Source organism: Cynocephalus volans, chromosome 9 (genome assembly GCF_027409185.1).
Source record: "Cynocephalus volans isolate mCynVol1 chromosome 9, mCynVol1.pri, whole genome shotgun sequence".
NCBI lineage: Eukaryota > Metazoa > Chordata > Mammalia > Dermoptera > Cynocephalidae > Cynocephalus > Cynocephalus volans.
In genome coordinates this window covers 109,954,164-110,242,521 of record NC_084468.1, presented here as the reverse complement: position 1 = coordinate 110,242,521, position 288,358 = coordinate 109,954,164, and the positions used below count along the sequence as shown (strand labels likewise).

Here is a 288,358-nt window from a genome sequence, read left to right as displayed (position 1 = left end):
ACATAAGTCTGTTAATACTAAAAAAAAATCACTAAAATTTCAGTTATGGAGGTATAAATAATTATTTCTGAAGGCTAGTGGGAGCTCAGCACATTAGGGAGGTGATATCAGGTTAAATTTTCAAATTACTATGAAAATATATTTTAGGATAGTCCCTTAAATTTAATACTTCAAATAGATATTTTGCTTTAAATTATTTATTCAAAACTAGCACTTTGAAGGATGTGAAAGTATTATTCATTCTTATTCATCATGTATATTTAATTTGTTCCTTCTGATTTTCAAATATTTATATAAAATATTTTAATATATGTTTAACAAAAAATACTATCAAATATATATATGCACATATATATTTAGCAGTTTCAAACTAAACTCTGTATATCACAAATTGTTCTTTTGTTTACATTTCTCTGCCATATTTTTAATGTTTCTTTAAATAACATTTTATTACTTGATAAGAGGCTCTATTGGATGAGTTACATTTGATAATTTTATTCAGATAGCATATATTTTTAAATTTTGTGCCAGAGTTAAAGCTCACAAAACCTTTCCCATTCTAAAAGTTTAAATCCATAGAGATGACATGTCTAAGCAAAGAAATTATCTTGAGACTACGTATATAGAGAGCAGTTGGATTAATGAATTTAATAAACATGCTTCTTGATATAGACACAAGCCACACTCCTCTCCTACATTTTGATAAAAAGCATAATAGCATCATGAAAGCAATCATACTCTCCTTGGTAGGTAAGTTTGACAATAATCTAAATGGTATTTTGGAGTTCACTAATAATCAATATTTTTGGCTTCTTTCCAAAATCAATAACTAGGAAATTTAATAAATTATGCACACAGTAACATAGTTGTAAATTTAAGAAAAGAAAAAAGAGATCTATCATTCCATTTTCTTCTGTTTTCTTTCATTTAAGGAACCAGATAGACTCACACGAACATACACATACCCACAAATACTTATCTTTAAAGTGAAAGAGAGTTTGAACAGGAACTCTGAAAGTGGAAAGTTGTAAGATTATTCTAAAGGATCACATATTGGAGATCATAAAGGGCAAAGGACAGATAGCAGAAGTCATTCAAAAATACAGAACAACAGCTTAAGACTAGGAATGTAAAAAAAAAGGCTGAAACAAAGCGTATTGGTTGAATCCTTTTCTTTGCTTTTGGGAAGCACCGGCCTTCAGCAGAGAACACTGAAAACCGCTGGCCGCCTTGATGCTGAGACACACCTTCTTTTTCTCTGCCACCGCCTTCCTCCTTTCTCTTTCCTCCCTCTTTCACTCTCTCCCTTTCTCTTCCATTTTCTCCCTCCCTGTTCCTCCTTCTGTTGCAAAATTCTTTCTCTTCCTCTCCCTCTAGCAGCACATGTTAAAGAGCATTAAAGAACAACATTTGCTCAATTGAAGCTCTGGGGTGTGATTCCAGAGCCCACTTTCTTAGCCCCTCATGTATAACTGCCTAATGTGATTTACATTTCTTTTCCATCTATGACTTCAAAGACAGAGGATAGGTTTTTACTTTCAACATGGTGGATAGTGCTTTTGATTTAAACAATATGTGTGCACGCGTGTGTGAGTAATTTTTAGAACTTTTTAAAGTTATATTTCATATCTGCTTTTATTTACTAATTGTTAATCTTTTTAAAAGAGACATTTAAAATTGAATTTAAGATACCTTTGTTATTGTAATTATCAGAATAATAATCCCGTGCAATTTGCTGACTATCTTTCTAGTGGATTTTGGCAACAGCAGCTACCACAACATCACAGCCAAAATCTTAATGGCTATCTTGTTGTGTATCAGCCCCTGTTCTCTAGGAGGTGAGGATAAAACATATTTCTGACTTCCAGGAGATTACATTGCAGTGGAGGAGACAGAAAATGTACAAAAAAATATAAAATCAAACTCTGTGTCATTTGTCAATAATTGCTATGAAGGAAAAATAGTGCAGAACAAAAGAAAGAAAAAGCATTACCTAAGAGGAATATTATGTTGTTCTAGCCAGTCTCAAATTTATGTTAACTTCCCGCTTAGCTACTCCCACTACACACAGATAATGTTAATTCTGACTTCATACTACATGTAGCATAGCAACCCTGGGGCTTCAAATTTCTATGGAAGGGATAGATAGGTAGGTAGGTAGATAGATACATACATACATACATATATTTATTTATTTTTCACATTCGTGGAATGGTGTCAGTCCCAGCTTTATGCAGTGATCTCACTTCTGGCTTTCTCACTTTCATGCCTGGAGACCCCATCCCCTGTTCCAGAATAAGTATTACCATCTCAGGCCTTCACCTTTAGGGCCCGTCTCTGATGTGATAGCCTTTCAACCTCCACTCTGCCAGTTCAAAATTGTATTGCAAGCTTATTTCCAGCTTATTGCTCTAATCATAAGTTCTCTCTTTATTTTTGGCTTCTGAAAACTTCTGAGACTTTTGTGTTTGTTAAAAAAAAATGTCATCTTTCTAGGTGTTTGTGCTGGGATCCAGCAGTTTATATTAGCTCAACCCATTGTGGTTGTTAACTGCTGTGGTATTAAAACTCCCCCAGATTGCTCAGTCATTGAAGTCTTCTTCCTATAGGTTCTTTCAAACGTTGGTTTCTGTTTATAATAATCAATGTTTCTCAGCATCTGATATTGAAGAAAAAAACTTCTCTGTGGGTAGGCCACTAGCACGTGGTATGATATTACATTTATTTTAAGAAAAGGTGTGTTCCCCCCCCCCCGATATTTCCTTTCCCTTTGTCTCCCTTCTCCAAATTTAAATGATAGACCATTTAGTGTTCTTCTTCTTACAGGGGAAAGTAACCCTGTTAAGAAGAAAAGGGAGTCTGTCTCCCCAGCTCTAGAGTTCCAGAAGGTTAAGTCTTTAACAGAAGACAAAGTACTCACAACCTGAAAAAAGATTTGAATGAAAGTATCATGAATTAAACTGAGGCTTCCTTGTGCTACCACTCAATACTGGACATGGGACAGGTGCCCCAAACTTGGGGGCTGGGTGGGTAGAGATCAGGGGATAGTTGGAGGAGAAATTTTGAAATTGTGTGGATAAAAGTGGGTCTCATGGAGGGAGAGGCCCAACCTCTTGGGTGCTCAGATGAAGACCTTGGGTAAGAGAAACAAACAGATAGGTTTGTGGGTCCTGAGAGCAGAGGCAGACAATGAATCATTCTCAGATAGAAGTGTGTAAATATTGTTTCTAGACAGGTGCAGACTCAGTTGGCATTCAACAAAAAGATGTGGGAGAAAAAATCCAATTCTATGTTCCCACAACTCCAGGAAAATAGTGGGTAGAACTGGGAAGACCTAGAAGCCATTCAGCTGGGAATGGGGATATTTCTTCTGTGTGGATCAATGACTGAGATAAAGTCATTCCTATAGAACTGTCTCAGCAGATGCCAAAGAGGACAGATAGCACTTACCGTGATATATCACTACCAATGCCTTACTATTGCGTAAGCCCTCTGAATATTATATATCATTCACAGATGACCTCAAATTGATTGACATTAGTTTTCAGTACCACAATAGATGGAAGATGAGAAAAGAAATTAAGTTGAGTTATAAAAACTAGAAACAGGTTATATTTCTTGCATGAACTCAGTTTAAATCTGCCCCAGAAATGATGCTTTCCTCAATCCAGAATTCTTTTCCTGGTTTGTTTTTTATTTATTTGATTTGAAACATTATACCCTGAAAGACTGTCAATGTGTTTTTTTTTTTCTCTTAATAGCAAAAACATGTAATACTTGGTATGTATGTTTGCTAAAACATTGATTTCAAAACAAAATCTGAGGCCAGATTCAAATACTTTCTTTTGTACATCTCACAAGAGGATGTTGGAGGCTGCTCAGACCAGTTCCAAAGAACCAACTGCACACATTAATTACCAACTCCACGTTACTGATGTCTCCCAGGTAGCTCAAAATTGGCAATAGTGGGAGTATTTATACCATAGGAATCAGTAAGTGATATACATCAGAGCCCTCTCACTAGTACAGGTTGTTACATTTTTACCAACACACAACTGAAACTGGATCTTTAGCACAGGAGAGCCCAGTCACATATGTCATTCTTTATGAATCCTAGGATTTCCAGGTTTCTAATTAAGTAAAATTTGAGGTTTGTGTTTTAAAAGCATGACTTATGTGATTTATAAAATGGCTTCTATAGGGTTAGGATTCAGTTGTTTGGTCTCCCCACCTGGTAATACCAACCCAGAATCTTGCATGTATTGGACACACATACTGATTAGTAGACACACAGCAGCTGCCGAAGAAGCAACAGCCACTTATCCAGCAACAGAATGACCCAGAGGGTAGATTTTATATGAGCCCTTTCATGGAAAATGGAGTAGTAAGAAATCATGTCATGTTAGACTCTCTGTGGTTAGAGATACAATTATAATGTTGTTTTCATTCTCTTTTAGAATACTGACCAATGTCAAACTTTTAAAGAAATTAGTGCTGAGGGAATTAAAGGAAAGAAAGGAAATGTACTGCAAGGGTATGTGTAGTTTATCTAGCCTTAGAGAATCCAGAGATAAAGGATGAAAGACTTGTTCCCGGAGCAAAGGGTGGGAGTTCCCTTTATCAATTGAAATGAGAAAAGACCACTCAGAAATGACTTTATTTATTATCCAGATCTCCTGTGTTTTATCTTTTACAGAAAATAACAGTTTGTGAATGCTCTGCATAATGCCCTCTATGACAAGAGGAAAGGCAGTGAGTGGTGTGGGGAGTGAGGCTAAAGACAGGAAAACATAAAGTTAAGAAAAAATAGCACAAAGGTTGTCTGGGGGAGAGAAAAAGGGAGGTGGGGTAAGGCTTACGGAAAAGTAGGCAATTTCCAGACCCCACACAGGCTTCCTTCAACAATAGGGAAAAGCCTCAGGACTTCACAGTCCCAAAGATTTAAACAACATGATATAGAATAATGACTGCTGGCGAAGACACCAAGCCAGTCGTCTCAACTCTCTATAGTTTATAACAGTTATTACATTAGCTTCTGATGCCAGGAAATAATAAAAGCTGGATATTTCCCTAAGTCGCAATCCGTTCTCATTTGGAAAAGGTCTTTCTTACAATATTTTCCTCTCAGACTGATATTTTTATACAGTGCTTAAAGCCAGTTTTTTACAAAACCATACTGAAACACATGTGGACGTTCAAAATGAAGTAAAACTTTTCCATTTTTTGTGCATTTTACATCTTATTGACTAAGTAATATAGACTATTCTAGCAGCCTCCTTGGCTGTACTGAAAATAATATACTGAAAATAGTTGTTATATATTAGCTGGAAATATGTTAGTTAAAAACACATTAACTTTCTCTCTCTTTTTTTTTTAAAGAAAAATCCAGAATGCAGTATTGTTGTGGAAATATACACGAGTAAACATTTGAGCCACTTTCCTTCAAGAATGTGTAAAATAATTCAAGTGGAACTTTATCAAGTAGATTCAGATAATAGTGATTTAAATTAAAAACAAATGCTACTGAGGGGAAAATGAGAGATTTCAGGGCAACAATACAGTGAGGGAGGGGGAGGTCTCAGCTTGTCAAGTGTCATTGTTATACCAGTTAAATGCAATAATTATTTCCAGTTAAGAATTTTATCCATTCATTCAACAATTATTCACTGTTGCCTAATATATTCCAGGTATTCATTTAGCACTAGGGAAAAACAGACAAAAAGATAAAAATAAATTAGATCGTTTCCCTCAATGTCTGACCAACTGGGGGATAGAAAAAAGAAAGAAAAGATAAAGACAAAAGAGAGTAAAGGTCCCTAATAACATTTGCCAGAGTTGTACATTAATATGTGGGGAACAAGAAGAAACTGGCTTGGCCCTTTTCTCTGTCTTTGCTGATTTCATGGTGGAAAATGTGGCTACAAGCAGTTAATAAGGGTCTGTATCAGTTTTCTTCCTCACTGTGCAGAGCAGAACCTTTTAAAAGCATTAAGTGTGGAGTGGAGGGAAGATGTCTTTCCTCTTTCCCTAGACCTATGAGATTAGCTAGTAACTTGATATTTGCCTGAAAAGAAGTTTCATCAAAACTCTAATATGAGGAGGTTGGGAAATTGTTTCCACTCTCTTTAATAAAGTTACTTTTGAAGAATTTTACTTCCACCATCTTCCTTGATAATTAGCTTCAACTTCATATGTCACCTAAGTACAAGCTAAATGCAGATTCTTGTATACTTTAACCATCTGTAATTTAGACCTGAAATTTTGGCAGCTCTTGGATTTATCCTTTGATTGCCTTAGATTTTATCTACTGTTTTATTTTAAAGTTAATTGATATGATTTGATTTGATTTAAAGTAGAAAAGATTGAGGGCATTGATTTTATGTTCTCTTCAGACTGAGAAGACTGGCTTCATTTGCACTCTTGGTGTCATGAAATGTCAGCTGAAATTTATGCCTTGACTCTTTCAATGATAAAATCTATTGCATTTGGGGCTTTATAATATAATCTAATTTTAGAACTTCAGCCATCTGGTCTCCTTAGTGTCCTTCAGTGATGCTATTCTCAATTCTGCTACAAAGCTGTTCATTGTGCCAGGGGAATTTTTCTTCCTAAAACCCAGCATGCTTTTTCACCTAGTTACCTCCAATTCATCCTTCACATTAAGCTTTCCTGAATCACCACCCCATTCAGTTTAATTTTTACTTGTCTGTCTTACATTCAGAGAAAACCATGTAGCATTTAACAACATGTAATTTTTAATTTTTTAATACAGAATATATTAGAGAGAATAATATGATGAATTCCCTTGTACCCATCACCACTCAGTGCCAGTGGTAACAACCTACAATGTTGTTGCTGTTGTTTTTAACAGTTTAATCAGTTATAAATATATAGAGAGAGAGATGTATATAATATTTAGCAATTTAAATTTAAAATTTGATCAATTGTATCTAATATACACACTTGTGGTAAAATCACCATCATAATTGTGATATAGAACATTTCTATCACCCTAAAATGCCCCTCCAGCCCCTTTGATGTCAATCTTATTCCATCTTTTTATCAAGTTGTTTCATGTCTTATTAAATTGTAAAAATCCTTTCTGTATTCTGGATACAACTCCTTAGTCAGATATATTTTGTAGATATTTTTATCGTAGTCTATGGCTTGCCTTTTCATTTCCTTAAACAGCACCTCTGGAAGATCAAAAGATTTCAATATTTATGAAGTTTAATTTATCAATTTAATTTAGTATTTAACCTTTTTGGTTCCTATCCAAGATATAGAGAACCTGAGATCACAAAAATTGTTCTTCTATGTTTTCTTCTAGAAGTTTCTTACCTTTAGGTCTATCATCAATTTTGAGTTAATTATTTAATATGGTATGAGGTAAGAATCAAATTTAATTTTGTATGCAGGTGTTCAATTTTTCCAGCATTAGTCATTGAAAAAAATCCTTTCCCCAGTGAAATACTTTGGCATCTTTGTGGAAAATAAATTGACTATATATGTGTGAATCTATTTCTGGATGCTGTATTCTTTTCCTTTGATCTATAGTATATCTTTTACTCAGTACCACACTGGTTTAATTACTACAGCTTTATAGGAAGTCTTATAATTAGGTAATGTATATTCCTTCGATGTTAACCTTCTTTTTCAAAGCAACTTTGGCTATTTCTGATCCTTCGTAATTCCATATAAATATTAAACTCAGCTTGTTGATTTCTTTTCTTAAAAAAAAAAAATCCTGCTGAAATTTGGATTAAGATTGCCTTAAATATTTAGATCATTTTTATAAAATTGACATCTTAACAATATTGAACCTTTCAATTCATGGACATATAATCTTTCACCATTTCTTAGATATTCTTCCATTTCTCTTAGAAATGTTTTACAACTTTTATGTGTGCACATATCTTATTAAATTTATCATTCAATGAACATTCATCATATGTCAGAACTTGTGGTAAAAATAAAGCTTTTATACTGCTCATCTCCTTTTGTACTCATGTCAACTCTATGGGGCAATTACTGTTATTTTACTTATTTTACACAAGAATTATCTGAAACTTAGGAAAAAGTTAAATAACTGGATCAATGATGCAAAGTTAGTAAATGGTTCAATGAAAATCAAATCAATCTGAGGAATGCTAGAAGCCAAACTCTAATCACTGTGCCATTCTGACTTCAACTGGCCATCTACTGGGATGTGAGTAAAAAGTCAAATGTAATCTTTCTCTTGTGTGTCTCTCTGCCCTCATTTCCTACCAGTGAACACCACAGTGTATCATACTCTCTTTTTAGGTCCTAAACCATAGCAGCCTCCATCCAACCTCAAGGGCTATCCATTTATTCTAGACGTGGCCTGGGAAATACCCGCTTCCCACCTTCCTCCCTGATCTTACTGAAATGAAGCCCTATTGAAATTGTCTGCTTTGTTCACAGATATATCTCTAGCATTTTGAAAAATAGTAGACACACAGTAGATGCTACATGAATATCTGTGGAATAAATAAATCTGTATTCAGCTAGAAAACGACAGAAGGGATGCAAGGATGGATTTTCTCACCTCAGGCCCCTTGTTCTCCGTGTAGCACTTTAGTTAGTCCTGTTTATTATTGGTAATGCCAAAAGTGAAATCACATTGAAGATTAATACTTTGTCATATTTTATTTTACCTTAAAAGAAAGAAAAGTGTGGAATGTACTCTGGAACTAGATAGCCCCAGGTTTGAACAGGTAGTTCAGTCACTTGAAAGCTGTACAAGCTTGGGTAAATTATTAGTGTCTCAGTTGACCACCTCATATATAAAAATCGGAATGGTGATGTATCTACATACCAAGCACAATGGTTTGTGGTCTCAATTAGGTCATGTAGGAGAAAGTACTTACATCTTACATGATCAGTGCATCCTGAATTTTCTTTCCTTTTTCAATGGTACATTCCTCATCTTTAGGGTAATTTTGCAAAGTTGTGGAAAAACTGTGAATACTATTTAGAATTCAGCATTACTTATGAAATAGTACAGAAATATTGTCCACTTTCAACTTTTGTATGCCTGAAGTTTCTACTCGGATTTTGGGTATAACTTTCATTTGAGAGGCTTGCTTTGGGCAAAACATAGTTTTGTGTCACTGAGGTTAAAGGTGGGACCTCAGAATGGTACATTTCTCCAGTAATCCAGAGGATAATGATGCAGTTTGGTAAATTTAAAGTCCTGTCTCCTGTTTTATTGTTGTGTAACAATCCATCCTAAACACTAGCTTAAAACAGTAATAATCTGTCCTTTCACTTATGAATCTGGTTTCTGACTTGTCTCAGCTAGCAGTTCACTCAGTTTCTCATTTAGTTACAACCAGTGAAGCATCTAAAACCTTCATTCACATGCCTGGTGCTTGGGAGTGGAAGATTCAAACAGCTGGGAACATTTCGCTGCTAGGTACATACCTGCAAGATATGGAAACGTGTTCACGCAAGAACTTATACAAGAATGTTCATAGGTGGTTATTCATAATAGCCAAAAAGTAGCAATAATCCAAGTGTCCACTAAGTGATATAGAAGTAAAATTGGTATATTCATACAATAGAATACTTGTCAGCAATAAAAAGAAATGATTACTATTACATGAACAAAGTGGATAAACTTTGAAAACATGATAAGTGAAAGAAGCCAGTCACAAAAGGCTTCTGTATGATTCTTTCTATTTATTTAAAATGTCCTGATTAGGTAAATCTGTAGAGACAGAAAGTAGATGCAGAAAGATATGAGGATAGAAAGTAGTTTGCCTAGGGATGGCAAGGTGTGGGTGGTGCAGACAGAGGATTTGGGAATACTGGCTAAGGGGTTGTGGGTTTCTTCTTGGGGTAATTAAAATGTTCTAAAACTGATTGTGGGGAAGGTTGTGCAAATACATGAATATACTAAAAACCATAGAATTGTGCATTTTAAATGGATGAATTGTATAGATTGTGAATTATATCTCAGTTAAATTGCTACAAAAAAAAAAAAAGAAGAACAGCTGGTCCTAGGACATCTGTAGCTCTCTGGGCATCTCTCTCTCTATCTCTCTGTGGACTCTCCATGGGTCTCTCCACTTGTTGACCTCAAGTTAGTCTGTCTTCTTTCACAGATCTGAAGTTTCCCAATATGAGTCATCCAAAGAAATTTAAAAAGCTGCATGGCCTTTTCTTAATCCAGCCTCACAAGTCACATAATGTCATCTATACCATATTCTAATTTAAGGCACAAGGGTTTGAGGAGACAGGACTTTAAATTTACCAAATGAAGGAAGGAATGAAAAACTTTCAGATCTCCTTTAAAGTGACCAAATGTGGACCAATATTTGGGAATCTCCTCAACATTAAGTTATTGGGTATTAATTCATATGCATGATAGCATTATTTTGTAATCAGGAAAAAAATAAAAATACTTTATAAGGTGAGTTTGTGAGAAAGAGATACACGAGGGGAATGGAATGACATATTTCTCACATCAGGTCTCCCAAATTCTTTTTGAGTTCTCTGTGGGGAGAAGAGTTTGAAAAATAGATGCTGATGATGTAGTTCCATTTAAGGACAACTTGGTCAAGCTCTGGGTACAAGGAGAACTATTTTGGGACCCCGGTGACAATGAGTTGTAAAAACCCAGTACAGATCAAGTGATGAGAGGTAAAATGTGGGAGCATTGAATGGCCAGAATTCCTTCACACAATTTTCCTTTATTACAATAGGTTGATTATTGGAGCTTTGTTTTCTTTCAAACTCTCAACACTCTTATCTTGTCAAAGACTTTGACCTGAAGTTTCAAGGGGATTGAGTGTATCCACTGCCATTAAAAGGGAATGCAGTCATATGGGGCTTAGCAAAGTTCTGAGGCTTCGGCTAGCATCACTTTTGTAACATTTCAAATAGCTTCTATCAAAGAAAGCCATTATTCAAACTAAAACCAAGAGAAGAGCTTTTGCAACTTTTCCTTACAAAAAACATGGTGTATTCATTTGAGAGGCCAGGGATGGTTTGCTGGCATTAGCTCAGTTTGATTCAGATTGTATTTTCCAAGATGGCAATATATATAAATTGATGGGACCTATGTTCCTTCTTCCTTTTAATCTAGGCTGGGATTTTAATTACTCTGATCATTCCCTGAACCATGGATGTGATGCTACGTGACTTCCAAAGTTAGGTCATAAAGGAAGCTCCTGCATGGATCTCTTTCTGTCCAAGGATGTTCGCCTTTGGAACCCAGTCATGTTGTAAGGAATCCCTGGCAACATAGAGAGTAAGTATTCCTGTTCACAGCACCATCTAAGGTCTTAGCTTATAGCTAGCTTTAGCCTCCACCATGTGAGTGAAAAACTCTTCAGAATATTACAGCCACCAGCCTTCAAGTCTTACAGTGGAGATGCTCTATCCAAATTGATGACCCACAGGAACAGTGAGAGAGAAAATTTCATTAGTTTTACTTTAATCCAATAAATTATGAGATGATCTGTTACAAAGCAGTGTATACATGATACCCTTATCTTTCATGAGATTCTCTGGTGCTAGCCATAAAGTGCTTAGAAATCACTTCATCCTGATATTCCTTCACTAACCATCATCCCCTAAGTCTACGCTTCCCATTTCATGGCACAGATTTATCTGGGGTTTCTCCTGTTACTCGCTTCCAGTCAAAGGATGGTAACCTGGCTTTCTATCTCTTCTGTTCATAATTTATTGCTAAAAGGCAAATACTAAATAAATAAAATTAGTTACTAAATAATACTAAAGTAAGACACTAAATACTCGTGTTTCTAAGGCTTTTCTTTTCATTCTCGAGATTTTATTTTGATATTTAAAACAACAATCCTTGATTCTTTCTTAGTCTTTTTCTGCTATACAGATCTTAATTCTCCTTAATTCAATGTAGAAGACTGATGAGCTGCAAAAAGATGACTATCTTAAGATATTATTTCACTAAATTTTTAGGTATGTGTGACATATAAGTATATGCTATGTTTATAAAATCGAGATTAGGGATCACTTATAGTAAACATGTATCTAAAACATCTGTTAACCTCACTCAGATTCATTGTCCTGCAGATCTTTATCATTATTCCTATTCCAGATTTCCGGGACCAAAAACCAGGCAGTCCTCAATTATGTATCCACATTACACATTCCCCAAATCATTCACTGTCATTTAACAATGTCCAGTATTCATGAAAACCTGAGAAAGGAAACAGTTTTCTTAGTTCCTTTCTTACTGTATTACTATTTCTTTCTACCAACACATAGTCTCACAGTTTTTTCAGTTTTCCTATTGAACCAAAGCAAACTTCATCCAAACACCAAAAACTACAACAAAGGCAAATCCTCCTGTTCTTGTTATTAGAAGTTATTTATCTATTGGCAGGGCAGAGTAAGTGGAAGGGGAAGTGAATTACTTTTCATGAAGTTTAAGATATATTCCCCAAAATTTAAATAAGAAAATTATAACATTTTATTATGTAACCTATAATACTTGCTCCTCAAAATGGTTATTGATTGTAAGTGCATCTCAATTTTCCCCTGAAAGTGAAATTTGTGATGTAAAGTTTAGAATATAAATTGGTGTAGCCAAATATCTCTTCTTTTATTCTTGTATCTTTTGCCAATAAAACTATTCAATCATTCAAGCTTCTATAAATTTTTATTTGCTAATGAGTGATTATATAGTATTTAAAAAGCTATCAAGATAGACTCTCCAATCTGAGATATTAAATGCACTTGAAAAGAATGGTTGTCTTAGGGATTTCATCTTATTCAGATCAAATTTTGACACATTACCCAAATATAAGTTTGGTATCTCAGACATTCTCTCTCTCTCTCTCTCTCTCTCTCTCTCTGGAAATCACTTGTGGCTTTCTCACTCTTTACCTACTTAGCTTTTTTGTTTTTTTGTTTTTCTTATCCATGTGGCTGGATCAAAAACTGGGCCCAAAACCTTGGACATGAGATAATTTGCTTTCTATAAACTAGGATTCTTATAAATAAAGCCCAAGAGAAAGGTTAACTAATAAAGACCTTTTAAATCTCTTCCTGCCACATGCCAGCAAGGATTTTTTTAGTCACTATGAGTCTGTTTTACAATATACAGTACAAAAGGGTCAAATAAAGTGCAATCATATGACTTTTGGAACTTGAGGTTATATGATTTCATTGTTGCCTATTTTCTAGTACCATCAGGACTGCATAATTTGCTGGGGCTGAAGCATAGTTTAGTTTAAAGTTCCTACTTCTAGGAGAATTTTTGGATGAGGCAACCTAAGCAACATAAAAGTGAGCAAAGTAGACACAACAAAACAAAATATAAACAAGTAGGCAAAAGCATGAAAAAGGTCTGACTAGTGCTCCTGGAAATGCAGAGAAATGAGAACAGCTGCGTCTGTCAAGGACAAAGGCAAACATTTGAGTTCTCCCCATAGAGAAAGTTCTCAAGTGATAATTATTGACAATAAGAAATTATTTTAGAATTGAATCTAATTAAGTAGGTATTGATGTTACTGTACTCTGTTTAAAACCTTAAATTCTATAGTCTTAGGAGTTTTTGTTTTTGTTTTGCAAGAATTCAAATCTGCTTTTTTGAGTACATTTTATGACTTCTTAAAGAATAATGGTAGTTTACAGGAATTATGTTTATTTTTTCTAGGTTTTGGAATTTTAAGCAGGCCCTGGTTGTCAGAGTATATGGGGACTCTCTTTAGTTTATATAAAGAAAATATATCTATCTCTATCCCTATGAGAGTAATACTGTCAAGAATAATTCCAATCACTGACAACTTCTAAGTCTTTTTAAGAGAAGGGAATTGAAAATAATTAAATATTAAGAAAAAAGGTTGAATCCTTCCTCTACAAAAAAGTGAATAATTTTAATCAGATTTACTGTAGAGTTATGGTTTTCAAACCCTTTTCTCTGAAACACCAGTATTCAACTGAATTGCATAAAGGGCTTTGCAAATATTTGATGTGTTTTTCACTTTACAAAAATTTTACTTTTGGTTAGCTCAGTGGCTTAGAGTGCAGCCTTTTAACGCCAACATCACTGGTTCAGATCCCTGTATCAGCCAGCCACCAAAACAAAAACAAACAAACAAAAATTCATGGAAAAATAGAATTAAAAAGATAAGACAAATGTTTAAATTTTTTCTGTATCCTTTAAAAAAATATATCAAAGTTCAAACATGTTAAAATATATCAAAATTAAAAGTTCACTTTTTTTCCTCTAAAGTCATAACCCTTCCTAACTACCATGCCTGTGACAGACTTTAAATATTCACTGCACTTTTTTCTCTTGAGCCCGGGAGAAGCTTCCAACTCCTTCTCTATACAATTCAAGCAGCCACTGTACCCCATTAATTATTGCTATCAGTTAAGTAAAAATTATTTTCTATTCTCTGCTGTGTCAGTGATTTTCAAACTTTGTCTCAAGGCATTCTTGGAGGCGACACAGGGTCGCAGTTGGAAGAAAGGAACAGGGAAGGCAGGTGTTTGTCTCTCCAACTTTATTTCAATCCCTTAGAGAAACTTCGTTTTGAGCTTTTTCTCTTAAATCTTTTTTCATAATGGACTTCCTCAAAACATTTATTTAAATATATATATCTTCCCTGGACCCTATTCCACGGTGTCTTACAGGGAAACTCAGAACTAATAATTAGCGGAAATTAAAAGCAAGCAAGGAGGGAAGCTTCCCATCTCCTCCTTCTCGGAGTATGTTAGTAGTTGCCCGGGACTGCTTTTGCAAGGAGGAGGGAACAAGAGTGGGACAAGTAGGGGTTGCTTTCTAATTACTCATCAATATACTTTAATTCTCCATCATATAAAATAACAAATAATTCCCAGCAGAATATTTAGAATACCCACAAAAAAAGAAGAAAGAAAAAGAATGCTTATAGTGTTACTATACAGATAAATACTTGATATTTAGGGGCATTTCCTCCCATGTTGTTTTAAAATGTAGTTGTGTTTATATAATATAATCAAAACTACATAAATATACTGACAAAATGTACATACTAAATGCCGATTTAAAAAATAAATGCATTTTATTTTTATATTTCAATTTCATAGATATTTTATACATATGTATATTTTTCTGATTAAAGAGGTAATAGATGATCTTCAGAATTTCTAATTTTTCATGGGAAAGCAAATTACTTTTAAGAAAGTAACTTTAAAATTACACATATGTGATATTTTTATCAGTTATGCATAACTGAGGAAATGTTCATATGTGTTTGCATTCACACTTGCATAAATGCTTGATATGAAATTTTTGACTCACATTTTTTTCTACAACACTGTCTACATGCTGGTATACTGAATTCCGTCACTTAAAGTTGAACAGGTTAAGCATAATACAAGCTTGTTCCTTTGCAGTAGAACTCTATTTTCTACATATCAATATTTTTGAAATATATTTCTCTTATTCCTTGTGATTAAAATTTTTTCCCAATGTTAATCTTGTTAAGGGTCTTTCCATCATGATTTTCCCTGAAATATGGTTTACCATTTTGCAGATACATTGTTTTCTTTTTTTGTCAGCTAAGGAAAGATTTTCTTCTATTGTTTTAAGCTTCCTTGCTTCCATGTTTTCTGTTTTTCAATAACATCAAGTATCTCCACATGTTTTCCTCCAAATCTACAAATCCTAGCTTATTGTGTAATTTACTTGACATTTGTTCTGCTTTTTAGGATTCTCAATAAATGGATAAATGTTGCTTTTACATCTACTGTATGTATTTTATTCTCTTTCCTTTGCTTTCAATTTTCTTAAATACCTCTTCTTCTTACCCATTTTCCTTTTCATCTCATCCTACTTACGTTTTTCTCAGATATTTCCCCCCTACAATATTTTTGATTTCAAAGGATTGTTAGTTTATATTAAAGATTTTTATATGAACTCCTTGTGATTCAGAAGATTCAGACTTTTTAGTCAATGGATTATATTTCATAGAGTTCTTGAAGTCCATTGAAAATGATAAACCTCTCCCTGAAATAGTAAATTTGGGTATTACAACTGATCATTTTCAGAGTGATTTTCATAGGCAGTATATTGTAGTGGTTAGACAGGCAAGCTAGGGGTCAGAGTGGCAGGGTCAAATTTTGCTTCCATCATTTAGTATGACTTTGGCCAAGTTACTTTAATTCTCTATGCCCAGTTTCCTCATTGACAAAATGCAGACAATATTAATTCATATAAAGTACATGCCAGTATACTTATTAATTGTTTATTAAATGTTAGCTATCGATATTGTCAATTACACTGATTTTCTTTTAAAAAAAGTCAGGACTCATTCAGAAAGAACATAAAAATGGTTGCCAAGTTTTCTGATTATGATTGACATTCCCTTAAAAATGGGGCAAATTACATTGATAATTTTTGCCTTCTTCCAGGCAGTCTCTTTATCATGAGCTGTAACCTAAGACAAGTTTTTTTCAGTTTTTCTCCATCTGCTTTATAGTTAAGGGAGACTTTCCCAGATTCTGACATTACTTTATTTAACAGACTCAATTCCTGATACTGATATTGTTTCTTACTTTTTCATTTTATTAATCAGTATTTTAATGGAAAGTTGATAGAAACTGCTGTTTCAAATCACAGAGCAAACCAAGCCAGTGGATTATTTATTACAGTTTATTTGAGGTACAGAATCCTGCCGTAGTTATCGTGGACTGCTTGGAGGCTGGGTCTATGATTCCTCTGGGAGGAAACTATAGCTTCTATTTTTGCCAGGTTACCAGAAGGACTGATTTTACATATAGGGCCTTCACCTCTCCCTAACAGACTGGAAAGGAACCAGCTAGGATCAGAAGAAAGCAATTTGAGTGTACTAAGGGGCCTCTGAGCTTTATACAGTTTATTTTTATTAAACCTTTTGAACATTCCCTGAAGAAAGAACGACATTTTACTCAGTACACACACACACACACACACACACACACACACACACACACACACAAACTGAAACAAAATTTTCCTAAAACCCTATTTGCTTACGCCACATGTGATGCACTCTTGTTGTTTGTTCATTTGTTTTAACAAACAGCAATCCTATTTCATAAAAGAAAATATCATTCACAACCCAGCAATTTGAGTTTATTACTTCTAAAAATTTATAGCATTCAATTAAAAAAGCAAACAAACAAAATACTGGATTAGAACTTGAGTTAGTTTTAGCACTTTTCCGCATCTTATATTGATGCTTTTTAATCCCCACTGAAAATAATCAAAGGTGAGGTGTGGATAAATGAAATAGAAGGAGATTACATTAGATTTCATAATGCATAAACAGAAAATGGATCAACTGCAAAGCATTCATTCCTCTACCATTATCTCCTCCCCCAAATAAACCTCCAAGAAAAAAAAAAAAAAAGGCAGAAATACTGTCAATTGAGAATAAAACAATTGCTTATCATGTTCCTTACCAAGGAAATAAACATTGCTAAATATAAAATGTAAAACTGCCTTAATAAAAATATTTGAAAATTTTACTAGTATTTATTGCGCAAAGATTTATTTGCTCTAACTGGACAATTGTTCTCAGAGGCTGGAAATCTGAAAAAAAAGAAAGATTGACTAAAACAAATAGGTTTGTTTTATTCATGGGATGAATATATTGCTAAGTGACGAAGACTTGCAGGGGCTTCTGAATCTGTAGACTCAGGACAATGGAGTTTTTCCAAGCATTTATTCTTTCCACTTTTAATTTAAGAGTGAATAACTATCTGGCATTAAATTATTGGTAACATATAAAAGTAAAGGAATATAATAATTTAGATATCAAACATATCTATTATTCATGCTTTTGTCCTTCCTTTACGAGCAAGCAAGTTAAGTAGCTAAAGTACAGCATTTTCTCCATGCCATGGCATCAGACTGATTTGAAATTTATGTAAAGTTGTAAATTCAATTTTTGATGCTTTAACGACAATGTAGGGCTTGCATTTTTTTTCCTAATTTTATGAATCAAAAAAATAGACATCTGTATTATTATAGCTGCTGTTATTGTACACTAGGATTTACTGTACCTACTTAATTAGACAGCCAAAAGTACCATAAAGGAATCCTAGAGTGTCTCTAAATAGTTTATTTAGTAAGCTTTCCCCAGTTATTTAGCTTTGGGAAGGGCAGTGTATCATTTTTCAGGTTTGACATTGGCCCCTGGTCAAAAAAAAAAAAAAAAAAAGAGAGAGAGAGAGAGAGATTATTTCTTTGTCAAATTAAGTCATTTTTCAAGGATCCCAGGAGGGGAATACACTTACTTGTTTCATATAACAGGATTTGGTAGGGAGGTTAGGTCAAAAATATTGTTCTGAAAGTGAAGTGAGAACTAACAGCTGAGAAATGTATATTTAAAATGGAGGTTCATATGAAGTATCAAAAGTTCAAAGTCTGTCTTTGTTTCCATTTCTATGTGTTTCATATCTATTTAACTGAAAGGCAGAAGTAGTTGAATATTTTCAGTAATGCGTACACCCAATGTCAGGACAGGGGGTGTTGATTGAGAAAGAGCCTCTCACTAGACACAGCCATAAGTTGTCAGGTACCTGCAACTCGATAGCTTCCGCTGCTCTCTCTTGGTCTATCTGCTTCTAGCCATAAGCACAGTCAATCAAGTGAGTTGTACAGTTTAGTCCCTAGGCTGTATACCATATAGAAGCATACCTTATTTTTTTTTTAAGTTTCAATACATTTATGTTCATTTCTGCCAAGGTACTTTTCTTTTATACTGTTAAATTTGACAATACCATTTGAGCAATTTTCTTTGGAGACTTTTTTTTTTTAACAATACCTCATGACACAGACTTTGACTGAATTCTAAAATAAGAAAAATATGTACTTTGTTATATTTCAATCCTATCAAAATATTTTGAGAAAGAAATTGAACATGCATGAATATTTTTAAGAGAACAGAATTAAATTATTTTGAATTTTTCCTTTTACCTTAAAAGGGGGAAAAATGAGCATTGCAGAAAAAGAATAACTATTTGTCCCCCATCTATTTTTCTCCATTTTTGTGGTCAGATGAACAATAATCTATGAAATAAAACATTCCAGGATTAAATGTAGAAAAGAACAGGAAGAAATTCTGTAAACAGCCACCACACATATCAGGTGTTCTACTTTCTTTCTTAGGTTATTTTAACAACTTTCCCCTTTACTTTTTTTGTTTTATATATATATATATATTTTTTTTTTTTTAATTTTTGTTTTTTTAAGTCCATGTAGCAAACTCCTAGTGATTCTTCAATATGTGTTCTCCCCTTCCTTGAGTAATAGAGTTTCAGCCAAACTAAAGGCTACATTTCCCAGCTTTCTTTGTGACTAGTTCTGGCCACTCACATGCTGTATGATTTCTGTTCTCGTTTGTAAAATCTTGTAAAGGCTTAAAACAATAGTTGGTACATGTTATGCACGATTTACATTTTAGGAAGAGAGAGAACATGAGTTTTAAAAAGATACACCACATCTTGCTCTAAAATAACATGGTATCACTTGTTTATTACCTCTTTTCACTGATGTGGAGGTACCAGAACTGGGGCAGCCATGCCATGCTGGATCCCATGTTAACCATGTAAAGAGAATGGCAAGAACCACTTAACCAGCTGGGACACCTGCCTACCACTGAATTGTTATGTTAGAGAGAAATAAACTGCCGTCTTGCATGACCACTGAGATTTGGAATATCTTTGCTCCTGGGACTTACCCTGTAATCAACTAACATGTGTTACTAATAGTTCTCCTTTAAGAAAAATTTTTTAGAGACAAAAATGAAACAACTTACTAGCTCTAAGGTAGAACACAGAGATTTATTTGGCATCAATTTTAAGTACAATTTTGCAACACATAAAGTATTTCTAGATATACTTATTTTTATTACACTAAAAATGTACTTCGACATATAGCAGTCAAATCAGCAGTATGATTACCTGAACACATAAGTAGAAATTCTCAACTTTATTACTCCACAGAGAAGTTTCTAAAGGTGATGTTTATCTCATCTTTAAAATTTCTGGTAGAAATTCATTATTCAGCTGTTATTATGTAGCACTATACCAAGATCAAATTTTAAAAATCCAGTAATAATACAAATATATCATATGTGTGTGTGCACACATGGGTAAATGTGTGTATATTCAGAATAGTCTTCAAACCAAGCCTCCTGTTCTCAGATCTTTCCCTTTCCTATTCATGCCCCCCAAAATTATCAAAATATTTTAACATTTATTGTTATCTTTGAGGTAATTTGCTCTCACTTCCCTGCATGATACAAATTTTTTGCCACATTATTCAAAATTTTTCAAAATCGAATGAAAACCCACTTATTTATCCTCTTAGTTCATCTTTTCTTCCAGGTATCTCATACTCCATCCAAGAGGGCAGAATTAGTCATGATTTTCATTTGGTTTCCATGGGATAATTGATTTGCATATATTAAAACACTAATCACATTATTTTGTGGTTACTTGCTTATCTGCCTTCTTCACTGTAAGTTTTTCAGAGACAAGGATCTCATATAATGCACATTTTTATACTTTCCAGTATTTGTTTCAGAGCTCTAGTATTGCATTTTAATTTCAGGGTTATTTTCTTCAAATATTGCCTGAACCTTTTAGACATAGGAATAGAGTTCTTTAGAACCCTAAATCAAATATAAGTTTCTTATGTGATTCCTTATATATATTTGTGCTTGTGTATATTGCTTTTACAGAAACTAATAACATGCTTTTAAAAAATCTAACATACATATAACTTTTCTTATAGGAAACTTAAGCATATACCAAAGTACAAAGGATAATATAATGAACTACCGAATATCCATCAATCAGCTTTAACAATTGTCAATTTACTTCCCATCTTGTTTCATCTCTACCCACACTATTTTCCCTTTATAGATTATTTTGAAACCAATCCCAGAAATTATATCTTTTCATCTGAAATATTTCATTATGATCTCTAGAAGATAAGAACTTTTAAAAAATGCAATCACAATGACATTACTACAAATAAAGACATTAATTTTTTATTTTCATTAAATATCCAGTGTTTGAATTTCCAAAAATAAAAGAAATAACTATTTTTTGACTTTTAATGTACAGATTTCTCACCCATATATTTTTATGTTGCAATGTGTTTGTCCTTTAAGGTTTCTCACTATTTGGATTTTTCTGTAACAATATAGAGTTTTTTCTTCTCCTCGTCTTACCTTTATCTTGATATTTGGGTCTATAGGTGCTGTAGATTGGGTGACCCCCCACCCCACCATCCTCGCTGTGGCTTAATCCCCACTGTTACTGTTGAGGGTGGAAAATCTTATTATGGTAATTGAAAGGTGAGGTCTTGAAGAGGTGATTCGATTGTAGGACCATGCTGTAATGAATGGATTAAAAATGGTGGTCATGGGTATGGTTCTGAGGGCTTTAAAAGGAGAATAAGTGAGGAGGTTGGTCTCTAACGCTCTCTGCTTCCACTGTCTTGCCATGTGAGACTCCTGTGAAACTGTTGCCACCACCAAGACCTTCATCAGATGTGTTCCCTGGACTTTGGACTTCCCAGCCTCAGAAACTGTAAGCAATAAATTTCCTTTTCTTTATAAATTACCCAGTTCTGTATATTTTGTTATAAGCGACAGAAACAGACTAATACAATAGGCTTGATCAGAATTAACTTTGGTCTCTTATTTATATATATTTTTTCCTTGCCAGACTACTTCTGGATGATGTTGCATTCTTCTATCTGGAGGCATATCATAACACCAAACGTGCCAGTACAACATGGGGAATATTTTACTTAAAAGCAATTCTTAGCTATTTGTATTCTGTGCTCACCAATAGGATCCCTCTGGTATAATTTGGGATTACAAAATTCAGACTTAAACAGTCAAAGAACCCAGCTCTGCTTCAGAGTTTTTTTGTAGCTAAGCAAGATGGTTTTACCAAGAAAGAGACACAGAGTCAAGTTTGCAGAAAAAATAAAAACTATAACTAAGAAACATATATTTACTTATAATACAGCATTGTTGAAGAAGAATGAACCACAAAATAAATGGTTAAAAGAATTGAGAATGTCATAAAGATAAATAAGGTGAGGTTTACAATAGGTTGCTTAGGCAAACTCCAAAAAAGATGTGTATAGTTGGAGAAAATTTGTTCATGTAGGAGCAAGATGGAAGAGCATTAGCTGACTGTAAGCTTGATATGATCAGGAGTATAATATGGCTGTGTAAAGCTCAAAGAAGGCAATATTCTAACTGTAACATTGTGTTCTATTCTGACTAACTTATTTTCAGTGCAATATTGAGAACTCTGAGAATATATAAAGGCAATACAGTAAGATGGTGAACAGTTTTGGAGACTGCTGTGCTTAGCTTGGAGAGGAACACACGCACACGTAGTCATGCGCACGTGTGGCGGGGGCTGGATTGGGGCATGGAAGGGTTAGACTGGGGATTAAGGTATCTAGTGTGATAGGAAGAAAGTTTAAAATATTCAAAAGGGTATTATTTGAACTTATTCTAACTCCAGAAGAGAGACCTAGAATCAGTAGAAAAATGTAATTACGTACATTTGGCCTCAATAAAATCAAGAAATTTTATGTGTGCTAAACTGAAATGAGTTAAAATTTGGCAGATTCTTGATAACAACCTTTAGAACCATTGTATACGTGAACCCAGCATTATATCAAAAAGCGAATGATCCTTTTAAGATACTCTAGAGTGAAAGTAAAGCAATAAATTCCAATGAAAATAGAAGCCACATCCTGGTTGAAATTCTTCAGAAACTGAGCTTATCCCCATAATATATTACATACCTAACACATTCTCTAAACTTTGTTCAGCCAAATTCTGTCACTCAGGATATAATATATCAAGTAAGGAGTTGTACAAACAATTTTAGCTTGAAGTAGTCTTCCAACACTAAGATTTTGTCTTGTTTATTCTTTCTTTATCATCATCATTATCATCATTGGTAACTTTTTGCTACTACCCTAAATCCAGGAAATCAGGACTCAACTAGTGCAGGTAGCATCAAGTTTCATCTTTTCATGTCCCTGACATTTCCCTAAATTGCCTTCAGGGCCATTTTCCCCTCTTCTTGAGGAATAACAAAAGTTTGCAGCCAAAAAGCTGCATCGTCCTGTCATGTCAAATCCAAGAAGTCTGAAGCTTTCCTTCATTTCTTCCCCATCTCTGCTCGCTTCAGTTCAAATGGGCAGTGTTTCTGCTTGTGTAACCTATAAGCTCTCTATTGAGAGACAGTCCAGGGACACCCTTTGAGTTCTCTCCACAACAAGCTTTCTCATTGTTTGCAATATGGATAGGGTGAGAATTTTCAAATTCTTTGAGTTCTGGTTCCTTTTCACCTAACAATTTCTTCTTTAATTCATCTCTATCCCTTCATATTTTACTGTAAGTAGTAAGGAGAAGCCAAGTCGCTCCTTCAACACTTTGCTTAGAAATTCCCTAAGCTAAATATCCAGTTTTATTGCTTGCAAGTTGTACCTTCCACAAAACACTGGAACAGAATTCAGTGAAGTTTTTTGCCATTTCTTAACAAGGATCTTTTTTCCTCCAGTTTACAATAACATATTCGTTATTTCTGTCTGAGTCCTCACCAGAATTGTCCTTAACATCCATAATTCTCGCATGCAACTCAAAATTCTTCCAATCTTTTACCCATTACCTAATTCCAAAACTGCTTCCACCTTTTTATGTATTTGTTATGGTAGCATCCCACTCTCAGTACCAAAATCTGTCCTGGTCTATATCTTAGCCTGTTTTTTGTTGCTTATAACAAAATACCTGAAACTGAGTAATTTATTAAAAAAAAACAAAAAAACACCCAAATTTATTTCTTACAGTCGTGGAAGATGGTATCTGAGGGGGTACATCTGAGAACCTTCTTGCTGGTGGGGAATATCTGCAGATTCCCAAGGTGGTCCTGGGCATTATTACATGGTGAGGGGACTGAGTGTGCTAGTCTGCACACTATTATTTTTATTTCTTATAAATAGAAATACAAGAGGTTTCTATTTCTCTTCTTATAAAGTTACTAGCACCACTCCCATGATAACCCATTAATCCAAAAATAGATTAGTTCATTCATGAGGGCAGAATCCTCATGACCCAATCACCTCTTAAAGATCCCACCTCTCAATACTGCCACACTGAGGATTAAGCTTCAACATGAGTTTTGGAGGGGACATTCAAACCATCGCAGTCTGCTCAGACTTTAGGTGGCTTAAACAACAGAAATTCATTTTCTTGTACTTCTGGAGACTGGAAGTCTGAGATCAGCATGCCAGAATGTTTGGGTTCTGGTCAGGGATCCTCCTGACTTGCAGATGGCAGCCTTCTCATGTGTCCTCACATGGCAAAGAGACAAAGAGACAGACAGAAAGAGATCTTTCTCTTTTTCTAAGGCCACCAATCATATTGGATTATGACCCTACTGTTATGACCTTATTTAATCTTAATTACTTCCTAAAAGCCCTATATCCCAATATATTCATATTGGAGGCTCGGATTTCAACATAGAAATTTTGAGAGGACATAATTCAGTTCATAACTCTGTTTTCATGGGTTAAAAACTGAAGGGGAATGTTGCTTCAGGATGAATCATACCTCAAGTCTCACCCATATTTGATTTGGTGATATTGATACAAGACTTTGTACTTTTGCTTTAGACTTGATATTGGAATAAGTTAAAACTTTTGAGGCTGTTGGGATGGAATAAATACATTTTTCATGCAAAAAGTATATAAATTTCAGGGATGGAATGCTATGGACTGATTGTGTCTCTCCAATATTCATATGTTAGAGCCCTAACCCCCAGAGTGACTATATTTGGAGATAGGATTTTTAGGACTGGTAACTTCATAAGAAGGAGAAGGAGGAGGAGGAGGCGGCAGAGGAGAAGGGAGATCCCTCTTCACCATGTGAGCACAAAGCAAGAGGGGACAACCTGCAAGCCAGGAAGAGAGCCCTCACCAGAAAGTAAATTAGCCAGCAACTTGGCCTGGATTTTCCAGCTCCCATAACTGTGAGAAAATAATTTTTTGTTATTTAAAGCACGAAGTCTATGATATTTTGTTGTAGCAGCTCAAGCAACTAGTATAGTATTTATTTCCCTTTTGATAGTAAGATCCTGAACTCTAGTTGAAAGAACAGAGAAAAGAGAAACCTCCCTGTCTAATCATTAGCCTTATGTTCTTTTGCCTAGATTTATATAATCTGTGCCCCGATTTTTAAAGGATTCTTAATCAACTCTTCTAATGAATATTTCTTTGACTCTAGCGCACAGGTCCTGTCTATCTGGACCTTTCCAAAACCATGTGGATTATGATTATGACACCATGAAGAGGAAAATAATAACCTTTCTCACAGATTCACTGTCCCAAATTTTACATCAAGTCAAATTCATGGAGCTCTCTGATAAGCCTAATAGAATAAATATACAACTGCCAAAAACCACAGTGGAATATGCCATAGCATATTGTGCCAAGGTTTACATGAACAGAAAGAAAATGCTGCATCTGAGCTCAAGGAATATGGGAATACTGGAGATAATAAAAAGTAAGGAATGTAATAAATATGAGAAGACTTAGATAGTGATAGAAAAAGATGCAAATTTTAAGAGAACAAGAACAAGCAATCATATTGAAAGTCTAAGTTGAATGACTTGTGAAAATTCTGCATGCTTATTGTATACTGCTTAAATATTTTTAATAAATATCCTTTACCTATAAACTTCTTTTTTTGAGAATTGCCTGAAAATCACAGCTATACTCCACTCGAGTATATATTTTAGAGAGCAGAGCACCCCACTCATGCCGAGTAGGTTTCTCTCAGCAACCACAGGAGCTCCTCCCCTTCTGCTTCAAGCAGTTGCTTTGCCAGTTCACCGTATGCGCCCTGCAGTTACCACTATTATTTTCTAGATGGGCTATGAAGAGAAAAAGATTGGAAAGCACTAGGGAGAGTCACTGATGGTAGTATTATATATTGCATTGTCTTATATATTGCAAAAGTCTTTTTTAGGTCACTTTATTATAAATATTACAATGAACTAGTTTCATCAAATATGTATTCTTTTTTAGTAATCGTATTTTTCAAATAAAATATAATTCAGATATAAGTAAAAAACAATACTTCTAATAAATCATATGAAGCATCTTTGTGCCTTTCAAAGCCCAGAAGCATATGTCATATTACCATCAATAAATCACTAATTTTATTATTATGAAATAAAGAACACAGTGATCTAGCTCATGAGGCTGGAAAGCTTATTTCCCAATTCCATCACTCAGTAATAAGATTTCTTGATTAAAGCTCACAAGTATTAATGTTTCTAAGAATAAGGGCATGTTTGAAGAATTTCACAGTTACTACCGCAATATGTTAAGCATGATTCAATTAATCTGGAATAGATTGTCTCCAAAGCAATTAAACTAGCTATGTCATACCTAATTAATCTCTCATTTTCCATAAAGATGGTAAATTAGTTTCACAAAGATATGTAGTAAGTTAAGTCAATGCAGAAGTCACATATTAAAAAAAACCCTGCTTCTCTTAGATAAAATTGAAATCTTATTAAAGACGCAAGGCCTTTGATAAGTCACTTGAAATACTTACATTATCAGTTTTTAAAAAGAATATGCACTATATTTCTCTCCTTAAGAGAGAGAGAAAAAAATAAACAAACAAATGCTGTGAACTGATCTGCCAATACTATAAATGTGTTTGGCACCCGTGCTGAGTATAATCCAATAGAATGTAATAGAACCAGAAGTTGACATAGTAATGAAGAAAGAAGAAATGCTGTATTGATTTATAGGGGGAAGTCTGTTCTCTTGTAATGAAATAAAAGCACCTGTTACCAGAAGAGAATATAAATGCCAAAAGGAATAGTTCTGTTCATAAAGTTTTCTACTTAGAACTGCAGAATTCAGCTCAGTAAATCAAAACTGTGTACAATAAAAGCCAAGAACTCATTTTTACTGTGAAAAAAGTGTTTTAAAGGCTCACTAGACCATCAATTCTGTCACAATGATGAAAAAATAAACTGTAGTTTATTGTCCAATTGGCCCTTTCTTCAGAACAAATTTTAAATGGGATTCAAACATCATTTATCTATAATATCTTATTGATATTGGCATTTGGCATAAAAACTTACTAGTTGCTGCTGAAATGTTCACTATATGCCTCTTTTCCTTATGTCTCCATTTTTTCCTTCTTTCTTGCAGCTTTTCTTTCTACTAAACCTTTATTGGGTGCCAACTATGTGTGTGACACTCTGATAGGTCTTGGGGAAAAATAAACATTGTTTCCCTCAAGAAATTCTGTCTAGTGATGAAAACTTATTTTTAATGCTTTAACTGAAGTTAAATACTATCATCAGATTATTATGATAATGGATAATAACAATATGATTGTGAATAATGATGTTAACTACTTCAGAATTTTGTAGAGGCTTTGTTCATAGTTAATTACTTTGAAATTTAATAATAATTCAGTTTAATGAACTCATTTTTTTATTTTAAATATTTTAAGAAATTTTGTGAAATAAATACATATTTCTAAGTATCTAAAAACACCGTGAGCTAGTTAAAATGTGATTTGCTCAAACAATAGTATTTCAATAAGTTAGTGATTATTTCCAGATAATGAAAAACACATCAAATCCAATAATATGTTTAAGGAAATAATGCTGCTATAATATTACAAATAGTAAAGCAGAGAGACAAGGTAATTTATGCATAAATATTTTAAATGAGAATAAAATATTTTCACCTTAAAAATAAGTTTTAATCTACATAATGATTTGATAATAAATAAAGAATTATGAAAATCAAGGAAATCTCTTTGGTTTCTTTCTTACTTTGCTCTTCTCCCCCAAATGTTAAGTTTCTGATGTTGCTCCTTAGGGAGTGGAGCTTTGGGTGTGCCCACAGTCAGCCCGAGATGACAGTGGCATTGGTAGGGCTCTATTCCTCTCTTCCTCTTACCACATCATACTGTTAAATGGAACCAATTGCTGGGTGATTGCTGTGCTGTTTTCATCAATGCCTTGGGGTATAAATTGCTCTGCAAACTAATCCAATCAAATTATGTTTCCTTTAAAGGAATAGTTTCTGAGATCACTGTTTGATATTTGTCCTGACCAGAGGATGGCTCTTCCCAGTTCTATTATTTCATAGTTTTCTCCTTCTAAGTAGGGACCTATATCTAGCTTGTATCATCACTAAATCCACAGATCCCCTCCCAATTCCTTTTACCTCAGTCTTCACTGTTCTTGAGAATGCCTTTAGTTTTGAAATTTTCCACACTCACCCTGGGGAAGAAATTAGGAGCCATCTGTTTTATGAACTGCTTCTTCTCCCAGGAAAATTCTCTCAGCCAAGGCTCTGGAGCTGAAGGCAAGGACAATGGCAAGCTTCTCTTTTCGTGACATCCCACTTTAGGAGCTGTGTGCTTGCTGGAGGGGTGAGGGTACAGGAGCCTGAGGTCCTCTTTGCATAGAACCACTGCTTCCTGGGCTAGGACAATGTGGACAGAGGCCCGGGTAGTCTCAGTGTACTATGCCTAAGGTAGAGTCTCTCATTTCGTGAGTAGGGTCTGGTTAAAAGACCACCTGTCAGCCATACTCACCTAAAACTTAGCCTCAGCAACAGGCAGCTGCGGCGAGATGAGAAATGCTGAATTCCTGCTTCTCCCCTTTGAAACCTTGAGGGAGAGGGGGCCCCATGTTCTTGGCTGCAGCAATCTGGAATGTAGTGTCTGCCTGTTGAGCTGGGAGGGGGAAGGAAAGGTCTTGGTTGGAACTGTTAGGTAGGAAGTCAGGCATGAGCGACAGAGGGCTGGGCAATGGCACTGCAGACGTCGTAATTCCACCCGAGGACCACCATGAAGCGTTCCAACCAGTGCACTTTGCGGTGATGGGCACATCCTGATAGGGAGGTACTGAAGCCAAGCCAGATGAGTTCGGTTCTAGCGCCTGCACAGTCTGTAGCATTCCCCCAGGTACTGACCTTTGCCTCATTATAACCTCATTATAATAAAACCAGCACTGCAGTTATTGCCCTCAATGAGTTTTTCTGCATGCATTGTGGGCAAGAACATGTGCAGAAACAGTTACATAGCTCACAAGTGCCAACCAAGTGACTTAGAGATACCTGTGAAAATGACACATCTCAGGACCACCCCGAATCTAATCAAATATAATCTTTAACCCTAAAATTATTAGAGGCCATTGTCTCCCTTGACCTGGCCCGTTCCTCCCTTGGAAGTTACTTCAATAAACTTCGTTTTACTTGACTTTCGTTTCGCTGATCTGTAATTCCTTATACATTGGCAAAAAAGACCGAGGAATTACGAATTTTCTGGTAATAGAACACCACAGTCTCTCATCTTTCTTACCAAAGTATCATAGATATTTTTGAATAGATGTTTCTTCCTTTACTGTTTTTCCTTATGACCATTTGCATAGGCTTTAACTAGTTGTGTTTTATTTTATTTTTTTGTTTATTTGTTTGTTTGTTTTTTAAATAATTTTTACCAGTTTATCCTGGAAGTCAATCTCCTATTTCATTTTTTAAATTATTTTTTTTTTTAGTCAGTGGATGAAATAGACAAATATCTGGACGGCTGTGAATAGCCTTTGTTCATTTCACAATTGTTCGTTTTTTTTTGTTTTTGTTATTTGTTAACCCCTTTAATGAAGGAACTTATTCTTTTCTGTACGTATTTTACTTTACATTTTTTCTTTATCCTTGACGTTTTAATTAATTAATTAATTAATTTATTTTTATTTATTTTTTTAAAGATGACCAGCAAGGGGATCTTAACCCTTGATTTGGTGTTGTCAGCACCACGCTCTCCGAGTGAGCTAACCGGCCATCCCTATATGGGATCCGAACCCGTGGCCTTGGTGTTATCAGCACCACACTCTCCCGAGTGAGCCACGGGCCTGCCCCAACTTTTTAATTTATGATTGTATGTTTGTCTCACTTAATTTTAAATGCTGCCTAATTGATAATCCTTTCCCTTTATTGATTATGAGATTCTAAAATAATTTACGTGTTTGTGAGTCAATTACTTATTAAATTCTGCGTACTTATTTATATCCTGATATTTCTGTTATGAATTTTGGCAAAACCTTTAGTATGACATTCCCTGGAAATCATTGTTCTGCACAGCTACTAAAGTCAAAGCCACAAAGCTTGGTTCCACAAATGGTAAAAACATTTTTTTTTAAACTAGGATTTTCCACTCACCTTGGATGGCCTGGTTTTTGAGTGGTTATATGTCTTTGGAACTCAAAGATTATTTTATTCTACAGATAGAGTGGCACCATTTAGTGCAACATCACTAGATATCCTTTTCTAGTCCACAGCCTGCCTCAGAGTGCAGTGCATGTCTTTCAACCCTCTTCCACCTCCAGGTAAATCTTCTCAGGACTAGGATGACAATCAGCTGCACTTCTCTTTGATTTAAACATTGTATTCATGGTAACAGAATTTAACTACTAATTCCAAAATTACCACCAAAATTTCTCCCATGTGACTTGCAGCTCTCATGCAAATAAAACCTTGGTTGCCAGTCTTGCTCTCTTATGCCTTCTAAAGAACCCTGCTTGTAAATGGAGCAACTTTATGAAAGTTTTCCTTCATTCTGCAGATACTCAATTTCCTTCACAAAAAGAAATGAATAGAGTTGGCTGATTAGCTCAGGTGGTTAGAGTGCAGTGTTAGAACACCAAGATCAAGGGTTTAGATCCCTGCACTGTATACTGGCCAGCTACCAAAAAAAAAAAAAAAAAAAAAAAAAAGAAGAAGAAGAAGAAGAAGAAGGAGAAGAAATTAATAGAAAGAGAGAAAAAAGAAGAACAGAAAGAAGGAAGGAAAGAAGGAAGGAAAAAAGGAAGAAAGAAAAGAAAAAAAGAAAGAAAGAATTTAAAACTTAACGAATAATTAGACATGTACAGGTATTTTGCTATGCACAACAAGCCACATCTCGGGTAAATTAATATATAATATGCATATTTTGCATAGACCATTTGCTCCTGTATTAAAAATAACTTGCAATTATGTATAGTAACATTTTATTTTTAAAAAATATTCTGAGATATGACCTAGGATCTTGACCTCTACAGGACATTTAAGTTAGTGTTGTCCCCAGTAGTTACCTGGCACCGAGTAAATGGTTTATACATATTTATAAATGTATTTCTTAAATGAATAAATCACTTTTTCATGGCTACAAATGTTAAGCGAATATTGATGGCTTTGTACCATTACTCTAAAAGAAAAAAAAATCTAGCAGCAAAACCACAGAAAGAACTTAATTTCAAGAAGTAAACTTTTTAGAAAAAAAAAAATTCTAATCTCAGAAGCATTTAGTTAATGCTAATTAACAACTATCAATTTAATTTAACTCTTTTTCACAATATTGCTATTATTGGTCACCATATGGCCCGATTAATAAAATGATTTTTCCACTGGCTGTGATTATCAGCCAAATTTCATTTTTCCCAATCTGGCTTGGTTAAGAAATAGTGCTACTCCATCTGTAATAGCCTTACTTTTCCAAAAAGCAAGAAACAAAATGAGTGCTGATTACAACATTAAAGCTATGTTCTAGCACATCTATTGAATATCCATCTTACCATCTTAGCATTTAGAGGTGTAAATGAGGCTGAAACTCTTCAAGATGTTTCTTCTGGAAAAAAATCTCTACATGAAACAAATATAATTTTAGAGGCTTAGAACTAAAAGTGTGCTCTTTGGAAGTTAGTGACAATTCTGAAACATGCATAGTTAATTAAACATAGAAATGAGAAATAATCAACAGCCAAGTACCATTAAAAAACAAAACAAAACAATTGTGTTTGTAAAAATTTAGTTAAAGGCATCCTAATAAGGTCTCAGAAAAAAATTAGGACCAGAACAAGGTATTGGAGACTGGAGCAAAGTTCATCCTTATTATAAAGTGGCAAAGAACTCAGCTGACTTATGTTCATGTCTGAGGGCTTTATAAAATGTAGAATTTAAGAGTAATAATCTAGGGTATCTGTCATAAGAAATAGGTAAGCAGTAAAGCATTCAGGATATTGTGTGGCTTCTTTTAACTGTAATATAGTGAAATGCAATAAGAGAGAAATTATTCATTTAAAGACAAAAATTATAATTGGGGGGAATTATAATTAAAAAATTATAATTAAAAGGGAAGCAGAACATAAAAATTTGGAATGTCCTTAGCCTGGCCATGTAAAGAATAAAAAACTGTGTTTGGGAGAGGATGCCAAGGATATAGGGCTAAGCGACTCTTTGCTAAGATTATTATGGATAGAAGGAAGCCAAATGCTATTTATTGAGACAATAGGAGAATGACCCTAAAGTCATTTTGGAGATCTTTGAGGCTCCCTTCCCATCACAGGTCTGGAGCTCTAGCAGGGGGATGGTCCCAGGGTTCCTTTCATGGGCTAACTGCCCAGTGCCACCTTGAGTATGTACTCTTCACATTCCAGTGCTGTGTTCCTTGACCACTCTAGCAGTGACTCAGGTGGTACCAGGTATGGCTTGGGATGCTGCTTCAGAGGATACAAGTGGTGAGATTTGGTGGCACCCATGTAATGCTAATCCTGCAAGTGTGCTGAATGCAAGAGCTGTGGGGGCATGGTTTCCTCCACCTAAATTTCAAAGGATAGAGTGGACAACCTTGGGATCAGGCAGAGACTTGTTGTAGGGCAAAGTTGTCATGAAGAGCCCCAACTTAGTAGGGCAACACCCACTGCAACTATGGGGCTGCAGCTGCCATAGAGAGCTTCCTCTACAGTAATACTCAGCATAACTGTGAAATTGGGGCTGCCACAGAGACCTCATACTATAGAGTTACTAGTGTGAAACACCGGTGTGGGAGAGCTGCAAGCATGACACACTAGCCCATAAGAGTTACTGTTTGGGCTGAACCCAGCAATGTCATGTGGGCAGGGCTGCCTGAGATTTTCAGGGCCCAACCCTTATCCTGGTGTGCCTGAAAGGCAGAGCACAGAGTCAAGGAAGATTATTCTGGAGCCTTAGATTTGATATTGTTCACTGTTAAGGTTAATTCTAGGTGTCAACTTGGTTAGATGAAGGAATGCAGAGACCTGGTTAAGCTATCTTTTTAGATGTGTCCATGAGGGTGTTTCCAGCAGAGATTAGTGTGAGAGTCTGAGTGGACTGGGTGGGAAAGACCCACCCTCAATGTGGGTGCGAACCATCCAATCCCCTGGGGATCCAGAGAAAAACAAAAGACAGAGGAAAAAGGTAAAGCTCTCTCTGTATTCCCTGGTGCTGGGATACACTCTTCTGTCTGTGAAAATCAGAGCTCAAGACTCTTCAGCTTTTGGGTTCCAGGACTTAGTCCAAGGACACCATCAGCTTCCCTGGTTTTGAGGCCTTTGGACTTGGACTGAGCCACGCTACCAACATCCAGTTTATAGACGGCCTATCGTGGGATTTTTCTCCATAATCGTGTGAGCTTATTCCCCTAATAAATCTGTCTCATATAATTATAACATATCCTATTGATTCTGTCTCTCTGGAGAACCCTGACTAATACATTCACCTTGTTGGGTTTTGGACTTCCTTAGGACCTCTTTTCCCTATCTTCTTGCCTATTTATCCCTTTGAAATGGGGATGTCTATTTTATGTCCATCCCACCACTGTATTTTGGAAGTAGATAACTTGTTTTATTTCACAGGCTCAGAGCTGGATGGGAATTTGCCTCAGGATAAATTATTTATTGAATCTCATGTATGTCTGATTTAGATATGATGTTGAACTTGAGGCTTTTGAGTTGGTGCTGGAACAAGTTAAGATGCTTGAAGCTATTGGGGTGAGATAATTATATTTTGTATGAAAGAAGAACATGAGCTTTGTGAAGCTGTAGAATGCTACAGTTTGAATTTCTCCTCTAAATACTCATGTTCACACTGGCAGCTTGCCAATTACCACAAATTGCGTTTGTACCCTGTGTCCCCCACCCAATTGTCCCCCACTCTCCTCCCCCTCTCCCATTTCCCCTGTGAATCTGGCCTTCACATCTTGGACACAAGGGCTGACAACCAGCTCTGTATCTCATGAATATTCATAACCAATTAAAAAATGCAACCCCCCCCAAATAAATAAATAAATCCTTCTATTACCATAAATAAATAAATAAATACTTGGTTAAAATTTAATTGCCACTGAAATATAATTAAATGGTGGAACCTTTAAGGATGACAAAGCCATGGGGGCTCTGCCTTAATCAATGCATTAATGCAGTTAATACAGGAGTGGGTTCCCTATAGAAGGAAGAATTTGGCCCCCTCTCATTTCTCTCTTTTCCTTTCTTTGCCCTTCTACCTTTACCACAATATGATGCAGCATGAAGGCCCTCACAAGATGCCATCCCTTGATGTTGGACTTCCCAGACTCCAGAACTGTGAGGAAATAAATTTCTCTTCATTAAAAATTACCCAGTTTGTGTTACTCTTTTACAGCAGCTCAAGATAGACAGACAACATGTATTCACAACAATTTATATTCTTTTTAAAACTTTCCAATAACACAATTTTTATTCAGAATGAGAAACATTCATATTATGGTAACAATGCCCAACATAAAATATATATAGCATGCAGCTTTAGATCTTTTTCTATAATCCCTTAAATCTAAATACTCTCATACTCTTACAGCTGGGTTGACTATGGTGTAGATAGTATGTCTACTCCTGACTGTTACCTATTGTCCCAGTTTCATATTATTAGTGCCTTGTTTGACTATCAAAAGAGTCTTGGTTACAACAATAAATTATATAATCACCTTACTTACAGAAATTATTGTCTTTGTATTCCTCAAACATGTCCCAGAACAACTAAATTATAAATAAAATTTTATGAGTATAACCTAGCTTTTATAAATTCTATAATTTTTACTGTTAACTAAATTAATGAAGAGAATTCAAAGCTATTTTAAATTAAAATAAATCCTCATTAATTTGACACCTATTTGTTTGGAATTCAATTGGCTTTTGTCCTATTTGTTAACACATTTTAGAAAATCTTTTTCTCAATGACCAAAGAAACTCATTTCAGAAAAATCACTAATAACATAACTTTATTTCAATAGTGATCATTGAAGGCATGCATTTTTATGCATTTTGAATGACAATGAAAGTTATGGCTGGCAAATTTCTTTAATAACTTTGCATATCTATCTATGTAACAATCATATATCTATCTCTGTCATATATTTAACTGTCTGCAAAAGAAATGTTGTCATGGGCATATATGGCTTTTCTCTTCTTATTTTTGATATCGCTTCACAAATGACACAACCTCAGAAAAGCTTTGTCTAACCACCTTACCTAAAAGAACTCTTTCTCTGTCTTAGAGTTTCCCTCTATTTCCTTATTGAATTCTGTTTTCATATCAATTATCACTGACATTATGCCATAATTTTTTACTGACTTCCTTATTATTTACTTTTTACCTCTTATCTGTTTCACTGGTAAAATAGTGTTATGAAAGCAGGAAATTTTTCCATCTTATTCATGACCACATTTGAGTATCTAGAATTGCACTGGTAAATGGCCTGTTCTCAATAAATATTTTGGGATGAATGGACAGTGAAAGCAATCTGTTCCAAGATACCTAACATCTTACTTCATTTTTCTCTTCTCCCATTCTTCCTTTTTCTCTTCTAGTTCTTCCCTTTCTTGTCAATATAATCTGTGTAAATTCATGCAATAGCAATTGAGAAAGCTTTCTTATGTCGAGTAGCAGGTTTTACTGTTATTCTATATTTTCCAGCTAGTGAAATAAAAATACTGGCTTTTCCCACATAGGTCAATTAACGTGCTAACAGAAAGCAGTTAAAATAACATAAAAACTTTAGCCACATAGGAAAAAAAAAAAAGTTTTTCCCTACTATCTATTGGGGTGGAAGTATGAAAGAAAAATGAGATCTGTTATAAAAAATACAGAAGCTAAATTTTCTATTGCAAAACAAAATGTAATGTTTTAATTCTAAAAGTTCCTACAAAGGCATTAAATTTACCCTCAGACTACTCCAATAATTTACTCAGATTCTTAAATAGTTTGTCTTTCTTGGACACATGTTCAGTCTTCTAAATTTACCTTCCTCTTTTATGCTCCTTTCCAATAGTGTCTGAATGGATCAGGGAGACATGCCAAATTTACTTTGTGTGTCCAGGAAGAATTAGGCCCTCAAATCTATGACAATATATTCTTATATATATCTTCTTGCTCTTTCAAACATTGTGGAAGTTACACCTGTTAACTTTTCTCCTTGTTGGCATAAAGGAAAGAAGACGTAGCTACTGATATCAAAAGATAAACATACACTGGGAACTCTCACTTCCCTACACCCACCCAGACCCTCTCTGAAACATATTTCTATCACAGTTTTCCCCAGTTGCTTGTGCCAAAATCCTTGGAGTTATACCGATTTCTCTTTTTCTCTCACGCATCACATCCAATCTGTCAGCAAATTTAGTTAGCTTTACAATTAAAATTTGTCAAGACTCTGACAGCTTCTCACTAACTCTATCCCTACCCATGTGGTCCAAGTCACCATCATCTTTTATCTCATGATTGCAACATGACCACTCTCCACTGTCACCACAGATTATGCTCACAGAGCAGCCAGAGTGATTGTTTTAAAATGCATGTGAAATTATACCATTCTTCTGACCAAAATCAGCTGATGGCTTCCCATCTCACTCAGGGAAGAAGCTAGCACCCATGCAGAAGCCCACAGAGCCCTGCACTGTCTGGTGCCCTGCTATCTCTTTGACTTCAATTCTCACCACTCCCCTCAAAATATCCCTCTCTCATCTCTGGGCCCATTAACGACCCTGCTACTTCTCAAACAGGCCAGAAATGCTTTTATCTAAGAGACTTTGATTTTTCCTCTCTCTGGAATGATTTTCCCCTCTCTGAAATAATTTTCCCCAAGTTATCTTTGTGTCTTTCTTACCTCCTGCAAGTCTACATTCAAATGCATTATTATTTTACTTCCTTTAACAAAATTGAAAGCTCCACTTCCCCATCATTACATTTTCCTAAAAAAATTTTGTTACACACACACACACACACACACACACACACACACACACACACACACACACACACACACACACTTATGTAAATTGTCTGTTTCCTACCACTGGAATGTAAACTCCATTTTTAGAGAAATATTTTGATTTGCTTACTGCTGTATCCTCAATTTTTAGGGCAATGAATGGTATGTAGTAGGTAGTCAATAAATATTTACCGAGTGAATTTATCTCTATACTCATTGATTAGAACTCAGCAGTTACCCACACTGACATAGTCCCATTTTGATTCTAGGTGAAATTACATTCTAGTGCTGAGATTTTGCTGTGATTCTCCTGGGCTTCTGCTTTGCTGCTTTGGACATTTTCTGCAGAATCATCTCACACCAGATGCTCTATTTCCCCTGGTAAATGCACCATCCCAGTACTGCCATTACTCCAAGTCCTGTGTGGACTTTTGACTTTTCCATGCCACTTAAGACTATGTATGGGGGAAAGGGGCACATTAGAAACTAATCATATGCTGTGCATCTGCCCAACCATGAAGGACTGACAGTTTTAATCAGTTTTGCCCATACCAGTTAATAAACAGGGAATCCTGCAAGGCGGACTCCTCCCAGTGTCCCAAATGGGAAACTCTGCTTTGCTGTTAGTTTCCCCCTCAAACTTCTCAGTCCCAACTCTAGGATTCGAGATGAGAATAAAGAGGCACATAGTAGTCCCACTTTCTGGTTCACCTTCTTATCTTCTTTCTGCCCCTGCTTCCATCTTCTGTCCTCTTTTCTTTTGCATTGTTCCCTTAAATTGTAAGTTTGGATTTTCTGTATTCCTTCACATTCATATCAAAACGTGAGTTTCTCTCTATCATTACTATATAGTAGAATTCTATCCCAGCTTTTGAAATGTTAAGTAGAATGCGAGGAATATTGAAAAACCATTATTTTTTCAATGACACTTGGAAACTCTTTTCTGTTATGAACTCTAGCAAGTCATTTGCAGAGACACCACGCTTATTACTGATCCTCCTTCCTCCCTCTCTAGGAGAGACCAAGCTCTACTTTTCTGAGCTAATAAAATGCTGGATCAGCTTAATGGGCAATTTCATTAAGAGAGAAGAATTAAGGAAAAAAAGGAAATGTATTTTTATTCCTAAACTATTTTCCCTATTACGTGTATTGAATTGAACTTTAGTACACACTTTTGAACCAATACATTTTTTCTTGCTTATTTTATAATTTGATAACTGTAAGAATTAATGGGCTGAAGAACAGTCTCAGATGACATTTACAAAAATACAGTATGGATGAAAAGTCCAAATTTCAATCCTCTATAACTGAGAACAAACTGATATTTATTGAGCGCCTCTTCCATTTCAGTAAATTTCAGACATGGCATAAAATCTCTTATAAAATATTCTCACTAGCATAACGGAATAAGATCCCTCAAACTTTGATATTGTTTTAACACTTCTTGCCACAACTTTTTGTAAATACAACCATGCTTTTTTCTACTATCTCTTAATGACTGACACACTTGCATACTCCTTTCACCTTCAGCAGGAAGAAAAGTTTTCACAATTCCCTTAATATTCTTCCCTCATCTTCTCAAACTTGCTGTCTTTACTCATCTCCTTCTTCCTTATACCTCAACGGAAGAAACTGCCTTTTTTTTTTTTTTTTTTCAAATTAACCTTTGCAATGGAGCTCTGAATCTGATTTACTCTCAACTTTGAATCCTTTTTCTCTCTCTCTCCTGTGTTTTCCCTGACTTTGTACATCCATCTTTGACTGGACTACTTTGTCATGGCATCATTGCTTTTCTCCCTGAATTGTCACTGACCTCCATGTTGAAAGAGCTATATCTACATTGCTTATTGTGCTCTTTTAACCATCCAATCACTTCTTAGAATCTCATGCTGGTGTGTCTGCTCTACCTTCTTACCAGCCTCAGGTAGTCTGAGGCATAACAAAATCACCTTCAGAGTTAACAAAGAACACAGGTCCAGGCTTCTGGAAGAGGATAGGGCTGGGGCCTCTCTATTTGTATATATCCCCAGGGTGGGTCTGAGATATGTCCAAGTTTAAGACCGCTGCTCCAGTGATTTTAAGATCACAACTTCTCAGTCCCTGGAAGTATGTGAGTTTTTTGACTATCCCAGCTTCTCAGAACTCTCTTTCCCTTCTTTGCACCTATAGTAGAGTGATCTCTATCCGACACCACTTGAGCAGTATTACCTCTAGCAGACTCTCAGGCAATGTTTGTTGAGATGAACTGTGTAAACAATGTCTTTATGAAATATCTGGTTTTAGTCTGGTTTGCTCTAACTCAAATTTTATTTTATTTTATTTTATTTTTTAGAAATTTGCCTAAGCTTATTACTTTTTCAGAATAACCACACAGATTTTGCCTTTCAGTTCTACGAGCAAATCATTTGAAAAAAAAATACTAAGACAATTCTCTTTTCTACAGGCCATGCTCATATTGGCATTTAAAAACAGAATTTTAAATGATGACAAATTTGCCTAAGGAAAAAAAATTGATTTAATATAATTTCATAATGCTTTATTGCTACTTTGCTGGTGACTAGGTGGAGAATGCAACATGTGGCTCTGATTCACAAATTACATTTCTACTTCAAGGGCATATTCACCCAATGAAACACAGCTCTTAGTTTAAATTTATGAACATAGTGAAATGTTTGATAGAAAATTGAGTTTTGGGGGCCATGGCTCTGTTCCTCTCAGAGGATTTTAATTGAAACCAAAGTCTAATGAAGCTAATAAAAAATTGGTAGATTGACAGTTGATTGCAAAAATATATTTGTGGTCAACTTATTAAATTAATCTATTCCATATGTAAAAACAGCATATGAGGCTCTTCTTCTCTTAAATTCATGTTATTTTTGCTTTAATACGTACCTTCAATCCAAGTACTCTTATCAGATCATCTTCCCTGCAATTGCTGGTGATAATACATGTATTTACATGGCTGTGCAGTGCTGCATATGTATTGTAGGTCTCCTACACATGTAAGCACACACTTATGATTCCACACACACATTCTCCCATTAAGATGACATGCATATAATTTTAAGTGTAACAAAGTGTTACGCTAAGATATTCAAACCTACATAAACCAGAAGATTCAGAAATTCAGTTCTCACAGCAACGTGAAACTAGTACGGTTGTTATGTGCCGTGACGGGGTTTTTCCATTACACTATCAGATAACCCTGTAAATGTGACATAAATATTTGGCAGATCTTCACTTTGCAAACATACATTTTCTGTGTCATGTTATATAAATGGCTTCTACAATGTGGATGATACTAAAAATTAAAGTTCTTAGTTTTATACATTATATATAAATATTTTGCTTATGAGACATAACATTAATTTGAAGGCATAACAATATGAAGGATTGCTTTTCATAAGACAGTGTTTTGTTTAACAATGTATTTCTAATATCAACAAAATGAGCAAATGTTGAAAGTTTAATTAATAATCATAAGTGATAAATAAATCATACATTTTGTAAACAAAAGCCAATAATATCTCTTCGTTCATAAAAAAAAGTTTTGTTTTTAGTTTATAATCTCATAAAAAGTTAGATCCTTGGGAATACAATAAACCTAAAGAAAAGATTTTAAATGTTGGAAATGAAAAACAAATGTAAAATCTTAGACATAGACTTATGAAACCTCTTATTCTTTACATACTATAATGTATGGTTGAAATAAATATGATATTAATGATATTTTATAACTGTTTCGTATGTACTTAATAATAAAAATACAATTACCCACCAAAAATATGAAATACTCATTAAATATAAGTATTTAAATGTCTTCTATATCGTCACTAAATTGCATAAGAAAAAATTTCGGTGAAATTCAGTTATTTGCATACTGGTTGTTTGTAATTTTAATAAAACTGAATCTACGTATAGAAAATTACTCTTAAATGTTTAACCCCCAACTTAAATTAATTAAATTAAATACAATACCATTGATACCTCAAACAACCTATAATACTGGATACGGATTCATAGGTCATGCAATCTTCTCATACTCTGACCAGTTCACTCTGTAAACCATTCATTAACTCAGTGAATGGTCATTAGGAGATGTGTTTGTGCCGGGCATTGTGCTAGTCCAGGAGATTCTGGAATGACTTAAACAGACACAGGAACTTCCCTCAGAATTTTCTGTTCAGCAGTGAAGACAGACATTCAAAATGTCACTTTACATGATTGAAGACACACAAGTGTTTTCTATTATTCACATTAGAATATATAATAATAACTAATATCTGTTGAAAGTTTACCATCACATTGATGGTTTTATATGCATTAACTTGTTTATTCCTCACAATGACACAATGGGATAGATAATATTATTCACATATTATAGAGAAAAAAACTGAGGAAAAGAGAAATGTGGCATATACAAGGGGTCTTCAAAAAGTTCATGGAAAGATTCATATTATCTTTTATATTTATTTTTCCATGACCTTTTAAAGTACCATCGTATAATATAGCAGTCTTAAGATCACAAAAAATTATCTGGTGTTTATTTATATGCAATACATAGATATAAAAATTAATCTGTGGTTAGAGAAAGAATAATGTTAAAAAATAATAATAACACTCTAATAAAACTATATACAGACTAAGGGAGGCTTTTTGACTATTAAGGTTTTACAAAAAATCCTTTTAACAAGTGATTAAGTGTTCCCACTTAGGATAGCCATTATGGTATAAAAAATATACATTTCTTTACCTTTATATTTATAAAACAGTCAAAATTAACTTTATTGCATGGTCTATATAGGTTGATCTTAAACACACACTGGAATTTTTTCCTCATACAGTTTTTTAATTGAGATATAACTCTCATGCCATAAAATCTAACCTTTAAGGTATACAATTCAGTGGCTCAGTGGTTTTTAGTATATTCACAAAGTTGTACATTCACCACCACTATCTAATTCCAGAACATTTTCATCACCCCAAATGAAACCTCATAAAAATGAAGAATAAAGAAACCCTCTGTCTATTGGCAGTCATTATTCACACCTCCTTCCTCCCAACCCTGGGCAACCACTAATTTACTTTCTGTCTCTTTGGGATTGTCTATTCTGGGCATTTCATATAAATGACATCATGCAGTATGTGGCCTTATGTATCTGACTTCTTTTTCTTAGCATGATGTTTTCAATGTTCATCCATGTTGTGTCATGTATCAGTACTCCATTCTTTTTTTAATGGTTGAATAATATTCCATTGTGTACATAAACCACATTTTGCTTATCCAATCATCATCTGTTGAACATTTGAGTTAATTAAAAACAATAAAAATTATCCTTTCTAAATTTAGATGTTTAAATTTATTATCTATAAGAATTGAAGATTAGCTTTTGCATCTTTTCATTTTTTGGTATCATAATCAATAGTATGTGATTATCAACCTTCAAACTAATCTTGGTCTGAGATTTAAGTTCAAAAGTAATAAATTTTGAAGAGAAAATTTTTATTCATAAGGCATTATGTGATATAAAATGTTACACAAATAAAGTTGTCTTTTAAGTGTGAATTAGTTTCCTCCACAATAGATGTTCTGCATGAGGTTCTGACATTTATTTAATTATTCTTTGTTATTTAAATCTATATTTTATTCCAAAAATAATGTGGTATAGATTAGTAATTTTTTTTCTGGTAGTGTATAACATGTAAATAAAAGTGAAAATTATAAGACAACATTTTTATTCTCAAAAAGCCATGGCACACAGAAAAGATAATCCGTAAAAGTTTTCTCAGACCTAATAAACAAACTACTATGAGGCTGTGAGTAAAAAGATCTTTTTTATGAATAGAAATTATATAAAGTATATGAAGTAAAGAATTGCAATAAACAAGAAACTGTCTTACTATATACTCCTCAACTCTCTTCCATACTTGGCCACTGGATCTAGTTTTATTTAAGATTTTTATAAATAATTTGGAAGAAAGAGCTGTCTATAAAATCTTTGCACCTGCAGAAGGTATATTTCCAGATAGTTAAATGCATATCAATGTAAGCAAATTATAGATTTTGATTAAATGAATGATTTCTACAGCTAGACTCTGTCCTTTGACATGTCAGTGCATGTTTTTACCTAGCAAAGTTGCTATAAAGTGGGACAGAAGTGTGAAAAAGTATATATATATTTAATATTTATTTGTTATTTAATTAAATATTATTTAATAACAATTGTTATTTAAATAATAGTCATCAACTGTTTATTGTATGCAACATACCATTCTTCATTATTTTCAAACAAGATAATGCAAAAACTGAAGACACAATCTTTAACCTGAAGGAGTATGTGGCCCAAATAGGGAATATCACTAGTAATGGGAGGGCTATAATATAACGAGTATAGGCTTAAAACTGTGATCAGGACTTTTAAGATTTCGGGGATGATTCACTGGGAGCTGTTGGGAGAAGTAGAAAGATGTGATGTAAAGGAGAGGGTACTATAAGTACTACCCATACTTCAACCCGCATAATTGGGTATTAAATACAAATTTATGGCATAGTTTAAAGTTTAGGACCTGATTCAAAAGTGGAAGGTATATTTGGAATTCAATAGTCAGGTGTTTGAACCCTAAAATATAAATAAAGGGGATTATAGTGAGTATATCTCTACTACTGCTAATAATAATTGCGGTAACAATAAAAGCATTAGCAAATGTTTAAATAATCCTTAATATATTGTAGCAGGAATATTATTAGAATCTTCGTGAATGTCAGGGTTAGTGGAATTTTGCTTAAATCAATAAAATTGGCCAGATTTTGTGACATTTTGAACAGAGGACTACAAGGTTCACTTTTAAAAAATGATTAATCCATAAAATCTGAGTAACATAAATTAAATTTGGGAGAAAGCAGGAGGGGGGCTAGTTAGGCATTTCTTGCAATATTCAATCAAATATCTTTAAGAGATAGTTGGCAGTCACAATAGAACAGCTAATGCGTGTGAGAAACACTTTAGAATTAACATCTGTAATATCTGACAGTAAACTAGATGTGGGATTAAGAAAGCAAAGACAGGGCCGGCCCCATGGCGCACTCGGGAGCCCAGCGGCGCTCCTGCCACGGGCTGAGCGTGGTGCAGGGGACACCGAGCCAAGGGTTGCGTTCCCCTTACCAGTCACAAAAAAAAAAAAAAGAAAGAAAGAAAGAAAGAAAGCAAAGACAGAAATCTTTGGTTACTCTGAGCTTTTCTTGCCTGAGAGTTGAGAAGGATGGAATCAGGACAGAGTAGATTCTGGTGGGAACAGAATTTCTCTAAATGTACTTTTGCAAACTTAGACCTCAGTAATGCTTGTGGCCACAGTAGCAGATGATGCCATGAGGCAGATCATTTAGATTGGGAAAAGAAAATGGATAAAAATTTGACCAAGCTTCAGAGTCTAAGAGAGAAACAAAAGCTAAGTGCCACAGAGAGCAGATGAGGATTTAGAATTGCACAAAGATTGTTTTTGACTTTTGATAGAACAAATTTATTTGCTAGAGGAAAAAGTCATTATAAAGTGGTAGAAATAATGGTGACATATTTTCCCCAAACATTCAGAAGTGCCTGTATGTTATGAAGCCCAAACTTCTTGTATATTTTAGGATTTCATCATATCGACTTAGTTATACATGTCTATACTAATCTTCAGTTAGTCTCAGTATTACACAAGCATGGCTTCTAGAGATTTTTAAAAAATCTCTACCAATAATCTATTTGAAATGACTTTCCTCAACATCTTGTCACGTTTTAGAAAGCTCATTAAAAAAACAAACTGCTCAAGTTCATCATTATTTTCTTTTAACTTTTTAGTTACAGAATTAATAAGTAAATAGCTCTGGCATTATATCATTTTAATCATAAATACATAAATAAATATTGGCTATATGCACCAAAAATCATATGTTGAAAACTAATCTCCAATGTGATAAAATTTGGAGGTGGGACCTCTGGTAGGTGATTAGGTCAGAAAGCAGAGCTCTCATAAAAGGGATTAGTGCCCTTATAAAAGAGGCCCTGGAGATTTACTCCACCCCCTCCACCTTGTTAGGACACAGTAAAAAGATGGCCATTCATGAACCAGGAAGTGGGCCCAAACTAGACACTGAATCTGTCAGCAGCTTAATCTTGGACTTCTAACCCTCCAAAACTGTGAGAAATAGATATATGTTGTTTATAAGCCACCCAGTCTACAGCAGTTTCTTATAGCACCCTAAACATACTAAGACCGTATCTTTAATGGATAACGATAATTTAAAGATTATCTTAATCAGCAAAATTAAAGATATTCCCTCCATATCATCTTCCAGCTATTCTGTTTTCATTTTTTCACAATTATCTCAAAAATAACTTTGCACAGTTATATTTTTGAAACAAGATCTCAGCAAGGGCCGTTTTACAATGGTAGATCTCTTTAATCCATTTTTATGACAATTATTTCTTGTAATCTGCATCATTTAACCTGGGAAATTTTCACATTTCTGCATTTGGTTGAAGGTGTCCTCCTAGAGTCAGTTAATGTGTTTTTCCATCTCCTGTATTTCTTGCTTTCTGGTAATTAGCTCTAGAGTCTTGGCCATAATTAGGTCTTTTCATTTTTATCGGTAAGACTGTTCAAAAGACAGTGCTGTGGCTTCCTGCTGTATATCCGTCAGGAAGAATGTAAGTTCTGTCTGAGCCACTTCAGCTCACTTTTCAAGACTCAGTCCTCATACTCCTCCTCTGGGACATACTCTTGAATTCTCCCGACATTCCTCTGAAAACACGTGGCTCCTTAGCAATACCTCTTTCTACTAATTAAAATTATTGTTAGTGTGCGTATTATGCTGTGCTTGCCTGTTCAGTTATTCACCTTAGTGACCATGCTTTCACCACCTTTGTATCTTCAGTATCTAATACTGGACATTACACACCACAGGGCCTGATTTGTTTGGGATGAAAAATTGTTTGAAAAATTGGGTTATGTACAAATAGTGCTTAAACAGAATTCTATAGTCCAACTGGTATTTAACAATTGCATATCAATGACATTAAATATGTTTATGTAATTTCTTTACTGCTCACCACCATCTGTGTTTCCAATGTTATTTCACACTATACCTTCATGCTCAGGAAGTTCCAGTCATAGCAGCCTCCTGTTAGTCTCTTCAGCTTTGTAGCTGTTTTTCTATTACTGCTGTAACAAATCCCCACACATTTAGAGGCTTAAAACATTATACATGTATGACTATTATTTCACATTTTCCATGAATTAGGAGTCCAGGCATGGGTTAGCTGGATCCTGTGTTCAGGTCTCACAGGTTGAAATAAAGGTGCCCATCAGGACTGTGACCCTCCCCTTTCCCAAGCTCACCAGTGATTGGAAGAATCAATTTCCTTCTGTTTGTACCATCAGGGTCTATGTTTCCTGTTCTTTTTGGAAAAGGGATTGCTCTCAGCTTCTAGAGGCCTCCCCTTTCTACCAGCATTTCAGAACTTACCTGTTTGGTTTCTACTTCAAAACCAGCAAGAACTCATACTTCTGCTACCAGCCAGAGAAACCTCTGCTATTCAAGGACTCACCAGATTGCATCAGGCCCACCCAGATGATTTCTGCACTTTAGATGAAATGACTTGGAACTTTTACTAATCAAAAAATCTTGCCTACAGCAAGCTCATCAGACAAAACACTTTCCCTGGGGCCCTTTTGCCTATTTGCTGCGTCCCCAAGCTCATCTCATGTTTGATTCTTTCCCTTTCTTCAAGTCCCAGTATAAATATCACTTCTTCAAAAGGATATTCTTTGATTGTCTTATCTAAGTAGCTACTCCCCTTTGTGCTTTATTTTCCCATCACAACATTCTTTGTTTCCTTCATAACACTAACCACACTCTCTGTATATCCAATTGACTTACTGATTTGCTTGTTTATTGTCTCTCCCTCACTAGAACATAGAGTCTGTGAGACCAGAAGACTCTTATGTCATATTTTAAAGCCCAAGCCTACCTGTGTGCATGGCACCTAGTAGGTGCTTAAGAAATATCTTTTATTGAAGGAATGGAAGAATACTAGCCTCTGAAAAAATAAATATGTATATATTATTTATGTTCCAAAAAATAATCAATTGCTTCTCACAACATAAAACCCTTCCATAAGTGGAATTGTAAAATACTTAAAATTGAATTTCTGATTCTTTTATCTTGAAAGAGTCAAATTTTTAACTATAAAGTAAACTGATCATTTAACAAAGGAAAAATAATAAGAGAAAAAAGAGAAAAGTACTAAGCAGTGTATAACTTTTTAATAAACCACCACATATATTAATCTCTTCTAGCTACACACAGTGACATACTTCTGAGTCTTTCTTTTGCTTGGAAAGTTAGTTCATTAGAATGGAGCACTGGTTTATAGAGTGAAAAATTGAAGAAAGTCATATTTTTTTTTTAAAGCTTGTGATACTAACTTATTTTCACATCCCCATAATCTTGTTCTTTAGAAATGCTTCGCATTTGCATTTAGCAAAGTAGCATGTTGGAACCAAGCATCACCCCCTCTGTGCTCTTTTCATCTTCTAACCAAAGAAGTGGACACATTAAAGGCTTAGTTTTTGGTGGTTTACTATGCACTGTTCCGTTTGTTTTCTCCCTTTTGGTGAATTAAGCCTAAGTGATCTGCTACCCTTCACAGTGAAGACAAGCTTACTTTGCTTTACGCATTTTCACATATATTTAACAAATTACATTTTCAACATAACTTAAGGCTGAAAAATAAGGGCATATATTTCTGGCACTTTTATTCCTAGCTCTTCATCATCAGATCCCTAAAGCTTACAAGTCTTTTATTGCAACTTCCTTTTATCAAGACTTTTGAAAAGGCAATGATGTTAGTTAAAGCAGTTCCTTTGTATTAGTCTCCAAACCACCCAGACTGCCATGGCTTCCTGTGGGGTTCTGGCAACCCAGTTTCCCTCCTTAGTCAACTGCTCCATCTTCCTCTGGCAGTGGGAGGCCCAGGGGCTTAAGAGACAGGACTATGTGCTTTTCCTCAACAACCTCTATTAGTAAGCTGCAAGGTTTATAATAACTAAGTCTTCATGGGGTATTTTGCCCTCTTTGTCTTTCTGTCTTTCGCTTTTAAATTAGACTGACCTTGTTAAGCACTCTGTAAGTCATACCCTGTGCTAGACATTTTATGTAAGCATTTAATTTAATCCGTACAATGACCCTGTGAACTTGGTTTTATTGCTGCCTTTTTTTTTCAGACAAGGAGACAAATATAAACTTGCTATGTATTTTATAGAAGATAAATAGAAAGACTAGAATTCAAACCTAAATCTGCCTGACATATGAGCCCAGGATCTTGATCACCAAACTCCTCAATGTGTACACTCATTGTCTGAATGGCTCACATGGCACCGAGTATCTACTACCCTATGTCATTATTGACTTTTTGTGTAGTTAAGCTAATTTCTTCAATGGGACTCAAAACAACTTGAAGAACCACCCACAGAAACTCTCCAGGGTTTCACATTTGGAAAGAAATGCTAAGCAAATGGTTCTTGATAGTTGATTTCAGTGTTACACTTTTTGACCTAGATGTATTTCTTTTCTTTTTTTTTAATTGCAGTAAAAAAAAAAGTAACATAGAATTTGCCTTCTTAACCATTATTTCGTGTGCAGTACAGTAGTGTTAACTATACACACAACATTGTGCAACAGATCTCTAGAACCTCATCTTGTGAAACTGAATCTCCCTAACAATTGAACAAATTCTCTTTTTTCCCTTTCCCCAGTCCCTAGCAGCCATCATTCTACTTTCTGTTTCTAAGAGTTTGACTGTGTAAGATATCTCACATAAATAGAATCAGTCTTACAGTATTTGACTTTTTGTAACAAGCTTAATTCATTTAGTTTAATGACCTTAAGGTTTATCTTTTCACATTCAACCTGTGTGTGTCCTTAGTATCTAAAGTTAATCTTCTGTAGACAGCATAGAGTTGGATCTTGTTTTTTGTTCATTCAGCCACTGGCTCTATGTATTTTGATTGGGGAGTATAATTCATTTACAATTAAAGAAATTACTGACTGGAAATGACTTACTATTGCCATGGTGTTAACTGTTCTGCAGCTAGTTTATTCCTCTTTTTTATCTCTTGCTGCCTTTCTTTGTGTTTCATTAATTTTTTTTTATAGCAACATGCATTGATTCCTTTCTCATTTTTAGTGTGTGCATATCACCTATAGGTGTTTTCTTTATGGTTTCCATGAAGATTACATAAAATATCTTAAAATAATCTAGTTTAAACTGATAACAACTTAACTTCTATTGCATACAAAACTTTTATGCCTTTATATCTCCTCTTCCCCCAAATTATGCTATCAATGTCACAAATTATATATTTTTTATATTATGTATCCATCAACATAGTTTTATACTTATAGTTATTTTTACACTTTTATCCTTTAAATTCTGTTCCAGAAATAAAAGTAATTATTATATCACCATTACAGAATTACAGGATTCTGTATTTATCTATATATGTAACTTTACTAGAGAGCTTTCTATTTTCAAGTGCTTTGGGGTTGGTTTCCAACATCCTCTCACTTCAGCTTAAAATACTGTCTTTAGCAGTTCTCGTAAGATAGGTCTAGTGATGATTAACTCAGTCAGCTTTTATTCATCTAGTCTTTATTTCTACTCCATGTTTGAAAGATAATTATATTATACATAGCATTCTGGGTTGACAGGATATTTTTTAGTACTTTGAATATATTATCCACTCCCTTCTGCCCTATGTTCATGCTAAAAAATTTGCTAATAAACTCATACAATTTTCCTTATATGTGAAAAGTTGTTTTTCTCTTATTGCTTTCAAGATTTTCTTTGGCTTCACAGTTTGATTATAATATATCTTGATGTGTGCCTCTTTGGGATCATCCTGGTGAAGTTCTTTGAGTTTCTTGAGTTTGGATATCCATTTCCTTTCTCATATTTGGGGAGTTTCATCAATTGTTTTTTCAAATAAGCTCTTAGACCCTTTTTTTTTCTCGTCTCCTTCTGAGAGTTGCATAATGCATATATTGGTTCACTTGATGGTGTTCTATAAGTCCCTTACTCTTTCTTCACTATACTTTATTACTTTTAATTTTGTTCCTCTGACTCAATAATTTCAAATGACTTATCTTCAAATTTGCTAATTCTTTATTCTGCTTAATAAAGTCTTCTGCAGAATTCCTCTAGTAAATGTTTTAGTTCAGATATTGTATTCTCTAGCTCCAGAATTTCACTGTGGTTCTACTTTATAGTTTCCATTTCTTTGTTGATGTTCTCATTTCATCCACCCATCATTTTCCTGATTTTATTTAGCTATCTGTCTGTGTTCTCTTGCAGCTCATTGCATTTCTTTAAGACAATTATTTTAAATGATTTGTCAGGTAATTCATAGATCTCAATTTCTTTATGGTCAGGTCTGGACATTTACTTCATTTCTTTTATTAGGCCATGCTTTCTTTATTATTCATATGCTTTATTATTTTGTTGCCGGAATTTGTGTATTTGACATAACAGCCACTCCTCCCAGTCATCACAAGCTGGCTTAGTGCAGGAAAAGACCTTCACTAGTTAGCCTGGCTATAAATTCTGAGGGTATCTCAAACCTCTTGTGAGGGTGCATATTCTCTGGGCTTATATGTGCAATTTCCCCATTACAGAAGTTTGCTAAGTTGTTTGTTTGTTTCGATCCCATACTCTCATGCATCCTTTGTGTCTGTCTGCAGTACTACCGGTTCTCTGGTGCTGCAACAAGCTGCCCAGCTCTCCTTAGTTCTCAGGGGTCTCCAAGTATATAGTGTATGCAGGTTCCATATCAACACTCCAAGTCAGGTGAGACAAAAACTAGTCCCTCAGGCAGTACCACCAGAAGCCAGACCATTTGACGTACATTTCACTCCTCTTACCCTTCTGCGGGAGAAGCTGTGAGCCAGGTGCTTTCTCCTATTGGGCCAAGCTGTGCTGGCTTCGGAGAGAAGCTACAACGGGTGAAATGAAATGGTTTTTCTTGCTCATTTCAATACAGCTGTTCTTGGCAATGTGGCTATTTTTAGGTTTGTCTGAGACACTGTGACTTCTTAACTGGTTTCTAGAGTTTTCATAAAGGCTTTGGACTCTGTGCTGTTGTTCAGTAGGGGTCTCTGTTGGGTAACAATGTCTGGGGCTGTTTATTCTGTCATTTTGTTGACAGCACTCTCGTATTCATTTGTTTTTATACATGTTACCATCAAAGCCTTCAATCCAACTTTTCTTTCTCCCCATCTTTAACAATTTTCTCCTGGTCCCTTACTTCTTCCTGAAATCAGAGGTTTAAATTTACTGTTTGATGTAGATAATTTTCTGATTTTGTTGCCAGTTTGCATTACCTTCCTCCAGTGGAATGGAGGAACTAGGTGTTCCGAAAGAATAAAAGTGATCATTAGTAGCAAAGAAATATTAAAACTTTAGGTTGAAATTTTGCAGATTGAGTTCTTTTTACAGCCTCATAACTCTCTTTCAACATCGCCGAAGTTTCATTGTTTTTATTAAGAAGAAATAGACACACATGAGGTGTAACAGTCATATTTTAAAATAGGTGCTAATAGTCATCATAAAATAATTATAATATAACCATGTGTTAATATTTATTTCAAATAAAATTTTACAATGGATTTGTATTTAAGGAGAAGAATGTAAGAAAATCCACATGCTTTTAAAATTTTTTCTGATCATTCAATCAGGACAAATTTAACTGAAGATAAAATAAGAGCCATTATCCTCAGTGATAGGAGTAATTTTGTGTTTAATACTTCAGGTTTCAGAAGAATTAACCACAAACTTCTAACTCTGGCATTAGTTCCTTACCAATTGCTCATAGAAGACATAAAGGTAACTTCAATTGTGATGAAGATCGTTCTGTAGAATACATGATGGTAATTTAATTTAATATTCCACATTAGCTATATGAATTTCATTACTCAGCTTATATAAATAGTAAGACTTCCTGTATCCTCAGGTTTGGGCTATATATATAAACTGGTGTATGAGCCAAACAAATAGAATTAATATATAGATAAAAAATCATTCAAATTAAAATAAAAAATTCTAAAATAAAAAACATCTCCATAAAATTAAGTAACATTTATGTCTTTCTTAAACTACAATAAAGCATCAATGCACAGGTTAGAGTCTTACAAACTCCAGACACTTTATAAATCTATTACAATTATAAGATGCTTAATCAACAAAATAATTCCATGAAACAGATTCTGTAATTATCACCATTTCTCAAAGAATAAAACTGAGGCAAAGAGATATTAAGTAACTTGTCTAAGGTTATAAATATAAAAGTAGTGATCCCAATAATTGAAAATAGAGAATTTGACTCCAAAGCCCCAAATTAACCATAATCTTCTGCACATTGCCTCCAGGCTATATGCGCCCCCCCCCCCCCTCATCCCCATGAACACATTTACACACACATAGAGATACATATTTAGTTATTTTTAATAGTATATGTCTGGTACTATACTTGCTGTTTTATATGCATTGTATTATTTATCTTCCCCATAACACTGTAAAATAGGTATTATTTTTATTCTCATTTTACAATTGAAAAACTAAGACTTGGAGGGGTTAATTAATTTGCCTAGAATTGCTGTGTAAATAAATGGCAGAATCGGAATTTGAACCCAGGGCTTTCTGACTCCAAAGTCTGGCTTTTTACTGGATGCCTGATATGGGCTGAATTGTGTCCCCTGCAGAATTTATATCTTAAAGCCCTAATCCCTAGTGTGAATGTATATGGAGATAGGGCCTGTGAATAAGTGATAAATGTTAAATGAGGTTATAAATGTGGGGTCTTAATTCAATAGGAATGGTGTCCTTGCAAGAAAAAGAAGAGACACCAGAGATCTCTCTCTACCATGTGAGAACATAGAGAGAAGGTGGCTATCTACAAGCCAGGAAGAAAACCTTTGATAAAAACCAAATCAGCCAGTACCTTGATCTCAGACTTTTGGTACTCCAGAACTGAGAGAAATAAATTTACGTTGTATAAGCTATCCAGTTTGCAGAATTCTGCTATAGCAGCACAAGCAGACTAATACAATGCCATTGCTTTTTTCCTAAGCAAACACTAAGACTTTTTCTGGATATTTCTTAATAAAAACTATACAGGACTCTACCCAAGGGATTTCAAAAATTGGAATGCCAAAGTGTGATTGTGTAATTCTAATCCATTCTATATCAGTTTCCTGTGGCTGCTTTAACAAAGTACTATAAACTTGGTGTATTAAAACAACACAAATTTATCCTTTCACAATTCTGGAGGACAGAGGGCTAAAATGAAGGTGTTGGCAAGACCACACTCTCCCCACAGGCTTTTGGGGACAATCCTTTCTTTGTCTCTTCCATCTTCTCGTGACTGCCGGCATTCTTTGTTTTGTAGCTTCAATCTAACCTTCAAGGATAGCATCTTTCAGTGTCTCTCTGTTGTGTTGTACTCTTCTGTGTGTAATACAACCTTTCTCTACCTCTGTACTATAAGGATAGACATGATTACTTTTAGGGCCCACCCCAATAATCCAAGGTAATCTCTCCATCTCAAGACCCTTAAATTAATTACATCAGCTAAGGCCCTTTATTGCCATGTAAAGAAATATTCACAGGTTATAGGGATTAGGAAGTGAATATACTCTGGAGGAAGAGGCATTTTTTTTCAGGCTACCTACCAGTACTCCAACTCAAAATTATTAATATTTTAGCCATTCTTACCACATTCTTTTGGACTCCAAGAAAAGAGAAAGTCTGTTTCCTTGCAGGACTAATCCCAACACATGTACTGGGGATCTCATTTCTCTTGGTTTCACTCCATAACCTTTTCCCGTCAATTATCTCCTTACTCTTTCTTATGCATCAATCTCTCCTCTTATTCTTATTAGATTCTTTCCCCTAAAATTGTGTATAAATCTTTCTTGCCATTAAAAACAAAACAAAAAACCCCTGTCATTCTTTATTCAAATTTTATTTTTTCATCAAGATTCTGCTCTACTTCTCTTTTCTTTCACAACCAGATTTCATAATTATATCAACATATATAATTCTCCAACAATAAGGCATCTCTAATGCCTCCTCATTTCTTTAAGATTAACATTCAAGATCTTTATCATGATATTAAAGACTGTGATATTTCTGATTTCTACTTGATACGCTAGTTTCTTCTACTTAACTATACTCCTGTGACCTCATTCTGCACAAAATGATTATCATGAGGGACACTAATTCCTTTACAAACCACCCTCTCCTTAATCTGGATAGGCTCTATGACTATTTTCACCAATGTGAAATGATAAAGTCACACTCTTCCAGTGTCCAGGCTTGGGCCTTAACAGAACAGACTGGCAGATTCTATGTCTGTCTTTGAGAACTTTCTGTCTAGGCTCTCTCATCTACCATGTAAGAAGATTGACTTTTCTGACAATCATGCTTAGAAATCATGCATTTTATTACTATGGCCAATAGTCCAAGCTAAGCACATCTTTTCCACCATTTTTGACAAGGTATCAGACATGTAAGTGAACTTGCTCTGGTCTCTACACTAGTCCATTCACCAGCTAGATACTACTAAGCAGCCTGAATCGATACCACAGGGAACAGAAGAGTTGGCCAGATGACCCCACAGGACTTTCTGACCCACAAAATCATGAGATAAAATTAAATTGTTATTTTAAGCCTCTAATTTTTGAGGTAATTTATTGTACAAAAACTAATAATAACTGTAACGGAATTTGATATCTAGAAATATAACTGACTTTTGGGCCAGATGGCAAGCAAAGTTGGATGAGCAGAGTGGAGAGTCTTAATACAATTTTGAAGGGTCTCAAGGAGACTATTGGTGAGGGCTGGAAGGGCAGACAGAAATTTATTGCTGGTGGCTAGAGAAAATGGTATCCTTGTAATGTAGTCTCAACAAAATTGGCAATAGTGTGAAAACTAGAAAAGGTACTTAATTAAATTGTGGGTTTGGCTTTGGAGATTTCCACGCAGACTGTAGTAAGTGCCAACTCATTTTTCTTAGATGCCTAGGAGAAAATATAATAGATATGAGCTAAAAAAAAAAAGAAATGCTCAGCTTTTGAGCATTACATACAGTGTAAGGAGCAACGACTTTCTGGGTTTGAAAATCAATCTATTTCTCATCCATATTCTCTTGCATCAAAAGATTCTCAAACTAAAAAATGGCTTCGGGATTAATATGAAATCCAACGTGGAGCTGGCAGATCCTTTGTTAAGACCTCAAAAAGATCTATGATGGTGCAACATACACCCTTTCAAGTAGTCAAAAGCTAACAGATTTTAAGAGATCATCTTGTTGATCTCTTTTAAAATAGAGTGCTTCTAAGACTACTAAAGATACTGTTTCACAGAAACCTTACACAGAGTCTTTCACAAGACACAGAAGATCCTATATAACCAAGTAATCTAATAATGTTAACAAAAAAACTATAAATTTTTTAAGATAATTATATCAGCAGAAGTAACCATATCTTAGACTTAAAAGGGATATAGAAAGTACAAAATGAAAAGAAACCTTAGGGCCCTTTAGTCTTCTAAACAGGCATAGGAGGTCCACGTGGTTGCAAATATGGGCCCAGAAGGATAATTCAGAGGATAGAAACAAGAACCAGTGGCATAAGCTAAGGTCCACAGCATATATTCTCAGTAAGTTTGACTCAGCTTTAATCACAGAACTGGTGACTTCTTCCAGGCAGAATTTCAGCGTTTCTAACAAAGAGTGACTGACTACAAATTTCCTCCTTTTTCAATGGGGATGTCTATTGTGCTTATGCTGTCTCTGTGTTATCATTGTATAGTGTTTAGTATTTTTTTAAACCCATTTGTGGGTGGGGAGAGTTCAGTAGAAAACTTGTCAATTTAGTTCACACAATTTTAGGATATGAGGAATTGAGAAATGATATCTAAGGAGCATCATAACACCTGGATCTAATTTAGATGAAAAAATCTAGGACATTGAGCTGTACTGGGATGAAACGTTAAAGCTCTTGGGATGGAGTGAATGTATTTTTTAGAATGAAGGTTCTAGAATATAAATGTGTGACCAGACAAAGAACAACAGTAGATTGAAGATGGCCAAAAATTCTTTGAAACTTCTCTCACCAAGAGGTAGGACCTGTTTCCACCTCTTATAATTCTGTTTTCCTTCCCTTAAATATAAGAAGGCTTACTAAGTGCTTTGCCTAACAGAATAAGACAGAAATCAAACTGTGCCAGTTTTTTGTCTCAGGCCTTAAGATCCTAGCAACGTATACTTACTATCCTTCGGCAAGGCTTGCTTTTGGATTCTAGTTGCCATGCTGTGAGAAGCTAAAGCCACATACAGGCACCACAGTTGACAACCCTGAGTTCTCAAATGGCAGCCAGAAACAGCTGCTAGCCATGTGAGTGAGCCATCTTTGACAGTAAGCCCAGTGGAGCCTTCAGATGACTCTATCCCAACCAATAATTGACAGTAACCACGAGATACTCCAAGAAGTACCCATATTCTCCTAGTCAAACGTCAGTACCATGAGAAATATAAAGTCTAGATTTAGGCCCCTGTGATCTGTGGAAGTATATTATACATCAAAAGATACATAGAAAATGAACTATTTTATATCTTTGCTATTCAACAATTTCCATAGTCTCTCCAAAATCTTGTATCATTTTTGCTAGAAATAGCTGCACAGCCATGGGCTACATTTCCCAGACTCTCTTGGATTCAGTGTGTCCAAGAGATGGTTCTAACCAATTGAATGTAACAAAAGCAAACTACCCTACCTAATATGCTGTGCCTCTCCTCCAAATTGACTTTCTGGTTGGAATAGTATTATCGGTTTTCCTGTCCACATAAACTTTCTTTGTTTCAGGATCAACTGAAATCTCATCTCCTTCTAAAAGACCCACTTTCCTACACATGTATGTTCTTAACACCTTCTTCACCTTCCTGGAATCATTACCTCATCCTCTGTGTTCCCATCACACTTTAACATCATCAGTTTTATTTAGATAAAAGTATGTACTGAGAAATTTACTTGAACATAAATTCACTTAAAGGCTTCCGGTCAAGACGGCAGAAGAGACAGTCCCCAGCGTCACTCTCTCCCACAAATAAAGCAATTTACAACTATTAAAAAGAACAATAGCCAAGGTAGGGCCAGTAGAGCTCAGAGGAAGAGGAGGAGACACCTACAGAGTTCATAAAGGCAGGAGAAGCCACGATGAGAGAAAGAAAACATCGCTCCTACCATTTCAAATCCCCATCGCTTCAAGTCTGCAGCGGTGAGTGAATGGAGCAGGAGCTGGCAAAAGCCATAGCTGTGCCCTTCGGATGAAGTTGCATGGAGGCGTCAGGGGAGAAGAGGGCCTTGGTGACCCCCAGGCCAGCAAGACCACTAACAGCGTTCCTGTAGACCCACATAGGAGCAAGGAGTCACAGACAAATAAAAAAAGGAGCCACTCAGATGCTGGTGAGTCATCATAAGGGACCAGTGCGTGGCCTGTCCCATGGGAAGTATTTGGAGTGTGGGTGGTGGGAGAGACAGGCCCACGGGGGAAACATTGGGGTGCAGCAAGGACAGCTAATCTGTCCCCCAGTCATCATAGGACCACTCAGTGGAGACTGGTCAGGAATACAGAACTGCAGGGGCACAGTTTGCTGAAAAGACTCAGGCCCAGTCCAGAGTTCCCACACATCCCAGATGTACCAGACCTCACAAGACCTGGAAGTACTTACAAGTTCAACCATTAAAATCTGATCTGCACAAAAAGCCTTCCCCAGGGAATGAGCAGCAAAGCAGCAATTTAGCTCAACCACAAGGCCCAAGTGCTGGTCCCCTCAGGAAGTTTTCCCATTTAGAAGTAAGCAAAAGACAACAAATTAGTTCCAGTGCAGAGTTTAAGTAGTGGGAACAGTGAATAATCCAACACAGAAAAATACCCACAGATCAGAGAGAAACTCTGATATTAACTAGTAAAGGTCTAACACCACCAAAGAACACCTATGAAACCTAGAAGGACCAGAAGCCCCCTAGGCTCCCAAGCCAGGGTAGAGGGAGGCCTGTGGGCCTTAGCCACAACCCTTGGTGACCACACCCAACCCAGTGATGACCACCAGGCCACTGCAGGAAGGAGCCAGGGTGGCAGGGGGCCAAGGGCCTCAGCCATGACCCAACATCCATATCTAGCCCAGTGATGACCTCCCAGCCACCACCAGAAGCCCCCTGGTCTCCCCTGCCAGATGAGGGGGGTTTCACAGGCCTCAACCTAGCCCCCCCTCCTTCCTACTCCTCCCCCTCTATTTTCTCCCCCTTCCCCCTCTCCCCATCCCTACAACTCTTCCACAACAAAATAATATTAATAAATAAATTTAAATTTAAAAAGAAGTAAAGAAATTCACTTAAATTATCCAAAAAATTTCTTCATCAAAGTCCCAAAACATTTAAAATTGTACCAAGCAAGTTGATAAATTATTATATTTGTAATCATATGATCATTTCAGCCATAATGCTAAAAGTTTTTGGATTAAAAGATTTAATTATTAGGATATTAACACTGTTAGCAGAGAACCAATTCCATCTTATTGTTACAACTTCTAGCTAAATACATTTTATTTCTTCAGAGCTAATTAGATATTCTATTTCATGTACTTTGTGAATGTCATTACAATTTTACATAAAAGACAAAGAAAATTCCAAGCTTGAAGTAAATTATTTATTTTATATTTAATGTAGAGTAATGTTTGTTCAGTCTCTACTAGCATGTGTGGACTAAAATTTTTTATAAAAGAAAAATACAAATTTGAAATGTCTGTTTCTTCTTTAAATCTGTTCACGAATAGCACATATATGTGGGGAAAACAGTGATATGAGGATAACTTCAAATGAAACACAAAATTTGCTTAGTTTCTTTGTTACCTTAAGATACTGTTTTAATCTACTTGGGCTGTTATAACAAAATCTCAAAGACTAGGTGGCTTAAATAATAACATTTATTTCCCATAGTTCTAGAGCTGGTAAGTCCACGACAAACGAGCCAGTAGATTCCGTTCTTGGCGGAGGCTCACTTTTTGGCTTGTAGATAATCTCCTTCTCCCCACATGACTGACATGGGACCCTCTGGTTTCTTCTCCTCTTCTTGTAAGGGCACTAATATCATCATGGGGGTTTCACCCTCATGACCATGTCATCTAAACCTAATTATTTCTCAAAGGATCTACCTCTTAATACCATCATTTTGGGGATTAGAGCTTCAACATATGAACTTTGTGGGGACACAAACACTCAATTCATAGCAGGTTTTTTTTTTTTTTCTTATTTCATTACAGCATGGAATGTGGACACATTATCTTGAATTGCAGGGGAGCAGACTGCTGGAGTCTGAGATCTTTCCATTTGATCTTTCCAAATCTTAAATCATTTCAAGCCAACCCCTGGTACCAAGGCAAGGAAGAAAGATATTGTCAGCACTACAAACTTAAATGGAATGAAGAAAAACATTCTCAAAAAACTTTTTGCATTTTTCTTTCCAAAGTTTTAAAACTTTCTTTGCATTTCAACATTTTTAGATTTGAAAAAAAAAAAAAACATTATTAGACTCTGACCTCTAAAAGGATAAAATATTAGTATTTTGACTATTACGCAGTGCTTTTTTAAAAGCAGATTATATTAAAGAAAGCATGTGGCATTCTCAAAGGTGAAATGTATGTGAACATGTACCTAATTGTTTTTTCACATATGATATGTAAGATGCCTAAGCACATGAAGAGATTAGACAGCGAAGTGATGAGGTAGAACTGGTATTTTATACTCCTAGTTTTAGCAGATATAACTAATTCTCCTTTGTAATTCTATTCTTCTTATGAAAGTCTACATTGGCACTTTATACACAGAGCTTAAGAATCCAAGCTACCTTGTACTTTATCCCCTGAAATATATTTTTCTTTTTTAAAAAAATTATTTAAAATTATTTAATTATTTATTTTTAAATTTATTTAATAATTATTTTAAAATTATTTTTAATTATGTTTAATTTTTAATTATTTTTAAATTTTTAAATTATTTTTTTAATTATGGAAAGATAATTCTTTCCATAGTTTTTCAGTACCATCTTTGTCAAAATTAAGTACCAAATATGTCTTTATTCTTATCCATTTGTCTATTAATATATCATTAACCAATGTTGCACTGTCATACTTTACATAGTTTATAAAAGGTGTGTGATATCTAATAGCGTAAGCTCTCACATTTTGCAGTTCTTAATATCCATTTTTTCTAATTTTAACCCTTTGTATTTCTATTTACAATTTAGAATTAATCTGTAAATTCATACATGATCTCACAGAGATTTCTTTTGGTGAAGGTTGCACTGAATCTATGTATAAATTTCTGAAGAACTAGCATTTTTAAAATAGTGAGTCTTCACGTTCGTGAATATGATGGATTTTTCCCTTTGTTTTGACTTTTTAAAATTTCATTCAATAATATTTAATAAATTTTTGTGTAGATATCTTGCACATCTTTTATTATATTTATCCCTTATTATTTAGTTTATGGTGCTCCTGTATAGAGCACCATTTTTAAAAATGTGATTTTCAACTATTGTCCATTAGAATGTAGAAATAAAACTGGTTTTTTGTATATTGACTTTTTTATTCCAAAACAGTGCTAACACATCTATTTATACTAATATTTTATCTATAGACTTTTTAGTCTTCTATCTGCCTAATCATATTATTTATAAATTACAGCAATATTATTTCTTCTTTAATCAGTCCTTATGACTTTTACTTTTCAGTCTTATATTTTTGTACTGGCTAGGAATTCCCGTACAATGTTAAAAAAAAAAAAAAAAAGAAATGACAGAGTGTATCCCTGAATAAAAAATAATAAAGTGCCCCTCAATCCCAATCTTCATAATGAAAAATTTTAATATTTTACCATTAAGCATGTCGATGTAGTTTTTCTTTACCAGATTAGGGAAATTCCCTTCTATTTCTAGATTACCAAAAGCTTTCTTTATTTATTTAATAATGAATATATATTTAATATGAAGAAATACTTCCCTAGCATCTTAGGAAAATCACATGACATGCTCCTTTATTTTATAACTCTTATGATTTACCCAGGATTCAATATGTTAAATCAGTTCTACATTCTTAGAAAGTACCCAAGTTGTAATGGTAAAAACTTTGGCATTTATCTTAATAAGATAGATTTGTTTGTAACTTTTCTCTCCCATTATGTTCATGCTATCTTTCCATTTACTGTTAGACTTTGGCCACTTAATTCTTCACTGCCTTCGTGACTTTCTGAAACCTTAGTCTGTTTTGTGCTGCTGTAACACAAAACTTGAGACTGGGCAATTTGTAAAAAACAAATTTATTTCCTCACAGTTCTGGAGGTTGGGAAGTCCAAGATCAAGGCTGACATCTTGTGAGGGCCTTCTTGCTACATCGCCTTGTGGTGGAAGAAAAGAGGGAGGGGGAGAGAGAGAGAGAGAGATCCTTTTGGTTTTGTAAAGAACCTACCACTTCAGCAATAATAAATCCACTTCTGTGATATTGGCCTTAATCTTTTCATGAGGGCAGTGCCCCCATGGCCTAGACACCATTAGACCCTACCTCCTAACACTTTTGCATTGGGGATCAAGTTTCTAACACATGAACTTGAGGGGACACATGCAAACCACAGTGCCCTCTAACAGATTCTCTCAGATTTTCTAGATAGTTTTGGTGGAGCTCTTGGTATAAATTATCCAGTTTACAAGTTCCAGAAAGAGAACTGCTATGTTATGTTTTGTTTGTTTTATGTGTATATTTCAAAATAATCATTCGAGAAATTTACTCTAGATGAAAAATGTTAAATGTTAATGTTAGCCTTTAAAATGAACAAATAAATGAATAAATAGTTGAAATTAATTATTAAAACAAAGATTAAATGTTCCATAATTATAAGCTAGAATTACAAGTTGTTGATGTGTTATATCTTACATATTTTTACAACTTAGTAGTCAGTCACCTAATTTTTTTTTAATAACGTTGTAAGTCATGTAAAGAACCAAAATCTTCAGCTTTAATGTTTACAGGTCATATGACAATTACCATTTTCTCTTTTTATGTTTTAAGACTTTTATTTTAGGTTATATGTATGATATTTTTAAATAAATCTAATATTTTTTACGTATTATTTTTAAAAGTTTTGTTTATGTTTTAATTTCCTCCCTGTTTAAGGTTATAAACTTCCAGGGAAGTATTTGAATTTATGCTTTGAATAATAACGTCACAAATATGCATATTTTCTTTACCAATATGTTAATAAAGTGATAATACGCATGATATGCTCTTTATGTATGTTATAGTGCGAGAAAAAAATTAAGGAAATCTGGTATCCATCAATTATTTAGTAACTGCAACAATCCGTGATGCCACAGGTATATTTTTCCCTAAAATTTTAAATAATTAATCTGAAAGTATGTTTATCCCGTTGCAGATGGATAAAAAGATACAGTCCTCAGAGAAGACAAAGTTAAGCTGCGTGTAATAATACCTAACCTCAGGTGAAAAATCCTTCAATAAGGAGTACATCTGTGTTTTCTGAGAGTGTTTTGATTACAATTGCTGTTTTTTTGGTCTCATTAACATATTTATATTAGCAATAAAGGATTATTTTAAATTATGACTTTAGAAAGACTGCTGATAAAATGAGAGTAACAAAAGACACTTTCTGGAATGATAATTTAGTTTTCTATAAATATATAAATACAATTACTATATCTCAGCTCTAAAGAAATATGTAAACTCAAGACATTTATGGATAAAAAGTATTTTCTCTGTCCATATTTACTCCTAATTCTCTTCTTTTCTTAGTCATATTCTGTTGAAACTTTTACCTAAGATTGTCTTGGCTCATATAGATCAGAAGAAGTTATTTTTCATGTTAGGGTTTCAATAAAAATTTCATTGCATTACAACTTTGTACTCAAAATGCCAGGCATATTTTGATTATTATCTAGAAATATTATTTCTGATTATTCTTGTTGGTGCCACCTCTTTGTCTTTTTCTTAGTATTTTATGAGCCTATTATAGTGTTGGAAACAGGCTTGCTATATTTCTCCTGATTGGAAGAGCGGTTTTCAAATGGAGCCAGACCCTAAAGGAAGACTTGTTGCTCATTAAGTAATACTCTTAAATCCCATTTCTGCTGATGAAGACAATGAGGCCTAAGAAAAATGACTTCAATGAAGACTTAGAAGGATTATACATGCAATAAGCTCAAGGCTGAAATTACACATCATGCACGGGATGCCCACTGATACCAAAAAAAAAAAAAAAAAGATATTTCCATGATAGTCTATACTTTTTAAAAATATGGTTTAAGTAGGAAGATGGCACCTTCATATGTAGATTGTTTTTAACATCTTCTCTGTTTCAAAGAAAAAGGATAATATGCACACAGTTGCTGCTTTGGCAATATTTCAACTATTACATCTTCTTGCTAGAAATATATAGAATTGTGGAACAGTGCCCAGAATCTCAAGCAAATACAACCAAATAAAAATACAAAAACTAATTTAATATGAATAAAGTTAACAAATAATAATATTATTTCAGGGTATAACTGTAGTTTGGTAAATTATTTAGGATGCATTTTTCTGAAAAAAAATCAGAGTGCATAAAATATAGTCATTGCATACACAAATTGTTCATTTATCTCTGAAGAAAATTGTTAGGGTTTAGTATTTTAATCATAAGTGCATACATCTTTACCTAGTTGAAAATTCCAGCTGAGAAGATTGTCAGGTTTTATCAAACTTAAAAATGCAAGTGTTCTTAATTATATACTGAGAAATAATATAGTTTGAAACAGTTATTCTCCACAGTATAATGCTGAATCAGCAGGCCTTGATTACTTACTCAGTAGGATGCCTTTGAATTGGTTAAATCAAATAACTGTCAGGTTGGACAATTCATGGAGGACTAACGAAGTGCATAGAAACTGGAAAAAAGCCAAAATAGACGTTTGAAAAGAGAAAAAGAAGGCCACGAAAATTATATATCATTCAGTTTAGGTGTAAACATCCATCTGTCTCTATTATGTTATAATAGTTTATTATTCAAGTGCATACTTTGAAGGAAGAATATCAAACTGATAAGCAGTTGGTTTAGTTTCTAATAAATACCAAAAAAAAGAAAAACATTTCAGTTTGTGCAAGCCATCTGTATTTGATTAAACTGAAAAATTAAAGTGAAGGAACTTATAAGAATAAGCTTCTGTTAAACTTCCCCATTCATAATAAAGAATCACCAGTATCCTAAGCAAATGTTTATTTTACATTTAATTATTTGCTACTAGCAATAAACATCAACTAAATTTAAAATTTCAAAATATTTTGAACATTATAAAATTTTACATACATGTAATATTAAGGGACATAATTTACAGGAAATATTTATGCTATTCAAAAGCATAATTTCTTTATGACAGGAGAAGTCATTCTGGATTAAATTAGTGAGCTCAATAATTCAATTCAGTCTCTCAAAATCAAATTAGGAGCTTTTTAATTCAGCTGACTACTCCATATAGGATTAATTATTTTATTTTTTATTTTTTAAATTTACATTGAAATTTAATGAAATTTTCTGAAATATTTGTGGAGTTTGTTGTTATTGTTGTTAGGTTTATGAATATATGCTCTTAATTAAAAAGAAACTGATCTTTCTAATCCCTTGTAGTTAAAAATGCCTCAAGGTTTCAGTAAGTCTGAGTTCAAAACATTAAGCATCCTTGCTTTTTTCACACTTACTCTATTGAGAAAAGACTTAAGGGAGAAGAAGAGAAGGAGACTCGTAAGGATGTTATTTTAATAATTTAGTCAAAAAATAATGAAGGATTAGACTAAAGAGGTCACAGAAGAGGTGGATAGGAGGATACGTTTTAAAGGTAAACATGTGATTCACTGATGGTGTGTCACAACGTGTTGGAGAAAAAAGTCAAGAGTAATTTCAAGATATTTGAGCTAAATAATTGAAAGAATGGAGCTCTTTTCTGAGATGGAGAAGATCATTAAAGGAGTTATAGGAGGGTAGTGGGAGGCAATAGAAGGATCTCAGTTTGGGGCATTTAAATTTAAAGTAGAAAAGTCTGCTAGTATCCAACAATCATTTCCAGCACCATCCTCTAGCAATACGCTTGTTCGGGCCAATATCAGCTCTTGATGAATTATTGTGATAATTCCTGACTGATGATTTTATTCCTTCGTGCCTGCTACATAAATTCTCTGTGCTCTTTGTGGCAATTAATGTGAAAATTATTTGGAGTGAGTCAGATCACGTCACTCCTACTGCTCAAAACCCTCCCTCGACCTCCTAACTCACAATAGAAGCAGATTGGTATCGTTTGTTTGGCCAACAACAATCTCTCTAATCACGTCTCTTCATCAGTCTCGCCCCTCACCCTATGCTCTAGATATTCTGAACCCTGACTGCTGTTCTTCCAACCCTTCAAGCACATGTCTGCTCAAGGCTTTTGTGTCAGCTCTTTCCATTGCCTGGAATATTCTATACCAGTTACCTGGAGGCTCACTTCCTCGTTTTTTTGTAAGGTCTCTGCTTAAATGGAACCTTATTAGAGACACCTTCCTGGCAACTGTTTTCCTAAAATACCAAGTCCCTCCCCCTTAATAACTTTAATACCCAATTTCCTCAATCTCATTTATTTTAAAGCACTTACTAACATACTTTTAAAAACTTATTTAACACATGCTTTTATAGTGCTTACTTGACATAAGGCACAGTTCCAACATCTTTACAAATATTCATTCACTTGATTTTCATAAGTACACCTCAATGAAGAAAGTACTATTATTCTTAACATTTTACAGAGAAGGTAACAAAATAAGTAATTTTTCTGAGGTAAAACATCTGGAAAGTGGTGAGGCCAGAATGCAATGCTCTTAATCACTCCACCACACTATCTCATATATTTGTTTACTTATTTGTCATCTTTCTTTTCCCAGTAGAATGGAAATTCCTTAAGAGGAGGAACTTTGCTTTCTTCACTTCTGTATCTCTAGAGCCTAAAAAGTCCTGCACGTAGGGAGAAAATTGAATATTTACTGAACGAATGGAGACAGAGCCATGACATCAGAGGAGAATAAATGAGTAATAGTTATGATATTTAGAAACATGAAAATTGTTCGAAGATATTAATTGCTTCCATTACGGTCTCAAGTGCTTCCAGGACATGAGTTTAGGAGCCAATGAACTTCACTAAGCAAACCCTTTTCATTGCTCTGAGGCACATAGTGCAATGCTTAATAACTCAGACTTTGGGATATTTAGAACAAATCTGCCTTCAATCTAACCCTAGCTTTAATATCTACTAATTGTGTGACATTTGACAAATTACTTAATTTCACCACACTAATTTTTTAAATTTATAATTGAAGATAATATTAATAACTTAGCTTAGGAATTATTGAGAGAAATAATGGATTTATACATATAAGGGACTTGGAATGGTGCCTGACAGATAATAATCACTCAGTAATTGTTGCTAATAAGATTATTATTATTGTTTGGTTGTTATTGTTTAAAGAATATCTATAATTTCATTTTCTCAGCAGAGGTTTATCTTACTGAAAACATAATGGATATTTCTCCTTATCTACATCATAATTAAACATTTTTGACTGAACTATTTCTCATTACCCACCTCATACTGGCTAATAGTCACTACATAATAGAAAAAAAGCAGCATGCACACATAAATATTTTCTTTTTTGTAAATTTAGTTATCAGCATATTCAAAAATAGCTATTGAAATTGAGTTTTTGTTGTGTTTGTTCTCTTGAAAACAGTTTCTACTATATTTGAGGAAAGACCAAATATTAAGGATTGACATAAACTACTTTCTTTGTAATTCCATGCTTATATACATAGCTGTATGTGTGTGTGTATCTGTGTGTGTGTTAAATATGCCAGAAGGAGCCATTGAATGATCTTAGTGTATTTATTGAATTTGGTATATGGCTTTAAATAAAATTTATAGCTATCCATATTTGTATAAATGTAGGCAGTTCTAATTTATCCTCATTTTCTATGTTTTAAAAAATGTTTTAACCTATTACTGGTCTTGAACAGTACAGAACCAATATAAACTCATGTATATGTATATTATCACCATAGAATTAGGGCACAAAAACATATACATGTATATACAGATGAATTTACAATGGTTTGACTTAGTGATTTTTGAATTTATGGTGGTGTGAAAGCAATACACATTCAGTAGAAGTGTACTTTGAATACCCATACAACCATTCTGTTTTTCACTTTCAGTACAGTGTTCAATAAATTACATGAGCTATCTAACACCTTATTATAAAATAGGCTTTATGTCTGTTAATTTTGCCCAACCATAAGCTTGTGTAAGTGTTACAAGCGCATTTAAAGTAGGGTAGGCTATTAGATGTTAAGTTAGGTGTATTAAATGCATTTTTTTTTTTTGACTGCTAAGGGGATCTTAACCCTTGGCTCGGTGTCATCCGCACCATGCTCAGCCAGTGAACGCACCAGCCATCCCTATATAGGATCCGAACCCACGGCCTCGGTGCTACCAGCGTCACACTCTCCCAAGTGAGCCACAGGGCCGGCCCTAAAATGCGTTTTTAACTTACAATGTTTTCAACTTAGATGGGTGTATCATGATGCAACACCATCTTAGATGGTGGAGGATCTGTATTTGACTTCAAAATACAATTGGAATTTGAAGTCACATGGGATGATAAACATAGACATATGCATTCATAGAGAAAAATCATATTGAAAAATGATTCAACAGAAAAATTAAAAAATCCTAAATTTGCACGCACCTAAAAAAATGACTCTTCAAAACCTGTAAAGCAGTCTAGCAAAACTGAATGGAAAAGTAGACAATGTCACATTAGCCGGAGGTTTTGAGATACTTAAGTAGTGACAGATTGAACAAGGTGAAAAATGTAAATATAGTCACTCCTTTGTATTCATGGGAATTCTGCTCCAGGACATACTGTGGATATTTAAATCCTTGGATGCTCAAGTCCCTAATACAAAATGGTGTACTGTTTGTATTTACCCTATGCACACCCTTCTGTATAATTTAAATCATCTCTAGATTAGTTATAATATCTAATACAATATAAATGCTCTGTAAATGGTCATACATATTGCCTAGGGAATAATGACCAGAAAAAAAAGAGTCTGTACTTGCTCAGTGCACACACAATTACAGAGAGGCAACCATATTAAGAACATTGTTTATTTGAACAACATGATTGCAAACTTAAACTAATGGATATATAAAGAACCCTGACCACCCAAAGTGCAACATGCATATTATTTTCAAGCATACATAGAAAATAAACAATGACCATGGGTCAGGACTTAAGTTTGGGTCAATAAATTTCAAAACATTGAAATTATACAGAAGACTTAATAATACCGTAATATAATAGCGCAAGAGAGCAACAGAAGAAGGTAACTACAAAATACCACATGTTCTTTTTTGTCCCTCCAATGGGCACTTAATTTTTATTTATTTATTTACATTCATAATTATTTTTTAAATTGATACATAACATTGTATGCTTTTTATCATGTGCAATATAATGTTTTGAAGTTTAAATGAGTACAATGTGGAATGGTTAAATCTAGCTAATTTACAAATGCATGACCTCACGCAGTTATCATTTTTGTGGTAAAAGCACATAAAGTTCACTCTTTTCATTTTTCAAGAATGCAGTGTACTGTTACTAACTATAGTCACCATTTAGCATTACTGAATATGTTATTTAATGAAACAGTACATTTGTAAATAATTCAAACGTCAGAAAAGAAATCATGATTAATATTAGAAATTATTCATAAACAAATAATAATTAATAGTACCTAAAATGCTACATATCAACACTTTTGGCATACTTAAATAGAATTATTACTTTAAATACTTGTATAAGGAAAGAAGAAACACTAGAAATACAATTAGAAATTTAGAACAAAATGAAAAAACAAGCAGCCATTCAAATCCAAAAACAAACAAACAAAAAAAGGTAGAAGAAAGAAGATAATGAAATAAGAATAGGACTTGATAAAATAGAAAATAATCATGGAATAAAATCAACAAAGGCAAAGTTGTTTCAATGAAAAGATTTTTTAAATGGTAAAACCTTGGAGAAACTATTAGCAATAAATTGGTAAAGGACATCAAAAATGATTAAATAGTGTATAATTGAATATACTAATTATGATCTGAGCATCACATATTGCACACAGGTATTGATATTCAATGCTGTATCCCACAGATATGTACAATCAACTATGTTTCAATTAAAAAGAAAATAAAATGAAGAATAAAAAAGAATAAAAAGGAAAAGGACAATTAACTAATATCAGTAATAAACAGAAGGCACTACGAATCATGAGCATAATAAAATAATCAAGTATTATATCAGTAATTATATCATTGATATATGTATTATATAAAACATAATAATATAATCATGTTATGGATAATCTTATGCAAGTTAATTTGCAAATTTAGATGAAACTGAATGATTTTAAAATCAAAACTAGCCAATACTGACAAATTAAAAACAAAAATACAAACATTTCCATTGGAATAAAAGTATTAGTAAACTTTAATAACTTTTCACAAAGAAAACATTATGCTTATGTTGTTACCAGCAATTACTACTAAAATATTAAAAAAGAAGTAAAGTGTTTTTTCACAGACTTTCCAGGAAAACGGAAAACAGAAAAAGAGAGAACACCCCCAAGTCCCTTTTATGACCCAAGGGCTTGATACCAAAACATAAATGATATTATAAAAAAATAATGTTTACACATCAATCTATTCATTAATTAGATGCAAACAGTTCAGAAAATATATTAAATCAAATCCAGTAAATGTTAAAAAAGAATACTATTTTTTTTGTAATTTGATGTTTATTGCAGAAATACAAGTTTACTTTAATATCTGAAAACTCAGTTGATAAAATTCACCACATTAACATAATAAAAGTGAAAATCATGCAATCAACAGGAGATACAGAAAAATTATTTATATGATAAATTCAACAAATGTCAATTTAAAAAAAATTACAAGACAAAGAACACATAGGGCCTTCCTCAGTATGATAAAGGGTGACTACAGTTTTCTACAAGCATCACCTTTGACAGCCAGGAAAAGACAAGTATGTCCACTCCTACACTTTCCTCTATTTACAGATGTAATGGATGTTCTTACCAGTGCAGCACAGCAAGAAAAAGAAATTAAGTGCATATAATTGAAATGAATAAATTAAAATAACCTTATTTAAATATTTTGAAATTTTATAACTTGAAAATTCAAAAGCCTAAAAATAAATTATTGGAACTAATATGTTATTTGCAAAATGTGCTTGGAGCTCAATATAAAGTATCTATTTTATTTCTAAACACAAACCATGAACATTTGGATAATTAAACATCTGTCTATCTATCTACCTGTCTGTGTGTCTATCTATCTGTGCATTTAGGTAGTTTTGAAATACTTTAAATAAGTAGGAATTAATCTAATCCAAGATGTGAAAGACCTTATCTAAGACCTCTATGCAAAGAAATAAAACATTATTAATAAAAAATTTTTAAAAAGTAAATAAATGAAGCAATACAAGACATTCATGTTTCAAGACTCAGTAGTGTTGTCATTCTCCCCAATGGTTAAAAAATCAATACAATTCTAATCAAAACATGATAAACTGATCTAAAATTGATATATAGCAAAGCTCTAAGAGTAATCAAGAAAATATGGAAAAAGAAAAACAAATTGGAAAGAGAAATATCACATGTTCTCACTTATTTGTGATAGCTGAAAATAAATAAATAAATACACAAATAAACTAGGGGGGCGAGGGAAGAAGACACAACAACTACAATTCCTTTAAGTTGATACGACAAGCAAACAGAAAGGACATTGTTGGGAGGGACGGGGGAGAGGGAAGGAGGGAGGGAGGTTTTTGTAATGGGCCACAATAATCAACCACATTGCATATTGACAAAATAAAATAAAATTTAAAAAAAGAAAGAAAGAAAAACAAATTGGAAGGCCTTACTCTAATTGATTTTAGGACCCATTATGAAGTTATAGTAATTAAGTCATTGTACCATAATATAAGAACATATAAATAATTTGACAATATATAAATAGAGAGCCATGCACAGATGCAGAGATAAAAAGGACAGGATATAAATGACTTGGCACTGGGCAGCACTGGGGAAAAGACGGTCTCTTCAATAAACGATGCTGTGGCAATTTGGAATTCATGTGGAAGAAATTTGACTACAAAAATAAATTTGGGGTATATTATAGGTCTAATTGTGATTTTTAAAATAGCGTAATTTCTAGAATGTGCTATACGAGAATGTCTCCATGCTACGGGAGTAGGGAAGGATATCTAAAACAGGATGCAAAATGCAGTTGCTGTAAAGAAGCAGACAGATACATTAGAGTCAAAAATTTAAATTTCTGTTTATTAAAAGAGAGCACTAAGGAGAGGGATAGGTATTTATCATGCAGATGACAAATAAGGGGATTAGATGCATAATATGTAAAGAATACCTATAAATAAGGAAAAGATGATCCCTTAGAAAGTGAAGATATCTGAATAGGCACTGGGTCTATGAAGCTGGGGGCCTGCAGGGAAATTCTGTGCTCTAGCCATGTTGGGCTTTTTGACCTGGATGGTAGTTCCACATATATTTACTTTGTGACATGATTCACCTGTACAAAATCTGTACAATTTTGTCTTGCAAATTTTTCTGTATTTATTATTTTGTTTTACATAATTATTAAAGATGCTTTAAAAGTGAGATTATTTAAGTTCCAGTGAGCAAAGAGTTGCTGAGGAAGCTCTTAAACATGGAGGATGGAATTGCAATTGAGAGTGAATTTCAGCAATTCCCATGACAAGAAATGAGAACCTAAGCAAAGAGAGTAGAAACAGACAGGAAGGAAACCATTTTAGATTTTAGAAATAGTAGGTAGTTATAAACGTGGCTTGATGACTAATGAAGGTGGGGAGATAAGACCGAGGAAAGAATTTTAGAATTACTCTCAGATCTTGAGTGTATGGCTGGAAAATAATCATTCATTTGCTGAAAATATTAATAAATAGATTTTATTTATGTCCTGGTAAGGATACAAAAAGAGAACTGGAGATACAGATATAAATTTAGTAATTCTACATTTTATGTGCAAACTCTTGAAACTGAACTTAAAGCTAAAGTCATGAAACTAGAATTCATAAACCAGAAATACCATAGAGTCCGGACCCAAGCGTACCATTATCGTAGAAAGAAATTAACAATTCAGCATGCAACATGGGTCTTATCAATAACCAAGTTTCTTTACAGTACAAATAAAAGGAAAACACAAAAAGAGTAAAAATGATTCTTCTTGGAAGCAATCGAGTTTAATTAGCTCTCTATAAGTGGTGTAATAATTGGCAGCATTCAAATTGCCGACAGCTTCACTTTCTCACTTCCTTTACTCCCTTCTTTTTATCCCTAGCTTCTTTTAAAGGAAGATCAAAGCCTTTATAGCTGAGTGAATGCTAATGGTGCATACATTTATTTGAAAAGCTTTAAAGCCTTGAAAATCTACACATAAGATTTTTTATTCCCAAATGTCTGCCTGTAAGTGTATTTGACACTATTAGCAGGAATTATCTCTGCTTTTCTTTTTTCCCTGTCCTTTTTCAAAGAAAACAAGTCTACTTTAACATTTTGGAAATGATTAAAATGAGAGTTACATAACCTTTTTTGATCCTCCACAAAATAGGTGCTTTGAACCACAGACTTGCCATGGAGTTAATGAGTCTCTTCCTCATGCATATGTACTTTCCTCCACTTTGTACGCTGCATAAGGAGGGGCCTGCGCCCACCACCCAAGCTTGGGAAAATGATTAAACCCTCTTGTTGATGTATATGTAACTCTGACAGGTGGGAGGTGTTGCTGTTGCAGTTTCTAAAGAAAGAACGGAGTATTTTCAGTTGGACAAAAACATTTCTCACATTCTTGTATGAACAAAATGGTTTTTCAACTCTTCTCAAAATAAGAATTACCCATGGCAACTTTGCGAGCCTGGCCCAGAGTATTTTCAGAAAATAGAAACTGATAGATACTAGTGCTGATAGAAGGGATTTGGAGAAATTAATTTTCTGAAGCATTAGCTGAAATTTATAATGTTTGATTCGTGGGCTTCACTCTGGATATACATTACAATGGAATAGTCAGTGTTGCCAAGTATTATGCTTAAGTGAAGTTTCAAGGGTTACGATGTACATTTCAACACTTTGTCTGAGACACGGAAAGTCTTAAATTATTAGTTGTTGTCTTAATACTTTGTTGAAGAAAGAAAAAGAGGAGGGGAAGTGGTAGAAAATAGAAGATATAAAATACCTATAGTACTGAATGACTTCGGGAAGCTGTATCAATTTTTTATAAAACAACTCACATTATTGCCTCAGATTAATGAATAGCTGCATTGTATTAAATGAAACTTTACTAACTAGAAAACATGAAAACAAAAGTCAGTATAGGTAAACTGAATATTCCAGTAGTTCAGGAACTAGAAAAAAACTGCCTTAAAATATCTGGTACTTGTCCTAAGAAGATACACCTTACAGCATACCAGTTTACACAACAGAGTATTACAAGAAAAACATTTCAACTAAGATTCCAAAACATTAAACACTAACTTCTCCCAAATTCCAAAATGAAGTTCAAGATCACCTGCGCAGGATGCGAAAAAAAAGGCAGTTAACTCTTGTGGTCTTGGTTCTTAACTCTTTCATCTCAGAGGATGAAATTGAGGAGACAAAAATTTGGGGAATTTAGAGTCAGTTTACTGTGAATCTTGAAACCCACTCACCACAAACACACACAGAAAGCTGGTAGAGACCAGGAGATTTTCCTTTAAAAGGAGTGCAGAATTCTGACTATTTTATGGAACTGAACACATTAACATAATAAAAGTACATTATGAATTGAAACTGGTTAGAGGATTAAGGTCACCAAAGGGTATTTTATTATCTGAGAACATCTAGAAAAATCTCCTGATTGTATCCATCAAGGTAGGCAAGAAAGCCATTCCTATAGAGAATGGCTATAGAGAAGAAAATATAATTTCTAATTATACCCAATGAGTCCACTTATACAATGTACCAGTTATACTGTATCTCAAGGACCACAATTTGCTTTATGAGTAACTTGCGAAAGTCTCCATATGTTCAATTCTCCTTCATGACCATTTTCTAGCAAAACTAAATCTAATTTAGACATTTAAACAGGAGTGCCTTGTCTTCAATTCTATTATTGTTGAGCAATGTTTGTTATTTAATATATGAATATCTCTGTGGGTTTCTATGGTAACAAAGAAGTGTTTTGGCAATGATTAGAGTGGCTCAGATGATTGAAAGGGTGATAAGAACTATTATTATTTTTTAAAATTTCCAGGCCCCCTGCCAATATTGCAGGAAGCCATCCCTCTCCAAGCTTATAATTTTACATAACTGCAAACTTTTAAAAAGGAAGAGCTCCCTCAGTGGGGAAGACTACTTTATAACAGACACTTCTGGAGCGTTTTCTAATATGTTGATAAAGAATTAATGTTAAGGGGGTTTGTTCCTTTTTAAGCTCAGATTGAAAACTGATTAATAAAAAGTATAATAACCAATTCTTATCAAGTACTTACAATGTGCAGAGCTCTGATCTCAATTCCTTATGGGGATTATCTCATTGAACGCTCACAACCACCACACACAAGGGGTCTTCAAAAAGTTCATGGAAAATGTGTATTATAAAAAAACTATGGGTGAATTGCAAAAAAAATTTTGCACCAAAATAAACTTGCACTAACTTTTAACATATCTCAACAGGGTCTAGTTTTAGGCACCAAGAAGGATAAAACCTCAATTTAAAAAGAGCTCCTATCAGAGCAACACAAACTCTACTAGAATTGAAGTAAGAACAAAAATCAATTTGATGGTGAAGCTTGTGTGGAAGAATGATGAAATCATCATCCTTTATGAAAAGTTTTTGGGGACGATGCCCCAAAGAAATGAGCAGTCCACAAATGGATAATTCATTATAAGAAGAGATGAGATAATGTTGAAGACGAATCCTGCACTAGCAGATGTCCGCATCAATTTTCTAAGAAAAATATAATGTTGCTTCTGCCCTAATTGAAGAGGATTAATGATTAACAGTAGAAAAAAATAGCCTTCACAATTAACATCTCAATTGGCTCAGCTTTCACAATTCTGACTGAAAAATTACAGTTGAGCAAACTCCGCTCAATGGGGGCCAAAACTGTTGCACCTAGATCAGCCACAGACAACAACAAAGGTTTCCATCGAAATTTGAACCAAGTGGGATCAAGATCTTGAAGCATTTCTTCAAAGAATTGTACCAGGAGATGAAACATGGCTTTACCAGTACAATCCTAAAGACAATAATCAAAGCCATGGCTACCAAGAGGTGAAAGTGGCCTGGACAAGAGCAAAGGTTCTGGCAACAGTTTTTAGGGATGCTCAAGGCAGTTTGCTTGTTGACTTTCTGGAGAGCCAAAGAACAATAACATATGTTTATCATCAGAGTGTTTTGAGAAAGTTAGCTAAAGCTTTAGCAGAAAAACTCCTGGGAAAGCTTCACCAGAGAGTCCTCTCCACCAAGACAACGCTCCTGCTCATTCCTCTCATCAAACAAGGGCAATTTTGCAATAGTTTTGATAAGAAATCATTAGGTATCCATTTACAGTCCTGATTTGTCTCCTTCTAACTTCTGTTTCCTAATCTTAAAAATCTTTAAAGGGTACCCATGTTTTTTTTAAATATAAAAAGACTGCATTAGGATGGTTAATTTCTCGGGACTCTCAGTTCTTTAGGGATGGGCTAAATGGCTGATATAATCACTTACAACAGTGTCTTGAACTTGATAGAGATTATGTTGAGAAATAAAGTTTACATTTTTAATTTTTATCTTTTAATTATATTTTCCCACAAACTTTTTGAAACCCCCTTATAGAGTAGGTACTATTGCCATCCTGGTTACTTAATTAGAAATCTAAAGTTTAATAAGTTATGTATATTTCTCAAGATCATTGAAAATTAAAATTTAACTTAATCTGACACTAGACCACTTGTTCTTAAAAATTTTGCTGTATTGTCTTCCTCACTTTTCCATGTTTCAAACATTGCCTGGTTGGAGCATCCAGAAATTCTAATGTGATAAATGTGTACTTGTTCTGTGAGTTTGTGCATGTACTGTGTGTGTTTTTGTGGTGAGTGTGTGTGTTTGTGGTGTGTGTGTGTATATGTTTGCATAAATTTTACATCATTCTATGCACCTAATTTAATCCTTACTGTCAAGACTCTGTGGGATCACTTTCTTCTTTATGAATTTACTACAAGCAAAAGCAGCCATTTTAAACTCCTGTCTCTCAAACATTAAAATTTTCACTATATCTTAAAGTATAATTATTACAGAGGTATCCCATATAGGATAATCACATCCCACTTTGCACTGTCTCAGAAAACTCTGGGACCTTTCTTGAGCTCCTTTCATTTCCTTCCATAGCTGCACAATTCTTGCCAATCTTTCTTCCAGCCTCTGAAGGTCAGTCAAGAATGGCTGCTGAATGGGTGTGATGTCTTTATGTAGGTACCCAAGACTAGGCTGGATTTGCTAGATCTGTTATTTGCTTCAAGGCTCTTCCTTTTCCTCTGAGACCAAAGTACATAGGTTGATGCAAGGGCACCTTCCCTTAGGCTAATCCAATAATCTAATCTACAACATGAGTCTTCCATTTCTTCCAGGTTTAAAACTATCCTGTGCAGCACATTTAAATGAATTAGAAAAATATCACTCTTCTTCTGGGGAGAAATCCCTGCATCAGGAAGTTGCCTGAAGAGGGGAGCACAGGTTATATTTCATTACCAGATGTATGTCCTTGTACAGTAAACACCTTGCACAAACATAGGCAGCAGCCCTGATTCCTTCTTAGAGTCCTAGGGACTAAAGCAGCTACAAAAAGTGAGAGCCTGATGTCTCAGATGTTTTACATTTTTTAACAACAGTATTTAATAGTAAGCACTTATAATTAGAAAAGCCCTAAGTAGAAAGTATGAAACCAGGCTGCTGGATAGACATACACGAAGCAAACAAACAAAAAATTGAATTTGCTTCCTTCTATTTCTTTTGCCCATTTCTAGGAAAGGCATCCCATTGGATTTCTTTCTCTAGCTTAATGTTTCTCAATTTTGGCTGAATATTGAAATCCCCAGAGAACATGGAAAACTCTTAATCCTCAGGCTTACCCTAGACAAGTTAGATCAGAAACTGTGAGGACAGGACTCATACATTTGTGTTCTTTGAGTGCTTCATGTAACTGCAACGAGCAAACTTGAGAATCGCTGCAGATTTGAACAAACCATTTAGCTGGCATAAGGGTAAAACTGTGCAGTTTTCTCCCTTCCTTCAGACCACACCTCATCATAATGTTTGTGTGACTCAAGTTATTTATAACATAAAATTTCCGTTTTATTATTTCAAAATTATTTATCTATTTATTTCTTTTTTTCACATCTGGATGGTACAGGGATCTGAATCCTTGACCTTCATGTTATCAGCCGCACACCACACTCTAACCAAGTGAGCTAACTGGCCAGCCCTCAAAATACTTAACTACAGAATTTGACTCAAGTTGATTGATTCTTTCTTCAATAAGATTATCAAACAGCTAAATCCACATTGTCTCTAACCAGTTAAATAATGCATTCTAGATATTACAATTTTTTTTCTAGAAAGTTCTTGCTGAGTAGCAGCAAATGAACATTACCTTGGTATAAGAGAGCATCTTTCCACAACATAAATTTTCCTGAAGAAATCATTAGGTTGAGAATAGCCATTTTTTAAACCTTTACCTGTAATAATTACTCCCCAAAAAGAGTTTTAGCATCAAATCAATAGTTCCTTTCAAGAAATAGCTATTTAATAATTCATAAATGATCCATCCATCTGTGGAAAATATAATGGCAAAAATAATAATGCCATTACTACACAGTACTATCATGGTGTATCAGCAAACCACAGTTAACAGAACAAATATTTTTTAGCTGTAGAGAGGTATGCTCTCCAAACACAAATTAATCTCCTTAATGGATTTTCCTTACTTTCATGAAAAATACATTATGGGCTCTTAAGTCACACTCAACACATTGTTAGGGTTTTATATGATGTGGGGTTGGCACGAAGATGATTTTTCTCTTGCACTGTGGGTGAAAAAACAATGAACTGGGTGGTTTGGAGCCAGACTATTTAATCACCAGGTAAAGACCGGTTACCCAGAGAAGCTGCATTATTCTTAAGCTCCTTCTTTCTGCGAGAACCCCTTAAATTTTGTTGAGAGAGAAAAAGAAAGTGCATCAAGGGGCTTAAAATTTGTGAACTTTTCAAAGTATCAGAAAAGATGTTCCAGTTGGCCTCTTTATTAATCACTCTGATTTTCCTAAAAGCTGATTAAAGGAAAATTGTCCTGACACAACTGCAGTCGCTTCCTTTCATGACCAGCTTCTTCTTGTCTAAGTGTGCAATGCCGCAACAGTAACTTGGAATGGAAACCAAAGCAGGCTGCGGCCAGAAAAGCATAGCTCACGTTAAGCATTGTAATTATTTCTAAGCATCATTTCCAATACATTTATTTCCAGACCTAGATCTTATACACAGACGGACATTAATTCAGAACTTGATGCCCACATTAACCAGGTCATATGCAGTAAGTAGCTAAATTTATACTGCCCCAGGTACATCAAGATAAGCAAAGGAACTTCCATTGCCGTGCTGTGTAGGGTGTTTAATCTGACATTAAGCCAGCCATAAGAGTTTGGTAATGATTTTTAGAGGGTGGATGTGTGGTGTTCATTAAATTATCCACAATTTTATGGTAGAAATTTTCTTGCCTTTTCTTCAGTTTTCTCAGTTTCATTTGTGTAAAACTGTTTAAAAACCACTGAGTTTTATTTTCTTTTAAGCAGAGGTCAACAATCACTCTTCAGATGGTTCAAATTAGTCAACATAGATCAGAGCTAAACCCATGCCCTAGAAGTGAGCATAACGTCTCCTTTGAGAAATCACCTGGCAGCAAACTACAAGGTGAAAGAATTGTTACAGCTGTGGAGAGAATTCCTCTTTGAAATGATGAGCCACACCGAGTTTGCAGTACAGGATCTTTCAGTAAATATTGCTACTGCCTAGCAGTCGTGTTCTCAGTTGCTGGGCTTAGGGCAGTGAAAACCATTCATAACCCTGTCAGGGATTTATTGGATCCCCAAATTTTGGGCAAAATGTTTTCAAATACATCACATGAAGAAATTACATGACCTAGATATTTAGGGTTATCAACCAATAACCTATATCATGACTATACTTTGTCATTAAACCCGGAAGAAGACTTAGGAGGGCATTTCAAAGTTTTATGAGCATTTGACTAAGTAAAGGAATTGCAGCAATCATATTCAAACTAAAAAGGTAATTTAAATTACAACAGAAAAGTACTTCCGTGACTATTGTGCCTTACAGTAATTGGTTTCAGTTACATAATGCTGGAACTATTTTTATTTATTTATTTTTTCAATTAACAGTCTGCAGCAACCCATGAATTTTCTGAGAGTTAACTCTAACCTCATGAAAAATCTAACATGTACTATGGCCTTAATTTCCCAAACCTCACAGTTTGTAACTTTTCTAGTATAGAAGCTCAACAACAATGCTTCTTATTACATTACATTTAGTTAATAAAATAAAGTATTTAATTTCACAAACACCAGCATGTTCCCTATTTCCCAAACACTTTCATTCTCAAATGAATATATGAAAACACAGAAAAATAAGCCTTTATTTTCACGCTTGCTCCACGCCAATCCATTGTTCACAGAAGAGCTGACATAAATTAGGTCATGTAAGTTTCTTGCTTAAATTTAAAGAAAGAAAAAAAAAAAAAGAACGAAAAAAGCTTCAAGGATTCCTCATCGTCTTAATAAAAATCCTATCGTTTGTATGAGACCTGGACAACCTGGAAGAACTCATGCCTGCCTCTCATCGGCCTCTGCTTGTGCCACTCTTCACTCAACCTCAGACCCTTGGCCACTGCAGGAGGCTGAATAATGATTCCCAAAGATGCCCACATCCTAAGCCAAGGAAACTCTGAGTATTACCTTATTGGTGACAGAAACATTACAGATGTAATTAAGGTAACTATCTTGAGACTTGAAATTAACCTGAACTATCTAATTAGGCTCAATGAGGGAGACAGGAGGATCAGAGTGAGAGAGAAAAGCTGTAAGATGGATGGAAGCAGAGATCAGAGAGGAGAGAAGGTGCTATGCTGCTGGCTTTGAAGATGGAACAAGGGACTGTGAGCCAAAGATTGCAGGTGGTCTCTAGAATCTGGAAAAGGTGAGGAAACGGATTCTTTTCTAGAGCCTCCAGAAGGATGGCAGGCCTGCTGACACCCTGATTTTAGCTCAGTGAAATTGTTTGTGGACTTCTGACCTCCAGAAATGTAAGATAATTAATTTGTGCTCTATTAAGCTCCTAAATTCATGGTAATTAGTAGCAATAGGAAAAGTAGACAGCCACGTTACCTCTTTCTTTTTCTAGCATACACAAACCTCCTCCCCAGTTTAGAGATTTGCAGTGTCTCTAGACTTTAACATGTATAAAAGAGAGTCTCTATGTCTTCTTCACCCTTGCCTCCTGGATGAACAAGGTACTGAATAAATATTTTTTGGGTTAATGAATGATTGGATTAGAACCTAGGAAGTTAAATGTATTTACTTGGGAAATGGTTTAGGAGTTTGATTTTTTTTTTTTTTCTTCATACTGGATTAATTGGAAAAGTATAAGCAAAAAACTAAGTACCCAAGTTATGTGATTCCTGGAAGCATTTTCAGCTTTTATTTCCCTTGCTCTTTTTCCATACAGAATGCCCTTTACTGAAGGCATATGGAAAGGAAGCAATGAAAGTAATGGGATTTGAATCACTCACCTTTCTTCAGAATTGCTAATTAAGTCACTGATCACTACAAGCACAAACAGCCCACCCACACTATAGCCATGATATCACCAACTGCTGAGCTCTCAGAGGATTTGAGTGGTCATTATACTACCAAATATACCTTTAATGAGGGAAAATATTACAAGAAGAAATTACTTCATGTTTTTTGGAAATCTGGCAAATTGATCCCAGTTGGTTTTATGACCAATTGACCAACTTCTGTCAAAAGTCTTCTCATATAGCTATTCTTACAATAATCAGATTGATTACATCTGCTCAAATAACTTCCTATTGTTCAATTAGTTCCAGCAGACCACACATTAGCCTATTTTATTAATTTCCTTTCAAAATTCTTTGTAGTAGTATTGCTGGCAGATACTATCAGAAGGTGATGAGTTTGAACTTGTCTTATTTTATAAACCATGTTTTAACATACCCAGATATGAGCACCATACAAAAATGAACGTGATGTTCTTTTCTATGCAATACACTAAGAAGAGCTAAGCTTTTGGATATTGCATATTTCTTATCTAATATCTTGACATATAATTTTTACTTGCTATTACTTTATGATTATGATGTTAAAGATACATTGGTATTTTAAAAATGTGAACTATACTTTCTTCAAAGAAACAATTTTAATATTTAAATGTATCTTCAAACAATATACTCATATGAATACAATGAAGCTACATTATTTTATTTGATGAATAATATCTATGCTAGGTTTAAAAGTGTAAGATTTTTTCTTTCACAGTGACATATGAAAAATATTTTCTCTTTTCAAAGAAATGTTTTTATATTAACTTGAACTTTTTACAAAACATATTGTTTGTTTCTGTCTAGCTTTAAAATCTTTTATATTTATTAAAGTGATACTATTTCTTATCAATGAACTAAAAGTTAAATGATATTTTTTCCATATTATTCATAGTAACTCTCATAAAATTTTTATAAAACTACAGAATCTCTTTTTACTTGATCTAGTCTTAGAAAGACAATATTTTTACAGAAATTTCTCTAAATTATAATATCATGTTTTATCCCTATAAACATTATACTCTAATCTTCTTAGATATATTTTACTAAGAGATCATGGGGACTTATATTGACTTCCTGATAAGGGAAAATTACTATAAAACAAAAAATAATTTAAAACAGCAAAAAAACCTCAAATCCAATAAAGAAAAATGGACAAGTTTTAGTTTTTTTTTTTTTTTTTGGATAGGTTAATGAAAGTCACAGAAACACAGAGCACTGTTTTACTGTTAAAGAAAAAAAAATATTCATCCCAAAAAATTGTAATGGAAAAACTTATGCTGAGCCCTGAAGACTAGCGATGGTTATTCCCTTGGACACAGAACACTTAATGGATTTTCAGTTCTGTTCTAAACTATTTTTTCATGCTCCTTCACTGCTGTGCGATATGTCAGATTTTCTTCAGCTTTCTTTTCCTTTTCCTTAGAAACTCTTGGCGTCTGTCAATTATTTAAAGGCAGAAAAGACTACATTTCCCTCCAAGAGGTCCAGTTTAGTTAAAGATATTAGAATTTAAAGCCTGAAAAGATTATACCAAATGTGTAAGTATGCATTTTAAAATTATCTAGTTTGCTACCAAGCTATGTAACTTCTGCAGACTCAAATTATATTTGTGCCTCAGAAATAAAATACTTCAGGTGATTAATTTGCCACTGATCTATGAGAAACAAAAGATCAGTTGACATCTGGATAAAATTGTGTCTTTTACCTTAAGAACTTTCTTTTTAAAAGAGTAGATAGAGAACAATTAATCAGAATATTTTGAAGTCATTTTTTTAGAGAAGTTTTGTTCTGAGCCTTTAATGTTGATGACTTAATGTTTCTGACTTTTTAAATAACAAAATATATTAGGTAATTTAAATTCTATTTTATAGAAACCACAGTACCTGCTATCAGATTTTCTGGTGCATTGCTGATTGTTCTGCCTTTCAGTGACAGTCACTGGGGAAATTTACAACTCAGCAAACTAAAATTCTGTAATTTTGATTATGTTATTGATTAGAAAACTGAGCGATATGAGAGTTAGAAGAAAACTCAAAAGTCTACAAGGGACCATAAGTCACTTGGTTTGTCTGAATTAATTGTTAACTTCAGACAACCAGTTTGTTTTGTTCCAACCTGAGTTTACTTACTAAATTTACAAATAGTTTCGAACATTATTACTGCATATACAACATAGACAGCTAATTACCCTCTGTTGAATATTTTAATATGTTTCTCTATAATGCAATTTTTAATGATAGAGAATAAATTAAACTTATATTGCAGGAAGAAGGAGAATCTACAAACTAGTGTTTCTTAATTGTTGACAAAGGAAAAGAAATAACTACCATGGATTCTGTGGGAATATTAATAATTCAATCAACAGATGGCTAAGTGTACCACTGAAAAATATAGACAAATTAATCCTCACTTGCTCTCATCTAATGGGAGATAAAAGTAGAATTATGACCTTCTTTCTTAATATATTTATATTACTTATATGCTAAGATATTTCAGTGAAATAATCTGATGCAAGTAATAAAAGAGTGTAAATGGTTATTCTGCAATTTCTACACCACATAATATCCCCATTTAATTTAGTTCTAAGAACATCTTAAATTATTAACCTTGAAGTTCAGAACTACTCAGATCTTTGTTTCATTAGCTTATCTATATCAGCCAGCTTTCAGTAGACTATGCTACAGTTACAAATCACCCAACATCTCAATGGTTTACAGCAAGGAAGGTTTATTTCTCACATTAATCTCTCACATTCACGTCCATTGCAGCTCTGTTCCATATCCTCATCATTCCAACAACCAGGTGGAAGCAGAAGCCTCTCCCTGGTGTCATATGATCTTATGGCAGGAAGAAAGGAATGACCGTGGATCTAGAGGATGCTTTTACAACATTTGCTCAGAAGTGTCACGCTTTACCTCTGTTTACATTTAATTGAGAAATTTACATGGCCAAACCTCCTGTCAATGGGATGAAAAATAACATTTTCCTACAGATAGTGTCTGCAATAAAGTGTAGCCAAAAATTTGATAATAATACAATTTCATAAATCTTTTTAAAAAATCAATTTGTAAAAGTTTTCCCCACTCCTGAAACTAAGTTCTTAAGATGTCCAGAAAGATTTTGAGTAAACATGACAGAAAAATGAGGAAATATTGCAACTGATTTTAAAAAAAAATACTGGCATGTACGAGTATTTTTATGTCTCCTAGACTGGCTAAAAGTCATAATAACCTTATATTATCACTGAAATATCTTCCGTAAAGTCTAGTGTAAGAACAGATATTTCTAATAGACTATTATTCTACTTGAAGTTTGTCCTAAGACGTATGTGTCCACATTAGTGTACTGAGAATCAGTTTGCTTCCTACTCTGTTTTTTTTTTTTTTTTTTTTACTCAGTAACCTGGATAAATGCATGGATAAATTACATAAAAATATTTATGTATCATGTGTAAATGAGATGAAAGGTTTACTGCAAATGAGGAGGCAGTAATAAGAAATCTTTGTATAAAACGAATATTTTAATTCTAGGAGTGGGATTCTTTAGAATTATTGGAACAGCTTACTGTTTACTAAATATCAAAGCAATATCAGAGCAGAAAGATATTGCTCCAACTATGAAGTCATCCACAAAGCTTATAAATTTATCACTCAAAGCAATCAAGACTAGGGAAAAAGCTAGAGGATGCTAACAAAGCTCCAACTCCAAGAAATAGGGTTGGCAACTGTCTGTTGTTAAAGTGGGGATATGGCTCCGGGACCTCACTCCCCATGCCTGCGAGAAATGTTTTCTGAAACGTTAAACTTAGAGTAAAATTTATGTGTGCTTAAACTGACCTCATATTATATACAATAAAAGTACTTAAATACCCCAACAAATCTTTGTCTCCATATTATATCCTATCTCTATCTGCTTTATTTCCTGTCTAAGGATATCAGTCCCTAATTATCTATATTACTTAGTCAAAAACACACAGAAAAAAATACAGTAATTACCCTTCAAAATATCTTCTCCCTCTTGTACTTAGAAACCACATATTATGTAACTTGAAAGTAAAATTCACTAAGAAATATATATTTCCTATGTTAGCTTCTTGTCTTTACACACACACAAACACAATCCAAAAATAGGAAAATATAATTTATTACTTTGAAGTCAATTCTAATGTATTTGATGTATGAAGTTATTCTCTTTTCAACTGAAAATGATTTATTTTGTCTGTAGAAAGATTTAGAAGAAAGAATCCACACATGCAAGAATGGAGTGCTGAAAAGAAGGCACATGCGAGGCAATCTTTCTGCATTTTGCTTTACCATCTACATATGTGATTTCATATATTCTATTTAATTAAGTTTCTCAGCCATTGAGAGGATTGAAGACACAGTCACTCAGAAAACAAGAAGAACTTACTGTACAGGCAAAGCAGTTTTTCAAGGAAGATGTGAATGAGACAAATCTTTAAGCTGAGGGTTTGCTACACAACCCCAGCCCCCAAGAGGTTGTGTGAGGTGCAAAAAGGGTTCAGTACGCAGTGTCAAAGGAGCACACTTCCAGCCTCCCTGATCCACACACAAAATTCACACACGCAAAAGAGAAGCTTCAGCAGGAGACATTCTGGTATTTTTTGTTAATGTGTTTTATATACTGTACTTGATTCAAATATCATTTGAACCAAGTGTTCTTTTTTTCCCCCCATCGGTGGGCTTTTTAGATGTAATTCTAATTATTATGAAATGTCAATTGACTAAACTATGCTCAGGAGGAAATTAGAACAAAATCAACAAAATAATTACACACGTAGTCAAACAAAGGAAAGAAAAACAGGAATTCCAGTTGATCAATATCATTTTAAGATTCATAGAAGATAAAATGCTGCTTGGTATTTAGAAACCCCAGCTTCCACTTCTGTTAGTATAAGATGGCTTTTTAAATGATCAGATATTGGGCACAAAGAAACTCAAAATTTTATAACAATACAGTTCCCTAAATAAGTTGTGCTTTATGATAAATGAACCTCTTTTTAAGTATCCTATTATTCGCAATTAAAAATTGATAAGCAATTATATATATATATATATATATGGTTCCTTTTCACAAGAGCAATGATTCTCCCAGAGACCATATAAAGATTTATAAACCTGACACTTGAGAAGGATACTAAATTGGCTGCTTTAGAAATCATTGTGTTAACAAACCTGCCTTGCCATTTCTGCCTGGAGTGCAACTTCTCTGGCTGCAGACTGTAAGAGAAAACAATCTCACCTCAAAATCAGAGAAACCTTAGCCTTAGAAAGTTAAAACAATGCACAATGGCTTTCTGAAAGAGATACACTTTCTATAAGAAATATTTAAAAATTTGAACTCATTACCTCAGGTCCAATAAAGAATGCTGACTTAGTGATATGTCTCAGGAGAACTCATATTGTATTCTAGATAAAAATCCCTGAGCTTGTTTACTTAGAGCGTCATATATGAACTGATTTGGAATCTCATATAGTATCAGAAAAGTCTTTCAAATTCATTTGCCTCATCTCTGGAATAAAAATCTTATGCTTGCATACAAAGACTATTAAGGGATTAGTTTGTTATCTTTTTACCCATTTTACTAGAGGCCAGATCAGATTCTAATAGTCTGACAACAGAAACACTGGCCTTAGGATTAAAATCAGAATATGTGTTCACTTAATGTTTTGAAAAACATGGCCAGCTTCATCCTTCTCATTGCTAATGGAGTTGGTTTCGTGGGAGGGGCTTTATGTTCTAAGAACTTTGTAAAAACTAATCTATGTAATCTTCACACTACCCCATAAGGTAGTTATTATTATCACCCTTGTTATGTCCATAGAGGAACAGTAAAGAGGAATTAATAGTAGAAGCACATTGGTTCAGGATCCACATCTTAAGTAAAGAGAAACAAGGAATAAGAGCCAGATGTATAAGCCATGCTGTAGGAAAACACAGCAAAGATACGCCATGTTAAGAACTGTAGGCAAAGTTAGAGAACCAGTAACCAAGAGAGAATCTTGACAGCTAGAAAGTTATTGGTGTACTTAGTAGTAAAGTTGACTTTGAACTTAGACTTGTGTTGAAATTCCAGTTTTATTCTTTATCAATTACATGACTTTGAACAAGACCCTAAATCCCAATTTTATCATATGCAAGTCAGAGAATAAAATTATTACTTCTTATGATTATTGTGAGATTTAAATAAAATAAAATCAATTAATTAAATTAGAGAGAATAATGTCCATAATGGGCTTAGCATGTTTTGATTATCTTCTCTACACATTGCTTTTTGTTTTTATCTTTTTGATGTCTGCTATGGATTGAATGTCTCCCCAAAACTAATGGAAGCTTAAATTGTGTCACCCATATTTTCAGGTATTCGAAATTTGGCACTCAATGTAACTGTTAAGGATGGGAAATCCTATTACAGTAATTGAAAACTGGGGCCCGGAACAGGTGATTAGAGTGTTGGACCATGCCATAATGAATGGTTTAATAATGTTGGGCAGGAAATGGTTCTGAGGTCTTTAAAAGAAAAGCACATGAGAAGTTCTCTGTCTCTCTCCACCATTTTCTGCTGTATGATACCATGCATCACAGAAGTCACCATCAAAGAAAGCTTCCACCAGATGTATTCCCTGGGCTTTGGACTTCCCAGCCTCAAAAACTGTAAGCAATAAATTTTGTTTTCTTACAAATCACCCAGTTCCAGGTATTTTGTTATAAGCAACAGAAATGGACTAATACAATGTCATATTTTCTTTATAGCTTCTTTAGTATTGCTTCCTAATTTCCAATAACATGCACCCTTGCCAGATGAGTATTCCAATGCCATTATTGTTAGTATGATGATCCCTGGCTCAGTGTTTGCAATTTAATGTCAAAATGTTACCCTGGCATTCCACTCTCTCCACATTTTATCATGATATAGCAGAAAGAATACTGCATATAGAGTTAGTAGATCTGTTTAAAGAGAAGCATTAATATTTCAGCCTACATTTTCTTTTCTATAAAATGGGATACTCATGCTTGACTGATCAATCTCACAGATGTGATATAATGTTCAAATTAGGTAACTCATTTGAAAACTCTTTGAAACCTGGAAAGAGATATACAAGTACTAGGTAGTAGTGGAAAAAGAGTAAGCTGCAAAAACTAGTACAAACCCAGATCAAATCCTGGCTCTGGCCCTTACCAGTTTTATGGTGATTTGAAGTCACTTACCCTCTTTGATCCTCAGTATGTATAACTAAAATTGGGCAGAATAATATCTACTTTTAAAGAACTAAATCTTATTGCCCAATATTGTTACTTTGGTTTTTGACCAAAGTGTATCATATTTATAAATCAGGCTCCCCCTCGGACTTGGCTATTGTTTTATTCTATTCTCATGTGCTCCACCATGCTCAGCACAAACCAGCATACAGTAAAAACAAAACAAACAAAAATATTGGTAGAATAATGATCACTATTCTCCAGACTTCAAGTCAGCACCTACCCTGATCCTAATAAGTTCCTATTCTAAAGGAAATAAATTCATTGGAGTCAGAATAAAAATGACAGGGAGATTCTCTTGTAGTCCATGATGATTTAATTATGTAGCACAATTATAGGGAATGAAAATGTGTCTATCATGGCACAATATAATTGCATTAGATATGTGCAGAGAATGGATGACAGGGAGGCCTAGACAGCTGTCATAAGAGGAAATGAAATGCTCTGGCTGTCAGCAGTGAGGGCAAGTACCAAACACTAGCTTAGCGGTGGACTGCAGAGAAATAAAAAGAGCTGCCAAGACAGCCTGGTTTGAAGCAGGAAGGCATTTGTTTGCCACTTTAAACCAAAGAATCTATAACGATGTTGAATGCAAAAGGCAGGGTCACAAAGGATGATGATAATGACAGTGATATGACAGGCTCAAAGAGTAATGGCTTAAAATTGCCTATCAAAGAAACAGCTTAATGTAAATTGTGTGAGAAATTTATTTGCTTATTTTTTAGTTACCAAGTTGGCGTATCTATTGCAATTACTAAGAGGAGATTTACTTCAACTACTGAAATAAAACTAAATTACAAAAGCAAATTGACAATTAAATATAATTACATAGATGTATTTTAATTTCATGCACCTTAGAAATTTTGTAGTAGGAACCAAGTGTTGAATAATGATTTCTTATTTAGGTGGACAGTTTGATAGTGCTATAGCTAACTCAAATTAGATGCTTCATGAATATTCAGTGATTGTGTGAAAGATATCTGCAATAAGGGTTACTAGTGCTCATTCTTCAAAACAGGTATCCATAAGTAACCTCAAATCCTGCTTGTCACATTTTTTTGTGAGCATAATGCCACAAGTCTTTGTTACCAAACCTTATGTGTATCTGCTAAAATTTTAAAAAATAATGTGATTTTTGAGCAACTAAAGATATAGTGGAGATTAAGTGGTCTGTTTTGTGAACAGCATGCAAGATCATTTAGAATAAGACTGCAGATATTTATCACGTTTCAATGCTGCACTGCTCATTCCTCATTTTGAGCAGCTCTCATCTACTCACCTTGTTGCAGACCCCTTGGTCCTTTGCAGTTCCTGGCACACAATGACCCTTTCCCCTGCAATGGTTTGGCTCGTCCTCCCTCCGTGTGAGGTGCTCTTTCCCACACTTCACCTGGCAGACTCCTGCTCTCCTAAATCTCATCTTCAGTACTCGCTGTGCAGAGGAGTCTTCCAGCCATCCTTACCAGGAACCTCCTCCTTTTCCTTCCCTCACGCTGAATCTCAGAATCACATCCCATCCTTTTAGAACTAAGAGAACACTTAGTGTACTAACTACAAATTCATTCTCTTTAAATCTTTTCTGTAAAAACATTAGAATATTTTCTTAAGTCTTAATATTATCAAATAGTCAAAATACTTAATAAGCTTCAATTTTAAAACTGTCATGATTTGTTTTATTTATATGTGTGTGAATATACATCGCTATGTGATATAGAAGAGTTGCGGTCCTAAGAGATCAATCTAAACTGTTAGATTTACTGCTATCATTTCCTTCCTTTATCAATTAACCTTGTCTGTGTACTGATATTTTTTAAACAATTTTAATATTAGGGGAAATATTGAGGTCAACTTACCTTAGTGGAATTTGAATTTTTTTTTTTTTTGTATGTGTCTTTGAAATTGTCCTCAAAATCTCCATTATCCCAGAAGTTGAGAGACTTTACTAGGCCACCTTATGAGAGCCAAAATTTTGAACTCTTCCAAAAATTTTTCAGTATTTGATACTATAGGCAATTTTTTTTTTTTTTTTTTTTTTTTACTTCAGGCTACCCTTGGTACCTCATTTGCTCGTCTGTGCATTGTCTTTCTTATACAGTCATTAACAAAACGAAGTGTTTTACTTTGTTATTGGCATTGTCTACTTATTAAATAAAATATAACTAAGATTGGTAGAGCCATATATTAAAACTAAGTTCTCTGATTAATACTATCAAAAAATGTTACAATGAGTTATTCCAAAATGCATTCTTTTCAGAATTCAGTATATAAATATATATTTGATTTGGTTTGTTATATTACTGATGATAATATGTATATTATAATAATATTTGATTCTATTTTTCAATATCTCATGATTATGGAGTCTATAGAAATATTTTTGCCAATTGCAATACCTTTGAGGAGATGTGTAATTTGCTTAAATGAAAGGCTTAAAATGTAATATGAAATTATGGTGAATACTCCAGAGGAAATTTACAGCAAAACTGGGACACATAGAGGTATTTTATTCAGTTTCGGCAGGATAATCAGAAAAATACGTGGTTGGAAAAACAAAAATGTCAGAAAAAACATGAGTCATTTGGTTACTTTTTTTTCCTTCACAGTTTTGAATGTCTTGTTTCCACAGAATATAGCCACAAATGGGTCCTATAACAATTTAAATGAGGCCTAGAGAAATTAAAATGGAAAATTAACAACATTGGAATTGGAAGGCAAAGGGAACTTTGAGATAGCTTGATAACTGTCAGAAGTAATTATTCAGTTATTTTACCCAAAGTAAGCTTCAGTATTATTTGCTGCAATCTCAGCAAAACATGATCAATCTGGATAACTTCATATACTTTTTACTGGGGATGACAGTAAATTTGTGAAAAAGTATAATCCAGAAACTAAATTAATCAACTTCAAAATAAGTATTATATGATATGACAAAGCTGATAGCAGTTAGTTCACAGCAGTAACTTTCAAATAGCATGAATTTTAACTAAGTCTTACATAACTTGATGTTGCAGGAACTGCTGAAAATATTATATAAGTAAATTGCCTGAAATGTTCTTTAAAGATCACTACACCTATTATTTTGTTACTTTTGAAAATGCAGTAGATTACCAAAGCTCAGGAAGCAATTGATTATACTGATCGTCTAGGTGATTGCATGTGTAGCACACATTAGTATGAACAGGAGGGTATTTCAAAAGTTAATGGGAAAAGCAGTATTACCTTTCAATGCTATTTTTCCACAAACTTTTTAAAGTACCCTCGTACATTGAAAATATTTAAATAATTCTATGAAAACAGAGCTATGCAAATTTTGAAGTATTTTGGAAAAGGAAAAGTCCAGTGACCAAAAATTACAATCTTGAAGAAAAGAGTCATCTTTTATTCATCTAGGTCTCTATGGTGCTTAGCCCACAATGACTCTGGTGTTGAGCAAATTAAAAAATGGATGCATTACCAAGATTCACTTATAGGCTAATATACAAGATTTACTTATTTTCTAATTTGATGTCCCACAAATATCTATTTAAAGTGGCCATTAAATGCAGAATGGCAAGTAATTGTACTTTAATTTGAATAGAAAGCTGCCTATGAATTAAAGATAATTGCCTTTGCAGTCTTAAAATCTGTTGAGCATTTCTTGGACTCATTCTCTTCTTGATCTGAAGTTGCATAAATTAAGACAATTTCAGATGAAAATATACTTTTTGTCTATCTTATAATACAGACAGCCCAAACCATCCTGTCTTGGAACACTGTCCAATACTCACTGTCTATAAAGCTTAACAGAAAAAAAAAATTCTAGTTTAGATTCATTCCCCAGATCCATGTATCAGTCTGTGCAGCATGTGCTCCTGTAAGCTTTTCACCTGGATCAGATGAAACATTTTTAAGACATGAATGGTTTCCTGTTCAATAGTAGACAATTGTCAACTCAAGTGTTTGGTGACAGTTCTGCCAAAGCAAAAGAGGGCAGTTCTCTTATTATTTTCTATTTATCCAAAGCCATTTCCCAAATTTGTCTTTCCCATAATGAGTACTTTTCATCCTCTGACTTTCTGACTAGCATTACCCAAGATTAAGCACATAATATCTTTCTCTTTCCTCAGACTCATAGTTGTAAAAGAATGAGCATATTTTGGGAGCAGATTATGCTGTCTTAACCATACTGTTTTTCTAAAGAGACATTTCTCTGGAATGTTTTACTTTTCAACTTCTAAGTCAAGTACCAACAACTCTGTGTTCAGCGGTATTCTGTGCAAATAGAGTAAGGGAAGGATGACTTGAGTGAGCAGACTGTTCTGGCAAAGTGGAATCTTATTTTGATCAACATCTGTACCACATGCAATATGGTTTCAATTTGAAATGGGGAACTCAGTGACATTGCTAAAGGATTTTGTACAATGTTGGTTATCTTATTGGGGCTAGAATAGTATGTACATTAAGATCCAACTTTCTGCCTGAATACCATGGTGACTGCACTTTGTATGTTGCACTTTGAGTTGGGAGTTTGAAAAACTGATTCATAAACAAATAAAGTTGGAAGTACCCAAATGGGTCACTGCATTTAGGCAGTGTGTTTCTAAATATTCTGTGGGTCTTTGCATTTCTTCAGATATGGAGACTATCTCACAAATATGTCTTAGTATGTCTACTTTGAATATATAACACATTATATAGGCATTTGATGAATCTGTCACTCATTCAACATATTCCTTTAATAGTGTAAACTGTCTTTAGGTTATCTCATTGATATAAATTACACATTTTCAGAATTGTCTACGTGCATCATAGCACAGTTATGGGTCTGACATATGCACATTATACATATGCATAAAAAGACTTCCCAAGAGTTTTCATGATTAATGCCAAAAATATGTCTTTATATCTTAATTCTGCTTCAGCACACATCATGTGGATTCTTACTGAAATTCCAGCATACTTTGAAAAAAGCTTACTAGTAATGCAAAGATCGAGGTAACTACATATTATAAACAAATAAACAAACAGATACTCATTAAAAACTATTTGGGAAACCCTTAGTAGCCTTGAAATCAGACAGATTTTCCATTGTCCCTCAGAGATATCTTATTTGCCATCACTCCCTCCCACCAATATAAATTTTTCTCAGTTTGACAATTTTTCCCTACAAACAATCCACTTAAAAAAAAAATACAGGTCAATTCTTTAAAATGAAAATTTCTACAACCTCTTCGTCAGTAGATATCTCACACTTTGGGCATATAAATGCCTCAGCAATAAGGAAATAGCACCCCTTGCTATCATATATCATTTTCTTCCAGGTTTGGGTTGTTCATAAAGGATAGCATAGATGAATCTGTTAGCACAGACATTCCCATCAATTATCAATGTCTTGTTTTTTGTCATCTGTGCACTGATCTCAGACATCTGTGCAAAGTGAGTTCATGGCCACATTTTCAGGATTTACTTTGCATTTGCATATTTGTTTTCCAACAATAATTCTGTTTCAGGACCTTTTTTTTTTTTAACAGATAAAATAGATATGTCTACTTATCTAATCCTTAATGTAAATTAAAATGGATTTATAACAAACGCCAATGCATAGATTACAAATTCTCATCACTAGATATTTGGCTAAGGAATCAGAGAGAAGGACATACAAATTTAAAAAGACCAAATCAAATTGACAACCGATAATCAGCGAATTTTAGCAGTGTCTATTCTAACAAATTACCACTCACCATTTAGGCTAGTATAGAACAAAAATGTCATCCTATTCTATTACATAAGAAGAACAGGTCCTAGTTATTTGAGAGCTGGTATGACTCTTACCCCAGCCTCCGAGGCCATTCCACGGTCTTCTCCCCTCCCTGCCCCCTGAAAACTAAAGAGCAGCAGTGACATACTGAAATTTGCCCCTGTACATCCAACGCTGTAAAAGTGCACCTTATGTCCACTGAAACATCCAAAGCGAGAAGAGCACTCCTGAGATCAAGTGGGAAATTTGGCTTTAACAGTTTCTTGTGCCATTTTACCAACAACGGTGGAAAGGCTGCAAGGGTAGCACCTCAGCGCAGACGCACAGGGAATCAGCGCATTGTTAGCCTGATTGTTCTACAGCAACCGGGAAATCCAAAGGGGACGCATGTCCACAAGGGGCTCCTGGGTTGTTTAATGATTCCATCCATAGGTTTTCATATACAGTGACTCAAATTTCATTTATTATTTTTTTAATGAATATTATTATTATTTTCTTACATTCTATGATGCTGCTGCGGAGCAGTTGGAAGGCTGGGGGTGGGGGGGCAGGGGAAGGAAAGGGGATGGAAGAGGGACGAAGGAGGACAGGTGGGATTGAGACCTGTGGCACCCCCTCATTCCCACAGGGGAGTCCAGGGGGCTTCCAGCTGTGGCTTGGTCATTGCCTGGCTGGGTGCAGATGTCAAGGGGGTGTGGCAAAAGCCCCCACTCCCCACCATCCCAGCTCAGGAACCGGGGCCCTTCTTGCTGCGGCTTGGTGGTCATAGCTGGGCTGGTTGCACGTGTTGGGGGAAGGGGGGCAAGCATGGCCAAGGCTCAGGGCCTGGTCTAAACGATCATTCATACTTTATATCCTCACATACTTTCATCCCTAAGCTTTTTGTGGTGCAGTCTTTGCTGATGTGTTGACAGCAATCTGGCCTCATTGACTCGCTATTCCTTTAACGTGAAATGTTCTCCTATCCCAAGCTTCCCCATGCCACTGCCTCTGCCTGCAACAGTGACACACGTGTGTCCATGGCTCACTCCCTTGCCTCATTCAACTCTCTGCTCAGCTGTCACCTCCCCAGAAAGGTCTTTCTGACCAACCCATCTAAAATAGCATACACACTGCTCCTTAACCAATTTTGATCAGCTTGATAGCACTTGCCTCTGGTAGATATACTGCATAATTATTATTGTATTTATTGTCTATCTCCTCTACTAGGATGTCATTTCCATCAAGGCAGGTGCTTTGTCTGTTCTTTCACTATTTCATTCCCATGATCTAAAAGAGTATCAGGCATGTAAAGCGCATTAATTATTGCTTGTGATTAAATCTAACCAAGGCCACTGAACTTCTTTGTATCTCAACGTACTTCTCTGTTAAAAGAGACAATTGTACCTCATAGTCTTTAGTCCAGACTATATTTGTTGGCAATGATTACCATAGATGTGCAAGTTACATTAAGATTGGACCATTGCTATTTATTTATGGGCACAAAATTTATTAAAACCTCATGACTTTTCCCTCATTAACAATAAATGAAAATATTAAATTCCAGTATCAAACTAACTTATAACACTTGGATTGAAAAACCTTTAAAAGTACTGCCTGGCTCAAGTGTAGTAACCATATAAATTATTAATGATGTGGTATTTCATTAAAGATACCTTTAAGGGTCATATACTAGTCGCAGATTGTAATATTTTACTTCACACTGAAAGGCCTAATAATGTGCTAAAATGTATTTCATCACTAGATTTATTTTTCTTAAGGGAAGGTAAACTCGAAATGTTAGTCCTTTAAAAATTGAATCTATGACAAACTAAAATGGGAAAAGAAAAATTGCATTGCTGAATTATTGATTTAAATTTTTTAAAAAATACTAACATTTCAAAGATTTGTTTTACCATAATGCTAAATTCAATAAAATTAAAATGCATTAACGTTACAATAGTGGTTTGTTCTTCAATAGAACGTCTAGAAGTAATAAAGTCACTTGGTGATATATTTTATTTTCCCTTATAATTTATAAAGGACACAACTTTCAAAAGTGTAAGCCAATTAAATTTCTCATCAACCGGGGTGTTGGTGAGCATTTTAACACACTTAATTGGGGGGTTGTGCTCCAGTCCCTTCTGGTGCTCCATTTTCCTAAAATGATTTTAATTTATCTTAACAAGCTATCACTAAAATTAGCTAGTTTACAAAATTCCAGAAACAACCATGAGAGCAACAGCAGTGTGCCCCTTTAGAGCTGAGTAAGCAGAGTCGTGTGTCGTGCTGCCACTCTAAGCTCACACATCTTGTGGCTGAGTGATCACAGCCTTCTTTTCCTGACTGGCAGCAACCCCACTAGGGTGTTTCAGGATTCACCTGAAAGAAAGTAATAGTCTCCACAGCAAAGATCCAGACGGAGCCCAAAAGAGTGACTGTATTCCAGGCAATCCAATAAACCTTTACGGGGCTGGATTAAAATTTTAAGGTTGTGATTTTATGCATGAGTACGCAGGTCACTACTAACCATTTATTTGTGGGAATGTTACCCTGTCAATTTGCCTATAATCCCCTTTGCACATAGTATATGCCATGTCACTTCAACACTTCAATGAGTTAAGTATTAATCACCATTTTAAGTGAGACCTTCATTTCGTACGTTTCTGATTTGTTTTGCTATAAATACTGTTCTTCTTTCAATGGAAAAGATTTCTAGAACCAAAAACTAGAAATTTTCCTATAAGAATACTATCTTGTTCCTAAACTGGGATCGATTAGTCAAGGGAATAGTAATTCTCCAGCTCACAAAGAATTCTTAGAGAATAATAATACAGAATCTTGGCTCAAGTTCTTTCCCCTTAACTCTTAGCTATAATCATGTTTATCATGTTACTTTTAGCTCTGTTATAAATTACAGAGTTTATATCCTTGAAGACATGGAGATACTTCAAAGTTCCTCAAGAAAAAAACTGTATTCAGTTTTCACTTACACAAAGAAATCAACACGTTCCTATATTTGAAGCATAAATTCATAATACTAAAATTCATAGGAAATACTAAAACTCGTTGGTTCATCACAGGTGACAAAAAAGAACAAATTAGATTCGCGTTTTACGCTCAGTCTCTAAACCACATTAAAGGAATATCATCCTTTAGAATAAACCCATATTTACTTCCTATTCAGAAACAAAAATAATAATCTCAACATTATTAAATGACAAAATAATTCTGGCGTATATCTCAATACATTAGTGTTAATTTAAGGATATTTTATTTACTAAAACATTTACATATTGTTAAAATCCCTATTCGATATGGTACACAGTCGGTATTAAAGGAGCGTATTCCCAACAAATATGGTTTGGAGCAGATATTTAATTACAAAAAGTTCTGAGATTGTGAGGTAATTTTTACAAGTCCTATTATTTAAGATGTAACTATTTATACACACAAATGGATCCTGCTGTGTATCATCCCCTTCTTCTGAGGTTCTCACTCTTGGTGACTACTTGAAAATAAAGGTTTGTCTTGTCTAAGATAGCATGCAAAATTTTTTTAGAGCTTATGCAACAGAATAATCAATAACTTAAAGAGTTATGCAGAGCAGAGCTTTCTCTGTCATTCTTTTTACCCTTGATTGGACTTGGAAAATTTTGGGCTGGGTCCTTGCAGAAAACCAGACCCAGACGTTTTTCCATAATTAGCTTTAATTCATTGCTGCTCGCCTTCAGTAAACATACTCTGCTGGGAACTTCCTAACATTTATTGCCAGGATGCTTAAACCAGGTTCATAACAAAGTTAGTCCCCTAAGACCAACCCAGTCTAGACTCATTATACTCTAGGGAAGTTCAAGAACTCTGACAGGTAGGAATGCACTAAAATGACCTTAAAGTATCTGTTCTGGAAATTATCCATATTCATGTTTTTTTAAAAGAAAATGATGCTTCTCATATATAGTTCAAATTGCCATATCCTATTGACAAGTAGAGAATATTCATAATTGGGCATACATAGAGTACAGAAAGATGCAAAATTAATATTACACTATGAACGCAAAGTATTTTAAATAAATATTTAATTCTATTGTTGGCATTTACAAGTAGAAAGCATACAGTATGTTACAAATATCAAAATGTGAAAAATATGAACGTTACATAAGTAACAAATGTAAAAAATGTATTTTCTTACCTTCCCTGAAAGTAAGAAAACTTTCAGCATAAGAAAATATCAGTATCAAAAACACAGCTTAGGTGTAAAAAAAAGTTTTTACACAGTATTAAAAAAATGATCTACAAAATGACAGAAAGTAAGAAGTGTTGAAATTGACTTTATATAAATTACAAAAACTGGGTACTTGGGGTAAATGTCAAAAGATTGAAAAAGCAGTCCAGTCATAGGCTTTCCGTAGGTCCATTCTTTAAAATGTTAAAAGCATAGAACATTTTTTCAATAAATAACTTTCAAAAGTGTTTCTCAGAAGTGCTGCTAAGAAAATCTTCCCTTTCCACACTAAGAACATGGCAATGTTCTGGGGACAACATGCAGTCATTTTGTTCCTAAGGGAAGTCTGATGGAAGTCAGGAGACCGTAATCATTTGCAAAAAGATTCAGGAAGTTTTAACACAATTTTGTAAGAAAGTTTTAAAGTGCTGAACAAAATGACTTAATTTTAGTACCCACTGTCATGTAAAACTTATTCAAATACTCAGACATTTCTGAGCAACATCGAATGTGGAATCTACAGTTCTGAAAAGTGTTAATAATTAGTCTTTCACTGAAGGATAAGAGGGTTCTTTTCTACACTTTACAAGGATTGGTTAAACCTCAAGGGTCTTTCAATGCAAAACATAATAATACGATGGAAACAATACACATGCTCCACTATGAAAGCACAAGTTCATTTCTGCAATGGTAACAGTATTAATGTTAAAAATCACAAATCAAACACTGGTAAATGAGAAAAAGTTTCCAAATGCTGCATGCCACACAACTACTTACAAAATACAATGCATGCAGAAAAATAAATTCAACCAAGTGTATTTAAATTAAAGAGTTGTCTGTTTCAGCAGCATTGTGGTTATTATTTTTAGTTTCCCTCGACCACCAAGTCCATACTGGCTTGTTTTTCAAATGTGACTCAAACTAGTCAGCAACCTTACAATGGTTTGAGTGTTTCTTGTTTTTATATTTTATAATGCCAGTACATCAACTTCACACATACTGTTCTGTTTCCCCATCTTTGGGGACTGACTTAGTTGTTCCTCCTTTGCCTTCTTCATTTGCTGCTGCTTTCTCTGGGAGAGATGCCAAATCTTTAAAAACATCTACATAATGGCCAAATCCAGGGCCCCAGTTCAAAAGGTTGTCCCAGTTGAAATTCCCTGCTTGCTGCCCAAGCTTCAGGGGCAGTGTGTTGTCAGCAACCCCTGGTGCTGCTGCCTGGGGGCCTGCAGGTCCTCCCTCAGCCCTGCGGCCATGGTACCTTCTAGGCTTCAGTCTGGCTCCATAATTATCTTCATCATCTGCATCAGATTCATTGACTTGAGATAATTTGGGCATCCTAGAAGTATATACCATTGGCTTTTCCCTGTCGTATTCCATTTCTGAGCAAGTGAAAGACTCATGGGAGTCACTATCAGAAGAAGATTCTGGAGCTGGAATGCCATCCGCTGGGTTCCTTGTTCTGGACAGTGGTCTTCTGCAATCCTCCTCTGAAGAAGACCTCCCATGGTCTGCACTGCAGATACTTGGGTTTCGAGGGCGAGGGGTGTTTAGCCTTTCTACCTCTTCAATTGACAGTCCAACAGGAGGAGAAGATTCCAGAGGAATCTGCCCAATAGGCTGCTTTAGGCGACTCCCTGGTCTAGATCCATGGGCTGCCATGGCCTGAGGACTCTTGCTTCTCCTTCCCAACCTTGTAGCATAGTTGAAAATGCCAGGTTGGCAAGTTTCCCCATGCATTTCCAAAGTATTCCCATCCCTTATGGGAAGATGCAATTCCCTTGCTGGGCTGTTCCTATAGAAAGTAGAGGACTTGGAGAAAGGGGCTGGACTGTGTCGGGACAGAGGGTTGGGAGTTGGGCAAGCTGAATGGCTTAGGGAGCCGCTTCGTAAACCTTGACCATATGAAGCCTGGTAAGTCAAGCTGCTTGCTCCTAAGGGCATGGGGGATTGCCTTGCAAATCCTAGGGGACTATGCCTCTGGATAGAAAATTTCGGTGTGTGGCTGCGGAACTGCTTGTAGTGTTGGATGATGTCTGCATCTGAAGGGGCGATGCTGCTGGCGTTGTCAATGTCATAGTGCTCTATCTCCTGCTCTGGTGAAGCCAGAGGGGCACTGGGGATGGTTTCTGAGTTGTGAGGGATATCGGTCTCATCATAGATAAGGTAGGGGTTTTCCCTTTCAATGATATCTGGTTTAGGGTTCCCTTCAGGCTGTTTCCTCACAGTCATGTCATCTCCATATGGGGGGATATTGTCTGGGTCATCAAAAGCAACATTCTCACTTCCCTTCTTCTTCTTCTCCTTTGGTTTCTTCTCTTTGGGATTTTTGGCCTTCTTCCCCCTGCACTGATTACACAGAATCAGGCTCAAGACCAGGAGGGCCAGGACGGTTGCACAGCTGCCCACAATGGCAGGCACGGCCCACAGAGGCAGAGAGATCTCTTCCGCGCCCTGACTCAGAACACAGACATGCCCCCCAGGGCTTCCGGCTTTGCACACCTTCCCCTGAGGACAGAGGACACCAAGACAGGCCACCACCGTCTCACAGATCCTCCCCGTGTATGACTCTGGGCAGCTACAGGTGAAGCCAGAGTGCAGGCCTGGCTCACAGCTGCCACCATTCTGGCATGGGTGGGAGGCACAGTCTCCGGGAGGCACACACTTGTAGGCATACCACTGATTAATGCACAGTAAATCGCCCCAGCAGGGGTTGCTGGCACAAATGTTTGGGCCACGACAACCAATCTTCACTGAGGGATCTGTTTTTGAGATGGAGGCCAAACTATGCTTCCCACTGAAAGGAAGACTTTCTCCACCATACAGCACAGAAGCAATGCAGCCATCAAAACCTGCAGGGGAAAGAAGCAGCAGTGAGGCACTTTAGAGAAAACCAGTGGCTTAAACACAACACTGCTCAGGTCTGGTTAAGACGAGCTTCATAGTCACCTCATGAAAGTATAGAAACCGCAGTCTCAGAGACATGATCTGGCTCAAAGGCAATAAATCTGTGCTTCTTATAACATAATTTAGCAAGATGTGTAAGATAACCATGACTTGTCCATGGTACAGATTGCTCATATCCCCCTCTTTCTAAAGATTTATGAATAACTTGGATCTTGGATGGGCTGAAGTTTTTTTCCTTTTCATTTATTTAATTATCTATTTATTTTATTTTTATAGTCCATATACTTAGAATTGCAATCATAAAAATAATATGTATTTAAAAACTTATAGAGAACAAAAAAAAAGGCCAAAAGCTTCAACCACTATATCATGCATTCTCAATGGAGATGCTATTTTTCTCAAGGAGTCAAAGATAGGTTCGTATGGAGCAAAAGAAAAGTGTTAGCTATTACAGTGGTTTGTGGGACTCCAAAGAGCAGAATAGAAGTATAACTGTGGCATTAACATTTTATGATGCAGGGATGGCAGGGATTAAAAATATATATCCAAATGTCTCCTTAGGGGGGTTATAACAAAAAAAAAAAAAGAAAGAAAAAAAAAGAAAGAAAAGAAAGAAAGAAACACTTTGGAAGACTTGAGTGCACTAATACTGCTAACTAATGCTCCTGTCTGGTGCTCAAGAATCCATTTTGATGTTCAAAAAGAGCATGATTTACATTGTCTTGTTTTCCCCACAACATCCAAGGCATCTGCATTTAAAAACAAGCTAAATATGTAGGAAGGACACATGACCTGGAATTTAACTTTTATGCCTTAATTCCATTACTCTCTCATGCATGTTTCAATTTTTCTCTAACTTGGTGCATCATTCCACCCTAGTGACATTTTCATCCCCAATACATTCTTTGTCCATGAGCTGGTGACATCTCCTACTTTTGCTTCTACACTCCTGCACTTTTCCTATTACTTAGTTTCCTTTTTTGACTCATTCTCCTCTAAACAACCATTAACTCTTGGAGTTACTTAAGGTAAGGCCCTAGGCTATCTTTTCACTCTACACTTTCATGTTAGGTATCACATCCATGCCCAGTACTTCAGTTATCCTTTTGACACTGACAACTCCTAAAGTCTAACCCTGAGTTCCAGCCCATCCATCTAAAGATCTTTCTCAAAGATGCTTCAAACCAAAATCTTGATATTTCCCAGAGACATATTCTTTTGCACTGTAGTTTCCTCTTCAGTGGTGCTATATTTCTCCAAATTGAAAAGTCAGAAACTTCCCTGAATTTTACCAAAATTACTGACAGATTGGCTGACTTTAATTCCTAAAATACGTCTTGCCTATACACTTCCTTCTCACTCCTCAGCCACCTCACCAGTAGGACTTCACACAATACCTTGCCCAAATCACTGCATTATCTTCCCGACTAATTTCTGCAAATCTGTCTGTGTCCTCCTCCAATTCATTCTCCACGTTGTAGCCTGAAATGTCTTTAATATTACTGCATATCTAATTTTGATGCTCCTGTGATTAAAGTTTTTAGTAACTTCCTATTATTCTGTGAACAAGACCAAAATTACAATATGGTCTACAGGCCCTGCTTCATTCTCCAACTTCATCTTTTGCCTGAAACATCAGCCACCAATGTGCTGTGTTTTGTAAATTTGACTTACTCCACTTCTTTTTTTAAAATTTCCATCAGTATAAATTAATCTTTCATACTCACCTGTCCTCATCTCATCGTTTAGATTTAGGTATACATGTCAATTTTGAGATGAGGATCTCATTCTTCCTCTTTTTTTCTTTCATAATCTCTTAGAATGCTACATTCTTCCTTCTTCATGTCATTTTTAAAGATTAAAACAACGTATTTACTTGTGTAAGCATTTGATTGATGTTTGTCTCCCCTAACAGACCATGTGCCCCACAAGGAGAAGGGCTATAAATGAATAAGTCAGTGAATGTATAAATAAATGTTTGGTGAACAAGAAAAGCATCAAATCACCATGGGCTACATTGTGATCTTGGCAGGACAGATGCAAGTAGCTAAAGGATGTATGTCATAGCTGATAATTTATTGCAAACTTTCTAAAGATAGTTATGACAGTCTTAGAATACTTATAACTGATATTATCAGAAATCTACTTTTAAAGAAATACATTTTATTATAATAAAATTGTATCATATATATGATTTATGCTAAATAAGAAGTAGATTTTAGCTGCTCTCACTACAAAAGTCAATTACTTTTGAGGAACAATTTTACCTTTCTTTTGTGACTCTACACGACAGACACATTTACCTGTTCGGGTATCTCGATGAGCTTGATTGGGTGGAATTCCTCCAAGAGAGATAGTAAGCACATCGAGGCCACCAAAGTCCTGTGTTGGGTGGATGATATCTCTATTATATATTCTGTCAATGGACAATACTGTGGCTGTTCCATTTTTTCCAATTAGGAAAGTATGCCAGTGGCCATCTGCAACATACACTTCAGGAACATTTCTTTCCACTTTCCCAGCGATTCCTGCATCTGATGTAAAATGTACTTTGCCATTCTTTATCTGTAAAACATAGTAGAAATAATGCACAATTAAAATATATGCTTAAATAAAAAATCATTACTGGAATTAAACCCAGAAATTTTGATCAATCGAAAGCAGATATAATAGCTGAGGAGTCTATACTTAGACATACTGTCTCTACAGTTTTAGGTAGCACACAGTTTCATGTTCAACAGTTTCAATAGTTTTCAAGATACTCTTACACTTAATTTTTCAAGATTCATAGAATTGTTTATTCGGAACACAATTGAGATAATAATGGAATGAATACTCGTTTTATCTTAAGATAAGTATATTACATCTTTTTGTTATTATTTGTATTTTAATAGCAGTGGTGAGTATATTATATTGGTCAGTTTAGTAAAAGGCCCATACTGATCAAAAAATGTTAAAATCACTTGTAAAAAGAAAAATGCTCAGCTAAAAACAAAGCATAGTTGAAAAAATAAAGACAAAAATAAGTTGTTTTACCTCTCATCTATTACACATTGGAATTTTAGAAAAAATGATGCCTATTATTTATATTATTTATTGAGATGAAAAACCATGATAAATAAGGGTGAATTTTGAATAATGAGGTGTCTGGACAAGTCTTTACTTCGGCTGTCTCTTATAATTTATCTAAGTGATATTTGGTTTCTTTTACTTCGCCTACTAGAACATTGGGTAACAGGATGCTTCTACTCCAGTTTCCAGCTACCAAGTTTCCAGTATTCTGAGTAGAACACTTTAAAAAATGAAATAATTTATGAGGCAGGATGAACATTTGGTTCAGGGAGCATATCCTATCACTCCTGCCAGACAGAGCTGGTGCCTTGGCAGGAGGACGAAGTGGCACTGTGCCTCAAATAATGGGAATGAGAGGATGGATCAGTTTATTTTGTCACTCAGATCAAATGCTGTTTCTACATGCAACAAACACATCTGGTAGAACTAAAAATCCATTCATTTGTACTTTGTGGAAAATATGCCTAACACATTTACATACATTACTCATATAGTAATACTCTATTTTTCTTTCCAGATGATAATATGTTTCAGTACCAAACTCAGATAGGAAAAAAAAAAATTCTAGTTAAATGACAACAATATTTCATCAAATGGGCAACATCTCATGACACACAGTAAAAACAGCAATTTCTTTTTGGTTATAGCCAGAGTCCTTCTTGAAAAGAAGCATTGGAAAGAGTCTCCTCCTAGCTCTGTGTTTCTCTCCTACTTGATCTCACCATATCATCCTTTCATTTGATGAATTTCTGATGAAAGAGCACTTGGAATATGTCACAGAGTGGAGTGAATAAGAATAGAAGTTCCCACTGTAACATTCTTAATACTTCCCTTCTCCCCAGTAGTACTCTACCTAACACATCCTTCCGACTTCCCAAACATCATGCTAAATTTTTGCTTGGTTTTATTTATTCATATTCATATGTTAATTTGTTCATTTATTTATTTGTTTTTGAATCTATAGAGCTTTAAATCTCTTAATCCAATTCTGTACCTTATATTGAGCCTCACGTAACAGAACTCCCAACAAACAAACAAACAAAAAACATGAAACAAAGCAATAGAACTGATTTGGAGTAGAAATAAAGTCCTAAAGTCCATTGCCTACTATTACAGAACTCTAAATATGAAGCTACATGATATGCCATGAATAAAAAGAGATTTGTGTTAAATATGTTCAACATTTGTTTTAAATATGTCAACAAAGTTATGCACAATTTTGCTTTCTTTTTCCTTTTCTCTCTCAAATTTTCTTTTCTTGATTTCTTCATCTGAACAGTCCCCATCTATTCTACGTAGTCTTTTCTCCCCTCACATTGCCTTTTCTACCCACTCCTGACGCTCTCTCATCCAACCATATGGAAATCCATTTACCCAGCACTCTTTCTCATTTTCTCAAAATATCTTCCTCTTCTGGCTGCCTTTGTGTGTGTGTGTGTGTGTGTGTGTGTGTGTGTGTGTGTGTGTGTGTGTGTGTGTGTGTGAGAGAGAGAGAGAGAGAGATTCAGAGCATGCAAAACAAAACAAACAGGGAAAGAAACAGTTAGCAAGCCAACAAAGAAAGAAGAAAACCAGTAGTCTTGCTCACTGATAAGCTAATGATAAGTACGAGTCCATTCTGACTCACTTCCTAGTCTGTATAAGCAAATCATATTCCTGTCATCCAAATAATATGCCTGCTTACAACAGCCACTCCCTTCTAGCCTACTAAGTTCTCCCTATTGCTTTTTTTCCTTATCTACTCACTTTATTGCCAAGCTACTTAATCTCTGAAAAGCTGTTTTTTTCAAAATTACATACCAAAAAATGTGCATTTGGTCTGCATTAGTCATTATTTTTATTAATTAGTACTTACATTCCCTTCAGAAAAAGAAAAAAAAAACCATCTCTTTCTAAGTGAATGCTAACCATGTAACAAAATCTGGAAAAGCTGCATGCTGCTGTCCTGTTGGAAATGCAAGAATTTATGGTGACAAAAATGGATCATGACATTCAGCTTCTTCCTTAAGGAAGAAAAAATTCTGTCTCTAATTTCTTCAACCGCATTGTATTTTGACTGAATTCCTTGGCTTAAAAAGATAACGTACAGAAATATTTTTATGTCATTTAAATGGCATGAGGACTTGGAAGCAGCTTAACAGATAATGCACAGACCTCAATGTTAAAGCCTCTCAATATGTATAAAAAATGTTTCTTGTAGACAATAAAGGTCTGCTTTTTTCTTTACTTCTTTACTTTCTTTGCTTCCCATACATTTTTCAGTGAAAATTATAAACATCAAATAATAACATTATACGATGATTTATGTGTTCTGTTTTGTGGTCACTTTATTAATTCTAGAACTGGGCCCTTCATTTCAATAATAAAGGTGAATTAAAAACCTGAAGATGTTCTCTTGTACCAGATTAGGTCAGAGTGTGTAAAATTCAGCACTGTTAACATTTTGAACCAGGCAACTCTTTGTGTGGGGTGTTGTGTAGGCTGTTTAGCAGTGCGCTTGAGCTCTATTGCTGGTAGCACCCTCCCATCCCCAATTGTGACAATTGGAAAATGTTCCCTGACGTTGCCAAATGTCCCCTAGGGGATAAAATCACCCTCCAGTTGGAAATGATTAAATTAGGGAGATTATAATTTGAGAATTTAAAGATTTTGGTTTTTGTACTACTTATGGGCATGCAACATAACAAGCAGAGTTGGCTTGAACAGAGAGAAATTTTCAGAATAAAAAGGTTGAAGTTTAAATGTGAACATCTCTAAACTTCAGCCTTTTTACTATATGTAAATTATATGTTTTGTATGTAAATAAAACCTCATAATTTTCTCTTTTTATTGCTTTTTCTTTATAAACAAACATTTTAGCAATGATCAAAATATTGATTTATAAGTGAAAATAATTCAGGAAATCTGAGCTTGTTTTCCTAAGAATTTACTAAAATTCATATACAAAATTATCAGTTGAATTACAATATATAAAATGATATTAATGAAAGCAGTCAACATAACTAAACTAAAACAGCTTACTAAGAGATGATGGCTTATTTGTAGGAAAGAAAACAGAATAATAGCTTTAGAAATTCAGAAAGCTAAGAAATGATGAAAAATGCATATCCAATGAAATTATTCACTGGCTTAGCATCTTATTTACAGATGAGAATAAATAAGTTATGTACAAGGGAACTTTGAAAAGTTAGTGGAAAGATTCATATTATCTTTTAATTCTATTTTTCCATAAACTTTATAAAGTACCCTTGTAAAAGTCCTATTATAAATTTATACTTATAATTTATAATTTTTAAAGATTATTTATTTAAAAGTTATTTGGAGAGGTTAGGTTGAATTTTATTTAAAATAAATTCTGAATATACTTAACTTCACAGAGTTTACCTAATGAATTGATATATACTCCAGAATAATTTAATAATAAAGTCAGATAATTTCAAAATGTTTTTCCTTATTCTAATCCTGCCAATTAACATATTCACATCAGTGTTTGAAATAATTATTGGAGGAAAATATTTTCAAAACACATTATCTTTTTGTTTTACTTTGTTTAGAAGTAGAACAAAAAGCAATACAAATTTTTATTCGAAAACTAGTTTGCAACAAATTCTTTCTGAGCTGGCCTACCTGGCAGTGGTCTCTACTCTAAACCAAGACAAAAGTGTTTAGAAACCAAACCATTAAGATCTTTGTTATTCTGGCCAATGCCTGGCAAATAGTTAAGATAGATGATATTGGAATAGTGCCCAGCATTAGTCGGAACTCTAATGGGCTGTAAAGAAAAGGACAGAAATAATGGGAGAAGTGATTTAAACCATGACACAGCAGGCGGTCTAATCAAATGAAGTCACCATTAGCTTTTATCTTACCTTCACAGTAGTGTAATTGCTGCTTTCTTGGATGTGGATTAAAATGCCATTCTCGCCTCTTGTCCTGAATTTTACTTCCAGACTGTTCACACCAAAAGGCTCCAACATGGCACCTCGTATGCTCTGTCTTAACAAATATTCCCGTTTCTCATTCTGACTCATGTGGTAGTCCAAGCGTCCTTTGCCTTCTAATGATAAGGCAGTGTCAGGAGTAACAGCTGAAAGACAAGAAAGAAATGGAAAAATGAATGCATCCATTAGGAATTTCTTACAAAGTTTTCAATACTGACAAAAAAAATTATTAAGAATGACAATGAAAATATTATATTTTTGGATTAAATATTCCCTAACCTTACTCTAGAAAAAATAATTTCCATTTGTGAATTTTTATATAAGTTGATTTCAAATGCTTAAATTCATTTCAGAACCATGACATATAAACCACTTTAAGACAGTCATTAATCATTTGGGAAATATTCACTAAAATATTTACCACATGATATAAATCATGAATTTCTGAAGACCTAACCACCTGTAGAAAATATTCATTTGAAAAAAGTGTAATCAGTTTCACTGTATTTCCATTCATAAATGAATATACGTTTTCATAAAGTTGTTTGTGATTTTTAGTCTCTAGTATGTTAGAAATTTGGGCAAAGAAATGTACAATCAAATATTTGCATTTGTTACTAACTTTATTTTCAGTAATTATCATGCATAATTTAATTTATCTCATGTAAAATCATTATGTACAATCACAGTTTTTCACAATCTGATAAAATTTTCATATTTCAGAAGTATGAAGTTTAAGTTATAGTAAAAAATAATATGGCTAAAGAAAGGACATAAAAGAAATGAGTGCAAAAGTATCTCAGCACTGAATGATACACTTTAATTTGGTATACGTTACAGTATGGGAATTATATCTAAATTTAAGAAAAACTGTCTCAGGCATCTTTTAAGCCAATGACTTACTATATATTTTAAATATAATTAGGTTCCTACTTAATAAATACTCATTATTTTAAAAAATATAATGTGACAACATACTTTTTCTATATTTTCATTATGTCTGAAATAAATACAATTGTACTTTCTGCTGCTAAAAACTTTGGGGTTATATTATGTCCTAAGTTTACTATGCATTTCTATATATTTGTATATTATAATCAAATCAAACAAATTGTTTTGTTGTCAAATAAGTAGTTACTACTTAAATCAATATGATCACTTGAATCACTTAAATCAGATTGCTTTAAGTAGTAACTACTTATTTGAAAACAAAACAAATTTTTTATAAAAGTGGCCCTATTAAGGTTAGTTAATATGATATATAGCTTGAAATTAAGCACCTTTTTCTAATAATAGCTTGAACAGCATTAATATCTTATTAACAATAATGTCAGGACTTAAAAGACAACTAACTAATGAAAGAACTTAAAAAGTAATATTCAAAACCAATTCCAATAATTACAAATTAAAATAAAAGCACTATAGTGAATTTTAGTTTTAATTTTTTATCATATTGCCATGGTATGATGTTTTGAACTCAGTGTTCAGTGACTTAGTGTGTATATTTTTCTACCAAATACAAAAAGTTCACTAGAGAAACATCCTCCAAAGACAGGTAATATTAAACCAAAGCCTGAATATAGCCTCCGACCTTTTAAATTGCCTATCAGTCCTATAAAATAAAAATCACCAAATAATATTTTTATAAATGGAAACTAAAAATCTAGTTAGTAAATCATTTTTTAAAAGCACAGAGGAATAAATGCCACATGTATTCACTCATCTATGGGAGCTAAGAGAGAAAGAAGGAAGAAAAGAAAGACCACAGTAGTGGGTTGGTCTTGCACAGGGTGAGAACATTCCTTGGGCTACAGAGTGGAGTGGGAGGAAATATGGGGAGGGGGAGGGAAGTTGGGGATAATTGGGTGGGGGACAAGGGGTACAAATGCAATTTGTGAAAGTGGGTATGCTGCCAGTATGAATCTGGCCCTCACATCATGGGCATGAGGCGTGACACTCAGCTTTGTATCTTATGAATATTTATAACCAATAAAAAAAAATTTAACTGGAAATTTAAAAATAAATAAATAAATAAATAAATAAATAAATAAATAAATAAATAAATAAAAGGATATCACTGTTCTTCAGGTTAAAAATTAATTTAAAACTGTCACTGTATTTTACCAATGATTTCCCATTTAATATTCTCAATATTTAGAATAAAAACATTTTTAAAATTCAATTATATATTTAGATGCACATATTGTTATAATTTCCAGTGGGAGATGGAACAGCTTACATACATTTTTCACAGTATTTCCCAGTCAGTCCTTCTTTGCAATGACACTGCTGCCATGACCAGTAATCCATACATGTGCCACCATGTTGGCAGGGGCTGCGAATACAAGCACCTTCTAGCCTAGGGCACCTAAAATAAAATCACAGTAAAGAGCCATAAAGCACAAACATGATGGGAGAAAATTTGCTAAAAGTAGATATGAACTTTTATTAACTTGTTTAATTTCAAGCACTCAATTATTTAAAGCTCAGGTTATAACTACATTTGAAGCAAATAATCAAACTGGAAGCTGTCCTGTAACACACGGTCTGGCTTATCCTGAAAGAGAAGATTAAATAAACATAACATCTTATATGATAGAGAAAGAGGGGTGACAATTTCTTCTTTAAATTACTTCTTACCTAAGCAAAACATCTTGGTCAAATACACTTTAGTTAATATGATCCAGGGGCCATATGTAATTTGATTACACATCTCCTCTCCCAGGCTACTTATGCACCTAATATTTATTGAATGCCTACTATATGCCAACTACTGTTCCAAGCATGGAGGTAAAGCGATTAAAAAAAAAAAAAATCCATGCATTCCTGGTGTATTTATTTTTTCCTTGTGGGAGAGACAGGCAATAAACAAAAAGCATGGCTAAATATGTAGAATGTTAGAAAATGGAAAGTTCTAGGGGAAAATTAAGACAGAGAAAAGGTACAAGGAGTTTGGGGAGTTGCTGGGTCTCTAGGCAGGGAAGGAAGTTAAGACCTAAACAAAGTAAGGGAACGGGCCGAGCCCGTGGCGCACTCGGGAGAGTGCAGCACTGGGAGCGCAGCGACGCTCCCTCCGCAGGTTCGGATCCTATATAGGACTGGCCGGTGCACTCACTGGCTGAGTGCCGGTCACGAAAAAGACAAAAAAAAAAAAAAAAAAAAAAAAAGTAAGGGAACAAAGTAGACCTGGTGGAAGATCATTCAGGTAGATGAGGCAGCAAGCGAGAAAGCCCTAAAGTGAAAGCGTACTGCCATGCTGGAGGAGCAAAAGGCGCCTAATATGGTTGAAGCAGAATGAATAAGAAGAGTAGGTAGATATAGTCAGGAAGTTAAGAGGGAAGCCAAATCATGAAACCCTTGTCAGTCAGGGTAAGGACTTTGGCTTTTACACTGAGTGAGATGTAAAGCTATTGGAACATTTTGAGCAGAGAAGTGACAAGAGCTGACTTGTGTTTTAAAAATGTCATTCCGGTTGCTGAATGGATTGGATGTGAGATACAACAGAAACAAAGGAGTCAAAGATGTCTTAAAGTTTGAGCAGACTTTCACCTAAAAAGTTGTTCACAGCATAATTTTCAAATAAAGCTTTATTTAATACATAATAGCTAACATTTACATATCACTGTGTTCCAGGCTCCTTTCTATATGATTTACCTACTTAACTCGTTTAAACTTCACAACTCTGCAAGGTAGGATAAAGAATATACATGCAGGCATGCCTACATACATATTTTTATTAGATCCAGAAAATAAATTAATTTTTTAATTGAAACATAATTGATTTTACATATATGTGGGGTATAGCCTTGAATATCAATACCTGTATGCAGTATGCGATGCTCAAATCAGTATAATTAATATATTCACCCTTATGCAATGTGGTCTTTTTTTGCAGCCCTTTACCAATTTCTCGTTAAATCCGCCTCCCCTTCCCCTTCCCTTTTCACCTCTGGTGGCCTAAAATTAATTTTCTAATTAAATATCACACGTTATGCCAAACAAAATTACACAGTAATAAATAAATATTTAAAATTTAAAACAATACAAAACATTTGGTATTTTTAGGGATTTGGGCACAATAATTTCATCTTTTGATTCTCGATTTGAATAAGTTTTTTTTTTCATTTTTCTTTAAAATAGTGAGAAATAAAATTGCCATACTGATCTAAGATGCCTTGTGCTGCCAAAGCCTGGCTGGGTTCCAGAGGCCTTCCATTGACTGCAAACTCCATTATACACCCGACAAAATCATGGCTTTCTACGTGTCCCCTCCTCTGAAGGATTGGCTCTAGCAATCTGATACCTCCAACTGTGACTCGATTTGGCTGAACATCAAGAGTCCTAAATAAAAAAGGAAAGATAGTAATATTCATACCAACACAACACATTTTAGTATAACATTTAGTTAAAAAAAAAAAGTGAATACAAATTTTTCTGTCATGTGTTATAGCGTGGTAAATTTCAATGGAAAACATGACACATTGATGTGTGTCCTTTAAACACATACCTACTGGACTGTTAGGTTTCCAGTGTATGAAAAATGATAAAACTTATGGAAATTATATTTTCAATTAGTCAGATGTATATCACAATGTTGAGTCAGCAAGAAGGAGCATACTGTCAGGGAGAAGATTAAAATCTGTGGAAGTAGTGACAACTCTAATACGTCAGATTACATTGTCCCTTCACTACAGAAATGTTAATAAATGCCAGTAAATTCATTATTGCAATGAATGATTTGTCACTATTTATTTTTCTCTGTTTGTTACTACTCCTATTAAAAGTCTCACGTTTTTGTTTTTTTTTTAATATTTTATTTTATTTTGTTGAGATACAATGTGGTTGATTATTGTGGCCCATTACCGAAATCTCCCTCCCAAAGTCTCTTATGTTTTTGAGAAGTTAATGCTGTTTCAACTTTAGGTGCTACTGAAAAATATTTGTTGACAATTGTCACATAAACTTTTAGCGAATGTGTTTAAAAGAGTTGGGGTCCTTATTCTCTGCTTCTTTCAGGACCCAGGTCACATGCAACTATTTTATGAAATGTTTCAAAGAATACTGGCTGCACTAAACTTTCTTTTCTCTAGTTTTATCCTCATATCTACCACTTCATTTCACACCTTTTTAACACAATATTTTGTACACTAATTGTTAACTATTTTGTAGTATAAAGATCCTTCTGGGGTGAGTAAAATATCTTAAAATTTTATGTAATACTTAGCATAATATAATTATTTAAAAATTTATAATTTCTTTTTTAAGTTCAAGTAAGAATAAAGATCAAACTAATAATTTTACTTACCAGTCATCTGAAACTGCCACATTACTGATGGTGCAATATCCTGGTTCCTGGTTCTCAGAACAGGAGTCCACAGTTAAGGAAGCTGCCTATAAAAAAATAGAGAAGAAAACGTTCATCTTGTGTCCTACTCTCCCTATTAGCCTTTCCAGCCAACACTACACAGAAGCTGTTTCTATGTGAACTTGATCTCAAAACTGTGATAACACTTTGGTTTAATGTGTTATAACATATAACAAATAATATATTTATAATACAATATTAAATTATGGGCACGTATTTCTTTGCTAACTCTAAAACTAAAATTGTGATTATATTTAAATGTAAAAGGTGGGAGGATGGTTTGAAAGTCTTCTCCTTTTCACTTTTTTACAGATGAAAAATAAAAATGCCCTTAGTCTTCCTTAGAGTACCACACAGTAGGACTTGAACATCTTACTGGGATTACAATCATAAGAATCATGTTTATTCTACTATACAACTATTCTAAAAAACGAAAAGACATTCATTTTTTGATTTTCAAAAGTCTTATTCTAATAATATTTCAGCCATATTTACAAAAAGATTATGAAAGTACAGTATAAATACTATTACAGCAATCTATGAAATTTTTAATATTCCATTAAAGTTTGACATAAAGTAAACAAAATCAAATAAGTCCTCTTCTCAAACATGTTAAGAATTATTTTTATAAATAACATATTACAGCATATCTATGTATAACAAAAATGCATTACAATATTTCCTATGCCATAGAAACTCCATATTAGTGTTTAAATCTCAACAAACAGGAATTATTTTAGCATTCTAAGGGATGCATATCCCCTTGATACAAAAGCCTTTTGTTTAGAAGAACATATGAATACTCTTTCATCAATAAACAAAGTCATCAAATTATGGTCAAAAGGCCCAAGAATATAATAGAAGTCAGGCTTCTCTAGATCAGGTGACAGCCATTGAGGATGGCTGCAGTCCAGTTTAAGACCAAATTTGTGCACTTATATTATTCTATATACTGCAATGCTATTGCAATGCCCCTCCTTTGTTCCCCAAACTTCAGTAAAATTCAGGAAATAATAAAATTTCACATATTTTAGTTGGTAAAATTATACAGATAATATTCAGAGTGTGGTAATTCAGAAAATGGCCAGTGAATTATAGGAAAAATCATAATCCAATATCCAGAAGTACAGGAGAATTAAAGTTTCTCCCAATTCAGAGAATAAAGGGTTCTATGTAAATTTATTTGAATGCTCGCAGAATAGGGGGAGTCCAACTTTGTTACATTTACATAAGAGAAATATAAATACTATGCAAGTGTTCATTTCTTGGGATGTTTGTCATTTGAGGTTCATTTTAATAAGAGGAAAGCAAATGCAGGAAACAGCACAGGGACATAGAACAAGTTGACTAACATTGCACCTCACTTACATGCAAAGAGGTTAGATATCAGGTTTTTCTGTCTTGCAGAATTAGGTCACATTCATTGTGGATGAAAATGATATAGTTCCTTAACATCCTACTTTTATCAATATTGCTTATGATTTTTCGGGATTATCCATAAAATATATATTTAGATGGGAGATTTGTAGAAGTTTATCTTAAAGTTCTCATTTCCGAAATAATGGATGGCATCAATTTATAATTTATAGTTATTGTTCATCAAATATTACTGGCTGACCTATTTTTAATTTCTATTAATTATTACAGGATCCATACAACAAACTTGTGTGCGTCCTGTGAATTTTGTCTTGCCAACTTTTAAAGTATAATAAATACTAATACTTTTAGAGGATATTTAAACTTCCAATTCTATGTCAAGACATCCATGCCCCATTTAGTTAATTCTTTCGACAGTTATAATTCTTTCCAGTTACCTATATAATTGAGTGACATTCAATCTCAAAAGCAGTATTAGTTCTCATGATACAACTTATGTTGCTCACGGTGACTATGTGATTTAACACTTCTCTCTCTACATATACTATGTGAAGTATCCATTCTAGAGATCCCTAATACTCTCATAATCTAGAGGGTATCACATGGATATTTATGCATATTTCAACCAGAACAAAAACTTGGATAATGATATTATATTTTAGTCATTTTAAATATTGAATATATTTTTTTTTCTAATTTTCTAAAAGCTTGTCCATGCAATTCAAAAAAAAAGTAATAAGTGACAGGATGTTTTATTTGAATAGTAGCTCATGCAATTTAATCTTCAGTTAAATGTCCTTTCTTTTACTGTTGAATTTTTCTACCAGTACCACTGTAAATTGAGATGTTTCTATCCTGTCCATGCAATGATTAAAAGCTGACAGGTTAATGATTTTGCCAGTTTCCAACCAAAATCATTTTAAACTGTATAAAATAACAGATTCAAAATCCAGTAGGAGCCTTATTTTGGATGTTTTCTGAAATAGAGAGATATTTTTCCGATGACTAAAGTAATAATGACAGAGGTGTTTTTTTTCACATTTGGTATTATTCAAAACTTGATGACTAGGGCCACATACTACAAGTAAACTGGAATTCATTTTTCCTCTGTCCCTTCTGGCATCCTTATAGTACCTCCCTCTCCACTCTGCTCTTGTTCCCAAGTCCTTGTTTCATAGAATCAAATGTTCATGAAGTTTAAAGGGACTTTAGAGGTCAGATTGTCTATTCTATATAACAGTCTATCTTACAAATGAAGTGGGATGAGGTGGTATCTACTATCACTCATTAGGGTCACTTCTCAGTTTTAGGATATCATTATGGCAAAGGTGAGCCCCGATCTTCATATATCAATCTGTACATGTTTGTTTTAATTCTGTGAGGCTCAAGATTCCTGGTTACATCGACTGTCAGAATTATTGGAATCCTCTAAATCCATATTCTTCTACAAATCTTCCTCTGAGCATACCAGTTTGTTATTACGCTGATTTAAAAAAACAGAAGCAGAAATGAGTGCAATAATCTATTACTAATTGGAAAAATTATTATATCCAAGATTTATTTGTTATATTTCTATTAATGTTCATTGAAGTTATGGTGCCTTTTTAAGGACTACTCGTAATTTAAACTTGATTGAAAATGAGACCAAGTAAAACATTAATCATTTAGATCTCTGGTTTCACCACTGAAAAAATAATTTAAAAGATTTTATTTTATTGTTTTGACTATTTTTTCTTTTTAAAAGCCAATTTAATAATTCAGACAATTTTATTCCTTTCCGTAGGATGAATATAAATCCTAAACAGCAATTATGATTTTAAAAACTCAAAGTACAAAAATATTTTAAGATTGTTTTTGTTAGCACCTACTTATTCAAACATCTTTGATAATTGTTGGATACTGGGAAAACCATGACTGGATAGTTGGGAAGTTAAACAAACAAATAAATAAATAAATAAGTCCTTTCATTCTATTACAATGTGTCAAATGGTTTCAAACATAAATAGGGAAAAGATATGCTGCATTTCCCTTTATAAAAATTATTTGTTTAATATACACAAGTCATGAATAAACGTGTCATTCTTGTTTTAACATGAAAGCCATATAATAAAATTGATATAATTATGTAGTATTAAAATCTTGAATATTATGGAGGTGTAATTCTGGGAATATCTTAGATAGTCAAAAAGCAAACTTCATTCCGACATAGTCTCATGTTACAGACCTCACAGATGACAGTAAATTATGTATGACAAAGATTGCTAACAATAGTAGTGAACTGAAATAAGTATTAAGTATCACCTTTATTCTTAGAAAAGTTTTTCCCCTTTATTCCTAAATTGTTTCTTCATTTTGGGCAGGAATACTTGGGGGAAAATGTAGCATACTATAAAGTGTAGTCTTTACGTGACCTTAACAATATACAGGAAATATCAATGGAATTTTTATGCATTAGTCTATTTTCTTTACTTTCTCCCTTTTATTGTTTTTGAGACAGCAGCACAGTTGTCACGAGCAAAAGAAAAATATTACTTATAAGCCTGCTGCGGTTCATACCTAAATTGTTTAAGTAATAAATAAACATAATCTAACTCAACTTGCACCCCAATTCATATTTTACTTGAAAGCCTAATTGACTGGATATACAACAATAAAATGAGATTAATGTAGGATGATTATTTTACCATTCCTGCTCTCCGGGCAATCACAGTGTGAAAATGTCCATCTGACACCTTCTTCATAGTGGTCAGTTTATATGTACCACTGCCTAAATTATAAGAGAATCTTAGTCTTTCTTCAGCTATTTCAAGGGCCAAAAATTCAGCCCGTTCTCCAGTCTGGTTGTCATAGTTGTAAAGCAATAAAGCATGACTTTTGATAGTTGCAAATTTAACATAAATATAGTTGTTATTGGGGTCCAAGCTGGGAAATTCCATGTATGATAACTCCTCAAATCCATAACTGTTCAACTCACAGTGTTTTCCAAACACACCTGTAGGTGGAAAAATTGACAAGTTGACATGTCAGATTCCAGTGAATCTGGAATTAGGTTACAATAATAAATATTATTTATTATAATACAAGTATAAATAATAAATAATAACAAAATACAATAACAAATCATGCTTTTAACAACATTTTTATCACTCCCCAAAGAATACCATATAAATTAAAATTGAAATAAAACAGATGATCATTAATGCTTATAACAGAGATGACAAACTGATGTAATTGTTTTTCCCTGGACAATTAAGAAACACATCTAAGAATGCCCCGTTTCTAAAAATTAAGAACTTAGTGGAATGGAGTATATCTGAAGGGGTTTCTTTCAGAAAACTTACCAGAAAACTTTCAAAATTAGTTTGTCAGTGCTTTTAAGGTTCTAATACGTTGTGTCATGTTCAACCAAGACACTTCCTTCATAATATATAATTCTTCAAAACAATGTCAATTCAGTTGAGGATGATGAACTATTTGTTTGACTTTTTAAAAAAAATCAGCCCCTATACTGGTGGCATTTTGAAGGGTTAAAACTTAGGGGAGGGAACCACTGCTTATAGGGAAGAAAATAACTATCGTAAGTTTTTATCTCTTTCAGTTTTATACGCTCCTTGAGTGTGATTTACAGTCTGCTACTTTAAAATAGGTTTCTGTTTTTCTGAAATTCAGCATTTCCATTTGTTTGTGCTGGTTCTTTTTCAAACTTGAAAAATGAGTTTTATTGATGTTACAATGCTATGCCAAAATTCTTTTCCCACAAATATTAGTAGACTGTGGCAAATGATTGGAAAATTAACCTACGCCAATACATCATGATTCTTATTAACTTGCAAAGGTTTCATTCCTTGATTTTGGCTTAATATCTCTTATAAATGCATTAAACTTAGAATCATGGAATTGTTTAGATAGAAGTAACCAATGCCATTATTTTACATAGTATTTAAAACTTGCCCAAAGTCACAGAACCATCAGAAACAGCCAAAATTTGAGATCAAATCTACTGATTGTCTAGTTGTTTTCACTATACCACATTTTATATCTAAAAATTCTTTAAATTAAAATGGCCTAAAAGCTGCTATAAAAGCTTGTGTTATTTATTTATTCTTTCCAGACTGAGAAAATTTTCATTATAATTAGTAGGAAATATATGTACAATTTATTATTTTAAATCTTTAACTAAAGTTAAAAAATGCAAAGGAATAATTATAGGAATTATATATATTATATATCATATATACTATTCATGGTGTACCTTATTTTCATATATCAAAAATGTATTATATCTCTCAAATAGTATTTATATTTTATGTATTTATATGACATAATTTATATTTATGCACAATAGAATACATTAATTTACGTTAAACATATATTATTAAAATATGTATATACATTATATATGCAGGGAGAGTAACTGAATTTTTAAAAAGTAAAGATAAAGCATACAAATGAAATAAAAAGATTACTGAAGAAAACTTTGTACTATGTGTTCTCTCAGGTCTCTTCTGATTAAATCTTAATCTATGAAAATGTCCTTAAACTTTGAATATAAATATATGTATAAAGTATGTAGATACTGGAGAGATGTTTTACTTTTATACTCAAGTTCATGCTGAGTTTTTCATATATAAAACTAATATTTTGCAGTTCTTAAAATTTTAAAAAAATTTTTAGTTGACACATAATGATTGTACATATTTATGGGGTGCAGTATGATGTTTCAATACATGTACACATTGTATAATAGTCAAATCGTGGTAATTAGCATAGTAGTATTTGAGATAATCTACCACTTCAAATATTCATCATTTCTTTGTGATGAGAACATTCAAAATCCTCTCTTCTTATATTGAAGAGATATCTGCACACCTGTGTTTATTGCAGCAGTATTCACAATAGGCAAGATAAAAAATCAAAGTATCCATTGACAGAAGAATTAGTAAATAAAATATGGTATATTTACACAGTGGAATACTACTCAGCCATAAAAAAAGGAATAAAATCCTGTCATTTGCAGCAATGCATTGGAACTGGTGGTCATTATGTTAAGTGAAGTGATCCAGGCACAGAAAGACAAGTATGGCATGAACTCACTCACTTGTGGAATCTAAAAGGTTGATCTCATAGAAGTAAAGAGCAGACTTGTGGTTGCCAGAGGCTGAGAGAAGTAGGGAGAAGGAGAGGATGGAGAGAAATTGCTCAGTGATACAAAGTTACAGTCAGGTTGGAGCAATAAGTTCTATTGTTTAAGTAAACAGTGGAGAAACTGTTTCTTTGTGGAATATTTTTTTCTTTTTAAGGGGTTTTGTTATTGTTTCTACAGAAAGGTAGTTTTTTGTCCTTAAACGTAATACTAAAATTTATTGACATTTTAAAATCTGCCTTCCAAATAAAATGTTATGAAATAAATATAGGTAAAGGTCAAGAGAAATCATGAAAACTACAATATTCCTTATTAGGGCAATATATATATTATTTTAGTAGATATATATATAATATACACATACTATATGTCTGAAGGTACTTCAAAAAGTTTATGGAGAAACAGAATTGAAAGATAATAAAAATCTTTCCGTGAGCTTTTTGACGTACTCTAGTAATATATATATATTTTATATATATGCACACTATATATGAGTGTGTATATACACACAATATCCCTTATTAGAGTAATTTTAATATTAGATATTATATGTATATACATATAAATACTGTTTATATATACTGTGTATATTGCATATATAATAACAAAACAATTCTAAGAAGTTATAATTATATACAAGCTGTCTTTTAAAGTCTGAAGCACTTTATGTATTTCCTCAAACATAATCTAAATTTTAAAAAATCTAAGAATCTAAAAAATTTTTGAAAATCCAAACAGTAAATCTTTTACTGATGAGAAAGGTAAACAGTGCAGAAACGTTTTTCCAACTTCAAAATTGTAGTGTAAGAGTTCTTATTAGAGGCTATTTGTTTGAGGCATTCCATCTGCTATTGTTGTGTGTCTCACACACATTCATTTTGAGAAGAAAAATACTTCTTACTTTTAATCTCTGTAGTCTCAAATTATGTATTGGCGTTTCACGGTTTTCTGTTTTGTTTTCTTTTATAAGTGCTTATGTTGACAACTGACAATTTCTAACTTTAAATAACGTATTTTGTGTTTGACGCTAGGAAGAATAGGAGGAGAAATTTGTACTGCTGGCTACACATGATCTGCATCTATTTTAATATTCATTGTGCTATTTGCCTTTCCCTGGGAATCTCTGGCAGGGTAAAGAGAAGGTCCACTTGGGCACTAAAACTCTTCCACCTAATAGGCTAGGACTGTGGTGTCAGCTACACTGCATCAACAATTTGTCCCTATGTATCAACATTCTTAAATACTCATATTTTCATTTGAAATGTAAAGGAATTCCTAAAAATGTGAACACCTTTGTTCAGTCACTTGCAAACCATTTTCCTCTTTACACTCCAATTTTCCAATCTTTCATTCCAAAGCACAAGTTAAACCATCAATCCTGACTGGTGGTTATCTGTAGAAGGCAGCATAATTTAGGATTATAAGAGACCATTTAAAAAAAGTGAAAACTTAAGGAGACCTAAAGTTGTTCATATTTTGACCTTGATATACCTTTCACTTCATGGTCATTGTTGGTAAGAATCTCAAAGACATCTTATAAACGAGGGGTGCCATGAATATCACACTGAACTGAAAATAAAATTTGTGTTCTAGTCACTATAACATCTTGGAGGTAGTTTTGTTTCAATTTCATTTTTAGACTTTGGACAGATCACTCAATTTATGGGCCTCAGGACTATTGTTAAAATGCATGGCTCATAATCAGATGTTTTTATATTTGGTTTCTTTTTATTATTCTATTAATTTTATGCTTAATTTAAAAAAAGAGTAAGTAATGAAATCTAAACCAAACAACACTTATTATATTTTATTGGTTACTAGAAACTTCAGATTTCTTTTAAGTGTTATTCTCTACTATAAATTGAACTTTACTTTTAAAGCCCATTTAGCATAATAATATGTCCAAGGAAAGATTAGAAAAATGTCCTTCTTCTCTCTCTTGCTTAAGGAAAGAGACAGAGTCATCTGGAGATGGGTTCTATGTTGTGGGGTAATGCTGTCTTTAAATAAATGGAATAATCACACATTTATGAAACAGAACAAACTGATATAAAAGCTTCCTCCAAAGCTGTTCTCTTAGTCCTTGGTTGGGCTAGTGCTGGGTAACATTTGGGTGAGACCTAGAAGGAATCCCTCAGTACATTTCGCTAAGATGAATAAATATGAATGTGTACAAAAGAGTTCTCTTTAACAACTTTCTTTCTTAAAAGAACACATCAGTCTGAATTTTTATTAGTCATTTTGTATTTTTTTATAAAAACCCTATCACGAAACTGCATATCTAGTATAATACATGCTCCTAGTAGAAGTTATTGAATTAACGTAAAACACAAAATGACAACAAAAGCAAAGCACAAAAGACACTTTGACTACTCTTAGAGATTTGCGAGTGACATCAAATAGTGCTTAAAGGACTTTTTATCTGATAAGTTCTAGGCTAAAAAGAAGGCATCCTTATTTTTATATTTTATTATATCTATGGGAAAATGTCCTAGAGAGACAACATTGATTTGGTTATCTTGAATTGATTATTTTTCTAGTAATTATCAAAGCAAAATATTCAATGGAATTTCCATTATTAACTTTTAAAAATGTTAAACCTTTAAGATTTTATTTTACTAAGCCCTTCTGTGTAAAACAGTTAATATTCTCTTAATCAGTCATAGCTATAATAAAACAAAATTACAAAACTGTGTGTCAAAATAGACTGATATTTCATATCCACAAATAAGCTATACTCACCAAATGGGCAATGGCAATAATATGAATCCACACCACTTTGGCAGGAACCACCATTAAAGCAGGGGTTGCATTCACAGTAATTGATGGAAGATTCACACATTTTCCCTAAAATGTATCAAACTTATTTTTAAAAAGTCTTATGCATAAATACATTAACATCATTACAGTGTAACCATGTGTAAAAATCTATCTTGAGGAATTATAACTCGAAGACACATGAAAACATTTTACCTGAAATGAGGAAATTGGAATATCTCAAAGTTCAAAATCTTATTTAGTTGTCCTAATGTAAAGATGTGCATTATAAAATTTAGGAAATAATTTATATAATCATCTTGGAAGAAAATACTGTTTTCAGGAAAATTACATGATGAACATATTTAAATACTTTCAGCATTTACTGAATTTATTTTCCTTGTTGATGTCCCTTCATCTTTTGCATTTTATAGATGGAAAGTCGGAACTTTTACAATATTCTTTTCACTGTAGAGATTTCCTTGATTCAGATTTTCAAAGGTAAGAATTAATCTTACTTAGCTTATTTGTCAAACAAGAATCCTTCTGCTCTCAAGAAATATCTCCTGACTTATACATAGTTGTTGTAAAGCAGAATAAGAAATAAGAAAACATAGAACACATTAAACATATTTTCAAATACTTAGTAAAATTTACTTACAACTACAGAGTATATATAGTTTGTCTTTTTTTCTAAAATGGTAATACCTAAGCGACATATCTTTCAGTTTATAAAGACTTCTCAAACATCATCTTCTTAAATTGAATCAGCCAATATTGACTGAGTGCTCACTATGGGCTAGGCATGATTGTGGATATGGCAGTGAAGAAAGCAGACAAGTGTCTTGACATGATGTTTTCATTCTAGGGGGGGAAATTAATCCATACAAAGGAAACATCTACCTTTCGCAGGTGGAGGAGAAATGGCCCTTGGAGGCTAATATCGTATCTGAGAAATTGTAAAATTATGAAACAGACCGATTCAGGTCTTCTCCATATCCAGGTTTCCCAAAGCTATAATTGAATAGTTGATCACTTAGTAGACAAACCTTAGGGCATATGTCCCACTTGTTTTTGTTTTTGTTGTTTGTGTTCAGATAAACTTGAACATGTTCTAATATCACTATTCTACAACTTTAAATTATTACAATAATTTAATATATTAGGAAATCTCTAGGTTTTCAATTCTATAAAACGGTGAGATGTCATAGAGTTCTTAGTTAATTTCCATCCATTGACAGCAGGTTCACAATTACTGTCGAGTTTGTTTCTGTAAAGCTATTTTCTACTTCTCAACATAATTGCACTAATGTATTTATTAGATATCTCATGAAATCATATACATTTTATATTCACAACCAGACCAGATGTTCAGATACTCGATGCATAGATAATACCAGATACCTGATGCATGCTTAATCCATTTCATCATAATAACTTTGCTTAAAACATAGTCAAAGTTTTGTTTAACTTAGTTCTGTTTTTGTGGCTTGATTATGTAGCCACAATTGTTCTGCTCTGAAATTATAAGTGTGAGTCAGACCTTATGACATGCTAACTAAGCCCATTTCTGTACCTCATAGAATCATAAACACAACATTTTTTCCTTTATAAATAAAATTGAACCTCCTTACAAGGAAAAACATTGAACTAACAATTTCAGTATGTCTTTCTATTCTAAGGGAAGAATGTGAAAATAAAAAAGTTACCAATCTAGAGGCACAGAAATTAGTTTTAAGTAGCAGTGTGTCACATTTGAGAAACAGGCCAGACAACTAACTTTACTGTAGGCTTGTGCTTGATTTCACCCCAGAGGGATGCTAGTTTCATAGAACTCCTTCCTTTGCTGTTCTCCAACTGGATATGTGATAGACTATTTCAGGGATGTGGATTGTTTTTTCTCAATAAAACACCAGCATTGCCCAATATAGAATAAATAAGACCTACAGGCTAATCTTTTGATTATTTATTTGCCATCAGGGGACTCAGGTCCCAATCCTTCCTTTTTTTTTTTCTTTTCACTGTAAAAGTATACACCATTTTAACATGTGCTACTGGAATAAGTACAGTATTCCTTTCTTTTTCTGAAAATTCCTTTTAGAATTGTGTTAAAAGTAACATGTCTTAAATAAATAGATTCAAATACTTTATTATAGATGTGGTCAATACAACCTTTATATCATGAAACATGTCAGTGGGTTACAATATTGCCAATTTCACTTCTTAAAGACTGGAAATGGGGAACCAAGGATAACAAATTTAGGGGAGTACTGTCATGTGCACTTACTCAAATACGTGGACACATGCGCTCTCTAAGAAAAAGATATAACAGCATAAAAACCCAAGTCACTGATTCTATAAAGTTCAACTATATTCTTTAAAATCTTGTTTGGAAAAACTACCTTTTTAAACCCTAGTTTAAATAACAACAACAAAAAAATTTAGGTGTTCATTTTGCATGTAACTTGTATAAATCAGTTATCTTATTTATTTCTTACAAAACTATATTTTAACACAGATTTCTGAGTTCAATTTGAATACAAACTATAGGCTATTGCAGTTAGTGAAAAGTGAGGGGAAGAAAAACACTCTAAAATAAATAAGATTTGCTCATGTGCTAAAACATACGGGGACTACAGAAAATGAAATAAGTTTGCACAAACTAAGAAAATCCAGAAAAAATTTAGTTTTGAAAATAAATTTCTTTTCAAATTTAAATTCTCTGTAGAATCTGACTCTTCAAGTATTGACAATATAAATAGAAATTGGTAAAGAAAACAAATTCAACTTTTCATTTAACACTTTGGTTTATAACAGTTTTATTTTCTTATTTTTCCTTAGTAGATAATTATAAAAAATGTATCAAATAGATTTGCAAGGGGTTAAATAAAAAAAAAATATTCTCGAGTTTGAAAAAAAAAATCTTATTTGTTGATGTTAGAGTATGTAAATTGTTTACCATCCAATAATTTAAGTTCTCCATTTAACGAGTAAAATATTTTTAAAGTTCATAAACTCAAAGAGGTGCCATACTAGATAGTTAGATTTAAAGACACAGCTTGAAATTTTTAAATTACTCTTAAAAGATCTTTGTGTGTGAGAGAGAAGTATGTCATAATTTTACTCAGAATCAAAAGCAAGCCTCTAAATGCATATTTTGCTGGTTTGGAAAGTTCATGCTCTATTATCCAATTAGAAATTAACACCACATTCTGTATGGTTCTGCACAGGTCTATCTACTTATATTGTAGTGGTAATGGCATAATGATTATCAGAGAATGCTGCAGTTTGAATTAGTTTAACATGCTCCTGGTAAAATAATCTGACGTGTTGGAGCACTGACAAACAAAATCTTGGATCATTAGCTTAATTAATGCTTCGAGTCAATTAACAATACTTGTCAGTGCCTTCAGGCTTGGAAGTGTACTAATAGCACTTGCACAAAGAAAGGCACCCATGCTTCTTGAACTCAAGGGGCCTTTTTCTATTATGATATGTTTACTGCCACAGCAGCTGTTTAGAAGAAAAAACTGATATCATTGCTTTGACATTCATCAACTAATTGTGTTAACATACACTATTTATCACAGATAGAAGGAGATATACTTCAGACAATGTAAATTCTTAGCCCATGAAGAATGGGAATTGCTAAAGATGAAAATAAATGAATAACAGGAGATTAGGGAATACACGGACTTTCCAAGACATACTTTAGACTTACAACAGAAATTTAGTCTATTTCTTCATGTTCAGGGGCAGAAGATGTGATGACACGTTGAACATAAACTGAATCTTTGTGATCACCTATGATCTTTTCAACAAGGATGTATATTCAATTTTCACATGTCCAATAGCACATTTTAATATTAGAGTGTATAGAGCAGAGCTGAATTTATTCTTAACTCAAATTTGACCACCTCATGAGGATATGATGACTTTTAATATCCAATAATTCATTTAGACTTCAATTTAATATTTTAGATCATGTATAAATTAGACATGCGTATTGTTTTTGCATTTCTTGCATTTATACACAGCAGAGAAGGGAGAAAATGTGCAACTATCAAAGTTTATTTTATATCTAAATAGGTTATTTTACAAAAAATACAATTCTATAATACATATATGCTATTCATTCTGAATATTTATGCTTATAATTTTTTTATTTTAGCATAAAATAGCTGTTTTTTGCAAACTAAGTAAATGTTTCCCTGTATTGTTAAAAGGTTTGTGAAGATAGTCCATTTAAATATCCTGCTCAATACCATTATGGTTTTTTACATTTAAAAAAAAAAAAAAGAAAAAAGGCCATGTTGTAATAAGGGCTGGGCTGCAAGTAAGAAAAACAAAAGAAGGAAAAAAAACCTTTGTTTATTTTTGTATTTTAAACAAACACAAATATAATCTCAATGAAACTACAAATGGTTACGTGTAACGACATACATAATATTCATTATAAGCTTACAAATGCCTGCTTATTTTCTGCAGAAATAAGAAGCATTTAAGCCACTAGAAATCTAAGGTATTAATTCCTAAATAAGTTAACGTATCATCTCAGATAACTGTCTAATTCACTTCCACTCTTGGAAGTAAGGCCAAAACAAGAATTGAGCCCTTTATCTCTCTTACATGAGCCACTCTTCTGTATCTCAAAGAAAATTTCACTTCATATATACTCACTGAATTTCCTTTATATACTATGGTTTTGGGTCACATGATCATTAACATTAATATACGACTGTAGTGGTTTTAAAAGAATGACATTTAGTTACTTCTTCCATCTTTAGGAAAGCAAATATTTGCCAAGTTTCTCAGTAAAATTATTATGTACAGCCTGTATATAACTTTTTACGTCTGAAAGAATATTACTGTTTATACTGTCAAATGACATAAAAATGATGAATGGACAAATAGCATCTTCCCCTGAAATATCAAGACTAAGTTGAGAACACAGGAAAACTTCTCCATATGGTAATAAACCCCTGGCATTATTCCAAATACCACACCTGAAACTCATCCAGATTTGTGAAGGTGAATGGAAAAGGGTCAAGGGGCTATCAACTAATGCTATGTGAGGTCCCAACTGAGAAATAAATTCTACCTACGTGCTGCGTTTTACAACACTATTCGTTCCTATGAAGGACTTCATGCCAGGCATGTGCTGCAAACAGTGAAAACCTGAGAGCAGGAAGACAAATGCTGAGTTGGTTGCTAACTATAATTGTGCTTTCTGATTAGTGTTCTATTAAATGCAAGACATTTTCATTTGGATGGGAAAATAAAAAGTAAATTTGTAGCTATTAGGCTGATGTTTTCCTCTAGGTTCCCCTGAAATTCTGAGGAATGAATAACATGAGAAAGACTATTGTTTGTTTTTCTGAGGCATATTAACAACTGATATAATTTTTGGTATCCTTAACTCTTGTGAAAATCTAGAAATTAATTTTTCATATGTCCTATGCTATAATAAACTTTATTCATCTTTTCTAATACCCTATATTATAGCTCATCAAAGCTCCACTTAATGATATAAAATTAAATTACAGGAAATTTTTCTTAACAAGAAAACAAAGTAATTGTAACTAAATATGGTCCAATCTATGTATTTTTTTTTTTTACTTTGGGTTCTTTTGCTAGCAACTGAGAAAAAGAGATAAAAAGCACAATTTATACAAATTCATTCTCTCTAAATCACTTATTTATTTAACAATATACTTATTTCATATTTACTATGTACTTGACCACTATGGTCACAAACTTAAAAGTAAACTTTAAAAAATATTTCAGGAATAAATTGGTGGTAATATGATAATAACTATATCCCTTTATATCTATTTTGTTCCCTAATTTTCATTTTTATATTTGCATCTTTACAGAATATTCCCTACACAAAATCCCTGTTCAGTCAACACTTAATCATTAACTGTGGGATTCTGAGGATAAAGTCTTTCAGTTCCCATCCATTCATAAGCCACTCACTCTTCTAACCTTCAACACAATTTCTAACTACACATAAAATATGCTGTGGGGTGTGTGTGTGTATGTGTATGCGTGCATGCGTGCATGCGTGTGTGTGTGTGTGTGTGTGTGTGTGTGTGTGTGTGTGTGTGTGAGATGGAGGGTAGTGGCAGAGGATGATTTTAAGCAGAAAGTTCAGAAAATCTTGCAGCTCCAATTTGTAATTCCATAGACTGAAAACCATTGATTAAATGCAGGTGAAAGTTCACAAAAGTAAAGAGAGTATAAAAAATAAGTGATTTGAAATAATTCTGATGGTCAAAAAATGTGTGAATATATACAGGCCTTGAAGAAGCAAGGCTTTACTAAGGCACTAGTATTTAATTGATGTTAAAAGAAGTAAAATCTAACTAGTATGAGTATATTTTTAAAACTCATTCTGTTAGGCACACATATACATAAGCATGAGTTTTGTCCTGAGGCTTATTAGCTCTGACTAGCTCTTTAAGATGTTTTAATATATTAGTTCTGTCTTCTTGGGTCAGGCACCCTGGCATAAACTAGCTGAAAAGAGTAATTCAAAATGATCCTTAAGGGATTACTTTTAGATACAACATTCAATAAACATAGAAATTTGAACAATGCATTCCCAACATAAAGTAAGGGTTAACATTTGTCCCCATGTTTTTTTGTTATAGTGTTTCCTGCAAAATAAAATTAAGAAATAAAACTATCAGCTTTTAATTATCTGCTAGTTTTACTGAATAGATTGTGCACATAGAACTTGAAACGATAAATTTAATATTCATATTAATCATTCAGTTTTACATTTGTTTACATCATTCCTGATCAGTTGGATTATCTCCAAATGAAGGTTGAAATGAACTCTGAGGGGACGTAAGAAACATTAATACATCACTTCAGGTAACTTTCTTTGCAGAAACAGATTATAATAGAGGCTTTAGTAGCTCTGTCCTTAGAGTCACCAGAGTACAGGCTCGATTTCCTGCAATGTGAAACAGACAATAATGCTACCTTTCGATGCTAGATGTTATCTGTCGACATTCAGCATTATTCCTATATAGAAAGGGCTAGAAATCTGTAAACCACCTTTTCCAGACTCCGTTCCAGCAGGGTTCAAGTCTGTATACTGCCAGTGAGAGACCTGAGTGATATTTAAAGGGCGAAAGCAAAGCAGTGACCATTCTCCTGGGAATCATTCGTTGTAGCACTACCGGTGGACGATGACCAGCAGTGACTTCTTGCAATACCTGCAATGTTCTTCTTGCCGAGATTATCGGCACTCTTAGCCAGTGGAAGATTTGGTAGACTATTTTCTTGTATCGAATACCTTCCTGCCTCAAAGTCTCAGAGTAGTTCCAGTTCCTGACCAGCCTCAGACCAATACACTGTCTCATAGGCTCTTTGTAAGGAGTAAGTAGAACAATAGACGAAAAGTTCTTAGAAGATATCAAGATCTTGCGATAGTACTCTTCAGCAAGTAAAAATCAAAGTGTGATGAAGTGTGACACGCATATAAAGAGCAGAGGCACTGGAGCCAAGTTCCCAGTAAAACCCAGTCAGAACACTTTCTGTGCCATGGCTGGATGCAAGTTATTTAATTGCTTTTAATCCTCTCAGTTTTTTGGTCTTTAAAACAACAACAATAATAATAATAATATCCATCTCATAGAGTTGGGAGAACTAAATGTAATAATGTCTATAGTATAGTGTAAGCAGCTTTAAGCAATGCTTTACATTGCCACTTGATAATTGTTATTAAGATTCCGTGATGAATAATAAGGGCATTTCTAAAAGTTTCAACTATCACATTTTAAAAAGTATATAATGTACATTTCAATAACATGAAACAAAGAAAGAAACAAGCTAAGGAAAAGTAATGTGCCCACTCATGAAGTAAGCAACATTTATGCTGAAATTAGCATATGGTGCCTTTGCTCACACCAGTGGTACTGTTGCTTCTCCTGATCAATAACAAATGCATGTGCACTTTCGTTGTTCTAAGATTAAATGCAAAATCACTCTAAACCTAAGTGTGAATAAGTGTATTACACTTAAATTAAGTGCGTTATACTAAAATAGGACCAAAAGCATCTTTATTGTTGAATTCCCAGCTGAGGAAGAAATTTTTTGAGTCGTTGGGAAAGAGTAAGGAAAGTTTTCTAGAAATCCTGAACACATAACATAGATAGAGCCTTATTATTCATGATCCTAAAAATATAATTATAATCAGACTCAGTTATTTTGTGCTCCTGGGGCTTCGTGTCTTTTTAGAAATTCTGTGTTACCCTTCTATTACTACCACTATACTATACTACTAATCAGCATTGCCATTCATTGAATGCTGGATACTGTGCTAGGTGTTTTACAAATTACTCATATAGTTACCCATTATAACAACCATAAAAGATAAGTATGAATATTCCTTTTTTACAGATAGGGAAGTTAAGGGTCAGCATGGTTAGGTGACTTCCCAAACCTACAAATAAATAAGATTCTATTAAATATCTATTCTTCCCACTACACATGCTTACTGTCCTCTTCTTCATTTATATTTCATGGACATTATTTTGTTGGAAGGCAAAGTCTGTAAGCACTATTTCAGCTTTTTCAAATTTGCTTTATCAAATTTGAAATTCAAGAAATTAAATTCTCCAAATATAAAACCATAAGTATACACATAATGGGTACTTTAAAAAAATGATATCAATATGAATGTGCTTAAAATCAATCCTCTTTTAAAATATTTTGAAATATATTTACAATAATTTAAAATAATTTATCTTGGTTTTACCTGTTTCACATGTACTTTAAATCATGTTTAACAATACTACAGAGCAACCCAATGTAATATGTATGTTCTAAAAATGTATAGTGTGCAAATTATTAGAGAGAATTTTGCTGTCCTCAAACTTACCAACAGCATAATATTTGTTCACATTTGAAGAAACACCAACCACTGATCAGCTAATAGACTGATGATAAATAGATGGATGATAGAAGATGGATAGATAGAAAGACAGGTAGATAATGATGACAATGATAGATACAGATAGGCATACACACACACACACACACACACACACACACACACACACACACACACACACACACACACACACACACACCCCAACGTCATGTCCTATTAGGGTGTTGAAGACTAGCTGGACAAATTTGCCGCTATATGTTTAATGCCACTTCTAAAATGTCAAGGTGGATTGTGGTTCAGTTATGGTCTGCTTTACCTGAGAAATCAGCCTATTATGCTTGTACTCAACTACTATAAACAACAAGTCATTGAACCTCAATCTTAAAACAGCATTCTTGGTGTATTCTCCTCACAATGAGGGTCACACTTCAATAAGACAGGTTGAGTATCCCTTATCTGAAATGTTGAGGATCAGATTTTGTATTTTCAGATCTGAAAAAAAAGTTTCAGATTTTGGATTTTTTCAAATTTGTGGAATATTTACAGAATGCATACCAGTTGTGCATTCCTAATCTGGAAATTCAAAATCTGAAATGTTCCCATGAGCATTTCCTTTGAGCATGATGTTGGTACTCAAAAACTTTTGAGTTTGGAGCATTTCAGATTTTGGATTTTTGGATTAGGGATGCCCAGCCTGTAATGATGATTAAGATTAATAAAGATCATAAGAATGATGATGATAAAGTAAAGAATGAAACACAATAATTGTCAACAATTATTTAGCACATAAAATGTCTCAGGTCTTATGCTTATATTACCATGTCCTTTAAACTTCAGAACACTCTTTTTAGAATGTATTGTTCTCTTTTTGCTCTTATAGGAAACGCTGAAAAGACTAATAGCTTAAGCTCTGGAATTAACTGTATGGACTTAAATCCTGACATTACAACAAATTAATGGATCACCTTGGAGAGCTTACCTTACTTTTCTTTCTTGTCTGTAAAAACTGGAAAATATCCCCACCTTATAGGTTTTCTTGTGAGAAGTAAATAAAATAAATACATATAAACTGCTTACAACAGCACCCAACCATAAGTAAATTCTCAAAAAAATTTGCTCTGATTATGCCAGTTTTTATGAAAAATCATTTTGAAATGACAAAATTCATCACTTTCTATTATGCTTGACATGACTAAAGTCTTAGTGGAGAGAGTAAAACATTGTCCTACCTGTGTATCCAGTTCTGCAAACACAGTTGAAGGTTCCTGGAAAATTCTGGCAGACGGCACCATTCCTGCAAGGACTGCACAGGCACTCGTTGATATCTCTCTCACAGGCCCTACCAGTGAAGCCATCTGGGCAGCTGCATGAAAATCCTCCCACTAAATTGTGACAGGTCCCACCATTGTGGCAAGGGGATGGAAGGCATTCATCTATATCTATTTCACACAAGCTACCCGCATATCCTGGCAGACACTTGCATAGGAAGGGCTGCAGAGGTTCATTTGCCACAATGATGACTGGAAGACTCTCTTGGCTCTTCGATTCAGAGCTCACAGCCAGTCTTCTTATACAGCTCCCCCCATTCTGACATGGGCCATGAATGCATGAGTCATGATCCACGGATTCTACCTTTACCCCACTCTGCCGGAAAAGGATCTCTTTGATGCTTTCAAAGAAGGTGGCTACACCACCGGGATTCACATACTGATTATTATTTCGCTTCACAGCTGCCAAAAGAAATGTTCTATTGTTCTCTTCATATGCACCATAGAGTTGTACAGCAGTCCCTAGGCCTGCAAGCTGTGAACTGGCTATGCGTAAGAAATGAAGGTAGTGGTTAGTCAAGAAGTCCTTTACTGTTGGCACACCAAGACGAAGTAAGATGCTGTTATCCACTGTAGCGTTGGAAAATCCAGAAAAGAAAACTCGGATATTGCTCGTGACTGTGCTGTGCACTCCATCATTGCTAAGGACAGTCAGATCAAATGTGCCATCTGTGGACCTTGGCTGGGAATTCAGGTCACAAGTGCCCCCTGGAATATTGAAGAGGCTTGTGACTCCCGACATAAGGGAGCAGTGGAAGCTGTCTAACACATCCGGATCCTGTGGCTTCACAGAGCCCAAAATCCCACCAGGAAACAAGTTGCCATAATAATTAACAAATATTTCCACCGTTCGAGACTGTGAAGGATTGTCATTTTGGTCTATAACTGTGATGTGCACAGTTCCTGTGGAAGACATTTGAGGGACACCAGAATCCCTAGTGACCACAGACAGATAGAAGTCTGCAATCTGCTCTCTGTCAATCTCTCTGGTTGTGCTCAGCACTCCAGCAGTGTTCAGACTAAAATAATTGGTGGCAGGGCCTGTGGTCAGCAGATAATAGGTAAAAGGGCCTTGATTTGGAGGGAGATCAGGATCAGTGGACTGAAGGGTCATCACCAGAGTTCCTGGGCGTTTGTTTTCCATAACTTCTCCTTCACTGATGGTTAGCATGGGCCCATTATCATTTATATCTTCCAGGGTGACTAATAAGGAAGCACTTCCAGTAGCTGAGGGGGTCCCTGAATCAACAGCCAAAACTGTGAGATTATAGATTGGTAGTGTTTCTCGATCTAATTCTGCAGTAACGGTGATCTGTCCTGTTTGTGGATTAATGGAAAAGGCACCATTTTCATTCCCTGATCCGATGAAGTAAGAAAACCTGCTCCAGCTGGGGATGGAGTCTGAGTCAAAGGCACTGACAAAGGTCACATGAGTTCCTGTGGGGACCCCTTCACTGATCTGAACACTGTAAATGTTTAGACTGAAAATGGGTGGGTCGTTGGCATCAAGCACAGTGACATTTACAGTGACCTCATCTATATCTGCACCCCTAATGCTTCCAAAATTTTTGGCCAATACCTTCAAAGACACCCTTTCTTCTTTTTCTCTATCAAGAAGTCCAGAAACATAAATTTGTCCAGTCTTTTTATTGACCTGGAAACCCTTCTTTCGACTGTTACCAAAAAGCAAATAGTGTACCTCCCCATCAGTGCCCAAATCACGGTCACTGGCAAACACTTCTCCAACAATGGTACCTTTAGGAGCTGCCTCTGAAATTTCAAAATAATAAAGTTTGGAAACAAAACGAGGCACATATTCATTCGTCCCTTTTAATTGTATGTTAATAGTGGCAAAGCTACACCTTTCTTCATCTGGGACATTGAAGGCTTTCACAGTAAGATGGTAGCTCTGCTTGGTTTCAAAATCCAAGAAGCCTTGAGTGGTGATGACTCCTGTGTTAGGGTCAATGACAAAGAGGTCACTGTCAGATGACTGTACTGTATATGCAATCACAGCGTTTGTTCCAGAGTCAGCATCTGTTGCATTTAGGTGGATAACAGTTGTCCCACTTGGGGCATTTTCCAAAACAGCAGGAAAGTATTCATCAGGAAGGAATACTGGAGAATTATCATTCACATCAATCACATTTATGGTCACACTGCAGTAGCCGGTTCTTGCAACCCATCCTCCATCGGTAGCACTAATAGTTATTTCATGTTTCTGGCATAGCTCATAATCAAGGGCTTTGGCTAGTGTTAATACACCAGTGGAAGAATTGATTGCAAAAATGCCATCTTCATTTCCTGAAGAAATGCTATACCTAATCAAGCCATTCATAGCTGCATCTCTATCTCGTGCAGAAACAGTTCTGACAATGGCTCCAATACTATGGCTCTCTGGGATGGTTGCACTCATGTGGCTTTGAGAGAATTCGGGTGTATGGTAGTTTTCCTCAGTGACAGTTATTTGAACAGTTGCTTGGGACGAAAGTGGAGGGTTTCCTTTATCCTTTGCAGTGACCGTGATCAAAAAGTTTTGATTCAAGTCAGAAATCAGGGATGATGCTACTGAAATCCACCCTGTATCATTGTCTAACTTAAATTTTCCTAAATGATTTTCATTAGAAATAAAATACTCCACTTCAGAATTCAGTCCAAAATCTTTATCATCTATTGCAGTTACTTTGATTAAATTTGTACCAACTTTAACATTTTTGGTGACTGGAGTAAAATATTTAATTTTAAGAAATTGAGGTGCATTATCATTACTGTCCACTGTGTTGATGGTAACTGTTGTCTCACTAAGTAAGGAAGGATTACCTCGATCTGAAGATGTCACTACAAAACTATGCCGGTTGATGTTCGCGTTGCTGACGCCACTGATGTTTTGGTATTTTAAGACCTGTTTATTGAAAATCTCTCCGGTGGTGGCATTAATTCTGAAATATTCTGACTGAGATTTTATAAAATAAAACACTTGTCCATTTGATCCCTCATCGGGATCTGTTGCAGATACCTGAGTCACTTTGGAGCCAATCTCAGTAAGTTCAGGGCAATCTAGATAATAGGAAGGTCTGCTAAATCTTGGAGCATTGTCATTGACATCTGTCACAAATATCGTGACATCTGTACTTACAGTCCACCCAGAATCATGTGCAGAAACTCGGATTCTGTAACGGTCCATATCTTCCCTATTTAAAGGTCTACTAATGATGATATCCCCTGTGCTAGGATTAATTGTAAATGGAAGACTTGTGTCCATTATCGAATATCTACTAATTGCATTTACACCAATATCTTCATCAGAAGTTGTGACACGTGTAACTGTGTATCCTAAGGGGGAATTTTCAGGAACATGGGCACTAAATATCTGAGAAAACCTAGGGGCATTATCATTTTCATCTAAAATATTAATGATGACTTTTACTGAGGTACTCTGAGAAGGTGTTCCTTTGTCAGAAGATTTTATGGTGAGCACATAATGTGATATTTTTTCCCTGTCTAAAGGTCTAATGCTTCTAATTTCACCAGTAGCATGATTAATACTGAAACTATTTTCTTTGTTGCCGTTAACAATTTCATAATCTAGCTGTCCGTTGGGTCCACTGTCCTTGTCCATTGCTGAAACAGTAAGTATTTTTCGAGGAGAAAGGTTTTCCAATATTTCAGAAACAAATGGATCTTCCTTAAAAATTGGAGAATTATCATTGACATCTAATACTGTTATGTCAAGTTTCTCATAAGAAGAGAAAGGAGGAAAACCTCCATCTCTTGCCTCTATCCATACAACATATTTCTGTATCTTTTCAAAATCCAGAGGTTGACTAATCGATACCTGCCCTGTTAATTGATCAATTTGAAAAGAATTGCCAAGATTCCCACTTGCAATATAATAGGACAAAGGTTCTCCTCTCAATGAGGATCCCGAAACGGTCGTGACAAGAGTGCCTACTGGTTGGTTTTCAGGAAACATGAATGTTTGTTCTTTGGCTCTGACTTTAGGGAAATCTGCCTTGTTCACAAATCTAACAGTCACTGTTGTAGAATCTGTCTTTGGAATTAAGCCACCATCTTTTACATGTACAGAAAATGTCACTTCTGAAGCTCCATTTAGTGGTCCAGCTGCCATAATAGCTCCCCTCAGTGGGTCAATGTGAAATTTTTCAGAGTTTCTACCCGAAAGAGAATAATGCAGTTCAGAATTGGGTCCAATATCAGCATCTGTGACTGTAACTGCAAAGACAAAGGAACCTATAAGAGAAGGAGAGTGTAGTTATAATCACGTGGAATCCTAATAAAACATTTGGTCATAGGTTAATGCATATAAAACACTATATTGCTGCCCAATGTAACTTTACTTTCTCAAGATTATTGGGAAGAACATTATCTCCTATATTTTCTCTGAAGTTCTCGAGTCAAATCTGTTTTAGGATAGTCTTCAGAGACTGACCTGCCATTTCCTAACTAAAACCTGTACAGTCCATTGGATTGTTGGATTTAATATTTTTCATTATTCCTTTGAGAGAAGCACAGGGAAGAGAACTAGCTAATCATTAGGAATCATAGCTGCCAGGAGAAAAATCTGCACATACAGCATTCCAACATACATGATAATATGTGAGCTCTGCAAAGAGCTATGCTTCTACCTAATTTAAAAGAAAAAATGAAATCATTGTTCTATTATTCTTAAAATACCTTTGAATTATTACATATGTACTCATGTCAACAAATATATTTTTAAAAAATTACTGTTGATTCCTTATATCCACTGTCTCATGGAAAACTTTGTCTGTGAGCTATTAACTTAATAAAGTTAACTTACTTTGGATTTTGGTGGTCAGGGCCCCTAACTCCAGCTTTTTTCAAGGGCCAACTCTATATGCATATGTCTGTGTGTGTGTGTGTGTGTGTGTGTGTGTGTATGTGTGTGTGTGTGTGTTATGCATAAATCAGTTAAAATAATTATAAAGTAGTAAGAAATAAGAACTGTGGAAGAATGGACTCAATTTGGATTCTAAAAGTTAATGTTCGGAATGAGTGCCAATGGAACAGATTGTAGTAGAAATATACAGAAAACTGCCATAAGGATGTATTTTCAATACACTGTATAGTCATTCAGAAACCCTTCTATATTGCACCACAGGTTGTAGGTTGGATGCAATTAGAATCATGCCTGCCAGCATCATTTCAGCTAAACACCTTCATCAGAGATTTATGACTTTGATATTGACATTTCCTCTTGATAGAAAGTTGGCACATACATTTATACATTTTATACTTCCAATTGGTATCAATTAGACATTCTCAGGTTAAAAAAAAATCAAAGATCAATGAGAGGAATACTGGATCTATTTATTTTTTTCTGACAATTTAAAATATTTTCAAGGCAAGACTAAAGAAATTATGAGCTGTATTTATATATTTTCCCATTTAAAAACTAATCGAAAAATTACAAATGGCAGACATTTGTGCAGTTCTTATGAGAATATACCATTCTTTGCAAATAAGCAAATAATACCAAACTAAACTTAAAAGAGATGCAGAAAGATAACTGCATATTGTCAGTATGAAAGTGGTTCATAATTGGCTCCATGAGCTAACAGAAAAACCTTCATCCACCAAAATAGGAATAAAAATAAATATTAATTACAATTTTTATTCATTCATTAAACATTTTTGAAAATCTATCTATATAGCATTAAAGTAAAATATTCATTTTCTACCACCAAATATATTTGAATGCCTATTACCTCCCAGATAACGTTTCAGGTGCTGGAATATGGCTTGAAAAATAGAGACGTCCCTCCTTTCAGGGAACTTACACACTAATTACACCTCAGGGCAGAACCATCTTTAACTATGAAGTGATATCTATTTTAATCATTTATAATACTGGAGTAATACTAATAAATGGTCATTGGGAAAATGTGGCAATTACAAAATCTTATACACAATTGGCCTGAGAAGAAAGAGTTCATTTATGAGATTCAAAGTTTCTTCAGTTTTATTATACAAAACAACCTAAATTTTATGGGATTTGCAAAATTAGACTATAACAGAAATATATATATATATATAAATAACATAAATGTATTCATAGAAAATGTCCAATATATAGTTTGCATATATCCATGTGGTCTCAGTTGGTTTGATTACCTGGAAGAGTAGGAGATGGGATGTGTGTGACAAATGGGTGATGTTGAAATCTTGGTGGATTGTCATTGACATCAGTCACAGTGACGAACACACTGGTGGAACTGGAAAGAGGCTCTGGGGATCCAGCATCACTGGAGACCACTACTAAAGTATAATTATCTTTCGTTTCCCTGTCTAACAGTGCACTGGTGATGATTTGTCCTGTGGATGGGTTGATGGTGAACTGAGAGTTTCCACCAATGATCCTATAACTGAAGCAGAAGCAGAGATAGGCATATTTCTCATAGATTTAATATTGTAGTATCTATTTACTGTAAGTTAAAAACTGAGGTAGAAACATAAAAAAATACAAGTAAGATCACACAACAATGAAAGAAAGAATTTGGCTAGAAGGTAAACACTTCAAATTTTATGTGAATATTACATTGATAGTCTTTTTTGTAGGATGTCTAATGAATTCAAGTAGGTCTCCACAAGGTTTTCAGGACTACAATCATGTAAGGCCCCCAAATCAACCCAGAAGACTACTGTTATAAATAAATGATCCTGAAGATATAAATCAGGGCTTTGTTCTGATACTGTGATTAGTGGCTGGGATCACAAGTATCTTTTAAATGAAACTAAAAGTTATTTTTCTGCTGTATACCATATTAAACGGAGAAGATTTGTTGAAAATCTTCATTAAGGACAAAACACTGTATTTGACATATATTGGCTATCCAGAACAAGTAAAGAACTGATTATGTATACAGAGACATTCCTAGTTACTAAGTCTCTCATTCGTCATTCCTCATATGGTTATGTTGATATTTGTCAGGAGAGGTATGACATCTTCATGGATATTTTGATGCTAACCAGATTGGTTAACGGACAGGATTTTCCACTGAGAATAGCTTCTCTCTTTTTTCTGAAGCGTAAAGCTAACTCTATGTATTCCTGATTTTGTGTCTGAGGTGGGGGTCCAGAGATCAGCTAAGAAAAATAGCTAAGCTTGAAGGTTCAAAAATCAGCTGTAGTCCATAATTTTTAAAGTTGGAGTGTAGCAAGGAAATGGATGTCTTTTAATTACTTTTTTAGACCAACAAAGAGATAGATAGTCTGGGAATTAACCACACGTTTCTATAGTTTGGTTTGTGCCCATATAAACATAGCAACAGCACATGTCTAATAGCAACTTCACACACACACACACACACACACACACACACACACACACACACACACACACACACACACACACACACCCCTACATTGCAGCCAGTAGCGTGTACATTCCTCCTATTGTGCACAAAGCTTAAAACAAACATTTCAGCACTTTTACCCTATTATAGTACGATTACAAACTACTGAGGAGCTACTATTTAACAAGAATAGAGGTCCTATAAAATGGCAGCAAAATAGAAAAATCATAGACGAGGTTTGGTTGAGAAACGATTTCAGTATTGATAATGTAATTGATATCACTTATATTTCTAACACTTTTTGCCACACCCACATGCCAGAATCAGGAATGAAAGAGAATAGCACTGACTATATTTCTTGCACCAGAAGTGACTCTTTGTAAAATGTAATTACTACCCTCATGCAGTAGATAATATCTGTTCCCTTTATCAAAATAAAAATATCAGAGTTTTATATTCAGGACTCATGGAATAATCTAATTTTCTGCATAATTTAATCCAAGGAACCTGGTGATGGAGTTTGGATGTGTTGTCCCCTCCAAAAATCATGTGGAAATTTGATCCCCAATGTGGCAGTGTTGGAAACTGATTGAGTCATGGGGATGGATCCCTTATGAATGGATTAATGCTCTCCTGGGGGGGGGGGTGTTAGCGAGTGAGTTCTTGCTCCATTAGTTCCCATGAGAACTTGTTTAAAAGACCCTGGCACTTCCTCTCTCTCTCTTGCTTCCTGTCGCCATGTGATCTGCTTGTACCCACTGGCTCCCTGCCACTTTCCGCCATGAGTAGTAGCAGCCTGAGGCCCACGCCAGACACAGCTGTCCCAGAATCGTAAGCCAAATAAACCTCTGTTCTTTATAAATTACCCAGTCTCACATATTTCTGTATAGCAACACAAAATGGACTAATACAACTGGATCATGAGAATTGTGACTTAATATTTTGGGAACTTTGTTGCTATTAATAAACGTAATTACCAAATACTTTAATAGAAAAAAAGTATTTAATACTGCCACAAACTTTCTTACAGCTTTATGACAGCAAAGCTCAAGGTTCAATCAAATATCTGTTCCTTTAAACATTTGCAAATAAAAATAAAATAAGAATGATTAAAAATTTAGATTTGGGTTTTTGTATATGTCAAAACCATGGTGTATTAGAAAAAGCAATGTGCTGAAAGGCAAACGATGTGGCATCTGGTCCAGGTTCAACTAAACAATTCATAAATAAACCTGATATTGTAAGTTCTTATTCTTTATTTTACACTATTGTACCCACTATTGCCCATATGATTATCTGTTTAAAAGTAGGCAATATATTTAGTATTTTTTAAATGAAAGAATAAATTGTCATATTAATAAGTGATTAATTTTTCTAGACTCTACTAGATTCTAAAGTATGCGAAAGGTACATTTTAAGTGAGATATTCTGTAACACCAGTTGCATGCAAATTTATACTTCTAAGCTTTTAAAAATGAGAAATAGAAGAAACACAGTTGCTCTGTAAATAGAAGATAGACTGCTAAGATAAATATGCTCAGGTTTTTGCCTCTCTTATTTGAGGATTACTTCAGTTCTCATTTCTCAGGGAGATCTCTCCCTCTTCTCTGGTCCACATTCATTTTTTTGTAAGATTATGAAATTTATTTGATTGTGTCTTGTACTGTCTTCTTAACGTTAAACATTGATGCTGCTCCTTAAAGATTTCTAGCATCTTAGTCACTTCTTAATGTGTACCAAACACACTACTAGGCAATGTATATATGCTCTCATTTAAATCTCAAAACAATTCTAATAGTTTGGTTTTAGTTTTGGATTTTTGTAGATGAAGAATCTGAATGTAGGGGAGATGAATAATTGTACAAGGAAACACATGGGTGCAATCTATAAACAGTAGATCTAGAGTTTGAATTTCTTTTTTTATGACTTTAACAGGCACTTTTCCCAGTGTATTACAATTTAAAGAAGGCAAAACTCAGCTGAGGAAATGTAGTGAAGACAATAAATGCTGCACCCAATTGCTAAAGCCAAAATGGACCCTTGCTCAAGGTGTGTCAATATAGAATCATACACTGATTTAGTTCAATGCAAATCAACAAACATGTTAACTTATTTTCTGATTCTAGAATAAGATATTTCTATTTCAAATTATTTGCAGAAACTGAAACTATTGTTATCTGAATTCTGAATCAATTTCTGTGGCATTTGTAAAGCTAAAATATCCCTCTCTGATTATCTTAACCTTCTTTGCCTTTTCCTGAGACCTACTAGTTTCATAAGGCACTATACTGTATGCAGCAAGAATACAATAATTTAGTAACAGTTAAGAGACTAGACTTTGGGACACATTTCACTTGGACATGAATTTTAACCTCGTTAACAGTAAGCAGCTAAATTCATAAAATGTCTTAACTTTTCTAAGACTTCTCTCTTCATCTATGAAGTGGTGGTCACATGTATACTCCTTTCATTTGGTAGTTTTGAGTATTAAATGTAATTTCGTAAGAAAAGCACCTGGCATTATAATTGATCCATGTTAAGCACTCAAAGGTCTAGGTTTACACACATAATTAAACAGATATGTACATACAATTATAATATAATAACCAATTATGTATAGTCTACCATAATTTACCTATATTTTAACATAGTAAATGGATAGATGAACTAAAAACAGAAACATGAATAAATCAGTAAAAAAATCCTAGATTCAAGCTTATATCCTAAATGAAAGAAAGACATCTAGAAAATGCAAAACAAGACAGTAGGTTAAAGTGCTATGAAACTGTTAAGAAATATCATTCTAGGTATTTAGAAGACAAAGCGTTACACTTTTGGCTAGAATGATTAAAATGAAGCCTTACTATGGAAGGCTAAATTTAAGCTAAGTTTTAAAGGGACTACCCTTTTAAACTGTTACAAATAGTGTTGGAAAAGGGATTTTTAAAAGGTGTTGTAAGCCAGTGGTCGGCAAACCTTTTCTGCGAAGGGCGAGATAGTAAATATTTTCAGCTTTGCTGGCTGTAAGATCTCTGTTGCAGTACTCGGCTTGCCATTTTAGTGCAAAAACAGGCATAGACAAAACAAAGTACATGAATGGACATGGCTGAATTCCAATAACACTTTATTTACAAATGCAGGCACTGGGCCGAATTTGGCATTGCAGGTGGCAGTTTGCCGAGTCCTGGTCTAGGACATAGAGCGACTTGAACAAAGCTATACGACTTGGGAAAGTATGGATACTTTTCCCAGGAGCAGAAAATGATCCAGTGAGGCCAAAATTTTGGCTATATGAGGAGGATTTGTGCAGAATAACCTTGGGAAGACTCTGGGGCTGTTTATGAAGTGATTGGAATATGGAGACTGGGCATTATGCCATAGGCAAACTGGAAATTGAAAGATTTCAAGGAAGGGAGTATCATTGTTAAAAAGGAGTCAATGAATGCTCAGGCTGGTTCATATGATTGCCATTGCCCTTTCATTCACTCAGGCTTTGCTTTGTCTGAATTATTTTCCACAACACTGAGAGAAGAATCATCATAAAATATAAACTAGCCATGTTATTGCTCTGCCTAAAACACTTCCATTATTTCTCCTATGAAATTAAGAAGGAAATTTTGAGTATGTCATGTGGTATATACAAGGTTCATTCCTAACCTATACCAGCTGTATTGAAAGGTTGTTTCTCTGATGCTACGCTTTTGCATAGCTCTTTGCTTTTGTACCTGTTATTGTCTGGCTAGAAGGTCTTTCATCCTTTTCTTTGCCTATAAACTATTTTTCTGCCTTCCTAAAAATCATTAATCACTTAAAGCTTCTACTGATTTTCTCAAGGAGCATTGATTGTACTGTTCCTTCCACACATTCTGTGTTTAACTTATACTTATTGCAAGAGATTATAATCACAAGATTACAAAATTACCTCCTGTATTAAACTATACTCCCTAAGGGACCTAGAGTGCCTAACTCCTCAGAATTTAACCAAGTGATTAGTACATGTTAAGGGCTCCCTAATTTTACAGTATAGTGTAGTATTAGATTGGAGGGACTAAAAACTAGAGTCAGGAAAGTAAGGTAATTTTTATTATAATTGTCCAAGCAAGATGTAATTATGGACTAAACTAGAATCTTGGCAGGAAGAGTGCACAGAAAAGAATGGGTGTGAGAGGCAGTGGAAAAGAAGAAACATGAGAATGTGCCCACTGACTGACTATGGAGTGAGAAGATGACCCTTAGCTACAAGGTGTAGATGAAGACAGCAAGACAGCATTATTAAGAGAAAGCAGAAATCCAAGATGAGAAACAGGAAAGATTAGCAGTTCCGGGTACATTGTGTTTATGAGGCCAACAAAACATTCAGATAGAGTATGTCTACCAGAGAGTTATAAATATGGGTGGGAAGCTCTGGAATGGAGTCAGAGTTGATAGTACAGATTTAGAGTACATTTTATTGCACAAAGTTGATGGCTGTAGCCACGGACATGGGTCTCTCTCTCTCTCTTAAATAAAAGAAAAGACTGAGGAAAAAATATTCAGATTACTTGGCTGGGAGAGAAACAGGAGATACAGAAGGCAAATCAGAGATGCAAGTTGAGAAATAAGAAATAACATTTACATAGATCTACAGGAGGCAAAAAATGTCAAAAAGAAACGATGAAACGATGATCTATATAGTGCAAACAATGCAAAAGGTAAAGGAAAATATTGACTCAGATGAAGTTGCTGGCCTTGACAAATTTCAGTAGAGTATTCTGATACAGTCTTTTTTAGGAAAGCAATAGAGGAGAAATCAGATTGAAATATTTTCAGAAATAAATGGATGGAGAAACTGTGAGGTAGTAAAGCCATCTTTGCAAACATCTGTGGTAAAAGTAAGGTGAATAAAAGGAACATTTCTAGAAAATATTAGAATCATTCATTCAATGTATTTAATTAAGTGCCAGCCACTATTATGTGTCAGACATTGTGCAAAAACTATACATTACGAATAAATAGACATGAGAAAGATTAAAAGGAAAAAAACCTAACATTAACTTAGTGAATTCTATGTCCCAATAATTGTGCAAGAGATGTTTGTGGATATTAACTGATTCCATACATATTGTTTGATACATAGTAGGTGGTCAAGAAATATTTAATTCTCACCAACAGTAAAGTATAAATTCTTATCTCCACCTTTACTGAAGCAGATATGGAACCTTAGGGACATTAAAATGACTTTACTAAGTCATGGTGAGCAAATAAAGTAACCAGAATTTAATACCAGGTATCCTGAGCATTTCTGTAGATAAATAAATGATCCAGGGAAAAGGGATAACCTGAAACTACAAGAGAGCAATGCAATAGCTATTGAATTAAAGACTTGGAGGAAATTGAATGGGATGGGATTAAAAGAACAAGTTAAGGAATTTGCCTTAGAATGTTGACCTTGTCAATACAGTTTTATGACTTTCTCCAGTTTTGTGACATGAAAAAAATTAGAAGAGAGATTTGAATAGAGGTTTGATCTAACTGGAAGAAAAGAGAATACATATCTGTAAAAGCTAAATTCTGGAATGTGTATGTGGAAAGCAAATAAATAAACTAGATAGATCAAGAATAGGAATTAATGTAGGCTGTTTGACTAGAGGGGAAAATATTAAAGGTGAAATATAACTCAAAGAAAGTACACCATTCATATAAATGCATAGTTTGACCAAACAGGTAGGAATAAAAACACAAATAAATATTTGTTGGGTGGCTACTGTGTACAAGATCATGCTAGATCATATGGGAAAATCAACAAATTATTAGGACACATAAAGGATTGTCCTAATAGAGAGCACATTAGTAGTTGAGTAAACAATTTAAATATGTAAAGTTTAAAATGAGCAACATAAAAATTAAAACAGTAGCTCTTTTAACCTGAAAAGAGAGTGAATTTTCTCCCAGATTAAATGAATAACAAAGAGTCATTCACACCTAATATATAAATGTATTATATTCCATTAAGACTATATCAAGCCAGAGTAAAAAAGATTTAGGTTGTCCTACTTACTTTAAAGCTGTAATAATTGTTTGCCATAAGTTAATTTACAAGTGAATGTAATGTGTTTTTCACAGGATAAAAATGGCTTCAATTTTTATTTTAACTGATTGTATGGTAGTTTGCATATTTATTTGAAGACTTTCACAAATGGCTTCTTTGGATTTCAGTCAATGGAAAAGGATAAGGATAATTTCCTCTTATTAAACGAACATGCATGCACATTCGATAATCCAACCAAACCATCACAATTCATACTATTAAACCGAAATAATCACACCAGACCTACCAGTACAACTCTGTAAAACATTCAGAAAATATGAACAAGATTATCTACACAATTTTACATTGATTACCATAGTTCACAAGCACAGGACAGCACTTTGTAATGAATCTTTGACACACACTAGAAGAAAACAGTCTATCATCTTAGCATTTTATTCTAGCAATAAACGAATAGATCCATAGAAGGAAAAATCAATTTTGTAAACATTCAGCTTCACATTCGGGAATTTAAACATCTCAGACAAGAGAACTGTCCTGTTACCGATTTGCAATATTCTATATGGTATCTTTAGAGAAAGTTTCCTCTGCGTGGCAGATAATGAATTATTAGATTATCACACTACAATGGACAGGCCATCTCTTCCAAAATTGGTATCAGAAACTTACTGAGCACCAACAGGTAACAGATGGAGGGCTAAGTGTTTTGTATGGATTAGAACAATACGGGCTGACAGGTATCGAGCATTTTTTTTTTTTTTGTTCTAGGCACTATAATAAATAGTTCACTTAATGTTTTATTTATCCTTTATAAAGTCAGTTTAATTATTAGTATAACTAATCCATTGATAGGAAAACTGTTGTCCAGAAATGTTAAATAATTTGCCCATCCTCATGCAATCAGTCATAGCAGAGTCAGGATTCAGTTCCACATAGCTTGATTCACAAGGCTTTGCTCTTAACATTAAGCTGAAGACTTTGGACTGAATTTTAGAGAATGAATTTCATTATTTCTACGCTTTGGTGTAGGGGAGGTAAAGAAGGGGATATTTACTGGCCTTTTGGGGATCATATCCAAGAAGAAATTCAGTTGTACCTGACTCTCTCCAGGTGGTACTTAAGCACAATGATCCAAACAGATCCCAGCCCTCTGAAACAAGTTTGTATGTTGCTTTCCCTTCATTTATAATGCATGTATGGGTCCATTCTGTCTGGGGATTCCTCCTAAATCACTGGCCAGACCTTCTAAGCTGCCTTGGTAACTTTTTCTTCTATATCTGCCTTTTAATATTGGAAAATTCCCAGAAAGCAGTCCCGGACTCTTTCTCTTGCTAAACTCCTTAAGTGTTCTGATTCAGTCCCTTGGTTTTAAATGTCCTCTAAACATTGAAGACTACCAAATCTGTATAGCTAGCCCTGATCCCAACCCTAATCTTCAACTTATCATATCTCCGACTTCCTAGCTGATATCTCTACATGAAGGACTAGTAGTCACCTCAAACTGTACTCAAATAAAAAATCCTGATTTCTCCCAACCCTATTTCTTCTCTAACTGTACCCACTTCAGGAAATTTGCCCAGGTGTGCAAGCCAAAAACTTGGTAGATGATTCGAATTTCTCTCTTTCATTTAATTCTCCTTCCAACTCAAATACTCATATATGCTCCAAATCTATGCACTCAATTGTTATTTATCCACCTTAGTACAAGGCTACTCTATCTCTTGTTTGTATAACTATATTCATTAGTGCCTACATGGTCTCATTAGTTTGTCTCTGTAAAGCTTCTCTTTATAGCCCTGCCTCCCCCAGTCCAATCCAGGTATAAATCAGTTTATGTTGCTCCTTTGTTTAAAACTCTCCAATAGTTTCCTGCCTAAAAATAAATTTTAAAATCCTTATTCCTTGCTATGACTTGGAAGCTCTTTTATGGCCTACTTGATCTGGCCCCTGCTTAGCTCTCTGATCCCCTACTCACTCTGGCCCGGATACAATGACCTTCTTAGATAAAAATAAACTTACTTTTATCCCACTGCCCTGCACTTCTATCTTAAAGTTCACCTCCTTAGAGAGGCCATCTGCTATGGTTTGAATGTGTCCCCCAAAATTCAGGTGTTAAAAAGTAATGGCCAATGTGAAAGTATTAAGAGGTGAAGTCTTTAGAAGGAGATTAAGTCATGAAGGCAGAACCCTCATGGATGGGATTAGGCCCTTACAAAGGGGCTTGTGAAAGTGCTTCTCCCTCTCTTCTGCTCATCTGCCATGTAGGAATGCAGTGTTCATACCCTCTGAAGGATGAAGCAACAACGCACCGTCTTGGAAGCAGAGAGTAGCCTTCACCAGACACAGAACCTGGTAGTACCTTGATCTTGAACTTCCCAGATGCCATAAATGTCAGCAAAAAATTTATGCTGTTTATAAATTACCCAGTCTTAGGTATTTTGTTATACTAGCACAAATAGGCTAAGGCACCATATACAAAAATAAAACCTAAAATCTTTCCTGATTACTCTTACTGTATTATCTTGTTTTATTTTCAAGACTTTCATCACTATATGAAATAATCTTATTTATTTATGTTAATTGTCACCTCAAAAAGAATGCACATTCGAAGTGAGCAGATATCTAGCCTTGTTCACCACTGCTATTCACATCAGCAACTCAAGTGTTTATTAAAGGAAAAATGCATCTGAGGCCTACCCTCACTCAATCATCTCTGCCAAGAGGAAGAGACTAATTAAAGCCAGTTCCCAAGACAATTTTCTTAAAAGGAAATTAGTAACAGACGACAAAATAAATTATTAATCAAATCATCACTGTATCAGTACATATGCTACCCTTGAATGATGATTCCTCTGAACTCTTTAAATTCTATCATCTGATCCATTACTTTCATAGACATCTACCCCACTCCAATTTACCTAACACCATTCTACAGAAGGTGCGGGAGGTATGCAAAAATACTTATGTCTTTGAGGTTTTCTCTAGAAAATTTGGAAATTTTCATTTCTTAAGTTTAGAATGGACATGGAGGAAGGGGACAAACTAGATAACCCAATTTTACAGCTCAATTGTTTTTCATGTCCTCTCTGAACAAGCGACCATATTGCTGTTTGCCACTTTAAGAGGATTTAAGTAGAGTAAAATAAATTTTTAAACTAAGAAAACACAAATATTTTAATTGAGAGTAGTGGTAGCTTAAAAATGGTCAAAATTCTTTGACATCCCTGCCATCAAGAAGTGGTGTGTATTTCTTCTCCCTTTGAATCTGGGCTGGTCATGGCTGCTTTGGCCAATGGAATTTTGTGGAAGTAATGCTATGCCACTTCCAGGCCTGACCTTTAAGAACACAGGCAGCTCTCACCTGAGGCCCTTGGAGCCCAAAATCACCAAGTAAAAAGTCCAACTATTCTGCTAAAGAAGCACAGAGAGAAGTCCTGAGACTGCACAAGGAGAGAGGGGACCTAGCTGACCTTAACCTCCCAACCATCCCTGCCAAGGCACCATGCATGTGAAGCCATCTTGGAACCTCCAGACCACTTAGTCACCAGGCAAATACCACTAAGTCACACCAGTCAGCCACATGAAGTTGACTGGTACCAGGACCCACTGTAGTCCTGAGTTACAAAATAATGAGATATGATAAAAACATAAGTAAAATTGACAAATAAAATGGAATTTTAGATTAAGTAAAATTGTTGTTTTAAACCTCATTTTAGGGACTGTTGGATATTCAGCAATAGACAGCCAGAATAAGATTATGAGTTAACATTATAAAATTTTCAGTAAAATTAAACATGGTACTAATTTAGTCCAAAGACTAATGTTTAATGAGAAAATAATCAAATTTTACAAAGGCAAATGTACTGACCTTATAACTGCATTTGTTGAAGCATCAGCATCTGAAGCATTTACCAATAAAACATCTGTACCAGTTGGTGCGTCTTCAGGAATTGTTGTGAAATACATTTTACTGGCAAAAGTGGGGACATTGTCATTGGCGTCATCTACTATGACATTGATTGTTCCAGTTCCAGTCAATGCAGGGTATCCTAGAAAGAAATGAAAATCAACTCTTAGTGCTTATAAGTGTCAAGAACAATAACAAACTAATAATAATTAACTGTAGACAAAATCACTGAAGAGAATTTTGAAAATGTCTTACCAAAGTAAAATTTCTGAACACATAAGACAAGTGATTGGGTGAGTTTTAATTTTGTTACAAGAAAAATATTTTCATTTCTGAACTAGAATTTGAAATCTCCCCTAATGACTCTGCACAAAAGGCATATGTCATGCTCTTATCCTGTTTTAAAGGTGCTGATTCAACAACATCATTTAATTGCCACAAAAGAAGCACTGCTGGTAATTTCTCTGAAATCACATTAAAATAGCACAAATCAGATTTGGATCATACCCACGGGCATGAAATAGCTGGCCAACTAACAAGGCACTGTTAAAAACTATATTCCTAGCTATGACTATCATTATTACAAAATTCCAACTGAGTCTCCGGGGTATTTAAAACCCTTTTTCCATACTAACCAATGCTTGTTTGGGGGGGTGGGGGAGTTCACATCGTATCTCAAAGCTATAATCTTCCACTTGCTGCAAATAACTTTATGTTGATAAGCTGACAAAGAATCATTTTTGTTGTATCTTTAATATAAATGTGAAATAATTTATTTTTATTTCTTGTTCAAACTCTATTATCAACCTATAAAAAATCCAACATTTGACAGAAACTTGGAGTACATCATCTGCATGACACAAAGTAAGCAGACTCATTTTGTGATGAAGGTCAGATGTCATATTTAGTTAGAATTCTGGGGAATGTCACCATAACTAAAACGCAAAAATCATCTGCCTTTGGTTGTGTTTCAAAACCATTTTTTCAAACTTTAACTTTTCTAAACAGAAACAGTGAAGATTCTTTTAGCTGCATTTATCTAAAATAAAGCCCTCAGATACTGTCAGATGATAAGAAAGACCACGTTACTTTTGCTCCCATAAAGTTATTTCCCTTTGTCTGATGTTTAAGTCCTACTTATTTTTGCCATTCAGTATTCTGTAAATAAAGCCATTCATTCACTCATTCATCTACCCATAAAATTTTTATGAAATACCCTTCTTATCACAGAATGGTGTTGAGATTCACAACCTTCCAATATTATTTTTTCTAATAATTTTATGATTTGCTGATATTTCCTCTACTACTCTTTAAACTTTTCCCTAAGTTCTTTGATTGTAATTACTGATGGCATAGGACCAATTAGCTTTTATGCTCATATGTGTAAGGCCCAAAATTAACAGACTAGAAAATGATTATGAAATGTAATGGTTTTGGTGATCTGTTATTTTTATGCTGTATACAGGAAGCTCAAATTCTATTGTAGATGAAAGAATGTGTGTGACCAATTGAGTCAGGCACTGTAAGGAAGCATGTTACCTCCCAGAAACCTACGCAATTAAATTTAAGCTGCATGCCAACAATTGTTGCCATATATATCCTTCTTAGTAAGATACTTTATATTAAGCATTTCATTTACATTAACATATTGTAAAATTCATGACTGTAGAAATTTTACCTATTATTGTTTGACTTTACATTAAAGGAAAGAAAAGTAACTCTCACTCTATTGGTTATATGTATATGAACTACATATTTAAAAAAATAGCACAATTGCCTTTTCACTAGTTGCTTAGTATAAACAATGGTAAGATTGTGCTACAAATATTTCACACACACTCCAAAATAGATATGGAAGTATTATAAACATGTTTATAATACTAAAGCACATCAAAATAAGACTTCAAAAATATCATGCAGCATATTAGTATCAATAATAGCAAACAGTCATTGAGTCCTTAGGTACGCATTCATGGGAAGGAGAGGGTTCATATGATAAATTGAGAGAAGAGATGAATCATGGTCCCAGAGTCAAAGGATGGAAGGAGATGCAGGGGTCTTTAATCTCTTTTACTGATTTCTTATTCTGCTCACTAAATTTCAGACTGCATCAGTAAAATGGAAATAATAAAAAGAATAGAATCTACCCAAGGAGGTACTGAGGGCAATGTAATATGCTTAGGATAACACCTAGCAGAAAGTTAGAATGTATTTGAACTTGTATTTTATACTTGTTTTAAAAGAATAGAAAATTGACATATAAAAGGTCTAATTTAATTTTATAGATTTCTGTGTTACAGTTCTCAGGATTTTTCCCCCACAAACCTTTCAACTGAACCCTATGATAGTGTTATTCTGGCAAACATTTTGAATCATAATCCATCTTAATGATTTCTCTGTAGTATAAATATATGAGATACTTAGCTCTCAAAAAAATCATAGCTTTGTGGAAGACACATTGAAATAAATTTTAAAGTGCAAAATTTAAAAATTTATGGTGAGATTTTAAGGAAGACCTGAATGTTTGTGATATGCACATTGCTTTCTAATCCACAATGCTTAAACTTGTTAAAAATGACCCAGGGCTGGCTGGTTAGCTCAGTTGGTTAGAATGTGGTGTTATAACACCAAAGTGAAGAGTTCGGATCCCGGATCCCAGATCCCCATCCCAGCCAGCCACAAAAAGTAAACAACAACAAAAAAGCCCAGTAACTACCAAGCAAAGCTTTCATCTTTGGTATTCTAAAGCGTCTGGTGACACACATATGGAAAACCACATGAAATGATGACTAACTCCTTTGGTCAAGAACATCTGATTTCTTTCCTTGTATATAAACTACATGTTGTTGCTGATATATTTTCTGAGTTAGTAAGCAAACAGAAAAAAATATATATATACCCAGAAAAACGTTCAGCAAATTCAAACTCACTAAGTTCATACCAGAGAATATCTTATTTTTCCAGATGATTTTCGAAGCACACTAGTGACAACACACAATCCTGGCTTGAGCAGTGGCCCCTCAGGTGATGCTACATTCCTAAGGGGCATCTTCTCAAGCCAAAAACCTTCCCCAGAATCTCCTTTTCTCTCCTTGTTATCTGCTACGCCCCACTTTATAGGGGCTTGGAGTTCTCTTCTTATTTTTTTCCCCACTTCAAGACTAGAGAATGTGGTAGAATCTCTACAACTGTCTTGGCTTTCTTGTTTCCCCAGTAGATGTGCATACAGGTCTTATTATGATTCTTTTATTAATATTATTTTCAAGGAAAACCTTACAGAAACTATGCTCTAAATTTCTAAGTCTTCTACTGAGATTTAACTAAACCCAAATTTGAATTGTGCCTCCATTATTTTTGACTTTTACTCTTGGGAATGGAGCTTACTAACCCTCCACCCCATTCCAACTTCTTACATGCCCACTGGATAGCATGAGCTCGGGAAATCACTACCTCTCAGCTTTAGGCAGAAAATGAAATCAAGGGGAAAAAAATGAGAACGTCCTCTGATTTCACTTGAGTAAATCTCATTTCTATAACAGTCTTGTCAGAGGAGTGACACAAGTTCCCCAGTTCTTGGCCACCACAGATCTCAGCACTTCCTCTTGTGTGCTAAACTGAATTGTGAAGCTATGGTTTTGTTCTTGCTTTTCTGTGCATATTTGTTTGCTTGTTCCTTAACCCTTCCTTTTAACTGTGGGAAGAAGTTGTCCAGGGTGCTTATGTTTCTGTTTCCCAACTTTTTTATGGGTATATCCTATGTGAAGTGTTGCACAATATTTACTATTATTTTATCTTCAGTCCAGAGCTTTCTGCTGGCTCCAGGCTGATACACCCAATTGCTTATTTGTTGTCTCCTCTTACAAGTTACCACAGAACCTCAACATTCGTATGTCAAAAAATGAAATCATAATTATGGTCAGTACTTCTAGCCCATGTATTTATATATTGATTAAAATGTATATGTACATGTATACATATATGTGTTGGAAATATACATATATGAATATCACATTACTGAACACTCATTTGATACCAGATATGATTTTACATACGTATTACTCATTTAATACACACATTCCATAAGGTAAGTATTACTGTTTAATTTTTTTAAATGAAGAACTTGAGACTTAAAGAATTAAGCCATTTTTTTTACATTCATTCATAATAAACAGAGAGAACAAATTCTGAACTCTTAAAAAATATCTTCTAATTTCATTAAACTCAGATAAATCCATGCTACTCTTATTTCAGATGTTTTACTATATATTATTATCATTATTATCAACATACTTCTGCAATATCATCTATTAAGTTGTACACTAATTGAGAGAAGGGATAATTCTGTTTAGTTCATCTTTATATAGAGACATAATGCATACTACTAGGCCTTGTGTTTGGTCTGTATTAACTTTCCCATTAATTTTATGTATGGAAAACTGGTCTAGTGACTACATGGATGAAATTTCAAAGAATTGAAAACTTTTAGAAATACACAATCTGTGTATTAGCCTAAGGCTGGGGTCAAAGAACAAGACTGCAGACAAAGGTCAAAGTTTTGGAGATAGTATGCTACTGATAGACAGAAGGTCCCAATTAATCCTGAATCCCATGAGAAGAATCAGAATACTAGAGGCCAATGTTCAGCTTGAATGGATCTGATAATGATGAATTATATAGGTAGTGGTGTAATAGGGCAAGATTGTTCAATTTCATCTGGAACTGATTTATGAAAACCAGATGCAATCAGAAAGAAGAGGCAAGATGTAATCACAAAGGCAGAGGATAGTGAGCCAGAGAAAGAGGTGCAATATACAAATGAAATAAAAAGTCTAAGTCTCAGAAACTTGGAATTGTAGACGTTAGGAGGGTGCAGTGCACATTTGAATTACAAGTCAGAATCATAATTAGTAGTCAAAACTCTAGTTACAATTAGTCAGAAGATAAAAAGAATTTCAATTTGCAGTTTGTAAAATTATGTGTATTATTTATATACATTAAAGTGTGTATGTGTGCATATATGAGGATACTTCAAAAAGTTTGTGGAAAAATAGAATTAAAAGATAATTCAAATCTTTCCATGAATTTTTTGAAATATCCTCATATGTATACACACATACTTATACTTACAAATAGAAAATAAACATGGGTAAATTAATAGGAACGTTCTTAAATTTTTAAAGCGAATAGCAAAAAATATATATTATTCTGAACAACATTTTTTAAAGTGTGCAAAGAACAAATTCACACACACACACACACACACACACACACACACACACACACACACACACACACACAGAAAGACTGTCACCATTTAATTCTCTGCTTGTCCATCATACCATGGGTAGTACCAAGCCTTGTCTGAGTCACATCTTATACCCTTCAATTTGAGAAAGAATTAAACGAGCATTGCCTTTTAAGACTGGTGGCTAAATAAGCACAAATATATCAAAATGAAGTTTAAGGAAATTTCAAATAAAATTTTAAAAGGAAAAAAGTTTCAGGCAACTGCTCTATCACAAAATACGTGTAAATAAGTATAATGAATGAGTCTAAATGACTACTTAAAGTTCAAACTTCAGGCAGATTACACTTTCTATGTTGCCCCTATAAATTAAACATGCTTTCCTGAAACATAAAAAACTATTCAACAGAAATAGAATTTTTGCTTTACTGAAATCTGTTGCTTTGCAACAAAGCCGATTTCATTCTTGACATCAAACATTTGGTGAATGGGTTCCCTGACTGGGTGTGTGTTTGTTGTAATAAAGTATTAGCTTCTTTTTTTCCCATGAAGTAAACTCATTTTCTCACAGTAAGTAAGCCATCCATTGAAAATGTATTGAAATTCAGCCATTCTATATTAACATTGAAGATTATGTAGTTAGATTTAAATTTGAAGCTAGAAAATATGTACAGTATGCAACAATGTTGAATAAGTATGCAACATTTTTAACATGACCAACAACTTCGCATTTACAAATTACATTTTGTAAAATGATTTATTACTGCTAATTAATTATAAAAATATATTTATATAAATTATATATATATATATACACACACTTAACTATCACTTGATGTTTTCATTATTTCTGCAGGAATCTTAGTCAAAAACACTATGTTTCCTTAATATAAATTGTATACCACAGAGACAAGTAAAACTAAAAGAAACGATTTAGTGATGTTATGAAAAATGACACTGAAAAGTTGCACAATAATGTGAATGTATTTAATGTCACTGAAACATGAATTTAAAAATGATTTAAAAAGTAAATTTTGTGTTGTATATTTTATAACAATTTAAAAAATTAATAAGTAAAGTATAATATTAACTAAACAATTTTATTCCTACAAAAAGAATATGAGGAATCACTATTTATAGGATATTAAGGAAAAAAAAACTTTCAACACAGATATTGGAACAGATACCTGAAACACTAGAGGCTACCACCAAATTTCAACTTCTTTCCTCCTTAGTAAAATATGATATACTTATGGAATAGTTATCAACAAAATTATATACTTATGGAATAGTTATCAACAAAAGCTGCAAAAATGATTGTTTTATTAGCAGGATAAAATTAGAGGACTTTAGAAAAGAAAAAAAAATTCCTCATAATGAAATCAGATTATTTTCTATAATATATAATGTTTACCTTTTAGGCTATATAAATTTTTTCTTTAATATTGGAAATATTGCCATTTCAAAGTTGAATTTTCTTTGTGTACTTAGATGTATAGCTTATATGAAGTAAATGAATAACAGATTGAAATTATCTTATCAAATTTTAATTATTGGAACATAATGGCAATTCTAGCTCTTATTCAATAGGGTTTTGGAAGTTAAATCATCTTTCTTTTGCATTTTTATCTTATGAAAATACAAATGAAATTCTATGTAGAAAGATTTTTTTCTATTAAAGATTAGCTGATTCACAGAAAATTATTTAAATAAATGATTTATAATACTTATGTCACTAACAGAATGGTGCAAAATCTTGCTAGAAATAAAGAAGAAGTGAAACAGCAATCAGTTATCAACCTTGGAAACAAAATTCCCATTTAAGACAAATACTCCAATGAAAATAACTAAAGGTGCCATAGACTCAAATATGCAAGTAAGTTAAATGCAATTAGTTTCTGGTAATTGAAGATAACTCTAGCATTATTTAATTTATGGAGTCATTGGTGCCTTATGAAAAATTTTCAAGCAATTTTTATTATTAAAAAGGCTCATCATGGGCTGACCCGGTGGCTCACTCGGGAGAGTGCAGCGCTGGGAGCACAGCGGCACTCCCTCCGTGGGTTCGGATCCTATATAGAGATGGCCGGTGCGCTCACTGACTGAGCGCACTGCGGCCGACACCAAGCCAAGGGTTGCGATCCCCTTCCCGGTCACAAAAAAGAAAAAAAGAAAAAAAAAAAAAAGGCTCATCATAACAGATAAAGCAAGGTTTTCTATAGTATTTTCTCACAAATAATACTGACAAAATGCCATCTTTGTGGAACATATAAAAAACAACTCTCTTCAGATGTAAAATGTAGTATTACACAATCCTAACCTCTCTTTTGATTATAGGGCCATTTGTAATGTAATGACCCTCTTCAACTACACAACATGACAGACAGTATTAATTCTAAAGGTCTTCATATCCTCACCAATAATAAATAAAGCATGGTGATTAGTACTTTCAGCTATTAGCATTAACTTTTGCAAAAGCATCATGTTTCCCCTCCATTAAAAAGTAATTTGCAATCCCTGCATAAGAATGAGGTTTTTCCCTCTCTCAGTTGGATGATAAATGTCCTTAATTAGAAATGCTAATAACTGAACTTTTCCCTGCAGACCTATTAATTATGCTGACACACAGACACTTCATAACTTTTTTTTTTTTGCCAAATCTATAGCCAGAATATCTCTATATTCCTTTAGTATATAAGGCTGTGAATAGACAGATAAAGAATAGCTTATTTAATTTGTGCACACATTAAGCCCCCACCCTCAAATAAATGTAAATACACATACAGCCCAACTGACTGCATTGTCTATCCTTGTATGTGTTTACCATACATATCTATATTCTTAGATAATATCTAACATTTTCTTTGAACTTTGTACTTTATAAAACCCTTATTTGTACATTTCTTGATTTGATGACACTAATCCTGTGATTTCTAATTTATGAATATTCTTATTTTATGAACTATTTTAATGACAGAGAACCTCAAGATTATTTTACTTTTAGAACCAATGCTCTTTTTAATATAAAAATAATATTTAATCCAAAGAAACTCATAAACACAGTCTATATAAAACAGAATATGGTAGACAAGCTGATATGTGGAAACAGTAGGTAATAGTTAAGAAATTGTCCCCTGATCAGGTTGACTGGCTCTAACTCCCATTTTCATTGATAAACAACTGCATGAGAACTAAGTCAAGTTGCTTAACTTTTCTAGAACTCAATTTTTTAAAAAAAATCCATAGAATTGAAACAACAGTATCTAACTTATAGGGCTACTATAGGATGAAGTGAAAAAACATAGTACAGGGTCGACCCCATGGCGCACTCGGGAGAGTGCGGCGCTGGGAGCGCAGCAGTGCTCCCACTGCGGGTTCGGATCCTATATATGGATGGCCGGTGCACTCACTGGCTGAGCGCAGTACGGCGGTCACAAAAAGACAAAAAAAAAAGAAAAAGAAAAAACATAGTACAGATTCTGGTATATACAAGCACTCAGTCTGCACAAAAAGATTATCATCTAAACGTTTATGATTTCCCAAGTTGTATCTCTACTTGAATGGCTCTGAAAACTAAACTTTCATATCTAACATTTTACTTGACATTTCCACTGGTTATTTTGGACAAATATAATATGTACAAAAAATGATCCTAGATAATCTGCCCTAAAATCTTTTCTCTCCCATCTCCAAATTACTAAGGCCAATAATCTAAGACTCATGCTTGACTTGTCCCTTTTTCTAACTTCCTACACTTCCAATTCCATCAACAAGTCCAATTGGCTTGACCTTCAAAATGGGTAAAATATTGGATATTTTAAGCTGAAGGACTTTGGGAAATGGCAGGTGCAGGAAGGACTCTCTGATCTTCTTCTCTCTGAAGCAGTTCATAAGACCCTCATATGAAAGGTATCTTCCCTATAACCAGATGAAAGGAGCATTTTTATCTCTGAAGATGGAAGGATGCTGAGAGGAATCTGAAAAACAGGACTTGAGCAGTTTCCCCCAACTTACTACCATTAGCTCACACCCTTTTTTTTTTCCTATCATTTTTTTTCATGACTTTCTATTCTTCATCAAACCTAGTATAGAAATGCTCAGGCTTAACTGTTTCTTCAGGTCTTCATTTCCTTATTCAGGTTCTCCAGTCAAACAAAAATAATACTCGGAAAATCTTTATGCCTTTCTCTTGTTAATCTGTCTTTTGTTAGTCTACAGGGCCCCAGTCAATGAACTTAAGATGAGTAGAGGGAAAAAGAAATTTCTTTACATGCTACACTGTCACTAATTTCAAATACTATCATCTTTCTCAGGAACTACTGTAATGGCCTCTTAATCACATCTCCATTTCCATGCTTCTTCTCCAGCACTGCTCCTGACAGCTTCTTCTCCATGAAATCTTTCCAAAATCCTTTGTTGTTTCTCTATTGAAAACCGTAGAAGGGTTTTGTGATCTTCTAACCCTAGAAGGCCTATGTGATCTAGACCCTGCCTGTTTCATCTTTCAAGGCTCTTCCTCTTTTTTACACATAGCCCAGCCACCCAGGTTGTCTTATGATTTTTAGATATAATAAACTTGACCTCACTTCAGGGCTGTTTCATTGGCAGGCAACACTGTTTACCAGATCTTCATATTTCACTGTCCTTACACTACCATCAAAAATAAGAGCTCCCACTCCCCACTCTCTGGGCATGCAACCTGCCTTATTTAACCTCATCACATTTCATGTCACTACTGGTCTATATGTTATATTTTGTTTATTTGTTTATTGTCTATCTTTCTGACTAGAATGTAAACTCTATGAGGAGAGAGACCTTTTCTTTTCATCACTGTATCTGCAGCACCTAGAAGAATGTGCTCTATAAGCATCTTCTGACAAAACAATGTTAAGATGCTTGTTACATATTAATAAAACCCATGGAAGCATAACAGTTTTGTTGACTGTAATCAGAACTTACTTATAAAGTGTATTAAGTTAGTGTCATAGATTTTAATAAATGTAAAATGATCATTGGCAATGTTATCATCTTCCACCTAATGAATTCTTTGCATCTTCTCCTACGCAGCAGTTTATTTGAGCAATGCTTAAATTGAAACTTATTTTCAAAAGATGCATATTGAAATTATTGATTCCAATTAATTTGGTTTTGCTTAAAAGTGTTTTGAAACATTTATTTATTTGGGAAAAGAAAAATAACGGGTGAATGTATTATTCATTAGAGTACAATGAATAGCATGTAAGAAAAAATAGTTTTATAAATCTATGTCATGCAGAATCAGCAAGATATTTCAAGGAATATCCTGACTTTCTTAAAATATTTAATACATATGGTATAGGTGAGCAAGAACGTGGTTGAAAGGCAAAAATCCTGAATATTGTTCTGGATACTGCCACTACCTCGGTCTGCAAGCTCTGACAAAATACTTGTCTCCAGCTTTAATTCCCTTATCTGTAAAATAAAGGAAGTGGACTGGCTCATCTCCAAGAAATCTTCTGGCCAAAAGTTATCATTTTAAGTCAGATTTCCCTAAATTCGAATTTTGTGTGTGTGTGTGTGTGTGTGTGTGTGTGTGTGTGTGTGTGTGTGTGTGTGTGTGTGTGTGTGTGTGTGTGTGCCGTTCTCTTTACAAATACCTCCTTACTACACACTGAATTATGGATGTAACATCCCCTGACAGTCATACCACCTTGTTTTACTGCTTTCTTGCATAATAATTCTGTTCTCTGAAAAAGTGGTGGCATCTATTAATGGCTCACAGGCTTTGAATATAAAGGTGAGGGCATAAGATCATCTTAAGTTAAAAAAATTCTCATAAACCTAGATAAATTACTTACATAGACGTAAATCCATTAAAATAGTTTAACTCAACATCAAAATTTTCATAATAAAATTCAAAACAAGCAAACTTTTCATATTAAGTTGATGTGAAGAGTGATAGGCCCTTATACTTAAGCTACGTACAACCAGTTGCCACATAAAGGGTAAGTGCTGAAAACATGCGTGGGTATCTAGAAGATAAGGAAGACTCACACTTTTCTGCTTTGGGAAGCCCAGGTCTGAAAGCATCACCAAATGGTAAAACTTTTGGAATTAGTGAATCGAACTAAGAAAAGGTAAACAGCAAAGCACAGAGTAGCAACAAGAAATGCCCTATAGATAAGAGAACTGAATAAGAGCCAGAAGGTTCAGGGGAAAGTCATGAGAATATAGCTCAAGCAGTATTTTAAGCACTTGAAACTGAATTAAACCATAAAATGCTTCAGTGTGTCCTCACATATGACTGCAATTTATCACATCATACTAAATACCACAGAGCCTAAAACACTTGTGCTGCTTTTCAAGGCAGAGGTCAATCCGAATGACCACAACCAATGCAGCAAAGTCTTCTGGAATTTCAGCCATGAGTTAAAAAGGATTTGCACTTTTCTGCTGGAAGTTTCTTTAAAAAATCTGCAAATGATAAATATATAACAATAAACTAACAAAAATCATAATAAATAAATATGAATAACAGTTGCATATTGAAACAACAGTTTGGTTAATTGATCAATCATCATCATCATTTTACACTTATTAAATAACTCATTCAACAAATATTTATGAAATGCCTGTTATGTTTTAGGTGCTATTCTGAGTATTTCTGGGAATTCAGTTTTGAATAAGACTGAAGAAGTTTACACTGAACTCTGTTTATTAGACCAACTATACAGACTCATATAAATTATGTTATATATAAGCATATAATTTTAGATAGCAATTAGTATTAAGAGGAAATCACCAGGTAAAATAAGTGAGTGATACTGGGGAGAGGAGGAGGAGGATCATTAGATCTGCGGTCAGATAAGTCCTCTCTGAGAAGTTGGCATTTTACCTGATATATGGACAAAATGAGATAAATGCCCTCCTCCCCTCAAACAAAACAGAGCAAAACAGCTGGGTGCAGAGTAGAAAACTCCAGACAGAGAGAACTACAAGTGCGTAGGGCGAAGGGCAGGGGAGAGATTGGCATTTTTTAAGGAATCCAGATCGATTGGCATTGGCAGTGTGCAGTAAATGTTCAGCAACTGTTCTCAAGAAACAAACCTTCCCCATCCAAAACATTTGCTGATTTTCATGGTGTAAACACGTCCTCCTTGGCAGATTTTGATCTAACAACATGATGACACTGAATGCAGAGTTGGAAGGAGACAAAGGGTGGAGCTGAGGCCAGTGCACCAAGGTTGGCTCAAAGTAAAAGCAGGAGCAGGTGGTCGTGGGCAGAAGCTGGGTCATTTAATGCCATGTGGTCAATGTTATGAAATTTAGGTTTAATTCTTGGAAATCCTGGGACAGTTTTTAAACAAGCAATGGAGTATGATGATCTAATTTATAGTTTTAAAGTTCATGAGTTGCTTGTTGGAGAATGCACCATGCAGGAGAAAATAATTGGCAGTTAAGAAGCTATCATACTAGCCCTGGTTAGACTAGGTGGGTAGTAGTGGAGATGAAGAAAAGCAGATAAATTCAGGACACTTTTAGACATTTTTGAGGCAGAGTCTACTTGCTGATGGTCTGGAATGCTGGGGTACAGAAGGACAAGAAGGAATAATGATAACAAGGTTTGCCTTCAGCTTTTGTGAAACAGTGGACAGAGATCAATTTGGGGAGGATGGGAAGGTGGATAGAAATCGGCAAGTTTTATTTTGGCCTCGCTAAACTACAAATGTCTAGCAAACATGTTGACTAATAATAATAGGTAAAATAAGCTATTCTCTCCTTTATTCTGGCCAATAATCTTTTCATGTAGGTATTAGTATTTCCATTTATAGATATGAACATGAAGGTGGAGGAAACTTATCCAAAGCCATGTAGCTAGAAAATGGCAGAGGTAGGATTCGAACCTAGGTTTAACTCTAAAGTCTATGCATTTACCTCTAGGATATACTTCCATTTTGTACATTAATTCTCTGAATTAATTTTTTAAGTATACTGCTCTGGTTTCCGTGATAATTCCCTGCTACTTACTACATTGAAAGCATATAATTTTCTTTTTCGTACATATGAGAAAATGGTAAGGCAAACTTTTGTAAGGAAGCCTACTTAGGAATAGAATGCCTAGCCATTCCAAGGACATTAACTACTTTAGAGCAAGTTCCCCTCTTATGAGAAACCACATAGTAGTACCTGCATTACTATACCATGTGGATGCTTTAGTCTCCTAGGAGCTTCTACTTGGTACAGTATTTATTTCTAGAAGAAATAATACTAAGCAATACATAATGAAAGCAGAATATCCATACTTTTAAGTATAGTTTTAAAAATATTTAATGGATGTAATATGTTTATCAATTTAATAGCATATGAAAAAAATAAGCTAATATCATTATACTTGGTTCTGGTTTTGTTTCTTGTTAATGTAACATTCATCCCACACACATGTGATAGTGAGAGTTTCCAGCTGTGCTACTCCATAGCCATGCAGTTAGTAAATAAAAATATGATGATAGTTGGAATGCTAATGTTTTCTCCAAAACTATTCAAAGACTTAGATGTTTGAATAATTAAAAAGCTGTCATTTCAATTTCTGTCATATTTCCAAAGTTGACCTATCTCTGGGCTGCCACCAGGTAAGAGTTTAAAACAAGCAAAGGAAAAATGATTTGTGAGATAAGCAATAAAACTGTCAAACTTTTTTTCTTTACAACACTGATATTTTCCTGGTCTTTAGAACACTACAAATTTGAGAATAACATGGCATCTGGGATCTAAAGGCTGACATATTTTTCTGAATTTTCTCATGTTATCTACCAGTTCGACTTCTAAATCAAAACAGTGCATATGTATTTTAAGTCCTGTGTCAGAAACTATTCGTGGAAAATAGAATTAAACTGCAGATTTTGAATCCTGATAACTAAAACTCTCACATTCTCCAGAAAAAGTGGTTATGAGTGATATTAAAAGTATGGCAAGAGAATTAATTACACATAGAATTATGGTCACAGATGAGTCTTAATGGCTTTAAGATCATCTAGTCTGACTCTCCTCACACTTTCTGATTGCTTTCTGCAACACCCATAGCACGTGACCTTCAGACATCTGATTGAATACTTTTCTGCAGTGGCCTCAGCAACATCATTTCAGGCCAACTCGAAAAAAAGCACACAGAGAGAGCTCTGCTTTGGGATAGGGTTCCATTAATCTTTAAATTTCCAGGACTATCATATACTGTGACAAAACCACACAGTATTTTGAAATTCACACATACCTCCAATCATGCTCTTCAGCACCATTTTCAAGGCCCTGAATGAAAGAAACACTTACAAATACCTAACTTTACCAATAATCTGAGTTTTCACCCTCTATAATTCAGGACTCTCCGTAACTCATAATCCTTCTATTCTCAATATTGGTCAGAATGTTCACACGCTCAGTCTTCACATTTCTCATTTAATGGCAATAGTCCTTCACAGAAATTAGTGTTAGAATTTTGTTATTTGTCCTTATACTAAGAAATCTTAGTCCCTGATTTCCCCCCCGCCCTCATTTTCAAGGCTGACGGCATGAAGAACTGATACAGTTTGGCTCCCAGGAACCAGGACTTGGTTCTTGAGCAGTTAGTTTGCACATTTAGATCCAACACTTTACTGAACACCTCCCGTGAAAGGTCCTCCTAACTGACTGATTGACTGACTCACCCATGTCTATTAGAAGAGAACGGATGCTTAGAACTGGATATTTTCGAAGGTAGGGTACTTTAAATGCCTCCTGGCTAAGGTGGTAGAGTATAAGGTCACACCTAGAGGTACTCAAGTGGATTACAAGGCAGGGATTCACTCTGTTTTATAGGAACGAAGCTTTGCTTGAGAAGTGCTTAAGCCCTTAACACTTACATATAAATTTCATAAAGTAACTTATGTGCTATAAACTACATAGATACAATCAGAATTCAAGCATCAGTAGATTTCAACAAATATTCCATTTAATGACAAACAAAAAAATACTTTCATTTACTCATAAAGGAATAATTCACAACTGAATAAGGTTGTAACAGACTTACCTGCATCTGTAGCTGTAATCATCAAGACAAAGTGCTCCTTCGTCTCCCGGTCCAGACTCTGTGTTACTCTAAGTTCTCCACTGGTTGAGAGAGTAAAAGCATTGTCTTCATTACCACCAAATAAAGCATACGAGAGTTTGCTGTTGGATCCTTGATCATCATCTCTTGCCACCACCTATGAGAGGGAATAGTACATGTCATAAATGTGCGTAAAACTAACACAAGGCATACCATGAAATAAAATGAATCTTAAAAAATGAGGCAGAGCCATATTAAGAGATTCCAAAGATATACAAGGGTACTTCAAAAACTTCATGGAAAGATTCATATTATTTTTTAAATCTATTTTTCCATGAAATTATTGAAGTACCTTCATATTTTTAAGTGTTCAAGTAAAAAATGAAATTGTACAGAATAGTATGTATTGAAAAAATCTAGTCTACAAAAATATGCATAAAACTAATACACAGCATTCTTAGAAGGTTTCACAAAAATGTTTAAGAGCAGTTTCACTTAGGTAGTTGAATTAATGAAGATGGAAAGTAAAACAATATTTGTAATAATTTTTTCAAAATTTTGCATCATTTATTTTCTTACTGTGTGCAGATATTATTCTCATAGTGAAACAAAATTCAAAAATACACAAATACAAAAATGTGTGCAATAAAACAATGTCATTGAAATGCAATATATGAAGAAATCAGTAGGTTCTTAGGTATAATGTTCATAAGCTTTCCTTTTCAGGAGTTTTTATATCTGCAATTGAGCATTTATGAATGAGAATGAGGACAGGATGGAGGAATCATGAACACTGTAGAAAAGCAGTACTTTTCAGTTAGATGTCTTGTAACAAACACAGTACTTGTCTTTATTTTTTTAGAAAAGTATACTGACCTGAAGAATTGTTCTGGGGAGGGTCCCTAAATTCTCAGGGACATTTACAGTATATGGAGATAGCTCAAATATAGGAACAAAATCATTAATATCCAGTAAAATAATGCTGACCGTGGAGGTATCAGTTCTGGGGGTGCTGCCCCGATCTGTTGCCCGAACAGTTAAAAGGTAAGTAGGAGTCTTCTCTCTATCCAAAGGCTTAGCCACAGTAATAGCACCTGTGACAGAGTCAATCCGAAATTCTTGATTGGCATTACCATCAACAATTCCATAGCGAACCTGTCCATTTGTACCTTCATCTCCATCTGCTGCAAATACTTGTATTATATCTGTTCCAGTAAGTGTGTTTTCATTAATCTCCACTTTATACAAAGCCTGTGCAAAAATGGGGTTGTTATCATTGATATCAAGTACCAAAACTACCACGTCTGTAGATGAAGAGAGAGATGGTTGGCCTTTGTCTGTAGCCACCACTGTTAGAGTATAGTTAGAAACTTCTTCTCTGTCCAGTTCTCCAGTGAGCCTCACTTCACCATCAATGGTCCCGATACTGAACTTGTTTCCAAGGGGATTCAGCAGGCTGTATTCAATGTAGCTGTTTGGGCCACTATCTGGGTCAGTTGCTTGAGCTTTGAAAACGACAGTGTCAATAGGTGTGTTTTCTGGAATATATGTCAACTTAGGGGAAAGAAATGTTGGTGGGTTATCATTTACATCCAGCAAAATAATGGAGACTTGAGCAGTGCTTGTGAATCTGGAGGCTGGAAGTTGTGGCAGGTCATGCACCTGAACAACCAGGTTGTAGAAGGACTGACTTTCCCGATCCAAAGCTCTTAAGACTTTCAGGACACCATTCTTGTCCACTGTAAACTGCTCAAGGCTATCACCTGAAGCAATGCTGTAACACAGTTGGGAGTTGATGCCTGAAATTGAAGGAAAAAACGAAATTTTCTTAGATGTGTGCTGATTGCAGACTAAGCTGTGCCAAAAATTTTGGCATGGAATTTTTCATGTTTGATATATTGTATACTCAAACACACTTCATGAATGATTTAGCTGCAGTTAATTTTTAAATAAATAATACAAGCACAACTCTTTTCCTATTAACTTTTGATCTTAAAAGATGTTTACAGTCTGATGAACAAATGATCTATATACTGCTTGCTATTTACAATGGTGTTGAAATGTTAAATCACAAAAGTAAACAGGAAAAAAAATATTCCATAGAGTGGATATTTTTCTACACATTTTCTTGTTTCTATCACATAATTCCCAAGGGTCCATCACTAACAGTGCCACACTCTGTACTATTAGCCAAACATTTATAACTTCAGTAATTTATTGAGACCAACACCAGTTTTCAGAAAGGGTAATAAAATGTTCTGATGTATGGCATTAGTCATGGATGTTTTAAGTCTACTTTTACATTTCTTGTCAGAACCAATAAATACTTATTAATTCCTATTAAGTATCTAGCTGACTAATGGCCTTTAAGAAAATAGTTGTCTTTCAAATTTTATTCTATATATTTAAAGTTTTTAAAAAGTATTCTTCAAAGGAATTGTTAGCAGTAAAATATTACATAAAAGTCTTCAAATATAAATGCCTATGCTATTCTTGGACTATATTTAGAAAATATCTATTTTTCCTAGAAGCGTGTTGCTTTTTAATTAAAAAAATGATACAAAAATCTTCATTTCAGAAAATGACTGCTGGGATTCTCATAACAAAGGTGATGTGAAGAATTGATCAGCCTATTGTTTTAGTAAATAATTTTAAAAATAAATAACAGATAAGAAGCCAAAACAGGAAGAAAAAGTCAGATTTTCTGCCTGAGAATAGAGTTTTCTTTACTGGCCCATCTTGCCATATATATTCTTTATATTTTATCCTAAAGATGTTGAGAATATTACAGGATATTGTGATAAGAGACATATTGTGCTTCTAGATAATTCCTCCTTAGTAAAGATTTTATACTGTGGGACTAGGGAATATTTACTGAGTAACAAGAATTTCTTACAAATAGTTTCTATATTTTTGAAGTTAATTTCAACTACCCAAGTTTCTGAATTCCACTTTTTGCAGTGAGTCTTCTAGAACAATTTAACCACCCTTTTGTTCTACTTTTTTTGGGGGGGGGGAATATCCTTCCTCAGGATTTTATGAATACTCGAGTTAGCTTTTGCCTTTTCTTGAACCCACAAAGGCAAACTTTACTTGAGTAATGAGATATTTTTCCTACTATGCAGGGCTTGTTCTTTTTAAAAATGCCATGACTACTTTTTTCCTTTGATTTGATGGTCTCTATCTAATGTTCTTTGCCTATATGTTCATGCAGAGGAAAAATATTTATAAACATAGATTTCAGACACTGGCTTATTGACAAAAATTTCTAGAATAAACAATCAATGGTTGGGTTGATCTTTGAAAAACTAGGGATTTTTCTCCTCATGATGAGTCATGGCTTTTAATTCTCACAGTTTATTTAGACTATTCACAAATGAAAAAAGCAGTGGTTATAAAGTCCAGAATACTTACAAGCCTGAGGATCAGAAAAAATACGAATAAATAAAGCTAACAGGACCAACAGGTCAATTCACCAGCAGGAAAGAAAGAGAATTTTCAGATCTGGATAGAACAAGATCACCAGCCTACTTCATTCAACTCCTTGTTTTAAAATTCCACAAGTTTCAAAGGATAAGAAGTTGTACCAACATATATATCAAATGCAGAACTTTTTATTTTTGATTAAACTTGTGTGTGCATGTCAGTGTGTGTGTGTGTGTGTGTATATATGTTGAGAGAGAGTATGTGTGTGTAGTCTAACTACTTGTTATTACTTTCAGAGGAAATTTTCTGCATTTCCTATGACAAAGTACACCAGTAAATATTGAACCTTTATTCTTCTGAGACCCAAACTCAGACATGATTATTATTAAGAAACATAGTTATAATAACATCTGAATAAAAATAATACCAACAAGCAGAGGTATAAAATTTAATTCTATGAAAGCACATAATATCTTTCATATCCAAGGTCAAAAGACATTAGAAATAATGACTAAATTTCACATATAGCTACAAAGTCATGGCCTAACATTCTACATAAATCAACTGGAACGGGAGCAATTAAATCAAGGATCTGAACATCCTTAGTCCACCATGTATACTACTTCCTTGAGTAAACAACTAAATTGCAGAGGCAAAAAGAGAACATGATACCAAGATTTTACAGCCTTGTAAAGAGCAGAACAGCCCCTTTCATAAAGAGAAAATGTTTGGCGAATGGATGAGTAGAGGAAGTAATAAATTTTAAACTTTAACTATAATTATGAAATAAGGAAAATTTGATTTTATATTCAAATCCAAAATGACAAATATATTAGGTAACAACATTAAAGATGAACTGAAGATAATTATCTCTGAGAAAACAAACGTAAAAATATAACTATTTTTGTATAAAATATTGCAATACTATCTAAGAAATAGCTCTCATCTCAGGAACTGAAACTTGATTACAGGCCATGGAAGCCATCTACATTTACTTTACTTTAAAGAAAGGACTTTGCATTCCTGACAAGTCTAATAATTGACTTTGGGTACTTCTCTACATCTAGTAAATACACGTGCACATACTAAAACTCAAAATTTTCCCTGAGCATTTGTAGTATCTTGAAAAATACTAAATTTGGATCATTTGTCTCTCTCTCTCTGCTCTTTGCAGAAAATATTCAAATCATGAAACAGTAAATCCATTATTTTTAAATTCTAAACTTTGTCCATAAGTATTGGAACTTGAATTTAGTGGGCTTTTATAGCCCACTAGATCTTTAAACTTAAAACAGCCCACATTATGAACCATTTATGTTCAATGCTCAGAAAGTCATTTAGTTACGTGATTCTTCCTGGTAGTTTTATTGTGTTTATGTGGTTGTGTCATAACTACACACACACACACACACACACACACACACACACACACACACACACACATATTTTGTGTGTGTGGATTTCAGTCTTGTGAATAATTTAGTTCCAGTAAGCAGAGCACATAAAATACATAAAAATATAAATACACAAAATATAGATGTAAATAATAAAATATATTTTAAAACGACAGGTATATAGTTTTATGTTATAAAATGTGTACATTCATTCACAATCTTTAAATGTTGCTTTATTTCTAAAAAGAACTAAAATTTATCTACTTATCATGCAGCTGCACCACACGGAAGTGTTTCAGATAGCATTTATCTTTATGAAGTAGTTTCAACAACGTCGTTAGATCACTGGAATACGAAACTCATTCACTAGTAAAATGGTCTGCATTGTGCACCAAGTATATATGGGTTCATTAACCCAGCAAAAATTTCAATTACTATTAGCAAAACATCCTTATAAAACTCCCCAATATTTTAAAGTGTATATAATTTTTAGAAAAATAAATAATTATCAAAGTCAAGATATTTCCCTGATGCTCCAATTTATAACGGTGTTCCTCAATAAAATACTTTTTTAATTGCATGCATTAAAGCCTTGAGAGTAATATAGGTATTAACTATCTTATAAAAACAGTAAAGTATTTGCTTTATTCTTAGGAAATTATCATGCAACCTAAAACTTTAAAGGTTCAACTCTGAGAGAATGTACAGATAACAGAAAATTTTAAATTTATTTTTATATAAAATTTCTTCACCTAAGAAGATGACAATACTACCTCATCAGGAATCTTCTGATCAGAAATTAAAATTAATTTGTTAATTTAAAAATGGGTGAATAATATTGTTTGTAAACTACCTTGAGAACTGTTTAGTATAGCTGAGTTGGCAATTTTTACCAACAATGTTACCCTTGAATAGTCTTATCATTATCCTTGAAATTCAGAAAGAATAGAAACTGTGTCCTATATTTTAGGTCAAGCTACAGGAAATTACACTGATAAAAATATTCGAGACTGAAACAATAGATAAATGTAGGTTGAAACTTCTACTCTGCACAATTAAAGGAAAAAAAAATTCATGAAAAGTGACTTAGAGTCAATGGTTAATGTTTGTCTGTTCTTACATGTACATGGAATATCCCAGCAGGTTTTTGACAAAGAAAGTTTCTTTTGTGCTATTTTCCCAGTTCCCTGACATTTATGAGGATAAAAGAAATTTATTTCAGGGAAGCACACGATCTATGAAACAACGGGCTCTAATGCATAATAAGTAAATCACAAAGCAACATGGTGGAATATTCTTCACTACAGGAATGTTGAGCACAGTCACAGTGGCAGGTAAGAACGTATAAATGGTAGTAAAAATTTATAAGTGATAATGAAAATATTTATATTGGGGGAACAAATAAACTAACTAAAAGTTATGATAATGGAGAAATCAACATCAAGAATAAAGAACAACCTCAATTGTGTATAGGTGTCTAATTAAAGCCAACCCACAAACCTGATGAGGTACGTGAAGTAGAGTGTGCAATGTTCTTAGACCAGGACTGGGTACGTACTAAACACCTGACAAATGTCCATTATTTTTATCACTGTTACTATTAGCAGGGGAAGTAGTAATAGCAGTAGTACTAGTATTACAGCCGCATCATATATATTCTTCTGTCCAATTTTAACTGTGCTCGAATAAAAGGGGAATCTTCAAAATGCACTTACTCAATAAGTTCTAAAGAAAGCATTTCCAATTTTTTTATTGAAAAATATATAAAATACTATGCTTTCACTTTCCATATCTTTCTAAGTGACATTTCTCGGCACTCCAGAAAGGAAACTAAGTATAGAGTAGAATGTTAAGACAAAATGGTATTTTGAGATTACATAAATCATCCAAGTCAGTAAGAATCAGGAAATTCTAAATTAAGGTTGATATGCCTGTGTCACTAGGTTAATCCTTGGGCTAGAGACTGTTTCCTCCTCAAAGTACAGTTCTTTGTTTTGCTATTGATAAGACATTTAGTCGCACCCAATGGAAGGGAGAACAAGGTATCAACTTTCCAAACAATACAGTTAAATCTGTACAATATTATCTCTAATGCTGTATTATCTGATATGCGTATTTCCAAAACAGGTATTACAAGAAAGGCCAGGAGTCAGCTTTTAAAATAAAGTTTGCCAAATACTTTTGCAATAAATACAAAACAAACACATGTATAGATTTAATGCAAAATCTCAAATTGATTACATAGCATAAGTTAAATAGGTCTGAGACTGTCCTTTGAGTCAAAGCACGAAAGCTTGCTTAAATATTATTAGCAATTTTCAATCACAAATATAAAATTTAATTATGCATTCTTAAGTATTTCTCTTTAAGGATTTGGTTTCCTTTTGCTCCCATTTTTTTTCCTTTTAAGTTAAAATAATATATGTAAACTCAAATACTTTTACTTTTCTAACAAAAGCCTACCAAAAAGTTGTCTTATGACTTCCACATTACTAAACTGCAATACTATCACACATTTAGGGGGGAAAAAAGGAAGATAAATTTTATAAAGTTTATAAAACGATAAAACACATGTTGTATAACTGTTATAAATAAGAATTTAGCTGATAAAGTAATTTTTAAAATCCTCTCTAGTTAAGCTATAATTCTATTCCTCAGTTTTAGACATATATTCACAAAATGCAATTTTGTGACAGCTGAACACAGTAAATAAAGATAATATAAATCCAATAACATTTTTAATTAAGTTGTTTGAAGCATATTAAATAAATTACATACCGTCATCTGCATCAGTAACATTAAACACAAGAACAGTAGATCCTAGAGGTAGATTCTCCATTAAAGATGTGCTATATGAATTCAAGCTGAAAACAGGTGGATTGTCATTTACATCTAGAATGTTGAAATAAACTCTGACGGTAGTAAATTGTCCCCCACCGTCTTCAGCTCGAACAGTGAGGATATAATATTGCTGTGCTTCATAATCTAATACTCGAGTCAAATTAAAGACTCCAGTAACCGGATTCAGGAAAAATATGCCATCTTCATCGTCTTCATTCACAATATATGTAATTTCTCCATTCACTCCAGAGTCATCATCTGTCGCTAAAATGGCTGCTACCAAAGAACCTATCAAAAATAAATAAATTAGTAGTCTAAATATATTAGAGCAAGGGGTATTACTAAGAGAATATAAACAAAATCACCAAAAAATGTATTTTTACAGTAAAATATCTTAAGCAGAGAACCACTATGGAAAAATAGTGAACACAGCATCCTAAAGATATCTGCATTAACCCTGACACCACCATTCCCGTGTATCAATAAAACATGTAGCATATTAGATATCCAGTGGATCTTACGTTACAGTGCAAATGTTCTACAGAATTAATCCTACTACTGACATTATTTTCCACCTAGCACTAGCAATTCATAAACATATTGATGAATTCAATGAACATATATTGTAGCCCATTGCTAGTGTCAGGATGTGGGAATTCCAATCAATAATACAGGTTTATGCATGGAGGATACCACTCTACAGCTCATGTGGTCATTGCTGTACTTAAGACAAAAAATAAATGATGGGAACCTTATGAAGGACATTTGTAACACATCTGGGGAGTGAAAGAAGTAGTCCCCTATAAATGTTTAATTTCTTTGCCAAATGGAATTTCCAAATCATATGTCTTATCATACAAACTCATTCCAAATGTAATTCAGAATAAAATTTCAATTTTAGATAAGAACTTCCAATAACAGAAAGGAAGCATGCACATACACAAGAAACACGAATATTGAGTACTCAGACTCAATATATTTCAAGATTCAGATTCTAGTAACATTTACTGAGCACCTGCTAATCCCAAAGCCCCATGTTGAAAAACTCACATATATTTTCTAAATCAACCTCTACCCTAATTTTAACAGGAATTATTATTTCCATTTTACAGAAGAAGGAATTGAGCTAGAGAAATGAATTAACTTGCCCTGGGTCACACAGCTAGTGTTAGAATGAGTTTTCACAGTTTTTCAGTTTTTCATGGACTTTTCTTTGTTCTTTTTTGTACACAGCAGCATAATCACATTAGACATTTTTAAAGTGTAAAAAGAGTATCTAAAATTGTAGTTGCCAGAAAAACTAACTCAAGTCACAAATACTTTCAATAACAGAAATATCTATAATTCGTAATCAGATAAATAGCTAACCTTGTTTGCTCTAAAAATTTTAGCAATTTGTTCAGAAATTGTAGAAAAGGTGGTTAATTGAAAGATCTAAAAATCTAGCACATTTATTTTTATGACTAGTAGCATATGATAAAAACTAGTCACTAAATTAAGAGTAGCCAAACAGAGTACATAATTGTAGTACAAGATTGCAAAATATACTTAATGGCATGTCACCTACCAGGGGTTGTATCCTCTGGGATGTCAAAAGAGTACACAGGTCTGGAGAACTTAGGTGTGTGATCATTCACATCACTGACAGTGATATTAATTCTCATGTCTGAAGACTGAAGACCATCATCAGCACGAACCAGCAACGAATATTTGGAACGGCGTTCTCTGTCCAATCGCTTGGTTGCTATCAGATCTCCGGATTCTGGGTCTATGTGGAAACTATCATCAGCTCCACTAATGATAGTGTATGTGACCAGAGCATTTGCACCCTAAGAAAAGAGATGGGCATCTAAACTGTTGGAAGTAGAACAGTAATTTTCTTTTTAACATGTGTTTGAAAAAGTGAGGCTTTTGTTTTGTTTTGCTGCCAGTAAAGGGATCAAACCCCAGACCTTGGTGTTATCACTACGACACTCTAACAAACTGAGCTAATCCAGCTCTAGGCATTTTGGTTTTAATTTCATGTCATACTATAATATTTCAAAAATTAATAGGAAAGAAACTTAACTAAAAAGGTGATAGATTTGTACATTGGAAATTACAAAACACTGATGAAAGAAATTATAGAAGACACAGCAAATGGAAAGACATCCATGTCCATGCATTGGAAGGATTAACGTTGTTAAAATGTCCATTACAAAAAAAAAAATGTCCATTACCCAAAGGAATCTACAAATTCAATGCAATCCCTATCAAAATCCTAAAGACATTTTTTTACAGAAATAAAAAAAAAATCTAAAATTCATATGAAACCACATAAGACCCTGAACAGCCAAAACAAACTTGAGAAAGAAGAACAAATCTGGAGGCATGGCATGTCCTCATTTCAAAATATACTACAAAGCTACAGTAATTAAAACAGAATGGTACTGGTATAAAGACAGACATATAGACCAATGGGCAGAATAGAAAGCCCAGAAATAATTTCACATGTAATGGTCAACTCATCTTTTACCATGATTCCAAGAATATGCAATAGGGAAAGGATATGTCTCTTCAGCAAATGATGTTGGGAAAATTGACTATCCACATGCAAAATATTAAAATTGGATCCTTATCTTACATAAAAATCAATTCAAAATTGATTAAAGACTTAAACATAAGACCTGAAACTGTAAAACTTATAGAAAAAAACATAGGAAAAGTTTTCCTTTTCCTGTGACATTAGTTTCAGCAATGATTTCATAGATGACAACAAACCAGTAGTGACATTAGTCATGGAAGTAATTTCATAGATAGGACCCCAGAAGCACAGGCAACAAAAGTAATAATAGACAAGTGAGACTTTATCAAACTAAAAAGCTTCTGCATAGTAAAGGAAAGTCAGCCTACAAAATGGGAGAAAATATTTGCAAACTATCTATTTGATAAAGAGTTAATTTTCAAATATATAAGGAACTCCTACAACTCAATAGTAAAAAAATCTAATAACTCAATTTAAAAAGGGCTAAGGGCTTAAATAGACATTTCTCCAAAGAAAACATAAAAAATAAATGGCCAACAGATATATGAAAAGATGCTCAGTGTCAGGGAAATGCAAATCAAAACCAAAATGAGATGTTACGCCACACCTATTGGGATGGCTATTATTAAAAACAAAGAAACAAACAAAAAATACAAGCATTGGCAAGGATGTGGAAAAACTGGAACCCTTGTGCACTACTGGTGGGAATACAGAATGTGCAGCACTATGAAAAACAATATGAAGGGTCCTCAAAAGATTACATATAGAACTACCATATCATCCAGCAATTCTACTTCTGGGTATTTATCCAAAAGAATTGAAATCAGGATCTCAAAGAGATATTAGCACTTCCATGTTCACTACAGTACTACTCACAATAGTCAAGATTAGAAAAACCTAAATGTCCATCAATGGAGGAATGGATAAAGAAAATGTGGTTTACACATACAGGGAAATTCACCTTAAAAAGGAAAGAAATCCTGCCATAAGCAACAATACAGATGAACCATTATACTTATCGAGATAGCCAGTCACAGAAGGACAAATACTGCGTGATTCCATTTATGTGAGGTACCTAAAATACTCAAACTCATACGGCAGAGAGTAAATGATGTTTTCTAGGGGCTTGGGTGGGGGAAATGGGTAGAAATTTTCAGTTATGAAAGATGAATAAGTTCTGGAGATCTACTGCACAAAATTACATCTATAGTAAACAATACTGTATCGCACACTTAAAAATCTGCTAAGAGGACAGATCTCATGTTAAGCATTCTCTTTACAATGAAATAAACATTAAAAAGGTAACAGACAACTGTAATATATTGAACAGTCTTCCCACATTCACTCCATTAAATAACACAACAAATCTCCACTTTCAGTATTACCTTAATTTTTTTAACTCATAAAATATACATATGGAAAAGAATGAAGTTGCCACTGTGGAAAATACCAATGATACTATTACTTCTAATGACAAGAACCAGAAAGTTGACTAAAAGTTTGTTCTGTCTCAGGCGCTGTGACAGCCCTATGCAGGTATTATCTCACTTTAGTTTACAACTCCATGGGTACGATTTCAGCAATGAGGACACTGAGTCCTGAGATACTAGTTAACTTATGCATAGGCACACGGTAAGTGTTAGTGTGAACTTCGAACCCAAGTCTACCAGACTCTCAGCTCCTGTTCCTTCTGATACAGAGTGAGAGGTGATTAAACGACAGGGCAAGTGCTAAATGGAGGAGGCTTGCAATAGCACTGTAAGAACCAAGGAGAGAGGGATCAATTTGAGTTGCTTTATTTAGGGAAGATATAATGGAGAGGAAGAGCTGAACTGGATTTTGTAGAATGGATTTTTTTTAAAGTAAAAACTAAGAAGAATGAATGTAAGCAAAAGTGCAGAGGGAAGGAGACTGATGTCCTTGGCTTACTCAGTGCTGAACAGGTTACAATGGAGAGTTTTAATCTAGAACAAAAAAAGAAAATCAAGCTAACGTGTTAGGTTATGGATATATTTTGGAGAATATCAAGTGTAACACAAATGGGCTTGAATTCTAAACCAAGAAATCCCTGATCTTGTTCTAACTGCAAGCAATTTTTCAAGGCTACTGATATCACAGGAGGGACTGAAGTGGACAGAGGCCAGAAAAGGAAACAGTTTCCATACATATTTTCCATCACAGATTGCATATGTTTTTTCCTTCATAGTCAAACGTATAAAGGAATGATTTCTAACAGTCTAAGGCAAAAACATTCCCTCTTTTGAAATTTATGTTTAGTGGCATTTACTATCTTTTTATACTGCATTCCCCAAGCCAATCTTAAAATTTAGTAAAGTGACTGCCTCAAAGCACATTTTAATTTGATAATGGAACAGCTGAGTCTAACACATTACCCATATTTATCTTGTATATTCAGGTGTACATGGAGTATCTGACATATTTGCTGTAATTTTATGGTTTAACAAAAACATTCAATAAGAATTTTAGACCTCTAATCTGACCACATTCTATGCTATTTGTTCTATTTCTGGGAATTCAATTATTCTAATAAAGTAGCCCAGGTATGAAAGCAGCTACATTCAATTCTGACCTATTAAAATGGTAAGTACTTGGAAATCAAGCCAAGAAACCAAAAACTTATTTAAAGCTGTTACACAAAGGGTCTGATATTTAGAAAAGCCCTGTCTACAAAATGACTATAATAATTAACAATATTCCTAAAGTTGTGATCATTCTTCTTATCAGAGAATTAAAATTTAAAAATCCATGTGGATTTGGTGATGAAGGATACAAACCTCACAGTCTTTTAACATCTGGAAGGAAGCAAAGACATCAGGCTATTCTGATAAAACAATCTTTTTTATTCAGTATCAGCTGATGTGGTCAATTGATAGTACTAGTGAATGTCTGAAAATGTCTGGCCAAAAGTAATGATTTAATTAGGTCTTTTCTAAAGTTTATTTATTTATTTAATATCCTAAATATGCCATATCAGCAACACAAGAAATAAATATCGTGTTTCAGTGGCAGTGCAGTGGAAATAATGCTGGTTAAAAATACTCTACTCTCCTGAGGAACCACAGAGACAAAAGCACATGGAAGGAATTCTAAAAGTAAATAGCTATAAATTGCGAATGCATTTTACAACCTTAAGTGGTATTTTCAAAAACAAGTGTGGTAATGAAACAATGTTTGAGTATACTGGCCCATTACTAGCATAATAATTCTATTTATAAAAGGGAACAAGAGACCAACAGAGTCACATGTTTCTGAAAGATATATATCTTGATCCAACACATGTTTCAAATGATTTTTAAATTAAGTTAAACGTGTACATGTTTCTTTCTAAAACTGTAATTCCTTTACCTATGTTTTATTCTACAGTGCCGTCTAAGAGTTTCTCTAACATATTAACACGTATGTGTTAGGTTCAGTAATTACGGAAAAGTAGATAAATAATTTAAAAATATATTGATACATAATTTGCTTATGATCTACATAATCTTAGTGTTTTAAAGAACTCTATTAATCTTTCTAAATCAATCCATGGAATAGTTGTGTAATATTTAACGCTAGCCACTAAATGCTAGAATTGGTAAGAGAGAAACATTTCAAATATTTTTTTTCCAAATTCAACTAAGAGGTAAGGAGCTGAGAACAAAGTAGAAAATAGAAAAGATTTATCTAAAAGCATTAATATTAATTTATTGTAAACCACTCTAAAAGAGGAAACAGCCAAAAACTCTGAATGCCATAGGAATCCTGAATATTCATTCTGTTTGGCAGAAGGCCTCCTGTCAAGATTTGAAACAATTTTTTTTTTAAAGTTGAAATAGTTGAAACAGTCAGTAGTTACTAAAACACTATTAAACATTTTAAGAAAAAATGTATTCAAGATGGAAAGCAACCTCATGAGCTTCATCTTTAAAATATAATGGTCCTAAAGCAGTTTTACAAAAATGTCCTTCTTTCCTTTAAAGTTGTAGGTGCACCTACTTACACACTTCCATCCTCTTCTGCCTTTCTACACACATGCACTCCATCCCTCTCTCTCTCTCTTTCTCTCTCTCTCTCTGTCTCTCTCTGTGTCTCTCTCTCTCACCACACACACACACGCGCGCGCACACACACACACACACACACAGAGAAAAGTCACAGGAGAAAATTAAACATACTGGCAGCATTGAATTTATAGTAACAGTTATTTGTAACATTCTTGAAAGGAAAAAATGGGGAGTGAACAGTATCAAGAGAATAGTATTAAAGGGGTGTAAGTTGGCATCTCTGAAATAATCAGTTCTGAAAAGAGTAGCATGATGTTTGTATAATTTTATGTGTTTCACTATCATTTGTATGTAATAATCCCACTCTAATTATAATATTCCATGGAGTAAACAACCATCCTGTTAGTACATATATTTTACTTAACATTATTATTACTTCATTATTTTGAGGTAATGAAAATAAATCACTTCAAATAAATGAGTTTTATTTGCTCTATTACTACAGAGAGTATAGCCAATAAAATAGCCATTACAATTTCAATAATTTGATGTGGATTGTCTCGTGTCAATTACATGAACTTCTTTTGTTGTTCTTGTTGCTTTTTCCAAATGAAATTTTATAAATTGACATATCCAAATCTATACTATCAATGATAAGCTTTAAAAAAATGAAGTATTTACTAAATTATAGCTAATGATATCACATATCTGTCAATAATAGAAGTTTTCAATAATGTGTCTTTTAATGACAGCTAAATTTGAAATAAATGTGAACTTTATATAAAATTGAGTAGAAGGTACTAAACTTAAAATATCAAATCTTTTCTGATAGAAAATTGCAGTTATCAAAATGTCTATGCTTTATCCAGTTCCCTCTACCAGTTAGATTTTGGCAAAATTTATAAATGACTAAGTCATTACATTTGGGTACTGGCTGTTAAAATTAGACTGTTATTTATTTATTTGCCTTTTTAAAATTAGAAAAATAAATTTGTGAACAGCTTACTCATAGGCCAAGAGTCACATTTTCAGATATTCCTGAAGTTTAGCTGAGGATAGGGAAATTAAATTCCCTGTTCTGTGTTGGGCTTGGAATAGGAAGATACTGGTGTCTGGGAAGTTCATTCCTCTTTCCTCAACTCCAGAGCACTAATTAAACCCAGGAGATGGAGAAAACAAGCTATACATTTTTTTTCATGGGAAAATAATGTAAATTACAAATTATGCAAGGATACTTCAAAATGTTCATAGAAAAATGGAATTAAAAGAGAATATGACTCTTTCCATGAACTTTTTGAAGACCCCTCATATAAGTTTCTGTGGTATTTGGGGCATGATGATTAAATAGGTAAACTTAATATATGTGATGGTAATCTAAAATGTCTCCCCAAATTTCACATTTACCTCTACACATGTAATATCTGTTTATTAAAAGAATTGAAAAATCATTAGCTTGGCCAGATAATATTCTTAAAATTTATAGGGATATTATTGAATTATATATTTTGTTTTAAATATATATGTGTGTGTGTGTGTATATATACATATGCATGCAAATTAAATGAAAAAATTGTAAGGTAACTTTAAAATTTTGTAATTTTAAATATTTTGCTTTTTACAATTAAAAATAAAATAAAAATCAATTCTTAGCTGTGATAAGACAGGAAATTGGAATGATACAGGCATAAAAAAATAGAGATATGTCTTTAGATATTTTTATTATTTGAGAAAATAAAATAATTTGACTAAGATATCTAAAATGCTACCAGCCACTAACTGAGTTGTAAATTAGCCAAAGAAAAATTACCTCCTGTTAGTTTTCTCTCTTACCATTCTTACATCACATTTCAAGAATTAGTGTTCTTTGAAAAGGAACGCACAATGCTTAACCTTAATTATTGGGTAATAAAAGTTGTCAACATATGTTAGAAATTTGATAATTCATGGCAATAGTAGGTTTCAAAAATTCAGAGACATGCTCTGAGCTACCTCATCAGCATCCATGGCTGTTAGTTGCATAATCTTAGAGCCATCTCCAATGTTCTCCTCTACAGTGAGATCCAGCATGTCTGTTGGAAATACTGGTGGATTGTCATTGATATCCTGAAGTGTTATTTCTACCTACAAGGGGAGAAAAAAAAACAATGCATGAATGCCCCCATGTGTCTGCAAGATACTATTTAAAATGCATACCAAGAATCCATGCAACTAGGCATACCAAAATGGACCAGAACCTTGCACACAACATCCAAACAACAGAACATCCCCATAGGGAAAGTTGTGAAATCTTTATAGGAAAACATCAAGTTGAAGTAAAGATCATTCAACTTGCTGATAGTAACTGATTTTAAGTAGGAGCGGTGAGGTTTGCACTAGAAAAGTTCCACTGATCAGCTGTCATTTTAATCCCCAGATTTGTGCATTAGTGAAGAACTGCCAAGACTTGGAACTGTCATTCCACCATTAAATGCCACCCGATATATAGATGGGGTGGTATAAAATTTCTTCCCGAAATGTTTACATACTGGTAACTAATATCTGGGGGAAATAAAGAAGTTCACATGTTGTATTAAGAAACACTCAGAATTTTCCCCTTTAAAGTCGACCCTCAGCCTTTCCAGGAAGAAAAATACACACATCTTCTCTTTCCATTTCTGCTCCTATCAGCACGTTTTATTTGTGACTGAAACTAAATAATCATTCCTTTCAGATGTCGTGTTTACATAGGCTGCAAATTATATTAACAGCTTTGTTTGAAAGATCCTAGACAGAGTTATTTGTTTGTTTCTCTACCTAAGAAAAATTGTTTAGAAGAAAGCATATGTGAAGTCTAAATAATAACTTCAAACCATGTGTTTTCTCTTTTGAACTAGGTGCTAAAAGCTGAAGTCCTGATAAGAAAAGGGAAGACAGCTGCTAATAAAACTGAAAGCTTCCCCAGTTGGATCACAAAATTAAGTCATGGAGAGAAACCCACTCATCCATTTAGCTAGAATATAACCAGGGCATTTTTCTCATAGTTATGCTATAAAAACTTCATCAGATCCAAGAGTGATGAGGATGAATATGAGGAGAGATGGAAGAGCAATAAAATTCTGGTTTCTCCTTTTCCAGGGGAATGGAGGATAGAAAAGAAAGAGAGGTAACAGGTAGGATTATCATCATTATCTGACAAGAAATGAGTGGGAAATAGAAGACAACTAGGCAAATAAATGAATGAACAACTGGTAAAAACATAAAACAGTATACAAAATTAGGTACTAAATAACTGTTATACCTCTAGTTCCACCTTTTAGTAACAGAATTTAGATGATATTGAATGGCTCACATGAGCTGACACAATGGTTAAGACAGGCAGTCTCAGTAGTTAGGAATCCATCACTTCTGGATTCGGCTAGCAACATCGTTCTCTACACCACTTCCTCTAAGAAAAGATCCACAGTAGCTACAAATACAACCTATAAGAACCATCTCCAACCTTCTTGCAGGGTTGTAAATATTATTAGTTTTAGAGTTAGGGATACCGGAGTTCAAATTCTGCTCTACCACTTAATAGCTGGCTGAATTGGGGGACTTGATTCCTCTTGGCCTCAGTCCATCTTAAAATCAGGATAATAATATGTGTCGTAGAGCATTTTCTAAAAACTAAACTTTGATGACATAGGTAAAGTGCTTAGCACAGTTCCAGGCACAGAGAGAAATGTTCGATAAAAAGTCAAGATCTTGGTTTTCAAGCTTTTGGGACAGAACTTGGAGTTCTTTACAGCTGGAGAGAGGCTTTGAGAAAAGGGATTCAGTAAATCAGGATTCTGGGTCCCACGATCCAGATTCAATCAATACAATCCACTGTCCATCTTTGGTACATATTGAATGCATACTAAGTTTTCATGTAGGAAGTGCTTTGAAATATACACACACACATATATTTATATGTATTTTAAAGGCTGAAAATTGCTGATTTAAGAATGGTTCCAAAATCTGGTCTGACAGCCATCAAGAATATAATCATTACTGCTCTTCAGAAATTAGTAAATATCATTACATTATACAAGTGTGAATCTTCATATGTATGCATAGTCCTTAAAATACTGGAGAGACATAAATGAAGAAAAACATAACTGATCTGAGTACCTTATAATTCAAACTTATAATTTTTAGCTTAATAGAATTTTTAAAAATTCTAAATTATCTTTCATCTACAATTTTATGACTTTGTCTATGTGGAAACCAACATGCCGAATCTGTGTGTGCATGTGTGTGTGTGTGTGTGTGTGTGTGTGTGTGAGAGAGAGAGAGAGAGAAAGAGATTTTAAATGTATTTGTAAGAGAATGTGCATATGTGAGTACGCATGCTTATGTAAGTATATGTGAGTGAGTTTGTGTAAACATATGTGCATGGGAGTGTGTTTGTGCAGGAACACTAAATCAAGAGTAAGGAGAATCTAGATTGGCACCAATTAAATATGATATGAAAGGCACATTAGGAAACAGTACCACAGACTAGAAACAATTTGGTTATTCCAAAAAGATTTCTCATTGTAAGTAGTGAGCATACAAATTGAGGAAGCCCCTTATATATTTTAATAGTTATTACAAAATAACTAACACACAAATATGAGACATTGTTTTAGCTTATATGTGTGTTTACATAAGTGCACGTACATATTGAAGTTACAGAAGTGAAGTGACTACCCAATGTTACAGAGTTAGTCAGCTAATAATTTTCCTTACTACTATGCAAACTTGTATTTCTAGAGTATGTCTGTGTGTTCAATAAATGCAATAAATATCTTAAAAATATGTTGCAGCTATGTAAATATATTTTCATAAAAGCACACATTATTTCTGTTTGGAATCTGGATCACTTACATATGCACTAACTAGCTATATGATCTTGAGTCAACTAATAAAATCTCTCCCTGTCAGAATTTTTAAAAAACTGAAAAAATTTATACTATTTATAAAAAATTTACACTAAAAAATTGATACTAGGTGATCCCAAGATATATAGAAGTCTTTGATCTTATATATTCTATGAGATTTTGTCAAACTCCATCATTTCAGGTACAGAAAAGTATTTCCTTTTTTTTTAAGAGAAAATAAATTTAAGTATTATTGAGTTAAAACTAAACATTTCTGAATGTATCTTTGGTCAACCATTTGTATTCACAGATCTAGAATGTTTCATCATCATATTCTAATACGTGCGAAGGTTATATTTTTGATTATGGGTACCTTAGGTCATCTATTCAATGTCAGCTACGCTTTTTCCCCAAGTTAGTGTCATCTAATATAAGAACTTCATATTCCATTTCTTGGAAACCTGGATATTTTCTCTTAGTTGTCCAGTTTATCTCCTCTACTCCACAATTCCTCAGATATTACTAAAGAGCTTTCAGCAAGGCTTCTCTAAGTTCTCTCAACAGCCTAGGGTCTGAATTATCTAGGAGAGGATATTTGAACTCATTAGCACAGGTAAGTGGCACCCTTCAATTCCTTTGTTTATCCTGATCCCTAGTTTCATGATTCTGTCTACCAAGAAGTGCAAGATTGTGGATCCATTTGCCTATGAGATGGTCAGTGACTGCAACATTCGTTCAGGCAGTATTTAGAATCTATCACAAAACAGGCATGTGCTGGTCACTAACAGTACAGCAGAAAATAAGACAGGTAACCATCCCTTGCAAGGGAGAGGTGAAATATATTGATAGAAATATATACAAACAGAAGCATTTACAGTGATCCGTGGGAAAATACATTGTTGCCATCTTGATTCCAAGAGTTTGTCCCCCACACCATGGATAATTCTTCAAACTGCCTTACCTCTCGCCATTGGCAGTTAACATTTCTGCTGGTGATTCGAGGTCCTAACATGTTCTTGCCCCACTCTCTTGGATCTGACACCAGCCATTAATATTCCTTCTTGGGACTAAGATTTGATATGATTTATTTTGAATTTTATCATACCAAACACAGGAATCAAACATTAAAAATTTAGAGAAGATATCTGGAAACAATACTTACACATAATTTTTTTAATTGAAGCATAATTGATTATACCTATTTATTGAGTATAAAGTTAACTATTAGTATTTGAGAACAATATGTGATGATCAAATCAGTATTGACAGCATGTTCATCATTACAAATCTTACACATAATTTTTAAAGACTACCATCTTTCTATATAAATTAGATAACTTTAAAAAATATAAATAATGGCTATTAGTGGTTTACTTTAAAATTCTGAAATCTTAAAATATTCTACAATGTTATTCCTAATCTAAAAAAACGTGTATGTTGTAAAATATATTCCACTCTTTTAAAAACAAATGAAATACTACTGCAAAGCTAAGCTTTTAGTATTAGCATAGTCCTATTAGTATTTTACAGTTATCTTCACATTTATTTAGACCTGAAGTAAAATAATTTAAATATTCATTTTGCAAAGAAAAATCACATTTTATACTTAGAAGCTCTTCATGAGTGGCTGTATTTTAAAGAAAAACAAAACAAAACTGTCAATAGCTTTCATAAATTAAGTCTAGGGGGCGTTTTCAAGGTATCAGTTGTTAAAGTTTGTGAAAATTGATCTTCAGAAATGAAAGTAGCATTACACTGTTAAGATAATGTACTTTCATATTTTATACATGCCTATCAAATGTTGAGCTATTTACTTAGATATTTGGCCCTTAAAAAAACATATGTGATTTCACCTGTTACAGCTACAAGAAGGGCAATTGGTAGCTTTGTGGTTAACTTTTAACAAAAACAGCAGCTGCAGCTAATGGTTGAGCTACAGGTACTATCCACTGCCATCACCTTTGTTACTATTTAGGGACCTTCAAGGTAATGACATTCTTCGTTGGGATATCTGATTCCCTGGCAAATAAAATAATTTTATTTAGAGACGAAAACGTGACTGAGATGAAGGGAGCTGTTGATCATTAGTTCAAAAATGATCTGTCTTTTGGTAATTTTATAAAGGTAAAAGTTAACTTAAAAATATGTGGGAATAAAGAGAAGTTAGTTAATGGATACAAAATTTGAGCTAGATAGGAAAAATAAGTTCTCGTGGTCTACGATAGTAATAGGCATCTACAATTAACAATAATTTACTGTATGTTTTCAAATGGCTGGAAGAGAGGAGCTCAAATGCTCTAATCACAAAGAATAATAAATTTGTATGATGATTAAAATGCTAATTACCTTGATTTGATCATCACACATTGTACACATGTAATGAGACACTTGTACAACTCTGTAGTCCATAGACATGTACAATTAATACATGTCAAGTAAAAAATAAACTTAAAAATTACTCATAAATATATGGCCTTAAATATTGTTGCCAAACTTCTCTGTGCTGAAGAAGCATAGTCCCTGGTATTCAGCTTGCTGAATAGTCAATTGGATATTTAAAAACCAAAAATATTACTGTGGGAATAGTTGTTAAGTAATAAATACAATATTTTTCTCTTTTAATTTTTTTTCTGTAATATGCATTCTCTCATTCTATTTTTCACTGCATCAAGAACGGTATTATACCTTAGGGATTTATTTTTAATCTTTTTTAGTGAATACAACATGTAATCAATGAGCAATCATTAGTTAACAATTAACAATAGCAATTATTAAAACATTACATACATATGGTGGAGCTAACTATAAAACATGGTATTTCACTGATTTAAATTGATATCATAAAAATAATACATTATATTCAAGTTTAAGGAATTGACTAAAATAGCAAGATCCATTATGAACTCATTCCCCAGTTAATGAAATAATAATTGCATGGTAGTCTCCAGGTCAATCACAATTAAAAACATATTTGTAAATTCATAATCTTTCTTTAAGCTAAATAAAATGATTATTAATGAATCAGAATGAAAAAAAATCCAAAACACATTTTTAATTCACAGTTTTACTGCAACCTACATAAAATGGTTCTCAATAAATAAGGATAAAAAACAATCTAATCTTTTTTCTTTCAACAGATACTAGGATTTACATTAAAAGTTCAGAAATCTATTCATTTGCAAATAGAAGTACTAACATTTTTAAAGGAATCTTAAATATCATCAAACCCATGTCCTTTATTTTACAAAGAATCAAAACCAAGGCATTGAAATGTCAAGTGATTTATCTAAGAAAAACAATGTTAGTCCTCCCAGCAGTAGCCCATTGATTCTTGTTGACTTGGGGAGCGAGCTGACCGATAGATACACCAAGGACCACATGCCTCTACCTTTGCATAAAGGCAATGATCTTTCATACAAACTAATAATTTGATGGCAACAACAAGAAAATGATTTTTGAGAAAATTAATATTGAATTGGCTTCTCTACAAATACTATTTATCACATTCTTAGTCATTTTTCTTTCATATTTACATCAAGGAAAATATTTTGTGAGGGTTTGTCTTATCCATGCCATTGGAAGACTATTAATCATTCAGCAGGAAGGTCGGGGGTATGTATTACAAATAAAGAAATTTTAGTTAAATTCTCTAGATATCAGTGAAAGTCATTGGTTTTAAAGTGTCTACAAGAAACTGTTTCTTTTTCTTAAAAGAAGCAACATGTAAATATTCATTTTCAGAAATGACTTACATCTAAATAGTTGGTGGAATAAACAGAAAGTACGTGAACTATAATACGGTAAGTCCTGATGCATCAAAGTAAATAGTGCTTGATTATTTGCTTTGTTTAGTGACAAACATAATTATTTACATTATTGACTTTTTTTGTGGTACTGAGACCCCAAAATTAAATTCCACACATGATACTGTCACCTAGACCACATAATTGTGACAAAGCATTGTACCAAAAATAACATTTAGAGTCATAAGTATTACCCCTAAAGATATTAAGATAATGCCATCAAGATTGTATTTAAATATACCTTTTAATTAACAATTCTCTCAAAAAAAAATCTTATTTTGATAATAGTATTTTGTAGCTCTGATTTCTTTAATAAGTTCGTAGGTTACAGAAATTGGTAATTGCAAATCTCTTAAGCTACCAAAGATCCTTTGTACTACTTAAATTAGTGACTTATAGATTCTGAGATTTCAAGGGCAAGAATTTGTTTTGCTCAGTCTCACAATATATCCATGCTCATCATGTAACTTTTCCTCTAGAGACAGTTCTTTTTAAAGCAAATCCAGGTTATTTTTACATTTTTATTAGAATTATATGTTCAGCGAATGTAATAATAAAATAGATATGTTACTGGTATGTAAAGAGTGTATTAATCAGAGTTACCTTCTATCACAATGACATTTAGAACTAATTCAATCCTATCTATTTTTCAGTTCTTGTATGCCCCTCATGCCATCATATATAATTTTTATAATATGAAATCATATTTTATAATAATTTAATAACTTCCTACTTATAACAATAACTTAACATTAAAAGAGCTTCAGAAAAACAGCTTCCATATGTTTTGTTCAGAAAATCTCCCACCTGGAGATTGGACTGTAATATCCTAAGCAATGCCCATGACTATTTCAGAAGCTGCTACACTAAGCACCATGAAAGCAAGACAAAATCTGGAAAAAGAGCTGGAAGAACAAGAAATCTTCATTATGATGCCACTCAAATAACACTGTGCTAACTGGTGTTCTAGTTTATACTGTGTAGGTACTACTGAAATTCAGTGAGGAAAAAAAATCTAATGCTACACTCAAAACAACTTTTATTTCATAACAGCAAAGCAAGATGCTGGAAACCTAACGTTTAATTTTCTATATGGAGGCTTACATGTGAAGTTGAAGTTGAAAGCAAATTAACCATATTGAAACCTGCACCAGGATCAGTACAACCATCACGCCTGAGCTTTCACTTCCTTTGGCCCTGAAAAGGAAAACTCCACCTTTCCTGCCTGAGATGAGTCTGGAGTGTGGCGTATGAGTTTGCCCACAATGCAGTGAGAGGCTCAGCGCTGGGCCACAACTCAATATCACTGCATCAGGGTGGTGTGTGAAAATGAACACTCTGCCACTTGACCTTAAACTTATGAATCAAGTATAGAGTTAAATGCTGTCATTAGGAAAAAGAAAATTCACCACCGATTCATACTATCATGTATGGGCCTAAGCTTTAAGTACTTCCATTTCTTAACAATAATAAAGAGCTGTATTGCCATGAAAGGATGGTGCCAGGGTCTGCATATTTCCTTTAATTTTGTTCTTTATTTCTTTCCCTATTTGGGGTGACCTTTGGGAATTCTATTGCCATGAGTCTGGGTAAAATGTTTCACTACATCCAGAACACTTCATCATGTAGCAGAGCCAAAATCTATTATGGTTTGCAAGTGACTCATATTTTAGTTATGAGAAGGCCCTAACAAAGAACAGTTTACATTTAAATGCCTTAAATGTCAAGAATGTAATGTTTGGACTATGTAGGTATGCAAAGTCTGATCTTATTCTGTGAACGATGCTTTAGGTATTTATTTATTTATGATATATAACCGACCTAATTCAAAAGAGTCTGTGGTGGCTGTAATAATAGTGAACTGTCTCATCTTGACGGTATTACCAAAATATTGACACTGAAATCTTGAAGAAAACGTGAGAAATCAGACTTTGGAGAAAAGACCTATAACCCAATTCTATGAAAAATTGTCGGGGCCTAGGTGAAAGTGAATCAGGCCACTATATATAACCCGTATGAATGAACTACAAATTTTTGGAATACAGGTCTGTTGCGGGCCCAAACTCTACCAAAGTCTCAGAGATCATCAGAAAGTAAATCTAAGCATTTAGGTGTATTTTTTCTCTAGAACTAAAAGAAAATATTGCATAAACATTGCATTTTACTAGAAAATGAGCATTTAAATGTTACCTTGTATTTACCAAACACCATTTTACTACATTATTTTATAGAAAAAAATTTCAATAAAAGAAACATGATGTAATGATAATATTTGATGAAGCAAAATTTAATGTAAGAATTAGAATATTCCTTTTTTTGGAATTTTAAGTTCATACGCATTTTGCTGTTTCAGACATTATACCTTAAATTTAAATCATTAAAGGGGTTTTCAAAAAGTTCATGGAAAAGTTTGTATTATTAATTTTTTTTTTTTTTTTTTTTTTGACCAGTAAGGGGATCGCAACCCTCGGCACGGTGTGGTCTGCACCAAGCTCAGCCAGCGAGCACACCGGCCATCCCTATACAGGATCCAAACCCGCAGCCTCGGTGCTCCCCGCACTCTCCCTAGTGAGCCATGGGGCCGGCCCAAGTTTGTACTATCTTTTAACTGAATTTTTCCCACAAATGTTTTGAAGTACCTTTGTATGTATATTTAGATTTCTGTGCATTTACTTCATGTAAAGACGTACTGTTCTAGTCCAAGTATTATGGAATATTAGGAATAAGGAAACATACACGTCTTAGATTCTTTTTAGTTTCATTTTTAAAAGCAAAGTAAAATTAAACAGAACGAGTTTTTTAAAAGAACGTATTTCTCATATAAACTACATGTATTTGACCGTTACCAATGATACTTCTCAAACAGAATCAATTATGTTAATCTCTCACCACTAAAACTCTGCTAGCAGTCAGCAGCATATTCAGCCGGGATTTTCATGCATTTCTTACTAGAAAAGAAGTAGGTATGAGTAACAGGCATGCTTGGGGAGTAGCCAGAAATGACAAGAAAGGCTAGAAGCATGGATAAGACATAGTTAACTCCATTCTTGAAACAAAATGCTTTCCACAACCCACTAAATGTGTGGTGACATAATAAAAACTAGTTTTGTTGTGCTTTCAATATTGTTCAAATTAGACCTAAGTAAGGATTTCTTTTAAAGCAAACGCAATCATGTGTAACCACTTCAACTTTTTCTGAAATCAATACTGCATAATTTCTGCATTTTAACAGATTCTCAAAGATGCCCAAAAGTAAATGCAGAATAAAAGACCAAGTTAAAATATGTGTGGTTGCATATAAAACTTCTGGAAATTTTTATACTATTCTTCAAAAAAGCATCCTGTAGTATACTTTTCAAGAGATGTTAATCCAAACATGGTAGACAAATATCAAAGGGAAATTTTAGTATAAAACAAACAAATAAAAATACTCCACCAGTTTTTTTATTTACTTTCTTTTTGCCTATATTATGAAATAGAGATGGCTTCTACTAAGACTGCAGAAAAATAGAAAAGTTGTTTGATTTATATTAAAGGCACAAGGTGTCTTAAATGGAATTATTGGCCCTCGTTCTTCACCTCCCTTCCTCTCATGAGCAACTTTGCTGTCTCTCCCACTGAAGGTTGAGTTTCTCTATCTCTTGACTTTGGGCTTATCCATGACATTTGCTTTGGACAATGGGATTATGCACAAATCTGACACAAGTAGAGGATTGAAATGTACGTATTCTCTTGTACGTCTGTCATGATCACTAGCACAACATATTCCTGCTAGCCCACTAGTACCAGAAGAAGAAACAACGAATATTGAATAGGGGAATCCTAGCTGAGAGATCTGTAGTCTGAAGCCAAGCCTAGCCTAGAGCAGCCCAATCATAGCTACCCACAGATGCATGAGAATAAATGTTTATTGCTGTAGGCCTTTGAGATTTTGTGGCTCTTCATTCTGATACATTACTGTGGCAAGGGCTAACAGATATGCAAGCTAAAACAATGGATTCATTAACTGAATATTGTACTTAATTTTCATGTTCTAAATAATGAATTATTCTTCAGTCTAAAATACAGGGCACAAAAAAGAGGGAAAAAAAAATAATGTATACTGATCTGTGTTATGCCTTGTACTATGCTTTGGGTCAATTGTGGATTATGAGAACTGTGTCCTTGTGAACGGACTTATCCACAGCCATGGAGTAATGGCTGTGGTTCTGATGGCTTTAAAAGGACAGCAAGTGAGGAGGTTAGCTCTATTGCTTTGCCTCTTCTCACCATGTGACACCCTGGTCTCTCAGACCCTGTAGAGTTCCCACAAAGAAGAAGGCCCCCACCAAATGTGTTCCCTGGACTTTGGACTTCCGAGTCTCCAAAACTTTAATGAATAAATTTCTTTTCTTTATAAATTACCCAGTTTCAGGTATTCTGTTATAAGCAACAGAATGGACTAATACATACTATGAGGTAAGTTTTGTTGCTCTGAACCTATTAATATTACTGTCTTACTGTATATAACCTCCCATTCTTACTTAACTTGCTATATAGCCCTATCTGTTATAAGGGGCAACTCAAATCTAGACACCCACAATCCAAAGATTATGAGAGGGCTGGAAATACCTGGCCAAGAGGAACGAATAATAGACTGGCTTAAATCAATCAAATTGTCTTTTTCTTTAGGCATATGTCTAATTTTTATTTCTTTTTCTTTTTTTAATTTATTTTTCAATTGACAAGTACTGACTATATATATTTGTGTGGTAAAGAATTATATTTCAACATATTTATACAATTAGTGATCACCAAATCAGAGTAATTAGCATATTCAACAACATAAAAAATTATTTCTTTGTGATGAGAGCATTTGAGCCCTTCTTCTAGCCACTTGAGAACATACAATAAATTATTATTAATTATAGATGCCTAGTACTACTGTAGACCACTAGAACATATTTTTCCTATCTAGTTGTAATTTAGTACCCATTAACCATCCTCTCTCTATCCTCTGCCTCCTGAAATTATGAAAAAAATGGGGAATACTACAAAAGAACAATATGACTGAAGCACAGTCAGAAACAATGCAGCCCCCATGAGAACACAGACTCCATCTTTAGTGGCTTTCTGGTAACCACATGAGGCTTGGTTATATTATCTTTAATGCAGTTACTGAAAAGTCAAAATAATCCCTCTTCCTCAGTTCACCTTTACATAGCAATCTTCATCTTTGGAGAAATTTCTATTCCTTGATACAAAAGACACAAAATTTTGACTTACAGCTATGCTATTCTATTTTAGTCAGTTATGAGCCTGTACTGTTTATACAGTATTTCCTTACATCTTTTAAACAGCTATCTCAAACTTTAAGATTAAAGTCTCATTTTAGAATTTATATAAAACAGCATTAGCTCATCAGTAAACAGCAATAATTTGAATATAGTTTTTATCTGGTCTAAAATGTAAAATATATCCTATGAAAAAATCTTGAACTCACTTGTCAAATAAAAATTTTTAAAGTGCACTGTGCTTTAATTATATTTAAAAATTCTATTTTAATGAATTCCGAAAGACTGCTTCTCTTCTAAGTTTCAAACAATAAAACATTTAGTTTAGTTTCTAGCATAATGCTTAGCATACAGTAGGCACTTAGTGTATTTATCCAATGTTTTAAAAGCCAGTTTGTCCATTGCACTAGCACATTTTATTGTTATTCACACTCTCTTTATAGAAAGAAAAAAATTTCCAAAATAAGATAATTTACACTCATGAAAAATATGAAGTTAGACTCAAAAGTAATTTAAAAAGGCCATACCAGTAATAAATACTTACTGACTACAAATAACTAACTGTGTCCATGAAACAACATGGTTTGGTTACTTTGCTCAATACACTTTCACGCTTTCTCAACTTATGACTATATAATCATGAGGCATATTCTCTTCACTGGAAACAAACTAGAGGGAAAAAACAGATGCCCCCCCTTATTACTCATCCTGCTGTTTCCAAGATAAAATCAGGCAATTGACTTTACCTGATGTTATGTCTGAAACATGCTTTGAAACATGCAAGCAGATTTTAATTAAGATGGATTTATCTGTATTTATCCATATCTACATTTTATGTAAAAATAACCAAGAAATTTCTGAAATTAATTATTCAAAGAGCAAACATTGTTATTCCTCATTCAGGATTATTTCGTTACTGAGTAGAGTTAAATTTACATATTGAAAGTGTATCAAAGAATCCATTAATCTATTCAACAAACATTAATTGATTTTCTTACTGTATCTCAGGCCTTTTGCTTGCTGCTTCGGTTACAAAACTAAATCAGACCCAGCCCCAAGTGTTCAAATTTACTGTCTGGTAGGAGTAGAGTCACCTAAACCAAATTGCAGTATGCGCTGCAGTAATAGAACATGTCATGATTCATCAGAAAAAGCACATGTGGAAAGTCTGGTAATTTAGAATTCATCAGAATTTAAACCTTTTTTGGACAGCATTGATTAAGTGAAAAAGCAACCCACAGAACAGGAGAAAATACATGCAAATCATATATCTGACAGGGACTTATATCCAGAATATATGAGTATAAAGAACTCATACAATTCAAAAATGAAAACTAAATAACCCAAATTAAAAATGGACAGAGAATTTAAACAGATATTTCTCCAAAGAAGATATATAAATGGCTAATAAACATATGAAAAGATGTTCAAATTATTAGTCAATAGGGACATGAAAATCAAAACCACTATAAAATTTCACACCCATTTCACACCCATTAGAAAGGCTATAATTAAAAAGACTGATAATAACAAGTGTTGGTGAGGATGCAGAGAAATCAAAACCCTCATACATTGCTGGTAGGGATATGATATGGTGCAGCCACTCTCAAAAATAGTTTGGCAGTTCTTCAAAATGTTAAAGATAGCTAGCTACCATATGACCAGCAATTTCACTCCAGCAATTCCACCCAAGATCAATAAAACATATATCCACCCAAAAACGTGTACACAGATCTTTAGAGCAGCATTATTAATAATAGCAAAAAATATTAAAACAACCTAAGCATACATCAACTGATGCATGGATAAGCAAAATGGTGTACAGCCACATTCAGTAATAAAAAGGAACAAGGTCATATCAGTAGAGTTTATAGCATTGCCCTGTACTCAATGAAATATGTCAGTTTGATAGGACAGTGACAAGGACAAACTTTTCCCTACTGGTCATTCCAATAATTTTATTAGATTATATTTATTAAAAAGGATTTCAATAGACTTATTTGGGCCTGGCTGGTTAGCTCTGTTGGTTAGAGCGTGGTGCTGATAAGGCCAAGGTCCAGGGTTCAATCCCTGTACTGGCCAGCCGCCAAACAAACAATAGACTTATTTGAAAAATAATAGCAAGGCTTTTTATTTAAATAAGTTCATCTTAAAAGTGGAAATGAGGTGGAGTTGAACCAGTAGCTTTCAGCTCCCTTGAAATCTGAGTTTAGAATATCATGACATGGCCTAACATCACAGTTTTTAAAGATCAAAAATTCAAGTAGCTACCCAAACTGACCATAGCAATATAACCATAGCCTATGAGCTTAAAGAAGTTTTGAAGGGCAGAAAAAGGTCAATAATATATGACAACTGTATCATTAGTCTTTTTGTCTCCTAAACACAGACCACGAGATTGACTAAATAGATAAGTTTCTTGGCCTTCTCTTAACATTGTGCTACTAATGGCCTAATAAGACTGTAATTAGTGCTGAGAATGCATAGCAGATCATTTGCAAATTTATTTTAGTTACTTAGAAAAACTCGTTGACTACTAACAGTTTTTTGGCATTGAAATGTTTCTGTAATAGGTAATTACAAGTCAGTACAAAGATAAATTCATGATATCAAAAAAGGTAAATAAATCATGTTTACCAAAAAGAAAGCAAATGCTTCATGTAATCTTTTATCACTAATTAGTTTCTTCTGCACTCATATTTGAGAAATGACTATTTTTTAAATACTCAGTAAATATGAAAAAATTAAAATATATCAGTACAGAGGACTTATTGAAACCTGTTAGCACAAAATTGCAAGCACTTCAAAGCTGTCAAAATTAATAAGGAAGACAAAGGAAACACTACATTCTCCTGTCTAGACTAATATAATTCTCACAATCTGCTTATGTTAATAAATTTTACAGGAAATCTATCACTTTCCTCTAGTGGTTATGTTTAGAAATTCAGAGCTTGTGATTGCTTTTTCAGCAATGAAAAATAGCTTTTAATAAGAGAATGAATTAGTTTTAATAGTTGTTATTAACTTTTTAAACCAATACTAAAGAGTGTTTAAGCATTGTCAGCATGTTTTTTCTTGACAATTTTTAATATTCTATGTATTATATATGAAAAAGCATACGCAAATTTTAATTAAATTTCCCTTAAACTGCCAAAAATATCTGAATACTACATTTAAAAGTATTTTCTATAATACCTCAAAATAGACTATTAAAAAGTGTTTTTAAAAGCATTTTATTATAATACCTCAACATAGACTATTCCTTGTGACAAAAGGGACTTGATCTTTGAAGGTTAATATTGTTACTTCACTGTGTTAATAATGTTCACAATAACCAAAGATGACCTCTTTCAACTTTATCTTTTTAGTAGGTAACCATCTTACCCACCTAAATTCCCTAAGAATAAACTTCACAAGAGAGTGGGCATACAAGTTAGAAATGGAGTTCTTTAAAATATAGCAAGGATAAAATAAGTTCAAAATTTGGTAAAGAAAAAGGTTAAATAAATAAAATTTATTTACTAGAAAATATCAGTTCTCTTCCAACTGTTCCAAAAAGTTGAAAAAGAGGCCATTCTCCCAAACTCCTTCTATGAGGCCAGTATCACCTTCATACCAAAACCAAAGATACGACAACAAAAAAAGAAAACTACAGGTCAGTATCTTTGATGAACACAGGTGCAAAAATCCTCAATAAAATATTAACAAATAGAATACAGCAACACATCGAAAAGATTATACACCACAATCAAGTGGCATTCATCCCAAGGATGCAAGCATGGTTTAACATATGCAAGTCAATAAATGTGATACACCACAACAAAATTGGGGACAGAAATCATATGATTGTCTCAATAGACACAGAAAAAGCATTGGACAACATTCAACATCCTTTCCTGATAAAGACTCTCAGCAAATTAGGTATAGAAGAAAAATATCTCAACACAGTAAAAGTCATATACAACAAACCCAATGCCAATATCATCCTAAATGGGAATAAGATAAGAGACAAGGATGCCCACTCTCACCACTCTTATTTGACATAGTATTGGAAGTACTAGTCAGAGTAATCAAGCAAAAGAAATGAAGGGCTTCCAGACTGGAAAGATGAAGTCAAATTTTTCCTGTTTGCAGATGATATAATCCTATATGAAGAAAAGCCTAAAGACACTACAAAAACTCCTGAATTTACAAACGATTTCAATAAAGTTGCAGGATACAAAGTCAACATGCAAAAATCAGTAGCGTTTTTATACCCCAAAAATGAACTAGCAGAAAAAGAAATCAAGAAAGCTAGCCCATCTAACAATAGTCACCAAAAAAATAAAATACCTAAGAATAAATTTAACAAGAACTACAAATCACTGTTCAAAGAAATTAAAGAGGACATAAAAAGATGAAAAGACATTCCTTGCTCTTGGATTGCAAGAATTAACATTGTGAAAATGTCCATACTACCCAAAGCGATCTACAGACTCAATGTAATCCCTATCTAAATACTGATAACATTCTCCACAGAAATAGATAAAACAATCCTAACATCCAAATGGAAAAACAAAAGACCCCAAATAGCCAAAGCAATCCTAAGCACAAAAATAAGGCTGGAAGCATATCACTGTCTGACTTCAGGTCATACTACACAGCATGATAATGGCATAAAAACAGACACTCAGAACAATTGAACAGAATACAGAACCCAGAAATCAACCCACATACTTACAGTGAACCAATCTTTGACAAAGAAAACAAAAAAATACATTGGGGGAAAAGACTGCTTCTTCAGGAAGTGATACTGAGAAAACTGGACTTCCATATGTAGAAGAATGGAACTGGACCCATACTTCTCTCCATCTACCACAATCAAACTTAAAATGGATTAAAGACTTGAATATAAGACATGAAATTGTAAAACTCCTAAAAGAAAACACAAGGGAAACACTTCAGAAAGTAGGACTGGGAAAAGACTCTATGAATATGACCCCCAAAGCACAGGCAACAAAAGGAAAAATAAACAAACAGGATTATCTCAAACTAAAAAGCTTCTGCACAGGAAAGGAACAATTAACAGAGTGAAATAACCTACAGAATGGGAGAATAAATTTGCAAGTGATGCATCCAACAAAGGATTAATTTCCAGAATATACAAGGAACTCAAACAACTTAACAGTAGAAAAAACAAATAACCAGATTAAAAAATGGGCAAAGGAGCTGAATAAGCATTTCTCAAAAGCAGATATACAGATGGACTATAGACACATGAAAAAGTGCTCAGCATCACTCAGCAACAGGGAAATGCAAATCAAAACCACACTGAGACATCATCTCACCCCATTTAGACTGGCTATTATCAAAAAGACAGAGAATAACAGATGCTGGTGAGGATGCAGAGAAAGGGGAACCTTCTCACACTGTTGATGGGGCTGTAAATTGATGCAGCCATTATGGAAAATGGTATGGAGGTTCCTCAACTACAGATAGGACTACCATACTATCCAGCAATTTCACTGCTGGGTATATATCCAAAGGAATGGAAATCATCATGTTGAAGGGATACCTGCACCTCCATGTTCACCACAGCTCTATTTACAATAGCCAAGAGTTGGAACCAACCTACATGAGGTATATATACACATTGGAATACTACTCTGCCATTAAAAAAAAGAGTGAATTACTGCCATTTACAGCAGCAAGTATGAACTTAGAGAAAAATCATGTTAAGTGAAATAAGCCAGACACAGAAAAAGAAATACCACATGTCCTTACTCATAAGCAGAAGCTAAAAAATAAACAAATAAATAAAAAGAAAGAATAGGAAAGAAAGATACAGCAATCACAATAATGTGTTGAACTTCAAAAGGAGAGAATGAAATTGAGGTTACCAGAGGTGGGAAAGGGGGAGGGGGCGGGGGATAAGGGAGGAATTGGGAAAAGGACCACTAAACAACTACATTGCATAATGTTGAATATACTAATTATCCTAATTTGAACATCACATATATCACACAGGTATTGATATCCAACTCCATACCCCACAGAATATGTACAATCAACCATGTTACAATAAAAAATAATAATAATTTTTAAAAATCAATGTTTTTCTTTTAGAGTTCTACTATCTATGACTTTTACTTTCTAAAAGTTAGTTTAGCATATTAATATTTTTCATTCTCTTTAACATGTTTTTAATTATGTCAATAAAGACAATTTATTCTCATTCTTTAGAAATGTGTATTCTTTGTCAGTGTAAAGTAAAATATGTAACCAGTAACGCATCTCTTAATGTGGGGCAGAATTGGCATACTTTTTATCTGGCAATACCTAAAGAATGGCCATTCAGTGAAACACTCAAGCCAACGCTCATTGGAGGTATAGGTGAAACATTATAAAAAATAAACTCTTTGTGACTTTTTGGTCTTTTATGTGGTAATGATTGTCTCAACCAAACATACACATGAGAAATAATTAAGCTGCTTCGACAAATGTGTTGTACTATTAAATTTTAAGACAAAGAAGGCTGCCCATGGAAGCGTTCTTGCTATACTTATAATTTAGAATCACCAAGAGGGAACCTAAAATAATGATCAAACTTTACTGTTTGGTTTTATGAGTTGCTAAATCCCTAAAGCCTATAAGAAAATTTCACACTTTGTTACTAAATGTTATGATGCTTCCTTTTCTCAAGTGATAATTTATTAAAAAAGGAAAAAATCAAAAACCAAAAAACTCCTGAGTGTTAATTCATTTTGCTCTTTGGCTGCCAAGATGCGCCTATGAATTAAAAACAGACATAAAGTTATTCAAGATATATAGGGGATAAATGTCATATTTGACCACTTCCCTGATTCTAACAAGACTACATTGTTTCTCTAAGAGCTAATACTTCAACTAATATTACAAATAAATGTGTTCTTTTAATCATTTATTTGTATCCTTCTGGAATGTGAATACTTAAATATTCCTTCTGTTTTTACAAGCAACTTCATCTGAGGTTTGCTGGGATTATCTGGCATCCTTTGCTATATCCTTATATTCATTAAGTAGCTTGGTCAGCAAAAATTGGTCGAGTATCATCACTGCACACTTTACCGGCCTAAATGCTTTCAAACAAATGAAGAGAGAAAATAAGGACCAATCTGAACAGCTCTGTGAATACATTATACCCATTGAATTAAACCCTTTAAAAGGGTGGGCTTCATATCTTTCAAAAGCTCTCAAAGAATAGGTAAAAGGCCTTTTCTGATTAATGTCTGTAGAATAAAGAAGTGAATCTTATTTCACAGTACTTATTTGTATTGAAGTTGGCACCTCCGTTTCTGAGTTTTTCCAAAGAATATTTTTAGTAATTTGCTATGAAATATTGTCAAGCTTGCTGATTCACACTAACATAGCATCACTTTGAAAATAGGGGCATTTGCTTGTCATCAAAATTCTGGAATGCTGCAGCTTCAAAGATATTCAAATGTGACTACAGGTTTACATTCTTTCATTACATTGAGTTTCACTTTACAACTAAGGATGCAAGAGAAGCATTTGGAGAAGACTGAAACTATCAATTGCTCTGTAAGACTCACAGACTTCCAAGTGATAACACAGAACGTGATTTAATAGAATTTAAGAATTAGCAAAGACTGTCAACATCATCTCATCTGATACCTTTGAATAAAAAATCTGAGGCCACAGAATTAAGTTGGTGTCCCCAATTTCAAGGTTAGTAAAGGTCTGTGACTAGAACTGAGATATTTCCTAACATTTCACCCTGTAACAAATATACTATTTATCCTCATTTATTTAAAGAGGAAATAATAGTCTAAAATCAAACGTATATAATTCTCATTATTTTCTGATTCATTTAAATGATCTTCCTGTAGATATTGTTTGAAACTGCATGCTAAACAAGAGTTGTTTCTTGCCCTTAATTAATTTCTAAATGAAGGTATGAATGCTATTGCCCTACTGATGGGTTCAAATCCTGGCTTTGTCATTTTCATCAGCATAATTTTGGAAAATTATTTAACCTCCTTGTGCACCTGTTTCTTCATCAATAATCTTGAGATAATGAAAGCATCTCCCTCATATGGTTGTTGTTATGTTTAAATTCTATAACGAATGTAAAGCACATAGAATAGGGTCTGGCCCACAGTGCTTATGAAAAGAACTGTTTTTAACTTATTAAAAACAAAACTTTTTATTCTCCAACAGCAAAGAGTATTTATATTTAAAAGAGTATCAGTATCTAATACTGATATCAGTATTGGTATTATTTAATAGTACACTGCTAAAGTTTAATTTGTTATCAGTATAACATGAATATTCAATACACACACATATAAACCTACATTATAGTTATAGAAATAAGCTTCATAGAAATAAAGCTTCATTTATTAAAAGGACCATTTTTAAGGCACACAGTAATAAATATCAAACGTTTTTAGAAATTTGACCCACATTCTGGTCTCTACATCTCCTTTTGGATAAAACATGCCTTCATTAGATTAACTAAGATAAAATCAAGATAAAAAGGAAAGTGTAGGAGAAATACTCCTCATGTTGACTTGCTTTATATATATGAAGCTACATCATGGCAATTCTGATTTGAACAATCCATCAAATTACTATTGTTTTACTAAAAAAATAAATGTAAATAACAGATTTAAATAAAATCATCCTCTCACTTTATGCAAATTTTAAGACACATTTCAACTTTGTAATTTTATAGGAAAAAAGGAATTCAATTATTCACACCAAATTATTAATGGTAGTCATTCCTTTTTGTTCTTTTCTGTATTTTCTAAATTTTACACAATAAAAAGCTAGCATTTTGTAAAAAAATAATAGTATATACTATTTTTAAAAGCAAAGTTGTCAGGTTTAGAATTTTGTTTTAAATATTGGAAAGCATAGATTCCTAGCATTCAATCCTAGATTAAAACATGGGATTTCCACTTACTATTGCATATATTGATTGAGACAACTTTTTCCACTTCTATTTTCATGCCTACAAACCCGAATATATTTTCTTTTTCACTGAACCACTGGAAGATACGTCACTGGAAGCGTATGTCAAAACACTAGAAGTCAGTCCAGTCCTATTATGTAAATGAAATGTGATTTGCATTCTTAGAAATATTCCACACTCAACATTAATAATACAAATAATCAAGAATATTAATAATAATAATCAGTTTGCCATATATATATAAGAAGATGACTGTTTGAGAAGTCCCCTATCTTTCTTTTTAAGCCAACTCTGCCATTCACTAGTTTGTGATCCAATTATCTTAAGCTCATTAAATGTAGTTCATAATTGCTGTCACACTACCTCAGGCAGATCTAAAGATTAAATAACATGATTTCTATAAATATATTTTTTAAAGTGATTTACTCTTGTAAAGCATTATTGCACTATTTTTCGTTAGTGTCATCAGTATTGATATTTTTCATAATTATTTTTCATAATTGTCTATTTTATTTGTTTAATTACCTTCAATCTGTCCCTACAATTGATCCTCCCCTAAGAAAGATGTTATTCATACTATTCATTTCTACATTCATAGCCCTGGGAACTAAGTCTAGAAAATGCTAGGGTCTTTTCCACTATTTACTTTATAAATAGACCATTATTCCTTATAGCACTTATAGCAAACAGCATAAAATCAAGTCAGTTTCTCAGTTCCATGTACTCTAGAAATATGCCCAAGCCATTAGGCACCTACCCTCAAAGTCCCCTGACACCCTTCACAGCAACTATCCTGGGAAATTTAATGGTTTTCTACTTTATTCACTATTTATTTTTGGAAAAAAAATTTCTAAAAGAGCATGCACATTTATTATCTTAAAGAATGATTAACATAATTAATAGTCATTCATATGATCCAATATTTATTTATGTTATATAATTAATATGTAGAAAATTGTTCAAGTCTCTATAAAATAACTCAGAAACATGTCAGGAGACATTTAACCTGCTGATTAATAAAGGAATCTGTGATGATTTCTATAAAATTTTGACATCAGAGCGATGATACCAGTCCCTACCTTCAACACAACCATTGAAACTTTGATTCCACTGAAAAATCAGATTTACATTACACAATTTTAATATTACCAACATTTGAATACTATCTGTGTATGTGATTTGGAGTTTTTGTTTTCATTTATTTTTTAGTGATTGTTCATATTAATACAACAGCAATAGTCTCTCATCAAGGCACATCGTTTTTCAAATGGCTGACTAGGTGTCCTGCCTATAGCTATAAAACAGAACAGTTTTTATTGCCCAGCAGCATATCTTGAACCCCTGTGAATGCCAGGCACTGTGTAGGGAGTGGGAAATAATCAATTACGTTTTTTAGTGCTTGACATTTAATAAGCAATTTCTCACATCTGTCACAATCTGACATTCACTCTGGGAACTGAAACTGTTTTAAACTGTCCCTGCTTTATAGGGTACCTGTCAGAAAAACAATGAGGAAACATACAAAAGTCCTTAGCATAGTATGAGGCATGTAAGTGTTCAATAGCTATTAGCCATAATAATAATATAAAATACAATTTTATCCCTATTTTACAGATGAAAAAAACTAAATCAGAGAGAAGTTAACTGATTTAGCTAGATGTGGCAGAAGTAAGCCTAATTTTTCTGTCTCCAAATAAAGAATGGATTTTATCACCCCATACCTACTTTTTAAAAGAAATATATAATATTAAAACTCATTGCACACAATAGCAAAAAGTGGAAGGAACCTAGGTATCCATTTCATATAAACAAATGTGGTTTATAAGCACCATGGTAAAAAGGAAGGAAATTCTCACACTTGCTACAACATGGACAAACTTTGAAGACATTATGCTAAGTGAAATAGCCAGCCATAAAAAGACAAATGCTGTAAAATTCCATTTATATAAGCTACTACTGTGTTAGTCCATTTTCTGTTGCTTATAACAGAATACCTAAAAATGGGTAGCTTATAAAGGAATAGAATTTATTTCTTACAATTTCAGAGTCTGGGAAGTTCAAAGTCCCAGACTTGATCTTGGCGATGACTTTCCACAGCAATGCAAGGTGTCACATGGCAAGAATGAGCTGAGCAAGAGAGAGATTTCTCACTGGATCTCCTCATAGGGCCATCAGAACCACACCCACTAATCCATGAAAGTATCAGCCCATTCACAAAGGCACAGTCCTCACAATCTAATCACCCTTAAATATCCCACCTTGGATTTCCCATACTTGGATTTACCATACTTGGATTTCCCAACCTCTTAATACTCTTACAATGGGGGTCAAGTTTCTAACACATGAAATATTGAGGGGCACATTTAAAATCCGTATCATCTAAAATAGCCAAATTCATAAATACAGAAAGCAGATTGGTGGCTGCCAGAGGCTGGGGTTGAAGGAAAAGGGGAGTTGATGTTTAATGGGTACCAAGTTTCAGTATGGGGAGATAAAAACATTCTGGAGGTAGGTGGTGGTGATGGTTGCAAAGAAATGGAAATGTACTTAATTCCACAGAACCGTACAATTAAAAAGGCTAAAATGACACATTTTGCATTATGTGTATTTTACCAGAATTAAAAAATATAGAAATAAACAACTCAATGCTTTGTCCGCATTTTCACCATTTATGTTAAACAACAGAATGAATTAATTAATATGGGTGATAGTAATATTCCATATTGTGGCAGGAAAGTTAGGCATTTTTCTTCTTGGCAATTTCTGATTGCAGATAGTTGTTCTCCCTCCTTTAGAGAACTATGGTGATAAGATTTAAAACATTAAGTTCAGATTAGAGCTCACCTTATATTATTTACCTGAAATCACATCTCACTTATGCCCTCTAATCACAGCATATGTATATATAATATCTGATATGCATTTGTTTTAAGGAAAAGCAAAAGGCTGATATAGATTTATCTAACATAAGGAAAAATACATATCATACATGAAAAATATAATTCAAGCTACAAAATATGACTCTCCCTTGGCATATTCATTCTTAAAGTATTCTAAGATTGTGTAGTGCCAAACATAATATTTTTCTTTTGTCAGCTTGCCAAAGTGAAACTTGACCGCTGAATTCTAAAGGACATACAACAACAAGGCACAAATAGATGAGACTTTAAACTCATTCAAGTAACATTTGGGGCCACAAAAGCATGGAGAACATGATTGCCTTAAAAAGTACAGTTTCCAGTAATTCTCATAAGAATTCCTCAGCAGGCATTTGGCTAGAATCCAACTTTCTCTTTTTCTCAAAATAAAGATTTTGGATATTTTCCTATCTTGACATTTAGAGATTTAAGGCTTTGACAAATGTCATGTGTGCATGTGGTATTTTTTTAATCATACTTTTAAAAATCTTAATTTGCATTCAGTTTTGAGTTTCAGAATTAGGAAAGTCTCAAATTCAGTGGAAAGAGTTAACATATTTTATCTCATACACACACACACACACACACACACACACGAACACACACACACACACACACACACACACACATCCTAACTAGAGAAATATCACAGACTTCCTGGCTTCTCTCCAAAAACTCTACCAGTCGGGCTCATTGGCTTAATTCCCATTCTACTCTAAAACGTCTGTGTAGTTTGCTTTTCTTTGTCTTTGTCATATTTTAACTGTATAAATTATTTACTACTAATGCTATGGAGCTTCCCTCCAAGCAAGTCAGATAAAGAAACAGCTATATAACAATCGCTAAGTCATATTAAAAAAAAAATGACTTTCTCAATCATATGTTTTATTTCCATAAACCCATACTACTCTCTCTACAAATCTGGATTTGCACTTGAATCTATTCAAGCTCTTCTGCCACAGTGAAAGGCCATTTCAAGATCCTCTATATTCTCTGCCAAAGTTTCTGTCTATAAATACTTAGCACTTCATACTGGCTCCAGAAAAATAATTTCCAAACTAGTAAAAAATACTAAATTGCCTATTTAGAAAGTCTTATAAAACCTAAAACAGAAAGGGGAAAAAAAAACTGGACTGGCAGATTTAGAGAGTTCCACACCATCAAGAAGGAAATTGCCTTTTCCCTTTTGTTCATAATATCTACCTACCTGAGGCAGGGTGCAATTTCCACACACACACATACCCTTTTTCCTGATTTAAAACTATGGCAAATTTGTTGGCAAGGGTCACCAAACCTAATATTGTGTACACTACTTAGCAGCAGTTCCTTATGTGCTACTTAAAGAAAGGAGAATTTTGTAGATGTCTGATTATAAATGGCAATGGTTAACCTTGAATTTCCCCTACAGGAAACCTTTTCCATTTCAACAATGTCTCATTGAACTCGACTCATTATGAAAAACTGAATAACCTCTCAACTTTCTATGATATATGGTTTTAAACATAATCCTTTACTTTCCTGGATAAGAGTACAGACTCTGGAAACAGAACTCCTGGGTTCAAGTCTATTTCTGACAGTAATGAATTGTGTGACCCCAGAAAGACTCTCTATAGCTTTTGTGTTCTTCATTTCTTCATCTGTAAAATGTGATAATATAAGTGTTTCATAGAACTTTTATAAATACTAACTGGTTTAATATACATGAAGTGTTTAGAAAAATGTTTTGCAAATACTTATTCCTACTTCTATCAAAAATTGCTTCAAACCAATTTTACCTGAAAAAATTGTTATTGCTAAGATGAGGCTTTGTAGAGTAGTGTGGCAAAAAAAAAATTGACATCATTTGATGCGCATTTGATATGCTAAGAATAAAGGGAAAAAGCAGTCTAGCCTAATTATATGCTCAGGCATTTTTAATGTCTCCTCTACTAATTTTAGTCAAATATTAATTTTCCATTCCCCTTTCCCATATCCTATATTTTTTAAATCTATCCATTTTCCTTTTTCTCTACAGTGCATACCCTTGTTCAAATGTCAGGCGTTACTCTCCAAGTGTACTGCAATAGTCTATTAACCTCCTCACAACAGTATCGTTACCCTCAAATATGAAATAGTTCTGGTGAGAAATAAGAAGAACCTAATCACTCTTGGAAATAGAAATGGTGGCCTGAATAAGAAAAATACTAGAGAGTAAAACTGATAAGACTGAACAATTGATTTACATATAGGGAGCAAGAAAGAAAGAGGGAGAGGAGTCAAAGGATAAAGTTGAGCTTGCAGTGATGATGTTTAATATGAAAAGAGAGTCTGCTCTCATTTGGATAAACACATCTATGCTCATGGCTACCTTGATGTATATTTAACTCCAGACCTAAATTTTAACCTAGACTTCTTTGTTATGCTCCAGAACACATATTCATCTCCTGCTGGATATTTCCATTGGCTGTGTCAGAGTAACCTCGCATTGAACAGTACCCAAACCAATTCACTGTATACTTGTTATTGCCCCTTCTCTACTGCTCCCTAACTCACCATCCGCTGAGCTGTTCAAAGCAGAAACTGAGCCATAATCCTTGCCACTTCCATCATCGTCCACACCCCTATCCAATTCATCCCCAAGAAACACCAGTACCACCGCTTCATCACATCTCAAATCAATGCATATATCTCCAACCTCACTACCAACTGTTAGTCCAGGGCCCCACATTCTGTACACTAAACTAAAACCACAAATTCCCCAACCTCTAACTGGTTTCTTTGCATCCACTTTTGGTTACACTTAGCTAGAAGGTTTTTTATAAAACACAAATATGATAAAATCAGTATTTTGATGAAAACTCAACAGCTTCTCCCTTTGGTATGAGAAATACTAAACTTTTAACCTGACCGTGAAGATCTTCACACTCATGCCCAGGCTTACTCCCCAGGGTCTTCTCTGCCTTCTTTCCTTTCCACACTCCACATACCAGCTCAATAAACTTCTCTTTCCTCAGTTACTCAGAGTTGTACACTCTCCCACCTCGGGGCATTTATACATGCTATTCTTTCTGCTTGGCACACTGCCTCCTGACCACTGAAATGTATCTCATTAACTTCAAGTGATCCTTCAAGTCATAGATTAAATATCACTTCCACAATGACTCCTTTAGTGACCCATAGTCTAGTGTAGATTCCCTTCCAATGTATTCTTAAAGTGCCCTGTTTTTTTATCATACACTCATAATTTATTGAAATTCCTTTTTAATAACTAGATTTCTCAATACACAGGGTGAATTTGAAATGTGTTGGAGGCTAAATTTCCAGGTAGGAATTTCCAGCACATAGCCAGACTGTGATGCTGAAGAAAAGAAGAGATAGGTAAAAAGAGATCACATACATGTGACAGATGATGTCATGAGATTGCTAAGGAGACACTGTGGAGAGAGAAGAGAGGATGTCCAAGGAAAGGCCTTTGAGAAAACCTGCATTTAATTTGTAGCAGGAGGAAGGATGAGAGAAGAAGAGAAAGACAGAGACAGAGAGAATATGAATGAATACATTCAGAAAAGTAACCAAAGACCAAGAAGCAAGTTTCAAAATGGGCCATCAATAACTGACAACTGTTCCTGCTCACTTTTGTATTCCTAATACCTAGAATGATGTTTAACGCATAGTAGATTCTAAATAAATATTTGTTAACTGAATGGCCAGTGTTAAGTTTTCTAGGAACTATCAGTAGGGAAACATATAAACAAAATATTGCCAGCCTTTCTGCTAACTAAACAGTCATGATGAAATAACTAGTGATTATAAATAACACTCCACAGTCTTTGCAATTTTAAAAACAAATCTAGGTTTTAAAACATAAGCTGTATTGCTATAGAATTGAAAAGATAAAAAGTAAAACAACTGGACTAGATAGATTGATATGATTTAGTCTAAAACTGAAGCTTAATTTTAGGATCCCACTCCCAGTGCATCACTCTAAAACAAAGAACAAGAAAGAGGGGTTACATAGCTGAATAAAAATGTTAAAAAGCACTGACATGTATGCTCCTATTTTCTCCTCTCACACTAAGAAATTATACATAAGTATATATAAGCACCCAATTTCATTAATATATTACTTTATTGCAGCTGAGAACATAACTTATGCATGTAAATTACACTTCTTTGAGAGTATGCATTTATTCCTATTTATCCATATATGTACATAGTTTGCCTTGTGTGGCATTTCCATCGCTGTGAAACTTGATTTGATCTTTTCAGTCTTATTTCTTTTTATCTTTAACTAAAGGAGAAATTTCTTTTTACTTAATTGGAAAAAAATTGTAATGAGCTCTAAGAGGTTCACAACCTTTACATAAACCATCCAACTAATGCCAAGCTAGAAAAAGATTATCTTCCCTTTTGACATGATATAGTAGCTGAATCCTCTCACATAGCCTTCGAATATTGTATGTTAAATAACAGTTCTCCTGTATTTATTCTTCTTTTACTCGACAAAGTTCTCTATTCAAAGAAGAATACAATATACAGTTCAATAAACTCTATCAATAATAATTTTGGATATTTTCCTTATAAATTCATATTATATTCAACCATGTAATAAGGGTCAAAGAGTAAGTCTGTAAATCTCCAGACCAGCTCCTAATCTGAAGAGTTCCTCTAACCAACTCTTCACTTGCACGTTTGGGAAACTTTATCACTTTTATCCTTCTTATCAAAAGAGGGGAATCATTTATTTCTCTTTTAAAAATCGTACCTCTTCATAAAATATTTCCTACTCTTATCATAATGGTGCCACCACTTATTCTTTCAACCAGTATCTTTCAATATATGCCTGATGTCTGGCTGGGCTCTCAGGACATTTTGCTGAACAGAACATGATGCTTGTCTTCAAGCAGTTTACAGACTCTTGCCTTCTTGAAAGCAAATATATATTTTGCATTTCCTTAAGGAGTTGAGAAAAAGAAAAAAATATGAAAGTGTGTACACATACACTATTAATCAATAACCATGGCAGCAGAAGAATTAATATAATGAAATAACCCAGTGAGAGAGAGAAATCTAATAGCAATAGGGTATAAAAATAAAACTGCAAAGGTCCTTCAGTGATAAGGTCTGATTCAAAGTCTACCCATGGTTAGTCAGGAAAACAATAGAATACAAAACTCGAAATAAATAGGGTAACAGTCTCCCCAAACATTCTATGTCTGATTTGAGTCCCACAGTCTTTTCCTCCCATTGCTTGTGGGAGTCCCTGTGTTTCATGGGTGACTGAAATTCATCCAACTGAGTCTTGGCTTGTGTGGCTGATAATAACCCAACATTTGAAAATACCACAATTTTAAAATTAATTGATTAGTGGCCTATCCTCCCTGTTGGGGCAGAGTTCACGTCTTTTTATATCCTCTAACACAGCCCCTTGATCAAGGTTGCAGGTTTTGAATGAACACATATCAGATCACTTGCTAGCACTGCAGCTTAAACACCATCTTTTAAAACAAACACAGTGACTTTATATTTCCCAAACCTCTCCTTGCCACGTGGCTCCTGCTCTACCACTAACTATTGAGACAGCATCACCCGTTGACTCTGTCAAATTCCATCTCACTCATGATGCTTTCCAGATTAACACAATTGGATGTAGTTCATTCCTTTTATTCCCCCTGTACCTAGTTATATTGCTTTCATTGTCATGCCAGACTGAACTGCTTCATATGTGTAACTGCTCCATATGCTTAGTTAATAATAGACTGAAATCCCAAAGAACAGAGAGACTTTTTTTCATTATCTTTGAATTCCCTCCCTCACCTATCACAGTGCCTCTCTGGGAGGGTTGAGATCTAATACATAGTCATTGCAGCTAATTGAATTGAACTTTGCCCTATAGGGGAAAAATGCAGTATTTAGCCATATACTAGCTAGCAATTTGACAATGAATTTAATAAAAAGTATTTGAAACAATATACATTAGTGTTTTCATATCCCTAAAAATTTATCCTAGAATTTTTGAAATTAAGAGAACCATATTTTACATGCTTACAATCTACTTAAGTAAATTAAAATTTTAATGAATTAAATATGCTGCTGCTTCCCATATTATATCTGTAATCCATCCTCCTCCCCTAAAGGTGTGTTAAGTTTTGTGAGTATATCAGGGGAATAACTACCATCATGTGCATATATGTCATTGTTCAATTCAAGCAGTGTAGGTACATTATAACTACCCCTTAGCGGTCAGCCTCCCCTGCTAGAATGTGAGCTCCTTGAGGACAGTAACTATATAATCAGGTTCTTGGACATGGTAGGTTTGATTAAATAATTCCTGAATTAGTTAATTATGCGAGAAATAATGACTTCACAGAGGGATCGTGCTGAGGGAGCGATAGTAATAATAGCTAATATGGGATCTATGTGCCAAGCTCCCTGCTAAGAACTTTATATTCATTACATAATTTTATCCTCCTTACAAGCCTGTGAGGGAAATGCTGTTATCCATGTTTTGGAGAGGAGGAACAGAAGCTTGATGAAGTTAATTGACTTGCTAAGGTCATGAAGCCAATAAATTGTGAAAAGTGGAATATGAACCCAGACATTATGACACCAGATCTAACCATTGAGGAAAGAGGGAAAGAGGTGATCATCCCTGGAGCAGTGGAAGTGCTGGTGCTGATAATGCATGAAAGGGGGGATACTGTGAAATAACGTGAGACTTTTTAGAATATCAGAGACTTGATTAATAGAAAAGAATTTTTTAAAAAGCTGAATTAGAGCAGAGAAACTGAGGGAAAGGCAATGAAAGAAGGGAGAAAAAGAGACATTTGAATTTATGTGGTTGTGTCCCAAGGGAAAATCCATCCAGGAAATTTAGGTGAGTGAAATCCAATGGAGAGTCAATAAGTGGTGTTTCAGAGTAAGATTGAGGAGTGTAAGCTTTGGAACTACTCCCCAGAGACTGGGGCCTATAAGTAAAAGAAAGATAAACAGGCAGGAAAAGAAAAAAAGAAAAAAACCTACACAAATAAGCAAAAACATAAGGGCATTCATTCCCTGAATGCCAGAAGTTATGCTTCAACATGAATTTATATGCAAGAATTATTTTCCTCTGAAACTTACTCTCCACTATTTCAGCTTTCCCTTTGAGGCTTTGTTTTAGGTTACTGTGTTCATACCAACACAAAGGTACATGTTTTCAATTTAAAAGGAAAATTAGACAATTGTATAATTATAAATAATGAACACATAAACAGTTGCGTTTTAAGACTGATAAATCTTACACTAACCATTAGTCAATTTATTGAGTAGCAGTATGACAATTCACAGTAAACTGGATTTTGTGCATTTGACTATATAAGCAGTTTATTGTCTAAAAATATCCCATTTAGTAAAGATGTAAAAACCTAGTATATTTTAAGGGTAAATTGGCCTTCAGCATGTATTGCCAGGTTAGCATTTTAATGCAGAAAGCTCACTTATTCAGGAAACAATAACATCCACTAAAATCAAGGATATTTAACAAAAAACCTAATTCACTAGAGTAAGAAAATATTTTGTATTTGGTCTCAATGACCTTGAGTGAATTACCTCCAGCTGTTTATGACTCACTTTTCTCATCAGGAAAGTGGGGAGAGTAGCAGTACCTACCTCAAACGGTTGTTGGGGGCATTAAATGTGCTACTATATGTCAATGTACTAGAGCAGAACCTGGGAAATGCTATATAGATGTTTGTGCTTCTCCTATTATTTGTTGAACATTTGGCTACGAAGTCTGATCATAAATTTACTATAGGCATGGTATTTCTATGATTGCCATTGTCAATATGCCTATATTAAATTTATGATCAGACTTAGCTCCATGCAAAGCTGTGGTAAACCTAAAATGAAATAATGTTTATAAAGTATTTGGCATTGACAGTTGCTTTCAAATATTAGCTGCTTTTATTTTTACCATAATGTCATTAATGGCATTATTAATGCATTAATAAAATGAGTAATCTATTTTTAAAAATGGCAATTGTTACTCATTCACAATTAACTACTTTCTGAATAAAACAATGGTAAAGTACTCAATCTCGTCTTATATAGAGGACACGTTTGTATGCTTTATGACACCTAGAATGTGGGATCCAGCGAAAGTACAACGTATGTGGCCTTGCTTTCCACTTCTAGTTGCCTCCTTTCTTACACCAGGCATAATTTTTGACTCCTCAAGCTCAACCCCATACCAAATGCACACAAAAGTCAGAAAATGTGTATGTACATGGTAATAGAAACTCTTATTTCTCACAATGTAATAGGCAATTTGTCTACAATAGGACTTCTCAGTTACTTAAAAAATAAAAACTTAAAATTAAACATAATTTTTCTAAATAAAAAGGTTAATATCAGTGTATTGAAGTTTGATTTCTTTTTTTCCTAAATGTGCATTCATAATAATAGTGGGGTTTTTTTCTCCCTGCCGGCTTACTTAAAAGAACTCTACTTGGATTTATGTATTTAAAGATTAAATGACTACAAAAGAAACTAATACTGAAGGGCAAAAAGAAATAATCTTACAGCTCTGTGAAGTAGTTAGCTTTTCCTTTCATAAGTGAAGGGGAAGGGATATGTGGCCCAGTTACTTCGTTAATCTGTTGGACTTGACAAGCAGTGTCAAGACATCTCTGAGGCTGTTCACCACAACAGACAAGAGCATCCACGGAAAATGATAACCCCCTAGGAGGAAGGTTTGAACCCTTTAAACCCTTGATTCAAGCATATCTACAGAGCACATGCCAGCAGTGATCAGTAATTTATGCTTTAGCTGTTACACTTTAAATCTGAGCAGCAATGAGGAGATAAAATATTTTGTTTCTCTTTAGTGAAAGGAGTAAAATCCATAAGAATGAGCAGTAAAAATAACATCTCCTGTGTCTTTGTGTGAAAACCTCATGGTATCCAACACAACTGAAATGGTAAATTTCATTAATGCTATGAGCATATTAATAAAATAATTTATATGAAAATTCTACTTGATTCCTTGGTTTTATTATTATTACAGGGTGGAAATTGTCAATATGTTGGTTGGGTTAAGATATAAATCAATCTTTTGGCTGTTTAGGAATCTGTATCAATTTAAGTGAGCAAGTGACAATTTTTATTACAGATCAAGAGACTGTACAACATAAAAACCAGAATAACTAATTCAGACATATTTATTCACTAGAAACAAATTTAACATTTTACTCTATCACCTCTTGAGACTTCTGAGAGGTTTTAATGCTTCTTTTTTTTTTTTTTTTACAGATGCTCAGGAACACAGATTTTTATGGTTGAGAACACTGAGATCAATTTCATTCAGCCAAATATTGTTTTATACTGAATTTTATATAACATATCATGAACTGTATTCACATTTTATTTTACTCACTCATCATTATTACCATGCACTTTGTATGAAAAAAGGTAATGGGAGGTGTTGGGGGAGCTATGTTATAAAATAGAAGAAATGCAAAGACATATTCACACACTTAGGAAACTTAATTTTCACATTTTGAGATTCATAAATGTTCAGCATGGAACTACTGCAGATTAATGCAATGTCCCATTATCTATTCATATTCTATATCTTTTGCTATACATATATCTACAATATTATCTATTATATTATTACAATATATTATGTATTTATTATATTATTATATGTCTGTAAGATATAAAGATATCTATTATCTTTATTGATATTCACGTCTATTTATATGGTATTCATTGGATGTGCACTGTATTAGACTATATAAAATATTCTCTAACTCAACTCTATCTTATTTATATTATCTGGTCTGTCACCTGTAGTATACAGTCACTTTTTAAAATGACTCTAACATAGGACACTTTGAAATACGTAAACATGGCTCCTAACCTATAAATGGAAAAAAAAAAACCTATATGTACAATTTTAGAGCAAAATATTATTATTATAAAGATTTTCTGCATATGAAGGTAGACTTATTTTCATATTTATTTAGCTAGTCAAATTTTAAAACTTCAGATTGCTTATGTAAATACAAACCAATCTGCTACATATTAGTTCAAGAATCGTATAAAATAAATATTGATTCAGACATGCAATAAATCCATAAAGAACACTTCTCTACATTTACTTTGAAGACAGATTACCCAGGGAGGTAAAGATGTCATTCCCTTTATCACAGATCTAATTTTAAGACATGTCAAGGAATAAAAATGTATGGCTCTTAGGCAACTTTGCTCTTCTCAAGCTGAGGAATGCAAGCCAGGGTGTACTATTATTGTTAGACTACAAAGATAAGACCACCCTCAGTGGCTCGTGTGAACATTGTCACAGCTGCTTCTTTTCTCTTTGAAATCATTCAAAATGATGCATGCAGATGAAGCTGCTTTTACCAGCCTCCCACTCAGGGTCTATTTAACCCACTGAGGAAAATACTTGTGATACATTGCTGACAGAAAACAAAACATGATCCAAACAGCAGGGCTGCTACTCATCGTATATTATTATGTCAATCATGGGGTGCAGCTGTGTTAGAGAAAATCCTCCAACATAAAAATATTGGGGGGGAGGAAGAGACAATATGTGCTTCAGTATATCAGTGATAGGCAAATTTTCAATGGCTCTGTAGCAAGATGATCTGTTAAAAAAAAAAAAAAAAACCTGGAAATCACGTTCATAATCATCACATCATTGTCATATTTTTTTCCTCTTGCACAAAGTATCCCCTGCCCCAATTCAATTAAGTCCATTGATAAGTGGAGAAAAAAGAAATTGCACTATTATCCCCACATTAGCAGAAACAAAGGAGATAAAGATGTGAAATACATTACCTGTATCTTTAAAGGCATATGAGCAATACATAAATTACATCCTTATGAGTTCACAAAACCCTAAATGTAGGTGTTTTCTCCAACTGCAGATAAGAAAGTTGAAGTTCACAAAAATTTAACTTTCCTTTTGAATTGAAAACAACTACCTTTGTGTTGATAAATAAAGCTGAAACCCAAACAGTTCTGTGATAATTTTTCCTTTATATCATAACAACTCCAGGGTCAAATTATTCTTTTCATGTACCTAAACGCATTTGGAATCATACCTGGAATGCATTATGTAATGAGACAGATCAAAGGAATTTTTATTTTTGTTGTATTAAAATATGCGGAGGATATCAATTCACTGAGAGTACCCTCCAAATTCTCTGCTATAACCAGTTAACTCTAGTACACTTCTTAGAAGCTATTTAAATTTACTGTAGAAAAGTAAATATGTTTTCAGATAACAGAAAATAAATGAATTTAAAAACCATTTGCTTGGAAATGACTATTTCTTTAAAAATGTATTTAACTCTCTTATCTAGTATTGCTACACCATATGAAGTTCCTCTAAAACCAAATGGGATAAAAATACAAATTATTAATGATGTGCACAAAATTATTTTGGAAAAATGATGTGTTGAAATTATTAATAAAAAGAAGTTATACTAAATTTCTTTACATTAATATCTAAATTTAAAAATACAAATAATAGGAAAGGCTGCCATAATATAAATGTACATTTGAAGCTAAATTACTATAACTTACTCTCATATTTCTGAATCCTAAAATTCAGGAAGTCTCAGAAACCATCCTAGCAGTATTGCTTTGAACAGTTCCATTAAAATCTGATGTTTGATCCAGGACTCTGACCAAGTTAAAAACTAAACTTCAGATTTATTTTCCTTCTTATGCAACTTTTCCATCCAGTTCCTTTCATTAAACTCTGCATGGCTTGTTCACTATTCTCCCATTTACAAATCTTTCCTTCATTCTTTGGTTTCCATGTACATGTTCCTGTTGAATTTGATGCTTAACACTAATTTTCCAGCAACAGCCTTTGACTCTCTAGAATATGGTTTAATTTTTCTCCTATTCCATCAGCAAAGAAATAATCACAATTTACTTATGGGTAACTCTAATAAAAGGGTCAATATGTAGAATTTAAATAAAGTTGACTCTATCCACATGTAACTCCAACAAATCTTAGTTATTCCCTTCTGCGTTTGAGTAGAGAACATATCCAAAAGCAAATAAAATAAATGTTGAGAGTTACAAATTGAAATTTTCATTAATAAAAAATCCCTTATAAGAACAAATTTCCATTACTGTAACACCAGCTGATTAGAGAAAATAACTTATTTGCCCATTTATTATTTGTGGAATCTTACAAAATCACCATAACCTCAATTATAGTGTTCTATAGAAATTTTCTAAAATATTGCAAGATGCAATATAATTTCCTGCCTTTATCTTCAAAACATAGACATTGACTTCTATTTCCTTTAAAATAGCATGTTTTCAGTATTTACTTTTTCCCCTTATGAGTAACACTCACTTTTGAAAGATCTGTTGAATAATAGCATCGATTTCATCTGCCCGTGATGATTAAAATAGAATTCAGTCTGAAGAAAGGATGGTTAATTACATAAAATTTATGTGACCTTGGGTTCATTTTCTAACTATGGCTTAGCAAATTCTCAAACTTCACAGTCAACCAAAGCATATTTTACTTAGTCTTCATTTGGTATCTTTCAGCCACTAAATATTTTACTCTAAAGATTAAAATATAGCAGCTTTATTATTAATAAAGTAAAGATGTGTGTATACACATCACATTACAGAAACAACCGACCTCCTTTATAACATTATGCCAGCAATGAAACTTTCCACTTCATAAGATATGTATATGTAGATATACTCGCATATACACATATACATACATATATTATATATGTATGTGTAATATTGTATATGTATATGTGTGTATATATGTTTAGTTTATGTAATCATGAGCTCTGTTACAGCACTGTTTTATTCTAAAGACAAATATTAATTTGTTTTTAAAGACAATATCAAGCCTTAAACCAACTAACAGATTGACAAAGAATAGTAAACATGTTATGAAAAGGACTTACTTTGAAACATATACATCTGACTTCTGGGCCAATTTAAGTTTGGGACACAGTGTGATTTTAAACTAAAGAGAAAGTAATAAAATTTTAACTTATATGATATTTTCAAACAATATACAAATAGACAAGTCAATAGTGGACAGATGTTGAGAAGATGCCTAACAGGCAATGAATAGTTTCTTTGTTTGCGATGAAGTAATGTTTTGGTGAAACTTCTGTAGACTATTATCACCAAATGCTGGCTGGTTTTCATTTTCAAATTATTATAAAACTGCTTTAAAAAAAAGTCATTCTGACTGAATGCCAAACTTTCTATAGAACTAAACATATCTTAAAAAATAAGATCTGGTTTGGGTCATTTACAATCTTTATTAGTCATAAGAATGTACCCTTTGCATCCTTCTAAAAAGTGTATCACTCTAAAATTTCAGAAGGAATTGAAAACATCTTTAAATAAGAGTGGAATCATATTTTAACATTACTATGCAGAAAAGAGATAATCATCAATTGAAAAAACATTCATCAAGGGCCTATTATGTGTGAGGCACTCTGCTGGGGACAGGGCAATACAGAATTAAATCATTTTTCTAGTATCACTACTGCCTCTAACAGAGTTTAACATAATCATATGGCTTATACAGTTGATGCTAGTTATTTTCCTTTAATGCCAATGTTGCAGCATATTGAAGTATAAAAATAACCAGTTTCATTTCAGAAATTGGGCAACTTATATGTGTTGGCCATATAGAGAGAAAAATGCCCCTACCATTAGTTGCCCAAATGGGAAGCAATCTGAAAAACTACTTTTTGAAATTAGGAACTCCCAAAATCTCACTTAAAAAAATATCCTTACTATAATATGCACAAATGGAGTACTTAAAAATATGGCTGATATTTCATTCGTTGGACATTTGGGCTTTGCAACAACATGGATGGACCTTGAGAGAATTATATTAAGTGAAACAAGTCAGGCACAGAAAGAGAAATACCACATGTTCTCACTTATTGGTGGGAGCTAAAAATTAATATATAAATTCACACACACACACACACACACACACACACACACACACACACACACACAAACCGGGGGGAGGGGGGAAGAAGATATAACAACCACAATTACTTGAAGTTGATACGACAAGCAAACAGAAAGGACATTGTTGGGGGGGAGGGGGGGAGGGAGACGGGAGGGAGGTTTTGGTGATGGGGAGCAATAATCAGCCACAATGTATATCGACAAAATAAAATTTAAAAATATATATATATATATATGGCTGATAGTCTTAAAAAGTAACAACTGAAGGGCCGGCCCGTGGCTCACTCGGGAGAGTGCGGCGCTCATAGCTCCGAAGCCGCAGGATCAGATCCTATACAGGGATGGCCGGTGCGCTCACTGGCTGAGCGTGGTGCAGACCACATAGTGCTGAGTATTGCGATCCCCTTACCGGTCAGAAAATTTTTTAGAAAAGGTAACAACTGAAGTCAAACTCTTTATTTAAAAGAGGAACAGTCAAGTACAGGAGATATATCCCCCAAATTTGTTCATTTAGTGATTACCTATTCTGTTCAAACATTTTTAGTCATGAACAAGGAATTGTTATTTTAAAAGTAAATGTTAGGTGGAAGAAATCACTTAAAACATTTAAACTTGAAGCTACTCTGGTTCAAACCATGAAAAGGATGAGAAGTACTGGTGACAACATTTCCCTGGCCCTTGAGGCCTCTTGAACTCTGGTTTGGAAATCACTGCACAAGGTGATCAAAAATGCTTCGAGAATATTTTAATCACCCTTCATATAATCACATAGAGGTATACTTCATTTAAGCACAGAACTTCAATAGATGATAGTCTTCATAATTACAGTACACTCTATGATGTTTACATGATGACAAAATCACCTAATGATCCACCTCTCAGAACATACCCCCATCATTAAGGGACACATGACTGTACTATTGCATATATTACACAAATCATGAAAATTAAAGTAACCTCTACTTGCAACAACCTAAATCCCTTTATAAAAAAGTGTTTGCTTGAGAAAGTAAGAGTTATACTATAATGAAGCTAAAAGCCTGACATGTCACCTGTTGAAATGCTACTGTAGTTTGCTTTAAAAGGGAGTAGAATTTACCTTTCTAAAATGATATGAGTTGCTGCATTAAATTTTGGGCCTAAAGTAGGGTATACTTCAATACATATCTTGGGTTCGGAGAGTCTAGAATTTTGTAACAAATGGGGGAATTCTGAAGAATCCATCCTTCTCAGGATGAAGAATGTCTCATGGTAGAAAGCATTCTGAATACAAAAGCTTAGTCATTAGTCATGATCAGGAGGAAACATATACAAATATTTCTGACTTTCACTGACAAATTTTGAAAAATCATAGCAAAATTCTTCTTCCTTACTCATTGTTCGTTTCCTAACTTCATATGCAGTTCAGTTCTGTACTTGGATGTTAACACAACAAAGTATATGAAACAGCTAAAAAGTCTGTGGTTTGAACAAGAGCCACTGCACATGCAATGAAATCTAATACAAATAATATGGCTAGACAAAAATAATTTCTTTGCGAGATAGTAGAAGCTAACAAAAGAAAATGCTTCACACAGTTCATGGTTTCTCAGACGTGAAATTCCATTTTGCTAATTTATTTACAACTAATACTTCTGGAACTAAAAGATATAAAACTAAATGGAAAAAAGCACATTGACCAAAATCTACACGAAAATGAAATTTATGACATATTTTAAAGTAGTCACTGTATCAGTGAAGGTTCTAGTGTTTCATCTGCACATGTTAATTCAAAATTGATGGCACCAAACTTATGTTCACATATATTTTAATCCTAAAATTAGAAATTCATATGATCCATTGCCTTTGAATAAAGCTATAGTAAATAGGATATAACAAGCAAAAATAAAGTTTACTTCAATCCAACCCATCGACCACGTCATATGACCACTAAGTGCAGGTCCCAGTTGGCTGCCAAGTGAAATGAGGCATGGAGTCACGAACATGGAGTCAGGAATCTTGTACTCAAAAACTTCAGTCACCATCCCCATGTTTCTAACCCAATAATAATAATAATGATTTAAGGATCCTTTCATTCAAATTGTCAAGTTAGGAAATATGATAAACCACCCCACCCGAAGGTTCAGGAATTCTTCAAATTTAATGGACTGCCTGACTGGGAAAGACGAATAGTACCTCAGAAATCTTTCTGCTTGGTGTCTGTCTCTAGTAACATTCAATGGCTTACTGCAGTGCATGAGGAGGAAGGACTGTCAAGGAAATCAGCAGGAGCTCTGTCAACTTGCTCTGTTTTCCTATGGATGACAGCCAGTACCCATTTCTCCAAACTTGTAAGAATTCAAGCGTTCCTGGAGGCCAGCTCTGGAGACAAAGGTGTTTCTCCAAAGCTTGTTAAAGATAGGGACATTCGTACTGAATGAGAAACACCGTAAACAAAAGCAAAAACTACCAACTCGAAACAACTGGCTATATAACTCATACTTACTTCCTGATATTTCACTCCCAACAAAGAACAAACTGGACTTTTTCTGTTGTGTACGAGAAACTAAGTCATTGAAACTGATTTTTTAAAAATCAGCATTAAGAAACAGGACTTGGAAAAGATCATCTAAATGAAGTAAGACGAAGTTTTGATTTTTGTACGTGGAAAATAAAGATAAAATGACAGCAATTGTAAGGCCAACCCCAAATCTATGGTTTTCTCATCTTCTTTGAATTGACATGGCCCAAGTGAAGAAAAATCTTCAAATCTTTCATCTTGTTGGGAGAAAGAAAGAAAACCCTGACTGTGATCAAAGAGAAACACAACCAGGCTACTTCACTAGAATCAAAATTTACCGTCCTTTTGTATTCCTGCAAGAAGCTCTCCTACGTAGGAGAAATCATGATATAAATTATTCACTCTATGTAAAATGTATATTTTGATGAAGTACCAAATAACCGGACTTCACTGGATAAAAATTTACTGAATCCAAATTTAATTGAAATTAGTAGATACACGCATAAAAACTGACCATAGATGCAAAATAAACTTAATCAGTAATTGTAAATTCAATATGTGTGTCGGAAATTTCATATTGAGTTTAGGGCCCAATGAAAGCACACCGAATGGTATTAAGCCAGATTTTCACCAATTTTTATTGTCCTTCATCCTTGCAAACTTAACAATGTTTTGTGCTTATTTCTGAAATGATCCTTTGTGCATCTTTATATAATTTGAATCTAGTTTGTATGACAATATGAACGTCAAGCAAAATAACAATATTTGAAGTGAATTCATTGTTGTATTCCAAAATGTACTGCTGGTATTTTAAAAAGTGGGAATTTTTATTAAATCATGCATAGCATATACTACCTATACATGTACATTCATGCTATATGCCTGCTTAAGTAGCCATAAATCTCTCTACGTATGAACTTCAGCCCTAGAATACAAGAACTTCAGATCCATGGTGCGTTAGATTCAGTATTCCATCTCTGACTGTGGAAATATAGAGCCATTTGTGGAAGGGCATGATAGCCATTCACAAAATAATCTAAAACTCTTCTAAACTTACACTTTCAACCCGTTCATCTCTGTGATATCAGTGTAAATTCAATCCATAACGTTAATATAGTTATATAGTTTTATATATATATATATATATATATATATGAATACTGAATATTACATTACTTTTCCTACATCTCTCTTAAGCTACAAGTGTTAACCATTATTTTTAATATCTGGGAAATTCTGAACAAATGCCGTTTCAGTAATAATTTACATCACTTAAACTTCAATGAAAATGCTTTCTATATTTTCTTCCCTAGACTTAAGAGTCCTAATTTTTATATTTTCATTATACTGTTCTAAACCCCTCTGGATAATTTATGTCCCCTTTTCAGAATTTTTCTTAATTGTAGCAAGCAAAACTATACACAATATTCCTAATGCATAGATTCATTATTTCTTGCATGATGATGTATTTTAGTTTCTAATCTTCCTAATTTGTTTGAAATTTTGGAAAATAACTGCTGTTTTCAGGGAATCATCTATATAGAATTCCTAGATTCCTCTATATTCTTCAGCATCACAAAATATGCATGCAGTTTTTTCTTAGATGTGATGACTTTATTATAAATTATCATAAACTTAATTTCACAATAAACTCAGCACATCCTTTTAGGAAAAAAAAAATGCCTGCTTCAATCACAAGTAAAATACAGCATTGTCAACACTATTTTGGCTGAAATTATCCATGTAGATAGCATTTTATAGCTCCAAGTTTGAATAGTTGCTTAGATTATCTGTATGTATTCTCCAGGTTTATTACTTTATTTATCCACACAACAAAAAAAGCAAGCCTCTTGGTAAAAAGTATAATTTTCACAATAATTAATTTTCTCCTACTCTAACTTTGTGGTGTTGATTCACTTCCTTGATACATCATTATTGATTATTTTCCAGGTGTCAGGCATTGGACTCAGCACTGGGGGCCACTGATGAGCAGGACAAATGAGAACAGAAAGGATCCTTTGCCTTTCTGAGTGTACCCCGAGATAAACAGCTTCATTCTATTGCAGATGTGAGTTCTTTCCTATTTTGTTGGAATGTTCTCTGGACTTTGAAGTTGTATATTAATGGGACCATCTTATATACAAAAAGATATGTTCCAATTTAGGTAATAAACAATTATTTCCTTAAGCATGTTGCTTATAATATAGAAAATACTATATTCAGTATTTTGTTGTATTAACTAATTGGGACACATAGCAACTAAATAAAGTAGGTATCAACATCATTATTTTATGGATTAAAAAACTGAGGTTCTGAAGTATCTAACAACTTTCTCAACATCACAGAGCTAGTTCTAAGACTGAATGATGTGAAGTTTGAAACCTGGGCCCTCTGATTCCAAAACTTATGATTTTTCTATTTCGTTTAACGTTACTGTTTTATAATTCTTTTCAATTCTATACTTTCCAAATAGTACATGCAGAGGTAATTAAGCATCAGTATGATTATTATTATTAAATTCCAACTCTTAACAACTGATAAATCCAACTAAAATGTTAAAATGGCTAGTAAATAAGATACGTATCCAAATCCAAAAGTCAACTAATTTTCAGTCATATAACCAAGAGATCCAATTATAAAGGTTTGGGTCTTTTCAAAATTTTAGGAAGCATGTACTAAAATCTAAACTGATTTTAAAAAATAGACATGAATTTTATTTAAATTTGATAAACAATGGATTCAAACCCCAATGGAAGTTCAACAAAGTGAGCATTCATAAATTGTAACTACGTAGTAGCTCTTATTCATGATTTACATTTATGCTTTATATTTTATATATAATACCCAAGTTATATATTAAAGGTATAATCAAGCAAATTGATTTTTCTTTTCCAAAGTGAATATTTTTGATTAAGTGTTAGCAGCCATCTCTTTAAATGTCAATAAACTAAAGTGTTACTAGTAAAAAAGAAGCAGTTCTAGAAAACTATTTTTCCACTGGAAGTACTATTGACCTTCATTTTTACTTCTAAAAATATCTGTAAATGTTACTATACTAATTTTTTAAATCTTTTACCCTTGTATCATTTTTAACTAGTACCATTAATTGTATGGCCTTTCTATCTATATGTCTATATCTCTCTATATAAAATATGTCGAATAGGTCATATGATTGAAATACATATACAGATAGAATATATATTATGTATATTACAATAATACACAGTTTCTATCATGCAATTGATGATGTATATCTATAGTTGATGTTCATTAACTAAAGCTATAGGAACCAAAAGAAAGCATGTCTTATCAGCTGTTCTCACAAGATATAATGCAAGGAAAACAATAATAAAAAATTCAAAGAACACTATTTTCTGAAGATGGTTTCATTAAAAATAAGTATTTATTTTCATCATTGCACAATATACTTTATTCCTTATTAAAAATGCAACAAAGCTCTATATTTGATGTTAGCCACTAGTTTCTTCATTACCTTGTAATTATTTACTGATGTTCTCACTTATTAAACACAAGCATTTATTAAGTCTGTAGTAAGTACATTGACAGTGTTGGCATTAGATCCTGCCTACATAATAAAATTTCTGTTGAGTTTCCACAAAATTAATCCATAAAAAATATCCATGGATTAACTAAATTAGTAGAAAAAAACACCATCTAAAATTCACTAGGGCAATAATTAATGCTGAGCCATATTGCCTATATGATTGAACATATAATAGAAATATTTAAATTTATTGATATTAAGATTTAGAAGACCAAAAACAATGTGCAAGGCTATTGTTTGGAAAAACGAACCTATTACACTTAATATTCTTATATATGCCTTAAATAGCACTGAGCCTACCTCCCAGGCTTATGCTTCCTTATGGCCTTTTCAGTTAATTGCTTCCATCTTATTTATGTCAAGTAGAGTAAATGCTCCCACTCCCGAGAGTCATTGAATTATATCTTATATATTTCTCTTGCCAGAGTATAGACCTCATTTAGAGAAAAGTGTTAACACTTTCATGAAGCACTAAAGAAGAAAAGTCAGGCAGCTTCAAGACACAAGGACTACTGTTCTATTCACAGCTTTGTTTTAAATCTTCCCTTGTTTCTCCTCAACAAACCATGGCACAATGCTGCTGCATGTTCCCCTCCCAAACTGTGTCTGTCAATACCAGGTTGTTCGGCCCCTGAATATGCGAGCAGGCTAGAGTCAGTCTTCCCATGAAAATCAAGTCAATGACTTGCCTCCTTGGCTCCTTGTGAACCAAAAGACAACCATAATTTTTCATCCTTTCCATTCTCACGTGTTGTAAATGTTCACTCAAGTCGCAATGAAATACAAAATGCATTAATCCCTTCAAAGTGAGTTCACCGTGCATGATTTAATTATAGCCAATTGAACATAGTTTCCCCTTACTATTTAAAAAAAAAAATTCAAGGATCTATCTGTAAGAAATTTTTCAGTCAATAGTTTGCATTACCCTTATTATCTAATCATGTGGAAGAAAATGAGGTTTTGTCCTCATTTGTTTGTCCAAGAAAAAAAGTATAGCCATAAAAGTTTTTTTATACAAACTTTCTATCCTCAGGGATCCAAGTTTAGTCAAGTGACAATGCCTCTGTTTCCTACTGCTTACTATACCCCAACTTAAAAAGCAAAAAAGAAGGAAAACACTGCTACCACTTTTACTATAACCCCTCACATTTTGCCGTCAGTGTTAAAGTCAGATGTACAAAATTCCACACAGTTTTCAAGATTTGCATTTAAAAGATTGTATACAAGCTACAATACAGGTTGCTTTGCTGTGACCATAGAAACATCAGAAAAGTTAGAAAATTCAGTCCACTGAACTTCAAATGACTTTATTAAAGTGTCACTAATCAGAGTTAAAAGACACAAGGTTTTAGTGTTTGGGCTAAAAAAGTGAATAACTCTCAAAGTCTAATGACCTACTAAGAGCATTACTTATTTTTGTTTTTAAAAAAGGGACTTGTTGAAAGCAAATTAAATAAGAAAATCTTCATCGCATTCTCCAAAAGATTGATATCATACAGATAAGAACATTTCAACTGAACTGTGACACTGAGTACAGTGTTCTTTGGCTGGGCAGCTTGAAAACATATACCTGGTTAACATTTAAAACAAGCTAAGCATAGTTTTTCTTAAAATATGTATAAGTAGATCATTTTAAGGATAAACCTTTAACTCCATTTATAGCTAATATAAACTGCAACTCTTCAAAACTCTAAGTGTATTTTAATTAAATTAGAATCCAAAAAGAAATTCCAACTCACAAACACAAATGAATTTGCATAAATGATGCATGCCAGAACCGTATTTAGAAGCAAAAACCATTAAGTGCTACCAAAAGTAATCATTAATATTTACTATACGTAAACAGTAATAATAGCAACATCAACAGAATCACAGAAAAAAATAAAGAAACATAATTTACTAAAAGGAAAATAATATGTTTATTATTACTGCTTTCCCCTTTCTTTTTCTTGGCTTTTAAGAGGTCTTTAAATATTCCTCTTTGGCCTTAAGCAGAGGATAACGGGAAGAAACCTGAAGTGCACTGGTGTCATTTCAAAGGTAAAGTTCCCAAATCACAAACACAGAAAAGGCAAACTCAGCACCTTAATTGCCCAATATCTTTCTTTTTCAGAGAATTCTTTCAATGTTCTACTCCAATGTAAAAAAAAAAATTACATGTTGGTGATTAAGCAGGAAGATGATCTCCATTCACTGTTTCCTCCAGGAGGCACCTGGACATTCATCCAGTTCACCAATTTCAAATACTTGTTGACCACCTATAATGTGTAAATGAAAATGTCAGCTACTATAGGAATTTAAATACAGGATGACCTTTGTTTTTATTAGCAATTCACGCACTATGACCTAATAACACACATACCTTCTAAAGGTAAAAGAAGGAAATATCTGCAAGGAAAAACTACCACAGCACCAAAAAAAACCAAAACCCATTCATTCATACAATTCACTTCAATGTATTCATTCTGTCAATATCTATTGATCATTGCCATGTGCCAGGCACCACTGTACACACAAAAGCCTCAGAGATAAGTGAGAAATGGACCAGGGACAAAGAGGTCATAATCAGATAGGGGAGACAGTTGGGAATGTAAGTAACTGCAATCCAATACTGTAAGCATTATCATTATTTGTGGTGTAACTAAATGTTATAGAATTTTGGAGAAGGGACTAATTAATTCTATGTGGAAGGCAACTGAGGATATTTTTCCAAGGGGTGTTCTTGACCTAAACAGTGAACAATGGGAAAGAATCTTCCACACGGGGAAGGTGAATATCGTACATCAGCATGAGCACCCAAAGAGGCAAGAGTAGCAATTAGGTATTCCAAACCTGGGGGCTGGTGTTGGGGTATGCTCTAGAAGTTTCTGGTCGATGAAAACTGGCTGTAATGAATGATCTCTACACCAGTAAGCTCACAAGGAAAAGTAAATTAAAATGGCACCAGGCCTCCTAGCCTCACTGTACTGTTGCTGTTTGTTCAATTACTGCAAAAGTGAAATAATTTACCTAATAAATTTATCTCTTAATTTTTCAAGGTAGTGGAGAAATCTATTCACCACAGGAAAAGGGAATTGAGAGTACAACATATTAAAATAAGAAATTCACAAAGCAGATAATCTTATTCAAAATCCACATGCAATGCCAATTGGACATGCTATGGCAAAATTCACCACCACTCAACATTCATCGGGAACTCTTGCATTGTAGCAATCGAGTCATGAGAGGTTCCCACCACTTTAAAAATGTAAATGGCTTAACCTAGCAAGGAAATCTGTCTCTCCTAATACACTCCTCCTGTTCACTTCCTCTAAATCACATCATAAACCAAATCTTTATCAATTCGTCTGTTACAACATGACATGGTCATGAGACCTGCTCAGTTAATATTCTTCGACCTCATTTCACACAGCTGAATTTGCACATTTTGCACAGTTGAATTTGCTTTTAAAAATGTCTTCTGCTTTCTGTCTTTCCATTTATGTTTAGCAATTCATGTAAATCTGAGATCTCACTTCTCTTCAGGAAGCCCTTTTAAATTAACCTACCTAATAATACAGTTAAAAAATTATTTTGTATATTATCCCACAATTTTTTAAAGAATTGCAACTTCGTTTTTTCTATAGTGTGGCTTCTCAAATTTTCTCTCAGAGCAGGCTCAATATTTATTTCTAACTTATATACTTGAGCAGTGAAGTTCTTCACATAATAGGTAGTCAGTGCTCAAACTCAGATTTTTAAAAGTGCTCAAAAGTCTAAGATAAATAAAACTAATAAGAACTGCAAAGTTTCCTCAATTTTTTTTTCTTTTTACCAAGTGGAGTTGCAAATCAGGTGATAATTCTCGACTGATTTAGGGATAAAATAGAATAGTAAGTGAATGGTAACATGCACAGAATGAAGTAGGAGAAGCCTGTGACCCGGGTGCTGTGGAATTCTAGCTCTAGTTACCCTAAAGTAACCAGCTCCAAGAACTGAAGCTGTTTAATTCATCATGTTCTTAAACCAGTAGAGATATAGTTCAGCAGAACTAGGATAAAGCACTAACTTGCTTCTGAAAATGTCACTTTCCCTGACTGAAAGAGAGTAAGCTATCACTATGCACAGGAGCAGACACAGAGAATGTAAAACGTACCTCAGTTTTCATGAGAAAAAAATGAGGCTTTATTATAAAAACCACAGATTTCTTTTCAAAGAACTTACTGGATATGATTTAAAAGTGCAAAATGATTGCTTAAACTTTACATAGCTTCTACATAACGTTGCATTAAAATTGGGCAGAACTTTTGCTACATAGTAATTAAAAGACTTGTACAAATGATATTTTTCATTATAGTTAATTATAACTCAATTTATAATTTCAAGATTATGTAGCATTTATTTATTTCCTTTTGAATATTTATTCAAAAGAATTGTACATAGATGGAATATTTCTCTTTCAAACCATGATTTAATATAATAATTAAGAAATTAAAAAGAACAGTGAAAATGAATGAACCAAAGCTTTTATATCTCATTTTATTATTCTTAGCTATGGAGTAAAATAAAACTCTGTGTCACTCTTCAACCAAGTGTTATAATATACAAGAAAATTCAAATGTATATAATGACATACACAAAAAATTTTAAGTGCCACCCATGATCACATTAAATTGTGACAAATATATTACTTATTTTATGAATTTTTAATATTTAAATGTGTATTTATAGTAAGTAAAAAAATTGGCAAAACAACCTTGAAAAAAGTAATCTTACTAATTCTGGAGCCTAAACTAAAATAAAGTACAATGCCAGACATATGATTATTTAGCTCAAAATATAAGCTATCAACAAAGAACTCACCACAATTTTTAAATTAATGGATATATGTGTATATATACTCATACAACTACTACATATATATAGTAGTTATGGAACAATTTGACTAACAAATATTGGATAGTACCCTTTCTACTTGTAATGGCAGCCTAAATAACACTTGTTAGGAAAATCAATATTTTGGGAGCATAATGAAATGATTTACAACATAAATCCAATGAATTATTATCTGATACAGGAAGCAGAAAACCAAAAAAGACGATATACCCATGATTCGGTAACAATAAGGACATTTAAAGAACTAATGGAGAGAGATGAAACTTAGTAAGTTGAAACATAGTAAGTTAAAACATAAAAGGAGCCTTAAAATGTAAAAACTCAGAAACCCGAATAATAAAAAAAGAAAAACCTTTTGTACATTAAATAAAAACTTGAAAATACTCTTCTAAACGTATACAACACACCTCATGCTCTCAATGTTAAAAATACTATTTAAGTTTAGATATATTTACATTCGAGCCCTCAGCACATCGTAAAATTAACTTTAAAAAGTAATAATTTAATAAATTACCTAAATATTATTTTGACTAATATTGTTTGACTAAACAAATCAATGTGTTTCTCATGCAAACATATAATCAAAGAAGGAACATAGCAATTCTTATATCACTTTGTTTTAGAATGATAAACCAAATAACCATAAAATCTAATTATAATTATTGGATATATTTCATAGGATAAACTATCCATTAATAATTTTAGACACTGTAAGACAGGCTTTATCCATATACAAAATGGCATTTTTAATATGTGGTTTTATTTTTTATTCAGAATGTCATTCTGAATAAAATATATAAATACAAGTCAGTGAAAGGGAGCTCTGATCAGACAATAAAGAACAAATTGATCAAATTCAGTCACTTTCAAGTGGGTTTTCAGGGTTTTGTTGGTTGTCTTTAATTTTTTTTCCTGTTTTTATTGTAATTCATGCCCAACCCTGTGTATGTGTAGTTGTATAAAATCATCTCATTTATTTTAAACTAAGATTCACTTGTGTCCTGGACAAAAAATAACAAAGCCTATTTTTTTACCACTCCACATGAAAAATTTACATTAAAATAGGCCAATGAAGAAGTGACTCAGGCTTTCATTTTGACTACAAATAATAATTTATAATTTCAGTTATATAATCCTGCTAAATTTTTAAAATAATATTTAAAAATTAAAATACCAAGAGCTAGTATACTAACAACAAATTCATATTTCATTACATTAAAGCTATTTTCTAATCACCTTACTCTCTAAGACGTCTTTATTTAAAATACTTCATATTGATAAGACCAGATCTGCCCAATACACTAAATTTATAACTACCAATCTCCATGATGACATTTTAGAAGTCCAAAAGTTAGAATTATTTTACAGTACTTAATAAAAATGTGCTTAATAAAAATCACTTATATGAAATATGGAGAAAATAATAAATTTCCAAATTCATCATTCAACTAACATTCAATAATGCCAAATTCACTTTTAACTTTGTGAAAATTTACATTTTATATAATTTCATGAATTGTTGAAAGTAAATACTTTGGACTATTTCCTTTGTTCATAGATCCTCAGAGATTTCATTTTGCTTGACTGTATGGATACATTTTATAAAACGAAAGAATGACAGCTCATTTAGGAAATCATTAATCTTTTGTATGTGATAGAAAGCCACACAGTCTCAATAAATCAATGTCTTTGGAAGACACAAAAGAATTCTGTTTCAATTCAAAATCCTTTATTTAAAATGCCAAAAGTCTTTATATTATGCACAAGTGCCCCAGATGGCTAGGCACTTGTTTCAATTAAGCTAAATTATAATTTTTTCGAGTATTCTCTTACTCTGTTACATATAGAATGTTACATTTATAGTATTATTGTATCTTGATTGGTGCAGGTAAAAATATTCTTATTTGTAAATGTAAATGCTTTTTACATAATGAAGAATATACATGAATTAAAAGACATTGCACAATATACTAGTAAGAACTTAAAAAGATACCTAGTGTACATATGATGGATCCTAAAAGTTAAAAAAAAAAAAGTTCTATTTATCATTAATCGATTTCCCGTAAATGGACATGATTATACCCTCCCATGATTTCACTTCTAAGACTTCAGAAATAAGAAATACTTGAGATAATACATTAATAGCAATTCCACAATTTCAGAACTATAGTATGAAAACTAAGAAGTCTTAAAGAAGTCAGTAAAGTCCATAATACATCATTTACTCTTAAATCTGTAAAATTAACATAAATTCTCACATATCTACTGCCTCAGGCCACCTCATGTACTTTTTAAAACACTTAAAACACTACATAGTTCTTTCCCTTTGCTCATTTTTTTTCCTGCTTATCTTTCTGAAATATTTCTTTTCCTAAGAATCTTTAATCAGGTAAAGTTTGCTTAATACTATTCTGAAAGACTTTTATCTTCCTTCTAAATGTATCATAAATGTAAAAATAAATAAAACCTATCTTGTTAAAGGTAATTTCTGAAAAGTCAGTGAAGGGATTCTGAAAGCTATATAGTTGCTTTAACACAAAAACTTAATTTTAAAAAAATAAATAAAACAGTGTATACTTTTATTTATTTTAAGTTACAGTTTATTATTTCACTGGTTGCCACAGATACCTGCGATAGCTTCTCAACTAATGCCAAGGTAACATAGTATTTTTTAGTAGCTATCACATTAGAAAAGGGAACTCTCCATCAGTGTTCCATGTGCTGATCCTGCTACTATTAGGGCCACTACTATAGCTGTTATGCTGCTGCTGCTGCTGCTATCAGTATCACTACTGCCACTGCTGTTACCATTGCTGTCGCCACTACTACTACATCAGAGAAATAGTGAAACTTTGGTAAACTCACAGAAGAGTTTCCAAATTTGCAAATGTGTGACCTCTTATATAAGACCCATCCTGTTAAAAAGAGTTGTTTCTTACAATGTGCTCAATGAACCATTTGCATCAGAATCACTGAAGGGACTTGTTAAAATTACATGTTCTGAGGACCTTCCTTAAATCTTCTGAAAAATAATCCACATTTTAAATAAACATCCACATAATGATTCTCATAACTAATCAAACTAGGATATATCACCATATAAAAATAGAATACTTTTTCAAAGTTTAAATGTTGGCTAAATTGAATATCTACAAAATAGAAATAAAAGTCCTTGAAAAAATGTGTTGAAGAAAATTATGTTTTCTTAAATTTCCATATTTCATATGTCAGTGATTTTAGAAAATATTTTTCCACATTCATTTGACTAAAGTCCTGCTACTGTATTCAAACTATTTTTTATTTATGACTCATTTAAAAAGAATTTAAAATCATATTTTTAAACTGCTCATGCTATATACACATATAAGTTTATAACAATATATATCATGTACAGTGAAAATATTAATTACTTATGAATTTTTCAAATTGGTATCTTTATGAGAAACTAGACTTGGAATGAGGTATTGTTAAGGATGAGTTCTTCTTAGACTCACATACTGGCTTTTCTAATTGTATGATCCAAAAGGAGTTAATTTATCTTCCCTAAGCTTCAGTTTTTTCATCTGTAAAATGGTAATAACAACAATATCTTTTTCAAGGCATTAATTTGAGGTTTGGATTAAATAGTATAAATAGCCATCCATTCTTAGTAAACATTAGTATTTTATGGTTTTAGCTTTAGTTTCTATTAGTGTTCAATAATTATTATTTAATTACACTGCTGTTATTGTTTAATATCTATTACCATGGATGGAAATAATGTTGGAGACAGGTGAATAAATACATGTCCTCACCAAAATGCACAAATGTGTCATCAAATATAAACATGCATCAGAGCACCTTAGGGCAGAGGAAGCTCTTAAGGGCAGAGATGGTATCAGTACAGAATGGACCTGTGTTCAAACAGGAAGAAAAAGGAAAGCACATTAGAATTGATAAGCAGCCTTAGACCAAGGTAGTTTAGAGTATCACTTGGACAATGCCCAAGATAAGCATGTTTTAAATCAAACTCCATTTAATTACAAAGTGATATTTCATATCAAATATTTTAAAACGAATATAGGTAGTTATCATTTTACAGATGTTTTTCCGGCATGTAGGTCAAGAAAATGATTTCATTTCAAATAGTTTAAAATATGCCGCCAAGCCCTTATGATGTATGAAGACTAAATGCATAAGTAGGATAAATAACCTCGATCGTGTGAAACCAATTCTGTAATCAGTTGGTGAAACTTCTTTTCATCACAGCAGTCTTCTAGATATCTTGACAATGGTTTACATGATGTTTGTCTTCCTATTAGACTATATGTCTCTTCATGGCATGGATCTGATCTATACATATCTGAATCCCCAGTACTAAACACTATATCTGGCATATTAAATACTGGAATGTTAGTTGAGGATGGAACACCAATACCAAGGCAAATAAATTATTCACAATAAAAAATAAGAACAAAGTCCTAGTACGTATTCTTCCTAATTCTGAAGTCCTCAGTTATTGCCTAAATAATAATATGCAGAACCAAAATTTTAGTAAGGTAAACATAAACATCAGGCAAGTGGCCGGGAAAAAGGTTCTTATCCCTTCTATCTCCATGTCTATCTTCCATATCAAAACAAAACCATAAATCCTAAATGGGTGTATGGTTTAATTCTCTACTGGAATACACAAAGCAAACTCTCTCACTTGTCCTTAGCCAAGTGTAGGGATTAAAAGATGAGGTGTTATGTTTTCAGTGCTCTGTCCTTGTTATCATGTCTGATCAAAGACAAAATTAGCATCTATGCCAATGATAAAAGTGAGAGAAGTGAGTGAATACTTATTTTAGGTGAATATCATGGTTCCATTTATTTATTTTATTTCTCAAAGGAGCTCTGTGAAATAGATTTTACAAAAGAGACAACTGATACCCTGATATATTAGACGGCTTCCCCAAGGTTACAATTTGTAACCAAGTGTGTCTGAATCAAATGACCTTGCTCTTCCCATTGTATTACACAACCTCTCTAGAAGTTTTATTTCTCTTCCCAGGTTTCCTAGATTTGGACAGAAATCTTTTTCTGTTCATCTGCTCTTGTAAGGAAAATTTTAAATACAGTAACATTAATCCTCAATGAAACCTCCCTATAAACATATCCGGTTGTGTGTATGTTTTAACATATAAATGTAGTTCATAGTGTAGGCACCATATTACCCTTTCTTCCATTAGTAAATTTATATTAATTATTAGTTATTAAGTTTAACTTAAATATTCTGTATTTTCCTTCTCCCAGAGCTATGATTAAGAGCAAAAATTAATTCATACATTTTAAGTATTTAATTAGGAAACATATTTAGGTATATCAATGATAGAGATGTGCCTTTCAAAGTCAGTTTAACAACTAATTTAATTCAGTTAATTAGAAATTCAACCCTTAGAAAATAAAAATTTTCTGTGTTTTCTAAGCATCTTTTCTTTTAATATGATTAATTAATGGTCAATTTAATATGATTCAATTATGTTCTTCAAAGCTAGATTATTAACTCTTTCAAAATAAATTTTTCTAGTTAGAAAATATGAATATTCCTTATATTTCAAATAAAAAAATGTAAGAGCTAGTTATGGTCAACACTCAAACAAATGCTTTCTTATATATTTTTCTTTTAATCTCATTTCTATTGCATTAGAAGACAATGATTTACAATAATTAAAGAGGAGTGGAGTGTGGTGGAAAGAACTAAGTACTTTGAACCAAATGAACTCAAATACAGCTCTACCACAAAACAATATACTCAAAATGTCATGATCCCTGATATTCCATTTGTGAAATAGAGATACCATTACTTTTCTAATAGAATTGTTGAAAGAATTAAATGAGATAATGTATGTAAAGTATATAGTACATTTCATGACATTTATGTTGAAAATCAACAAAAACTAATTTCCTCTTATCACTCCAGTTCTGCCTAAATTTATTTGCCTTCACAATCATAGCACCTTTAAAATGTTTCTAATATGATTGCCTCGACATCAGAATAAACACATTGGAACAGCAGTGCCTTGTTTCATTTCCTCTTAGAACACAAGCACCCCTTACTCAGAAACACACAAACAGAATGGACAACTTTAAAAATAATTTTTCTTAGAAATAGAACTCATAAAATTGCAATGCTTACAATGATGAAACACTGGAATATTTAAAGGTTTGCCTTAACTAAATATTTCAAACATGCTATTAAATTGAAATAAAGGTCTTTTAGAGCCTACGTATGTTCTGACCTCTCATTTTCTAATTTTTGGCATATTTGTTAAAACTCACTCTACCTTTCAATAGCGATTTTATTTTGTATTGTTTTCTTTAGGTAAGCTACCTATATTTTTAAAATACTTGAGTATTCGACACTCTTATCAAAGCATAGTATATAAATTGGAGAATGCTCATCTAGCTTTGACTTTGTATATTAAAATAAAAAATTGTTCAATTTACCTAAAATAAATAATAAAGATATGCAATATCCATGTTTTAAAAACTACATCCATTTCCCTTTCTTATCAAATAACCTTTATGCTCTTAGTTATGCCTTTCAGCTCATTAGTCACTGTCATTTAAAAATTATTTTTCTACCCGAAACAGTATAATAAAGGAAATGACCGTAGAGGCATTTTTTTAATGTGCTTCCTTAATAATTTCCTTGAAACCAGGAAAAGTATTTGTAAGTTTGATTTTGACATCCGTCTATGTACTATCATTAGAAATGTCATCACATTTCCTACGTGAACAGTAGCTATTTACATGATCACTAGTTGTTTACTTTTTTTTTTTAGTCATTGCCTTCTGGACCACACAAGGAGTAAGTAACTAAATGAAGCATCAACAAAAGTAAACCACGCAGTCCTTTCTAGGAAAATCTGCAGGGCTATGTGTACTGCACATTTTCCTCAAACACTTATTAAGTGGTTGGAATCCTTTCCCTTTAATAGATGAAAGCGTTGTGGTTCAGAGAAGTTTAGCTTCTGCCCCAAGGTCACACAGCATGAATGGGTAAAGCCAGGATTTGAACACAACTATTGACTTCCAAATTTATGTTCACTTTATTATTTTACCAGGTAGTACACAGCTGTACTCAATAACATATGGTAAGACATAGCATAGAAGTCTTTCAGAAAGTGAAGTACAAATTAAATCCTTTAATGGAGATTTAAAAAATGACTTTAATAATATTAAAGTTATGAAAATAAAATTTAAATTATACTCTTCAAAAGTTTACCAGACATTATAAGTTATATTATTAACTAATAGAATGAATTTATTTAGATCAATTTTTCTCAAATAGTATTTGAGGTACAAGGTAGAGAAAACCTAAGAATTAAATGTACAATGATCTATTTAATTTCATATAACAAACTCCTCTCCTGGATAATGACCTTTGCTCATATGTTTATATTGCTGGATTGCAACATGCCCATCCCCTACTAGTCAAAATCTATGAACACTGGTTTTTTTTGACAAAAATAGATTATCTTAGTGCATTTTCTCTTGTTTGCTGAGCAACACAAATTTTTCATATATGTATCAACATACTGACACACACACAGAAAAGTGCTGAGAAGAAAATACAATAGACACCTCTATCAGCTATAGCCATCTGTGTTCAGTTTGACCTTCATTTTTGGCAAGCTTATGTTGTCCCTCCCATCTGAAAATATCTTGTCCTACAAAGAAAAATTTTACTCCCACTTCCTTCATTTTCCAGCAAGTCGGGGGTCAAGTGGTATTCTAAATCTGCCAGGCTCTGGATTTGGAATACTAAGGATTCATTACTTACTTGTAAATAATTACAACCTCAATGAATAAATAATTTTCCCTATTTTATTATGCAAAGTAATAAAATATTAATCTGGTGTTTCAGCACAGGCTATTCTGTCCCATAGAGCCATACACATGGATTAGTACTTTAATCTTTTTATTAGAGAATTTAATGTACCAACTTAAAAAAATAGACCGTGAGTCAATTTTTTCTAGCAATTGAAGGACTTCCATACAGCTACTATGAGGAAAAATACTACAATAAAGCAGTATAAGCAATTCAAGTAACATTTAGTAAATGAATTATATTTCAAATTTTCCATTAGGCAGTTTAACATAATAACAATTGAAATTAGTCTCAAAGTAATAAATAAAATATATGTCTTGTTTTAAACAAAATTTCCAATGAGACTGTCAAACACCAGAAAATGGTTGTAAATTTGAAATAAACATGACAATGAGATTTAATACATTTTTTTCTTTTTTAGTTCGAAGACGTAAGATGCCTAAAAGGTTAAATGCTATCAGTACCTGACAGGAAGTAAATTTTTCAGGATTTTATAAAGGATTTAGAATTGGTGTCGTGTAAGAGAGGCTATAGCTGCTGATGACTTTAAGGATTCTGTAAAGAAGGACTTAGGGACGGGAATCTGGTCTGGACTGATGACAATTGCATGAGGAGGGGGTGAGGAGGGAAAGAGCAAGGGTCCAAAGGATTCATCTTGAAGCACATTTGCATAGCAAAGAATTCCCACTTTATTTTAAATTCTGTGTTTGGGATGTCTTTGGGAGGATGATGGTGGAGACTTGAAGATCACAAAAAGGTCCTTTTTCTTTTTCTTTTTTCTCTCCCCATTTAAGGAGTAGAGTCAACACTGAGTACAGGTTTGAAAGTAAGGAACTCTAACTTGTGACTCCTCTCCTGACTGAGTGTGTCATATGATTGGGCTACTTAAACATGATGGTTTGTTTATCATTTGAAAATGAGGTGCCAATTGACTGTCCTGGAATTAAAAACCCAAGACTAGTGCTCATTTTTTACTCAGTACTAATTCTTCCCTTTCTAGCCTAAGGATATTTATTATTAGTGACCCCACCATAGAAAAAGTAAGAGTGTATGTGAGAGTTACTTTTTATGTTTTTAAAATTTGAAAATATATCATGCATGTAAAATACCATCAATACTTTCTATAGTAGACCGTGTAATCTCACAGCACAATTGCTTCCATTTCTTAGGAGGTGAACACAATCTATGACACAGATTGCTAGAGTTTGTGCCAAGTATTTTACCAACTGCAGTATAGTTTAAAAAAAAAAAAAGTAAAGTTTCCTCATGGATTAAGCTAAGATTTTACCAAAAACCTCTATTGTCAGCTTTTTCCTGTGATAAGCTGCAGATATATTAATGTGAAAAAAAACCTCATAGGAACATTCTTTCTGTGATTATAAAATATTAATCCACTCTATGAAAGAAAGCTAAAGAAAAGCACTTTACCAATAGGGGATCTCTTTTGATCCATAAATAAATTATTTGCCAGAATTATGCTTTTAAAATTTGCCAGAAACCCTCGCTAGAAGACATCACAATAAAGTGATCTTGAAAATCTGTCACTGAACTAGTGAAGAAGGCAATGAGAAAATCATCACTTTAAAAGAGATCTGTTTTTGAGCATCTGTGGAACAAATTCCTACTTAGGTCCCTTGGGTTTAGAAAATCTGTTCTTTTGTTTACTCTCTGATCTGTGTATGTGTTTGTTTAGACTTAGAATGCCATGACTTATATATCTGACCTTATTTCTATGTTTGATTTGGCCTTTAGAAAACTAAACATAAATTCAGTGGGTTACCTAAATCACATATTTCTGTATCTTATGTGTCCCAGGATTATTTTACTGTGACACTTATTTTCACTTCCTAGAGATTCATTTAAATATTTTATCTTTTCATTGTACATATACTTTTGTAGCCTGCTGCAAATCCACTGTAGAATGAAGTGGATGTATAAATAGATATAAACAGTGATTTTTTTTTTACTAGAGAACAAAGAGTTATATGCTATAGAGCACTATACCAAGCAGGAGAGAAGCCCATCTTCTCTGCATACTTATTTTGAAAATTGCATAAAGTAATAAAACATTTTTCTTTTCAGGGAAATATTTTAATTGTGGATTATAAAACTCTCACTTAAGAAGTTACCAGAAATTATATGTGGTAATATATAAATTATATGTGGTAGTTCTACCTTGATTTGATGGGACAAGCCAATTTGACTTCTATTAAGAGAACTTCATTATGTCATTGACAAAAAAAGTTTTCAAAATAGGTTTACAGATAAACACACATAACTCCATGGTACTCAATATTTTACTACTTCCACTGAAAATTGAGAGAACATTCACCATTTAAATTAGCAATAAGGCTTTCAAATGAAATAGACACTGAATATTCTAATATTCTAATTTGCTTGCTTCCTGGACAACTAACCCTCTCACCAAAATTTCATAATTCATAAATAACTTCCCTTCAGGGACTATAACTATTAGTGAATTATGTCAACAACAATAAATGATGGTGGGTAAATTCATCATGGGACAGTGAGGTTTGGTGTCAAGCATGTTGACCAAAGTCAGAAAAACCTGGATGCTAGTCTAGATGTGTGACCACAAAGAAAATCATAAAATTCTCTGTGCCTCCTTTTTCCTTAAAATAAAGATAAAAATGCCTTACCTACTTCCTTACAGATTTGCTGAAGAAATCAACAACAACAGAAAAGTATACCATTCTAAAACACTTTAGAAATATAAAGTGGTATTTTTTAATATTAAGCATGTGCATATCTGCATTTTGGGGAAAAGGGAAGGGCACTAACAAACCCTACCAAGTACATTTTTTTTCTCACAAAAAGCTATGGAATAGATACTATTATTCCACTTTACAAATGAGGAAAATGTGATTCTGAGAGTAGCTATAACATTTGAATCAAGGTTCTTTCAAATCAAAAGCATGCACTCTGTTAACTAAACCTCAGTCAGGATGGATTTTTAAGCAACATTTCCTTTGCTGCATTTTTTACATCAAGTTTACTGGTATTACTGATGTTAAATGTTGAACAAGGACAGTAGATTTGAAAAAAGGATGGCAGTACTTAAGCTTATCAATATTGAAAATAGTTACTTTTTAAAAGTTCCTATGTACTCACATTTTTGCTGAGGAGCAATGTGGTTTACAATAAGTTAAGATTTGCTCTCTAGAAGCAAAACTAGGTAAGTTCTAAGGAAATGAGAAGATGTAATTGTGTAGCATACACTGTGATATGTACATGTATATATATTTTACAATGTTCTACTTTACCAAAGTATCTATAAAATAAGTATTAGGGGTCCCACAGTACTATAAGATTTCTGGAGATTGGGTTACAAGGCTCTTGGCTATTCAAGTCATGCAGCCACTGTCATTTTATCCAGGAAAATCAGTCCTTGCCAAATTAGCTAGCTTCACTAATTTCAGAAGAAGCTCCACAGACTTGGCTTGAGAGACTTGGCTTGAGGGATGAAAAAAGACTCCTTTACTTCAGTATGCATCACTGATTAAGCTCCTGCAGCTCAAGCAGCATATTTGCAGCATTACCAACAGTAATTCCTTAGTTTATCAAAGATTTACTGAACATCTGCATTGAGCCAGCCCTTCTGTAGATGCTGTGTGTAGAGCAGAAATAGATGAAAACCTTTCCCTTCATGGCACATATATTCTAGAGGGAAGACACACCATATACAAAATAAAGAAGTAACACATATGTTCTGTTAAGCAATGATAAGGACTAAGGAGAAACAAAAAGAAGGGAAGATAAAAAGGAAGGTTGAAGGGAAGAAGAACTTTTCAAGGTGACTTTGAGAAATGTGAGGGAAGTGAGGAGGGAAGCAGTCCAGGCCAAGAGCACAGCTAGCACACAGTCCCTGAGGCAGAAGACCTGAGGCCAGGGCTAGAGTTCTCACTGCAGTTGCTGAGCAAGCTCAGTGAGGAGAGCCAGTAGAAAAGGAGGCCAGACAAGTAACTAACAAGAGCAGTCACAAAGGGCTTTGTGACTTGACTTTTACTATGAGTGAAATGGGAAGCTTTTGAGCAAATGAAATGATGTGAAGGATCACCCTCACTTTGACTGCTAGACTAAACAAAAGGAGGCAAGAACAGAAGCAGAAATGCCAGTTCATTCATTTATTCTTTCATTCATTCAGTCAGTCAGTCAACTAAACCTTAATGTGTGTCTGCTATGTTCTAAGAATTGTTCTAGACTTTGGAGGTACATTAGTGAGCACAGCAAATAAATATACCTGCCCTCGTGGAAGTTCATTCTAGGGGTAGGAAGACAGAAAAAAATAATCAACATTATAGATCATTACATTATATCACTCATACTCACATCTGTGCATATATAGTATATACATGTTATTTAAAGTAATGATATTGGTTGAGCTCCTCAATGGAATATTGTAGATTAAAAAGAGAAGAATTTCAAGAAGTGATTCCAGGCATATTCCAGCATCTAACATGTGCAGAGGTGAGTAGATAATGCTGAGGTAGAATGGTAAATCTTATGGTGGAGAAATATGGAAAACTCCAGCAAGGAAATGAACACCAGGCAGGATAAGGGGGTAGTTACAGCAAGAAGTTAGTAAAGGAAAGTTATGCTTCATTTAGAATGTGAGATAGGAGCAAATACTTGAAGTATGGAAAGAAATTATCCAAACTGATGTCTGAAGGGAACAGTGGTCTATGTGGAGAGAAGAGCAAAGTCCTACAGCATATGTGTGTCTAAGCAAGTTCTGGAAACAGAAAGAAGCTAGTGGGAGTAAAGTAGAGTAAGCAAGGGAACAGTAGGAAAGGAGGTCAGACATCAATAAGAAAATCTCTTCAATAATCTAAGGAAAGCATGATGATGTCTCAGATCAAGGTAGCAACCTTAGACATGATGAGAAATGATTAGTTTTTCGATATATATTGAAGAGAAAACCAATAATATTAACTAACAGATTGTACATAGGGGGAGAAAGAAAGTGAGGAGACAAAGATCACTCCAAGATTTTTGACCTGAACAATCAGAAGGTTGGAATTGCCATCACCTGAAGGAGATGGCTGAAGATGGGATAGGTTTCATTGGGGAGGATATCAAATGCTCAAATTTGGATATGTTAACTTAAAATATCTATTAAGAAGACAGTCAAACAGTAAATAAGCAGTTGGCTTTCTGAATATAGAATTCAGGAGAGATCTATGGGCTGGAGACAAAATTTTGGAGTTATTGTTGCACGTATATTATTTAATGTCATAAGATGGAGATACTCAAGGAAATGAGTGTAGACTGAAAAACGAAAAATACCAAGAACTGATTCAAGGGATGTCACAACAGTTAGAGTTTGAGGAGATGGACAGATGCTGGTGAAGGAGGCTGAAAAGGAACTGTTTCAAGATATTAAAAAAGGATAAAAGGTCACAAAGTACGATGACTCTGAAGCCAAATGAAGAAAACTTTTAACAGAAGTAAGAGAAATCAACTAGATCAGATGCTCCTAATGGGTTAGATATAATGAGCCCTGAGAAATGCCTATTGGATCTAGCGATGTGCCTATCGTGGTGGCCATGGTAAGAGCAATTTCACTGAAGTGGTAGGACCCAAGCCTAATGGGAGTGGATATGAGATAATGAGAGGAAAGAATGCAGGTATAGACAATGTGTTCATGAAGTGTTGCTGAAAAGGAAAGAAAACAAATGAGTCAGTAACTGGAAAAATGGAAATATAGTCCTGCCTCAGGTTTAAGAAATCAAAATGAAGAAATGACAGATGACAGGTCTGTTTATTCAAGCCAAACCTATAAAACAGACTGATAGGGACCTAAAATAATCCTACTGGTCATAACCCAAATTTCACTTTACCTTATATTTCTTCAATCACCTTTATAAGAAAAACATAGAAATACAGAAACAACTTATTACACAGTAAAAATTATATGCCTACAAGAGTATAGAAGGTACTAATCATTCTTATAATAAGAAGCATTTGTTCATGCTCTTCTGGGATTAAACACAGACTCTGGAGTCAGACTGCTGGCTTCATATCCTGCTCCCACCGTAAACTAGCTCCATAAACAATGTCCATAAACCTCAGTATTCCCATCTGTCAAATGACAATATGTTCTACCTACCTCTAGAACTATGGCAAAGGCAAGCCAAGGCCTAGTGCTTACCAGTGTCTGATAATAATGTAAGCACTTTATATGTTGGAATCTATGAATGATAAAATGCTTTAGAAAAATGCCAAACAATCTGAAACAAACAATCATCAACAATGCCATTTGCTCCCAACTGCTAGTGTGTATGTTTTTAAATGTCTCACATTTCCTTAAAACCTTAAAATTCTTTGGTTTTTACTCACTGACTGTTTCTTTAAACATGCATATCTGTCTGTAAACTGAAGAAGACTGTGTTCCTGCAGTCAGTTCTTGATTACCACACATAAATTATCTGCCAATTAGATTATGTTTCATCTTCATAACTTCAGTGTCTAATTTTGTCTCAGGATATTGCCTTAGTCTGTTTTCAGTTGCTATCACAGAGTATATGAGACTGGGTAATTTATAAAGAAAAGAGATTTATTTGGGCTTTGGAGGCTGAGAAGTCCAAGACCAGTCAGCCCAACCTGTGAGGGTCTTGTACTGCTTTAACTCACAGCAGAAAGCACAGGAAGAGGGCAAGAGTGCATAAAGGACAAACAGGACAGGCAGCCCTCATTGGTAACTAACCCAGTACTCCAAGAACTGCATTAATCCATTCATGAGGGCAGAGCTCCCATCACCTAAATTCTTCCTATAGGCTCCACCACCTCTCAATCCTTACAGTGGCAATTAAATTTCAATATGAGTTTTGGTAGGGACAAACCACATACAAACCACAGCAGATATTAACATCAGGAAAAAGCCAAGAGTGTTTGTATCATGGATACATAGGTTAATATATAATAACGTGTATTTTATAAGTTTCATTTGTCTATTTTCCACTTGTGTGCATTCCTTACACTCTCTGCTCCTTATTTAATAAATTAAAATTGGCTACTCTAGTCACAGACTACTTAAAATCTTGAAGTATTAAAAGAATATTTACCATATTCTAAATTTGGGACACTTTAAGGAACTTTTAATTCATCTTGGCCCATATAATTTGCCAGTTACTCTTTTCCTATTTCCACTGGCAAGCTTCTTATTCAGAATATGACCTACTTTGTGGATATTGTAAAGAGCTGAGCCTTAGATTTATTAATTCTTGGAGGAGAGGACCCATCTTAGGGCCCATGCAGTCCTCTATAGTCACTAATGCAACGGTGCCACACAACTAATGAGGTTCTTGGACAGTTTTTCATTCTAATGATGACAAAGTGCAAGTTTCAGACAATGCAATGAAAAATTGATTTCACAAAATCATAACCACATAATTAGTTTTCAAAACTATTCCTAGATTACTTGCCTCAAAATCTATTGAAACAATAAGGGATTAAAACAATTAGGGTTTTAATAAAGGCAAAAAAAGAAATAGGCAGTAAATTCATCAGAAGATGAATTATGTCTATGGAAATCTATTGCTAATACAGTGAGACCAAATCAAGCACCCTGAAGACATATATAAAATATGCAGCATGAGCATAATCGACCATCAATAATTCTGTTTGTGACACACATTTGTAAGTGTCTTGAAAACTTATAAAGTCCTTTACTTCACAGTATTTTGCTCAGTAAGTTTAAAAACGTACCAATAAAGAAAAAACAAAATCAGAAAATAATCACAGATTGTTTTCTTTAAAAATATTCTGGAGATCAAAAGCAGGAGAAGATATAAAATGTTTTCTTGCCTTTAGTGTAATCATACTTCACCCACTCCAGCCCCATCATTATTATTTGAGTGGAAGCCTTATCATCTGAAAATACAAAAATAGATTCTCCACCTTTATAAACTGCAGCGACTGCTTCCAAACTGGATCGTGCTGTGGGTTATAAGAGGCCTCTCATCTTCTTCTCCATTTGTCTTCAGCTCATTTCCCTCACATTCTCACCTTCTTCCCTGCTCCAGAAACACTTCCACACACCCCCAATTTGGGATCATTGCTACACCACTCATTGACCCCTAGGAATGCACCTGATCTGCTGACAGTTTGGGCTGAGGGAAGCAAAAATCGTTTTTTCCCCTTAGTTCACACAATATACAGTAATGCTTTCTGAAGACTTTTTAAACAAATAAGGAAGTGAAAACAAGATTAGTAAAAAGCATATATGTATGCTTGTATCCACAGAGCAAAAACCTTTCTCTTAACTAAAACCACATATTGCCTTGGCTTGATAGAATAGTAGTTATGAGTACAAATTTCTGGAGTTACACAAGTCTAGATGTGATTTTCTTTCTATCTATGTGAACTTAAGCAAGTCATTTGACTTGCCTTGAACTCAATTTCCACAGCTATAAAGTGGGAATGACACTGTCTGTGTTGTTGTGAAGTTTAAATGGTAAAATCCCTAAAAAAGCACTTATCACTTAGCCCCATGACCAAACATAACAATACTTAATAAATTTTATAATAATACCTATTATGATTATAATATAGTTGTAATTATAATTATAATTATAAAGGTTAATATTATTAGTAGTATTTTATACCTAGACCTGTTGCCTGTATTCTCCCTGTGAGATATAATACACAAGACATACAGACATTTAATCCAAGCTGCAGTAACTCTGATTCTAAACTCTCTGGGAGAATATCATTTCCAAACTTTGTATCCAGCACTGACCTTACAGATGTCTTAATCAATCATTTCTCTTGGAAATCTTTTTGGTTTCATTTTGAAAATAAACTAATTTATTATCCAATTGCTAAAACTCATTTCTAATCCCATTAACCTAATATTCTAAACATATTTTTAATATATTATTTCTAGTGGCTTCTTTAAAAAAAAAAAAAAAACTGAATTGCCAGATCTCAGTACCCAGACCAATGGTTCTTTCACTGTGGACCATGCATCACCCTCTAGGCAAACCAGAGACTCACTTCAAGAGGCCTGGGAAATTAAAACTGTTTCCATAATACTCCAGAACATTGTTTGCCTTGTTCACTGTGTTGACATTTACACAAGAGGTGCAAAAGCAATGGTGGGTAAAACTGCTGGTGCCTTAGCCCAAATGAAAGCAGTAGCTCCAAAGTATATTAGCAGTAATTGCTAGGTACTCACAGTAAAAATAAAATGCCAGCTTCACTTAAAAAGTGAAGAAATTTCCTTGTAGAAATGGTAAAATTATTAATTTTATTAAATCTAGATTCAAATCTTGATTTTTAAAAAATATTCTATGTGACAAAGAACAAATGTACATAAAGAACTATCACTCTGTACCTAAATACAGTGGCTGTCTCAAAGAAAAGCATATGCTTGAGTTGTGAGCTGAACTATCCTCTTTATTTGAGGAATACCAGTTTTGCTCGAAAGAACACTGACAGATACTATGTTTTTTTAGATTTGAGTATGTAGATACTTTTTTTTTTAAATGAACAAAGGAAGCCTGACTCTTCAAGGAAAACAGCTAACAATATATATTACCAATGATAAAATTTGACCTTTCAAGTAAAAATTCAAAATTTGGAAAACTAACCATCACCATGTGGTTGAGAGTAATATACTTAAAGACTTTTCTGATAAGTTCCTTGTCAATTAAACCAATATTTTCTGAATGATCAATGCCTGATATTTCTAAGTCACAAACTGATAAAAGAGCCATTCAGAATGCAACATAGATCAATGCATTTTCAAGTAACAGAGTATGAAAAGTTCACTGATAGTTTCATATTTAACATTGCAAATAAGTTTCAAATAACTGTCACTTGTGAATTTCTGGTGTAGTATCAAAAACAAATCAGTAATCATCTGAAAAGGATATCAAATCAAAGTATTTTTCCACTATCCAGCTAAATATACTCATGTGAGGATGAATTTGTTTCATATATTTTTAACAACATATTGCAATAGACCAAACAAGAAGATTCTAGAATCCAGCTGCATTCTATTAAGCCAGACATTAAAGAAATTTGTAAAAATGTAAAATAATGTCACTGTTAACTTTTTTCTTTTAGTTTGGAAAAATAAAACTTCTTAAATAAAATAAAAATGTTAAATGTTTAATGTAATTTTTGAATAAGTTAATAAATATATATTTCTTATTGTTCAAAGTGGTAAATATAAATAGATACAACACACCTAAACAAAAGCACCTGGGGGTCCTTACCAATTTTTAAGACCATAAAGGGGTTCTGAGACCAACAAGTTGAATAACTGTGGCCTGGTGGCTACCTGGATATATATACATTGCTTCCTTTCATTTAAACACTAAGTTTTATATCAGACCACCCACCTAAGTTCTTCTTTCCTTTTTGAGTTTTCTAATAATTTTCAGCTCATTTGTAGAACAGAGATCATTAATATGCTCTGACCTTATTCATTTAATGAGTAGGATCAGAGTTACCAGTCCCTCCCTTTCCCCATCTTTTCTCTGTTGATTTTCTCCTGAAGCACAAGAATGTATGTTCTGATTTTAGCTCTTCTACCATCTCATTCAATGAACACATACTGAGTACCTACTGTACATCAGACACTGTAGTAGGCTCGGAAATAACAAAGATGAATAAAACAAATCCCCTGGCCATAATGAGGTCCAGCCAAGTCCCTAAGTTCCCATATAATGTGTTATACCAGAAATGCTTAATTGAAATACCGCATCTCTATGTTTTGTTGAACCTAGAAAAATGGTGCAAACTTTACATGAACTATTCTAACATAATTTAGACTGTGTCCAATCTTCTGAGAATATAAAAAGACAAAAAGAAAGTAAAATAAATCCTATGTCTACAGTCCAAAAGCCATCCTTTGAAGACATTTCTATTCATGCCAGATCCTTAGATATGGCAGGTGGGGTAAGTGAAGGTGTACAACTGGAGAAATCTTTGGAATGAGCAATATCAGAATCACAATCCTTACCTCCCCACCCCATGTGTGAGAGCTAGAAAAAGAATTTGGATGCAATTGTTCCTCTTTCACCCTCTGACACCCTGGTTGCCCATGGAATGTGATCTGCCATGACTTTGACCAGAAACCTGAGTAAGCAGCCCATACTCTTATCTGTGTACATGAATAAATATTTTAAAATGCACTGGACAAAGTCTGCACTTGGAAACAAACAATTAAAAAAACCACCTCTGCCAACCAGGGGTAATTTAGATATTCTTTTTGTAGACTCATAGTAAATTAATTGTTTAAGCAGAAAAGAAAAAGCACTTCATTGTATTTAATTGAAAGATACAACCAGTAATAATAAATGAAATTCTAGTTCCCAACTACTGCTTTCAATATTCTTTAGAGAAACACATTTGCTTTTAATATCAGAAGTGGCTAGAGTTTGGGAACTCAAACTTGGTTTACAATTTCAGCACTTTATTTCACAGAACATACCCTGACAACCTTTTTGTTTTATATAAAAAATCATCATATTGAATTTTCCTCGGATTTTTAAATAAATACAGTACAGTATATATAAATGATACCTTTTCATATCAGTGTTACTTGAGGTAAAAACGTAATAGTTATATAATCCCCTATTACTAACAAAACTACTTACAGTTATTATTTTTTAATCTTCATCTCTATTGCAAAGGTAATAGAATGAATTCACTACACATATGCAAAGCCAGTCTTTGCATATCTGTGAGTAAATAGCAAGACACAATAAATATTCTAATAACAACAAACATTTATTCTCATTCTCTACAGTGTTCTAATAAAATATGATGCACTGAATCATACAACACGTAATAATATAATTTGTTTTACAGTTTAATAAATTTACCTAAAATCTGGAATTGCTTTTCTTCAGTAAATAATTTGGTTTTCAAATTAATCAAATGTCTTTATCTAAGAAATACTTCCAGGGAAGAAAGGGAGTGGATTTAGGAGAGGAATAACTCCAAATCAAAATAAAATTGCATATAACCCACAGCCTGAGTTAAACCAAATAGCTCAACTTACAAGACCCATTTTAAGATCTTTTAAAAAACAATTAGATAAAAGAGGATATTTGGCCTAGAAATCCTTTCGGTGTATGCATGTGAGGCAAAATTGAACTCCACTTTGAATTATATCCCTAAGAATTATATCTCTATTTATATCTCCAACGTCCTCTAATCCATGAATATGCTGCTCCGTCCATAGACCAGACATAGCCAACTATTATGAAATAAAAAATCATAAGAAATTTACAAAAGATAATAATAAATGAACATTTTAAATAAAGAAAATCTCCCACTATTCCCCACCCACCCAAAAAAAGAAAGCAAGAGAAAGAAATGCATGAGCCTCAATTTTACTAGCATGTTGAGTCTGGGTCACTGCCAACCATCACAAACCGCATTTGATATTTTATGTTTTTGGCTGAGTGACACTAGAATGTCTTTGAGGGGAATGGGAAGCAAGAAAAAGAGCTCAGAAATCAGCAAACAGGAACTTTCCAGAGTATAGCTATATCATTTCTAATTGCTTATCAAAACAACATTGAAAGTAGTTCAATTAAAAAACAAATCAATGATACATGGACGTAGTAGCCTAAAATGTGCCCCAGGAAAGGTCAAGCTTGGCATTTTTTCGGCTTATGTTATGAAACACTGATTTCTTACCCACCAGCAGACAGAACAACATGTACCTATACCATGGCATTGAATAACAGATTTGTCTCAAGAAACAGCCTCTAATCTCTTTTCATTCACAGCACATTTCATGCTTTAGTTTAAGAGGGAAGAGAAAGATTACTCTAAGTCAGAAGATAGTGCCTAAAATGTTAAGGCAGATGAGATCAGGAATCTCCCAAAACTTGGCTCAGCCCATTAAAATTAGTCACTGTCTATAAAGAAACTGCCAAGACTGCTGAGGATGTGAAAGTTAATACCATCCTGATGTAATCTGTCAGTTCATCCTCTACCGCCACTCCCCCTAAAAAGCTATGGTATAATGCTGGTTTCTGCCAAAGCTCTTCATTTTGGAATAGGAATTTCTTAATTCTGAAATTGCCCATCCTCTAGACAACTTCCTTACTGAGAGGTATTTAGGTTAGTTCACTGATTTAGCTTAGATAAATGGATATTTTTTTCACTCTGAAATGGTTAAATATTACTCCTTAGCCTTATACATGTGATTTCTAAGAGGTAAAATATAAAGTGAAAAAAATATTTATTGTTTAGTTTTAACCAGAATTAAAGCTCAATTTTATGTAATTCTTCATTAGTCTTTGTGATAAGACATTTGGATGTGTTCCTGCTTGTAAAATTAACAATAAACAATAAAGATAGATAATTATAGGAAGTAAATATAAAGGGAATGATCTTTCTAAATAACACATCAACAAATAATAAATGACTACAAAATCATTACCTCTGCTCTCTGTGTTCTGGGAAAAGCAGTTGATTTTTCTATGGCATAAACATCCACCAGGTAAAGACATGCTCCTTGCTCCCGGTCCAGAATGGCTGCGGTCTGAATTGTGCCAGTATGTCGTCCAATAGTAAAGAGACGTCCAACAGTTTTTTCCTCACAACGAACTGAAACAATATAATACTCCACTGAGGCTTCAGATCCTCTGGGGCTTGAGGCCTCTATCGATATTACATTTGTGCCAATGGGTTCCCCTTCCTTCAAATTAGTTATATATTTGGGTTGAGTAAAAACAGGTCCATCAAGGCCCTGAAGAATGACAGTCAACTCGGTGGTTGATTTCCTCCTTTCAGGGCCCAGGTCTGTTGCTGAAACTATGAGATTGTAGATCAGCTGTGAAGGCACCAGCGCGGAAGCCACTCTTAAGTCTCCACTGTAACGATCCACAATAAAGGTGTCTGTGTCACCATTGATGATCTCGTACTCCACCTCTCCATTAGCACCTTCATCTGGGTCGGCAGCCATAATTGTTGTCAGAACAGAACCAATCACAGCTGAAGGGTCTGCAGCAAGGGCGTTTTGTGATATAAACATTGGGACATTGTCATTGAGGTCTGTAACCAAAATGGTCACATTTTTCAAAGCATACCGTCTAGTTTCGATGGGCACAGCTTGATCATTGGCTTTTATGGTCAACTCAAAGAGATTAGCAAATTCCCGATCTATTTCAGCATTAGTATATATAGTCCCTTTGACTTCATCTATGCCAAAGTGGTTGCCTCTTGGCATCTGTTGAATGATTGTGTAGGAGAGTTGCCCATTAATATCTGCATCAGGGTCATGTGCAGTCACCGAAATGACAGAGGTACCAATGGGAATGTTCTCAACAATAGACTTGAAAATATCACCAGGAGGAAAGCTAGGAGGATTGTCATTAAAGTCCCTCACGTGTATAACCACTGACATTGTAGATGAACGAGGAGGCCTTCCTTGGTCTTTTGCTGTTATATTTAATTTGTACAAAGACTGTGTTTCAAAGTCCAATTTTTTGGCAAGAAAAATACTCCCAGTGTTTGGGCTAATGCTAAAAGTTCCATGGTTGTTAGTCCCAGTAATACTGTAATGTAAATCAGCATTGTCACCCGAATCAGAATCAGTCGCAGTAACAGAGGACACAAGTTCACCAATTCTCATGTTTTCCAAAACATCAATAAATAGTGTTGATTTAGGGAAAGATGGGGTATTGTCATTTTCATCTAAAATATCGATATTTAAGGTACAGGTTGAATTGAGGGAGATTGTCCCTGAATCCACTGCTTGAATTACAAGGGAATATGCAGGTGTTGCTTCATAGTCTAATTTGCCAATTAGTGTGACCTGACCAGAGGTACTGTCTATAGCAAACTGTCTTTCATCATTTCCTTTTGTTATAGAATAATGAATAAGTCCATTATTACCTTCATCAACATCTGAGGCAGATACCCTTAAAACTTGTGTCAGGTTGGCTGCTGACTCTGATATTGTAGCTTGGTAAAAGTCTTTCAAAAATTTGGGAGCATTATCATTTATATCCTTCATGTAAACATGGACAGTGGCCTGATCCTTGAGAGGCTGGGGAAGCCCCTGATCTGTTGCTATGACTGTAAAGCTAAATACTGCAGTCCCTCTCCGCCTCATGAGAGACTCCCTGTCAAACTGATGAGTATTTGTAATTTCCCCACTGATAGCATGCAACTCAAAATATGGCTGCACCATTTCAAAAGCATACCTTACTTCTCCATTTGGCCCAAAGTCTTTATCTACAGCACTTACTTTGCCCACAAATGACCCAGCTCTCTGCTCCTCTTCAAAGTAAAATGTGTAATTGGTGCTGTTAAAAAGAGGTCTGTTATCATTTACATCTTCTAAAATTATAGTAACATTCACAGTAGCACTAAGGGGTTCCACTGCTCTGTCAGAGGCAACAACCAGTAAAACATATCTGTCCTGAAGTTCACGGTCCAGTTCACTCTTTATATACAATTGACCATCTGGGAATATGCCAAAAGCATCCCCTGTATTTCCTTCAGCAATGGTATATGCAATTTCACCATTTGCTCCTGAGTCCTTATCAGAAGCTTGCACTTTAAAGAATCGAGAATTCACAGGTTCTGATTCAGAAAGGGTCACCTCATAAGAAAGCTGGTCAAACACTGGTGGATTGTCATTTACATCATGGACATAAACTGTTAAGATGACACTAGAGGAGAGCTGTGGAACACCCATATCAGATGCTAAGACTTCTATTTGGTAAGACCCAGAATGAACATCCAAGGGTCCTAGCAGACTGATATTACCATTCTTTTCATTGATAGCAAATAGGTTCTTGGGGTTTTGCTTCAGGCTATAGAATACCATGCCATTGACACCTTCATCGGGGTCCACGGCTTTGGCTTGGAAAATGCTATGACCTGCCTGCCAATTCTCCACCACATTTACACTCTCTACTGCCTGAAGGAAATGGGGAGAATTGTCATTTAAATCCTTGACTGTTATGTTAACCATAGTATCTCCAGTCACTGTGCCCCCACTGGCCACTACTTTCAGCTGATAAAAGGATTGCTCTTCTCTGTCAATCACACTTGCTGTGGTAAGCTGCCCAGTGACCTGATTGATAGCAAACATACCTTTCTGATCCCCAGTAGTAATAAGATAACTGATGTTGGAATTGAGATCCATGGTGGATGCAGACACACTACCCACATGATAGCCCAGAGCTACGTTCTCAAAAACCACGAAGCTGTAGGCAGCCTGGCTGAATACAGGTGGGTTGTCCTGAGTGTCCAATACAGTGATGGTTACTATTGCCTGGTTGGTAGATTGTAAATTGCCACCATCAGTAGCCACTATTTGCAACTGGTAAGCTGTTTTTTCTTCTCTGTCTAGGGCCATTCTCGTAGAAATAACCCCACTCTGAGCATTGACCTGAAACCGAGACCTGTCCCCAGCTGATATACTATATTTGACAGTTCCATTGGGACCCAAGTCTGGGTCAGTGGCAGACACTGTGGTTATGTAGCTACCTCCAGGCTCATTCTCCTGAATGAGAGCAAAGTATTGGACTGGGTAGAACACGGGGCTGTTGTCATTCATATCCAGAAGACTCACATTTATGCGAGCCATTGATGACTGAGGAGGGGAGCCCAGATCTGTGGCCAGAACCAGCAGGGAGTAGAAGGCTTGCTCCTCCCTGTCTAAGGAGGAGACGATACTTAGTCTTCCAGACACAGGATCCAGACGAAAGGACCTCTGGTCAGTCTCAGACTCTTGCAGGGAGAAGCGCACTGTCCCGTTGTCACCCAGGTCCCCATCAGTTGCCCCGAGCACCAGTAGTTCTGTCCCCGTTGGGGCATTCTCAGCCACAGATACATCATACCCTTCTGGCTGGCTAAATACTGGCTTCTCGTCATTCACATCCAGTAGAGTTACTACAAGCTGGGCATAGGAAACCTTGGGGTGGACTCCCTGGTCCCGAGCACTGATATTCAGTACAATCTGGGAAGCAAGCTCACGGTCCAGGCCCCCAGACGCTCCAGTGGTCACCAGACCACTATGTTCACTGATATGGAACCATCCTAGTCCATTGCCAGACACGATGCTGTAACGCAGATTAGCATTGAGACCAGAGTCGCCATCTGTGGCGGATACTCCACTCACATAGCTTCCCGGAGGTGCTTCCTCGCTCAGGTTCACTCTGTACACCTGCTGCGCAAAGACAGGCGGATGGTCATTGATGTCATTGACGAAAATCACCAGGCTTGCCACAGACGAGCGCGCCTGGACCGCGGCGGCAGGGGGCGCCCCGTAGTTGTCAGACACGGAAACCGTGAGGTTGTAGGAAGGGATGCGCTCCCGGTCCAGGGCACTGGCCACTTTGATTAGGCTCAGGTTCGGCACTTTGCTGCTCTGCACCTCAAAGTGGCGCTGCTCATTGCCCCCTAGAATCTGCACGGAGATGTTCCCGTTGGCCGCGGGGGAATCTGCGTCGGTCACGGTGAGCAGAGCCACCACAGTGCCCACTTGCGCATTCTCATCTACCGAGGCGTAGCGCGAAGTGGCAGGGAAGTAGCGGAACTTCACTACAGGGTCGTTGTCGTTCACGTCCAATAGCTGAATCAGCGCCTCGGCACGCCCCGTGAGCGAAGGCACGCCTCGGTCCATCGCCTGCACCGTAAGCGAGTACTGCCGCCGGGCCTCAAAGTCCAGGGGCTCCCGCACCGTGATAAGCCCCGTCTCCGGATCCATTTGGAAGGGGGTTCCCTCGTCCTGCAGCCGATAACGGATGTCCGCGTTGGTGCCCTCGTCCGCGTCCGCCGCCGCCACCTGGAGGACGCTGGAGCCCACAACCGCGTCCTCAGGCACCCCCGCCTGGTAGTGAGAACTACCAAAAACCGGGGGGTTGTCATTAATGTCCTGTACAGTCACATTTACCTGAAGGTAGCCCCGCCGCTTTGGTTCGCCCTTGTCCTCCACTTCCACCAAGAGCTGGTACTGCGGGGTTACCTCGCGGTCCAGCCCGCCCTTGGACACCAGATGCAGAAATGCGCCCTCGCCACTCGGGTTTAGAGTGATGTCCAGGCGAAAGCGGCCCGCCTCGTTGCCCCGGATGATGCGGTAGGAGCGGTGGTCCACACCATTGGAGCCAATGTCCGAGTCGGTAGCGGTGTCCAAGATGACTTGGCGCCCGCTGCTACTGTCCTCCTTGAAAGTGACCACAATCGAGGGGTCTGGGAAGACGGGGGCGTTGTCGTTGAGGTCCCGCACGAGCACTCGCACTTCGGTGGGGTAGGTGGGCGCGCTGGAAAGGACCACCAGGTTGATCACGTCGCTGGGCAGGCTTTCGCGGTCGATGGTGGCGTTGGTGTACAGGGCTCCGGTGCTACTGTTTATGGCAAACAGGGCGTGGCTTTCGCTGAGCCGGTAGGTGAAGCCGGGGCGCGTCTGGATGGTGCCTACCAGAGTGCCAGGAGGTTGCTCTTCCAGCACTTGGAACACCTGGCGCTGCTCGGCCCCTCGGACCAAGGCCGACCCCGGGAGCAGTGACAGCAGCCAAAACACTCGAAGGAGCTGAAATACAGATACAGTGTGCAGCGGTAGCCACGGGCGGCCAGGAGCCCTGCCTGCTGCCAAGTCCATGGTCCTGGCTCCCTGGAAAGGGGTGATGAAGAGAAGGAAGGGGTGAGGCAAACTGAATGATATTTACAGAGATTAAGTAGCGGCAGTAAAAATTCAGTCGATTGCTCGGCCTGAGACCTCTGCTATTTCAAAGAACATCCAGTTCAGCAAAAGCAAGTCGCATCTGCAAAAAGTTCCAGGTAGTCAGTTGAACGAAGTGCAAGAGAGATACAGTGGCGAAAAGCGGCAGGGCAATCCGCAGAACACTCCTGAGAGTTGGGTTCCCAGAAAAGTTTCTAAAATCTCTTATATTCCCCCCCTTTACTTTGTTTTTGAATCCAGAGTCTGAGCGTTTTCGCCCGGGTGAATGTGACTTGGTAGCCGTTGCCTGTATTTAAGGTATACGAGGAATCATAGCAAACAATTGTCTTCAGAAACTTTAGAACTTACCCACAGAGAAGAACGTGAAGAAGGAAGAACAAACTGGAAGCACTGGAAGTCGGTAGCAACTGGAAGCACAACCGCGCACCGTGGAGGGGGCGGTGGCGAACCGCGAGAACCGAATTCCTTTCCCAAAGCTGGAGACGAGGGATTTCCTCGCGTCCCCACTCCTCCACAAGAAGGCTGCAACGCCCCTCCAGCAGGGCTCTAGCAGCGGCCGCTGAGGCCCAGGCGGCGGCGTCTGCGCGCGGGCAGCCCGGGAACTGCGTTCCAAGCGCTCGCGTTCGCGCCCTGGCTCCGGTGCCCGGGAGCGCTCAGCTCCGTCCTTTCCCCTCCAGCAGCCGCCGCCGTCGCCGCCCCTGCTGCGGCTTCAAGCCCGTAGTCGGGCACAGGCAACAGCTAGCTCTCCTCGGCATTTTTCACTTCTGGCAGGACGCCTGCCGACCCATTATTTGTACATCCACATCGAGCGCAGGTTCCCCTTTCTTCTCGGTCTCGCAGGGGTCGGGCAGGAGCGGCGCGCGGTCCCCGAGTCCCCTCCCCTCACCATGCCAGGGGTTCGTTCTCCGGCGGCCGCGGTCAGCAGGCCACCCTAGTGCGCCTCGCTCCTGCCCCCGTTATCTTTGCTTTTACAGTCCCGTGTCAGTTTCACTTTGTAATCCACAAGGCTTTTTGTTTGGGGCGGGGGCTGGTTGGTCCCTCTTTCTCCTTCACCCTTGGCGGTGGAGGCGGGGAAGTCGGCGCTGGGCTGTGGCGGCGCCCTCCGCGGCTCGGGACGGCGCCTGTCAGCGCTCTCCTACTCGCCTGCCGGGGCTGAGGGCTGCACAGCTGTGGAGCTGGAGCTCGGGGAGCCCCTCTCAACCTCCGCCCGGTCCCTCGCACTCTCCCCGCCCCTTCCCTGCGGTGCGCACGCACACACACACACACACACACACACACACACAAACACACACACACACACACACGCACGCACGCACCGCGTCGCCGAAACACAAACAGAGGGGGCGGGAGACCGCGAGCTGGAGCGGGACGCAGAAACTTTGCTCGCCACTCATTGATCCCCGCACTTGAGTTCGCCCGGACTCCCCCTAGCTCCCGGTCCTGTCACCTACCGCCCCTCCCTCGCCCCAGCCCCATTGGGCGGGAGCTGAAGCAGCCCCGCCTGGCACTCCTACCGCGAGCGCCCCCCGCCTTGCCCGGCCTGCGATTGGCTGGTCGGGATGCTAATCACTCCAGCCTCCCGGGGGGCTGTAGGAGGTCTGCTGTGCGAGCCCTGCGAGGCGGAGGCACTAAGAAGGGGGGTGATTTTTTTTTTCTTTTTGGTCAAATCTTGGCCGGCGTCAGAGCAATAACAGCAAAAGGCTGCCGCAGAATAGATGGGGGTGGGGTCAGGTTTGCAGATAAATAACTTTCGTGGCAGGGTCTGGGGGAAGACCGTTAGGTTGTTATGCTAGTAATAACTCAGGGGTAAGGGGGTCGAGAGAAATAAAAGAAAGGCGGGGGGTGAGGGTCTGTTAAAGCGGGGAGGAAGGATTAAGCAAAGCCTGTCTGGGAATGCACAGCGCAGATTTGCTTTAACCGTTTCCTGCCCCTTTTCTTCTTCGGCGAAGGAGGGAACTGCTATATAATGTGGTCCGACGGAATCCAAACCAAATCCCCATCTGTCTACACAGTGGGCTCCCTGGCGAGCTAAACCCTAAGCCTGCACCCTCTCTCTTGCCCCTCACCCCCAACTTCGAGGTGACTTAGGAGCACCGAGGTCCAAAACCGCATTTTGGACTTCCTATAGGAAAAGCTAGGGGAACTCAATGTTTGTTATGTTTTGTTTTCCTGCCCAACTGGATTCCAGGTGCCAGTAGCCCAAATCTTAGAATTTCAGCAACAATAACAATGGCAGCCCTTCGGAAAGAGGGAGATCTTTTCCCGTTGCAAAGTTACTTTAGTATTTTGATCCCTGATCCATTATTTCCCTCTCGACATTCAGCAGCTAGAGGAATCCAAAGAGTTTTGTTTTGTTTTTGGTCAGGGGGAAGAATAAATTGAGAAAATAGAAGCAAATAGAATGAACTTTAAACGTGAATTTTAAAAAAAAAAAATGCCCACATGCCACGTACTACACTCAGATTAACTCCCCTGCCATGCACTGCAGCTAATTTTCGTGTTGGCATGCATTGCTTCCTTAAAAGAAAAAAAAAATGACTAGGAATCAGGTCAGTATTTTCCCCTTTAGGAGAATCGACTTAGAAAATATGAATTTAAGCCAAACAATGCAAATATAGGGCATATGTCATATATTTATGCTACAGGGATACCTCCAAATTTGAAACTTTCTACGCAGAGTAGGTCCAGGCATGGGTCAATACTGCCCTCTGCTGTTCCCTGTCAGCCTTACGTCTTTAAGAGTCGCCTGGTTTCTTGCTTAAAATTAAATGCAGAGACTAGAAGGATCTGGTTACAAGGCTAATTCTTCCTTCTTGCCTGGGGATAGTTGCAAAGAAAAGGATCTTTAAGAATCTCCTCGTGCCTTTCTTTAAGGTAAAAAAAAAAAAAAAAAAAAAAAAAACAAAAGTAATAGGGCAGGCAGCAAACTCAAGTCCTGCTGATTCAGACAGCCTGTAACCCAAAACTGATACATGGAAACCTGGATTCTAAAACTATCACCAATTCCTTTGTTTAGGTTACAACATTCGCTTCTGCATATTCCTTTACTTTAACATAATGAATGAATTAAAAACAGACAAGAAAGTTAACTTTAACTATTTCTCTATTTTTAAGACTTGAAAACTATTGAAAGCATTGGACTCTCGTCTTTTAAAAAAGACATTGTTAAATGTTTTCTCAAATATTATATCTCTGCCAGCAAGTTACAATCTTAATACTATTAATTTTGGTGTAATTTAGCCAAGAAAATTTGTAGATTAAAGTGAGACAAAATTTTTACAAAACAGGGCTGTGATGTGTCATTTTAAGAAAATATTACTGTTGTTTTCTTTTGTTTTCCTACTTATCATAACTCAATCATTCAGATAGAAAGGAAAAGAAATAAATCGTTCAGACACTTGCAAGAGATCGTGAACTTTGGTTGGGGTTGCTTGTTTGTTTAGTGAGCCTGTCGTATAATCTTCAGATTATTAATGAATGAATTCAATTTGGGGAACAGGTGAGAATTATTCATTCTGTGAAATGGGTAGTGTTTATTTTATTTTTTAAAATAAAATATGGCAAAATAAAATAATACAACAAACGTGTGTAAATATATATATATATATTCAGCACATAAAATAACTTTTTAGACAATTTCAAGAGAGGATCATCAAAGATGATTTAGGCAATGGTATGATGATTTGAATAGGTAGAAACTTTCCACGATGACTAAAGTAGTGCATTTATTTGTAGATAAAACCTACACATAAAATTACAATCTCTTTATATATAGGTACATAATTTAATACAAGGTATAGAGAATGAGTTTATAGAAAGACAAGAAATAAAGCCTTTATTTACATTTTTTCAAATTTCCTACCCTTGGGTTTCAAAAATTGTGGCATGATAAAAAGTAAGGATGTCCACCCCAAAAAGTAGAATGAAAGAAAGCAAAACCATATAAAGGTCATTGTATGCATGAAAGATGCCAAAAAAAACCCATGTCATACATTAATAGGTAGATGTCATAATAGTCACTTCTTATTGTACTTCCTTTAATTAATTGCCTTTCAACAAAACAAATCAGTTTTCCTTTTGCTTTTCCACCAAAAGCTTAATGATTTTATCAAAAGGATTGTTTAATAACAGCTTTTAATAGAGGAGAAGTTTGATTCTTCTAAGGGAAAAAGATGTTCACTAGTTTTAATAGGCTGTGGAGGACATAATTTTATACATAGGCATGGAAAAAACCACAGAATACAGCACTTTTGAACTTCAGAACATACGTTAAAACAAATAGTTTTATAACAATTTATTATGATCTGTACGTATTTGTCATCATCATTTTATTAAATGTCTGAAATTATTATTTTTTATGTTTTAGAGTCCAATTGATCACACGCCTCAATTCATAAAGCACTAGCAGCATCGTTCCAGAAAAGGATACTCTTCTCATCTCCCCCTTTCCTCCTCCTTTTTCCCTTCCTTTCTTCTCCCTTTCCCTTCTCTTCCTTTTTCTTTCCTTCTCCCTTCCCTTCCTCTCCCTTTATCTATCTTTCTTCCCATTATCTTCTCTCCTTTTCTCTTTCCACCTTTTTTTTTTTACTATACTGTGTGTATATCCATTACTTTCAAGCTATGCACTTACACAGTTATAGGCATACAGTTTGCCTCCAATGCTCTGGCATCACAGGTTAGTCTGCAATGAAGCTCTTTGTATTCATCCCCATATGGAAATAAACAGAATATTTTTGAGATATGTAGTGTCAAAGAATGAAGCCTTCACTTAATATCTGAAATGAACAGTTTATGGATGGCTTGCTAAACAGGAGAGAGCTGTGTTTGTAGGGCACAGTATTTATGAGCAAAATAGAGAACTGATTTTATTTAGGTTTGGGGTAGCAAGGAGTTCAGAGATGGCTTTCCATCAAAAGCTTAATGATTTTATGAAAAGTGTTGTTTTATCAAAGCTTTTAATAAAGGTGAAGTTAAATTCTTCTAAGGGAGAAGATACTCACCAATTTTAGTAGGCTGTGGAGGACATATTTTTATACACAGACATGGAAGAAACCAGAGATTACAACTCATTCAAACTTTAGAACATACTTTAAAACAAATAGTTTTACCAAAGTTTGTTACGATCTATTCCCATTTCCATCGTTATTTCATTAAATGTCTGAAATTTAATTTTCATTAAATGTATGAAACTTTCAGAAGTGGGAGGAGTTAGGGATAGCTTAAGTTTTATCTGTGGAGTTGAAGTTATTAGAGTGCAGTGTTTGCAGATAGGCTGAATTTCAGAAGTATGGTTACTGATGTGATTTCAACATTGATTTGGAATGGTTTTAAAACTGGTTAGATAACTAGTTCTTGGTAACAATACAGGTGGATAAAATCTTTATCTTCATCTATGTTATTTCCCTCATTCTTATTTTGTTGGTCTAGTTCTGGTTTTTGCAAGTTTCATGTGCTGGATGTTTAAATCATTATTTTAGACTTTTTAAAATTTCTTGATAAATGTATGTAAAGCTATAAATTTTTCAACGTATTGTATTAGCCTAGTCTCACAAAGTATTACATTTAGTGATTTCATTATCATTCACCTTTAAACATTTAGAAATTTCTTTCATGGTTTTCTCTGTAGCACAAGATTTTTTATTAATATACACTTACTTATAAAAATACGTATAGTCTAAGAAAGAGCCCTCTCCTCCAGCAAACTCTGCTGTCTTTTACCACCTTCAGTACAGAGAATTGATGTGTCTTTGTTACTAATTACTCATTGGGTTGTATTCACTGTAGATAATGTGACAGAAAGTCTCCAATTTCTCTCCTGTCATTTTTTTTAACCCATTCCAATCAGGGTTTTACCCAAAGCACTGCACTTAAATATTTCTTATCCAGGTCCCAACCGATCACTTCCTCCACCTGACTCATTTTACTGATGTGTCCTCCAGGATACCATCCTGCCTCATGGACTGCTCCTTCTGTGTCTCAGATGTTTTACTCTGTAGTGTCTCAGGGCTCAGGAGAGAAATTGTTCTTTTCTGTTTTACTATGCACTTAATCCCTTGGTAAACTCATCCTGTCTCACGACTTCGAATAAGTTGATCACACTCAGAAAAGACAGTGAATTCTGCAATTATTGGGTGCAGTATTCTTTCAATATCCATTAAGTTGTTTGTTAATTATGCTATTCCAATCATATACAGTATTACTGATTTTCTGATGGATTCATATACTGATTACTAAAAGAGGCATGTTAGATATTTACAATTGAAGATTTAATTCTCCTTATATAGTTATGTAGCTATTCTTGCTTTACATGTTGAAGCTATGATATATATACACATATATATACACATATATGTAATTTTTATGCATTTTTGATGAATGAAACCTTTTCTAATTATGATATGACTCCCTTTATTCCAAATAATGTACTTTTCTTTAAAGTCTACTTATGTCTAATACATGTAAAGGTAACTAACATTCTTTGGTATTATCATGACAGATTTTTTTCTATCCTCTTACTACCTATTCTCTGTATACTAACGTTTTAAACATGTCTTTTGACTGAGCAGTGCAGTTGATTTTGTTTTTGGTCAACACTCGAAAAATTATTATATCTCCACTGGAACTTGTAATCTATTTATGTGAAATACAGTTACTCATATTCTTGTTTATATCATCTAATTTTGGCTTTTTCTATTGTTTCTTTATGTTTATGTTTTTGTTTATTTCTGTATTTCTTACCTGGTATTTAATTAATTTGATATTTCTTTCACCTTCCATTTTTTTCCCATTTCTATTACTTTGGATGTTATAAGTTTTTTGTTTTTTGTTTTTTGTTTTTTTTTTTCCTGCTAGTTTGATTTTGCCTTTAGGAATTACAAAATTGATTCTTCTCAAAGTCTAAAATATTTCAATGTCTTAGGGAAAAAGAAAGTTTTTTCCTAAAATAGTACATTTTAAGTGCATTCATTTATTTCCCAACTTACATCTTAATCTGGTGTTGAATTTTAATTCATTTTTTAAATTTTAACCCTGCATAGATAGCATTATTATTTTTTAAAAAGCAATAATACATTTTCCATATTTTTTGCTTTTTAGTTTGTCTTCTATCCTAAGCATTCTATCTTGGGCCACTTGTGTTCTTCCTGAAGCTCATCTTTCTGAATTTTCTTTAGAATGGTAGCTGCTGGTAGAAACACTTTATTGTGCTCTTTTTCTTGAGAGATTTTTTCTTTAAGAATAGAATTCTAAATTCAAAATTAGTTTAGACTCAGGCATAGATTTCTTTTGTCATTTGCCATTCTTGTGCAAATATACAAAAATAAAATAAAGTAGGATATTTTTAATACCAGATGTTGATGGCTTAATTCATATGAATTTCTTTATTGGCCTAGAACCATCGCTATCTATATGTTTAGTTTCTTTACATGAAGGTTTGGCTTAAATTTTGCTGACAATCTAATTCTTTTTAGAAGAAGTCTGACATTTGTCAGGACTTCTCATATGTATTACGTCTCTTAATATCAATTTAACTTTTAAAAAATTTTCTCTATGTTTAATTTTGAATCATTTTTTCTGCCTTGTTTTCCAGTTTACAAATTCTCTCTTTACCTGTGTCTAATCTACTTCACACATATTTAATTTTTGGTTTAATTACTGAATTCTTATATTTAAGCATTCTGTTCTGTTGTTTCATATATAACTGTCTCCTGAAGATATTTCCAAGCTTGTTTTCTACTTTTTCAAGCATGTTAAACATAGTGTTGCAGTTTTGAATTTCTGTCTGACAATTTCAATATCAAAAATAGTTAATGATCTGTTTCTGCTTTGTATTGCTATTACTAGCTTTCACTCATAGTAAATTGTATTGTTGTGTGATTAGTTATGTTGGACTATGAGCTGCTTATTTTAATTGGAAAATTATTTGTGGATGTTTTTAAGGCTTAAGGTAGGTGTGGTCCTGTAAAGAAAATCTGATTATGCCTCCATTCATTAGGTGCTTGTGGATTACTACTCATCTGCAACCACTACAGCTTTTATTGAAGCTAAGATGCTAAAATAAATTGTAACAATATTTTATGAATTGCTAAGTAATACTGCTGAATAAATAATAAAAAATACTTTCTCTTCATTTTGAACTTTAAAAACTTGTTTTAGACTGATTTAAATTGTCATTATATGTCATTCTTCTGCGTGTATAAAAAAATTAATTGGGCAAGGTACTCTTAGATCTTCTTCACAATGAAAATCCATCTGAAAGTGGTGCAGCATTTATTGAAAGAGTGCTCTATTATTGTCTCTGTATTTTTTTTCTTAACATACTGACACTACATGTTTGATGCTCATGTACAATCAATGGCAATTAAGTCACAGCTGCTGTCAAACCTTTAGCAAATACCATCGACATACTTACTGTTAAATGTTACTTTGTAAAATTTTAAAATGGAACCTAAAGAAAGTAAATCTAAAAAAAAAATAAAATGTGGTAAATTTACAACTTAAGGGTTTTGGTTTTGTTTACTGTTTTTTGTTTTTTTCTGTACCACCCAGTAGTGTGATTTTGAGAGCTGCCTTGTGTCTTCAACTTCTCAAGAATGTGTCCCTCCATCCTCCCAGTCTCTTCTGTGCTGAGGCAAATTTATTTTTAGTCTCTTGGAGAAGGCAGAATAACTAAGTATATGTATCTAGTTAACTCTTAATTGAGTTCTTAGGATTTGGGAGCTCCAGCTTTAATGGGAGAATTTTCCTATTAGACTCAGTGCCCTCAGAGAAGGTGGGGCTTTTTCTTTTAGCTCTTGCATCTTAAAAGTTATAGCTCAGATTTGCAGTTTGGCAAATCTCCTTATGGCAAAAGCAAATTCAATTTTGTGTTTACCTCTATGGGTTCTCAATTTTTCAAAGATTTTATATGTCAATTCCTAATTATCATGCCAGTTATTTGATCTTTTAAGAAAATATTTTAAAATTCAATAATTTTTGTTGTTTTTAGTGGTAAAATGATAGCCTGACATAGTAACAGAATAGGAAATATATTTCCATTATTTTTTCAAATATTCTCCTATGTTTCAATTTTCTTTTCTTCTCTGGGAAATCTTATTATTTGATATTTACCCATCAACCCATCAAAAGCTAAATGTCTCTTTAGCTTTTCTTGCTGTCTTTTGAGAAAATTCCTCCATCTGATGCTCCAATTTATTAATTTATTCTTCAAGTATGTCCAATCTACCACTGAATAATTTCTTGTTCTCTTTATTTCAACTTATTTTTTATAACAAATATTTCAACTTTATTCATTTTTAAATGAATTTTAATTCTTGTTTTGTACTGGCAACATCTATCTATCTATATATCTACCTACCTACCTGTCAATTGATCTGTGTTTAGCACACTTATTTTATTCTAGTTCATATGTTAAAATTCTTTATTTCTTGTGGCCTGTTATCCAGTTTGTCTTTCTCTGAGGTGTTACTTTCTTTATGTGTTTGTCTAGTTTGGCTTTAGAGCTCTTGTTCTGGTGTAAGTTGGTTGCACTGGTGATGTGTCTTGAGGAACAAACAAAGGCCAGTCCTTAGTCTGTAAGTTTAGAGCAGAGATTGGCAAACGTTTTTGTAACAGACAAGATAGTAAATATTTTGGGTTTTGAAGGCCAGGCAATCTCTGTCACACTACTGAACTCTCTTACAATGTGACAGTAGCTTTAGATACTATGGAAATGATTGATTGGGTATGGCTGTGTTCCAATAAAACTTTATTTATAAAAACAACAAATAGAACCAATGTGTTCCATGGGCTATCACTTGCTGACCCCTGTTTTAGCACATAACAGATAAGCCTTGTACAGAGAATTTCATCAGATAAACACTGTTGATTATTCCCATTTATAGTTTTGAATTTTAAACTGTGAGGTAAAGCACGATTGGGAAAAGATATTCTCTGCAGATTGTAATACATAGCCCTGGGAATTTCTAGAGAGTAGGACTGAAATAGTCAGTGCCTAAGGGCAGCTGGTCAGTTTGTACCTATTACATGAGGACAGCAGTGGAATGGTGGCTGCTGCTGATTTCTGCAGAAAAGCAGGCAATAATTGCCTCGGGGTAAAGGCAAAAATGTTTTGGGTTTTTTTTCCTAAATATTCATCCATTCTAGCTTTTTACACAAACTTTCTGGCTTTTATTTGGTACTTAGCTTTCTCCTTTCATTATCCGTATCTCTTTGTTGTGCGAGTGTGTGTGTGTGTGTGTGTGTGTGTGTGTGTGTATCCCATTTTTTTATTTTTCTGGCTAGTGTTTAATTTCCAAAGATTATGTGGAACCATGGTGTATGTAAATAAATCTAAAATGACATGATGGAAACTAGAATCATGTTTTTTAGCATCACACTTATGGGAGAAACAAAATGAAGGGTTTGCTTTAAAAGCCTTCATAATATAGTATATGTGAGTATGTGAGCAAACCCACTGGAATGGAAATTGCTTACACTAAATGTGAGACTAGGTTTCTGAATATTGTGGCATTTGCCACAAACTAGCAATTACCTATCATAATTTGGAGAAACTTCTCAGTCCAACAACTGTGACAATCTACCATTTTGTTGGAATATATAATATGTCGAGAGTTGGTCATATTTTAATCTTTATTAGATGTAAGTATCCTACTTATCTCAAACTAAAAATATTAATATGGTTGAGGGTCAAGGACTGTATATTTCCTTTCAAAAACTTATAAAAGAATCCAGCATTGAATTTCATGCTATACTGTAAATAGAACAAACAATAGATGCCTTAAATTTATATGCAATATATATATATATTTGTCATTCCAGAGAAGTGTTAAAGGGAATGATAGTGTAGCTTTACCAGACTTTTAACATGTAACATTTTTAATATTTTTTAAAAATATGTAACAATTTGTATTGTAACTTTCGTCATCAACAGAAGAGTGGGAATTAGGAGAGTACTACCAGAGGAGCTGATTCTAGGAACACAAATTATCTTCACCCACAGCTAACATTTTATTACATTTTCTGATTTTCTATTTTAAATTTACTTGAGATAATAAAGCGTAGGATACTATAAGATTACTTTTTTTATATTATCATTTAATGAGCACTCCCTTGTCATTATAATAATTTGATATAAATATTGTTTTATTGACTGAATAACATTTTGTCATATAAATAAGTCACAAATTATTTATTGTTCCTTTAATGTTGACATTCAGGTCTTTTCTGGTTATTTTGCTATTTTATATATATATATATATATATAATGCTTTGATAATCTTCATTCATTCAGCAAAATTTATTGAAAAGTAACTATGAGTCAGGTATTTCAAACGCTACAGAGGATACAACAATGAATAAAATAGATGCAACTTCTTCCATATTTAGTCAGATTACAGAATTTAGAAAAAGAATGTAAACATTTAATGACTCTTATTACTTACTGCTAATTTGCTTTCCAGAAATAATGCACCAACTTATAATCAAAACTGAAGCATACAATAATTCTATCAGCAAAACAAAGAAACAAACATGTTTGTGTGTAGCATGACAAATTCTGACCCATTTAAGGGGGATAAAAGAGGTGTCTTCTTTTTTCGAATATTGGCTATTTGTATTTCTTTTACTCATGCTCTTTGTCAATTTAATCAACGGGGGTCCCAGAGATTTTTTTTTTTTTTTTTTTTTTTGATGATTGCTGCTCTCGTTTAATCTATTTGGTTGCCTTTGTGAGCACCAACCTGTCTTTAAATTTTTAATCCATTTTCGTATTCAGAGATTAAATAAGTATTCATAAAACTTTAATTCTAGTTTTCTCTTTCTGTTATTCCTTATCCTCTTTTTTGTTAATTATATTGTGCCAACTGGTTTAATGCCAAAGGAGCTGGAAAAATAAAGGATTAATTTTGTTTTCTCTCTATCTAACATGAACCTTGGAATTCAGATAGTATTCAGTAGTATTTACTCAATTTCATATCTCATAGGGTGCCTAAAATTTTTAAAAATTAGAAAAAAAAGCAGTAATAGTTTGAACTAGACAGTCTAAAACGGTGTTTTCTGCTATGGTGATGGTACTTACAGATGCCCCAGGGAGCTTAGGAGAGGATTTTGAATGGTACAGCAAATGAGAATTTTTTTTTTTTTTTTTTTTTTTTTTAACAAATTGAAAACACTATGTGGGTATTGTGGCTTGACATTCACCTTCCATTCAGACCTTGCAGCCTACTTCTACTGTGCATTTCTAGAGAGATTTATTGTTGTTTCTTTTCTTTTTTTTTTTTTTTTCAAACACTCTCTCATCCTTGGTTCTTCATGCAATGCTCCTCTATGTAGATACTCTCACACGGAATTTGTCAGGCAAACTTATGGCAAAGTTTGTCTTCCTTTTGCATTTAGCCATTTCTCTGCCTGCCAGCAGAGCCGTGGATGCGTGTTCATATTCCTATGCCAGTGGCCATTCTGTGTGTGTTGAGAAGCAGCAGTCCTTTCATTTGCAGCTGCAGCTGATTCCTGATCCCATGATCACAGTTACTGGAATGTGTTGTGAAGTGAATTATTCTAGTGCTGGCCTTCAATTTATCCACCTTACTGATTGTGGCAGAAGTCATGGTGCCTGTAATGGGGCATTTCTGTTTCTATAGCCTTCCTAATAATTTTGAAATCACTTAATTCTCTATAGTAAATGTTATTTTTGAAACAGTTAGATTGCCTTATAGTTTTTGCAACTGGATCTTGACTGATATAACCACAGGTGATAAAAATTATTCCATTTTAATCTCTCTTTCAAGCAAAGGAGAAATTCTGTGGTTCGTATCAGAATGTTTTATCTCCTCTATATCACTGCATATTTTCCTTTGGAATAGAGAGTGGTCTAAGTAAATAGTCATATATGACAAGCATAAATCATGAAGATTTGATTAACATGATAGTGTTTGAACACAAGATAGAGTCTCTTTAATAAAGAAGATTGATATCTAATGTGAGTCAGAATTAGTAAACAGAATACACACTGAAATAAAGAAAAAACTCAGAACTTGGCATATGCTAGAACACCAAGGAAAAATAACAGAGGATCTCAGTAGTACTTAAGCATTTTTGATATTTTATGGTGCTCAAAGCCCTTATTAAAAGAAAGAGTGCATTATCTGTTGTACTTAGTTTGAATATCCCAGATGTTTCTAGTCTTTATAAACATATCACAACATCTTAATTCTTTGTTTATTTGAATTGCTCCTTAGTCATGTCTCTTTTTCATTCCATTCTTAATCACTGAGTCTGTGATTAAAAATGGCAAACATGTGTTTTCAGAAGAAACTAAGCTATGATTTTGGTTGTGGGTAGTAATTTCTGAGTGAACATATTAACCCCTTCATTTCCACCCTGCCGGTGAACTCATAACAAGACACAAGGAAACAGTAAACACAAAATAAACAAAATGTAGGGGGAAAAAAACACTTTTTAGTTCAGATAGTTATGCACAATTGTACTGAGGAGATGTTTCTGGAGAAACAAAAAGTGACAGTTTAATACTTATAAAACAGTGTTAAGCTAAAATAGAATAGGCAGTCGGAGATAGTATATTATTTTAGATAAGACTCTTAATTTATGCTCTTAAATAAATATAAGTTTTACAATAAGATAATGTTTGTAACTAATCCTAACACTACTTCCTACTCTCTATAAGGTCAAGTGTAAATAATTTCAACATACTGTGATTGAATTTGTAATATATTTTTCTTCATTTGTAAAATGAGAGAAATCATCTCATGTAGTAACTGTAAGTTGATTACCATTTGTCAATGTATAAGTCACATCTCAATTTAATTAGAAAACGTTCTAGATAAAAGTTAAATGTCATTAATCATACGTACATTGCGGAAAATTGAACATATAATTTAAATTTTTATGGACGGGAAACAATTTTATTCATTTAAAAACAGTACTGCAAAGTCATACACATAAGTTTTCTAGGTACATAGTAATTTTCTATAAACCTCAGAACGAAATAAGAAAACTAATATAAAATAAATATATTGGCATATTTGGAGGTAAGTAAAGTTAAGTGTCATAATATGGTTGTGTGAAAGAAAATTCTGATAGTATATTTATTTTAAATTAAATTTGAATCACTTCTAATGGAGTAGATTCAGGCACACACAACATATTAATAAAATTTAGTGCTAAGCTGCTTGTAGCTACATAGCAGTAAAGCTTTCAGTCAGGAAAGCATTCCAGATAGCATTGCCCTTGCATTCTACAGTTCACCTAAAAGTGTTTTTATCTGCCAGTAAAAATTTGCCTTATAAAAACCAAATTGGTTTTGTCAAATAACAACAAAATTAGTGATAAAAACCCAGCAAAACCATATAAAGTTGAACAGAAACCTGTATAGTCATAGTAACACACAGACAAATTTTTCAGAAAAATTTGTAAAAGTTTTGTTGTTTCCAAATAAAAAAATACATTTGAGAAAACTCTAACGTCATGTTAATTCTTTCAGTGAATACAAATATGTCGCTGAATATTACCATGAGCAAGTTATCAAAATCCTACTCTACTGTCTTATCAACAGGTTCTTTTGAGAATCTATACATTAAATTTGAACTTAATTTTTGAAAATGTTTTTGTTGCTTTTGAATTCAGAAGATTTTTAGTAGTAAGTTTATAAGACACATGTTAAGAGAGTTGTCCAAACTCTTATCTTTGATCCCCAGTGGGTCTATGATTTGTTATTCTTTCTTTTTATAAGGACTTTCTTTAAAAGAACAATATGATTTGAAATAACTTTCTTTGCTTTGATAATCTGTATTTCATCTTCACCTTTTTGAGGATGCAGAATGGTTCATGCCTCATCATACACTACATGAAAATTTTAAGTCTCTCTGGATTTTATCCCTTTTTGAGACTACATGTATCATATAACTACATAACTCAAGACACTAAATTTGTCTACTAGTAAGTGAGTGAGATGATATATATGTCATACAGATTGAAAATCACTTTCTTTATATCATTATAGTTTTGCTAAAGTTTGTAATAATTTTGCTTGTTTCCAGTATTCTGATACTAATAACACAGTTCTGTGCTCAATGAATTCTAATCCTACAGTGCACTAGAAATCTCTTAGAATTAAGTGCCTTCTTTTATGTCTGTACTGGAGTTATATTGAATATAAGGTCATTTTCAGTTTTATTTATTTATTCTTTTATTCAATGGATAGTGATGGAGAGGTGTACATTCTGTTGAAAAATAGAGTTGGTGAGATAATGCATATAAAATGTTTAGTGCATACCTAGGAAGAGTTCAACAAATGTTAGCTATTTTTTCCCATTTCTATGGCAAAATTTAACAGGACTGACCACTTAGAAGAAACGAATAAAAGCAACCACAGGAGTTATGTTGTCTTCAAATTAAAATGACATTTTAATCCCAGTGTATTAGTTATCTGTTATTACTTAACAATATTACTATAAACTTAGTGACTTAAAACAACACATATTTTTTACCTCGCAGGGTCTACGGGTCAGGAGTCTGGACACAGTGTACCTGAGTCCTCTGCTTCAGGGTCTCACTAAGTTGCAATCAAGGTGTTGGCCAAGTGCTGGTCTCATCTGTGGCTCAACTGGTGAGGGATCAGCCTCCTAACTCACATGGTGGTTGGAAGAATTCAGTCCCTTGCAGTTTGATGGACTGAAGGCTTCAGTTTCCTGCTGTCTGTGTGCCAGAGGCCACCCTCAGCTCCTTGCCACCTGTCCTTATCCTTCTGTATGTGGCAGTTCACAGTGTAGCATCTTGTTTCTTCAAATACAGAAAGGGAGAGAGGATCTCCTAGAAAAAATGGGTTATTGTCTTTTGGAACACAAACACATAATCAAGTACATAATGTCACCATTGTCATATTCTATTGGTTAGTAGCAAGTCACAAGTCCCACCCACACTCGGGGGAGGGAACCACACAAGAACATGAATACCAAGAATCATGAGGGCCACCCAAGGATCTGTCTACCATGCTACAAAGGTAAAAATCACAAAGCAGGAGCTGTGTTTCATTGCTTAAATTCATTGATATTCTTTTTGCTGCTGTTACTAATGAAAAATAATTTTTTCTAATTGAAATATTTGAGAAAAAAGTTCTATTGTAATTTTTTAAGTACTAAGGAACTAGAATGAGATGAATATCTTCAGTTTGCATAGCACTTTAGAGTTTGCAATGTATTAATATTCATGACTACTATTATTTCAGGCTAGAAAATAGAAGTTGGAAGAAATACAAGTTTCAAAATTACGAAACAGAATTTAGGGTCCAAGTGAAGGCTTCATTATAGCATCTTGCTTTATATTTGCTGATGCCGTCAATATTGTTCCCCTTCTTCGGCCATCATTTTAAATAATTTTCTGAAACATAATTCATATTGGATGGAAAGGTGAGTAGGGGAGTAGGCAGAGGCTAGGCTTGCACTGTGATCAGAGATGCTGATGGGCCAGAACAGCCAAGCACCTAGAGCACTGTATTGAAGGCATAAAGATGAGGTGTGATCCAGGTCATTTGGAATAGTGTATGCTAAGGATAAATAGAATTGGTGTTGCAGATCATTTAATTTCTTTGTTTGAAGTACATGTTATAAACCTTTTCCTGAAGCATGCGTACAAGCCCTGTGTGCAAACAATCTGGTAGTCTAGAAAATATAACAGGGGACGTGAAAACCACAAATCCATGCACAGCTCCAAAAATACACCTGTCTTCCATTCTCAAAATTGCTTTGCCCATAACTAAGACTATTTCTCCTGCCCTAGCAACACAGTCTACAAATGGCACACATGCTTCTTAGAGACCCTTCTATCTGGATTACTATCTTGTAGTGTTTACCTTGATTGCGAAATACAAAAGTAAACTGACATCTGTGTGAAAACATCTTATTACTCTTCATTAATATGGTTAAGAGTAATATTTATATGGGGTGGACTTTATCATGATGGCATATTTTAGTTTACAGTATATATCACTGATAACTACCCAGATGGTGGCTGCCCGTGATGGGATTTGAAATCCCCATCTTTCACCTGCCAGTTGATCCCAAATAAAGTAAACTAGATGTGTAGCAAGCTATGGAGGAAGAACTGTAAACATATTTGGTACCTATTTACATATCCATGGAGAGCTGGAATAGCAAGGCTCCTAAACCCAAGGCTGTGGTACAGTATTAAAAGATGTTCAGATTTGTGAAGCTAAGATGCTTAACAGCATTAGGATGCATGCTGCTTGTTTGTTTGGCAAACCAAAATTAGAAGATATTCTGTCATTAGCTTTTCTCCATGGGATTCTTCTGTATGTGATAAACTCATAGAAAAGATGCTGTCGCTTAAAAAAAAAAAAAAAAAAAAAAAAAAAGCCTGATGAACATCACAATAAAAGTGTTTGTGTTATGGACCTCCAGTTTCATTTTCAATGTGTAAAGAACTTATAACTCATCATTTCTGTCCCTACAACAAGAAAAAGAACAAGCTGAAAATCAATGACTTTTTCTTAGACTCAGCAGATAACTGAGATTACAGGGAAATTTATTTCCCCGAAATCTGGAGAGACAGGTATGTTCAGAGTCCCAGATGGAATCTGCTTGCCTGGAGCAGAAGCTGCTGGAGCCATAGACTGGTAGGGATATTTAAATGGTAATTTTGATAAATTGCTGGAGGCTGAGTATCAGCTATTGTGAGAGGAAAAAACTCATGGGGGTCTCAGTCTTGGAGGATTCTGACACTTCCTTGGATTTTATCTCCAGAAACTCCACCAGTTTCTCACAGTGAACATATAAGAACGATGGCCTTGTGAATTTGGCAAGAGGAGAGGAAACAATAATCACTATGAAATTTGCTCAGAGTATTCTCCATAACAAAGACCTATTCTTCATGGGAAAAGCTTTTCCCAGAGCTTTATCCCAGAGAGGGAAGGAAATTCTTCCTTTTGGAGTCCACTTCGACTGTCCTGTCTTACCTAAGGTGATGGGGAAAGCTGTACAACTATAAAAACCCCAGTACAGGTCACAGGTCAGCGATACAGGCCTATTAAAAGACAGATTTAATCTTAAGATGACAGTATTCTTCCCAGTCCCATACTTTATCACCAAACATACAGGATTCCAATAATGACAGTGGAATACAGCTGAAAGAACTGCAAAATGCAAATTTATTCTAAGAAGGAGTATAAGGAAAGTGAATGGAGAAAAAAATAAGGGAATTCAAAGACAGTGGCACCTACAGCTATAGAAAACATGAAACGCTGCCCAAGTCCTACCCAGATTAACATTATTCTTCACACTAAGGGGCTATTTACCTCAGCTCCTATTCCTCAATACAACCTGACTGACATTCAACAAAAAATTACAAGGTATGCCAAAGGCAAGGAAAGAAAAACAAACAACAATCTGAAGAGACAAAGCAAGCGGACTCAGATATGAAACCTATTTTGCAATTATAAGAAAGGGACCTAAAATAACTATGAGTTATAGGTTAAGGGCTCCAGTGGGAAAGGTAAGATGTCCAAGAATAGATAGGTAATATAAAAAGGTAGGTAATGTTAAAAGAAAAACTTGAGACAAATTAAATTTAACAGTTTAATTTGAGCAAAGAATGATTCACTAATCGGGCAACCCCGGGCAGGTCATAAACAGCTTCTTCTACATGGTAAAAAATGCACTTTGGCATCATGCATAAAGCCTTACAGCATTTAGTCATATCAGGGTTTAGGAGAGTAGGAGATACAGGCAGTTCCATTACTAGGGGCATAAGCCTTCCAGTGAATACTTCATAAGGGCTCAACTTATTTTTTTCACTGGAAGTAGATCTGATTGTCATAAATCTACAATACCCTTGACCACGGCAATTCAGTTGATTAAGTTAGTTTTGCCTAATGCTGTCATACATGTAATATCTTATTTAACTGTTTTATAACTTGTCCAGTGAAACAAGTACCTCTATCACTGGAGATTTTCTCCAGGGATGTCCCATGAGAGAAACACATTTTTAAATAACCTTTGTTATGGCATCTGTCTTCCTGCATAGGAAAGCTTTTACACAACCAGAAAACATGCACTAAAAAATGGCAATTGAATGAAATCCTTCTATAACTATTTAAAAGACCAATCAGGTAGCAAAAATGTGCCTCAAGTCTTTATTGTCATCCCAGAATTATGAATTTGACAAACCAAACATTGGTCATAAACCACGTTAGCAACGTTTTAACGGTCACCACATCAATTTTTTTTCCCCATAATTTGGGCGATTTTATCTGTTCATGATGAGTCATGGGGTGCAGAGCTTTTAATAACAAAGTTTTAAGGACTTAGGAAGGACCAGGCGGCCATCCAGGCTCTCCATGAGTGCATGTTTAACATGGATTTAAAAAAATATATATAAATGGATTTTAAAAGTATATATATATATAAATAGTAATTTATATCTATTTTTAAATATCAATTTTGCTTCTCCAATTCAGGTGCATCACATTGTTTTATCAAATGGGTTATCATAGGTAATTTGACTTGGATTATTCTTTTAAATTACTTATCTTAACAATTTCAGTACAAGCTAACTTAGAATGAAATTTTCCAAAAGTGGTCCCTTGATATTTAATTAATTCTTGTGTTGCTTGATGTTGGTTACCAGTTTTATAAACCAGTCAGTTTTTTCTTTGTTTTTTTTAATTAGAGTTCAGGAAAGTCTTATCTAATGTAATGTTAGGATCTAAGGTTATCAGAAACCTGTACTTGTCAGAGTCCTTTTTATCCTTTCCATGAACCTCCTTGAAGACACAAAACTTTAGGATTATAATTGTTTGTAAAGAGCTTTAAGAAAAAGCATCAGAATTAAGCAGTTAACTGTGGACAACAGAAAAAAATTGGTCATGAGTAAAGACGTGATTGATAAGAAAATTTGGTTATTTCTTTGACCTACAATAATTTAACATAATAATAATAATTATAACTGATAATATACCAAGACATACTAGAACTTTAGGAATTTCACACAATTTTGGAGCACATATTACTAACACATTTACAAAAATATAAAATTACATAGAGAGAAAAAAAAATAAACTTGAGTTTTTCACTCAGTTTTCCTAAGAAATCAAAAGACCTAATAAAAGCACAGAATTTGTTTCTCACTCTCTCCCCTTTTTTTAAACTTATTTTTATTTTTTGCACTTTTCTCAAAAGGTGAACACAATTTTATACTATCTCTTATAAATACTACATAAAAATCTTGTTCAAAAGAGAAAACCAGTTTCACTCTATACCAGTGTACTCTTAATACTAAAGCTAATTTCAATAAAAACTTAAATAAATCTATCCAATCTCAGTCAGTTTTAACCACACAAGACAAGATTTTTATAGACTTTTTATAACCTCTTACACATTTTTAACTATATCTATTTATTTATGTCTATAACATTTCTTCATATTCTTTTAACTTGAAATACTCTTTAAATACTCTGTATAATTGACAAATTTTTTCCTTTAACAAAAATCAAATCATATCTTTATGTTTTTTTATTACCTTTTTTGACCAAAAAAAAAATTGACTTTTCTCACATTTTACTTTCCTTAAATGGTCTGTATATAAAATTTTCTTTTACCTAGCAGTTTTACTTATTTATATTAACTATAATTTAACTCTCAGTAACTCGAATTTCCAGTGGAAAAAACTAAGAAGCAAGTAATTTTAAACTGTATTAAATGTCAATATATACATGAAACTGATTTCCTAGTTTTTAAAAGATGTATTTTCCATTTTTTAAAACAGATTTTATATATTTAGCTTTTTTGTATCATATAAAAACAACACATCAGAGTATATAAACTTAAAATTATGTACAATACCTGATGTTTCAGTAATTTAACTTACTTAGAAATGACTCATTTATGATTACCTATTACTTAATCTAACATAACACAACTTTAATATTTAAAACCACTGAAAAGAATTTTTGAAACTATGAGAATATTATTATAAGCATTTAGCATATTCACATTTATCTAAACCTTTATCAACCAATATTAACCAAGGTCTTTAAGATGTTGGACATAGGTATCCTTTCCCTAGCCCTCCAGTGTCCCAAGTACCCACGTGACTTCCAGGCCCATGTGGCATCTGGGATGGCCATGCAGAGCCCAAGACAGTGGATAAAAAGATAAAGTCTAAAGGATATTGATCCTCCAAGCATGACCAGGAGGCAGAGCTGAGACAGAGAGGATAAGACCATATGGGGTTTTGTCCTCCAGGTGGTGGCCCCTGTGCTGTGGACACATATGGCTCCAAGCCTCAACATGGCCACCTGTCCAGCCTCAGAATTCAGAGGCTTAAAATCAAAGACAAGCTAACAAGATGTGTAAAGGCTCCTTATAGCTTTTAGTTCACAGACAAATTAAGCAAGTAACAAACATATCACAAAAACAACAATTTTATGACCTTAAAATATCAGAGACAGTATAAATTAGTTTTGACCAGTAGACAAACCTAGGCAAAAATCTAAATTAAATTCAGGATACAATTTTATTTTACCAAAAATTTTAAAAACTAGCCTCATTTAGTAAAGTCACATGAACTTGAAAAGTACCCAGGCTTAGCCACTTGAGTGTGCATTATTGATAAGTCAATTTGATACCATGTAGACAATACATATACAAACACATGTGTAGACGTAAACTTGTAGACACAAAATGCAGCTTACATGTGTATATATGCATGCATAGAAAACACAGAAACAAAGATAAAGTATAAAACTCGCTAGTTTAAAAGGACAGTTTAGATTCAAATCCTGTTTCTAAATGAAACAAGTCAAAGCTTATCTGTCTCACATGGCCAAAACCCTCACCACATTTTAGAGAAAGCAAGGTAGCAAATTTACATCTGAAAGCGCAAAGAATGCAAGCTTTTTCCAAGTAGTTTGAGTTTGCCAGAGGAAACACAGAGATAGATTAAAAAGTGGATGCGAAGATTAAATAAAATCATAGAACTTCATAGGATTTTAGGATGAAATACACAGATGATCCTAAAAGAAAATTCAGAAGTCTGTTCAAAATAACCAGTTGAATGCCAGAAAGTTGGAGACCATCTAGTTAGGCTGCTTTTCATTTAGTTTCTGCCCCTAAAATGGATTTCTGAGCAAAGAGCTGAGGCAAAAGGTTAGCAGATTCAATTTTTCTTATCTATTAGTCACTTATGCTTTTTATTTGCCTTTCGTAAAGAGTCTTTTTTTTTTTAAAGGCAATAAAAACTTTGAAATTTTTAGAAACTTTTATACACCAATAGGAATCCCTGGATAAACTTAGTTTGGGAATTCTAAATTTAAGTGCACTGCTGTTCTTTTGGAATGTTCTACTGTAATTTTAAATGATCTTTAATAGGATTCACCATGTTTGAATGCATTTGCTACTTACAGGGCCTAAAAATTATACTTGTAAAGGTAGGAATAGTTAGTAGGTGGATACTTGGTTCCGTAGAATTTAAGGATCCCATTTTTATGTTAAATCTTGGCTTTGGCTCTGAGATCTCATTGATCAATTTGGCCAAAGATATTTCCCTACTTAAGCATGCAAAAGAAAGAAGCAAAGAGGATGGAGCACAAAATCTCTATGAATTTCTGAAAGCTGGCATTCACTCCCTACAGTAGTCACCATCTGATCTAATCTGATCCAGTTTCTGTCTGTCTGACCCAGGAAGACATCTGAGGCCTTTAACTGAACCCAATCCAGTTAATTAGGAGATCCAATCCCATCTTCCAAACCCAGTCCAGATAAAAAAAGAATTTGCTTGAAAAAACTTAGCTCAGAACACAAATCCTTGGAGCTTCAGAATCCAAGAGAGAACTTGTTCCCTATCCCCAGGTGCTATGAAAGAACAATGAACGCAATGAGTCCTGCGGGCACCTCACTAGATGCTTCTGGGGGTTGCTGGAAGTTCTACTGCAGATCCCACTTCTCTGACACCATCTGTTAAAAGAAAAACTTCAGACAAGTTAAATTTAACAGTTTAATTTGAGCAGAGAATGATTCACGAATAGGGAAGCCCCCAGAATAGGCACAGGTTGAGAGCAACTCCACCATTGCCACATGTTTGGTTAAGGTCAATAGACAGAAAAAGGGAAGTGACATACAGAAAATGCAAGTGAGCTGCAGAATAGCTGGCTGGCTGCCTGTAATTGGCTGAGACTTGGCTACTTGTTACGAGAGTAGGTCGCCGTCTCCTTGCACATCAAGTTAGATTATAAAAGTAGCTTAGTCTGTTTACAAATCAAGTTAGGCTACAGTTCACTATGCCTGAAGAAACCATTAAGCCAAACTTAATTTAACAGTAGAGAGGTGAAAACTCTAAGAAAGTATCTATCAAAAGGTAATGATAGAAGTAAAAACACTGAACATAAATGAAGAATGCCTTTAATGGTCCAATCAATATGGATACAACTGAAGAAGGATTCAGTGAGCGTAAAGATAGGCCAATAGAAAGTTCTCAAACTGATATGCAAAAAGAAAAACAATTAATGATAATAATAAAACAGGAACTGCAAGAACTTGAGACATTTCGAAAAGTATAGCATATGCATATTCAGAAGGTCAGAGGAGAATAAACAGAATATAGGACAGAACAAATATTTGAAGTAGTAATGGCTAAAAATTTTCCAAAATTAATAGCAGATGCCAAACCACAGATCTAGGAAGTTCAGAGCACAATACATGATAAGTACAAACAAAAACAACAGACAAACAAACAAAAAATACTCTCAGGCATATCATATTCAAACTGTAGAAAACCAAAGACAAAACCTTTAAAGAAGCCAGTAGGGCGGGGATGAAAACACCTTACCTATAGAAGAATAAGGATAAGAATTGCTGACTTCACATCAGAAGCCATTGAGACCAGAGGAGCAAGCACTGAGTGTAATATTTAACGTATTGAAAGAACCACACCCGCACCACCATTATTAATCCATTCATTACGGCATGATCCGACCATCTAATCACCTCTTCCAGGTCCCACCTTCCAATCATCCTAAGGCATTTCCCACCCTCTTAACTCTGTCACAGTAGAGACCAAGTCTCCAATACCTGGAACTTTAGAGGACACAATTTAAGCTTCGACGAGTTTGGGGGGCACAGTCAATCCACAGCAGACCTAAAATATAACCACTTGATTACATTAATAATAGTAACAATGTATTGGGTGATTATAACATACGGATGTGACACAAGTAACAGAAATGTCATAAGGAAAGGAGGGAGGAATCAGCAATATTTTGTTATAAGAAACCTGTGCCACACAGGAAGTGGTGTAATGTTACTCGAAAGTGAGTTAGATTAGTTTAAAATGTATGTTACAAACTCTAAGAAAACCACTAAAATTTGTTAAAGTAGAATAATTGATATGCTAAGAGAGCAGGAAATATTAAGTTATTTAAAATGCTCAATGAAATCCAGAGAAAACAGAAAAAGAGGGGAAAAAGAAACAGAAAACAAATGCGAAACATATTTAAAAGTTACATTCGTATTAGGTATTGATCCAACTATATCAGCAATTTTTAAGTGAAAATAGCCTACATTCACCAGTTTAAAAAGACAGAGATTTCAAAATGAGTAAAACTATGTGTCATCTACAGAAAATCTCAAAATACAGTCTCAGGTTAAAAGTAAAAGATGAAGAAAGTTATAAAATGCTAATGCTAATTAAATGAAAAACAGAGTATGTACATTAATTTCAGAGAGAACAGACTTCAAATCAAGGAAAATTATGAGGAATAATGAGGGGCATTTCATAATGATAAAGTGATTAATCTAACAATCCTAAATGGGTATGCATTTACAAATATATGGAGCAAAAAGTCTGATAAACTGAAAGACGCAACAGACAAACTTTTGTATTTAGAGACTTTGGCAGTCCTTTTTTAGAAATTGATAATCAAAGAAGCATAAAAACATTAAGGACAATTTACCTAAACATCACTATCACAACTATCATCTAGTTGATGTTTACAGAATCCTCCAACCTACAACAGCTGCACCACATTCTTTTTGAGCTCACATGGAACATTCACTAAAATAGATCACATTCCTGGCCGTTAAATACACCTTAACACACTTAAAAGAATAGAAATTACACAAAGTGTGGTCTCAGACCACCATGGATTTAAACTAGAAATCAATAACAAAAAGATAGCTGGAAGACCCTCAAATATTTGGAAATTACAAAACATTTTGAAATAAAAGATGGGTCAAAGAAGTGTCTCAAAAGAAATGTAAAGTATTTTTAAATAAATGAAAATAAAAGTACAAGTTATCAAAATTTGTAGAATGTAAAATCAGTGCTTGGAGAAAAATGTATATAACATTATATAACCAATAATGTAACATTAAATGCCTGTACTAGAAAACAAGGAAGATAAAACCATAGCCTAAATTTCCACCTTAAAAAACTAGAGAAAAAAGAGCAGGTAAAGGCTAAAGAAAGCAGAAGGAAAGTGCAGTGGTTGAATGACCCCTTCAAAGGTGCTGAAGCTTAATCCTCACTGTAATTGTTTAGGGTGAGAAATCCTCTTACACTAATTGAAAGGTGGAGCCTTGAAGAGGTGATTAGATTCTGAGGACCGTGCCTAGTGAATGGATTAATAATGGTGGTCATGGACATGGTCTGAGGGCTTAAAAAGGCAACCACATGAGAATCGCTCTCTCTCTGCTCTGCCATTCTGCCACGTGAGAGACCCTGTGTTACTGCCAAGGAGGACCCTCACCAGATGTGTTCCCTCGACTTTGGACTTCCCAGCCTCTGAAACCATAAGCAATAAATATCATTTCTTTACAAGTTACCCAGTTCCAATTATTTTGTTATAAGCAACAGAAACAGACTAATACAGAAATAAATAATAAAAATGAGCACAGAAATCAATGAAATTGAAAAAAAGAAAGACAGTACAGAATATAAACTTTAACAAAAGCTGTTTTTAAAATTTTTTTGGCAAAAGTAAATAAAATTGATAAACCTTCAGCCATGCTAAACTAGAAAAAATGGAGGACACAAATTGCCAATGTCAAAAATAAGATAGGGGTCAGCACTACTGATCCAGTGGATATTAAAGGGTATAAAGGATTACCAAACATCTCTATGTTCATGAATTTAATGGCTTGAATAAAATGGACCAAATCCTTGAAAGACACCAACTACTGGAATTTACAAGGACAAAAAAATAATCTGAATAGGCCTGCAACAAAGAAATTGAATAAATAATATTTTCCCAAAAAAGAAAGCACCAGAGCCAGATGGTCTTGCCAGTGAATTCTACCAAACATTTAAGGAGGAAATGATTGATACAAATTCTCCACAATGTCTTCCACAAAATAAAAGTAAAAGGAACACTTACTAACACATACTATGAGGACAGTATTACCTTAACATCTATGCAGTAAAGGCTAGGATTGCTCAAGCCCTGAACATTCCAAAGAAAGAACTGTCTTCAGGAAGACTAGCTGTTGTCCAGCAACACCTGTTTTTGTACGCCTGAAGTCCTGAGCCGTGCTGTATGAGGTTGGCCTCTAGGCAGCTGGTTATCATACATTAGTGCCAGGAAAATTAAGCATCTCCTTGTGACTCCCCTGAAGGGGAAACTGGAAGCTTGTACCTGGTTTCTCCTGAACTTTCTTCATGCACCTTTTCCTTTTGCTGATTTTACTTTATATCATTATTACTGTAATAAACCCTAACTGTGAGGATGACAGCTATTCTTAGTTCTTTGAGTCTTATTTTGTATATATGCATTTTATTTTTATTTATGTTTACTTTTTAATTGAAACATAATTAACTCTCATGTGCATATTTATGGGGTACAGAGTCGACTATCAGTATTTGTGTACATAAATTGTGTACAATTTATGATCAAATCAATATTATTAGAATGTTCATCATTACAAATTATAGTTATTCTTTGTATCCCTTACCCAACTGCTCCCTGACCCTCCTCCTCCTCCCCCTTTCCCACCTCTAGTAACTATAAGTCTATTCTCTCCTTCTGAAAGTACAATGTTTTGTTGTGGTCTTTCTTTCTATCTTTCTTAGCTCCCAATTATAAGTGAGGACATGCAGTATTTCTCTTTCTGTGCCTGGCTTATTTCACTTAACATAATTTTCTCCAACATCATCCATGTTGCTGCAAATGGCAGAATTTCATTCTTTTTTATGGCTGAGTAATATTCCATTATATATATATATATAATTATTAAATTATATATATAAATATATAATTATTAAATTATGGTATATATGGTATATAATATATACCATAATTTCCTTATCTAGTCATCCATTAATGGGCATTTAGTTTGGTTCCATATTTTAGATATTGTAAATAGAGCTGTGATGAATGTGGAACTTAAGGTATCCCTTTGACATGATCATTTCCATTCCTTTGTGTATATACCCAGTAGTAAGAATGCTGGATTGTATGATAGTTCTATCTGTACTTGTTTGAGAAACCGCCATACATTTTTCATAATGGTGTACTAATTTACATTCCCACCAAAAGTATAGAAGAGTTCCCTTTTCCCCACATCTTCACTGCATCTGTCATTCTCAGTCTTTTTGGTGATATCCAGTCTAGCTGGGGTGAGATGATATCTCAATGGGATTTTGATTTGCATTTCCGTGACAATTAGTGATGTTGAGCACTTTTTCATGTACCTATTGGCCTTTCATATGTCTTCCTTTAAAAAAATGTCTATTTAACTCCTTTAACCAATTTTCAATCAGATTATTTGGTTTTTTTTACTATGTTCCTTGTGTATTATGGACATTAACCCCTGTCAGATGTATAGTTTTGCAAATATTTTCTCCCATTCCGTAGGTTGTCTTTTCACTCTGTTGTCTGTTTCCTTTGCTATACAGAAGCTTTTTTTTTTTTTTAGATTTATTTATTTATTTTTCCTATTGCATACAGTTTTTTTTTGTTTGTTTGTTTTTTAAGTTTTATTTTGTCGATATACATTGTGGCTGATTATTGCTCACCATCACCAAAACCTCCCTCCCTTCTCCCTCCCCCCCTCCCCCCCAACAATGTCCTTTCTATACAGAAGCTTTTTAGTTTGATAGAATCCTATTTGTTTATTTTTCTTTTGTTGCTTGTACTTTTAGGGTCTTATTCATAAAGTCTTTGTCCAGTCCTACATCCTGAAGTGTCTCCCTTATGTTTTCTTCAAGGAGTTTTATTATTTTAGGTCTTATGCACAAGTATTTAATCCATTTTGAGTTGATTTTGGTATATGGCAAAAGGTATGGGTCTAGTTTCACTTTACTACACATAGATAACCAGTTTTCCAGGACCATTTACAGAACAGGCTGTCCTTTCCCTGATGTGTGTTATTGGTGCCTTTGTCAAAGATTAGTTGGCTGTAGGTACCTGGGGTGATTTCCTGGTTCTCTATGTTGTTCCATTCACCCATGTCTCTGTTTTTATGGCAGTACCATGTTGACTTGGTTGCTGTAACTTTGTAGTATAGTTTGAAGTCAGGTAGTGTAATGCTTCCTTTTTTACTTATTTATTTATTTTTTGCTCAGGATTGCTTTGACTATTTGGGGTCTTTTGTTGTTCCTTATAAATTTTAGGATAGTTTTTCTATCTCTGTGAAGAATGCCATTGGTATTTGGACAGGGATCACATTGAATCTGTAGATCACTCTAAGTAGTATGGACATTTTCAAAACGTTAATTCTTCCAATCCATGAACATGGAATGTCATTTCATCTTTTGGTGCCCTCTTTAATTTCTTTCAGCAGTGTTTTGTAGTTCTCATTGCAGAGATCTTTCACCTCTTTGGTTAAATTTATTCCTACTTGTTTTATTCTTTTGGTAGCTATTGTAAATGAGCTTGCTTTCTTGATTTCTTTTTCTGCTTGTTGTTGATGTATAAGAACACTACTGGTTTTTATGTATTGGTTTTGTATCCTGCAACTAATTGAATTTGTTTATGAGCTCCAGGAGTTTTTGGTAGGGGTTATGGGTTTTCTTTCGCATGTAGTATCATGTCATTTGCAAACACTGGCAATTTGACTTCATCTTTTCCAGTTTGGATGCCCTTTATTTCTTTCTCTTGCCTGATTGTTCTGGCTAATACTTCCAGTAAAATAGGTTAAATAGGTGTGACGAGAGTAGGCATCCTTGTCTTGTTCCTATTCTTAATGGAAAAGCTTTCCGTTTTTCTCCATTTAGGATGATGTTGGCAGTGGATTTTTCATACATGGCTTTTACTGTGTTGAGATATTTTCCTTCTATACCTAATTTGTTGAGGGTCTTTAGCATGAAGAGATGGTGAGTTTTATCAAATGCTTTTTCTGCATCTATTGAGATAATAATATGGTTTTTGTTCTTGCTTTTGTTGGTGTGGTGAATCACATTTATTGATTTGTGAATGTTGAGCCTTCTTTGTACCTCCGGGATGCCACTTGATCATGGCATATAATCTTTTGGTGTGCTGTTGTATTCTGTTTGCTAGTATTTTGTTGAGGATTTTTGCATCTATGTTCATTAGAGATATTGGCCTGTAGTTTTTTTAAAATTATTTTTATATCTTTGTCTGAATTTGGTATCAGGGTGATGCTGGTCTCGTAGAGTGAGTTTGGGAGAATGGCTTCTGTGTCAATTTTTTGGAATGGTTCTTAGAGAGAATTGTGATTAATTCTTCTTTAAAGGTTTGACATAATTCAGCAGTGAAGCTATCTGGTCTTGGGCTTTTCTTTGTTGGGAGACTGCTGACTACTGCTTCAATATTGTTGCTTGTTATTGGTCTTTTCAGGTTTTGTATTACTTCTTGGTTCAGTCTTGGTAGTTTGTATGTGTCCAGAAATTTATGCATTTCCTCTACACTTTCAAATTTGTTGGTGCATAGTTTCTCATAATGATCTCCAATGATTCTTTGTATTTCTGTGGTATCAGTTGTAATGTCTCCTTTTTAATTTCTGATTCTTATGATTTGGGTCTTCTCTCTTCTTTTTGTAGTTAGTCTGGCCAGTGGCTCATCTATTTTGTTTATTCTCTCAAAAAACAACATGTTCTTTCTTTGATTTTTTGAATCATTCTTTTTGTCTCTGTTGCATTTAGTTTTGTTCTGATCTTTATTTCTTTCCATCTACTAGTTTTGGGATTAGATTGTTCTTTTTTTTATTTCTTTGAGATTTAATGTTAGCTTGCTTATTTGTAGTCTTTCAATTCTTTTAATGTAAGTGCTTATTACAATAAACTTCACTCTTAGCACTCTCTTTGAGTCTTTTTAACGAGTGATTAAACCTGAGTGTTGTCCTGGGCATCTACAAAACCAGATGTAGACATTACAAGAAAGTAAAAGCTACAAAACAGTATTTTTCATAAATTTAGGCACAAAAACCCTCAGTAAAATATTAGCAGATCAAATCCAACAATGAACATAAAGAATTATACACCACAACCAAGTAGGATTCATTCTAGGCATGCAACACTGGATCAGCACTTAAAAATGCAGCAATGTAGTCCACCACATCAACAGGGTAAAGAAAGAAAATCATATGATCATATCAACTGATACAGATAAAGCATTTGTCAGAATGTAGCACCTGTTAATGATTAAAAACTCTCAGCAATTTAGGAATAGAGGAGAACTTCCTCAGTTTGATAAAGAACACCTGCAAAAATAAAGAACACCAATCATATCATATTTTAGGCTGAGAAAATGAACATCTCTCTGAAATCAAGAAGAAAACAATAACATCCTCTTTCACTACTCATATACATCTGCTAGAGTCTTGATTTTGAACATCCTAGCTCCCAGAACTGTGTGAAATAAATTTGTGTTGTTTGTAAGCCACTCAGTCTGTGGCTTG

At 34.2% G+C, this 288,358-nt stretch overlaps 1 protein-coding gene across 2 annotated transcripts; it reads right to left on the bottom strand.

Annotated features, from left to right (window-relative positions):
* Positions 1–99,634: 99,634 nt before the first annotated feature.
* On the bottom strand, positions 99,635–257,399 carry FAT4 (FAT atypical cadherin 4). Of its 2 annotated transcripts, none has more exons than XM_063108595.1 (17): positions 252,225–257,399; positions 182,195–182,326; positions 175,245–175,506; positions 173,615–173,965; positions 166,893–167,815; positions 165,999–166,173; positions 150,676–150,856; positions 139,599–139,849; positions 133,344–137,693; positions 123,192–123,296; positions 117,991–118,298; positions 113,870–113,955; positions 112,726–112,905; positions 110,808–110,932; positions 108,493–108,710; positions 103,855–104,116; positions 99,635–101,496 (listed from the first exon to the last, which is right to left on the bottom strand). In XM_063108595.1, exons 1-17 carry the CDS (start codon positions 257,397–257,399, stop codon positions 99,635–99,637), a joined length of 14,946 nt encoding a protein of 4,981 aa, XP_062964665.1. The 2 variants fall into 2 exon arrangements, with proteins under 2 accessions (XP_062964665.1, XP_062964666.1); XM_063108596.1 differs by having other exon boundaries at positions 139,599–139,843.
* Between the last annotated feature and the right edge of the window lie 30,959 nt (positions 257,400–288,358).

What these genes read in the sequence shown, in the direction of transcription:
- FAT4 (XM_063108595.1), bottom strand. Translation starts at nt 257,399, where the DNA reads ATGGACTTGGCAGCAGGCAGGGCTCCTGGCCGCCCGTGGCTACCGCTG. An exon ending in TCCCCAGAACAATTCTTCAG is followed by an intron (nt 166,174 to 166,892) that starts GTCAGTATACTT and finishes TCCCTCTCATAG; the next exon opens with GTGGTGGCAAGAGATGATGA. An exon ending in TGGGAAATACTGTGAAAAAT is followed by an intron (nt 108,711 to 110,807) that starts GTATGTAAGCTG and finishes CTTGTCTTTCAG; the next exon opens with CTGTTACTCCTGACACTGCC.